The 288,358-nt window shown below is 44.1% G+C and overlaps 3 protein-coding genes and 2 pseudogenes across 11 annotated transcripts; all 5 read left to right on the top strand.

The window, feature by feature from the left end:
* The first annotated feature begins 18,591 nt into the window (after positions 1-18,591).
* NMNAT3 (nicotinamide nucleotide adenylyltransferase 3) lies at positions 18,592-134,588 on the top strand. 9 transcript variants are annotated; one of them, XM_047735714.1, is made up of 6 exons: positions 18,592-18,855; positions 67,508-67,657; positions 122,175-122,358; positions 127,145-127,227; positions 127,827-127,915; positions 133,430-133,596. In XM_047735714.1, exons 2-6 carry the CDS (start codon positions 67,549-67,551, stop codon positions 133,442-133,444), a joined length of 480 nt encoding a protein of 159 aa, XP_047591670.1. In that variant the 5' UTR covers positions 18,592-18,855; positions 67,508-67,548; the 3' UTR covers positions 133,445-133,596. The 9 variants fall into 9 exon arrangements, with proteins under 9 accessions (XP_047591670.1, XP_047591661.1, XP_047591677.1 ...); XM_047735721.1 differs by lacking the exon at positions 127,827-127,915 and adding an exon at positions 127,418-127,486 and having other exon boundaries at positions 18,595-18,855; positions 133,430-133,519; XM_047735676.1 differs by lacking the exons at positions 18,592-18,855; positions 127,827-127,915 and adding exons at positions 113,530-113,795; positions 114,078-114,149 and having other exon boundaries at positions 67,535-67,657; positions 133,430-134,588.
* LOC125103835 (isopentenyl-diphosphate Delta-isomerase 1-like) lies at positions 76,286-78,127 on the top strand (annotated as a pseudogene).
* Positions 134,589-150,879: 16,291 nt separating the features above from the next.
* On the top strand, positions 150,880-174,980 carry RBP1 (retinol binding protein 1). The gene is made up of 4 exons (XM_047735749.1): positions 150,880-151,333; positions 151,852-152,030; positions 172,773-172,874; positions 174,735-174,980. The coding sequence occupies exons 1-4, from the start codon at positions 151,261-151,263 to the stop codon at positions 174,786-174,788; spliced, it is 408 nt and encodes a 135-aa protein (XP_047591705.1). The 5' UTR covers positions 150,880-151,260; the 3' UTR covers positions 174,789-174,980.
* Positions 174,981-205,122: 30,142 nt separating this feature from the next.
* Positions 205,123-207,712, top strand: LOC125101966 (protein farnesyltransferase/geranylgeranyltransferase type-1 subunit alpha-like; annotated as a pseudogene).
* Positions 207,713-214,098: 6,386 nt separating this feature from the next.
* Positions 214,099-238,130, top strand: RBP2 (retinol binding protein 2). Its single transcript, XM_047735761.1, has 5 exons — positions 214,099-214,242; positions 227,576-227,754; positions 235,955-236,056; positions 237,629-237,794; positions 238,014-238,130. Exons 1-4 carry the CDS (start codon positions 214,170-214,172, stop codon positions 237,677-237,679), a joined length of 405 nt encoding a protein of 134 aa, XP_047591717.1. The 5' UTR covers positions 214,099-214,169; the 3' UTR covers positions 237,680-237,794; positions 238,014-238,130.
* Positions 238,131-288,358: the final 50,228 nt, after the last annotated feature.

Below are 288,358 nucleotides of genomic sequence, written 5' to 3' on the forward strand. Positions count from 1 at the left end.
CAATGTTTATTCTTCTGATCCAAGAGCATGGAATGGTCTTCCATCTTTTTATGTCTTCTTCAATTTCTTTCATGAGTGTTCTGTAGTTCCTCGAGTACAGTTCCTTTACCTCTTTGGTTAGGTTTATTCCCAGGTATCTTATGGTTCTTGGTGCTCTAGTAAATAGAATCAATTCTCTAATTTCCCTTTCTGTATTTTCATTGTTGGTATATAAGAAAGCTACTGATTTCTGTACATTGACTTTGTATCCTACCATGTTACTGAATTGCTGTATGAGTTCTAGTAGTTTGGGGGTGGAGTCTTTTGGGTTTTCCATATAAAGTATTGTGTCATCTGTGAAGAGAGAGAGTTTGACTTTTTCATTGCCAATTTGGATACCTTTTATTGAGATATAATACTTTTGAAAAAAAGCAGAATATACAATGTAGGGACAGTATTTCAATGATATTAGGTATGTATTTATTGATGTAAAGCCATCATTATATTTCACTAGATTTGGTATTTAATACATGCCAATTAAAAGATTTAAAAAAAAAGATTTTTTTTTTTTAATCTATGTATAGGTGCCTGGGTGGCTCAGTTGGTTAAGTGTCTGCCTTCGGTTCAGGTCATGATCCCAGGGTCATGGAATCGAGCCCTTCATTGGGATTCCTGCTTGCCGGTGAGCCTGCTTCTCCCTCTCCTCTGCTGCTCCCCCTGCTTGTGTGGGGAATGAATACTCTCTGACAAATGAATAAATAAAATCTTAATAAAATAAAAATATCTATGTATAACTCAAACCTCAAACTTACAGAAACACAGAAATCCAAATCCTCCTCCCTGAGATTTCAAGGACCCTCTGAGTAAAGGGGACTTCATTTTTCTAAGGGTTGCCACTGGCTTCTTCTTATGGGCTCCTCTTGGCCCAGGTGTCAATGCCCTTGAGAGATCTCAGCTCAGTCCCACCATACCCTGCTCCTCTCCCTAAGCCACTTTATCCCTCTCCAGACAAGGACCCCTCTCCTGCATTCCCCAAAGCACCAGCTACATCAGGCTGTTTCTGGAAACAGATTGTTGTCCTGAAGGTTTGAGGACAATAAGGGCAGGCTGCAACAGAGGGCAGATAAATGCTGAAAACTAAAAATTGGGCTTCAGTCTCTGAAGTTCAGTGGAACATGCTGGCCCCAACAAGCAAAATCAGCCTGGCTTCTTGTCACCGAAGGGGCAGGTGGACGCTGCTGTCGGTGTCACTGCTGTCACACGCCCTTCCTGTGTGTGTGCTTCAGTTGGTCTCCTGCTCCCATTTCTGTCCCCTTCCAGGTCCCTGGCTCTCCATTCCATCCCTCTTTGGCCTTATCTCCCTCTAGGGATCCCTCACTTTCTCCTTCTGCATATCTCTCTTTCAAATAACCTTAGGCTGCCCACGATGTTCACATCCTTCCTTTTCCAATTGCCAGAGCCTTAAAAATGGATCCTCCTTTCCTTTCTGCTTTCAACCCAGGACTAAAAAACTTCTGTTTGCTTAGTTTCCAGAGAATTCAGAAAACTCTTCTTTCAATGCTTCACTTCCAGGCTAGCTAGGGAAAGCAAGGGAGGGGAGCTCAATAAGCCCGTTAAGGTGTCTTCCCAAATAAATATCTTCCTTGTCCTTGTGCCCAAATGCAGAAACAGCTGCAGCTTTAAAAATAGCATGCTTTCATCTTTTGAAGGAAATATGCCAAAATTTTAACAGTGGCTTTTTGGGGAGGCAAGAAATACTTTCGTGTTCTTTGTTTCTTCCTATTTTTCTGAGTTTTCCAAATTGTCCAAGGCAAGTGTGAACTACTCTATCACAATAAAATCTCCGATGTATTATGCACCTGCCAAATACCTTATTCAATCTTCACAACAGCCTTAATAGGTAGATATTAATGGCCCATTTAGAGGTTCAGAAAAGTTAGGCAATTTGCTCAAGGTCATACAAGCTGAGGTAGAAATCAAACCAGACCTTAGGCCCTTGGTCACTAAATCATGCTGCTTGTAGAAGGATCACCCACTTTGCCTACAGGTGCAGAAGCTCTGGCACACCTGACAGCTCACTTGATCATCTGAGCTGCCTTGCCTGACGCCAGCTGTGACTGCTAGGAGTTCTATACATATGGTTCACAATATTAGCCTTCCTTGTGGGAGGAGTCTGTTTTCTTACATGGGATCTACAACCTGTGGGTGAACTACACATCCAGAGTCTGCTGAACTTGGAAATGGGACATGACTTGCTTGGGTTAATAAAAGATGGATGGAAAGGCCATGTCGCTTCTTCAGGATGAGTCTCCTGATGGTTCTCTACATCTCTCTCCCCTCTGCCATGAGGCAGTGCCCCCAAGAAGGTCCATGTATGAACATGGAGTGGAGCAGAGCAATAGTTGACCCATAATGGACACGTAGTTTGAGCAAGACAGAGGGCTTCGTTTTCATAAGTGGGGTTGTGTGTTACCACGTCATGATGTAGCCTAAGCTGACTGACTCGGTCAGGACAGAAGCACTGCAAATGCATGGGTGGTTACTAATTTGTTTCATGCTTCTTCCTCTTAGAAAATATAGGAGGAGTCTTGAGCAAAGCGTTAGTGTGAAGTTCCCCTTGCCCTTTCTGAAAATGATCTTGGGAAAATGATCTCCTCCTCTAGAGTGTATTCCCGCAGCACGCCCTCCTAATGGGGCAGACTGTTGGAATCAGTCCCAATTATAGTCTCTGGAACTGTCCAAGGAGAGACAGACCAATTAGTGCATGGCTCTAAGTCATTATAGGACCATGTGGAAGGGAGCCGCCAGCCTGCTCTCCTCCCCTTGAGGGACACTGAGCTCCGACCAGCTGGAGGCTCGAGACTCACGTGCCATCTGGGCAAAGTGGGAAGCAATAAAGACGGCTGGAAGGAAGGCTCAGGGGTGGTGCAGTCAATTACTACCTTTGGTCTGAGACCCAGGGAGCCACACGGCCTTCACAGACAATCTGTGCATTTAACAAAGCTGCCTTCAAGGGAAGAATGGTAACTTAGCCAAAAAGCCAAAGACTCAGAGTAAAAAAGAAGAGCTGTCATCACTGGGGAATAGTCAGGAGAGAGCAGAGATACTGCCCTTGCCACTGGATGAAATAGTGAAGAGATTCTTTTCAAAGAGTCCCTGGGGGCTGGATATGATCATCTCATCCCTAAGTGACTTAGTTGGTAGTTGCTGAAGTATCTTAGCTCAGTCTGTCTCATCATTCTTGCTTCCTTTTATCTGGGCCATCATTCTGTCCTTCAGTCATTCTGTATGTTGTTCATTCCTTCACTCCTGCAGCCAGCGAGCCTCTGAGCACAGCGCAGTCCAGACACTCCCAGGCTGCACAACATAAGAGGAGGGGTGGGCAAGGGGACAGGGCAGGGACAGACACAGAGCCAAGATTCCCAGCTGAGCTTTTGATACTCAGGGGAACAAGAACTCAATGGTGAGGTTTCAGTTCTACCTCTTATTGTGGGGTCTGGGAGATAGGCAAAACCTCTCCCTTGCTTCAGATAGAGCCCTAATCTCTGCCTCACTTGGCCAAAATCTTTGGCACGGAGCCCCAAGCTGCATGGGGATGTAGGCCAATCCCTGAGCTCCCACAGACAAATACTGGTTGGGTAGAAGGTGTGGCAGACACAAAGATGCTCAGGAAGACGCGTTTCTCTGGTGGGAGGGGCATGGCTTCCTGGCAGCCTTTGGCTATTAGCTTCCTCAGGGTCTGCTCCAGTTTCCAAGCCAAGGTGGATCTCCTCTCAGGGCAGCCCCACCCAATGCCTGGCCAGTGCTACCCAACAAAGAGTGCCTCGAGTGGGCAATCTGAGCTCCAGAATTGTTTGAGCTGATGAAGACTGTTGGGTCTGCATCATGTTCTCCTGGCTGCGTGGTCCAGTCCTGCTTCTGACCCTTGTCTTTCATGGGTGTCCCTCCCCTGTAAAGTTTTTGCACCTTGAACTCCATCTCAGTGTCTGCTTTGTGGAAAACCAAACAGGTGTGGAAGGGCAGGAGGAATGTGCAAGGGGGGAGACAATGAACAAGATCTTCTCATCTGTAGCCTGAGTGTTTCTTGCCAGCTCCTTCTCAGATGATAGACCCATGTTAAGAGCTGACTGTGTCATAAGGAGTCCTATCATCTGCAAAGCTCTCACCTGAGGGGGGTCAACACTGTTTGGGAGACACTAGGTTAGTGAGCAGGGCCAGGACATAGAACAGCTGGGCAGACTGGCCCTGGACAAGCTACCCTGACTGTGAGCATTGCAGTTGACTATGAAGGGGTCATTGGAGGTCAAGGCCTTGCCAGACAGCAACGTATGAAGAGCAACGTGGTTTGACTACAAAGACATGGATCAGGAAGATGCTGCATGGAGGAGGAGGGATATCTGATTTGAGCCTTGAAGAGTGAGCTTTCTGAGGACCAGGTACAAACCAGGTGATGGTCTGCTCTGCACACTGTGTTTAAAGATCTGAGCAGAGGCCGAGGTATCACTCAGGCCTCTTAGGACACCAGCAACCCAAATGAACTCTGGCTAACATAAAAGAAAAGATTTGTGGATGGGCCACAGAGGAGCCGAAGAACAAGGCAGTGGGTAGACAGGAACTTGGCAGCTCTGGGACCCAGGGTGGCAGGAGCTCTTCGAAAATTCCACAAGAGCACCTCCGTGAAAATGGAAGAAGGCCTCTACTTTTAGTACGAGTTTCTCTGCTCATGATTCAGTTTCTAGGGAAAGGGAGGTACAGTGTCCTCCCATTAGCTAGGGTGTGCTCTGATGCCTTGATTGGTAGGTCCTGCAAGACAGTATGCACACTCCCAAGAGGTAAGAAGAAAACCAGGAGAATGTGAGGTCACAGAGCCCAGGGAGGGGAAGTAGAGACAAAGGCAGTGTGGCCAGTGTTATCGAAGGCAGCACACGGGGCCAGTTAAACGAGGATGAAGATTTACCCACAAGAGTTAGCAATCAGCAGAGCAGTTTCAGTGTGGAGGCAGGGACAAGAACCAGATGCTCTGGACTGAGGATTTAATGGGGAGAGAGGAGGTGTGGACAGATCCCTCCTCTGAGAAGTTTGGATAAGAAGAGAAGGCAAGAGATTGGCTCTTAGAGAGGCCGTTGGTGATGGGAAAGACTTGAGTCTCCTTTTAAGCTAAGAGGAAGGAACAGAGGAGAGGCACAGGGAAAGATGCCGAAGAGAAAGGTAGTCCTGTCAGAGCCCAGGGAGGGAGGATGGAGTCAGGGCCTGGGCAGCAGGGCTGGCCTTAGACAACGTCTTTACCATTGTCTTCTGTTCCTTACTGCTCAGAATGTATTATACATCACACGTTCTTACTCTTCACTTGCTTAAGAATATTATTTAACCTCACTTCAGCCATAAGCTCCTTGAAGGCTGGAATCCTGTCCTTGAAGGCAGAAAAGGAAAGGCGCGGCACAGGGAACCGAGAGATGAGAGTTCTAAGACCAATTTGCGTTATCAGACTATGCAAGTGTGCAAGTTACTGATACCCAGGTATAGTGGCCTGGTTTTTAACTTTCTTTCTTTCCTTTTTTTTTTTCTTTTTGAGATTTTACTTATTCATTTGAGAGAGAGAATGTGTGTGTGTACTAGGGAGCACAAATGGGGAGAGGGGCAGAGGGAGAGGGAGAAGCAGACTCTCTGTAGAGCAGGGAGCCCCTCGTGACTGGGGTTCGATACCAGGACCCTGAGATCATGACCTGAGCCAAAGGCGGCCGCTTAACCGACTGAGCCACCCAGGCTCCCCAGTTTTTAATTTCTTACAACGTAAAAAGTCTGTAGGTAGGCCATTCAGAGCAGGTACAGCAACTCTGTGGCATATTTAATATATGAGACTCCTTCTATGTATCCACCCAGCCATCCTTAGCAAGTAACTTTGGAATTCATGCTTGTCACCTCATAGACTCAAGATGGATGCTTGGCCTCCAGGCACATATCCACATTCCAAGACTGAAGAAGGAAAAAAGAAAGGGAGGAGGAGCTCCTATGTTTGGAAAGCAAAATCTTCCTTCCTGTTAATCCCAAGCAGACTTCTGTTTACTTCTCGTGACCATCTCTAGCCACACAGGAGCTTACTGCTCTAAACTATATCCAGGGTTTCACTGTATCCTGGCTCCTGGCATCCCTGAATTCCTCCTAAAAGCAACTTCAGGGTTCTTTCTGGGGATTTGCCTTTCTCCACTATGAGAGTCTTAGTGAGAGAGTAAAGTCAGGCGCCTCCTCTCAATATCCAGAGTCCAAGGGGTTCACAGACACTTTCCCCAGGACAGCTAGAGGACCACATCCTCACCATGGCCCATCAGGTGTTCTCTCCCAGGACTTTGAGCCATAAATCAAGTGGCCAGAATTTAATCTCTTATCCCTGCAGTGGCATTCTGACTAGCCCAGTGGTTTCTGCTCAGAGATAATTCCTACAGTTTTCACTTTCAAGCTTCTCAGAACTGCTTTCTTCCTGTCCCTTTCTAAGCCTGGGTCCCCAACCCTCCCATATGTTCTGAAGGGCCAACCTTCCCAATAAGCTTAGAACAACAACAAAAAGTCCTAACTGACACTCCAGCCCCATCTCTGACCAGCTGTGTGGGATCGTGAGAAAATCCCCTCACCCCTTTGGGTACTCTTTCCTCATGGAGAAATGATGGGTTATTCCTAAAGTGCTTTCCATTGTGAAAAACCTACTATATGACTTTGACCTCCTTCAGAGGTCTTCTTTGTACCAAGTGGGCCCAGACAGACATCAAAGCCTGAATCAGAGCGTTAGCTACAGTGGCAGAATATAAAAGCTCCGTTAGGAAAGATAATTTACAGTGTTGGGGTGCTGGTGCTGGAACATTCTTTAGGTAATTAAGCCTAGGCAGACACTAACCAAAACCCACTCCACTGCCGGTGGCACCAGAGCACAATGTTTAATTGCCGAATTGGTACCATTTAGTGTTATCTCACCATAATTTCAAGGGATCACTTATTATTCTATGACTTCAACTTGATTCTAAGACTGCTTACCTGCACCACTTACAAAAATCTGTTTTTAGGGAGCTTTGTTTTCCACCTCAAAATCTCTTTGCAGCTGACAAGCATCTGCCTTAAGAAACTTTGGAATACAGGGGAGAGGCCTCTGGACATTCATAGTCTGTACCTTCCAGGAAAAATTAGTTTGTTAGAACCGCAAAGTGGCCCCAGTTTGGTCTTATGTTCTAGCAAAAGCTCATTGCTTAGCCGCATTTAATAATCCATGAAACATTTCTATTAGCTTTAGTGTGTGAGTTGTGCAGTTGCAGAATGGGTAAAAAGAAGTGGGACACAGGAATAAAAAAAATATGCAGAAAATGAAAATAAGTGAGATCTTAAATATTTGATCAAGGCCTCTATCTTCAGGTAAGCAGTTACCATCTTGGGCCCTCAAATGCCAACAGAAGCCACAGAACACCGTTCTGAATTATTAAAACTGGGGAACGTTTTTCCTTCTTTATCCTTCTTACTAATTTTAAATGAGTATGTAGCCTTTCAAGCTAGCCTTTTCTTAAATATTTAACACAGACATGGGGTCAAAGACAAAATAGCAAAGGTTCTCACTCCAATACTCACCTGTAATTATGACTCTCATTGTATAATGCATCTCAACCACTTTATTTTGTTTTATTTTTCTCACTCTGCTCCAGCACTTCTCTGAGAGGAATCCTATCTGGAATTGTGGAAAGTGCACATTCTAGAATATTTTTGAACTATATATTTACTGATTTTGTTTATATTTTTTGTTCACTCAACTCAATTGATTGATTCATTCAACAAATATTTATTAAGTACCTATTGGGCATCAGGCACTGTTTGTTCCAACTGTGGAAATATATCAGGGAACATAATATATGAAGAGTCAGCCCTTTTAGGACTTTATACTTATTTATTACACAAATAATATCTAAAAATCTATTCCAATGACAGACAATAAGCACTATGTATGGGACAGTATGAGAGTGTTTGTTTTTCAGTTAGTGGTCTATTAGAAAGTTGATGAGTTGGGCAAGTTCCCTAACCAGTCAGGGGAGTGTAGCATTTTAATCAGTGAGAACAGGAGTGCAGTAACTCTGCGATGCAAACAGACCCAGTGTGTCCAAGGGATAACAGCAAACCAAGGAGACCAGAGGCGAGGAATGCCCAGTGGTCATTGTCAGAAGACAATGTCAGGAAGAGTTTGTCAGGGCAGATCTCACGAGGCCCTTGGAGGCATTGAGAAGGACCTGGAATTTGACCCTGATTATGGTGGAAGTCTTGGAGGACTTTTGAGCCAGGAGCATATTGGGCACTGTTTCATGTTTTAAAAGGATTACTTTAGTTCAATAGCAAGTATGGCTGATGAAGCCAGGTTTGACAAAGTGACAGCTTTCTTGTGGAAGCCTGCTTGAGAGGCTGGATAAGAAAGACTTGGCTTTGGCAAATTATCTGCTCACTGCTTGTGAGAAAACACCCATCTTCTGAAGTACTTACAATGAAAAGTTTGCCCTCATTGGCCATTTTGAAAGTCCACCAGTGTCTCTTTTTTTATTTTACATGTTACTTTTATACAGCCAAAACGTTCCCTTTCTCGTGAGAGCTCAGAAGTCAAGATTATGGGCTCATCCAAATGCAGAGGCTGACCCAGCTGAAGTCCCATCACGATCTCTGTGAGAGCGGGTTTTCCAGAATGTCCTCAGAACACACTTTTGGGCCTGAGAAACTGACTCTCAGCCATCGGCACATTGATTACTGCCCCAAATGCTCCTACTAAAACTTTGTCATAACACTGTTGTTAGGTGATAGGAGGAAAATGAAGACAGTGTTACAACTTGATCACACTGTGGGCGACCACATTTTTTTTTTAAATTTTATCTTTTATAAACATATATTTTTATCCCCAGGGGTACAGGTCTGCGAATCGCCAGGTTTACACACTTCACAGCACTCACCATAGCACATACCCTCCCCAATATCCATACCCCACCCCCCCTCTCCCAACCCCCCTCCCCCCATCAACCCTCAGTTTGTTTTGTGAGATTAAGAGTCACTTATGGTTTGTCTCCCTCCCAATCCCATCTTGTTTCATTTATTCTTCTCCTACCCCCTCAACCCCCCATGTTGCATCTCCTCTCCCTCATATCAGGGAGATCATATGATAGTTGTCTTTCTCCGATTGACTTATTTCGCTAAGCATGATACCCTCTAGTTCCATCCACGTCGTCGCAAATGGCAAGATTTCATTTCTTTTGATGGCTGCATAGTATTCCATTGTGTATATATACCACTTCTTCTTTATCCATTCGTCTGTTGATGGACATCTAGGTTCTTTCCATAGTTTGGCTATTGTAGACATTGCTGCTATAAACATTCGGGTGCACGTGCCCCTTCGGATCACTACGTTTGTATCTTTAGGGTAAATACCCAGCAGTGCAATTGCTGGGTCATAGGGTAGTTCTATTTTCAACATTTTGAGGAACCTCCATGCTGTTTTCCAGAGTGGTTGCACCAGCTTGCATTCCCACCAACAGTGTAGGAGGGTTCCCCTTTCTCCGCATCCTCGCCAGCATCTGTCATTTCCTGACTTGTTAATTTTAGCCATTCTGACCGGTGTGAGGTGATATCTCATGGTGGTTTTGATTTGTATTTCCCTGATGCCGAGTGATGTGGAGCACTTTTTCATGTGTCTGTTGGCCATCTGGATGTCTTCTTTGCAGAAATGTCTGTTCATGTCCTCTGCCCATTTCTTGATTGGATTATTTGTTCTTTGGGTGTTGAGTTTGCTAAGTTCTTTATAGATTTTGGACACTAGCCCTTTATCTGATATGTCATTTGCAAATATCTTCTCCCATTCTGTCAGTTGTCTTTTGGTTTTGATCTTGATAAAATCCCAATAGTTCATTTTTGCCCTTGCTTCCCTTGCCTTTGGTGATGTTCCTAGGAAGATGTTGCTGCGGCTGAGGTCGAAGAGGTTGCTGCCTGTGTTCTCCTCGAGGATTTTGATGGATTCCTTTCTCACATTGAGATCCTTCATCCATTTTGAGTCTATTTTCGTGTGTGGTGTAAGGAAATGATCCAATTTCATTTTTCTGCATGTGGCTGTCCAATTTTCCCAACACCATTTATTGAAGAGGCTGTCTTTTTTCCATTGGACATTCTTTCCTGCTTTGTCGAAGATGAGTTGACCATAGAGTTGAGGGTCTATTTCTGGGCTCTCTATTCTGTTCCATTGATCTATGTGTCTGTTTTTGTGCCAGTACCATGCTGTCTTGATGATGACAGCTTTGTAATAGAGCTTGAAGTCCGGAATTGTGATGCCACCAACTTTGGCTTTCTTTCTCAATATTCCTTTGGCTATTCGAGGTCTTTTCTGGTTCCATATAAATTTTAGGATTATTTGTTCCATTTCTTTGAAAAAAATGGATGGTACTTTGATAGGAATTGCATTAAATGTGTAGATTGCTTTAGGTAGCATAGACATTTTCACAATATTTATTCTTCCAATCCAGGAGCATGGAACATTTTTCCATTTCTTTGTGTCTTCCTCAATTTCTTTCATGAGTACTTTATAGTTTTCTGAGTATAGATTCTTAGTCTCTTTGGTTAGGTTTATTCCTAGGTATCTTATAGTTTTGGGTGCAATTGTAAATGGGATGGACTCCTTAATTTCTCTTCTTTTTTTTTTTTAAGATTTTATTTATTTATTTGACAGAGATCACAAGCAGGCAGAGAGGCAGGCAGAGAGAGAGGAGGAAGCAGGCTCCCTGCTGAGCAGAGAGCCCGATGCGGGGCTTGATCCCAGGACTCCGAGATCATGACCTGAGCCGAAGGCAGCGGCTTAACCCACTGAGCCACCCAGGCACCCCTTAATTTCTCTTCTTCTGTCTTGTTGTTGGTGTAGAGAAATGCAACTGATTTCTGTGCATTGATTTTATATCCTGACACTTTACTGAATTCCTGTACAAGTTCTAGCAGTTTTGGAGTGGAGTCTTTTGGGTTTTCCACATATAGTATCGTATCATCTGCGAAGAGTGATAGTTTGACTTCTTCTTGGCCGATTTGGATACCTTTAATTTCCTTTTGTTGTCTGATTGCTGAGGCTAGGACTTCTAGTACTATGTTGAATAGCAGTGGTGATAACGGACATCCCTGCCGTGTTCCTGACCTTAGCGGAAAAGCTTTCAGTTTTTCTCCATTGAGAATGATATTTGCGGTGGGTTTTTCATAGATGGCTTTGATAATATTGAGGTATGTGCCCTCTATCCCTACACTTTGAAGAGTTTTGATCAGGAAGGGATGCGGTACTTTGTCAAATGCTTTTTCAGCATCTATGGAGAGTATCATATGGTTCTTGTTCTTTCTTTTATTAATGTGTTGTATCACATTGATTGATTTGCAGATGTTGAACCAACCTTGCAGCCCTGGAATAAATCCCACTTGGTCGTGGTGAATAATCCTTTTAATGTACTGCTGAATCCTATTGGCTAGTATTTTGGTGAGAATTTTTGCATCTGTGTTCCTCAAGGATATTGGTCTGTAGTTCTCTTTTTTGATGGGATCCTTGTCTGGTTTTGGGATTAAGGTGATGCTGGCCTCATAAAATGAGTTTGGAAGTTTTCCTTCTTTTTCTATTTTTTGGAACAGTTTCAGGAGAATAGGAATTAGTTCTTCTTTAAATGTTTGGTAGAATTCCCCCGGGAAGCCATCTGGCCCTGGGCTTTTGTTTGTTTGGAGATTTTTGATGACTGTTTCAATCTCCTTACTGGTTATGGGTCTGTTCAGGCTTTCTATTTCTTCCTGGTTCAGTTTTGGTAGATTATATGTCTCTAGGAATGCATCCATTTCTTCCAAATTGTCAAATTTGTTGGCGTAGATTTGCTCATAGTATGTTCTTATAATTGTCTGTATTTCTTTAGTGTTCGTTGTGATCTCTCCTCTTTCATTCATGATTTTATTTATTTGGGTCCTTTCTCTTTTCTTTTTGATAAGTCTGGCCAGAGGTGGTGTTAATAATCAATTATTATTGATTAATAATCAATCTTATTAATTCTTTCAAAGAACCAGCTCCTAGTTTCGTTGATTTGTTCTATTGTTTTTTTTTGGTTTCTATTTCATTGATTTCTGCTCTGATCTTTATGATTTCTCTTCTCCTGCTGGGTTTAGGGTTTCTTTCTTGTTCTTTCTCCAGCTCCTTTAGGTGTAGGGTTAGGTTGTGTACCTGAGACCTTTCTTGTTTCTTGAGAAAGGCTTGTACCGCTATATATTTTCCTCTCAGGACTGCCTTTGTTGTGTCCCACAGATTCTGAACCGTTGTATTTTCATTATCATTTGTTTCCATAAATTTTTTCAATTCTTCTTTAATTTCCTGGTTGACCCATTCATTCTTGAGAAGGATGCTGTTTAGTCTCCATGTATTTGGGTTCTTTCCAAATTTCCTCTTGTTATTGAGTTCTAGCTTTAGAGCATTGTGGTCTGAAAATATGCAGGGAATGATCCCAATCTTTTGATACCGGTTGAGACTTGATTTAGGACCAAGAATGTGATCTATTCTGGAGAATGTTCCATGTGCACTAGAGAAGAATGTGTATTCTGTTGCTTTGGGATGAAATGTTCTGAATATATCTGTGATGTCCATCTGGTCCAGTGTGTCATTTAAGGCCTTGATTTCCTTGTTGATCTTTTGCTTGGATGATCTGTCCATTTCAGTGAGGGGAGTGTTAAAATCCCCTACTATTATTGTATTCTTGTCGATGTGTTTCTTTGATTTTGTTATTAATTGGTTTATATAGTTGGCTGCTCCCACGTTAGGGGCATAGATATTTAAAATTGTTAGATCTTCTTGTTGGACAGTTCCTTTGAGTATGATATAGTGTCCTTCCTCATCTCTTATTATAGTCTTTGGCTTAAAATCTAATTGATCTGATATAAGGATTGCCACTCCTGCTTTCTTCTGATGTCCATTAGCATGGTAAATTCTTTTCCACCCCCTCACTTTAAACCTGGAGGTGTCTTCGGGTTTAAGATGAGTTTCTTGTAGGCAACATATAGATGGGTTTTGTTTTTTGATCCATTCTGATACCCTGTGTCTTTTGATTGGGGCATTTAGCCCATTAACATTCAGGGTAAGTATTGAGAGATATGAATTTAGTGCCATTGTATTGCCTGTAAGATGCTTGTTATTGTATATTGTCTCTGTTTCTTTCTGATCCACTACTTTTAGGGTCTCTCTTTGCTTAGAGGACCCCTTTCAATATTTCCTGTAGAGCTGGTTTGGTATTTGCAAATTCTTTCAGTTTTTGTTTGTCCTGGAAGCTTTTAATCTCTCCGTCTATTTTCAATGATAGCCTAGCTGGATATAGTATTCTTGGCTGCATGTTTTTCTCATTTAGTACTCTGAATATATCATGCCAGCTCTTTCTGGCCTGCCAGGTCTCTGTGGATAAGTCTGCTGCCAATCTAATATTTTTACCATTGTACATTACAGACTTCTTTTCCCGGGCTGCTTTCAGGATCTTTTCTTTGTCACTAAGACTTGTAAATTTTACTATTAGGTGACGGGGTGTGGACCTATTCTTATTGATTTTGAGGGGGGTTCTCTGAACCTCCTGGATTTTGATGCTTGTTCCCTTTGCCATATTGGGGAAATTCTCTCCAATAATTCTCTCCAACATACCTTCTGCTCCCCTCTCTGTTTCCTCTTCTTCTGGAATCCCAATTATTCTAATGTTGTTTCGTCTTATGGTGTCACTTATCTCTCGAATTCTCCCCTCGTGGTCCAGTAGCTGTTTGTCCCTCTTTTGCTCAGCTTCTTTATTCTCTGTCATTTGGTCTTCTATATCACTAATTCTTTCTTCAGCCTCATTTATCCTAGCAGTGAGAGCCTCCATTTTTGATTGCACCTCATTAATAGCTTTTTTGATTTCAACTTGGTTAGATTTTAGTTCTTTTATTTCTCCAGAAAGGGCTTTTATATCTCCCGAGAGGGTTGCTTTAATATCTTCCATGCCTTTTCAAGCCCGGCTAGAACCTTGAGAATCGTCATTCTGAACTCTATATCTGACATATTACCAATGTCTGTATTGATTAGGTCCCTAGCCTTTGGTACTGCTTCTTGTTCTTTTTTTTGTTGTGAATTTTTCCGCCTTGTCATTTTGTCCAGATAAAAGTAGATGAAGGAGGAAGTAAAATACTAAAAGTGTGGCAACAACCCCAGGAAAATATGCTTTAGCCAAATCAGAAGAGATCCCAAATCGAAAGGGGATAAAAAAGGGTTCAGAAAGAAAAAAAAAAAAAAAAGAAAAGAAAGAAACTATTAAAAAAAGAAAGCTGATAAAAAATATAAAAAGGAAAAAGAAATATATATATTAGATAAACTATTTATAAAACGTTAAAAAAGAAAACGGTAAAAGTTAAAAAAAATTTAGCAGAAGAAGAGAAAAAAAATTGAAAAAGAAAAAAAAAATTAAATTAGCCTTTAGCCTTTAGCAAGGCTAAAGAATCATGGCTAAAAAGCCATGAGTTCCGTGCTTTGCTTTCTTCTCCTCTGGAATTCCGCCGCTCTCCTTGGTATTGAAACTGCACTCCTTGGTAGGTGAACTTGGTCCTGGCTGGGTTTCTCGTTGATCTTCTGGGGGAGGGGCCTGTTGTAGTGATTCTCAAGGGTCTTTGCCCCAGGCGGAGGTGCACCGCCCTTATCCAGGCCGGCTGAGTAATCCGCTTGGGTTTGCTGGGTTCGCTTTCGGGAGCTTTTGTTCCCTGAGCGCTTTCCGTGGAGTTCCGGAGGGCGGGAATGAAGATGGCGTCCTCCCTGTGTCCGGCTTGGAGGAGCCGAGAGCCCGGCGCCCCACTCCTCAGTGCACCCTCAGAGAACAGCGCCCAATTACTCCCATCACCCTGGCCTCTGGCCGCGCTCCGAGCTGACCGAGCCTGCGACCGGTTCAAGGTAACCCCGAGCTGAGAGTCACTCCTCGGCTCTGTCTCTTTAGCCGGCTTCCCCGTTCTAATACCTGAAAGCTCTGGGACCCTCAGACACCCCCGATCCTTTTGTGAGCCTTCGGGACTGAGGCCACGCTGACCCTGCGTGGGCTTCACCCCGGTTAAGCCTCTGGAGTGATGTCCCTCAGTGGAATAGACTTTTAAAAGTCCTGATTTTGTGCTCCGTTGCTCCGCCGCTCGCCGGGAGCCGGCCCCTCCCCCCGCGGTCTATCTTCCAGTCGCTTTGGATTCACTTCTCCGCCAGTCCTACCTTTTAGATAGTGGTTGATTTTCTCTTTCTAGAATTGCTGTTCTTCTTCTCTTCAATCTCCCGTTGGATTTGTAGGTGTTTGCAATCTTTAGATAAGGTATTTAGCTGATCTGCCGCTACCTGAAGTAGTCTCAGCCTGCTACTTCTCTGCCATCTTGACTCCTCCCCACGACCACATTTTTTTAATGCCTAGAAATAATTTGAAAAATGTTAAAAAATGAGATAATCTGTCCATTCCAGTTTTTTTTTTTTCCCCTTTAGTGACCTCCCACCTACGGCCTTTACTTGGGTAGAATAATTCTGAGGCATGTTCTTACAACTTCTAGAGTTTTCTCACAGGATTAAGCTCCAATCTAGTAGCTGGATTAACAATGTATCCTTTACTGGACTGCCTTTTCTTCTCTCCACTCTTCATCCTTCATTTTTCCCCTGGTTCCTGTATCTCCCAAATAAACCGCTCATCCTTGAATCTTCGTCTCAGGATCTGCTTGCAAGGGATCCAAACTGAGACCCCCTTTGTGAAATCCTCCTCCTTCCTGAGCCATCATGATCATAGGATTCAGGAGAAATGAAACTCACCAAAAAGATGTATTCCCAGTAAACCAATAATTCAGTAGTCTTTCATGCCCTCAAGCAAAAGACTTGACTCTCATCTAGGTATGTATTCCCCTTCTGAAATATTAGGAGCTAATTGTCTCTCCAGCCCCTCTGAAGAGTTCAGCTCCTCCCCGACTTAGGTTAGAGTAAGCATGGCTATTGTGTGAGGTTCTTACCTCCTACCACTAGGGGACACCATTTTGTGCCCAGAAGACAGACTTAGTCTGGAGGAGACTTAGTCTTCTCTGCCCCAGGAAAAGAAGAGTCCCTTATATGGGGAAGTCACTGTCCAGTGTCCCTCTTGCTCTTTGTGTCCAGGGTCAAGACTGACTCAGCATGACTTAGCCCTAGAATTTTTTTTTTTTTTAATAATCTCTATACCCAACTAGAGCTCAAATTCAAGACCCCAAGATCAAGAGTCACATATTCCCCCAACTGAGCCAGCTAGGCACCTTGATTTAGTCTTTAATTATAATCCAATCTATGGTACCATCATGCTACACAGATTCTTAGAAGTCCCTAACCTTTCCCATGAGCCTCCCTCTACTCTGCTAGGAGACAAACTGAGTTACAAATAAGAGAACATCCAAAGGTAATTATACTTGAATTAAAAAAAAAAATCTTATATTGGGAATGAATGGCCTTTCTAAGTGTGACACAAAATCCAGAAGCAATAAAAAAGAGAAGAGCAACTAATTTTCATATTCAGTAAGTTTAATTTTAATATTTAAAATTTGTGATTTAGGGAAACAAAGTTTTTAAAAATGAAAAAATCCTGTATATGTGGCTATTGAGCCACTTAATCCTCCCCTAAAACTGAATATGGTAGAGATTGTTACCTCCAATTTCAGAGAAGGAAACAGGCTCAAATCGGTAAAGTGACTTTGCCCAAGGTCACCTTGTAGAGCCACATTTCACACCCTCAGTTGGAGTTACTCCCAAGTCCTCTACCCTCAGCAGCTGGGCAGGGGAAAGAGGAGAGTGAACAGAAGAGAAGGAAGACAGAGCAGAGGAAGGGGAACGGCTGAGCTCTGAAGAGAGAAGGGGTGTCAGGCAGGGCCGGGACACCGTTTCTTACATCTGAGTGAAGGGGGAGACTAAGCCTTTTCACCTGGGCACTTACTGGGGGCTAGTTGTGTGCACTGATACAAGAGGGATCATCAGTACTAGCCCTCCTAAAGTGGGGACAGTGAGCAGCTCCAGTCGACCTCATGGGAGCACTGTAAGGATCTGATGACAGGACAGAGGCCCAGAGCCAGCTTTATAAAACACTCTTCCTACTAAGGTTAAGAACTTGTCACTGAAGCTAGGAGAAGCTGTGCAGCAATCAGAAAACCTTGACATCATCCGTGATGCCTCTTTTTTTTCCCCCTCACACTCTAGTTCACTCCATTAAGAAATCCTATTGGCAGAAACAGATGAATCTTGACCTTTACCCCATGACCCCTGAGAGGGTTGGGAGTTATGGAGGATTCTGCATGGGCAGAGGAAGACCAGTCACACTGGAGAAGCAAATTCAAGAAGTAAATTATCTAAGAATGTCTCAGTGATGGGGGTTTTGGAGTATAGGTGAGGTTTGGAGGGCTGAGGTCTGGAACCAATGACCAAGAAAGAATTTTTGAAATATCTTTGGTGCAAAAAATGTGGTTTTATTAAAGCATGGGGACAGGAACTGTGGGCAGAAAGAGCTGCTGTATAGGGGTCTTGAAGCATGGAGTTAAGACTGGGGAGTTGGGGGAAGTAAGGAAAAGGGAGGCTTCAAAGGATTTTCATTTGTTAAAAAATACCTCAGGATACTGGAGGCCTGGCTATTATCAAGATAAGGTGTGTCCCCCCCCCCCCCCCCCCCCCCCCCCCCCCCCCCCGCCCCGTGGCAAGGCATTAACATTAAGATAGCTGGGAGCTTCCCAAAAGAATGTCACAGAGGTCCCACTTAGAAGCGGAGGGTGGGGGTGGTTGCAGGGTGTCCCCTTCTGGTTGCAGGGTGTCCCCTTCTGCTTTGTCCTCAGCTTGCTTTCTGTTCCCTCATCATCAAGGGATAGAGACCTGAATTCCCTAGGTCTCAGGATTTTGCTCATCCCAAATAAATGTTCATTTGGCAAGCTTTAATTCTGTAGGCCTAACATAGCCTTCCTTTCTCCCTGCCCCCACAATTGTATTAGATGCAGGTCCCAGAAAACCTTCCTCTACTGAAGCCTCGAGGTCTCAGAGCTCACCAGGGCAGGACTTAAGAATAGAGGTGTAAATTTGTCAAGAGAAGGGAAGCAGGGGCACAGAAAGAGAGTAAATCCTCATCTAACATGGCAGAAAGTCAATAGATAAATCAAGAAATCGCTATGTAAGCTTATTTTTTTAGCGACAAGGGGGTGACCACCAGAAGAACTAAACGGAGGAACGGATACAAATGGCTATGTGTGGGGAGCAAGGGAGAAGGGCTTGTTGCTCTCATTATAAGAACATTTAGATAACTTTATTTTGTAAACAGTGTTCATGCATTACTTTGATATATCTTTTAATTCTATCTTTTAAAGGTAGAGAAATAAAAATAAGAAATAAAACGGAATACAAAACAGGAAAATTACAAGCCAGGAGGCACACAACACAAAAAAACCAATGGGTGAGAGCAGGGGTGGGGTTGGGAAGGCGGGCGGGGCTTCGAAAAGGCGGGGCTCAGAGCGAGGTCGCCCTTAGGGACCGCCCCCACCGAGGGGGCGGGGCGCAGAGAGGAGTTTTCCTCTGGCTCCGCCCACAGCGGGGCTCCCCGGGAGCGCGGGGTCAAGTTCACCGTAGGGCCCGCCCTGTTCAGCGCGTGGGGGCGGGGCGGCCTTGCCCCAGGGCGGCCTTGTCCCGGGACCGCCCAGCCGCAGAGGGCCTTCCTCGGCTGGAGCAGGCGCCGTCCGGCGCGGTCCTCCGGAGCAGGGCTACGCGCGGGCCTGGAGCCCGGGTTCGGTGCGGCGGATTCCCCAGTCCCTGGCAGTCCCCCGAGGCTCACAAAAAGAGAGCGTCTGCGGAACCCAGACGCGCAGGTAAGCGCCTCCAGCCCGCGCTCGGCCTCGCGGGCGCCGGCCCAAACCTGGGGGCGACAGGTGGCGGCGGGGTGCGGAGCCCGGCAGCTGGCCTGGGTAGGATGGACGCCGGAACGCCTCCCCTGCAGGCTGTCGCGCCTCCTGCTCTCCCCGTAGCGGGGTCAGCCTAAGCCCCAGAACGCCTTCGGCTCCGACCTGAGGCCGGCAGACAGGAATTCGGATCCCACCTTCCCCCACTCTGGCAGTTTGTAGATACAAAGACGTGTCCCCAGATACGCATCGCGTGCCACCAAGTGCCTACCACTCGGCCAAGTGCTGGGTATACGGAGGTGGGCGAGCGCACGTGGTGCTCGCCACGCAGGACCTCACAGTCTAGGGGGAAAGACCCACAGCAGGGAGATCATCTACAGACATAGTGTAAACGGTGGAACTGCGGTAAGAGCGTGCAGGCGCCGGGCGAACGTTTAACCAGCGGCCCCCGTCTCTGAAGGATGCGGAAGCGCCAACTTCAGCCTGAGCCCCACCGTTCCAGAGTGGAGGACAACAGAGCAAACACATTTTGTTAGGAGAGAAGGTGGCTTGTTTGAGGAAAGGAAGGACTGTGGTGCCTGGCTGCAGAGAGCTGGGGGGAAGCCAGTTCCCGAACTTTCCGCTCCCTAAAATAGGAACGCGCCTTCCCATTGAAGATTGAGGTGTTGAATTTACATGACTTAGCGGTGTTCCAGGCAGGGTCAGTCAATGAAGTACAGGTGAAAACAGGTTTCTGGTTGGAGCAGGACATTGATCTGGGCTCTAAAGAGAGTGCCTGCCTCTGCGCAAACTCACTTCCCGCCTCCTGGAATCCTCTTACCTTGTCTGAGTAGGATGTCTCCAACCGCCCGTTCTCTAAAATGGGATACTGGAAACACTTAACTATAGCACTTCTGACTGACCCTGAGAGATCAGAGAGAAATCTGACTCAGGAGTTTCAGCCTGTGGGCTTCTGACTCTCTGGTGTTACTGGGAGTGCCCTCCTACTCCGCCTCACCCTCCTCAGGTGCTCATTTCCCACAAAGCCTCACCTGTTACAGCCAGTTTCCTAAGGCTCCGAAACTAAGGCTCCCTCATCAGTTACTTGCTCACTTTCATTGGTGACATCATCCCCAACAGCTGGGGAAAACGATCCCCAGAGGCAGTAACTTTCTGGTCCCTAGCTGAGGACCTCCAGATCTTGAAATCCCAGGGATTTAGGAGGGGGTCTGGCACTTCAGGGATCACCTGTCAGCCTCTTCGTGTATTTTATTGGCTTGAAATTTCCCAGTTCCTTCTTTGGCTTTGTTTACACGGTTGCTGTAAGCTTTAGGATTTGCTGCATGAAAACTGGCTGGGAGGCCCAGAGAGTGGGCGAACACAGTTGAGAGAGGAGGCTGGCACTGTTTGTGGGTAGTGGTAATAAAAACAGGACAGATGTTAACAGAAGGGTGTGGAGAAAGAGGGAGAGAGGGCTGTCTTTGTGCAGCCACTCTGTTCTCCCTTGCAGACCTTGGTGGTGCCTGCCACGGAGAAGGGATGGGGGTGGGCGGGGGAAACTATAGGCCAGGCTGTTGCAGACCTGGGTCCAGATTTTTATTCCTTACTTCCCAGCTCTGTGATGGACCCTGGGCAGGCCACTTATCCTCTGTGCACGCTTCCCAGTGCCTGGCATATAGTTAGTTGGCCCTGAAGAAGTACTCTCTCCCTCTTCTCCTAAAGAACTAAAATAGGAATAATAATAGTGCCTAGGTCAGAGGATTATTACAGGATTTAATGAGTTAGTGCACCTAAAATACATCAATGCCTAACATGTAGGAAGTTGCTACTGCTGATGCTGTTGTTCTTATTCCTTATTTTGGGTAAAAGTTGGTGAAACCAGGCAGGGGGAGGTGGATATGAAGGGGTGGCTTTGAGGGTCTGTGCTGGGTGATTAGCTGAGGAGCTGGGTTATCTGTGGCGCTGGTTTTACTGGAAAGCTTCAGCAGGCACCAGAGAGAAGAATGTTCTGCATGATAAAAGGCCTCCAGGAGCCACAGGAGTTGGAGGTCTTGAAGACTGGCCTGAGAAGCAAAAGCAAAGGGGTAAGGGAGGGGGTGAGGACCAGGGTGAAAAATATCGAAAGTTGTCTTGTTCACGTTCTGTCTAACCCACAGCTCCGTGTGGGTCTCCTGTGAGGGGCTGCCCCTGCCCCGTGCTGCCTCCAACCTTCAGAGGGGTGTGGTGATTTCCTGAGGCTGGCGTGGGAGCTGGGGAATGCAGTCTGGTTAATCCTGCATCCCGCAGAGTATGGGGCCCAGAATGAATGGTGAATGGATGAATGGATGCATACAAACCCACAAGCAGACTTCTCTGGGTTAAAGTGTGCTGATTAAAATAAAGGAGTATGAATATAGGCAGAAAAGCAAGTGTTTTCAAATACTTGCTCCTGGCCACGTAATTTCATGTATGTTGCAGCGCTGTGATGAACCCTGCAGGTTTGGAGTCTGACAAAATTACTTGTGTGACCTCACATGCATCATAGAAACTCTCAAAGGCCCAGTTTTTGCATTTGGAAACTGGAAATCATTGGTAGCTGGAGTGCAGGGATACAGGAGTACCTGGCTCTGGGGGGGATCCCAAACAGACCCTCACTGCTGGCAAAATCCAAAAGCAGAGGGACCAGTGGTAGTGAAGCAGGAAAGGAATTTATTTCAGTGAGGTTAGGACCAGGGAGCCAGCAGACTGACATCTTAAAGGTTGTGGACGAAGTGCCAAAACGACTTCCAGGTTTATGTAAGGAAAAGGTGGGACAAAGGTCAGTGAGTATAGGAAGGTGGGCTGTGAAGGTCAGGTCGATCGGTGCCTTAGGGTCAGCCCTGGGGGCCTTGCTGGCTCAGGGCAGCTGTTCTGGTTTGAGGGGGTAGTTTCCAGTTCCCACCGGGGATGCTTTCCTGCAGGGTCTCTTGCCTAGTTAAGATGTGCTGGGGAGAAGAACTTAATTAGGAAGCTTGAGGTGGAAAGGGAAGGGATGAAGCCCTCTCTCAGTAGTGTGAACTCCCAGGGCTGTGAGGAGTATTACGGTGGGAATGCTCCTGTAGGAGGTGCTGTTCTGGTGCTCAGATTCCCGGTGGAGTGAGTGCTCAGCAGTATAATAGTTGCTGTTATTATTCCCGTATTTATCAGCCCTCCAAATGATCTCCGCTGTGATGTGGAAACAGAAGGCCGAAGACACAGAGGGGTGGCGTTGCTTCTGAACTCAGCCCCTTCTGGAAGCAAAGACTCTCTGGAGACAGAAACCAGACAACTCTTGTGAAATTAAGTCAACTTTATGTGCATTTCATTCATTACTTAAAGCACTTGACTATGTGAAATCTTAAAAGGAAAAAAACCCTGCAAAATGATAATTTATGTGCCTTTCAAGTTCAGGTATTTTATCATCGAGATAAATCTTCCGTGCCTCTATGTAAAACCACTTTGGGCTGTCGAAGCTCTTAAATAAAGTGGCTGGTCCTGACCAGTGTCTGTCTTTGCTCATTTATCACGGTTCCCTGGTGAAGACAGACGGATCCCATCTTGCAGGGCAGGCCACGAGATGGCGGCTGCTACCCCACTGGTTCCGCCACGCACTTGGGCATAGTGGTGTTTAACCAGCCACGGGGGGCTGACGGCCCCCTCATCGTTGTCTCCCTCACCTACACACAGAACCACAGCCCCAATCTGGGAAGTAGGAATAGAAGGGCATTCGTTCTATTGCTAGTATGAGTCTGGGCAAATCTAAGGTTCTCCGTGATGGGTTTTTGGGTGAAAGTGGCATCTTCTGGAAGTGAGGGCTGTCTCTTCTGTCTCCCTGGGAGTGCCATCTCTGGGGCTGGCCTCCTTTCCCTCGTAGGTCTGATCTGCATCTCCATGCCTCTCTGCCATCCCTGCCCCTGACCAGAACTGCCCCTAAAGCCAGAGTTCCTGGAGCAGCTGCAGAGACACAGCCCTATTGCAGGGAAGCTTTTCTGAATTGGTTTTGCCTTCCCACAGTCACAGTGGGCAGTGCTGCCAGGCACGCCCTTCTCCAGCTGACCCCGACTTGCCCTTTACTGGGCTGTGAGCACTTCCACAGCTTTTGGACTGAGCGTTCCTGGTCCCCAGCACCGGGCCTGGCTCCTTGTCCTCCCTCCCTCCCTCCCTGCCTATCTCCCTTTTCTTTCTTTCTCTTATAAATTCTTCAGGCAGGGTCATGGGGATTAGAAGGCTGAGTCAAAGCGACACCGTCTCAGCCCTCAGGGGGCCCACAGGCATCATGAGACAGGTTGTTAAGAAAAGCGGAGTTAAGCACATCAGCACACACACTGTCATGGTATGAACTGGGTTAACTGTCAGGAAGGAGAGCCTGGCATGCCATGAGAATGTGAAAAGGTGGGATGGTTGCAGAAATCTAGTCAGTATCCGTGTAAAGTGTGTCCATAAATGTTGGTTGAGGCTTATACTCATTTATTTATATACCTTTGAAGACCGGTGGATGGCATTTTTCTATAAATTCTGGTAAACTGTGTTTTATGCTGCCAAGGTCATCTTGTAAGAATGCGTACTTTAAAACGTTGTTGTGCTTTAGCCTCGGAATGGGAGAGGAATGCTAATGTTCAGTTTACTTAACCCTTTGAAGTTTGCAGAGCCCCTCTTTGGAAGTTGTCTCATTGGATGCTCCATCCTCAGCCTCACACATGTGCTGGGTAGTGGCACTGCGGGTAAATCTAGGGGGTGGGCTCTGGTGCTTGCTTCCTTCTGAGTGACTGGCTCCGTCTGAAAGCCCATTTCCTCTTTCTCTGATAGCCCTGTGCACACGGGCTGAGTGAGGTTCCAGCATAGATTTTCTCACATTGGAGCTGGGGACCTGCCTTCTGGGAGGAAAGACGTGCAAGCCGACTGCTCTCGTCCAGGAGGGCGGGGCTACCTGGCTGCTGGCGCCTATGGCAGGGCGAGCCCACAGGGCCCGGACTCCTGCAGAGCCCACTGTCCCAGCACAGTCCTCCAGAGGGACCCCATGCCTGCCCTCAAGCGCATGCAGTTCCAATGAGAGCCAGAAGAAAATAACACAGAAAGATGGGTTTTAAATAAGACGTGATCCAAACAGCTCCAGGAACCATTCTGTCTTCAGGACTGAATATTGCCAGAGAGTTATTTTATTTGGCCAGAGCAGACAACAAAATATGTCTTCGTCGTCCCTCCCCGCCCCCCCAGTCTCAAATGTGGACCCTATTACAAGAGATGAGCTACCATCTTCCCCGAAGCAAAGGAAGGAGAGTAGCATTGCTGGGCAGAAAGTGAGAAGGCCAATTTCGGTGGGTTGGGTGTGACTGCTGGGTTCTCAGGGCACAGCTCTCATGTGATTGTCACCATGTGGCCCTGAGCCATGGAGGAAAGAAGGGGCTCTGGAAATCTCCCTCCCATAAGGCTGACGCACGATGATGGTACTCATTCCCCTTGGAAGTACACATTAAGTGGTAGGTACTTAGGAAAAAAGGTTCTGGGGAGTAAATGTGTCCATCAGTAAACCGACCTCCTAAGATGGTTTTTAAATTAGAACCAGTCTTCCTGCCCGCCGCCCCCATCTTTCCCTCCTCCCTGGCTTCCTCCTATGTGAGGGAACTGTCAAGGCAGTTCCAACTCCTCCCAGGGACTTGCAGCAGCAGAGTGAACATTGTTGAAGGCACGCACAAAGGGTTTAGTGCCTTGATTCTGGTCCTTCCCCCGGTCAGTGTTTGACAGAGGAGGGAATGTGGAGCAAGGCTGACCAGTGCAGTTCAACCTAATTCCATCCTTGCGGCAGCCATCAGCAACTGCTGTCAGCCAGTGTGCTCGCTGGAAAGCCTTTTGCAATTGAGGAGTGGAAAGAATGATGAAAACAAGTGAGGGGACTAATGCAGGTTTGGGCCCAGTAAGTGGCCTGTGGAAGAGCATGAAAGGCAGTGTCAGGAAGGGAGTCACAGCAGGGCGGGTAAGGAGCAGGCTTTCAAAAGCTAGAAGTCTCTCTCTGAGCAGGTGGTCATTAGGGCAGAATGCCTGTTACATGAATTAGTGTGGAGGAGTCTAACTTGAAATTATTAGCCACTTTCATTTTGAAAGATCAGAAATAGGTGTTTATTGCACAGACCCTGTGGTTAGTATCAAAGACTGCCTTGCTTTTTATTTCTCCCATCTGGTCCTCTTCTATGTAATTTTTATAATGCTGTTGATCAGTCTTGTCTTTGTGTGTGTGTGTGTGTGTGTGTGTGTGTGTGTGTGTGTGTATGAAGACGGAGGCCAGTGTTGTACCCACTTTATATTTTATGAGTCATCAGAGGACTGCGGACGATACAAGTGGTAAGGCTGCCGTTTTCGGGGGTCCCTGGAATGCTACCAGTCCTTTGGCTTCTGGGATTCTGTCTTAAAAAAAGAATTTGAAAAGTGAAAAAAGCCACTGTATAAAGATCCATCATTATTTATAATGGTGAAAACTTACAAGTGACCTGAATATGTAACATAGAGTATAGTCAAGCTCCAGAAAATTAGGTTGATGGAGTATTATGCAGTACTTAAAACTATGGAGGTTAGTAGCTTGGGAAGTCATTACATGCTCAGCAAACAGAATGCTATTCTATTAAGTACAGATTCAGGAAAATAGTCTGCAAGGGACGACTCAAAGGGAACAAGAATTTCTCTAGAACGGGGGAACTAGGGATAACTTTTTTTCACATTTCTAACTTTCTATATTGTATTTTGACTCTCCGTTAAAAAAAAAAAAATCCTAAAGCAAGCCAAGTTAAATAATGACCTTTACGTTGTTGGCAGGTTTAAGGGCACTACATTTATGGCCTTCTCCTGATTAAATTTGTCAATCAATAATTTCTAACACTGGGGTTGGCTTCCTGCCTCCGTGTCTCTGGGCAAAGGACATTCTCTGCGTCCACAAGCTGAGTGGCCAGCAGACGCGCTCACTCTGGCTCAGAGAATCAGACACCAGGGGGTGGCGTGGGTGGGTGGGGGGGTCATTCAGGTGGAAAAGTCTACAGCTCTTCCCTGCCTTGCAGCTTCTGTCCTTCTGCCCTTCCTCGAGCCTCCCTCATCCTTCTGCCTCAGTGGGAGGGTAGGGACAGGGGATTTGGGTTTACAGTCTTTGAGACCCTTGTTGGTAAAGCTTCAGCAACCTCTGCCTTCAACACACACATACACACACACACACACACACACACACACTTCCTAAGTCAGTAGTTGTCTGGGGCAGCCCTGCTATCCTGCTCAGGTCTCGGTCCTCCAGTACCTCTGGGACTGGGTTTTGTATTCTTAATACCAACTGTCCCTGGGTTGGCTCTAAACCCATGTGTCCTCTCTACCTGGCACTGGCAAGGGCCTAGTGCATGACCATTGGTGTGTCCTAAGGCAGCAGTTCTCATACACTGGGACATCATAACAGGGGTTTTTATTTGAGACAAGAGTTTGAGTCTGGTGATTTACCTGGGAGGAGATCCCATGAAGCACTAGCAGAAAATAGGGAAACAAGCCAGACAAGCACATCGTTTGAGCCGGGCAGCAGTGTGGACTGCTAGAGCTTAAACTCTGGCAGCCAGTGTAGAGCACCCATCCCAGAGTTAGCCTCTCCTGGGGAGTAGGGGCTGAATATACAGCCACCATTGCTGTCCATCACTGGTTGAGCATTGCTTTTTACATGGAGTTAATTCTCTGGGCTTTCTGGTAGCTTCCATTTCCCCGGTGAAACATCAGGGCTAAGGGAGGCCGACAAGCATGTGGAAGTCAAGCTGGCTTGCCTTGAAATTGTGAGGCCTGGGGGTGCTTGGGTGGCATCTGCCTTCAGCTCAGGTCATGACCCCAAGACCCTGTGCTCGAGCTCCACACTCAGCCAGGGAGTCTTCCTGTCCTTCTGTCCCTCCCTGCTGCTCATGGGCGCATGCTCTCTCTCTCAAATAAATGAGTAAAATCTTAAAAGAGCAAATTAACAACAACAACAAAAACAGTGAGGCCTGAATGCTCCGGGCACAGCACTGACAGCGTCCGCTGTGACATTCTTCCCCAAGCACCATGAACATTATCAATGTGCTAAACTGAAAATAACCAAATTCACAATTATGTGCTGAATCAGAGACCCTTTTATATTAAATTGAAGACTGCGCTAAATAGTAACCAACCCCAGAAGTTTCTGAAAAACTGACATCTTTAAGAAAAATACTGCCACATTTTCCCTGAACTGGGATAGAGTATTAATATGTGACCTAAGCAGCAGGACAGTGTTCACAGCTGTGTTCACAGCTGTGCAGTCTGAGACCCACCACTCTGGAAGAGGGCCTGAGTATGTAGTAAGATTGATCTTTATCGTGGCAGTGTTTCCACCTCTGATGTACCTTGACTTTTTTCTGTTATTTCTCAAGTACATTAAGATGATGTTAAAAGAAAAACTCATTGGGAGATAACATTTAAACTCATTTGTCAACCCACGATTATATCTTCCAGTGCCATGTTTTAATATTAATACTGCATTCACCGTACTGACACTAATACCAAAGGATGGGAGAGTATTTCTATAGTTATGGCTTTAGGCTCTCTGATAAATGTTTTCTAGTCATCGCCTTTATGTAGAAACACTCCATCTCCAATTAAAGATTTACTAAGCTCTTCATCAAAATACCTATTCACAGTTGAGGCACACCAAATGGCTGTGTTGACATTTCAACTTAATTCACTCTATAGTTCTGTGGGTCTCAGTCCATTTTTTAATGCTTGTTTTTTGTTTTCTATGCATGGAGGAGGAATAGGGGCAGAAATCTGGGGGGGGGGGTAATGCAGATTCTAGAAACATTTTCTGTGTGCTTATTATTACCAAGTCTATCGGCATGTTTGTCACCACAAATGAAGGCCTTACTCCAGGAGATGATGTAAAATTGCTCTTGTAATGAGCCCAGTAGAGTTGAGTGGCTAAACCCTTTGCATTGAGTTATGGGCTTTTTAGAATTTGTGTAGAAAAGATTCAAGATCCCAGTGTTTTAGAGAAATGTGGCCATTTTCCTTCCAGCCACGGTTCAGCATGCATTATTCTGCAAAGAATGAGATGGTGAGTAGCTGTGAATGCCCCATCCCCCCGTCCTGTGTGGCAGACATCTTCTCTTATTCTCTCCTTCCCTCCCCCTCCATCTCTCTCCCTCTACCTGCTTCCTCTCTCTCTTCCCCCCATTCCTGTCTCTCTCTCTCTCTCCCCCACTTTCCTCCTCCTCTCCCTTTACCCCCTCCTCTCCCTCTTTCCCCCTCTTCTCTCTCCCTCCACCCTCCCCCTCTGTCTCTCCCCCTCCTCCCCCCTTCGCTTCCTCTCTCTCCCCATCTCTCCCCCTCCTCTCTCTTTCTCCCCTCTCCCCCCTCCTCTCTCTCCCCTCTCTCTCTTTCCCCCTCTCTCTCTCTTCTCTCTCTCCTTCCTCTCTCTCACGCCCCCTCCCCTCTCCTCTCTCTCAGCCCCTTCTCTCTCTCTCCCTCCCCCCACCACACAGAGTATTCTGTTGTGTGCCTTTACCTTAGTTTACTTCATTAGTTCTCTATGGGTGGGCAGGAGGCTGTTGCCGACCCTACTGCAGAGAATATGTTTATATGCTGTCTTTTATGGGAGAGAAGACACTGGAAGCCCTCCTCAAGAGCTGTAGCCAAGTACAGGCCCCCTCTACCCATATACCTCACCTCTCATCCCATCATGGCATTCCCCTGCCTCCTCTCACTGGACCATGGTGACCCAGAGGTCATGCTCAGCAGGAAGTCTGCTTGAGATTCTCTCTTTCCCTCTGCCCCTTCCCCTGCTCTTGAATGTGCGCGTGTGTGCATACACACACACACACACACACACACACACACTCTCTCTCTCTCTCTCTCTCTCAAATAAATAAATAAATCTTTAAAACCAAACAAAAGAAAACAAAAAGAAAAAGGAGCTTTTTTTTCTGCCTTGGTTTGGGAAATTTTAACAAACAATCCTGTACATCCCTGTATGTTTGCTATTTGATTTCCTGTTTCTTTTCATTGTACAAAGAAACCTTAGTCTTTATTCCCCTCTAAGCTGGGAATTGGGAGGAAAACACAAGTTGACTGATGGTTTGCGTGGGGTGATAGTAGGGTGGGTTGGTGCTAGTCAGTAAGGTGCCCCTAAGTCCATGTCTCCATGGTTCCTAGACCAAAGCCTTGGAAGATTCCAGTCAGGGGAGAGAAGGATATCCCTGCCATGACTAAGTTGGCATCTCTTCCTCTCATGGTCAGTACTTGAGTTTTGGTCATTGTGGACAGACCATGTGAGGGTTTTAAGGGGTCCTTAACTTTATGATCCATGTACATTGTAAGGGGAAGATCCTCTGGTGGTCATGGATGGCTGCTAGAAGAAATCTTAGCATGTAGATAGACTTTTCAGTTTATAGCTAAGGAAACAGGCCAGAGGGGTTAAGTGACTTGCCCAAGGTCACACAGTGAAGTAGAAAGAGCAGAGCTAGATTGGAGTCCCCATAATCTCACTCCCTTACTATCTGTGTGACCTTGAGTAAGCCCTCTCTGAGCTTCAGTCTCTTCACCTGTGATGATGGACAGAATAATGGCCTTCCAGAAAACTCTGGAACCTGTGAATATGTTAGGTTATAAGGCATGGCAGAATTTGGGTTGCAGATGAAATTAAGGTTGCTAATCAACTGACCTTACAATTATTTTGGATTATCCACATAAGGTTGATGTAGTCGCAAACATTCTTATAAGTGAAAGCAGAAGGCAGGATCCCTGGGTAGCTCAGTCAGTTGATCATCTGCCTTCAGCTCAGGTTATGAACCCAGGGTCCTAGGACCTGCCCTGGGCTCCCTGCTTAGCGGGGAGTCTGCTTCTCCCTCTAACCTCCCCACCCTCTGCTCATGATCTCTCTCTCACTCACTCTTACATAAATAAAATCTTAAAAAAAAAAAAAAAAGAAGTGGAAGACAGGAGAGTGAGTTAGACTGATATGAGAAGGACTGGGCCAGCCATGCCTGGCTTGGAGGAGGGAAGGGGGAATGACATGAGGAACATGTGACAGCCTCTGACAGCTGGAAAAGGTAAGAAGTAAATTCTCCCCTGGAGCTCCAGAAAGTAGTGTGGCCCTGCTGACACCTTGATTTTAATTAACGAGACCCCTTTTGGACTTTTGACCTCTGGAACTGTAAAATAATACAGTGTGTGTTGTGTTAAGCCACTAAGTTTGGAGTAGTTTGTTATACCAGCGACAGAAAGGCAAATAGTCATGCCTGCCTCCAAAAATGGCAGCATGGGGTCAGGAAGATAATATTTGAAAATTTCCCAACAAAGCTCCAGGAACATAGCAGATGCTTGATAAACAGTCATATTGAGAGGCACTTGGGTGGCTCGGTCGTTAAGCGTCTGCCTTTGGCTCAGGTCATGATCCCAGGGTCCTGGGATCAAGTCCCGCATCGGGCTCCCTGTGGAGGGAACCTGCTTCTCCCTCTCCCCCTGCTTGCATTCCCTCTCTCGCTGTGTCTTTCTCTGTCAAATGAATATATAAAGTCTTAAAAAGAAAAACAAAAAAACTAGTCATGTTGATGGTGCTGGTGGGCTGGTGGGTCTGGGCAGTGGTGGTCATCAATACAGAGAGAAAAGGGGAGTAGCTGACGGCAGGTGTCTTTGAAGAACCAAGGTTGGTGCCTCTGAGGGAAAGTTCAGGGCCATTAGGAGGTCAGTATGAGACCCCAGATGGCCCAGGTAGGTGACCAGAGGCCCCCTGACAGAGACCCTTCAGCTCTGATAGTCCACAGGCTTCCACCCCCAGTTCATCTGCACGTCATCTGGCAGCACCGTCATCTAGCAGCACCGTCCTATGTTGAGGGAGCAGGAGCTGAGGAAAGAGAGCTCAGGAAAGGGCTGAGCCTACGACCTCTTCCGTTAGGTGGCGCCCTGCCTCAGAGAACTGGCAGGATGTGGGTCTCTCTTGGCCAGACCCTAATGCCTTTTTGGCTGCCCCATGGCCTTAAAGATAATTACTGCCACAACATCGGAGCTGACCTTGGGTGAGCTTGTTACAGCCCAGGCCGTGTGCTAGGAGCTCTCTGACAGACTGACAGCCGTCTCATTCCATCTTCATGGCAGCCCTCTGTGAGGCAGGTCTTATTTCCCATAGTATGCTTAGGCCACTTGCTCAAGGTCAAAGAGCTTGTCAGTGACAGATCTGGGACTACAGGCTAGGCTCTGTGGATTCCAGATTCAGCCTCCTGGGCAGAATTGGTCACTGAGTGGGAGAAGAGAGACGGCCCACCCGCAGGCTGACTGGACAGAGCATGGGAGTGCTGTGTTTGGATGAGGAGACCCAAGGGAACAAGGTCCCCAGGGTCTCTGGAAGGAGGCCCCACTCGAGGGAATGCCTTCCACGCCCTCCTGCAGCTCCTGGAGTGGTGGAGGCCCTGGGTGGAACAGGGGTGGTGTGCATTTGCTTCCTGGGCTCTGTGGGGGCTTCACCTCTGCTCTGTCCCTCAGGATCACCACGACCGCATCCATCTTTTCTTTTCCTCAGAAGGCATACGTTGACATTCAGACTGGTGTTAGATGATATTGACAATTTTTGTTAATTATTAATTTTGTCAGGAGTGATCATGGTATTATGGATAAATAAGAAACTCTCCTATTTTAAGAAAGTTTCTTTTAGTTTTGAAGTATTTAGAGGTGAAATGTCATGGTTTCTATAATGTACTTTAATATGCTTCCAGGGAAAAAAGACGAAGTAAACATGGAAATGTGTTAAGGACCATTTGGGGACCTCTGTGTGGCAGTTCATTATGCGGTTTCCTCCACTTCTCAGTATGTGGTAATTTTGTATAAAAAGTTGGGCTTTTTAATAAAAATCATTCACAGAGCCCTTAGGATGTACTCAGTCTTTAGCTAAATGAGACACAGCTCTACACTCTGGAGACTCACAGATGGATGACCACTGTGGTAGGGACAAGCTAGGGGGCAGAGGTGGAGGGGCGTGACGGGGCCTGCTGGGGACAGTCATCAGAGGACAGTCATCAGCCTGCTGGGGACGGCTTGGAGAGGAAGTCCTGTGTGGGACCTTGTTCTGGCCTCCCAGTTGTGCAGTTGCTTTTGTGGAGCTGTTTACAGTCAGTCCCCAGTCAAGGAACTAAGACAGCAGGCCGAGTCTTCTTTAATGCACCATCACTGAAGGACTCCCTGCGGTGTGCGACTGGCCTTCCACAGACAGGATGATTTTTCCTTCAAAGTGGCATTATTCCTTCACTGTGTTATCATACAGAAAGGGACTGTGGTGTTTCGTCAAACATCTCCTCCTGGTACATACTGCTTAATAGGAATTCCATTGTTGCTGCCGATTCCCTAACACATTTTCTTGGGCAAATTCTGTAATCTTTTGGGTTTTACACGAAAGTTCATTTTTCAGACTTAGCGTTAGAAGAGATAATCAGGCTCCCGGATCTCCTGTTAGCCTCCTCTTTCTTTTTATTTTTTCCTTATCGAAATAGCCAGCCGGTGAAGAGGAACAGCCCCTGGAGTGTCTGTTCTCACCTTATCTTCTCTGTATTTCCAAGGATTTTGCCAAATCTGTAGAACTGTGTCAGGCATCTTTTAATACAGACCTCACTGCTAACCCCTGGGCCAATCTTGGCCAAGTTCTGGTCTGGCTCTCTAACAACAATGTTACTCTTCAACAAAAACTCGATTTCTTTTCTGTAAGCCTTTGGACATACGAACACTTAACAGGTGACCTCTGAGTGGTAATTTCATAAATTCTTGGTGAAATGAATTGTATCAGATCAATACATCTGTGGACTTACTGCATTTTTTGAGCTTCGAGGGACTTTGAGATGAATCCAGTACAGCTCTGTTAGTGGAGGAAACATTCATTTTAACTGCATAGTCAGTTCTCAATTAACAAGGGTAATGGAGTGGAAGGAGGTCAGTGATAATCAAAAATCATGGTGAAAATAAAATTATAGTCAACACTGGATTTTCTGGGGGCTGATTAACTGGCTTGTGGATTAATTGAGGTTAAGATACACTGGACCCTAGGATGTCATCACCTTGGTAATTGGTGAACAGCTACTCACCACCTGGCCTCCCCTCCACTCCCACCGCATGCACTGAGTCTGTCCTGGGGAAGAGAAGGGCTTCCTGGCTACATCAGGCAGGGCTGGCAAACCTTGGCTGGATTTAGTACCATGATGGCACAGACGTTGCTCTTGGGACACAGGTGAGGGCTGCTTTTAGGGCTTGTCCCCCCTGCCCATTGAGATGTGGTTCAAAAACTTGAGCTGTATCATACCCACCAGAAGGGCTTGTGAGGCCCCAGACTGCTGGGCCCCAGTCCCAGTTTCTGACTCAGTAGGTCTGGGTGCCCCGGTGATGTTGCTGTTGCCAGCCCAGAGACCACACTTGGAGACCTACTGCTTTCCAAACCATTCTTTTCCATACCAGCTGCACATGCATGTTGTCTGTGGACCTTTTTAAACTTACCAATGCCTGGATACTGCTTGGCCAATTAGATGGGAGACGCTGGAAGTGGGACCCCGGTTTGAGTGTTTTTAAAACTCCCAGGAGATGTGCACCCAGGATTGACTACACTGTTCTTGGGACTGTTCCCCTACTTCAGGCATCTGCGTATGTGGGCCATGGTTTTTTCCATATTTTAACTCCCTGTATATGTAATATTGCTTTAAATGAAGCTTTGTCATGATAGTACATTCATTTAAAAAGCAAACTTTAGGGGTGCCTGGGTGTCAGTTGAGCCCCCAGCTCTTGGTTTCCACTCAGGTCATGATCTCAAGGTCCTGGGATCAGGCTCCACATGCTGCCAGGATTCTGCTTGAGGATTCTCTCTCTCCCTCTTCCACTCCCCCTGCTTGTGCACTCTCTCCCTCCCCCTCCCTCTCTCTCTCTCTAAAATAAATAAATCAATCCTTATTTTAAAAAAATAAATAAAAAGCAAACTCTATATCCCCTTCACATAGGAAAACTAGTTTCACAGGCCAGTTGAGGGACACACTGGTAAACATGTTATCAGGTTCTTGCCTGCACCCCTCTTATATCCCATCACACTCTGGGAGTCTCTGTTCTAGAACTGTACTTTTTACAGTTTTACGTTTTTCACAAAGGTGATGGAATATGTTATTTCTGTCCTTCATCCTCTCTCATGGGTCAGGCATGGGCTACCCCTGAGCACACCTTATCTTCTGGCCGTGGCAGAAAAAGGTCAGAATACAAGTGTGAGGGACTTCACGACACAGGAATCTCAAGGAGGTGATCACTTTACCTTTAAGAAAAGAATCAATCAGTAGGAAAACACATAAACCCTAGTATAGTCCAAGAATGGATTACTACTCAGCAAGAAGAAGGAACAAAACTGCCGTGGGACATGGCAACCGGGGTGAATCTCGAACATTAGGCTGAGCCAAAGCCCAGTGAGACTAGACACTGTATGATCCCATTTATATTTAGAGTCCGAAAACAAGCAGAACTAATCTGTGGTGGGAAAATTCAGAATTGGGTTTGTTTGGGGGAAGAGGGACGGGGAGATTGAGTGGGAAGGGACAGGCGAGGAGGGCTTTCTAGGGTGACAGGATGTTGTGTGTCTTCATAAGGCTTGAAGTTACATGGGTGCATGCATTTGTCAAAACTTGTTGAATGTTTACCCTCCAGATGTGTACATTGGATTATATGCTCAAAAAACAAAAAGAACACCAAGCAAATAATGAACTCCAGCTAACGATATGCATGCCAAAGTATTTAGGGAGAAGGGAGCTGCTGTCTGCTTCTTACTTTGAAAGGCATCAAAAAAAAAAAAAAAAATACGGTGGATTGATGAATGGGTAGAGGGGTAGATATGTGACCGAGCAGGTGTAATAAAACATTCATGGTGAAATCTAGGTGGGGGGTATCCAGGTGTTCATTTAAAATTCTCTCAACTTTGCAGTATGTTGGAAAATCTTTCATATTAAAGACTGGGGGGAACGGACATAGACCTTCAGAAGAACAAATAGGCATGCCACCCGCATGCCTGAGCCCTCCAGCCATTGCCACTCAGGTCTTGCCAAGGAGGCTCCTGTGGAAGACAGACAGGCTGCAGGATAAGAGGGGTGAGCCAAGAGGGAAGGACAGGGTCCTTAAGAGATGCCACTGAGCTGGGAAGGGAGTGTAGCTCCCTTGTGCCAGGCCAGCTGTAAGAGGAGAAGGAAGAGGGCACTTCCTTCACCTGTGCTGTGGCCTGGAGGGTCCCTAGGAGCATTGCCCTAGCATTGCCTAGCCCTGGGACGGGCCATGCAGCGGCTGTGCGCCATGTGATCTGCAAACACCGCCTGGCCCAATCCCTGCCACAGAAAGGTTGGTACTAGTGAGGGAGGAAGAGAGGGGACTTCCCTGGCTTCCCCAGTCACCAGCATTGATGAACTTCCTGCCCCAGGGTCTCGCTGGATATCCTGAGCTCAGATGTGACAGGGGGGAAAGTGGGGTGCTGGGGCATGAGCTTACCATCATGGGGATCAGGCGGGTGCAGTGGCAAGGGCAACCTTCTGGGGCCTGGGAGTGGGCTCTCAGGGATGCGCCACTGACCAGGGATCTGCGGGGTCCCCCCTACCCTCAGCACACCTGCACCATACACCACAGTGCACCCAGGACATGGCTCCACAACATTCTCCCCAGATTACACCCTCACGGTAGAGGCCCACAGCAGACTCTAGTGGCCCATCCCACCATATACCCCCACAGCATAACCCCCCGAAATATCCCCCCACAACATAATTTACCCACCATGCAGTACAGCCTCTCCCCCACATCCACAGCACCCCTCCCTAAGACTCACCAAAGACCCCTCATCCCCATGGCGGACCCCCACTACAGAAGCCCCCACAACACCCTCTATAGCACTTGCTCCTGTGTGGCACCCCTGCAACACCCCCTGCCCCCACAACCACCGCACACTCCCCACGGCGCATGTGCATGCCCTGTGATTGCCCCCCCCCCCCTCAGCTTGGAGGGGAAGCCCCTTGCCTTTGGCTTGGAGGGAAGAGCACCTGCACATTAATCTGTTCTTACTTCTCCTGGCTCAAGCAGGGATCTTGAGAGACAAGGAAAGAAGGAGAGCAATTTAATCTGGAGGGAAGAATTCATGATTGATGTCTAAAGGATGGTTAATATGCTGATTACATCTATTGTTTCCTGCAAAAGTGAACAAGCCCATCTTGAATACCAAAGAGCCTGGGGCTGGCCTGGAAGGGCCAGTCGGAGCCCCCCTAGGTTTCTGCTACTTCAGAGACAGTGGGGAGTAAATAACCTGGTCTTTGTGATCAGACAGGACCTGATCCTTGTTCTGTGGGTCCCAGTGCTGCATCTCAGGCCGAGCCCTGAGCTTCAGAGCCCCAAGCTTCAGTGTCCGGATCAGAAACAAAATGATAACACTTCTCCGCACAGTGTTTGCAAAGATTAAAGATAACTCGAAAGACCGTGTAGTAACAGGCACAGTAAATGTGCTGCCAAAATAGGACTTAGTAGATGCAAAGTGCCTAGTGCCTTAAAAAGGGCCTGCTGTGGTAACTTCTAGCTCTTTTCACTGTTACTGTTGTTATTGATTTGCTGTGATAGTGATTTATTATTTTCATTCATGAGGGTTTAAAATGTGAACAGAGAGCAATATTTAGAACTTCCACAGCTACAATGCTAAGAGTTTTTGCTTTGACCACAAATAGCGTTCTGAACATTATCTGCTTAGTCCCCCCCCCCCTCCCCAATGCCTGATGCCCCACTAGAGCGAGTGCCTTGAGAGCAGGCACTGTCCATACCCTCGTCCCCACGACTGAGCCCACAGTTGCTCATGGAAGATGTTAGGAATTTGGATGATGGGCACGGTTTCTTGATGAGCAAGTCATCCCAATATTAAAACTGTTTAGCTCGTCCAAGCTGTGCTTTTAAAACAAAGTCACCAGCAGCACATTCAAAGCTACAAAGCCACGGTCATGTTCTCATTTACATGCTACTCTGTCAATTAATGTTACATGCCAATTAAATGGGACATTAAGCTGCCAGTAGGCATGCAACTCCATGCTAGCATCCTCTTCACTTCAGCTAGTGACCTGAATTCATTGCCTCCCATCTATTGCCAAGGATCATCCTCACTTCCCCCACCCCAGCCCCAGCCAGGACAGAAAGACAGCCAGACATGGCTCTGTGCCATGTCTGGTTTAGGAGAAGGGCCAGGGATGCCAGTGAGGGTGGCTGCATCCTGGCGAATTCCAACCATAGTATGACCATAGTTACTGGAATGCATCTGACTAGGGACAACCCCATCTTTAAAAAATTCCACCTGGAAGCAGGAAGAGCAAGTGTTAGTACCTAAGAGTGCAGGGGACGTGTCTGTCACCTAAAGCATCCCGTCTTCATTAAGTCATTGCCCAGAGCCCTCGCAGCTGCGGTTCGGCCCTGGACGGCTTCTCCCCTGGTTTACCGCAGGCTGGGCCCTGTTTTAGGTAAACCGTTCATGGTGAGCAAATGTACTTCTCCAGAAGGCCTAGTCTGACACAGCTCACAAGCTTGCATTTCATTTATCAAACTCTTGCTATTACATTGCTGTTGGCAAAAGCTGCAGCGGTGCTTAATTCTTCCCTCCCTCTGTGGCTCAGGCGCTTCCGTCATTTCAAAGTGCTTCTTTTCCTTCTTCATCGAGAGAAGTAAAAATAATTATAATAGAAAATGGGTAATTTGCAGCTACAATGCCAGGCTGATAATCAAAAACTTGTAAATGGAAACACGAGCATATGTTTATCACTTCTTGAAATTAGAATGCAGTTGAAAGTAGCTGCGGCCTCAGAGAGGGCATTCTGGAAGGGAAAGAGGCTTAGTTGTTCGTGGGAGACCTGCCTGCTAATGAGGCTTTCAAGTTCTGTTGTCTCTAGAGCTGTGAATAAAGGAAGCCAACCCCGGGGCGCTGCTCAGCTGTTCGGGGACCCTCAGGGGATCGCTTGGGCATTGATCCCACCCCTGTGTAAAATCCTATAAGGGCTCCCCAGTCACCACCATCAGGATCAAGTTTGTTTGTTTGCTTCTTAAAAGATTTTATTTATTTATTTGACAGACAGAGATCCCAAGTAGGCAGAAAGGCAGGCAGAGAGAAAGAAGGAAGCAGGCTCCCTGCTGACCAGAGAGCCCAATGTGGGTCTCCATCCTAGGACCCTGAGTTCATGACCTGAGCTGAAGGCAGAGGCTTAGCCCACTGAGCCACCCAGGCACCCCAGGATCAAGTTTGATCTCGTCAGCAGAGAATACAAGGCCCTTAGTAACCTGGCAGTGGAGAACCTTGTCCTACCCACCTCCCCAACCCCGACCTTGGCTACTCTGTTGACCTTATAGCCCACACACTCCCCGTGGCCTCCCCCAGCCTCAGGCTTTGCAGATACTTGTACCTTTTCCCAACTCATTTACCTGCCTAACTCCTATTTATCCTTCAAAACCCAAAGCCCCTGTTGCTTCCTCCCCCCGACCCCCAGCACCCTTTCGGGCTCCTTTTGCATCCTTCCTGGCTGGGCTGGAGGTGCTCCTCTGTGCACACAGGCTCCCTCTGTGTTTATGCCAGTTCTTAACCACATGGGGTTGGGAACATTGGTCAGCCTATCTGCCCCCTTACCAAAGACAGGTGAACCCTCTAGGCAGAGGGTAGCTTCTCCGGCTTTCTTCCTGGTTCCTGGCATACTGTCTGACACATAGTAGGTATGGACTGTTGGAATGGTAGGTATGGACTTCACGGAATGAAGGGATTATTATTAATGGTAGTGGAGTTTGGATCATTTTTCAAGTTTGTCTTTAAAAAGCACAGTTATCACATAGTTATGAATAAAATAAATCCCATAATACATTCCACAGCCTGCTGGGATGTCTGGACCCTTTCTGCCCATGCTCTTTTGGGGATGAGCTAAGGGGCAGATCATGAGGTCGGCCTGCCCAGATTTCACGTCAAAAGCAAAACTAGCCTGCGAGAACACCATGGTTTCACTTCTGTCTTACATCCTGCGTGCCTCTGGACTACAGGACAGCTGTGTGTTCACTGCTTTGCATCTTATTTCTGTGATGAAATTGGAAGGATTGAAGGCCACACAAATGCTTTCAGCATGAAAACGAGGTCAGTCTCTAATGAAATGTCTGTGAGCCCAGGAAGCAAGTTTATGTCCATTTATCCCCTCGCTCTGTAAGCCAGAGTCCAGCTCTCGGCCCAGTGAGTGGGCACGTCCGCCAGCCACTGGGTTTCTCATCACCACGCTTATTCTGAGTCACTTCCAGACTCCTGGGTCAGTAGGAGTGCGAGTTTATGTTGAAATTAGCCCTGGTTTGAAGTTGACTTAATTTTTATCTGCAGGTTAACTTGCTGAAGGCTTGCTTTAAAGTGAATCAGCTACCTCTTGTGCCCCAAGCTCTGGGGAAGGATGGGGAGGTGTGGTTCTTGCCCTAAGGGTCTCACCTGTAAACCACTCAGGCACAGTGGGGATGTTCCAGAGCCATTGCTGGCTTTGGGCTGTGCCATCTTGGGTCTCTGTAGTGTGCTCTGCCAGCTCCTGGGAGCCAGGGACGAGAGAGGAGAGGAACCCAAGCTAGGAGGTGGGGGGAGAAGGGGGATAGGGAGAGAGATGACAGTCCCACCTGCCACTGACCAGATCTCTTGGCTTGTCTCCTCCCTGACCTGAGAACCGTGTGGCTGGGCTGAAAAGTACCCATGGTCCCCTGCGTCTGGGTCTGACTTAGGACCATTGCTTGACTATGTGATTGGTGCTGAGTGAGTCCAGGTAGGGAGGGGAGGTATCCGGCTGCCCGGATTTGCTAGAGGAGTCTCTGGAGCTGAGGAAGGGCTGCTCTGTGCGCAGGCTCCCTTTTCCATTTGGCCAGCGTTTCCCAAGGCCAGGTTATGCTCTGGTCCTGTGCCAGACAGGGGTTGTAAACGCAGTGAGCCGAGCTGGTCTCTCTGGGCCCGGAGTTGGTAATCCAGTGGGGGCGCCAGGCAGGTGAACAGGTGAGCACAGGGAAGCACAGTTGCCCCAGTGCTGCAAGCCCAGGCTGGGTGTGCTCCATGACCCAGTCAGTGGTGTTTCTTCCCAAATGTGTCCCTGCCCATTGTGCTTCATAAGTACACATGACTTTATTAAACATTAAGTACTACATAAACTGATGGATTGTGAGTGTACAAGGCAAGAGTAGGGTTTTTTGAGGAATGGATGTTTCGAAGAGACTTAGAAAGGTGAGAGTGGCTCCCTCCCATTTCCCCACTCCCCCAGCCCTGTTCCACGGGGCGTTGAGGAAAGAACTGGGCTGTCTGATTGGTGGAGGCAGAGGCAGGGCAGTCAGAATCAGAAACTCAAGACTGAGTCCATCCTTGAGTCCTTGTGCCTCTTCAGCTGCCCTTCCCCACCTGCCCAGTGGGGTTTGTGATAGTTCTAATCCCTGCTCCAAAAACAAGGCCTAGGCCCTGCATCAGATCACTTACTTGTATAGCTTTAATTTAAAATTAAAGCTCGCTTAGACATTTTTTGATTGACTCCCTGCTTTGAGCATCTGCTCTGCCATCCAGCCAGGGTTGGGGAAGAGGGCTTCTGTGACAGCTGGGTGCCAAGTGACTGCTGGGCTGGGGCTGGGGGCTGACTGCCAGGAGCTGAGGCTTATGGGGCCACCTCTCTGCCTTGTCGGCAGCTTGGGCTCCAGCCCGTTGACAGAGGGGAGCAGGGGAGGGACGAGCTCCGGAATGCATTCAGGATAGGCTGCACAAGGAATGAGGAGCAGGACCCCCTGTGAGGAGGTGGCCCCATGGATTGGGGGGAAGGCAGGGTCCTGGGTTATAGAGGGATGGAGAAGGGAGGTCAGAGAAAGAGTGAGGAAGTGGCATGTATAGGATTCAATGATGCATGAATTGAAGGGCTCTCTTTCCTTTTCCTTTTTTTTTTTTTTAAAGATTTTATTTATTAGAGAGCATGAGCAGTGGGGAGGGGGAGAGAGAGGGAGAAGCAGACTCCCCACTGAGCAGGGAGCCTACTTCTGGGACTCCATCCCAGGACCCTGAGATCATGACCTGAGCTGCAGACAGATACTTAACTGACTGAGCCACCCATGCGCCTGTCAGCTCCCTTTCTTTAAAGGAGGCCAGAATCACTACCACATGACTGACTGGATGGTGGTGCTGTTCATTTATGGAAAGTTGGAGAAGGTGATATGGATAAACTGAGGGGATAGGAATGTTCCAGGTGGAGAGAAGAGCAAGGAAGCGAGTGGCTCCTGGCCAGATGCCTGCATTATATATTCAGCAAACATTTATTAAGCACCTTCTGTGTGCTGGGTTGAAGGCCAGGAACGCTAAGAACAATTGTGCACGTGGGTCTCAGGCAGAGAGGAGAAAGAACTGATCCAGGAGGTGCTTCCACCTGATGCTGCCTTAGATGGGGTTGATAACAGGGGGTGAGGAGCCCCCGTTGTGGAGAGATGGGCCATCATGGCAGGCTGAGTTTCCGGAGGTGGTACATGGGGCCCCGAGGTGCCAGGCCCCACACACAGGCCAGAAACTCACCCTAGGAAGTAGAGGCAAGGAAGAAAATGGAGGGAGAGGTCAGAATGGAAAGAGGACTCTCTCAGGAGTGCAGACACAGAAGGAGAAAGGGTTTGGGGGTCTCGGATGCAGCTTTTCTTTATCACACACAGGATTCTGATTGAGGAAAATGGGAACCAGAGAACCCCTAATAAACGATCTGTTTGATTGCTCAGAAAATAACGGCTTCAACTCCAGTGAGCATTTTATAGTTTCTGAGCATTTTATGGTTTTCTATTATTTTTGAATTAAACAAGTTTTTTTTTTTATTATTATGAGATTTTTAACAATATCACTTACCTTTTGCATTATTCCACGACTCAGTGGAAGGTGTGAGGTTTTTCGCAATGACAATTTTTTAAAAAACCATCTCTAAGTCTCATTTACACGATCACATCTTAGGAACCTCTTAGTCCATGTGTAAGTATTTTTATAAAATGGAATAGACATAGAAAATTATAGAGAAACACTAATAAGGTGACATTTATGAAGCAGTGATTCCTTCCATTGGCATATGGGGCATTCTTCCCCCTGTAAACATGCATTCCTTTAACATCTCCATGGTTTCATTAAAATAGGGGAAATAGTTTATCACGAATCTCATTTTGTACTTGGAATTCTTTTTAACCCTCTCTCGAGTGACTGTGCGTCTCACTGGTTAAGCTCATCAAACTCAGGTTTCTCTTTCATTGCTTTGCCTGCAGACTTCTGTGTGCGCTTGGACAGGAAGGGCTGCGTTTGGTTCCACAGAGATTCCCAGCCTCCCTCGGGGGTGGGAGGGGCTGGCCATCCCTCTCCTAGGAAAAGAGGCAGCTAGGCATCTGTTCGCTTTTGCTTTCAAAATTCAAGTGAATTTCGTTCGGTTTTGAGAATTTTGCGGTTCCACTTAAACACTGTGCTCTTAGGGACCTGAGAATCCGAGCTGGCCGATCCCCTCAAGCATGTGCTCCCAGTCCCTTGCAGAAATGAGAAGCGCTGTTGTCACCTTACGCACACCCAAGAGAGACAGCTCGAGCGCCTATGGTGTGAGGGCAGATTCCAGCTGGCCCCTCCTTGCTCGGTAATCTTGAACGAATTAGTTCACTTTTCCAGCCCCAGTCTCACTGCTCATCTGTAGAGGGGAATAATGACAATGAATTGAAATATGTGTCAAGCAACTAGCCGCCGTGTCCCCATCAATGGTTAGTAATGATATTGTCCTGCTCACGTGCTTCCTAGGCTCCTGCATCTAGAGCCATTTAGCCTCCTATCTGGGCCCCCTCGCATTCTGTGGGTACCCATACCCCACTGGGTTATAACTGTTGGCTCATGTGGCTCTTGCAGCAGCCATGGGCTGCTTCTGGGCTGAGATGCTGCTGAATGTCCCGTGGCCCACATCTGGGCCAGGCCCTGGCCAGCTGGGTTAGAACCCATAGTGCACGGTTCCTCCCAGCATTGCCTCTAGCCTGGGGTTTTGGGGCCCTAGCTGAGGACCTCAGCCTTTCTCCCTCTGACCTGGAGCTGGGTGGAAAGCGAGGACTGGACACAGATCCAGGACTGGGCTCCAGATACACTACAATTCTGTGAGGAGTGGAGGATATGGGCCTCCAGACCGTCAGCTAGTGGATGGGGGATTCTCTGAATGTCAGGGGAGGGTCAGGGCTGGGGGCATGCAGAGAAACACTTGCTTTGGGACAGTAGAGGAGAAATGCCTGTGACAGGGGCTCTGAGGCATGGCTTGTGAGAAGCTTTAACAGACGTTAGTGGAATGGTGTGGCCGAACCAGGGGTAGGGTGAAATAAAGGAAGGCTGTTTTGTGCCCTGGCCCAGAGCCTGAGACTTAGAGGCCAGGACTCTGGTTTCACTGTCCTCAGATCTGCCAGCTCCCACACAGACAGCCTCCCCCAGGCCACGGACTTGGGCTACCTTATTTCCAGCAGCTGCCTGGGAGGCTCACCCCTTGATTGTCTGGTGCCCGGAATGCCGTCATCACTCATCCAAAAGTAGTCCCAAGCCATTGGCCGTAGGTCAGCAGGGTCACCTTCAGATGGATCACCTACTTTATTAGCTTTCCCTCTCTGAATATCATAGATGTTAGGCAGGCTTCCTCCTCTTAGAATAACTTCTGGCTTTTAGATCATTTGGCAGGAATATATGCAGAATCCTTGGTGGGGTTTACAATCTATTTTGTTTTTATTTTTTCCCCCTTCACCTTACTCAGAAGCGCACTTTCTTGATCTGAGGCTTGCTGTAAAAACTGCTTTGCAGAAAAAAAAGGGGGGGGGACTTTTAACAAAACTTTTAGAGGTGCCAGTGCTGCAGTGGGAGCTGTTACATGGTTTCTAACTCAGAGGCTTTCATGTCACAAATGTTCTGTGCTCTGCAGGCCTCTCTATATGTCGAAGTTAATCACACAACCAGACCCGAGAATTCTTACGAAGATCTTAGGGAGGGTTTCGTGACATCTCCAAGCTCTTCTTATTTTCCAAAATGTTTTCCTTTCATAGTAAAAATTTTCAAGTAGGACTAAATTGGAAGGTGATTTTATTTTTATTTTTAATTTTTTAAAAAAGATTTTATTTATTTTAGAAAGAGAGAGCAGGGAGGAGGAGCAGAGAGAGAGGGAGAGTCTTAAGCCCTGAGATCACGACCTGAGCCAAAACCAAGAGACACTTAACTGACTGAGCCACCCAGGTGCGCCTGGAAAGTGATTTTAAATAATCACTTTTGAGGTATTGGGGTGAGGAGTGGTCTATGTTTTTTTATGTAAAAAATTGTGTAGTGGTTTTCAATGGTTACTTTTTGAATCCTGGTGTTGAGAGGAAATCAGATGTTCCTTTTTGTAAGTTGAAGTTAAGAAATCTTCCCTAAAGGCTTTTAGAAATAAGATACTTCTCCCCTGGAATGATGTCTGTGACTTCTGCCTCAAGGAAAGGAAACGGGAGTAAGAGAATCGCTCCAGGTCCCTTCCAGCCTTATTTCTTGGAATTTATTATCTTCCGCATCCCCTGCATTTGTCCTACAGTGCTGGTCTCATTAGGCCTAATGATGCGGCTTATATGTCAAGAGGCATTTCTGGGATAAAACTTAAAAATCTCCATAACCGAAGAGCTTGGTTTATAAGGCGGTGTCACAGTGTGAAAGAAGTCTCAGCCCAAGCTCCAGTTTTAGCTCTGTTAGCTTCCTGTGTGACCTTGAATAAGCAGCTTCACCTCTCAGGTCTTCTGCGTCCTCAATTATAAAATGGGGGGTACGGGTTTGACCAGGTGTGAACATTCTGCAAATGGAGTCACAAAACCAGCAACATTCAATATTTTGATTAAGCCTCGGCCGTCTAGATAGAGCATTCCCTCTGCTTAAGGAAAAAAAATCCAGCTTCCAGTCGTTGCTTTTGAGACAATTTCTCTAAAATGCAGGAGATGAAAGTCTTTCTTGAAATTTGTAATACGGAGTCATAAAATGTCATGACTTTTAAAGATCTGCAGCAAATCTTGGAGAAACCTACCTTGAAAAATAAACACTTCATATTATGTGGGGGAGAAGGAGGACTGGTTCCTTTCATTCCACCAAAAGCAGTAATTTCACTAAGAACCCTCACTTAGCAAGTGTTTGTAGAGACTTGTCACTTTCAAGGCCCTGTGCTCCTGTGGCATGTGTTTGAGATAGAAGTCTCCCACAGCCCTGCTTTTATCCGAAAGAGAATAGTGCTTGTCATTTCTTGTCAGGGAACCTTCGTCTTTGCTTTGGGGTTCTGAGACACACTCCCATTCATTTCTTCAGTACCCCTGGTTTGAACAGCGTGAGCTCCGTGCACATTTCCCTTAGTTGTAGTAATGCCTTTTTGGTGCACAGTTGATCAGCTCAATTGTACATTAATCCAAAACAGCGTTTCCAAGAGACAGGTAACCGGGAGACTCTCTAGATCCAAGAGCTCAGCCTTCATGTATGATGGAACGTGGCCAGGGTGTACTTTGATGGGGGGAGGCTAAGAGAGCCCTGTTTTCAAGGCATAGGGCCTCCCGCCGTGCTGGGTGGCTCACCCATACAAAGAGACCTCTGCTCAGTAATAAGCAGAGGGACCAGCTGCTCATCTGGTGAGAAAACCACCCTTCTAGGAGGCAGGAAACCCTTTAGAAACATCTTCATGCAGAATTTCTCAGAGAAAGTGTTCAAAAGATAGACTTCCCTTGGCTTTGGTGTAAACCACTGAAGTGGTGAACAGTGGCTTGGCCCCGTTCCTGTGGAAGAGACAAAAGACACACTTTCCTGGGACTTTGGTCTACTTGCTGTGCCTTTCTTTCTTTCTTTAAAATTTTATTTATTTTTTTTTAAGATTTTTTATTTATTTATTTGACAGACAGCGATCACAAGTAGACAGAGAGGCAGGCAGAGAGAGAGGAGGAAGCAGGCTCCCTGCTGAGCAGAGAGCCTGATTCGAGGCTCCATCCCAGGACTCCGGGATCATGACCTGAGCCAAAGGCAGAGGCTTTAACCCACTGAGCCACCCAGGTGCCTTTTTCTTTCTTTTTTTCTTTCTTTCTTTTTTAAATATTTTATTTATTTGTTTGACACAGAGAGAGATCACAAGTAGGCAGAGAGGCAGGCAGAGAGAGAGGGGGAAGGAGGCTCCCCACCAAGCAGAGAGCTTGATGTGGGCCCAATGCAGGGCTCAATCCCAGGACCCTGAGACCACGACTCCAGCCGAAGGCAGAGGCTTTAACCCACTGAGCTACCCAGGTACCCCTCTTTCTTTCTTTCAATAAGAACATGGCAGCCCCAGTAGGGAGCCTGGTATAAAAGCCACAGTTTTTGCCTCCAGCCCTGCAGTACTCGCCAGCTTCCAGGCAGCCCCCAGAAGCCCCAGCCAATCTCTGGAGACCATGTGCAGCACAGTGCTCCTGGAGCACACAGTTCCTGAGGGCCTCCGCTGTTTACCTGACACCTGACTTGACAAGGCTCTCAGAGTGCATCTTTACTGCATGTCCAAATCTTCACTTTCTTAGAGCTACAAAGGGAGTGAGGGCACACCTAGGGAAAAAGCTTATTCATGTAAAGGAGTCCCAGTCTGGCCATTCCTCTTGTTGTCCCTGCAGCCAGCCTTCCCTTTCTCAGAGACGCTAATTTCCTGTTTGTAGGGCCCCCATCCAGTGGATAGACACACATATAGAGGCATTCTTATTCTATAGTATTTCTGTATATTATAGCCGCAGAGATAGCTTTGTGTAACCAAGATGAGAGCACTATCATCCCATCTGCAACGTGCCCTTTCTTCTCACGCAACATTTGCTCATTCATAACCTCTGATGTCAGTACGAGTGGAATTATGTGACTCTTTAATAGCTGTGTGGTATCATTGGAGACTTAACCATTCCCCTGTTGGTAGACATTCGGGTCTCTAATTTTTCACTGTTACAGACCAACCCTCAGAGGACAGTCTTGTAACATATGCTTGCAGGCATCTGGCCGTGTTTATTAATAATTACACTGCATTTGTTTAAAGATGTGCTCCCCTGACACGTACAGATAGCAACGCAGCCCTGTGTGAGCTGTAAGGTTAATTTATTGGAAGTCTCCTAAATCCTTGGTACCCCCTTCACACTCACCTAGTCATGTTTTTGCTTTAAGAACGAGACGTGTTTTCTTCCGGTACTTAGCACCCTGCTTCAGGAAGGGACGTTGCCCAGAGCTGTCCCCAGGGACCCAGGCGCATGGCCACCTGTGTTCTTCACCCATGATCTGTGGACCTGACTGCCCCACATGCTGGAGACAGGAAGTTAAGTTCTGCTAAATACCATTAAAAGAACCATAGACCACTTGGGACGGTTTTTAGCAAAATTGAAACTCTCCCCTGTGGCCCCTCTGGGGTGTGTTAATTTTCTAGGGCTACTGTCAGATCTCCCTTTCCCTCCCTCAGAAGGATCCAGGGTATTGCATTTGGGACCCTCTAGCAGATCCAGAATGATTTCCCCATTGCGAGATCCCTAACATGATCACATCTGCCAGGGGCCTTTGCCAAATAAGGTCACATCTGAAGGAACCAGGGATTAGGAGTTGGTATCTCTGGGGGACGTTATTCAGCCTGTCGCAGTGAGATTTCCAGTCTGTTTTCCAACATACTTTAACTGCTGGAGCACGCTTGATGTTTCCTCTGGACTCTTTAGGAGGGTATATTTTCATGCATAAGAAAAACGGAGGTAGATGTTCTTTTATTCTGTGCATTGAAAAATGGGCTAGAAGGTCAAGGTCAGACGAAACCTCTGACTGATGAGCTCCTTTAACTGGAGAATACATGACATGAACTGCATGTACAGCTGCTATGAATTAAATTACAAACGTGCCTGTCTTCCTGTTTTAACTTGGAAATATTTTGCTGCCTAATAGTTTGTATGCCCTAGCTAGAAGAAGTTGAGAAGCCGTCTGTTCTACCTTCCCCCTGACCCTGCAGATCAAACCATATCCAGACCATGAAATTCATCTTTTAAATCTGCCCAGAAGAGGTGCATATGTGAGTGTTCAACTGTTGTTAAAGGCAGTGGAGGGTGTTGGGCAATATGAAAGGCATAGGGCCTGGAGAAACAAATTCCTCTCAGGTGGTTGGTGGCATTAAAATACGAAGATTAGGTTCGTGAGCACACATTTAACTGACTGTGTGGCTGCTCTTTCAAACTCTCCAGTCTTCCCTGGGAAAGGCATATTACAGTTTTGGACTTGGCCCTGCCCTTGCATGTGAATGCTAATGTTTCATACTTCCATTTCCCAATTTCACAGCAGACCTGCATGCTCATAAATTAAACTGCATTGCTCAGCATTATCGTGTGCATTCTAGGATTTTGTCCAAAATGGCCCAAACTACTGCGTATTTCAGCAGAACTCCGTTTGGCCACCGCCTATTAATATATTACGGAGACACTGGGACAGAGATTTGAGAGTGCAGACCAGGCAGGTAGAGCATACACGTCCCTGCACACAGGTCTGCTTGCAAGCAGATGGGAGTGGCCCCGGGTTCAGACAAAGCGTGGGGCATCCATAGACCTTCCCCACCAGAAATGGTGATGTGTCTGCCAGTGCAGAACAGCTGCTCATAAAAAGTCTTGAGGGGCGCCTGGGTGGCTCAGTCGGTTGAGCGACTGCCTTCAGCTGTGGTCATGATCTCAGGTTCCTGGGATCAAGCCCCACATCAGGCTTCCTGCTCAGCAGCGAGTCTGCTTCTCCCTCTCCCTTCTGCCCTTCCCCACCCCTGCTCATTCTCTCTCCCGTTCTCAAATAAATAAAATCTTTAAAAAAAAAATCTTGGTTAGAATTTTTAAAATAACAAATCAATTGAAAGAAGTGAAATAAAGAGAGCCCTGCATATGACTAATTTTTGTTACAAAGTCAGTGAGGGGAGCTTAAAACATCAAGATGCCCACCACTGACCCAGGTTGCCAAAGGTAAAGGAAAGATAGTGATGCTCTGTTTCCCAAAAGAACAGACTAAACCCTTTGTAATCAAAATAACAAGTGCACATGGCTTTTTAAAAATTCAACTAATTCAGAAGGGCTTTTAATAAAAAGTTACAGCTCTACCCCTGCCTCCTTGCATACCTCCCAAAGGTAGCCCCCCCCCTTTTAAAAAATTATTTTGGGGGTTAAATGCACAACTCTAAACTGTATCCAGGAAAGATAGCCATTGAGTCCCATTATGAAAGATTGACTTAACTCATTTATACTCTGCACCCTTCCTCTCATTTTTGATGGTTCTGTTACTTTTTTATTCTTTTGTTGGTTACCTTTTTACTTTTACTCTAAAAAATATTCTTTCAGGGTACCTGGGTGGCTCAGTCAGTTAAGCATCCCACTCTTGGTTTTGGCTCAGGTCATGACCTTAGGGTCCTGAGATTCAGCCCAAGTGGTCTCTGCACTCAGCAGGGATTCTCCTTGGTCTCTCTCCCTCCCCCACTCTGCCCATCCCCCTTTTTGGGTGTGCATGCTCTCAAGTAAATAAAATCTTTGGAAAAAAAAAAATGTGAGTGTGTGTGTGTGTGTGTACTTTCTATCTCTTGAGTCACACAGAAGCTAAATTGCTTATCCAATATCCATTCCTTCTTTCTTTACAAACAAATCCAGCTTTGTTGAGAACATCAGTGCACCATCTAAAAAACTATACTTTTCAGTTTAGGATTTCATCAGTTTTATCCTTTGGATAGGGATGGTTATGTCACTGGGTTCTGGCCAGTAAGATATAAGCAGAAGTTGCTGGGTCATGCCTTAGGAGAGTTTTTTATGAAGGGGCTGACTTAGCAGATAGGCATCTTTTGCTCTTCTCTCTTCTTTCTTGGACACAGATATGATGGCTGGAGCTGCAGCAGCCATCAGGTGATCTTGAGACAATCTTGAGGATAGATCTCTATCAAAAAATGATAGAGAAATCTAAAAGGATTCTGGGATGTTGATGACATCAGAGCTGCTACACTATCCCTGACCTGCCTACCTTCCCAGCTTTTCAAGGAGAGAAGTTTATGCCCTGGCTTGATTAAAATGCTATTTCCCCCTTATCTGATGCTCGGAACCAATTCTCTGTTTCTTCTTGGTAAAGTAATCAGTGCCTAGGGGCACCTGGGTGGCTCAGTGGTTAGAGCCTCTGCCTTCAGCTCAGGTCATGATCTCAGGGTCCTGGGATCGAGTCCCGCATTGGGCTCTCTACTCGGCAGGGAGCCTGCCTCCTCCTCCTCTCTCTCTCTGCCTACTTGTGATCTGTCAAAAAAAAAAAAAAATCTTAAAAAAAAAACAAAGTAATCAGTGCCTAGACTCCCCATGTGGCAAGAGGAAAAATTGGTGCCTCTTCCTCTTCGTCCCCTCTTTCGTTCCCCACCACTTCCCATTGGTAGCTAGCTATATTCTTACATTGCCAGGGGTTTAACATTATCTTTCTATTCTGTAGTCACAGTTAAGCCTTCTGTGCCTTTTTACTGATTTGACTTTAAAAGTTGAACATCATTAAGTAGGATTTAAATCATCATGACCACAGGGATGCCTGGGTGGCTCAGTTGGTTGGACGACTGCCTTCGGCTCAGGTCATGATCCCCCGGAGTCCCGGGACCAAGTCCCGCATCGGGCTCCCAGCTCCATGGGGAGTCTGCTTCTCCCTCTGACCTTCTCCTTGCTCATGCTCTCTCTCACGGTCTCTCTCTCAAATAAATAAATAAAATCTTTAAAAAAAAATCATTATGACCACATAAATGATCACTCCAGGGTCAAGTAGCCCTGGACCAATCACAGGGCTCCTAATATGAGGGTCAAATGTATTTTCTCATATTCCATAAAGAGCTTAAAATTATGTCACATTTTAATTTACATTATTTTTGGACCGTGTTATGTCACTTTTTGTTTTACTTCGATTTCTTTTCTTTTTCTTTTTTTTTTTTTACTATAGTTTAGAGAAATGCTTTCACCATAACCCCATTTGACCCAGCCTCTCCAGCCTCTTCTCTCTTTCTTTTTTCTTAGAACCCCACATTTTGCTATCCTGCTCAGTCCTCTCCAGCCTGTACAGCTCATCCTGGCTTCACCATCCTCCTAGGTTGGATCCCTATCTTTGTACTTTGTTGGGTTTCCTTTCTTGTTTTGCTGGAACACACCCTCAAAGAACTACTTGAAAGAGTACCTAGGAGGTAAACTTTGAGTCTATTCATATATAAAAATGTATTTTTCTATTTCCATACTTAATTATATAGCCAAATAGAGAATTCCAGATTGAAAGTCCTCTTTTCGTAGAAGGATGCAGGCATTGCTAATTGTCTCTTGCATCTAATGTTGCAAAGGAGGAGTTAAATGCCAGTCATACTCTCAGCTTTTTGTCTATGCACTTTCTTTTATTTATTCCCTAGAAATCTTCAGTGTCTTTTTTTTTTTTTTAATTCTTAGAGTTCTGATATTTCAAATCAAGTGTAGTCTCAGTTCAGTTGATTTTGGTTACAAGTCACAGGATACAAGCTCAAACTAGCTTAATGTCAAAAAGGGAATTTATTGGTTCATATAATTGAAATGCCCTAGGAACTATAGACTTTAGGAGCAGTTCAGTCAGGGCTCTGGCTCTTTACTCTGTGATTCTTCTGGTTTAGGCAAGTAGGTAGGTCTCAAAACAATCCTGAAAGAACAGAAAACAAGAAATCAAGGCAGATTGATGAACAATGAAATGCAATCAGAGCCTGGACGAGGCTTATCAAAGGCGACCTTTTATTTTAAACTTGTAGCTGTGGTAAAGTACATACAACAAAGAATTTACCCTCTTAACAACTTTTAAGTATATAGTTCAGTAATGTTAAGTATATTCAGACTGTTGTGCAACCATCTCCAAAACTCTTTCATGGCTGCAGAACTGAAACTCTACCCACTACACAACACTCTATTCCCTCTTCCCTCCAGCCCCTGGCAACCACCATTTTACTCTCTCTATGAATTTGTCTGCTCTAGATGGTAGTTATCTTTTTGTGGCTGACTTATTTCATGGAACATAATGTCCTTATGTTGTAACATGTGTCAGAAATTTTTTCTTTTGAAGACTGAATTATATTCCATTGTATGTGTAATTATATATGTATATACACATAATATAAAATGTTATATAATATATATAGACATTATGTTTATCCATTCATCTGTCTGTGGACACATGGTTTGCTTACACCTTTTGGCTTCTGTGAATAATGCTGCTATGAACATGGATGTACAAGCATCTGTTCATGTGGCTGCTTTCAGTTTTCTTGGGTGTATACCCAGAAGTGGAATTGCTGGATCATAGGGTAGTTCTATTTTTAATCTTTAGAGGAAACTCCATACTATTTTCCACAGTGGCTGTACCAGTTTCCATTCCCACCAGCAGTGCACAAAAGTTCCAGTTTCTCCACATCCTTGCCAACACTTCTTTTTTTTTTTCCCCCTTTCTTTTTTGGATAATATTCATCATAATTTATCTGAGGTGGTGTCCCATGGTAGTTTTGATTTGCATATCCCTAGTGATTAGTGATGTTGAGCATCTTTTCATGTGTTGATTGGTTGTTTGTGTATCTTCTTTGGAGAAATGTCTATCCAAGTCCTTTGCGTGTTTTTAATTGGGTTGTTTTTTATCATTATCATGAGAAGGAGACCTTCTATGGTTGGCCTAAATGTATGCTGAGGGCTGAGGGACCAATGTTTAATAGGTAGAAATGGGTAGAGAGAGCATTCTAGGCAGAGAGACCAGCAGGAACAAAACGAGATGGCATTGTGGGTGTGTTCAGGTTTCTTCAGGTCACCGGGCTGTGTTGGACAACAGGCACCTTAAGCAAGCAGCCAGCACTGAAGCTGGAAGAGCACAGGTGTCCTTACCTGTGGAGAGAAGGGTGGGAGCTCCACCAAAGGCAGTACCCCCCAAGGAGCCATTGACAGTATAAAAGTCCCACGGGATACAGAGCTGCCCTCAGAAAGGTCCCTGTAGTTGGTCCCTGTGAGGATAATGAGTGCAGTTGAGAAGGGTCTGCGAAGAGGCCCAGGAGGCAGCTTCCTTGAGGTTCTGAGGTTCTGAGATCACAGTGTCTACCAAAAATCACATTTGTTCATGTCCTGGAAGATTCCCAGTACAGCTCTACGTTGGTGTTCAGCATACCGTCCCTCCGGAGGCCTCAGAGAGCAGGATGTCTTCTGACCCAGATGCAGTCTCGGGTCAGCTGCTGCCCGGGGAGGGAGCTGTCTTGACTGCAGGGCCATGTGATAAAGAAGTAGCCGTCTTTATGCACTGGGCTCTCACGATGTGCACACACTGTGAGGTGGAGACAAGAACCGAAGTTGCCTGAGAGGTCTCCGTTGGACGTGGGAGGACACAGGCAGTTGAAAAAATGGCCTGCAGGAGCAGTGGCAATAAAGGTATCTTAGCAGTTCACGTAATAAAGTCTAGGGAGAAGCTGTACTAGGTTACTGCAGTGGCTTAATGAGACCAAGTCTCTGGGTTGCCCGTCACTGCTGCAGTTCCCTAGGCCTTCCCTTTGCAGTCACAGGAGGGCGGTGGCAGCCGGGAGCGTGACCAGCCTGCACCGCAGCGTCCAGGGTGGGAAGGCTCGGATGAGAGACCAGGCTGTCCTTGCATTTTCAGAATCTTTCCCGTGGGCCTTTGGGCGCTTCCTCCTGCATCTCATTGGTCAGGACTGCATCACGTGCTCCTGCCTGTCCAATCACGGGTGAAGGACGTGGCCCGCCATGGTGGCTGTGGTGCTGTGGTTTCTGTCTGGATTTGTGCCCCTTGACCCTGAAGCTGAACAAAATCAGGTTTTGTTGTGGTGTTTAAGATTTATTTATTTTGGAGAGAGTGCACGTGAGTGGGAATGGCAGAAGGAAAGGGAAGGAGAGAACCAGACTCCCCGCTGAGTGTGGAGCCCCGCAATTGAGAGTCCAAGGCTTGGGGTTACTGAACCACCCAGGTTTGCCCCCCAAATCAGGTTTCTTATCAAGGAGAAAAGGGGGTTGCGGTGCTGCAGAAAGGACCAGCAGATTCTCTCCCACATCACACTCCCCCTGGAACATCTGCTCATGGAATACAGTGACCTTAAATCATTTCATTTTGGCTATATTTTGTTTTTCACTTAAATTATTATTTTATTGATTTAGTGAGGCCCACACATGCAAGAGAATTCACATGAGCTAGAGGCCTGGGGGATGAAGCCTCACTGTCTTAATTTTAGAGTTGATACCTACAAACGTCTGCATCTGGCTTCACCTCCACCTCTGGGCACGTAGTGCTCTTTAGTTCTTCTGACCTCCTTGGATTCTAGCTCTGCCCATTGACCTTGAGGCCCAGGGACCTGCCTGTTCCCCAGGCCAGGACCCTCCTTGCTTGTACTTTTGGGCAGCCTCTGCTCCAGCCCCATGTTGTGGTATGCACACTCATGGATCACTGTGGATCACAGGAGTCTAGAAAAGAAACATCAGCCAAAATGTGTACCAGATAAATACGTTCGTTACTTTTTCAGAAATCATAGAAGCAGATCAACCTCGTTGCTGGTTTTTAAATTCATACATAGTAAAGTAAATCAACAAGTCCTTTTTGGGAGGGAGCCTGCTGCAGGTCTACTAGAGTGTTGCATGTGACCTGGTGGGCTGCTTCAACTGCTTCAGCCCAGACCTGAGTTGGCCTGAAATCCCTGGTTCTGTACAGTGCAGGGGTGGATGTGCTCAGACAAATAGTGGCTTCATTTGACCTATTCTTGCAGGAACAGGTAGAGTCTATCATGGATATTGATGTCTTTACATAATGAATCCCATTCCCTAACTATGTGATGGAAGTTTCCCCCTCCTCTGAATGCAGTGTAGGAGGTGAAGTCCTAATGTGTCTCTTCAGGTCATCTTCACGGCCTCCATGGATGAGCTTGGGTTATCCTCATTTTCTAGGAGATTGAAGGGCTTGTGAAGGTTGCAGAGCTTATAAATGCCAAGCCTTTTCCGTTCCAGAGGTCCCTCAGTTGCAAACACAGGCAGCCTCAGTTCAAGGCCAGAAAAAGTACCCCATGCCCTTCACGGTCTGAGCACACATACTCTTGTGTGCAGGAGAAATGCTTGGGCTTCAGTGGGGGGACGTGGGCAGAGAATGATCTGCCAGTCCTGCTAGTGGATTCTGAAGCAGCAGCCAAGAGAAGAAACAAAAGAAGGTTTGTCTGTTTTGGAATCACAGGGACTGCAGGTGTTTCTATGAACTGCCCACTCTTTGGTACTGATTTCCAGCCAGCCCCAAAGCACTTATGCATAACATTAAATATATGTGGGATGAAGTTGGTTAAAAATTTTAATTAATCACATCCCCAAACCCAGGTCTGTTCTGATTTCATAGATCACTGCCCAAATTTGCAGTTATCCGCTCATGACTATAGCAGTCTGCTTATAGCCCAATAAAGAAGGGAAGATGAGCTGCTTGGCTTATAATTTCTGGAGGAAGTTCTGTTATGTGAAATGGAAAAGGATTGCTCTGGACTTTGTTGTGTTGTGCCCAGTGAAATTCCCATGTGAACACCTATCTTTGAGCAGCAAGACTCCTGCCTTTGTCCTCTGCTGTGGCTCACTGGGCCTCCACTGGTCTCTTCTGCCTTCCTGGAGATCTTGGCCAGCTTCCTACCTTTCTAGGCATTTTGGGATCTTCCTGTCAGCTCCTACTGCCCTGATGAACTTGATGGTGGTAGCAGCTTATTTTCTTTTTTAGTGAATGAACAAGCAAGCTAAACAAAATCGTCTTGTTAGAATTTTGTATTTGATTTCAGGGCTGGTCTTAAAATTGCACCAAAGGGGACTTAGGACAGGTTGAAAAGTGGTTAGATGGAGCAGCCCTGGGGAGGGGCTTGGAAGGAAGGGAGGAGGCTGACGAAACAGGCATGGCCAGACCATAAGGCGCAGAGATGCCACACTGAGGAGTGTCATTACCCACAACGTGATTGGGTGATGGGGGAAGCAGGAAACCATATGTGCATGCCAAAAGATCCCTTGGGAGCTAGCAGAGATGGGCCTAGTGGGTGACACTGGGGACAGGTAAGGGCTCACTTAGGTCCAACTGAGAAAAAATGAGCCCCAATCCAAGGCAGGGACTGTGGAGTTTGAGAGACGGATAACAAAGATACTGCAGAGGTGGAACTGACAGGCGCTGAGGCAAGGGAGAGAGAAGAGCCCAGATGGCTCTCAGTTTTGTTCTCTGAGCACTAGAAGGGCTACGCTGTGATCCCCTGCCACCATTGTGGACAACTCTGTGTTTTTCTGCCATACAGGGAATCTCCCTGGTCTGTAGAGGGTGTGGGACTGCTTTTCCCAACACTCACTGTGGTTCATTGCCTGCTGCTGGACTGGAGCAGGGCCCTGGACATGTTCCCTGTATTGGGCAGGAGCAGAGGCAGGGAATGGAGAGAGGAATCAGGTGATGGCTCTAAGGTGCAAGCGAGGATCCTGGGTGCAGCCCAGCCAAGGCGGCAGACACAATATGGGGTGAGAGCAAAATTCAAGTCCAGAAGGGAGCTGATGCCCCAGATAGGGAGACAGAAATTTGCATCAGGTAAAACGAACAGGAAAAGCCAGCAAGTGTTGGATATTGGAGGCAAGAATGGAGGTGCTTCGGCCTAGACCATGCCAGGGAGTGACCAGTGCTCTCTGGCTCTCATTTGGATCTACTTTTCACTTTTATCTTGTCCCCAGGGAATAAAGTGAATATTCCTTATTTGCATTCCACTCTGCATTAGACCCCATGGGATCCCTGCCCTCAGGGATTTATAATCCGTTAGGCAAGAAAAGAGCAGAGACTCAATAATACAGACAGAGTATCACCTTTAAGAGGTCAGAGGATGGAACAGTGACTTCTAGGGGCTGCTGGGGGAAGCTGTGTGGGAGAGCTGGCATGAAAGAGACCACCTAGCTCTAGGAAGTGGCATAAACAGAAGCCCAAGGAGTGGGAACACTCGTAAGACCCAGCAGAGAACAGCAGGTGGTCTGAGCTTGGGAAGGACAGGGAGCACATGTAGGGAATAGGTCGGAAAACAATTAGAGGTGGAGTGGTACTAAAATCTCCAAAGGTCTCATGCCACATGAAGGACATGGCTGAGCAGCCAAATGCCAATGGAGAACAAATTGCTGAAGATTCATCACTGGCTTGGCATGAAGTCCCGGGTTTTAAACAGTGCCTGGTGCATGGCAGACCCTCAGTAGTTTGTCAAAGTAGTTTCAGTGACTTAACCCAAACTTACGGACTATTAATCCGTTTAGCATAATTGAGAAAAGATTGGATTGGGGAGGAAGTGAAGGGGGGGGGAAGGATTCCAGAGTTTCTCTCACCACATGTGGAAGCTATCAGTGGGGGTGGCTAAGGGTCTGTCCAGCCCACATCAACAGCTCCTCTCTAGGAACAACACTGTACATTGGTGTGAGTCCCACTGACCATGTCTGTATCATGGGACTCCGTCCAGGCTGAGACTCTGGCCCTGCCCTGTCCCTTGTCCACCCTGAGACCTCATGTTCAGCTCATCCTTTACTCTGTGTGGTGGCCTGGTGGCCTTCCCATGATTCCATGCTCCTTTACTGCTTTGCCTTCGGTGGCCATGGAGGGGAACTAGGACGACCAGAGCTTGTTTATCTCATCTGCGATTTTTAAAAATCCTAACTTACACAAGAAGATAATGAAATCCAGTAGTAGGTTGGGTCTCAGTAGTGATGGGAAGTGAAGACCTCATGGTATATTGGCCGTGCTTGGAGGTTCATTGTATTGGAGGACATGATGAAGGATGAAGAGATGTCCTAGCTAACTGGCATGTTTTGATTGAAAGTGACTAGGAAAAGGGTGGAACTTTTTGCAGACAAGGGGTTTGGGCAGCCTGAAGAAGGAGTGGGAAATGATTTCTGTTTTGAAGGCAAGGAAAGGAGGTGGTGTTTCTGGAGAACCTCCGGTGGGCCAGGCACTGTTTTGAGTACTCTGCATGGGTCAACTCTGATGAACCTTTAGAACAATCTGAGGAGGTGTCATTATCTCCATTTTCCAGATAGGTCACTGAGGCGCGAGTGGTTGGTTGACGGTAGTAGGCACAAGGCTCTTCACCAAATATTTCTGTGTCCTGAAGGTGGAGAGCTAGAGTCAATTATATTTTCTAACTTGGTGAAGTTGGGCAGGGTTGTTGGAAGTGACACGTGCCAATGTGAGGCAACCATATGGTACAGTTGCTGGCAGCAGTCCTTCTGGAGCCCATTTTGTTTCCCTCTGCTACAGACACTATATTCCAGGTAGTGACTGCTCATTGGCTGGAGTCCTGGATTGAGGGGAAAAGATGGTACAGAACAGAGCCTCAACCAGCGTGGAATGCGCGTGTAATAGGAACATAAAACAGACCTTTATTGTTTAAAGCTCCTGAGATTTGGGGATTGTTAGTGTATCTCATATGGATTCTCCTGACTGATAAACTCAAGGTCACTCAGTTTCGAAGTCTTGCTACTCGGCTTTGAATCCGTGTTTATGTGGCTGGTGATCAAGCCAGTGCCAGGTGGGGTCATCCCTGGACCTGTAGGGGCCCATAAGCAAGGTCAGGGCTCGAGCTGTAGATTTGCTATCATCCGTACAGCATGGTAGGGAGTAGAGAGAAAGGCAGAGGGATTTGGTCTGCGGGCTTTAGTGTGAAGCTTCCTACCCTTGTGTTCTTTCACTCCTGAGGGTTTGTGGCCGGCGGCACGTGTCCTGCTGCTAAGTAGGCCATCTCTACTGCCTGCCGGGGCTGGTGGTTTGGAGACTTTGGCTTGAGTTTGTTGACAGCTGCACACTCATAACACTGCTAAAAACTTCATAAACTCCGAAGCCTGGAAATAGCCCAAGTGATTTGAGGTTTTGCTCACTTGTAAATGTTTGAGCATTGTGTCCACAAATTGCAATTTGAGTAACTCAATTTTGAGGCACAGCTGTTATTTGGAAAAGACCCATCTAGGAACGCAGACTCCTTGCAAAATGATTGTGCTTCATTTTTGTCAAGTATCAGAAAACCATTAAACTGCCAAGCCATATGGCAAATGCCCACTCAAAGCAGAGTGCAACAGCACACCATAATGAATCTGTTTTGGGGGGAAGGAGATAGGACAGAGTCTGGCTTTTGTGATCTACAGAAGAGCAGATTCACTGCTATACATTTCAGCCTTCTAGAGTCCTGAGTAAGGATTTTTCCCTCCCATGAAAAATTCATATAAAAAATTAAGTTATGATAGATTTTTTTCCTTAGGTATATTTTCCCTTTCAAACAATATCCATCTGAGTTTCTGCATATAAAACAGGTTTAACTGGGGCAGTAGAGGCTTCTCAAAGTTTACACACTTTTTCATTCCTTTATACACTAGTTCAGTAAACATTCATTAAGTATCAGTATATCAGTTAGAACTGGGTTTCATCATATATAATGGAAAAATAGAAAATAATGGTGACTTACAAGATTATTTCTCCCCCAGGAAAAAGAAGCCTGAAGGTAGGCAGTCTGGGGCTGGTATGGCCACTCCAGGGTCATTAAGGTCCTGGCTTTCTCTTGGCTTATTCTCTGTCAGACTGGGAGTTGGTCCAGTATTGCTGCCATATTCCAGCCATCACATTGTAGTCAGCAGGAGTGCAGAGGAGAAGGGCAGGCCTTTCCCATTTCAAGAAGGTTCTGGAAGTATCACGCAGCACTTCTGTTCATAGATCTTTGGCCAGACCTTCGGCACTTGGACAGCCTTCCCCTGCCACCGAGACTGGGGAATATAGTAACCTGCCAGCAAAAGACAGAGACTCTGTTACTAAAGAGAAAGGCAGAAGTGGGTAGTGGGAGGTTCCCAGCAGACTCTGTCCCACCTGGGGGCCTAGTGGTTTGTTCTTCCTGCCGGACTATAATCTTCTGGAGCACAGGGGCCAGGTTTCATTTAGCCCTGTACCTCTGAGGCACTAGCACAGTTGCTGGTAGGTTGTGATTTTAATTATCTGCTACTTGGCACTGCTCACAGGAGACGCCAGACACTTCTCATAGTCTCCCCTGTCTCTTCTACCTTCTTTGCTCCAAGGTGGCAAGTCAGCTGTGATCTGGAGCGTATTCAGCATCAGATGATATTTCTACCAGCATGACATTACACTACCTGTTTCTCACAATCAAGTCTTAGCTTCAGGGACAAGTGACGCTCAGTGCTGAGTTGTTAGGGTTGAATCAGGGTGGAAGATTAGAGCAGTGGTGTGTGGGACGGCCTTCCTCAGGAGCTTCCTTCTGTGGGCACATCCCCTGGGCCAGGCCGGTCAGGAAGAGATGCCTAACAGGCAGGTGGATGCTGAGGCAGCCCTAAGGCTGTCAGGTTTTGATCGTGGGTGACTGCAAAAACAGTGAAAAAGCAGGTGGAGGTGGGGATGGTGAGCTCTGCTTTAAACATAATTGAAAGGAGGGGCGCCTGGGTGGCTCAGTGGGTTAAGCCGCTGCCTTCGGCTCAGGTCATGATCTCAAGGCCCCGGGATCGAGTCCCGCATCGGGCTCTCTGCTCAGCAGGGAGTCTGCTTCCTCCTCTCTCTCTACCTGCCTCTCTGTCTACTGGTGCTCTCTCTCTGTCAAAGAAATAAATTCTTAAAAAATAAATAAAAACATAATGAAAGGAAAGCGGACCTAATATTTCTGGAGAACCCCCTATGGGTCAAGCATTGTGGTAGGTGGGTCAGCTCTGGTAAGCCCCATGACAGCCCTACGCAGTATGTGATTTATCTCCATCTTCCCTGGGGCTCACTGAGGCTCAGACAAGTTGATGAGGTTCCTGACCAGAATGCAGGCACAGACCCTTTCCTTCTAGGCAGGCTTCAAGAATCAGCCTGATATGTGTAAAGTTGGAACACAACGCATCTCCTTTCACTTGGCAAGCCCGTAGCTGTGACTCCCTTCCACTTTCCTGCACCAGTCAAAATGCGTCCCAGCTCCTGAGCGTGGGCCTGCAAGAGACCTCATTCCATTCCTTGTGCCTCCTTTACATCTTTTGAAAGTTTTCTCAACCGAAGAGCCAGGCTGCCTGCTTTCCTGGGAGGCTTGTAATTAGGATGAGTGCTTAATTGGCATGTTTGTTTCCACGGAGAGGTGGCTGACGGAGGAGCCTCACACTGACAATGAAGGCTCGCTCAGCTTCTGTTCCTAGCAGCACTGTGTGCCCATAGCAACAGCAGGTGAATCCGGCAAAGTTGAAAAGAAAAAGTGCCCAGAGTTCGCGTGAAGGTTGATTGCCCTGGAGAAGTTGACATACTCTTGCAGATGGAAATGATTTCCCCGGGTCCTGAAAAATGTGCTCGTCAACCCCAGAAATACAAACCGCATCTCTTGTTTTCTTTAAGATGAGGAGTCCGGTCAAGAGGTCTGTGTAATGAAAGATGTTTGTAGAATCCATTTCCATTCTGCCTGAAGCCATCCGCTTTATGTCTATAATAAACAGGGATGTTTTCAGCCCCTTTCTGAAGAGCCAGGTCCTGTTAGAGGCGCTCACCGCAGGGAAAGGTAAATTGACTGCCTCCCAAGCGATGAGCATTAGCACATTACATCTGCGGTGACGGCACTTAACCTTCCTGGCTCGTCTTTCCTTCCTGTGTCTCTGCGACGGCCTGTGACAAATGGGCCAAAGGGTGCACACTTAGTTAGAATTTGGTGCATGTGGGCCATTGGCTGGCATCACATTACCTGGTGATTGAAGTGAAATGTAGGCAGCAGGAAAGGTTATCCTCCCGTGAGCTGGGAAAGCGCCTGCCCTTCCCCAGGCAGCGGGATCTGGGCAGGAGCTGCCTTGGGCCTTCCCGATGCACTCTCCTGGGAGCACTTGAGAGCTGTTCCTGAAACAGAAATGGAAGTAAGTCCCACCCCCATTCAAAATCCTTCTGAGGTTCCTCATTCCCTGTGGAATGAAATCAAGTCTCTGGAGACCCCCTAGGGGCTGTGGGATCTTTATACCCTCTGCAGCCTGGATCCTGAGTCACCCACACACAGCCACATCAGTGTGCTTTTAGTCCGTCACTCACCCTGGGTGATTTCTGGGCCTCTGCCACTCTGGTCCAACATACCCGTCAGGACGCTCGTCACTGGTTCAGTTCCTTCACCTTCCTTGCCCCTGCGTGAGGTCACTGTAGAGAGCCTGCACCCACATCGGGGAGTGTATTTATTTCCTATGGCTACTGTAACAGATTGCCCTGAATGACTAGTTGAAAACAACAGTTTTATTTTCTTACCATTCTAGAAGTCAGAAGTCTGAAACCAAGGTGTCCACAGGGTTGCATTCCTTCTGAAGGTTCTAGGGGAGGATCTGTTTCCTTTTGCCAGTTCCAGCTCCTGGAGGCCACTTGCACCGCGTGGTTCCTCACCCCATCATCTGTCAAAGTTGGCAGCATAGCCTCTTACCTCCTGATGGTCACTTGGACCCTTGCATCTTTCGGTGTCTGACCCCCCTTCCTCCTCCTCTCTAGGACCCTCATGATAAAACTGGGCCCATCTGCATAATCCAGGCTAACCTCCCCATATGTGGTCCTGAATTTAACCACATCTGCAGAGCCTGTGCCTGTCAGGGCAGCAGCTGCTAGCCTCCAGCTCTCCAGAGCAGAGGAATGCCCTTGGTGTCAGTGGGCGGGAAGTCGGCATATCCAGGCCGATGGGATCCTGCCATGGACCATGGTGCACCAGGGCAGGAATGTCTTATTGGATTTCAGTCTGAAGTGGAGTGGGGTCTTGGGGTCTGAAGTGCCTCTTCGAAGCCAGAAAGGTCAGTTTATATCTGCGGCAGGCCCAGTTCAGGACTGTTTGGGACAGAACCGAAGAAGTAGCCGCTTGCAAAGGACGATGCTCAGTTGGAGACCATCCCTCATTCTCTCATTCGTTCTCCACATTTCCTGAGCACCTGTGTGCTAGGCACAGTGCAGGAGGCGAGGGGACCCACGTGAATGAGAAGCCGCCCCGTAGGAGTTCACCTTCTGTTTGGGGGAGAGCATGATGGGGACGAAGCAATGGCAGCTCTGTGGCAGCTGGAAGTAGAAAGTGATAAAGCGGGTCCTAGGGATGTATAGCCTGGTGAGGGGCCGGGGGTTGGGTAAACACTCCAAGGAGAACAGCTTGAAGGCAGGGATGAGGAGGAGGGTGTTTGAGGTAGCCAGAACAGCATCTGCAGAAGTGGGGGGAAGGGAAGCAGTGTGCTGCCTTCGAAGAGTGGGGTGACATGCTGTTGGGGTGGCTGTGAAGCCAGAGGTGGTCTATATCTGGAGAGGAGTCTGTGGCCCCAGGTGGAAGCTGTTCACCTGTCTCTCCTTTTCAATGAGAAATTCCAAGAAGGTCACGCATGCCTCCTTCTCAGCTTAAGTTCATCAGCAGCAATTACTGCTCACTCTGCTTATTGATGAGGGCGCCTGAGTGGCTCAGTTGGTTAGGCGTCTGCCTTCAGCTCAGGCCTGTGATCTCAGGGTCCTGGGATGGAGCCCCACATCGGGCTCCCTGCTCAGCGGGGGAGCCTCCATCTCCTTCTGCCCCTCCCCCCACTTGTGTTTGCTCTCTCTCAAAAATAATTTTTAAAAAAATGCTTCTTGATGAGAAACATCGATTGCCCACGTCGTCCCGCCCTTGCTTCGTCTCACTAGATACTACTCGATGGCAGGGCAGGTGACTCACTTTATGGCCTACATCTGCCCTCGTGTCTGAGGAGACCTGCATGCAAATCGGAACCTGGTTTATTCTCCTGGTGGCCCCTGGAGTGAGTCTGTTCTAAGGCTGTCATTGTGTTTCATTGGGTTTGGGCGTGGGAGCAGGTTTACTTGACGCAGGTTAGAGTACACAAGTGAGGCAGGAGCACCAACCTTGTTCCTGAGCCTGGGAACCCACACTCAGTGCCTCTTCCCGCCCCAGCCGTGGCCCCAACAGGCTCAGTCATTCTGGAGCATTGTGGCTCGGTGCACTGCTGGCAAGGAAAGAAAAGACAAGACAGACACATTAAATGTCATTTATACTTCTCCCCAACATCACACTCCATTGCTGTTGATGCCACCATTCAAACAAATGATCTAATTTATAGTTTCTGGGAACTTTTGAAAAAAAAAAAAAAAAAAACAATCAAAACCCCAGGTTACCTGAGATGCTGCCGTTACGTGTTTTAGCAGCTCTAAAAAATTATATTTTGTCAAAACGAAATAGAATTTTGAAAGGCTTCATCATAGTTTGTACATCAGCCAGCCTCTCCAGATAGAGTCATCACAAGGCTGCTTTTGTGAATAGCTAAGCACACTCTGCAAATAATATCTCATTAAACCACCCACCTTCCCCAGGAAAAAGCTAGCAGCAGTAGCTTGCAGACTGCTTTCTTCTGCCGCAGTTGGGGGTGTTACTGCTGCCTTCAAGGAAGATTGAAGAAACTGTAGCCCACGTAGGTTGGAAGTTCTTTTTACCTGCATACTGTACCTCAGAATACATCCAGAACAACATCTCTACATTAGGAAGTGCATTAGGCCTTCCCCCTGCCAGGACCCAGTTTCCCTCTACAGCTAGCCACCACCCTTTGCAATCTTCACTGAGCCCTCCTCGGGGCCAGGTGCTGTGCTTGAAGGTGGAAGCCAGAGATGAAGGAAACACCACTCCTGTTCTTAGTGGGCTTATTGTCTGGTGGGTGGGAAAGGCACAAGAGCAGGTTTTTCCAAAAGAATGTGGTCTGTGGTTTATGGAAGGTAGGTCATAAATCCCCCGACCCCAGCTAGCTGTCAGAAAAGCCAGCTCGGCAGCCAGCTCCATGGCCCTTGTATCCCCAAGTCTATGGCAGATGCCGTGCATTAGCTAATCCTATTTCCAATTCCCTTTTCTTTGCTGCTTCCTACTGGAAAGGCTGTATTTTTTTTTTAAGATTTTATTTATTTATTTGACAGACAGAGATCACAAGTAGGCAGAGGCAGACAGAGAGAGAGAGGGGGAAGCAGGCTCTCCGCGGAACAGAGAGCCCGATGTGGGGCTCGATCCCAGGACTCTGGGATCATGACCTGAGCCGAAGGCAGAGGATTTAACCCACTGAGCCACCCAGGTGCCCGAGAAGCTGTATTTTTGATTAAGAGCTACAACCAGAGTAGCTCTTTGCTCTTTCTTGCCTTGATCACATTCAAGATGGCTGTAGCCACAGCAGCGATCTTGTGACCATGAGGGAAAAACTGAGAGAACTGCAGGTCCTTGTTGAGCCAGTGACCTAATGGCGGCTGCCTACTTAGACTTCTTGTCATGCAAGAAACAAATAACCTCTGTGTGTATAAGCCATTAAAGTTTTAGGCTTCTGGGACTTGTAGCCAAATGCATCCCTAACTGATACAGGCACCTAGTAGGCAGTCAAGAAATAGTGATTGAAGTCATAGATGATCACCTAAGTTGAATCTTAACAGATGGGGGTATGCTGGGGGGTATTCCAGTTAGAGGAAACTGAAATAACATGTACAAAAGCTTGAAGCAGGAAGCCATGAGGAGCTCACAAAGAAACCACTGACAAGTATTCCCCTGTTGCTGAAGTTTGAGGCAGGCAGTGGTTGAACATAAGTCCCTGCCTTTGCAGCATTTGACTAGAAGTCCCAGCCTCCTAACTTCAGTGACTTCAACAGATAGAGGGTGTCTTTTCTTGCATGACAAAAAGTCTGAAAGTAGGCAGCTGCATTGGATCTGGAGAAGCATACAACGAAGGCCAGATTACAATAGTTTCCTTAGGTACAAAGAGAGTTCCAGGTTCCAGTGACTGAGAACTCTCCATGTTACCCCTGCCACTGCAGAATTATAGTCAGAACCACCATGCATTTTTCCTGTAGGTCACTGTATTAGTTACCCGTGCTGCTTTACAAATTAACCCAAAATTTAGCAGGTTAAAATAATACATTTATTATCTCATAGTTTCTATGAGTTGGGAATATTTCTATAATTTACTTAAGTGGGTCTTCTGGTTTAGAGTCTCTCAGAAGCCTGCAGTCAAGATGTTCACAGGCCTTCGGTCTCATCTAAAGACTTGATTGGGGAATGGCCCACTTCCACGTTCACTAATGTGCTATGGCAGAATTTCATTCCTCACAGGCTGTTGGCACTAGAGGTCCCCTTTCAGTTCTTTGTCCCACGGGTCTCCCCATGAGGCATCTCACAACAGGACTGCCGGCTTCATCAGAATGAGCAAACAAGAAAGCAAAAGGGAAGCCAGAGACTTTTTGTAACCTCTGTGGAGCGAAATCCCACTCTTTTGCTGTATTCTATTTAGTAGAAGCAAGTTATTAGGCCCAGCCCACACTCAAGGGGAGGGACTGCAGGTGAGTACTAGGGGGTGAGGCTCACTGGGAGCCACCTCCTCTCTCCTCTTTGTCATGGGCAGCAGCTGCAGCACCCATTTCATTATTGGCATGATCATCGCCACAGCCATGGTAATTTATTAAATGCTTACTTTTAATAAAAAGTAAGACTTCTCATACATAGCTCATTTATCCTCACAACAACCCTGTAAGAGGATATCATATTATCCCCATTTTGCATATGAGGAAACTGCAGCTCAGAGAGGGACTGTGATTTGTCCCCCATAAAATAGCCTAACTCCAGTAGAGCTCACCGCTCCAGGAGGGAGCATCTCAGAGACAGGAGAGCCATGTCTGCCAGCATGTCCTAGAGCCCAGCCTGTTTATTCCTTTCCTTTAACCTAACCCTGGCCCTGAAATCCCCAGGTGGTGGAGACTGGAAGGTGGATGGTACCCTCAAAATGCTTCTTCCCTAGATAAAGGACAATAGGTAAAATCAGAAAAGATCTGTAGGTTAGATACTCATTCTGTAACAATCTTAATTTCCTGATTTTAATCATTGCTCTGTAGTTATATAAGAAAATGCCTTTGTTCTTAGAAAACACATACTGAAGTACTTAAGGATAAAGAATTATTATGTCTACAACTTACCCTTAAACACCTGAAAAAAAAATTACAGGTAAAAATGTGTGTGTGTGTGTGTGTGTGTGTGTGTGTATTGTGTAGAGAGAGAGAATGAGTGATAAACCAAATGTGGTAAGATGTTAGCATTTGGGGAATCTGGGTAAAGGATATATAGGAATTCTTGGCTCAAATTTTGCAACTCTACTTGCAAATCTGAAAGTATTTTTAAATAAGTTGGGTTTTTTTTTTCTTTTTTTTTTTTTTTTTTTTAAGTACCAGTCTACTCTGGGACATAGTGAGTTTCACTTGGACTATCAGAGATGACATATGGGGGTCTTACATACCTCCTTTTGATTTTAAGGTAACCTATCAGAGCCCAGGGAGGTTATAGAGCTTATAAGAAGAACATGGTCTCTGCATCAGGCTGTCTGCATTCCAGTTGTGTAGCTTCTAAGGTCCCTGAGCTGGATAGGTGACCGCTCAGGATTCTGGAAAGGATTTGCGGAGGTAAGGGGGTGACAACACTAAGTGACATAGTGTTGAGCACAGGTCCTGGCCCACGGTAAAGCCTCCATAAATGTTGTTACTGTTATTACTGCCCCCTCAGTCACCTTATAAATGAGAAGTAATAGCCTCTGTATGCTTTAGGGATGCTGATCTGGACAGTTGTCTGGTGCCAGCTCTCTAACATCAGTTTTTGTCCCCATGAAGGCAGGGTGGCCACTGCCGCGGGTGCGGATGTGCCTGAGAAGATGAAGAGCCGAATCCCAGTGGTGCTCCTGGCCTGTGGCTCCTTCAATCCCATCACCAACATGCACCTGCGCTTGTTTGAAGTGGCCAGAGACCACCTACATCAGACAGGTCAGTCAGAGGGGCCAGGCCCAATGGACAAACTGATGGCTTGGGCCTCGTAGGGTTCTGCTATCTGTTGTCATCACCACCATTATTAAAACTGCTCAGTATAGGAATTCACAGCATAACTGGTGGCATACATTCCCCCATCATATTCGGAGAGCTAACCTCTTAGCCCTGTGATATGTGGACAAGTCCTATCCCTGGCCATAAAGTGGACAACTTGTCAGGCTCCAGTATCCCCTGCCACTTGTTGCCCACAAAGGCTAAAAAGACAATGGGCACTTTCTAGAAACTGTGTCTCTGGGCATTCTTCCTGATACTCCCAGGAAGCATTTACCTGCTTCCTGTGCAGCCGGATAAGGAGGTAGTGTGTGCCTCGCTACTCTTGTGTGTGTGCATGAGAACTCTTGCTGCTGTTCAGTGGGTAAGCAAACATGCTATAATGGGAATTTTGACATTTTCTTTGAATAGATCTTAGACAATTACAAATTAACAATCTTGCATATAGGGCATTTCCAATACAGATGGCATGGCTTTGCCAGAAATATTTCATCAGCTGGGAATATTTAATCTAGAAACGTTCCATCTCTGACTTTCCATTTCATTATTAAGAGAGTAAAATGGCATTTGGAATCTGCATAATTATTTCTAAAAAGAATGTAAATCATTTATATGTTGATGTCAGATACATATGGAAGTATTTATATATTTATGTATACCTTAAGTATTCGTATATGTATTTTGTATTTTTGTATTCAAAAATATTTGCCTTTAAGGGCATTTTTTTTTTTGTTTTTGTTTTTTAAAGATTTTATTTATTTTTCAGAGTGAGCACAGGCAGACAGAGTGGCAGGCAGAGGCAGATGGAGAAGCAGGCTCCCACTGAGCAAGGAGAAGGGCATTGTTTTTAAATCAGAATCAATTCCTATTTATTTTTAATGTAGAAAAAAAGTATTCCAGTAACATGCAAATAATTTCTTCAAAGAAATTATGTACAACTATTAGTTTATTTTAAAGGGAATGTCTTTGTATCAAAAGATGAAAGTGGGGGTGCCTGGGTGGCTCAGTCAGTTAAGCATCTGACTCTTGATTTAAGCTGAGGTCATGTTTTCATGGGTTGTGGGATCAAGCCCCACCTAGGGCTCTACACCTAGTGGGGAGTCTCCTTGAGGAGACTCTCTTTCCCTCTGTTTCTCCCTTCACTTGTGCACACACTTTCTCAAATAAATCTTTAGAAAGGTGAAAGCGGGTATCTATCCTTAGTAAATACATAACTCTTACAAAGGAATAAAAAATCCAAACAATCCAGTGAACATTAGTAGCAGTATACCAAAGGAGAAATATAAGTGACCAATAAACTTGGGAGAAGATGCTCAGTGTCACTGATAATCAGTGAAAATACAAATAAAAACATGGTCAACACCACAAAGTTATAAGTACCATGATGGCAGCTACTGTGGCTGCTTGAACATCACAGAAATTCCACCGGCCATCACCAGGTTGTAGTCAGTGCTCAGTAAAAATCTGTTATAGCAGCAAATAGCTTTAGCCTCTGCTATTGGCAAAATTAAAGGACTGACAAAATCTAGTGGTGGCAGGATAGAGAGGGAAATAGACATTGTCATCTATTGGTAGTGATAGGATAAATGAAACATTTTTGGAGGGCAAGTTGGTGTTCTGTGGCAAAAAATTTAAAGTCTGTACACATACCCATAATGAGGAGAAAAATCAATCGAAACTGAAACAGAATTCACACAGATGTTAGAATTAGCAAACGGCATTAAAACAGTTACTATAATTATGTGCCATATGCTCAGAAGTAGAGACCTGGAAAATATAAAAAGAGCTCAAATACTAAGAGATGAAAACTACAAGACGTGGGATGAAAAATACACCGGAAAGGATTAACAGATTAGATATTGCTGAAGAAAAGGTTAGTGAACTTAAAGATAGAACAGTAGAATTGATCTAAAATGAAACACAGCGGGAAAAATGGAATTCTGAAAAGAAAGAATATAAATGAGATGTTGGGTAACTTAAAAGAATCTTGATATACTTGTAATCCTAGAAGGAAAAAACAGAGGAAGAACAGGAAAAAATATTTGAAGAAATAATAACTGAAAAATTTCCAAATTTGATGAAAACAGATTCTATCAAGTAGCTCAAATTCCAGAGGCAAGAAATGTGAAGAAAACAACACCAAGGTATATGATACTAAAATTTGTCACAAACCAACAATAAATCTTAGAAGCAACCACAGAACAAAAATAAATAGGACAGCAGATTTCCCATTACTGAATTCAGCAAAAGGGAATTTAGTGGAACAACATCTTTATTTTTTTTTAAAGATATTATTTATTTATTTGAGAGAGAGACAGTGAGAGAGAACATGAGCGAGGAGAAGGTCAGAGAGAGAAGCAGACTCTCCGTGGAGCTGGGAGCCAGATGCGGGACTCGATCCCGGGACTCCAGAATCATGACCTGAGCCGAAGGCAGTCGTCCAACCAACTGAGCCACCCAGGCGTCCCGGAACAACATCTTTAAAGTACTGAAAGAAAAAAATTATCAACCTAGGATTCTATATCCAACAAAAAATATATCTTTTAGAAACAAAGGCAAAAAAAATTTTTTTTCAACTATACAAAAGTTGAAAGATTTCACCATCAGACTTTCACTACTGAAATGCTAAAATCCTTCAGACAGAGAGAAATGATACCAAATGGAAATATGGATCTACACAATAGGAATACAAGGCACTGGTAACCACATGGGCAATTATGTAAGTTTTTCTCTTATTACTTAAACTTCTTTGAAAGATAACTGTTCAAACAAAAATAATAGGAATATATTGTGGGGTCTATAACATATGTAGAAGTAAAATATATGACAAGTATATAAGACATAAAACACATGACAATGTCATAAACATGGGGAGGGGAAAAATGGAAGACTCTTGTAAGATTCCTATACGTGAAGTAGTATAGTATCATCTTAAGGTAGACTGTGCCATAGATAGACAGGTAGATAGATATAAAATAAACCCTAATACAACCACTTAAAAAAAAGGTATAGCTAATAAGCCTACAAAGGAGATAAAATAGAATCAGAATATACTAAATTTAGAAGAAGAAAGGAAAGAAGGAAAGAGGACTGAAGAATAGATGGGGCAAATAGAAAGCAAATAACAAAATGACAGACTTAAATCTAACCATATCAGTAATCACAAAATAAAAGTGCAGTTGACCTTTGAACAGCACAGATTTGAACTGTGCAGGTCCACTTATACACAGATTTTTTTTTTTTTTTTGATGACTACAGTACAATTCTGTAAATGTATTTTCTCTTCCTTACAATTTTCTTCATAACATCTTCTTTTCTCTAGCTTGCTTTATTGTAAGAACATGGTATATGATACATACAACATATGTGTTATAATACATACAATACATATGTGTTAATAAACTTTTTGTTATCAGTAAGGTTTCTGGTCAGCAGTAGGCTATTAGTTAAGTTGGGGAGAAGTCAAACATTACATGTGGATTTTCAATTGCTTGGGGGGTTGGTGCCCAGAAGTGTCAGTTGTAGTCTAATAACTCCTACTAAAGGGCAGACACCATCAGATTGGATAAAATATGCAACACCCAACTACAACTATATGATGCTTACAAGAATCACATTAAAATATAAAGACACAAATAGGTTCAAAGTAAAAGAATGGAAAACTACTCCATGCTGACACTAGTTAAAAGAAAGCTGAAATGGCTATAGTAATATCAGAGAAAATAGATTTCAGATGAAAAAGGGATAAAGAGGCCAATTCTTTAAGAAATAATAATCCTGAACCTTTTTTTTACTTAATAACATGGAACTGCAAGAAAAATAGATAAACCTACAATTATAGTCAGATATTTCAATTCTCACTGATAGAATAAGTACACAGAAAATAATTAAGAATGTAGAAGTCTTGAATGACACTATCAACCAATTTGACCTAGTTGACATTTAAAGAACACTCAACCAAACATCAGCAGAACACATGTTCCTTTCAAGGACACAGAATATTTATTGAGATAGACCGTATTCTGGACCATAAAAGAAATCTCAATAAAGGTAAAAGGATTGAAATCCTACAAAGTGCATCCTACAACCACAGTAGAATTAAATGACAAATCACTAACAAAAAGACCTCTAGAAGATCCCCAAATATGAAAATTAAGTAACACATGTCTAAAAACCCGTGGGTCATAAAAGAAAGCCAAATGGAAACGAAAGAATATTTTGAGCTAAATGGAGATGAAAATAATATATCAAAAATTTTGGGATGTCACTAAAGCAGTACTTAGGGGAATTTTATAGCACTAAATACCATGTTAGGGGAAGGAGGGAAAGAAGGGAAGAGAAAGCAAAAGGGAAGGAAAAAGAAAGGGAAAAGATGGATGGATAAATAGCTCTCACATCAGTGACTTCAGCTCCTGTCTTAAGAAATTAGGGATGGGGGCAAACACAAAACAAGCATGAAAAAAGGAAACAAGATCAGAGCAGACATCAGTCTGCTGAAACTTAACATATTAGAAAACAAACATATTAGGGAAATTTAATAAACCAATACCTGTTTCTTTAAGAATATTAATAAAATTGAAATAATAATAAAATTGAACCTCTAGACAGATTATCAAGGGAAGGAGAAAAGAGGAAAGACACAAACTACCATCATCAGGAATAAGAGAGGTGATATAACTATAGATTCTACTGAGAGGAAAAAGATAAAGGAATATTATAAGTAACTTTATGCCTATAAATTTGACAACCTAATTAGAATAGACAAATCCCTTGAAAGACACACTATCAAAGCTCATTCAAAATTAGATTTTTTTTTAAAGAAGAAGAAGGATAATCAGCCACCTTTCACAACCCCAGTGCAGCAGCTCTTTCTGCCCACAAGTCCTGTCCCCATGCTTTAATAAACCACCACCATTTTGCACCAAAGACATCTCAAGAATTCCTTCTTGGTTGTTGGCTCCAGACCCCACCCCCACTGAACCTCACTTATATTCTAAAACTTCATTATTTGGTACCCAAACATGGGGCTTTGAGTCTTTACATCTGGACTCTGAGCTTTGGTGCAAAATTGGAGCAAGAAGAGCACCCCCTGGACCTAACACCTTCCACTCTAGATTTCCCCACCAGTGTCTCAGGTTGGATCCACTGTTTGCTTATTACTTCTTGGTTTACCTTATGAATTTGCCAGAGCACAACTTGAAGCAACCTCCCTAAGAAAAGAGCATAAAAGAGGGTGCACCTTGCTTAGATCGTGGTTGATATTTTCAGCTATACATCCCCTCAACCTCCTCTCACCAATATGACTAGGAGGAGGAACATCCAACAGAGGAAAAATCAAGAGACTGTGCCATCTGCCAGAGAACTATTGGATATGGACATAAACAGTATGCTGTAAAGGGAATTTAGGGTAACAATTATCCACGCAATGTCTAGGTTGGAGAAGACCATTAGTGGCAACAAAGAAACTCTAAGGGCAGAAGTGAGGGCTGATCTGGCAGTACTAAGAAGAAGAAAAAGTAACCTGAATAGCTCAATTAAAGAAATTTCATTTGTAGTTTAAAAACCATCCCATAGAGGATTCTAGGAGGATGGCAGACTAGGAAACACCAACAGTTTGTCTCCCCACTTAAATAGCAATTGCACGAGCAGAATGTATCTGATGTAACTATTTTGGAACTCTGGAGTCTGTTGAAGGCTTGAACTTTTAGGGGAGGACTTGGACAGGTAAATTGTAGGTAACTTCAATCCATTTCAGCGCTCAGCACAGTTACAGTTACCCATCCTCCAGCCTCCACATAGCAGGCAGCTGTTTGCATATACTCCTGAAGCAGCCTGCACACAGCCTGTGGGAGCCAAGGTTGGCAAAAAGGATCCTGTCCCCCAAATATCAGGAATCTGCTCTGATCTCTTGTTGCACTTCTCCCAGCCCCCAGTAGTTGTTGCAAACCTCTCCCCCTCTGGTTGAAGAGATTTCCAGGGGACTTAAGGGGCCAGTGCCTTCTTCCTTTCCCCTCATTTTCCCCTCTTTGGAAACCAGACATTGACAACTGCATGTTCAGCAAAAAAAAAAAAAAAAAAAAAAAAAAGAAAGAAAAAAGAAAAGAAAAAGAAAAAAAGAAATTGACCATACATATCCGGGGAAAGACTGAGAGATGACACTCAGACTAAGTTTACACCTCAGGCTGATCCTCATCTCAGAGACAGCTTAAAACAATTAAAAAACAACACAATAAGCAATAACAACAACAACAAAAGAAAACCCTGGAGAAGGAGGAGAATCTGATTTCCAGAGTTGCCACGATTAGATTCAAATTTCCAGTTTTCTACAAAACAGTCACAAGACATACAAAGAAACAAGAAAGTATGGCCTCCTCAAAGGAAAAAGATAAATCAACAGAAATTGTCCGTCAGAGATCTGAGGGTGGATACACTAGACAAAGACTTTAAAGCAGCGGCATTAAAGATGCTCAGAGAACTGAAAGAAGATGTAGAGAAAGTCAAGAAACCATGTGTGAACAAAATGGAAATACTGACAAAGAGATAGAAAACCTAAAAGGGACCAAAAAGATTAACTGGAACTAAATATGACAGTAATTGAAATTTAAAAATTCACTAGAAAGATTCAAAGGCAGATTTGAGCAGTCAGAACAAAGAATTAGCAAACTTAAAGATAGGATAAGGGAAATTGTCAAGTCTGAGGAAAGGATAGAAACAAGATTGAAGAAAATTGAACAGAGCATAAGAAACCCATGGGACACCATCCAGTACATCAACATAGGCATTGTGGGAATCAAGAAGGAGAAGAGTGGAAAAAAGACAGCCTCTTCAATAAATGGTGTTGGGAAAATTGGACAGCCACATGCAGAAAAATGAAATTGGATCATTTCCTTACACCACACACAAAAATAGACTCAAAATGGATGAAGGATCTCAATGTGAGAAAGGAACCCATCAAAATCCTTGAGGAGAACACAGGCAGCAACCTCTTCGACGTCAGCCGCAGCAACATCTTCCTAGGAACATCACCAAAGGCAAGGGAAGCAAGGGCAAAAATGAACTATTGGGATTTTATCAAGATCAAAAGCTTTTGCACAGCAAAGGAAACAGTGAACAAAACCAAAAGACAACTGACAGAATGGGAGAAGATATTTGCAAATGACATATCAGATAAAGGGCTAGTGTCCAAAATCTATAAAGAACTTAGCAAACTCAACACCCAAAGAACAAATAATCCAATCAAGAAATGGGCAGAGGACATGAACAGACATTTCTGCAAAGAAGACATTCAGATGGCCAACAGACACATGAAAAAGTGCTCCATATCACTCGGCATCAGGGAAATACAAATCAAAACCACCATGAGATATCACCTCACACCGGTTAGAATGGCTAAAATTAACAAGTCAGGAAATGACAGATGCTGGCGAGGATGCGGAGAAAGGGGAACCCTCCTACACTGTTGGTGGGAATGCAAGCTGGTGCAACAACTCTGGAAAACAGCATGGAGGTTCCTCAAAATGTTGAAAATAGAACTACCCTATGACCCAGCAATTGCACTGCTGGGTATTTACCCTAAAGATACAAACGTAAAGGGGGCACCAGGTGGTGGGTATTGTAGAGGGCACGGATTGCATGGAGCACTGGGTGTGGTGCAAAAATAATGAATATTGTTATGCTGAAAAATAAAAAATTAATTAAAAAAAAAAAAAAGATACAAACGTAGGGATCCAAAGGGGCACATGCACCCGAATGTTTATAGCAGCAATGTCTACAATAGCCAAACTATGGAAAGAACCTAGATGTCCATCAACAGACGAATGGATAAAGAAGATGTGGTATATATACACAATGGAATACTATGCAGCCATCAAAAGAAATGAAATCTTGCCATTTGCGACGACGTGGATGGAACTAGAGGGTATCATGCTTAGCGAAATAAGTCAATCGGAGAAAGACAACTATCATATGATCTCCCTGATATGAGGGAGAGGAGATGCAACATGGGGGTTAAGGGGGTAGGAGAAGAGTAAATGAAACAAGATGGGATTGGGAGGGAGACAAACCATAAGTGACTCTTAATCTCACAAAACAAACTGAGGGTTGATGGGAAGGGGTTGGGAGAGGGGGTGGGTTTATGGATATTGGGGAGGGTATGTGCTATGGTGAGTGTTGTGAAGTGTGTAAACCTGGCGATTCGCAGACCTGTACCCCTTGGAATAAAAATATATGTTTATAAAGCTGTAAAAAAAAAAAAAAAAAAGAAAAGAAAAAGAAAAAAGAAAGGATGAATACCCAAGTTTTGTAGCAACATGGACGGGACTGGAAGAGATTATGCTGAGTGAAATAAGTCAAGCAGAGAGAGGCAATTATCATATGGTTTCACTTATTTGTGTTGCATAACAAATAGCATGGAGGACAAGGGGAGATGGAGAGGAGAAGGGAGTTGAGGGAAATTGGAAGGGGAGGTGAACCATGAGAGACTATGGACTCTGAAAAACGATCTGAGAATTTTGAAGGGGTGGGGGGTGGGAGGTTGGGGGCACCAGGTGGTGGGTATTGTAGAGGGCACGGATTGCATGGAGCACTGGGTGTGGTGCAAAAATAATGAATATTGTTATGCTGAAAAAAATAAAAAAATTTAAAAAAAAAGAAAGAAGAAATCAAAGAGATGCATACTGAGAGACAATATTGAGAGCAATGAATGAATCATCACGTGCAAGGGATCCTCAATAAGGTTTTCAGGAGATTTCTCATCAGAAACTGTGGAGGCTAGAAGGCAATGGACTGATACATTCAGAGTACTAAAAGAAAAAAATCCGTCAACCAAGAATTCTGTATCTGGCAAAACTGCCTGTCAAAAATCAGGGGGGAGGGCTAGGTATTGTGGGACAGATCAGATGGGTCATAATGATAACTGAGATAGACACTGACAACCTCTATAAGGAACAGGTTCAGCTCCTGGCAGAGATGTGTATCCTTGCTGATGAATATTACAATACAGTTGGGGCCGAAACCAAAAAGAATTGTCACCTGAATGAAAGGATATTGCACTGAGCTTTTAGGATTTTCTTATACAACACTGAAAATGAGTTCATGCTACAACAGAGATCAGATGCTCAGATGCTAAAATTACCTTTCCACGTTGTTTTACCAACACTTGTTGTAGTCCTCCATTAAGTAATATAGGAAAGCTAGAAGAAAATGATGCCGACTAGAGTAAGAAGAGCAACACAGAGATATTTAAAGGCTGAATTAGGAATTCCCATGAAAGAGGTTCCTCCAGAAGAATTAATTATCTAACACAAATTCACAGCAAGGCTCAATCAGGTTGTATCTGGGGGGAACATGAAATTGATTCATTTTGTTTGTGAGGAGGAATGTATTTTTTATTCCAGAGCCCAGTGAGATTAAGAGCTATTAGTTATGTGTCAAAGGAAGAGATAAAAGAACTTCTGGTAAAGGCAGCCAGTGGTGAAATTAGGATAACTCCATGGTTTCAAATTATTGTGGAGCTTTTCCACTTTAAATGGTGAGAGATCTTAAGTCATTTAAATCAGTTTTGTTGACTGTGAGAAATTACATAGAATGTGAATGTGGAGATGAGTGATTAATAAAATACTGAAAAATTTCTCTGCTTAGTAAACTTAACATGATTTTTAAAAATTTGGTTCCCTAGGAACTCTCACTTGAAACATTGATACTTTACAACTAGTATTTGTGTGGAAAACACAACCAACTTATTAATTTTATATCACACACCCCATATGTGTGCATTACTATTTGTAAAAGACATTTATGAGAGGTTATTGTAAAAAAAAAAGAGAGAGAGAGAGAGATATTAACTTAGTTTAATCTAGGCACATGGTCCTAACAAACTCGAACAAATAAGTGAAGCTCTTCATTTTTGATACATTGTGATAAACATTGTCAGCACACTGTAGAGCAGTTTGCTCTTTCCCAAATGATTTATAAATCATTAAATTTTTATTATAGTCCAAAAAAAATGTGAGGGAGAAATTAAGACATACCCAGATAAACAAAAGCTGGTGAGGGAGTTTGTTACCACTAGACCTACCTTGCAAGAAATGGTCAGAGAGTTTTGTAAGGTAAAATGAAAGGAAACTAGACAGTAATTTGAATCTGTATGGAGAAAGGAAGATCTCAGTAGAGCTAAATACATGGGAAATTATAAAATCTAGTATTATTGTAACAGTGGTTTGTAGTTGTACTTTTTGGTTCCTACACATTTTAAGAGATTGTAAGTTTGAAGAAAAAAAATTGTCTAATATAAGCTAGTATTATTGTAACTGGTTTGTAATTCCAAGTTTCATTTTCTACATAATTTAAGAGACTAATGGATTTAAAAGAATTATAAGAAGGAGTGCTTGGGTGGCTCAGTCACTTAAGCATCTGCCTTTGGCTCATGTCATGATCCAGGGGTCCTGGGATTGGGCCTTCAGTTGGGTTCCCTGCTGAGCAGGGAGTCTCCTTCTCCCTCTGCCCCTCCCCTTGCTCATAAAATCTTAAAAAAAAAAAAAAGAATTATAAGTTTATGTTTTTGACCACACAGTTTATGAAGATGTTATTTTATGGCATCAACAAATGGATGGGGACAGAGGTTTAAAGGAGCAGAGATTTTGTATGCCATTGAAGATACACTGGTGTAAATTCAAATTAAAATGTCTTAACTTTGGGTGTTAAATGTAATCCCCATGGTAACCCCAAAGAAAATAGCTATAGAATATACACAAAAGGAAATGAGAAGGAATTTCAACATTCCACTACAGAAAGAGCAACTAAACACAAAAGAAGATAGTAATGAAAGAAATAAGGGAAGGGGGAGCTATAAGGTATATAGAAAACAAGTAACACTACCATAGAAATTCCTCCTTTTCAGGAATTACCTTAACTGTAAATGGGTTAAACACTCCAGTCAAACAGGGATTGGCAGTTGGAAAAAAAACACACGATCCAACTATATGTTATGTACAAGAGACACTTTAGATCCATAGGGAGAAAACAGATTGAAAATGAAAGATTGGGAAAAAATACTCCATGCAAATAATAACCAAAAGATAGCAGGGGTGATATACCAATATCAGACAAAACAGACTTTAAAACAAAAAGAGTTACAAGAGAAAAAGAAGGACTCTATATAATAATAAAGACAACAGTCCAATAGCAAAATATAACAATTGAAAATATTTATGTACCCAAATATATAAAGCAGCTATTAACAAACTTGAAGGAAGAAACAGATAGTAACACAATAATAGTAGGGGACTTTAACACTCCACTTACATCAATGGATAGATCATTCAAACAGAAAATCAACAATGAGACAGCGTCTGTGAATGACACATTGGACTAGATGGATCTAACAGTTCTATTTAGAAAATGCCGTCCTAAAACAGTGGACTGAATACACATTGTTTTCAAGTGCACATGGAACGTTCTCTAGAGCAGATCACATACTAGGCCACAAAACAAGTCTCAACAAATTCAAAAAGATTGAAAGCATATCATGCATCTTTTCTGAATAGAACTCTGTGAAACCAGAAATCAACCATAAGGAAGAATCTGGAAAGAACATAAATACCTAAGGGTTGAATAACCTGCTACTAAACAATCAGTGGGTCAACCAAGAAATCAAAGAGGAAATCAATAAATACATGAAGACAAATGAAAATGAAAACACAGGGGCACGTGGATGGCTCAGTCAGTTAAGTGTGTGCCTTTGGCTTGGGTCATGATCCCAGGGTCCTGGGATTGATCCCCACATCAGTTCCCCTACTCAGCAGAGAGCCTGCTTCTCCCTCTGCCTGCCGCTCTCCCTGCTCGTGCACACACGCACTGTCTCTCTGTCTCTCTCAAACAAATAAATAAAATCTTAAAAAAAGAAAAGAAAAGAAAAAATGAAAACACAGTGGTCCAAAATCTTGGAATGCAGCAAAAGCTGTATGAAAGAGAAGATTACAGCAATACAGGCCTACCTCAAGAAGTAAGAAATATATCAAACAAGAAGCAAGAAAAATATCAAACAACCCAACCTTATACCTACAGCATCTAGAAAAAGAACAATAAAAGCACCCAAAATCAGTAGAAGAAAGGAAATAATATAGATTAGAATAAAGTAAAACAGAAACTTAGATCGAGGAAACCAAGATAAACCTCTAGCCAGACTCAAAAAAAAGGGGGACTCAAACAAAATTAGAAATGAAAGAGGAGAAATAACAATACCACAGAAATAACAAAGGTGCTTGTCTCTTGTAAGAGAATATTATGAAAAATTACATGCCAACAAATTGGACAACCTAGAAGAAATGGATAAATTTCTAGATACATAACCTCCCAAAACTGAATCAGGAAGAAATAGAAAATTTGCACAGACAATTATTAGCAAAGTAATTGAATCAATAATCAAAAAACTCCAACAAAGTCCAGGACCAGATGGCTTCACAGGTGAATTCCACCAAACATTTAAGAAGAGTTAATAGCTATTCTTCTCAAACTGTTCCTGAAAATGGAAGAGGAAGGAAAGCTTCCAGATTCATTCTATGAGGCTGGCATTACCCTTATCCCAAAACCAGATAAAGATACTACCAGAAAAGGAAATTACATGTCAATATTTCTGATAAGCATAAATGGAAAAATCCTCCACAGGATATTGGCAAGCCAAATTCAATAATGCATTAAAAATCATTCACTGTGCTTAAGTGTGATTTATTCCTGGGATGCAAAACTAGTTCAGCATTCACAAATTAACCAGTGTGATACATCACGTCAACAAGAGAAAGGATAAAAACCATATTTCATTGGATATAGAAAAAATATCATAATATCTATTCATGGTAAAAGACCTCAACAATGGAGATTTAGAGGGACCATACCTCAGCATAATAAAGGCCATATGTGAAAAACCCACAGTTAACATCATACTCAGTGGTGAAAAACTGAGAGCTTTTCCCCTAGGATCAAGAATAAGTGTACACTGTCACCACTTTTATTCAGCATAGTACTGTAAGTCTTAGCCACAGCAATAAGGCAACAAAAAGAAATAAAAGGCATCCAAATTGGTAAGGAAGAAGTAGAACTTTCACTACTGACAGATGAGATGATACTATATATACAAAACCTTAAAGACTCCTCCAAAAAACTACTAGAACTGATCAATGAATTCAGTAAGTTTGAAGGATACAAGATCAATATATAGAAATCTGTTGCATTTCTATGTGCCAATAATGAAGCAGTAGAAAGAGATATTAAGAAAACAATCCTATTTACAGTTGCACCAAAAATAATAAAATATCTAGGAATAAACTTAACCAAGGAGGTGAAAGATCTGTACTCTGAAAACTATAAAACATTGATAAAAGAAATTGAAGATGACACAAAAGATACTCCATGCTCAGGGTTGGGAAAACAAATATTGTTAAAATGTCCATATTACTCAAAGCAATCTACACATTTAATGCAATCCCTATCAAAATACCAACAGCAGGGACGCCTGGGTGGCTCAGTGGGTTAAGCCTCTGCCTTTGGCCCAGGTCATGATCTCAGGGTCCTGGGATCAAGTCCCATAGTGGGCTCTCTGCTTGGCAGGAAGCCTGCTTCCTCCTCTCTCTCTCTGCCTGCCTCTCTGCCTACTTGTGATCTTGCTCTGTCAAATAAATAAATAAGATCTTTTAAAAAAAAAAATACCAACAGCATTTTTCACAGAACTAGAACAAACAATCCTAAAATTTGTATGAAACTACAAAAGATCCTGAACAGCCAAGGCAATTTTGAAAAAGAGCAACACTGGAGGTATTCAAATCCCAGATTTCAAGACATACTACAAACTTGTAGTGATCCAAATAGTATGGTACTGGCACAAAAATAGACACAAAGGGGGTGCCTGGGTGGCTCAGTGGTTTAAGCCTCTGCCTTCAGCTCAGGTCATGATCTCAGGGTCCTGGGATCGAGCCCCACATCTGGCTCTCTGCTCAGCAGGGAGCCTGCTTCCCCCTCTGTCTGCCTGCTTCCTCCTCTCTCTGCCTGCTTCTCTGCCTACTTGTGATCTCTCTCTCTGTGAAATAAATAAATAAAATCTTTAAAAAAAAAAATAGACACAAAGGTCAATGGAACAGTATAGATATGTGCCAAGAAATAGACTCACAATTATATGGTCAGTTAATCTTCGATGGAGGAGGCAAAAATATGCAATGGGAAAAAGTCTTTCCAACAAATGTTGGGAAAACTAGACAGCTACATGCAAAAGAATGAAACGAGACCACTTTCTTACACCATACACAAAAATAAATTCAAATGGGATTAAAGACCTAAATGTGAGACCTGAAACCATAAAAATCCTAGACAAGAGCACAGGCAGTAATTTCTCTGACATTAGCCATAGCAACATTTTTCTACATATATCTCTTATAGCAAGGTACTAGAAGTTATAGCCAGCCCAATTAGGCAAGAAAAAGAAACAAAACACATCCAAATTGAAAAGAGAAAGTAAAATTATCTGTTTGCAAATGATATGATCTCCTATGTAGAAAACCCTAAAAATTACACACAGACATGCACAAAACTATTAATGAATTCAGCAACATAGCAGGATGCAAACTCAACACACAAAATTTAGTCCCATCTCTACGGTAACAATGAACAATCTGAAAAGTAAATTAGAAAAGCAGTTCCATTTATAATAGCATCAAAAAGATTAAGATATTTTGGAATTACCTTAACTAAGGAGGTGAAAGACTTGTACAAAACAAATGAAAACTACAAAACAATTGCTGAAAGAAATTTGAATAAATGGAAACACATCCCATGCTCGTGGATTGAGATAAAGTTATTGTTAAAAATAACTTGGGTTAGGGGTACCTGGGTGGCTCAGTGGGATAAAGCCTCTGCCTTCGGCTCGGGTCATGATCTCAGGGTCCTGGGATCGAGCCCTGAATAGGGCTCTCTGCTCAGTGGGGAGCCTGCTTCCCTTCCTCTTTCTCTGCCTGCCTCTCTGCCTACTTGCGATCTCTGTCTGTCCAATAAATAAAATCTTTAAAAAAAAAAAAAAAAACTTGGGTTAAAGTTTTTAACTTACTGTTAAAAAGTCAATACTACACAAAGAAATCTATAAATTTAGTGCAATTCCTACCACAATCCTACTGGCATGTTTTGAAGAAATAGAAAAACCCATCTTAAAAGTCTTATGAAATCTCAAGAGACCCCAAATAACCAAAATAGCCTTTAAGAACAAAACTGGAGGGGTGCCTGGGTGGCTCAGTGGGTTAAGCCGCTGCCTTCGGCTCAGGTCATGATCTCAGGGTCCTGGGATCGAGTCCCACATCGGGCTCTCTGCTCAGCAGGAAGCCTGCTTCCCTCTCTCTCTCTCTCTGCCTGCCTCTCCGTCTACTTGTGATCTCTCTCTGTCAAAGAAATAAATAAAATCTTTAAAAAAAAAAAAAACCTGGAAGGCTGATTTCAGACTTAACTACAATGCTACAATAATCAGAACAGTGTGGTCCCAGTATAAAGACAGACATGTTTAAAATAAGGAGTCCAGAAACAAACCCTCGCAAATAGGATCAGATGATTTTTGACAACAGTGCCAAGATCATGCAATGGTGAAAGGCCAGTCATTTCAACAAATGGTACTGGGAGAACTAGACATCCACATGCAAAAGAATGAAGTTGGACCCTTGCCTAACAGCGGATACAAAAATAACTCAAAATGGATCAAAGACCTAAATACAAGAGAAAGAATAAAACTCTTAGAAGAAAACATAAGATAAAAGCTTCACAGCAAGGATTTGGTATTGATTTCTTGGATATGACAACAAAGGCACAGATAATCAAAGAAAAAATAGACCAGTTGGACTTTGTGAAAATTTTAAAATTATGTGCATCAAAAGACACTATTGACAGAGTAAAAAGGCAACCCATCAAATGGGAGAAAATATTTGCAAATTATGTACCTAATAAGAAGCCAAACCAAGAAAACAAACAAACCAAAAAAAAATAACAAAAAAAACAACAACAACAAATGTGAAGAGATTGGAACCCTTTTGCACTGTTGATGGCAATGCAAAGTGGTACATCCATTGTGGAAAACAGTATGGCACTTCCTCACAGAGTTAAACTAGAATTTCCATATGATCCAACAATTCCATTTTGGGCTATTTGCCCAAAATAATTGAAAGTAGGGTCTCAAAGAGACGTTTGTACAACCGTTGTTCATAACAGGATTATTCACAATAGTTGAACTGTGGAAGCAACCCAAGTGTCCCTTGATGGATGACTAGATAAGCAAAATGTGGTATAGACATACAGTGGACTATTATCTGGCCCTCAAAAGAAAGGGGTTTCTGTAATTTGCTATAACGTGGATGAATCCTGAGGACATTACATGCTAAGTGAAATAAGCCAGTCAGAAAAAAACAAATACTGTGTCATTACATTTATATGAGATAATTAAGAGTAGTCAGATTCATAGAGATAGAAAGTAGAAGGTGGTTGCCAGGGGCTGGAGAACAGGACAATGAGGAAGTACTATTTAATGGATATAGAGTTTCAGTTTTACAAGACGAAAAGAGCTACAGAGTTGGATGGTGCTGATGGCTGCACAACATAATGAATGTATTTAATACCACTGAACTGTTAAAAATAGTTGAGATGACAAATTTTGTTACGTATATTTTACCACAATTTTTTAAAAAACTGCCCACCACCGTACCTACATAAATTAATAAATTAATAAATTCATTGGTGAATTGTACCAAACATTTATAATAAATAATAACATTTGTATACAGTGTCTTACAGAAAATCAGAGGAGAGACTGTTTCACAACTCCCATCTGTGAGGCTAGCACTACCCCAATATCAAAACCAAGCAAAGACATTATATGAAAAGGAAACTATGTGCTAGTATCCCTCATGAACATAGATCAAAACCCTAAACAAAATATTTCCAAAAAATCTAACAATGCATAAACAGGATAATATATCAGTACCAACCCAATCTCTGGGTTGTCCCAGAGATGTGCACTTAGTTTAACACCCAAAAATCAGTTAATATAATTCATCACATTAACTAAAAAGGAAAAAAAATCTATTGTTATCTCAGTAAAGAGAATTGTCAAAAGCCAACATCCATCCCTGATATTAAAGGAAAAAAAGAAAATACAAAGCAGCATATTAGGAATGGATATTCTATTCAACATTGTGCTGGAGGTTGTAGCCAAAGCAGTAAGGCACAAAAAAGAAAAAGGAGAAATTAAAAGCAATGCAGAAGAGAAAGGATAGCCTTTTCAAAAAATGGTGCTGAAATAATTGGTTATCCATAATAAGCAAAAAAAGGAGGGGGGCACTTCAATCCATAGCTCACACCTCAAAAACTAACTTCAAATGTATCAAATTTTAATATAAGGCCTAAAATTATAAAATTTCTAGAAGAAAACATAGGAGAAAGTCTTGTGATCTTAGGTTAAGAATTCTCAGATAAAACACCACAAAAAGCATAATCCAAAATAGAAAAGAAAATGGACAAATTAGACTTCATTAAAACTAAAAGCTTCTGTTCTTAAAAAACACTACAGGAATGAAAAGATAAGCCATGGACTGGGAGAAAAGATTTGCAAAGCCTGTACCTGATAAAAGGATTGTGCCCACAATATATAAAGACCTCTTAATTCAGTAATTTAAAAAACACAATTTTAAGAAAGGGGGCAAAATATTCAAACAGACTCTTCACCAAAGAAGATATAGGGATGGCAAATAAGCACATGGAGAGATGCTCAGTTAAATAAAAGAAGTGTAGATTAAGACCACAGTGAGCTAACCATGGCACCCATATTAGAATGGCTGAACTTGAAAAGACCAACCTAGAACTATGGTCAAATACATGGAGCAATTGGAAGTCTCAGAACTACTGGTAGGAACATGACTATACAACAGCTTGTGAAAAACAGCTTGACAATTTCTTACAAGTTAAATGTTTACCTACCATATGATTCAGTTATTCCTTTCCTAGATATTTACCCAAAAGAAATTAAAGCATACACTCATGCACAAATGTTCAGAGCAGCTTTAATTATGATAGCCCCAAACTACAGACAATCCAGGCTTCCGTCAATGTGTGAATAAACAGATGGTGGTTTATCCACACAGTGGAATAGTACTCAGCAACAAAAAAGAATGAACCTAAACCACAGATGAATCTCACAATAATTATGCTGAGTGAAAGAAGCCAGACCTGAAAAGAGTACATACATTATGTATTCTGTTTATAAAATTCTAGAAATTACAAGCTAATCTATGGTAACAGCAAACAGATTAGTACTTGGGGTTAGGGGACTGCCATGGGGTGGGAAGGAAGGATTATAAAATGACACAAGGAAACATTGGGTGACTGATGCTATGTTCGTTATCTTGATTGTGGTGTTGGTTTCATGGGTGTATACATGTCAAACCTTACTAAATTATACCATTGAAATATGTTTGGTTTATTGTATGTTAATTATACCTCAGTTACCAAACAAAGAAAAAATTCCACAAGGTTGCTTCAGTTATATATAAAATGTGATAAATTCTGTAGGACATAACCAATTTCTTTAACAAATAAACAGTGAGAAAGAAAGAAGAGTTGAAAACTATAATTCAAGAGATTTAAGACACACATAAAACAATAGCATGGATGGACCCTATTTGAATCCTGATTCAAATCAACTATAAAATGATATTCATGAGAGAGTTGGGAAAATCTGAAGACCAACTGACTGAATAGTACATGTATTAAAGAAATTACTAATTCAACAGTAATGCTGTTGTGTTAAAATAAAAAGCGTCCTTATCTCTTAGAAAGAAAGTATATACTCTTGGTCTAGCAATTCCACTTCACAAAATTTATCCTAAAGCAAGTATGTGGGGGGAACAAAGAACATTTCTATTTGGGAGAAAGAAGAAATTTACTTCCCTATAAATCTTAATACAGTGTGTGGAATAATGTTCTTTTCAGGATAGATACCCTGGACTTGATATAAACATCTGCTTGACTCTTAGCCACTAAGTGCTTTGTCCTGCCAACCCTGACTCATCAGAAATGCCCAGGCCTCATGACATTGTCTTTGCTGTGAGCTTTGTCAGGATAGAGTATATGGTCTGCATTGTAGAGTGTGCACCTCACAGACGGCTATCCACACCTGAACTGTTTGGGGGACATATGCATCCCATAATGTAGTTGCAGACTCTCTTTTTGCTGCATGGGAAGTCTCTGGGATGGCCCTGCAAGGTGTCAGATTGTTCCTGATCTCCAAAGATCATGGTAACCACAGAATGCATGGATAATCAATCATGATACATCATATATTTATAGTACGTATGATTCCCATCGTTTGGGGTATTAGTAGTTGGAAGGCCCTTGGTCATGAATGACCTCATGCACTTTCTTGCCTTTATTCTCAATCATTCTTCTATGCAAAGTACTTGGTCATTTTTGGAAGTCCAGAACGGATTCCCCTGCTTGTGTCTTTGAATGTTAGATATTGGGTTGACACCTTTCAACATCCCACAGGTATTTACTGCATCTTCCCCCGCCCAGGCACTGTTGCTGGGAATACAGTTGATTAAATTGTATCCCCTGCCCAACAGAAAGGCATGAGTACCATAGGTCACCTGAGGAATTCTACCTCTGTGGGATTTGACTATCTCCCTCCCTTGGACAGTGAGAGATGCATGGTTGCAGGCGACTGTAGTACTGGGTACAAAGGACGGACATTTCCCACCTGACAGGTGAGGGAAGCTTCTTGGGGAGGTGACACCCAAGGCTTGAGGAGTGTGAGAGGCTTAGCCAGGCACGGTTTAGGGGGCACGATGGATAGGGAATGCAGCATGGATAAACAGAGGTGGAAGAGATGACGTTCCAGCATATGGGAGAGAGATGAGGCTGAAAGAGTTGGGAGGACCAAGTCGTGGAGAAGGGAACTTTACTGCCACCATGAGAGCTATGTGGTGTGAATTTCCTTTCTCCATTTGGTCAGGCATCATCTCCTCCTCCCCATAGCCCCAGTCACCGGCAGCAGCCCCCAAAGGCCCACAGATCTGTGCACCAAGTCATAACCCAACCCCCCTTCATCTCTCCAGGAACAAATATTTAAGCAGTACCTTTTCTGCCAACCAGGATCAGCTCACAATTAAAGCTGGATGAAAATCTGGCCCCACTACTGATTTTGTTTTTTCAGGAAGAAAACTGAATCTTCCTTCTGTTAGTGTATTTTTCCTAAGACATCTCACAATTGTCATTTGATCCTGCGTGCATATAAATTGAATTAAACCAGCTAAAGCATTTGTTGAGTACCTTTACAGAGAAATGAACAGTGTCTCCCTAATTTGCCGCAGGAGGTCTTTCCCCTTTCACAAGTATCCCTTCTCTAGGCTGCAACTGTCCTTCCTTTTGTTCCTTCTTCCCGTTTCTCCCAAAACAACAAGACCCTACAAGCTGACAGAGGCCAGTATATCAAAATTTTAATGATCTCTGGTTCTGTGATAACACCCCCACACACAGTGAAAAAATTATACATGAGCTCATAGGAGCTCAGAGGAGAAAATGTTGAAGCAGCTATTTTTTTTTTTTCAACACTCCTTCACTTGAAAGAATGGGAATAAGATAAGGGCTGCTGTGAATGCGTGAGGCCGTTGGTGGATGTCCGTATTTTATAGTGTGGTCCTCCGATGATAGGCCTTTCTTACTTTGCACTGAATGCTGTCTGGGGCTCTCACAGAGAAAGTTCTCAAAGCCTTGATGGATGAGTTTGTGTAGTGGACGTGGGTGGTTTTTAAAAGTTAATTTGGGATTTTTATTCTTAGTGTGCTGATTTTTAACAAATGATTCAGCCCAACATATGACTAGTGAACAACATCAGACATACCTACAGCATTCATTGAATATATTAAGAATTCGAGCCTGCATTTCTTTTGAGTTGTTGAATATATTCCCAGTTGTACATTGTTGTTTTCCCAACACATAGTTACAAACTTACTAATGGAGGTTGAATTTAATTTAAATCCTGTTTTCTGTTACTTAGAGTGTTTATTTCTAGGCAGTCTGATTTGGCCATTGGCCTATATTTCAACAACAGTCACTTATATATCTTTTTTTTTCAGATCAAGGTTTCTTCCAGTTTAATTAATACTTACTCATTTAGCAACTGTTCACCTGTTTTACTTATGTAACAAACGTGTGTCTTCCTTACTACTTGCCAGGTGGTAAGTGCATTACATGAACTCTTTTAACCTTCATTACAGCCTTACCGGGCAGGTACTGTTACTCTCCCTGTTTTACAGATGAGGCAGCTGAGGCTGAGGGAGATTGAGTCACTTGCCCAAGGTCACACAGCCAGTAAGGGATAGAGCCAGTCTGCCCTCCAGTCTGGGCCTGTAACCACCACACCATCCCTGCCTCATTCATTCCACACGTTTCTTCTCGAGCCCCTCCCTGTGCTGGGAACTGTGCTGGATGCAGGGACCACATGGGAGCAGACCGGTTCCTATGCTCCTGGGGGGGGCGGGGTGCCCTGGTCATCAGACAGCTGTGAGCAAAAGCACTGTAGATGTTGGCTGGGGTGGTTTGGAAGCAAAGCAGATACATTAATTTCTATTATTCTAAAAGTTGGAAGTGTGAGATCAGGGTGCCAGCAGGGTTAGGTTCTGGTAAGAACCTCTTCCAGGTTGCAAACTGCTGACCTCTCATCATATGGGTACAGGGTAGACAGCAGAGAGAGGAAGCAGGCTCTCCTGTGACTGTTAGAAGAAGACTCTTCTCATTCATGAGAGCTTCCCCCCCCACCCCCCCCACCCCCCCCGTGACCTTATCTAACCCCAGTCACCACCCAAAGGCTCTGCCTCCTAATACCATTGGGGCAGGATTTCTGGTCTCAACACAGGAATTGGAGAGAGGGAGGAGTTACAATCATTCAGTCCCTAACAGGGAGGCAGACATTAATCAAATCCCACAGACATGAAATCACTCAGAGGAGTGAGGAGAAGCTCTGATGCTCTCAGTGTGAACAGTGAGGCAATTCAACATAGAATCCAGGGAAAGTGTTTCTGGGAATGGAAGAGCTGAGCTAGAGAAGAATAATGAGGCATTTTTTAAAGTCAAGAGTGAGGCTGGCCAGGGATCAGAGGATGTGGGGCATTCTCGGCATGGGAAAGTTGGACATGCAAAGGCCCTGAGGCAGAAGAGAACACGGTTACCAAGGACTGAAAAGGTTGTGATGACTGCGAAGCAGGAAGCAAAGGGGAATGTTGTGGGAGGCGAGACAAGGGAGAGAAAGAGAAGGGGCAAACCATGAGGGCCTTGCTGGTCATTGTTAAGGAATGTGTTTTTCATCCTAAGGGCTGTGAGACGATCTGCATTTCCCTTCCCTCCCTTACCTTCCCCCAATACACGCACCAAGGAGGGGATGGAGGGAAGACAGTTAAGTGGCACCTGAAACAATACTTTTGATAAGAGGGTGACATGGAAGGCCATGAAGAGCAGGTGACAGATGTGGAAGGTAGCTAGAAGGTAAAGCTGACCTGATAATGGGTTGGATCTGATGGGGAAAGTGCACCACTCCCTGAGGAGGAGAGAGTCCTGGATGTGGGCCAGACGTGGGCAAGGGACAAGTTCAGCTTCAGACGTGCTGGGAGGAAAGACAGCTAAACATCTGTGGGAAGGAGGTGATTAGAGAAGACTGGCCTGGAGATGGACACTGGCCATTCCCTTGTACATAAAACAGGCAGATGTCCGTAGGGGTAACTGTGTTCCAGGAACGGGGGAGAGTTACAAAGGGAGAGAAGCCCTGTGGGGCTGCCGCATTTTACAACCCCACCAAGGAGGGCGATGGCTTGCAAGGGAGTCTGAGGAGGCTGAGAAGTGGGAGGGAACCAGAGCAGTCTCTGTCCCAGAAGACAGGAATGAAGAAGGGTCACCACACTTCATGCTACTAAGAGGTCTTATTGGTTGGAAAGTGCAAAATCCCATCTGTGGGGTTTAGAGTGACTTTTCTGTGAGAATGCTTTTACTGCAATAGTAGCGTTGATTGACAGCTGGATTGGAGAGGATGAGAGAAGAGAACTGGAGATGTTAGTGGACACGGTCTTAGGAATGGCCTGCTCCAGGTGAGGTGGGGTTTAAATGTGCAAGAGTAAGGAGGAAAAGCAAGCAGACTAGCAGCCCTGGGGGAGCACATGTGCCCTGTGCGAAGAGGGGAATAGCCGTACCTTCTGAACTCATAGGGGAAGCTGCAAATAGGAATGTTCATATGTAAAAGATTATTGATTGCTGCATTGTTTGTGATTACAAAATAGGGGAAACTAAGGATTCAAGTGTAAGTGAATATTCAACTCTAATAAATAGGGTTCTTTTTCCAGATTCTTGGGCTGTCAATTCTGAAACCACTTTCTTTGTATACTAGGACTAAGTGATAAATAAAATCCAGTGGATAATCAACGTCAGGCTTCTCACTGTTGCAAGACTAAGGAGTTACAAATATAGACAGAGGGAACGTAGAAGTATCTAGGGATGGGACATGGGAATTGAAGGTATCAGTGTGAGAAGTTCATGGAGAGAAAAGATAGTTGAACAGACAGACATTTCTGTCAGTGTGTATGCAGACACACATACGTTTTATTTTATCCCTGTCTGCTGAGAAGGTCTAGAAATAATAATATCCCAAGAGCAATAGTACAACCTACCATTCTAATCTTGGTTTCTAAATACGATCCTATCCACCAAAGGGCTCTTTGGAAAAAATGGTTGATTCTGGGGAGGGGGTAGGGAAAGTATAAGCTGAACTTGAGTAACTTAAGGAGCCAAAAAAAAAAATTGCTCACATAATGGGAACATAGCAGAAGCGTATAGGAACCAGCTTGACTGGGTTACCACTGATAAAATCTTGGACAATTTGAGCATAAAAATAAATAAGTAAAGGATTATCACTCATTGAGTAAAGTACCAATCCATTAATCTAAACTGATCAACTAAGTTAGTTAAACGAACAGACAGATAAAGGAAGAGACAAGATAGCTCTTTCTTACAGTGGAATGCTGACTAATAAATGTAGAAGGAATGATAGAGCTAGAAAATCACCATTTGGCAACCACACGATAATGGATTGAAGCAAGAATCATTCACGGGTTCTAAAACTAGTGGGTTCACAAGATATTTACATACTCACAAAGTAACTCCTGACATAGACTTACTAATCAGAAAAGAGGAAATCCTAACTTTATCGCAGAGGAATGCAGCAGACACTGCCTTAACCAACAGATCCACGCTGACCTCGATGGGAGGGAACATAAAGACACAGGTGTTTCCTGACCTGATGTACTGGGAAGGGCGCCCCATCGCCACTGCATTGTGCCCACCAGGAGTGCATGCCCGGCATGCACGTCACACACACAAAGCCAGGGCGAGAGATAGGCTGCCAAATAATTAGCCTGTATAAAATGTCAGTGTCGTGAAAAGCAGACCGAAGGGCTATTCTAGATGCAGGAAGAGCCAAAGAGATGACAACTGAACGCAGTCTACTGATCTTGGGTTGATTATTACTATAAAAGACATCAGTGGAAGTTTGGTGAAATAGGAATTGGGTCTGTAAGTTAGAGAACAGTACTGCATCAATGTTAACTTCATGATTCATATTATTGTAGCATTTAAATGTATAAATGTAAAAGAATATATATTTTTAATATATATGTATAAATATATGTGTATATATTTACATATAAATGTAAAAGAATGTTTTGTTAAAAGAAAACATACTAAAATATTTAGGAACACAGGGACATCACATCTACAGTTCACTCATCTGGTTCAGAAAAAAAAATGTGTGTGTGTATATGGCGAGAGAGAGAGAAGGATAAAGCACGTGTGGTAAATATTACCATTGGGCAATCTGGGTGAAGTGTATATGAAAATTCTTTGTAATATTCTTGCTATTTCTCCTTAAGCCTGAAATTATATCAAAATTAAAATTTTTTTTTTAAAGATTTTATTTATTTATTTGACAGAGAACACAAGTAGGTAGAGAGGCAGGCAGAGAGAGAGAGAGGGAGAAGCAGGCTTCCCGCAGAGCAGAGAGCCCGATGCGGGGCTCAATCCCAGGACCCTGGGATCATGACCTGAGCCGAAGGCAGAGGCTTTAACCCACTGAGCCACCCAGGCGCCCAAAAATTAAAAGTTTTTTTAAACAAACCTCTAAAATATTAAATACTGGCTCATCGAATATAAAAATAATTACCCTCTGTGGACCAAGCAAGATATGCCTGCCATGGGCAGATTCAGGCTGCAGTTGACTGATTTTCGGCCCCTCTGGTGGTGGTCCTGTGGGATAAGGAGGGACTAGAAACCCAAGCCCAAGTAGTTGGACTGGCCCTAGGCTGTGGCTGTTGTTAACTGGGGGTCAAACAGGCAGGACAAAGGTAGAGATGGGGACACTCCCCTGTGTGGCTTCTCTTACCTTCCAAGATAGGTGGTATGGCCCCCAGCTGAAAGTGACAGCTGCTGGGAGTTCAGAGGCTTGAGGAGGAAAGATGGCGGCTGTGCAATAGGAGACCACCTGGGCGAGAACCTCACCTTCATGCAGGGCATGTGGCTAGTCCATTGGACTCAGCACTGCGAGAGGCCTCAGGGATGGCTTCTCCCAGCGGTTTTGGTCACTCTCAGACAACCACAGAAAAAGAGGGTAGCTGGGTTCAACCAGGGAAGGAATTTGTTAGCTGGGTGTAGTGGAGGTATGCAGGGGCATGGGGCTCTGGGTATTGCCATGAGCATCCTTGAAAGGGCTGACCTGAGATCCCAGGTGATCGAAAGTGAGGTGCAAAGAAGAGGGGAGGTGGGCAGGGCAGGGTCAAGAGTGACTGGAGAGCCTAGCAAGGGGGGTGCACAGTTTTATCAGAGAGGGTGGAACATGTGGCTGCGGAGAGCTGAAGGGATGGATTGGTGACTAGCAGTCTTGGGGATAACAGGGTCCAGTGCACAAAGGAACCCACACGTGGCTTCAGGGCATGGAGAACAGTTTGCTAATGAGGGACAGAGAGCCAGTATGTTAGAACTTGGAAACGGCATCCCAGTTACGGCCAGACTGTAGATGGAGAGGATCTCAATGTGCTGATAGGATCATGGTTTTACACACTGGTAGACAGACCACTGGTCGAGGTACGGGGGAGGAGAGGCTGGGGAATGTGCCGTTATGGAGCGCAGAGTAGAGTGGGCAGCTGAGTCAGGGCAGCAAAGTAAAGAAGCTTGGGAAAATGACCACTAGGTAGAGGAGCCTTATAACTTGCAAACCTCCAAGTACAGAAGGATTTTCCAAAGATGGAGGTACTTCAAGTCCTACTCCTGAGAACATGTGAATCTGATTGGACAAGCCAGGGAAGCTGGGATGAGAAGAGGTGCTTTAAGCACCAGAGTAACAGGAAGTTTTGGGTGTCATGATGAAAGGAGGCTGTGGGAATACAAGGACTGGAATGCAGGGTGTCGTGTTATCCCTCCCTAGCAAGACAGGGAAACTGAGGCTTGGAAAGGTTGTCAGTGCCACAGCTCTTACATAGGGAGCTGGAGCCTGAATCCAGGCCTCAGCCCCCAAGGCTAGTGTTCTCTCCTCCCCGTGCTGCAGAGATGCAGCGGCAGGCTTGTGCAAGGCCTCAGGAATGACAGGTCTCAAACCCAGATTCTGTGAGAGCAGAAAGTCTGGGTGTTCCGGCTAGAAGTGGGGAAGCAGTCGGGGCTTGACCTTGGAGTCTGAAATTCCAGGTAGGGAAAGTGGACTTTAAGATGAAGGGACTCATTCAGAGTCTCTACCAGGTGGTCAGCGGATGTCTAATAGCTGAAGTCTCCGCCACGGAGGGAAACTTGGCACAGGGATTCCCCCAGAGAGCCTCTGGTACAGCGACTGCTAGAATGCCCCGAGCTCCCTGCACTTGGGTAGCTTAGACCGCCGTCTAGTGCCGGGACTGCTGACAGAGCGTTCAGGCCACCATCTGCAGGACCAGCAGGACTCAGACCGGGGGCAGGTGCGCAGCCCCGTACAACAGCTCCTGGCAGCAAGCTGGCCCCAGGTGTATTTCCCACCTCACCGTGAGACCCTGTCAGATGCCCGGATAAGGTTTTCCTTCATTGGCTGTTACCTGCCTGCTTGTCTGGAAACTACCGAATAGGGAAATGACTTCTCAGTGAACTCTTGCTGGCTCTGAGCACTCATCTCTTTTTCTGAGTGCTCAGAAACTAAATTGTAGGCTCTGTTCCCAGAGTTCCCCTGAATTCAGGGTCCCAAACTATAGTCCAGAGTTTATCCTTTGTGCTTCTATAATTGACCAAATGGATGCCTCCAGAAGGAAGAACACTAGTTTTCTAAACACGTGGAGCAGAAATGAGTGCATGTCTGCTCTCAGCCAAATCTCTGCCCCAGCCTAGGCAGGATCCAGGAGGCCGTACCTGTGCCTGGCAGCCTGTCCAGCACGCACACTCCTCCCAGCCATGCTTGCCACCCAGCCACACTCGGCCCTGACTTGGTTCTGGGTCCTCGGATTCTCATCTCTATTTCTGCTTTCCCTCGGATGCCACAACGCACAAGAGAAAGCATCGCAGAGTAGTGAGCCATAGAGGGGACACTGCTCCCTTCCCTGGGACCACAGGGTCACAGAAAGAGCACTGGGTTTGAAGTCAGCCTTGGTAGCAATCCCACTCGCTCAGGCATGACCTTGGCAGCTTAGTCCACCCCTCCAACCTGTGTGTCCTCAACGGCAGCAGGGGAATAACATCTCCTAACTTTTGCAAGGTTATTTATTACAAGGCTTCAACGAGATAATGTATGTGGCGTGTCTAGCCCACATGACACACCCAGTGCACCTTTCAGTCTCCCCACTTGCATCCTGAGCAGCCCTCGACCCAGGACTGGCTGAAAGCAGTTCACGTTCCTGTGGCCATGACCGGACAGGTTAGCGTCACGTTCTCATATCTATGCATAGGGGTGAGAAAACCACAAAAACGGTTTCTCCTGTTTTCTTTAGTCCTTTCTTGATACTTTATGATGTTCTTTCCTAACGATCGTGCCCTACATGTTTGTGGTATCCCAGATTAAATTGCATCGTAAAGATAACAACCCAGTTGAAAGCCTTGTCCTTTTTTTCCCTTTGGACAACCTTGAGGAGGGGAAGAGTACTTTATGGCTCCCAGGTTTCCCTCTCAGCAACTTGCATTTTAAATTGAGGCATATTCATTGCAATATCATTTACACCAGCAGTTTTCTGGGTAAAATACAAATATCTGATCAGTGTCCAGTGTGACGCACATCACTTGTGCTTACCCCTGTGACTTTAATTTTGATTCTCCGTTACACAGTGAATAGAGGATTCAGTGCATCATGATCAGGAGGTACAAGACAATCTGACATAAGGGGGGAAATTAAACTCTAATAATTCTGTTTAAGGCAGTGACAGCCTGGGTTTCGGGTCTTCAGGGCTTCAGGAAACACCATGAGAGCAGGAGTAAGTATTATATAAGCTCAGCGTGTTGCTTTAATCTTGGGCTCACACAGACGTTTATTAATCAAATAGAGTGATTTTAATATATATTCATGGGCAGTTCTCCAGCCTGGCCTGAAAAACTGTTTATTTTCACATTTCTAATTTAAGAGATTTTTCTGGAGGAGATAGACTTAAGAATGTTGAATTACTCTGGCAATTGTTTTGAGCCAAGATAATTTTCTCTTTCTCATGTGAGGCTTCAAGGGCTTGAGGCCACACAAGTGTTAAATTCCGAAGTCTTTCAGAAAGAGGTACTTTTCTGATTTACTAACAGATCAGCGTTTTCTTCATCTGTCTGCCTGGAGATGTGGCTTCAGTGAAACAGATCCCGGAAGGGTCTCCAAGAGGGAGGGCTCCGTGGCTGGTACTCTCCTGCTGGACTCGGCTGCACCAGGGTAGGGGTGAACAGCCCTTCCCCAGTGAATGTGCTTTGTATTGAGGCCCTCAGACATTTTTCTGGTTTCCTTTCTGCCTCATTAGTGTGCATATAAAGGACTCTAAGAAAAATGGGAACCATTATTTGTGTCTTCATTAACTACAAGACGCCTCTTCCCGGCTTTCCAACCCTTCCCCCAATCAGATACAAAAGGAAAACAAATCAATCGTTTTTGTTTATTTTTTTTTTGCTTATTTAATGTAACTGTCTTATTCCTCAAAGAGCTGAAGTTGCAAATCACATATCCAAGAAAGGACTGCTATTTATATAAAGAATTCTCAATGCTTAACCATAAAAACAGCAACAGTCCAGTTAGGAAATAGGCAAAAGACACCAAAGAAGCATTTCACCAAAGAAGATGTTCACGTGGCAGATAGCACATGAAAAGATATTTAAAATGTTAGCCATTAGAAAAAGCAACTTTAAAACCACAGTAAGGTACTATGACACACCCATGACAATGGCCTAAAAGAAAAAATAATGACAACAAGTGCTAGCAAGGTTGCAGAGAAACTGGACCTCTCATACTTGCTGGGGGGAATGTAAAAATGGCCCAACCACCCTAGAAAACAGTGTAGCAATTTTTTACAACTGAACTTACAACTACTGTATACCCAGCAAACGTGCTTATGGGCATTTATCCCAGAAAAAGGAAAACTTACTTTCACACAAAAACCTGTACACCAAACCAATGTTCATTACAGCTTCCTTGACAATAGCTAAATGCTGGGAAAAACCCAGATGTCCTTCAAGGGGTGAACAGTTAAACCTTGATACATCCATACTAGAGAATATTATCCAGTAATAAAAAGAAACTATACATACAGCAACTTTGATGAATCTCCAGGGAGTAATGCGGAGGGAAAAATGCCAGTCCTAAAAGGTTACATAGCATAGGACTCCATTTATATAACATTCTTGAAATGACTAAATTATATGAATGAGACTATATTAGAGGTTGCCAGGGGTTGGGGACAGGGCTTGAGAGGAGGGAAGTGGGTGTGGTTATAAAGGGCAACCAAGGGCTCGCTGTGGTGAGCGAGTGGTTACATAGTTACATGTGGTGGTTAAATGCAGCCTACAGGCGGGATGAAATTTCAGGGAGCTAAAAACACATGCTCAAATGAATGCATGTAGAATGAATGAAATGTGAATAAGACAGATGCGTTCTCCCAATCCCAATGTCCTGGTTGTACTGTACTGGAACAGGGCAAGATGTTACGCTGGGGGGATCTGGATGAAGGGCAGATGGGATCGCTCTGTATTATTTCTTAAACCGCATATAAATATCTACAGTTATCTCAGGGCACCTGCGTGGCACAGTCAGTTAAGTATCCAACTCTTGCTTTTGGCTCAGATCATGATCTGCAGGTTGTGAGATCAAGCCCCACGTCAGGCTCCAAGCTCAGTGCAGAGTCGGCTTGAAGTTCTCTCTCTCTCTCTCCCTACACTCCCACTTGCTTGTGCATGCTGTCTCTCTCAAATAAATAAATAAATCTTTAAAAAAATAAATCTACAATGATCTCAAAATAAAAAGTTTAACTTAAGTTCAATTTAAGTTTAATTAAAATGATGGGCGCCTGGGTGGCTCAGTGGGTTAAAGCCTCTGCCTTCGGCTCAGGTCATGATCCCAGGGTCCTGGGATCGAGCCCCACATCAGGCTCTCTGCCTAGCAGGGAGTCTGCTTCCCCCCCCCCCCCGCCTCCCTCTGCCTGCCTCTCTGTCTACTTGTAATCTATGTCAAATAAATAAAATCTTTTTTAAAAATATGAAAAAAATGGAAACCACAATGTATTAATGTAAGAATGGGTGGGAGTTAAGTGAGGAAGGAACACTGTCCTTCAGTGGGCCTGTTCCAAGTGCAGGACTGGGGGATTCAAATAGAGTCACATTGTCCTCAAAATGTTCCTGTGACTAAATATTAATATTCCCATTCACAGGATAAGGAATATTGAGGCTTGGAGAGGTAAAACATTTTGCACGAGACCTCCCCAGCAAGTAAAGGACAAAGCCCCAGTCTCTTAGATCTCAGTGCTCTTACCATCTTGCCATGGGGGACCCCATCTCTGTAGCAGACCTTTATTGTCTCTCCCTGCTGCTGCTGCTGCTATGCCAACCAGTCGGGCCTAACCCTCAACTCCCACAGCTCCAGGGTTAATATGCCGGGACCTGCAACCATCTTTGTCCACCAGTGGGAAGCAAAGATTATTCAGTCAGACACGAGCCTTTGCCTTCTTTGCTAAGCAGATCATAAAGAGAACTCATGCAAAGAGCATTCAGAAAACCCAGGCCAACATCAGACAGTTTGTAACACTCCCAACAGTACAAAGGTCATTAATTAAAACAAATTGGAAAGATGTGTCTGTATAAATATTTTTGAAGACAACCTTGTCGAGAAAGAATTAGACCTTGGGGAGATTTATGAATTACTGATAATGATAGGGAAAATAAATCTTAGGAAGACAAAATCATTTAAGAATAGATTTTGTAAACTAATGAGATTGGTCCCTTCCAGCAGGTGGATAGGAAAAGAGTGGAAAGAATGGGGGCATAGGAGCAGGATGGAAGCTAGAGTGAGGGAGGAGAGACCCTTCTCTGACTCAAAATCACATACCAAAGTAATGGAATATATCATTAAAATCAGCCTGGATGAAAGGGGAACCGAAGATGAAGTATAAATGGTAACAAACAGCCTTACTTTACTACAAAGGAGTAGACAGCCCCACTGGAGGCACTGGGAAAGCAAAAACTTGGAAAGGAACTTGGAAAGCAGCAGTCTAACTGGATACTGGGAGGCTGAAGCCAAAAAAAAAAAAAAAAAAAAATGATACCTAAGTACTGTTCTCTAGTTAGAGCATCTCTTTTCCACGGGGATGGAGGTGAGCAATTTTGAAGCTACTTTATGTAAATAACAGGAGCAAGCAAATGCGTTGTGGATGGTAGAGCCTGGTTTCTCACTGTTGAAGAGAGAAGTTACAATAAGGGAAAGAAGGGAGCTGGAATGAACCCTGTGGTGTTGGATTGGAACTGGAGGGTTCAGTATGAACTCAGGGTTTTTAATGTCTACACAGGAGGGATTGTTATAGAACGACATACAGAGGGGGGTGTGGATGTGTTTGTGTTACATAATTATATGGTATGTAATTATAATGTCTAACATATAATTTCCTAGTTTTCTGTCTTCTGAGAGATGCCTAGAAACCACAAAACCCCAGTAGCATTGAGCACAACTCGCCTTCTTGGTTTCTAAATGCTGTTCAATTTAAAAAAAAAAAGCCTGGTCTTTTGGGCGAAACGTGGGATTCCTGAGCTGGGACAGAGAACAAACAATATGAGCCTGAATATCTTATGGTCCCAGAAAGCAAGAACATGGTTAATAAATGATGGGATCATGTCAGAAAGACACCAGAGCCAATTTAAAGGATGTTCCATTGGGCGAATCTGGGATAATTTGAGGAATAATATAAATAATGATAATGGATTACACCCTGCAGAATAAAATAAATATCCATGAGTCCATAGGGATATAAATAAATGATTGAATGAATAAATGAATAAACACAGCTGAAAGGACAGTTCCTCCTTATGGTAGAATTCTAATGAAAGCTGGGGAAGGAATGCTGGAAATAAAAAATGGCTGTTTGGCGAACATAATGGTAATGGTTGTTGCAGACCAGTGTCATCGATGTTTGCTAAAATTAGTGGACAAAAGTATGATGGAAACGGGATATTTGCGTAGTCTCAAAGTATTTTCCCATAACATGCTTATTATTTACAGATACAGGGGAAGATAGTAACATAACAGTAGAGAACTCTGACAGACATCACCTCAATCAAGTATCAATGTTAGCACAACCAGAACCAAGACAAAGCAATGGCTGGCACCCTGGACAGGATGCACTGAGAAGGGGTGCAACATCGTCTCTGAGGTATTCTTGCTGAGGGGCATAAATTCCATCCAATGGAGAGAAAACCTCAGACGAACCAAACTGATGGATGTTCCATCCCAAAACACTGGCCAGTACTTTTCTCCAGGATCCAGGTCATGAGATACTGAAGAGTTGTCCCCAATTAGAGGAGAATAGGATACAGGACAGTTACATGCAATGTGGGATCCTGGATTGGACTCTAGACCAGAGCAATACAATCCAGGGGAATTAGGAATATAGTCTCCAGATTTGTGCATCATGGGGCACCTGGGTGGCTCAGTGGGTTAAAGCCTCTGCCTTCGGCTCCGGTCGTGATCCCGGGGTCCTGGGATCAAGCCCCACATCGGGCTCTCTGCTCCGCGGGGAGCCTGCTTTCTCCTCTCTCTCTGCTTGCGTCTCTGCCTACTTGTGATCTCTGTCAAATAAATAAATATTTTTAAAAAAAAGATTCATGCATCATGTGAATGGTAATTTCCTGGTCTAGATGGTTGTGCCACCGTTCTTGGAGATGTTAACATGAGCAGAAGCTGAGTGAAGGATGTGGGAAGTCCTTGCACTGTCCTTGCTAAGTACTTTGCAACTTCGTTGAGTCAAAAATTATTTCAAAATAAAAAGTTAAAATACATCAAACTACAAAGGTTATATTGAAATTGTTACCGAGGGGCGCCTGGGTGGCTCAGTGGATTAAATCCTCTGCCTTCAGCTCAGGTCATGATCCCAGGGTCCTGGGATCGAGCCCCACATCCGGCTCTCCGCTTGGTGGGGAATCTGCTTCCCCCTCTCTCTCTCTGCCTACTTGTGATCTCTCTCTCTCTGTCAAATAAATAATAAAATCTTTGAAATTGTTACCGAACCAATGAAACAAATTTATGTTTAATTGTATCCCATGAAACCAAAATAATAGTACTACTAGTACCTTTGAATGGCTCCTTACACTTTACAGTGTTCTTACTTGCATTCTGTTACTGAGGCCTCAAACAAGCATTATTTCCGCCCAACCCCATTTTAGAGACGAAGAATCTTGATCTAAGAGGGCCTGGGTATAATTAAAACAAGGACCGATCACAGAGACAAGCAGAACTTCAAAACCAAATACACCTGCATCTACGTCCCAGCACTGCCATTTCCAGCCTGGTACAACCTTGGCCAAGCCAGCAGAGCAACCTCCAGGGCATGATAGCAGCTGCCTTTTGGGACTGTTGTGAGGAGCTAAACCCTATAAATACTCCGCACAGAGGCGGGCACACCCTTGGCGCTTACTAAGCAGCAGGGGATGAGCATGGGATTTTGGAGCTGGGGGCACCTCCGCACACAGCCCAGCAGCCTTGCCCACCCAATACCAGAGTCAGAGCAGCCCCAACTGTGGTTCTGGCCCCTCTGCAGACACTGCAGGGGCGCGGGAGGTACGGCTTAATACTGAAGGGATCCATCTCTTTGCAAAACAGACGAAGGTGAATGTCTGTATTGTGTAGACTATCTATATAAATGTGCACATATTAATATATTTTTAAGAGTTAACAATAGATACATTCGCAAAGTGATCATTTCTAATATGGGTATGTCTAAGGAATGAGCTAGGGTGAGGAGGAAGGAGGGCCGGTCCCTTGGCAGGCACCCTCTGCACCACCCTCAGAATCGTCCCCAGTCTCTGCCCAGTTCTTTCGCTGTCTGTGAAGTGCTTGGAAACTTAAGCTCTTTGCACTATCTCTTCTGGTGGTCCGTTGGGGACTTCACGCAAGTTAAGCTGTGGACTAAGGGGCAGGAGGAATGGCATGGCCTTGCCCAGTGCCCTGCACACCGCAGCTGCTCATTGCATACATATGCTGCGAACTTGGCCTAGAGGGTAGTCATCATCTCTATCATGTTTTGCACCAAATGGCTTCGCACTTGGTGGTCTTTCACTGTGTGGAATTCAGTTGACTTAAATCTCGTCTCAGAAATTAGCCCATGAGACAGATCATGCATAATCAACAATATCCTTGAACGTTCCCGTAAATCACTCCATGCAGGCTGACGTGTGCACAGCTGATATTATTATACTGCATATCTGTGTAGACAGCATGCAGACAGTGTGTTACCAGTGCCCAATTTTGGTTAAGATCATGGACCCTGGAACCAGAATGCCTCGGTTCCTACCACAGTGCTACAATTAATTCGCTCAAGAACCCCTACTTCACAGTTTGTACATCAGAAAAATGGGACTGACAATCACACTTCTTTCATAGGGGAGTCATAAGCATTAAAGGGGTAATATGTGTGAAGCCTTTAGCTCAGCTCCCCACACTCTGTTTGTTAGTCCTCAGTACATGCCATCCACCATCATCGTTATTATACATGTATATATGTATGATATATATACAACAGTGCATACATAAAATACCATTTTAAATTAATTATGTAAACTGTAATATACCCTTAAGTTTTTTTCTGCTGTGACCCCTCTCCCCTTCCCCCACCCCCAGACTAGGTCCTCGAGCCGTAACAAGTCTCATTTTGTGCTGGTTTTATTTTTTTAAGATTTTATTTATTTAAGAGAGAGATAGCAAGAGAGAACACAAATGGGGAGGAGAGGGAGAAGCAGATTCCCGATGAGCAGGGAGTCCAACATGAGGCTCGATCCCAGGACTCTGGGATTGTGACTGAGCCGAAGGCAGATGCTTAACCGACTGAGCCACCCAGATGCCCTTTGTGCTGGTTTTAAAGTCCCTCTGTGGTCTCCACGGGGCTAGCACTGCTCCTGAATGAGCTCAAGTCCAGCTTCCACGTTTCTGAAATCAGATGGCGGCTGAATCTTCCCATCACATAGGTGGATGTGGCAGATCTATGTGACATGTTTTACTCTAGTCACAAAGGTAATTGAGGTATGCCTGCCTTGGACTCAAGATCCTGTTTAGACTCTAGACAGTGGGCCCCAAGATTCCACTGTGATGCCGTGTCTGGTTCCACTTGATGCTTATTGGGATGTCCCAGTAACCCAGGATAAGTATGTGCAATTATATCCAGCCTTCCGACCTTTGACTACAACCTGAAGTAAGGACACTGTTGTTTGTCCACTCTTCAGTCTGAACACTAGAAGGATGGTGGCCACAGCGGGTGCAGTGGTGATGATGGCTGCCCCAGTGGCGGCGGTGGTAATAGCATAGATCATGGAGCCATAATGACCGTGGTGTTAATTGCTCATGGTGTGGGGTGGTGGTGATGGGACCAAGCATGGTGTTGGTGAGGGCGTGGATCTTGTCGGTCCTGGTATGATGGTGGTGGCACTGCCAATGTGGTGGTAGTGGTAGGGATTGTGGTGTTCATCAGAAATGCTGATCATGATTTGATGACGGTAGCAGTGGCAGTGACCAAGTAGACTGTGATTCCATAATTTTCATTGGTACTTAAACCCTGATGTCAAGGTGGGGAAGTCTGTATTTGAGGAAGCTCTCCCCAAGTGATCTAATATATATCTCCACTAGTAAAACACTTCCTAGGCCTGGGTCTTAGGAGCAGTTCTCCTAAATCAGTGCAGCCTGATCCCTCTGCCATAACTTGCCAATGGAGTTAACTGTGTATCTCATGAGCTGTGGTCCTCTGAATGCTCACCCAGCAGAAGGTTCCATGCCATGTAAATGCGCTTGGTACATCCTGAGCTTTCTGTGCCCTTCTTGGACAGTGACTGTGCACATCCACAAGTTAGGGGCTCCTAAAGGATCTGCAGTCTCCAATAAGACCTTCACTTTGTCTACCCTGGTATTTCCAAAGCTTCCTTGACCACTGAACCCTTTGCGGGGTGGGGTGGGGGTGCTTGCTGGTAGGTGCCTATAAATCATTACACAGAACAGCTAGAGAAACACTAATCTAAACAACGCTTGGAATGAAAAGAAAAAGAAAACTTTTAGGAAATATGTCCCCCCAGAGGGACTAATTTCTTAGTGCTTGGTGAGAATGGATAGCTTTCGGTTAGTTTTGCAACTCTAAATTCTGTCCTAGATGGCAAATGGAAGAAGGACATCTCCAACTTACATAATCAGAATTGACCAATGAATACATCAAACAAGTAAATGAAGGGTATTATTAGAAACAAACCTCAAAAGTGAAATTGCATTAAACCCCATCAAACATTGACAACCTAGGAAACCCAGTCCTTCTTCTTGTCACTAAATATTTTTTTACTGAAATACAGCTGACTTTATCCTTTTATTCCATACTCATAGGTCATTTGGTTGTTACAGCAAAGTGGTCCTTCTTTACTTCCGAGCCCAGTGCTGGGTTAATAAAAGATCCTGCATAACTGAAGTCACGCTCAGTGCCACCCTGTAGCTCTCCACGTGTGTCTCATAGTCACCCGGGGTTGCTTGGGAAGAATCAAAGTTCCTAAGCTTCCCTGCCAGAGAGCAGGTCCAGCCACAGCCCAGAATATGCATTTTTAACAAAGACATCAATCAGGGCAGACTCGCTTTGAGAAATATCAGGAAAAGTGCTGGTGTTAACATGCTTTCTTCCTCCTCTTCCCCCTCATGTCAATCTTAGGAAGAATTCTCCTTGTTCCTATCACAGCTGGAAGAGCAGCCCTGCCGGTGGAGGTGGGCTGACAGGCTGCTCAGGTCTCTTCCCTAATGTTGCGCCTGTTAACCTCAAGGGCAAAGCCTGCAACCCCACCAGGTATGCTTATCGAATGAGGAAAACCGCTTCCTCGCTCTTCTAGTGAGTCCTTCCTACTCACTGAGTGATCGTTAGTCTTAACACGAATAATGCAAAAAGGCAGCCAAGCAATTTATATTTTATCCATAAAATTAAGCCCTGTGTTTCACCACAGCATTTAACTCCATGACCTATTTTACTGAATCCCTTAGCAGATCTTGGACAGTTCCCTTGAGTGTAAATTACCATGAAGGTAAATTGAAAATGTATCAAGAAATGGGCAAGGATATTAGTGCAGAATCAAGGAGTCATCAAGCTTCAGTTGTTCTGAAGACTTTTTTAAAAAGTCTCTTTTTAGTATCGTTAGAGTAGAAAGAATTAATGTGATTAATAAGGCTTTACCTTTCTTAGTCACCATGTGCCTTCTGCGCCATCCATAACTCAGTTCAGAGGTCCCGTCCTCCAGACACGGCTCCACCTACTCAGAGCCTCTTCTGGGCTCCTCGTGTACCTTTGCCCTCCACGGACCACCTCATGGGGGCTGTCTCTCCCAGGAGTGAACCTTGGGGCTCCCACAGTATTCATCTCAGGATTTGCAGTGCTGGTACACCCCCGGCTTCAAGTCCATGCCAGGCTGCCACCTACATGAATGCACGTGGCTCCCTCTTGCCTTTGGAAGAAGGGAAATGGTGTTTGTAGTGGAAACGAGGGCCAGGTCGGGGAAATTCAGATTCCGCAGATATTTCTAGTGTCCCCTCCCACCCTACTGGACTTTGTCTTCTGCATTAGCTCAGTTGATTTGCGTAAAGAGACTGAAAACAGAGAGGTGAAGTCATTTTCCCCAAGTCACACAGCTCATAAGCAGCTGAGCAGAGTTCATCACTCAGGTTGGCCTCAGCCTACTCCCCCTCAAGTTCCTGCCACTACAAAACCTGTCTTAAGACCACAGTTGTGAGGGGCACCTGGGTGGCTCAGTCAGTTAAGCATCTGCCTTCAGCTCAGGTCATGATCCCAAGGTCTGGGATGGAGCCCTGCATCAGGCTCCCTGCTCAGCAAGGAGCCTGCCTCTCTCTCTCTCTCTATCTGCCTCTCCCCCAGTTCATTATCTTTCTCACACTTCTCTCTCTCTCTTGTAAAAATAAATAAGATCTTTTTTAAAAAGAGCACAGTGGTGGCATATGGCCCAGGACTAGTAATTCATCAGCGGGAAATGAGGCTGCCTCTCACACACCGAGATTCCACATACGGAGGCTGCCCACAGCAATGTTTCGTGCGGCATTCCCATGACGCCTTCAGCAGACTGCATACCAAGCCAGGAGTGCCTGATTACAATCAGCCCCCACTGCCTCTTCTCCCATGTATAGTTCCTGTTGGATCTCAGGCCCCCAAAGAGACAGCAGTGAGTTTCTGAGGAGCCTTGAGACTCCAGCATCTGGGAGTTCTGCTGAGTTCTTTTTTAAAACCTACCTAGTCTGAAAGGAGACGCATTCTGTTCACCAGGCAGAGAGACACAGCCAGGAGTTAAATGTTGGAAAACAGAGGCACACGTAAGAAAGAGGTTCTAATACCCTGAAAGCACGTAGGACCCCAGGAGCCGGCCACCCCATCAGAGGCTTTGTCAGTGCTTCGATAGAAAAGGAAGGCATGCCACCAGCTGACCAGCACTGAGCACCTGGGACTCAGGAAAGGGGTTGTAGAGAATGAATGGAGCAGGAGAGAAGAAACAGAAAAGGCCCCGCTCTCCAGGACCAGAAAGGAAGTTTAAACCCTGTGAAATATTGCTGCTTTGTTGTTTACTTTGCCCGTTTTTTAAGAAGTTGCACACAAAAAACGCAGGACATTTGGAAACGAAAGACAGAGAAAGCTCATGCTGACAAGCTCAGGCATTGAAGGATTCTGGAGACCAGAGGGGGCTTTGTAGTGTGCAGGAAGAGCGTGTAGGTTGAAAGAAAGACTCCGTGTGGAAAGCAGTGAGGGAAATGGAGGGCAGACAAAAGAGCCACATACACCACAGGCACTGAAGGGGGAGGGAGGATGGTCACACTGCCCGTAGCCACCATGGTCCAGCCCACCCACGGCACTGCCAGAGGACCACAGCTCTATGTGGGGTAATCAGAATTCCTGGGTCTGTTCTCCCTGCCCCAGGCTTCCTCCATCCAGGCATTTAGTGGCTTTTTGAGGTGGGGGTACTTCTGGCCAGCAGCGCAGAGTCAAGCAATAAAGAGGCAGTCTCAAGTTCATCTGGACCAGGAGCACTAAGAGCAATTTGGCTGAAGAAACAAACAAACCAAAAAAGCAGGACTTAATGAAGAAAATAAAGAAGAGCATGCCAAAATGGCCTCAAAGCCTCAACAGCCTCATGTTTTTCAGATGTCGCTGGGAGGCCAATTTTAATCACAATAAGCTCTTTGTAAAAGTGTGCAGATCCATTTAGTTGAGATCCTGGTCTTTTTTTTTCCCCTAACCTGCTTAACATCACTCTGGCTTTCTTTCCTTGTTTACCTTGTAACACTTGCTCCTGGTATTTCTTAAAAGACTTTGCCTTTCAAGGCCCTATTTCCTGAGGTGCTTTTCAGCCACCACAACCAAAGAAAGAAGGAAAGGGACAGAAGGGTCCGTGAAATGGGTAAGGGTTGGACTGTGCCTGTGCACACAGGGACACTGAGCTGCTTGCTCTGAGCAGAGGTGGAGTGTGCCGGGGGAAGGGGGGCAGTAGGAGCCGGCCAGACTCTGAGCATGACCTCACGCTTCACTCAATTGTTTGGACAAGTGTAGTTTTGTTTTAGATACATATGGTAATTCTTAATAAAATGCTGATAAATGGGCCAGAGCGTTCCCTGTGATAATAATGAAGTCTTTACACTTTGGAATGCTATCAAGTCTTGGTTCACGGTTTGTGAGGCTGCTAGCATTTTAAGGAGCAGTAACGTGGAAGCCCAGTGTTGCTGGGGGACATGGTCTGCTCTAGATGGGTGGGATCCCTGTCATACCCCCAGAGTGGTCTGGTCTGGGACCGCACACACACACACACACACACACACACACACACAGGTGGAGCTGCCGAGTGGTACCCTCGTGAGTTCTGGCTGGCGTAGGGCTCTTTGAACCTCACTGCCAGTCACCAGTATAAGACAACAGGAAAAGTACAGGCACACCTGCTTTGGATCCCAACCCTGCCATTGCCTGGTAGTGTAACCATAGGAAAATGATGTGATCTTCCTGAATCTCCAGTCCTACGCCAGTTATTATTACTACACAGCAAACCACCCCAAACTCAGTGATGTAAACTGACCATTTTGTCACACTCACAGATTCACTGGGTTAGGAATCTGGACACAGCCCAGTGAGAACGATTTGTCTCCTCCCCACAATATATGGAGACTCAGCTGGGAGGACCTCCACGACCAGGAGTGACTAGACAGATAGCTGGGATCAGGAGTCACCTGGAGACTTCTGCACGCACACATCTGGCAGTGGATGCTGGGTGTTGGCAGGGCTGTTGACCAGAGCGTGGGTAGGTGGCTTCACTCTGTCACCATGGCGTCTCTCTGCATGGGCTAGCTTGGGCTTTCACAGCCTGGCAGCGGGGTTCCCAAACCAAGTGTCCCCAGATCTTAAGGTGGTCCTGCAGGAAATTTATATGACCTCACCCCAGCTGTGACGTAGTGTCACTTCTACCTCTGGGTTAAACATTCATCAGTGCTCACCCAGGTCCAAGGGGAAGGGGCACAGACTTTTGATGGAGGAGTGGTTGGGTTCTAGGAGAGCACACATGCCAGAAGACAATGTCGCGGCCATCTTGGGAAAACACGACCTTGCCACAGTTCCCTGCTCTACCGATATAATGACAAGAGGGTGGTGGGAGTGACAGTTGCTGAGCACCAGCTAACTGTGGCATACTGTTTTTGTGTTATCAAATCCTCACTCGTTGATTTAAAATAACTCTGGGTCCAGGAAAATAAAAGGGGTAATGGCTACCTCACATATCCTTCTCCTGGAGATGGCACAGGCACGGGATTGCAATTCTCACCAAGCAAGCAAGTTTTGAGTTTTTGTCCATCTCACATCTACGAATATGCCGTTGGCCAAAGGGAGTCTCATGGCCAAGTCCAAAGTCAAGGGGTGGGGAAGTACATCCTGCTTTTGTGAGGCTTTGGCAGGGGAGTGTGTAGTGGTATAATGACAGAGTGAGGAATTAGGACCAATAATTCAATCTACCAGAGCCATTTTCTAGAACAAAGAAAATTGGATAAGGATATTGTGGCATTACAGCTGGTGTTTAACAGTATAATCGGGGATGCAAAATACCCATATAAAGTAGTAGGTTATCAAATTGCTAATAAAAGAATAATTCAACATGACCAGGTAGCATTTATCCCAGGTATTCAAGGACAATATACCATAAAGATATCCATTAATATATTGCATTACTAAGACAATATATTTTTATGGAACCTAAATCATCATCTCAGTACACACTTAAAAGTCATTCAGTAAAATCCAACACCTACTTAGGGATTTTTTTTTTTTAATTTTTTTATTTTTTTCAGCATAACAGTATTCATTATTTTTGCACCACACCGAGTGCTCCATGCAATTACTTAGGGATTTTTTTAAGCTCTTAGTAAATTAGAACTATAAGGATACTTATCTAGCATGACATATAATGACATAACACTTCAGAGGCATTCCCACGGAAGCAAGGAAATAGAAAAGAATGCCTACTTACCACCGTTATTTCTAACAGCATCAGTCAAAAATAAGAAATAGACTTACAGATAGGAGACCTAGTTTTCATTATTTGCAGGTGGTATCATGGTATCCCTAGAAAATCCAAGGGAAGCATCTGAAAACCCACAGAACGAATACATTCAGTAAGGTAGTCCAGATTAAAAATAAGCCAAAATACAGAGTTTTCGACATAACAGTTGTGATACAATGCCATGAGCTGTTTATGGTCTATAAAACATATGTAATATGTAACATATAAAAATACATATAACCTGTACCTTAAAATAAAATTTGAGGAAAAAAAAATCATGCACCAGAGAAACTGCCAAGGACACCTGTCCCCAGGACGAACCTGAACTAGAAACGTGAAGGACGCTGGGGCGGGGCCCTGCCCCTCTGCTGGGAGGCCTCACTAAATGCAGATACGAGCAGCTCCTCAAGGGAATGGCCAGTTATTGATGGGCTTTCCAGTGAACATACCCATGGCTATTTGTCTTTATTTAACTTGAAAAATGTATCCCAAGGTTCACCTGGAAGACTAACCAAGTGCTCAGAAAGCTCTGTGAGACATTAAGATATAATTTTTTTTGAAAAGTGGTTACATGAGTGTGATGCTGACTCTAGACAGCACAACGGAACACGAAGTCTACGTAAAAAGATAAGACACGGTAAGAGTAAAACAGAGAGTCAGTGGTGTGGAAGACACAGTTTTTATAAAAGGAAGTGGGTGGTCTCTTTAAGTACTTTTTTCCCCTTAAGTGTTTAAGGAAAAAAGTCAATTTGATTGCCTACCTTATATATTAAGTATTCTTATAATACTAAATATAGGGCCGCCTGGGTGGTTCAGTCAGTTAAGCATCTGCCTCTGGCTCAGGTCATGATAATGGATCAGGTCCTGGGATCGAGTCCTGCATTGGGCTCCCTGCTCGGCAGCCTGCTTCTCCCTTCCCCTGCTTTTGCACTATTGCTTGCTCTTTCTCTCTCCCTCTCAAATAAATAAATAAAATCTTTTTTAAAAATTACTAAAGATAAACCTTAGAAGGGGAGGAATTCCCCATCAATGGTTGTTTCCTTTGACCTCTAGCTCCCTCCTTGCACTACACAAGTGCATTTCTGAGATGCAAAGAAAAATCAAAAGGACAAATGCCTTTGTCCTTTTTCTGTGAATAAAATAATTAAGCAGGAACCTACCCAGACTCTGACAGGGCTGCCCAGCAGCCCATATGGGACAGACAGAGGCAAGAAACCACTCAGTGAAGAGTAACATATCTGAAAAGGAACTGCCTTTCCAAAGATGGTCCCAGCCTACAGATTCTGGCCAAGAGGATGCCCTCTACTTAGGAAGATAAATTACTGAATTTCTGGTTCTCCATGAGATTCAGGAGAAAAATGTGAGCATAGCAGAAGACCAACCTGTCAGGAGAAGCAGCAGTCTAAGGACAGTGAAGGGCATTTGGGATGAAAAACATTTTTGCCAAATTAGCGCTCAGTGGAGCCAAGGCAGCAGGGAGGCGATTTCAGGCAACCAAATAGAAAGGGAGAATGAGTTCCAGAACTAAAGAAAAAGATAAGGATATGAAAATCCTAAGAGGAGATAAGGAACTGAGACAAACAAGTAGAGCAGAGGCACAGTACTCAGAGAAATGATAGAAGGATCCCTGAGAGTACCAGTTGAGGCTTTGCTTCACAAGCATGTGGGGAGTTTTAGTTGATTGAAGACCTAGACCAAGTTCCCAGCAGCCAGACTGGAGTTGGGGGAGAGGTCCAGGATGTGGAGAAGAACCCTCTCTATGTGGTGCCAGCAGACTCAACAGGGCAACGTTTCATATACTTGTTAAAAAAGGTTCATAGGGACACCTGGGTGGCTAAGTCGGTTAAGCATCTGCCTTCTTCTCTGGTTGTGATCCCAGGATCCTGGGATCAACCCCTGCATCGGGCTCTCTGCTCCATAGGGAATCTGCTTCTCCCTCTGCCTGCCACTCTCCCTACTGGTGTTCTCTCTCTCTTTGTCGAATAAATAAAAAAAATCTTTTTAAAAAAGTTTATACGCATAAAAAGACAAGGGAACAATTACTGTGAACAAGTGGTTCACAGCCAGAGAAGCTCAAATGTCTAATAAGTCATAAAAATCACACAAATAATCTTAAATGCAAATTTTAAACCACAAAAGATTCCTGCAGATCAGCAGAGATGTTTTTAGATGAATAATCCCAGCACTAGCCAGGATGGCAAGAGATGGGTTCTCCCATACCATGCTGGTGATGCTCTCCCCTTGTTCAGAATTTCTGAAAAGCAGTTTAGCAAGATGTAGCAAAAGCCCCCAAAATGTTCAAGCTGGTGATTTTCCTTTCTAATAATTTATCTTAAAAATGTATCTAAAAATTGCAACTAAAAAGATCTACAAAGATGGCTGCAATATGTTAAGTCAAGCATACCATATGTATACACACACACACACACACACATATGTGTGTGTGTATATATATATCTATGTAGATATATATATATATCTTCATTATTATGCAGCCATTAAAAATGGTGTTTTCAAAAGAGTGCTCATGGCCAAGAAGAATGCTAATGATAGAATCTAAGAAGATACAAAAATTGAATTTACATTATATGAAGAAAAACAGAGAAGAAAAAGGCAATTAACCAAAATATAAACAATATTAACTTCTTAGATATGTTTTGTTGATTTTTGATTCTTTATACTTTTAAGTATACTGAAATGTTTGTACCAAGTGCATTCATTTTAAACTAATTTTCTGGGGCGCCTGGGTGGCTCGGTGGGTTAAAGCCTCTGCCTTCGGCTCAGGTCATGATCTCAGGGTCCTGGGATCGAGCCCCACATCAGGCTCTCTGCTCTGCGAGGAGTCTGCTTCCCTCTCTCTCTGCCTGCCTCTCTGCCTACTTGTGATCTCTGTCAGATAAATAAATAAAATCTTTAAAAAAATAATAAACTAATTTTCTATATTTATAAGTATATGTACACTACAAGTTACCTTGCTATAAAGCTTATGGTAACTTTGTTCCATCCATCCCTACCCTGATTCCTGGTTCCCAGAGCAGTTGTGTTTGACTTTTTCAGCCATCTTCTCTAGTATTTGTCTCCCTATTTTTGTATAATAAGCTTATACTGTGTTTCTTGATTTTTCAGATTTAGATAGTATCTGTTGGCTTCCAGTTATGAAAAGGGAAGATTTATCTCTCTCACACCCCTGCCCTCACACTTCACCTCCACCACACACTCTCAGATTGGCTCACAACTCTGGGCTGAAGGAATATTGTTTCCATTTATATCTACGTAAATGTCATTAATTAAGTCACATAGCACACTAGATTTACATGGCATCCCATGTGAACTTCGGTTCTTCCTGGAGATAATAATTGCTTTCTGTATTATTTCCTTATGTTCCTTAGGCCTGTCACTAATTCAGTCCCAAAATTTCCAGATCTTCAAAACTCATCTCTGTATACATAGACTTATCATGTCATCTGTCCCATTTTGATTCTGCTCATACCCTCCCTGGTGTCTTCCAGCTCCTGTCTGGACGGTGAGCTCTCCGTGCTGCAACAGTGCTGTCATCTGAGATGTCCCCTCGCTGTTTCCCTGGGGTTCTCTGTCCTGGTGTGGAAGGACCTTGGATTTATTGGGTCCTGTGCCTTCTGCTTTTTTTGGCCTGCTTCTGTTTTGGAGAAATGCATCCTCCTGTGTCTTTCTATCCCTAGAAAGGATCTATGGGAGCTAAATTTTTGAGACCCCTTGTGTATATGAACACAACTTTATTCCACACTCCAATTCAGAGGTCAGTCAACTATAGCCTGTGGGCCATCTCTGGTCTATAGTCTGTTTTCCTCCTTTCTGTAAGCTAACAGTAAGACTTTTTTTTTTTTAACATTTTAAAAGGATTATTAAAAGGAAAAAAAAGGAATATGTAACAAAGATTGTATGTGGCTTCCAAAGCCTAAACTATTTGCTATCTGTCCCTTGATAAAAGAAAGCTTGCTGACCCCTGTTCTGATTGTTTGGTTGTTTGGCTGAATAGAGAATTCAAGGTTGGCAATAATTTTCCTTTCACAATTTGAAGGCTTTGCTCCACTGCCTCCTGGATCCTGGAATTGCTGTTGAGAAATCCAGTTTTGTCCTGTGTCCTGCTCTGGTATGTTTGACCTCTGGTTTTCTCTCTGGAAAATTTTGGCATCTTCTCCATGAACCCGATGGTCTGAAGTTTTCTAATGGTTTGTCGTGTGTACACTTTCTGTCCTTCAAAGTGCTAAGCACGCAGAGGGTATTTAGTTCTGAAAACGCCCTTCTAGTCTGGGAAAATGTACTATTTCTATGATGTTTTCCTCCCTCTGTTCTCTTCCGGAAATCTCTGTTACCAAGATATTGGGCCTCCCAGGTCAATCCTCTAATTGTATCTTATTGGCATATGATTTCCTCAGGTTATCTTTACTGGCTTTATTCACCAGAATGCACATTCCATGAGGACAGGAATTGGTCTGCTTCGTCACCCTGTGTGTCCCAGCACCTAGCACAGTCCCTGGCGTGGAGTGGGCAGTGGGTGAATATTGTTGAATGAGTGGATATTTTTCGATTTCTAAAAGTTTCCTCCTGGTTTTTTGTTTTTTTTTTTTAGATTTTATTCTATTTTTTTTTTATTTTTATTCATTTTATTTATTTTTTAATTTTTTTTTAAATTTTTTTATTTTTTCAGCATAACAGTATTCATTATTTTTGCACCACACCCAGTGCTCCATGCAATCCGTGCCCTCTACAATACCCACCACCTGGTGCCCCCAACCTCCCACCCCTTCAAAATTCTCAGAGCGTTTTTCAGAGTCCATAGTCTCTCATGGTTCACCTCCCCTTCCAATTTCCCTCAACTCCCTTCTCCTCTCCATCTCCCCTTGTCCTCCATGCTATTTGTTATGCTCCACAAATAAGTGAAACCATATGATAATTGACTCTTTCTGCTTGACTTATTTCACTCAGCATATAGATTTTATTCTATTATTTGACAGAGATCACAAGTAGGCAGAGAGGCAGGCAGAAAGAGAGAGAGAGGAAGAGAAGCAGGCTCCCTGCTGAGCAGAGAGCCCGATGCGGGGCTCGATCCCAGGACCCTGGGATCATAACCTGAGCCAAAGGCAGAGGCTTTAACCCACTGAGCCACCCAGGCACCCCTTCCTCCTGTTTTCTGACTGGCCCTTTGAGAGCATCCCACTCATGGATGGGCTGTCATCTCTTACCCTCCTGATAATATTATTCGGAGATTCTTGAAATTTCCTTTTGCTCTGTGCATTGACTGCCTTTGTATCCTCTAAGTCCCTAACCTGGCGATGGTTTTGGTCTCTTTTTCCCAGTCAGCAATTTTCTAAAATTTGTCTCTTAGACTATTCGCTTATATTTGCAGATCAGGCCCTACATGCTGGCTGGAAGCTCTGAGTATATGAGTGAAGCCAGTGGGCCTCACGGTCATATGATCAGACCCCAGATCCAAGACCCCTGAATGTACAGATCTGTGGGTGTCTTCTCCTGGGTGGGACTGTTATTCTGGAAACCAAACATTAGCCTCCTGTCTGAAGGATGGTATTTCTCCCTCCTCTACCTATGCCTGTATATGAGAGGCAAGGGTCTCTCTGGTCCAATGTTGGCAGAAAGCAGACATCCAGCCTTCTGCCATGATGGGAGAATAGGTAGGTAATTGCTCCTTAGGCAAACTTTGAACTGGTCCTCCTGTGTTTGGGCCCTCAGTCACCCCCTTCTCCCATTCCTGAGCCACTCTGCACTGCTGCTGCCACACAAGGCACCTCGCCTCTTCCCACCTTTGTTGCCTGCAGACTCTGCTTGTGAACCAACATTGTGCATCAGCTCTCCAGCTTCCAAAACTGTGTTGACCTTTCCCATCCGTGGTTGCCTCTTTTCCCACTCTTTTTGCCCTGGTGATTTCATATGTATTTTATTCCTTCATTGCCATTTTGTTAGAACAGGGGTGGAGATAAAGAAGGAATTCTGTCCACCATGTTAAACTCACAGCCATCTATCACTATGGTAACCCAAAAGCAAGGCCAGTAGAGCTTCGTGCTAAGAGATGTGCGGGTCATGTTACCCAGAGTTAAAAGTCAGGTTCACATCCTTAGAGAGCTGTCCAGTCTCGTGGGAAAGACAAACAGATCTTTACGGTACAGATGCTGTAATGGAGCTGTATCGGAGCAGCAGCGAGCTGCCGGAGAAGTACCTGCATCTACCTAGGGGGAGAATGGGTCATGTGAGAGGCAATACAGGGATTGTGGGAAAGGGAAAAGGCTTGAGCTCACGACCATTTGGAGAGCAAGAAAGAGTTTTAGCCCAAATTGTTATTTTTATTGGTTCTCTTCTCCTGGGTGCTGTAACAAAGCATTGATTTTCTCCTTGTACCACCTGCCCTGTCAAAATGAGTCAAACCATCAAAAGTGACACCTGAGACTCCAGGGTGCCTGCACAGCTGCCTGGAGCCCCACTCCTTTCCTCCAAACAGAGGTTAATGTGCACGTTAAATGTACGTAAATTGCCCAAGAAATTGGGCACTCTTCAGAAGCTGGCCTCCCCCCACTTTTTTTTTAAGTGGAAAAGAAAAAGATCATATTCCATGCATAACATGGGACTCAGATATGCAGACCTAGAACTTGCTTTGCTTTCTGTAACACTCGCCTTGCTCTGAAGCCAGCATTTCCATGAATGGTGAAAAAATTTACCACTTCAGGGTAACCATGTTCTGATTTTAAAGTCATTGTGTTACAGGTCAGTTTTTAATCAAGTCAGTCTTTTGCTGCCTGCTTTCCCCAAAAGTGAATGAAGCATCACAGGTGGTAGTCTGTCATCCTAGCATCTGAAACAGGGTATCTGGGTCTTGGGCACTGGCCTCTATCCTCTCTGCCTCCACTACTGATGTGCCCCCAGCCTCAACTGGCTAAGGCCCCATGCCCAGGCTCTCCCTGGTTCTAACACCACCACGGTCCTTGGCTTTGCGCTGCACACCCTGTGTCCCCTACTGGCCACTCCCCCTTCCCCCAAAGTAGCCCAGCTGACTGTTTATCCTCAGCCTCTTTCACTCCTCCTCTCAAAGAGCCTTGGGGATTTCTGTGGATATCTGCCATGCCCCCACTGAAGGCAGGGGAGGGGATGTTTCCTGAAGGCCTCTCTGCCTGTCATGGAGCGCTGTCACTTCTACTCTACTGGTGCTCTGCTGGCACAGAGCAAGATGGTTTCCTCCTGGAATTCTAAGTGGGAACCAAAATACCAGCCCACCTGCTCTGTGGTTCCCAAAACTAAGCCTATTAATTATAACCTCCCCCACTCAACACACAGGAGGCTTTGTCTCCAAAGGGTAAGAGGATGTAGGGAGCAGGTCTCCACTTGGCTCTAAACTCTTGGTCACCACAAATCTTTCCTACCAGGTCCTTCCCTCTGCCTGCTGCTCATTTCTCCATTCACCCCACCCCGGCTCCCAAAAGGGGCTTTTCCTTTCCATTTTCGTGTTCTCTCCTTACTCCTCCGTGGATTTTAGTAAAACTGTGTGCTCTTACTCCCTAGACTCTGGCTCTTGATATTTTTTAGGGAGACTTTCAAAATTTGATCAGTCTTCTCAACAAACCCTGATTCTAACCTTCACCAGTATTTCTCTGAGATGAGTTTTTGAAACCAGTTTCTGGAGGTGAAAAGATGAACATCTTTGCCTTATTCTCCACTAGTTCTGTCATTCCCCCTGATAGAGTGGGTGCCTCCGCCTCCAGGAAGGATAAATGCATCAGGGAACTCTCAGCTTCCGGGAAGGTGTGTGCGTTGGGGGAGTGGGGGGTTGGTCAGGCTGCTTCTTTGGATCAGCTCTCCCACTAAAAACAAAAACAAATGGTGAGCAGAACATTTTTTAAACCTCTCTGTTAAAGCCAAAAAGTGGGGATGTCTCAGACCAGCTGGGAGAAAAACCCCTAAAACCAGGGAGGTTAGTAAGCAGGCTATTAGAACATCAGAGCCACTGATGCCCTGTGGGCACTTGCCAGTACTGCTCACTTAAGCTTTGAATCAGCAGCCATACAAGCCAACAAAGAATTCAAAGGCTAGAGCCCTCACAAGCTGGGGAACCTGATGGGTATCTTCCCCCACATGAAGTGGGACCCCAAAGAGCTGTACCCTCAGGGTCTAGATCTTAACCTCCTTCTCCCCCCAGTCCTAGAGGCCTTCAGAGAAGCCCTAGCACTAAGGCAAGCCAAAGAAGAAAAAGGCAAGGATAAAATACTGATAGGAAGAAACGGCTGCACATCAGTCTTCGCTCAGATTTGCAGCCCCTTGCTGGAATTATTCAAAGAACCCTAAGTCGACACCTTCATTTAAGGTCATCCATGACTTTCAGTAATTCCAGGGACCTGGGAGACAGATACATGAAGCTTCTCTGGAGGAGGGCATATCTATATGACACCTGGGGGAGAGTCCCCCAACAAATGATTAGTCAGAGGCATTGACTGGCCAGTAGTCAAAAATCCTACAAAAATCACACCATCATTTCAAGAGTTGCAGAGAAAATGTTTGACAAAACTTAGTTATGACAAAAGCTCTTAAACAGAGAATAGCTGGGAATGTTTCTTAAAGCAGCCTATTTATCAGGGTAGACCAGGTCAGTCTACCATAATAAATCCCCCAATTTTAAGAGCTTAGCATATTAAAGAACGTTTCTCCCTCATCAGATAAATCCCATGTAGTTCCTGAAGGGCTACAGGGCAATTCACTGCCCAGCCCTGTCTCAGGAATCCTAGTAGGCCCCACCCATGACTTTGCATCCTTAACTTCAGCTTTCAGATTCACTATAAAAGAGTTGTAGGGTCAGCAAGAATCTTTATGGCCAAGTCTAGATGGGCCAGACATCACTTCTACCCACATCCCGTTGACTACAATTCAGTGAGATCACAGAAACCCAACCTAATTTCAAGAAGAATGGATGTATTAGCTTCCAGTGTGCCCAGAAAGGGGAAAACAGAGTTTTAATGAACACATGGCATTGTCTTTGCCACAACTGAAAAAGGATAGCTACAGAAAACTTGCAGCAGACATCATATGTAATACTAAAATTCAAAAGCTTTTCCTCTGATAGTGGCAATAAGGCCCCCTAACACCACCTCTATTTGGTATCATGCTAGAGGTCTTCGGTGGTGCAGTGAGAAAAACAAAAGGCAGAGGGATTGGAAATGCAGCAAATTTGTCAGTATTTTCAGATGGCATATTTTGGACACAGAAGATTCAAAAGACTGTACAGATAAACAATTAGAATAAGAGAGTTTAGCAAGGTTACTACATACGCATTCAGGATGCCTAAATCATATGTCTATATATTAACAAGAAACAGAATAAAAAGTATATTTTAAATGCCATTTATTGGGACGCCTGGGTGGCTCAGTGGCTTAAGCCTCTGCCTTCAGCTCAGGTCATGATCTCGGGGTCCTGGGATCGAGCCCCACATCAGGCTTCCTGCTCAGCAGGGAGCCTGCTTCCCCCCACCTCCGCCTGCCTCTCTGCCTACTTGTGATCTCTGTCTGTCAAATAAGTAAATAAAATCTTTTAAAAAATGAATAAATAAATAAATTCCATTTATAGTGGCATCCAAAAAATCAAGTGTGCTTAGGCTCTCTATAAGAAAAACTGTAAAACTTTATTTAGGGATATTTAAGAAGATCTAAACAAATGGAAAGATATACCATGCTTGTGGATTGGACAGCTAAAAACTGTAAAGGCTTGAGTTCTCCCTAAATTAAATTATAAATTCAGTTCAGTACCTATCAGAATTTCAGTAGGTTTTGCGGGGAGGGGCAAGGAGAGGTGCTTCATTTGTGGAATCTGACAAGCTCATTCTGAAATGTATATGGGAAGTACAAAAAGTCAAGAATTGCCAAGCCACTCCTCAAGCAGAAGCTGGTGGGAGGATTTGCTTAACCAGATACCAAGATGTGTAATAAAGCTATATTAAGCCAAGCAGTGTGCTGTTGCACAGTGCCGGGCAAATAGAGCAAAGAACAGAACAGCAGAGAAGCAGGCCCTTGTAAAGGTGAACACTGATGTTCAATACATGGTTGGCAGAGCACAGCAGCAGGGTGGATGGGAGCTTTTCGGTAACCACTGCTGGAATAATGGACTATCCAAATGAAAAATAACTTAATAGGATTCACATCGTGCACAAAGACCCAAATGTGAAAAAAAACAGTAAACTTTTTATGAGATAATACAGGAGAATGTCTTCATAACACAAAAAGCACTGGCCATAAAGGAAAAAACTAATAACCCAACCCAACTACATTAAAATTAAGAACTTTTTTTTTCATTTTCAAAGGATTCCATTAAAAAACAACAATAAGGCAAGCCATAAAACAAGAGGGTATTTATGACTCCTATAACCAACTAACAAAAGGCTTGTATGTAGACTATGTAAGGAACTCTATGAATCAATGTTAAAAAAGCAGACAATCCAAAATATGGGCAAAAGATTTGAACAGGCACTTTCACAAAAAATTTAAGCCTGAATGTTAAATAATATATACAAATAAATGCTCAGCCTCACTAGTGAGCAGGAAAATGAACTTTAAAACAACAGTGAGATTTAATTGCACGTCTCTCAGATTGGGAAGATCCTGACCATAACCTTGTGTGGCAGCGCCCAGAGCAAATGAAACTCTCCTGCATGGCTGGTTGGAGGACAAATAGCTATAACCACTTTGGAAAATGGTCCAGCATTATCTAGAAAAGCTGCAGAGACATCTGCCCTATGACTCAGCAGGTCTACTCTTAGATGTGTGTCCTAAGACAGGCATGGCTCTGTGCACAGGGAGACTTGGGGAAGGATGTCCATAGCAGCGCAGTTTGTAATTGTCCAAAGCCGGACTCAGACCAAGTCCATCAACAGTAAAAGAGATCAATTATTTAGTATATTATCTTGCAATGGAAGGTTATGCAGCAATAAGACTGGTTGGATTACATGAATTTTATTTACATAAAGTGAAAAAGGCTGAACAAAAGAATATATTCAGTCTGATTCCATTTGTAAAAGTTTCAGAAGGCAAATGAATTTATGTTTTTTAAGGCTGCATAAATACATGGTAAAGCTATACAGGACAGAGAATTAATATTTAAAAAGTAAGAGTAGTGATTAACTGCTGTCCAAGTGGGGCTTGTGGTGGGAACATCTGGTGTGCCCGAAGTGTTTGTGTCTTAATCTAGGTGATGATGAAAGCAGGATATAGTTTATAACTTTCTGTCAACCCACATGTGTTTCGTGTTTTTGTGTGCATGTTATATTTTATAACACGATTTTTAAAAATATGTCACATCCTAAAACAAAATATCATCCCACTACATAAGGATTCGCTAATATCTCTCCTTAGCACAAGGTCCTGCCAAGCAGGTATGATCCCTTTTCACATACAGAAAAACTGAAGTTCAGATGACTACGTATTTTATTTTTCCACATAGGTTGGTAATTGCCAAGGGTGCACTAGGGAGTGATGGAGCTGAAGCCCCCTCCCAAGGCTCTCGGGGTCCTGCTCAGACTCTTTCCATGCTGGTTCTCTGTAGCTTCTGCCATGTCACTCTGGCTCTGAACTTGAAGTGTTCCATTCTCCAGTCCCTGAGCCATACTGCATCACTCATCAGCACAACCCACATCTTTCCCAAAGTAGGCCTTCCCGTTCCTCCTAGACCCAACCCTTCACATCTCCTTCCCACCTCCCACCTACCTGGTCCATGCTCCAGCCCCTCCCTTCATCTTTGATTCACAAGATCCCCTGTTTGGGCATAAGAAACTGCATGTCACTGTTGTCCCATCCATGATTAGAGGATGATAGTGCCTCTGCTAAGTCCTGTGCAGGAGGAGGCCATCATGTACCTTCCTGTGTTCTGACCCTAACTGTCCACACTGCCTTCTGGGCGCCTTGTCTGGCCACCCCCTCACAGCCCAGGTCTCAGGAGAAGTATGACTTGGGGCTATTGCCAACTGGAGAAGCACATGGTGCCTGGAGCAGCCTTTACCCATGCCTGAGGGGGCTGGCCCAGCAGGAGAGAATGCCCGAGTCTGCCCCCACTCAGGATGAGGCTCAGAGAGTTTCCAGGTGGCTGGGTGGTCACTGTTGGCACATACCACACACTCCTGCTCTCCCTTGCCTAGGAATGTACCAGGTGATCGGGGGTATCATCTCTCCTGTCAACGACCACTACAGGAAGCAAGACCTTGTGGCTGCCCACCACCGGGTGGCCATGGCCCGGCTGGCCCTGCAGACGTCTGACTGGGTCCGGGTGGACCCCTGGGAGAGCGAGCAGCTGCAGTGGACGGAGACAGTGAAGGTGCTGAGGTAACAGCAGAGCATGCTTTTGTGTGATGACCAGAGGTCATGGGACACATCTGTAGAGCCCTGCGGTTGAAAGTAGGGACCAAGTATGAAGTAGGGCTTCAGCCAGGCTTGCTCAGCCAAAATCCCAGAAGTGCTTCCTCTCAGAGGCAGAGAGACCCACAGACCCACTCTCAAGCAGGGCCAGAGTGAAAACAGTCAGAACCCACTGCCTTTCGGGATGCACTTTCTGGAAATGTTCAATCTCGATTCAGAGGGTTGTCTCCTTGGGGTCCAGTGCAGCCACCTAGTAGCTGTGAGACTGGGCATTTAACGTTCTGAGACACATTTCTCACTTGCAAAATGGGGACAATAAAACCTAATGAGGACTTTTTAAATGTAAAGAACTTTTCTGTCCCAGAACCCCGTTAGAGGATTCACTAAGTGGGACCTTCTATCATTGTCATCACTGACTAGGGTGAAAACTATATCTACCTCATAAGCCATCTTTTCTAATTGTACAAATTCTGGGCTCTATAAATCTCGACTTTTATGTAAAATTTTAAAAAGCCTATAAATCTAGAAAGTTGCTTGGGACCTTTTCCTTTTGGAACTGCTATAGGCACCCAGCAGAAGTAATTGGCTGTTTGAAAGCCTTGAGAGCCCTGGGAGCTGGGGCAGTGGGTCACTGACTTGGGTCTGGGAAAGGGTCCTGAGAGCTTACCAGAGAAGCAGGAAGCCCTGTCCAGCCTGGGGGTCAGAGGGGCCCGGGAGGTGGGCCTGTCTCTCACAGGCAGCCGGCTCTGCTGAAGGGACTGCAAACTGGGCGTTGTGTCTTCTCTCTGTTTGGAAGCACTAGGACTGGACAGTGTCCAGTAATTGGCAGGCCTGTTCCCTCATAAATCGATTTAGGTTTTCATTTTTTACTCATCTTCACAGTCACTTGGTTGAAAACTGTTTACCTTTTTCTTAGATTAAAGGTAAACATTTAGTTACAGATCTTGGCTCTGATTATTTGCCTTTTTCTTGGGAAAGAACAGCGAAAAGCATTCAGTAGCAATTCAGTGCTACTTCAGAACCTCTTGCCAAATTAAAAGAAGAGCAAATATGAAATGACGGTTAGAATACATGCTCTTTTTTTTTACATAAAGAATAAATTTACACCTAGATCATCCCTTCAGAATAAGAAATAACAGCCAGTTCTCATCTCTGGAGGATAGCAGAGGGGAAGACACACAAAAGAGTAGAAAATCCAACAAATCGTTTAGCTTTAACACGTAGTCACAAAGACGCTTTCCTCCTTCACCCTGTGAGAGGCAGTGTGGCCTAGGGCCCAGATTTGGAAGTCCAGTTTACTAGATCAGGGACTTGATGTGAGTTAGCATCTCTGAGCCTCAGTTTCTCGCCTAATAAAATGAGTGTGACACCACCTACTTCTCTGGGGCACTGCGTGAATTAAATGGGATGATGTGGGCAAAATACCTGGTTTATGGCAGGTGCTTAATAATGTTAGTTACCTTCCCTGCCTCCCCAACACTGGCCCAGAGTTTATCCTCAAGACAGATAAGCCATTCCTGGATAAACCGGCCACAGAACTATATAATATTGTTGCCGCTTCTGTTACAAAATGCAGGTGTGAGCTGAGATTTTACGATTTTACATGTGCTTTTTCTTTTTCTTACTCTATTCTTTAGTCCAGTGCTTCTCAGCCCTGGCTGCACCCTGAATCACCTAGGGAGCTTTCAAAAGTATCAACTTCTCCCAGAGACTGGGATGTCACTGGTCTGGGATGGGGCATCAGAATTTTTAAGGGCTCCCTAGTGATTCTAATGCTTGGCTAGGATTGAGGCCACCGTCTCAGTCACAAACTATGTGAACCAGGCTTATGATTAGTACCAAGATCCATCCAAACCAGTGGGCCCTGGCTATAGGAATCACCTGGGAAACTTTTTTAAAAATGCTCATCTTCCCCACCCCCAGGAATTATGATTTGTGGGTGGGGTTTAGGCATGGGTATTTTTTTAAAGGTCCCCAAATGATAGATTTTGTGCAGCCAGGGTTGAAAATCCACTGATACAGACAACACAGTGTTGCTAATAACTGATCCCATTCTTTTTTTCCAACATTTAGAGTGAGCTTCTCAGAAAATTTGATTATTAATGTTTTCCTAAAATTCCCCAAGCATTTTTCTTTTTAAGATTGAAAATCTGGTAGTTGTAAGGTTAGGTGATTCTAGAAGCAAGGTAATAAACCACCCACCCTTTGCTCCATTTAGTATCTTCCTGACAGAGTCAACAGGGGATTTGCATCATAGGGACAAATAGTGTGACTATGACAAATGTCACTATGAAGTAAATTCACAGTAGAGTTCATTGAGGATTCTTTTTCTACTTATCAGATTGCTTATTTTTACTTTTTTTTTTTTTTTTTTTAATCTAGGCCAGCTTTCATGCTTTTAGGACATTTGATAACTTACTTTGCTCACCTTCTGGAGCTGTGAGGGGAGGTCCTTAGTCACAATGCCATTTGATGTGGCCCATCATCATGGTCACCGTCACTACTGTCATCTCACCAACCCCTCTGCAAGCATGATCTTACGCTATCTTCCTTTTACAGATGAAGAACCAGGTTCAGAGAGGCTAAGTTAATCAAAGTCACAAATGAGTGGCAGAGCCCCCATCTGAGTCTGAAGCCACACTTACGGTCCTCCTCCAACCAGAGATCTACTGGTGGGCGCACAGAGGGGCTGACTCTGTTCCTGCCACAGGGACCCTCTGACCAGGCATGCCTGGACTGCGAAGGACATGGAAAACTTATTCCCAGTGTCAGCCCTCATGCCCGGGGCTGGGCACACTGGGACACCACTCAGGCAGACAGGAAGAAGCCACGGGCACTGCCCCACAGAGGCCCAGTGGAGGTCTGTGAGAATAATTATTCACACATCAGAGTTCAGAGAGCCAGCTAATATTCAAGTAGGGTCAACTTGAACCAGGATCTTCAAGGTAAATACAATAAAATGACAGTCACCACTTGTACTGATCACCTGTTTGTGCCAGGCTTTTCTAGGTAGGTTAATATCTAGTCACCTCAGCAACTCTGAGAAGTAGGTGGTTTTAGTCCCATTTTACAGATGGGAAAATGGAGGTTCTGAAAGGGTCAGTAACATCCACAGACTCCTACAGTTAGAAAGTAGAGGTGAGACTCACACCTATTTCAGTATGGTGTAAGATTCCAATCTAATTAGGAGTGAATCCTCAGACTTGAAGCTTACCAAAACCAAAGCAGACAATAATGGAAACACAGAGTCCAACTAGACCCTGAGAAGACTTAGCTGAGTCTCTGAGATCATCAGAAAAGACTAGGGGCCAGAATTAAATGTATTTATTGGTCCACTCCTTCCATCATTCCTGAATTCAGCAGATTTTAGGTAAGCAGTTCCTGAGAACTAAAACTATAAGGATGAATTAAATGAGCTCACCATTCACAGAAAAACTGCTAAAGTTGACTGGGTTCTTTCTGTGGACTGGCCGGTACTAAGCTGCTCCATGAATCCTCAGTGCAGCTCACAGGGGTGGGTGCGGTCATCGTCCCCCATTCTACAGATGAGGAAACTGGAGGCAGATTGCTTAAGCAGCCCACCAGAATTCCACAGCTGCTGGTTGGAAGCAGAATTCCAACCAAGCAGTCTAACTGTAAAGCTTAACCTTTACACCATGCCTTCCCCCCAGTGATGATCAGCCCTGGGCCACTCGCCCAGCACTGGGTAGGGTAGGAAGCGCTTTTTCTCTCACGGTCTGGTGATGCTCAGCAGGGAGGTCAACATCAGCTTCATGATGACCAATAAACAGTTGAGGTCAGTGAGGCTCTGAGTGGCAGTGACTCATCCAAGGTCATACAAACAAGAAAAGTTAAACTCGAACCCACCCAGTCTAGCTGCAGAGCCCCTGCATTCCCCCAAACACAGCTCATAAATGTATAATTCAGTAGGTGGAAGAGTGCATTGATACAAGATGTGGTGACTACCTGTGTTTGATCAGATATGTCTTGATTTGCACACTGATTGCTAAAAGAGCCAGGCATGCCAAGCCGGCATGAGTCTAATCAGATCTGAAATGCTAACACCAAATGAGACTTGCTCCGTCCTGCCCGCTGTTCCGTGCACGTTGCGTGCACAACTCCTTCAATCATCGTGACCACTAGTGAGAGGCACACACGGTCACTCTTCCTTGTCACACAAGTGCTGAACTGTCTGCACAGAAAGCAGTTGATGGCCTCCCAGGGTCACCCAGCTGACCAGCGGGGGAGCTGAGATTCAGCCTAGGCAGCCTACCCCAAGAAGTCCTGAAATACTAGTTGAGAACAAGAGTGAGCTGTGGGCCACGTACCGTGTAGTAGCTGACTCACTCTCAGAAAAGTCTAAAAGGTTGGCGTTGTCCTCACTTTACAAATGAAAGGTTTTATTTTGAACCCACATGTGTCTGATTCTCAGAGCACTCATCCTTAATCCCTACTCAACGTTTTTTAAGTGAGGTATTTAAAGACAGTGTTAAAAAAAAAAAAGTAGAACCACGCTCATCCCCCCACCCCCCACCTTCCACCAGGGCTCACAGAAGGCAGTGGAGGGTTAAGAGGACCCGATCACATCCGGTTTCCATCCCAGCCCCTGGCACATAGCAGTAGGCCCTCCACAAACATTTATGGAACGAGCTACCTACCTAAAATGGACAAAAGCAGGTGGAGACTTAAAAACAGACCACTGGGTGGCTTTGTGGGGATGGGCACACCCTGAGCCCATGTGTTTGCAATGCAGGCATCATCACAGTGAACTGCTCAGATCTCTGCCCCGGAAGGAAGGCCCAGACCACGGCAGGGCTCGCTGCACAGCCCCCACAGGTAGGTACGGACCCTCTTGTCCCTGGGAGGGGGAGAGGTCAGGGATGCGCAGGACCCACTCCCAAGCAGGATAAGGATTCTGAGGCTTGCCGGGCTGTGGTGACACTTCCCAGGCTGAAAGGTCATTGTCAACAATCTGCCACCATCTCTTATAAATCGGTTTGCTAATTTAGGATTTTCTTCTCCAAAGGAGTTTACCTACCCTTGTGACTTGTGCTTGTGACCTGGATTACAGTCAGGGCTACACAGGGATAAACTGGTGAGTGATGCTGGGCTCCTTTAAAAGCCTGAGCCTTTCTGAGTACAAATGTGCCATTCTGATCCTCAAACAGAAACCTGTTTTTAGGGGAATTTCAGTCCATGTGGAATGTCCTTTTAATTTGTAACCCTAGGTTTCTACCCTGTTGTCAGCTCCTGGTGTTTGATGGAATCTTACTAGTTGTGACTTTGAAGTATTTTCCCTCTCTGATGGCAGCCCTGGTACTAGGGGTCAAGTGTGTAGGCCCCTCGTGAAAATAAACAGGAGTCCCTGGTGATGGAAGGGCAGGATGTGACATGGTCCGGGACTTACTGGTCCCGCCCCGCTGAAACCCCAGCAGGTGCATCTATGGGGTTTTCCTACTGCATGTCTCTCAACTGTGGATGGTGTGTACCAGTTCCAGATCAAAAGGGCTCAGGAATGTCACAGGTAAACCAACCTAAAATTTCCTGCAGGACTTTTCAGAGCCTTTACTATGATCATGTGCATTGTGACTCTACAAGAAAGGGAACTAGCTTGTGGCCATTATCACTTTTTAGTCATGGGACCCTTTTCGACACATATTGGTGCCCCAGAACACAGTGCCCTTCCCCACCCCAAACAGACTGGAAGGCGCTCTTCTAAAAGAACTCGAAGATGCTACCAGGCCCTAAAGGTTTCATGCAGCAGTCCTCAAATGCTGGTTAAAGGATCACTCACCGGCAGAATCACCTATGAGGTGTATAAAAATTTAGGCCACAGCCCAGGCCCCCTGAGTTCTGGGAATCTGGATATTTAGCAGGCATGCTGGGATTTGCTTTATGGCCAATTCAGGGGACTGCACTAGAGTAGGAATCTAAGAAAGCAGGAGGTCCAGCATCTCCTGTGTAATCCTCTGGTGTTTCTGCCTCTCTTCCCCCATCTTCCAGTCTTGGAGCATAGGCAGCATTCCTTCTCTCTGAAGCATCTCTGGCTCAGCAACTACTTCTACCAGAGTTAGGAGACACCCACTGAGCACCTCCCCAGGCCTGGCTTTGGACTCAGGAAAACAAAGGTAGCCTCCCCCAGCCTCTGACCTAAGGCTACAGACAGGCTGTGAACGGTGTGGAGTCCAGGCATGGATTAGGAAGGCTGCCTGGAAGAGGAGACACTAGTACCAGGACTCAGGATAAGTATCTTCTCTGGGATTAGGGACATTCTGGGCAGAGGGGCAGCTAGGCAAGTCACAAAGGCAGGAAATGGCATAGGTGCTGTGCATTCCTTGCTGCTAGGGAATGCTGGAGCTTCCAGTGACAGGCAGGGACCTCCAATGATGTGGGAGGGATGCCACACACAGGCTCCCAGCCTCTCACACTTGCCCTCTCTGCACCTGCTTCCAGAATCCCTGTCTTAGGTCTTTGCTGGGTGCCTCTCCTCCCCCCTTCCCTCTGACTCCACTTTTGAAAACTTACCTGTCCTCTTTGGCCCACGTGGACCCATCTTCCTGTGAAACCAGTCCCAGCTCGTTTTCACGGAGACAGGCTCTCCCCCTCCCTCAGCCAAAGCTCACCCGCATTCTTTACAAATTTATTTTTCTAGGGGCTACTCTGTTTGGCCCTGTAATGTTGGGAGTTTTTTCTTTATCCCTTTTCTTGCTATTCAGGCCCTGGGTCCTGCTCATCTTCGTTCTCTCCTAAAGTAACTGTTAAAAAAAGAAAGTTCATGTTGAATGAAAAGTGGGCTTTTCAATTTACCAAAATATATCAGGGGCTTTAAAAATGTTCATGTCCTTTGCTTGATATATTCCCCTTCTAGGAACCAGACAGTGGAAATAATTAGAAATTGGGACAAAGATTTATGTAGAAAGATGTTTAGCACAGCAGTTTTTATAATGGCAGAAAATAAAAGCAACCTCCATGTTTAAGTATGAGGGAACGTTTAAATTATTCTGTGTACACAGGACAAATAATTGAGACAAAAGGTTTTTGGAGGAAGGCTTATGAGGTAAGTGGGAAAAATCAGGATATGATTCTGTATATATAATCGCAAGTATATAAAAATGTAAATATACTTGTACATCTATTTGCATGTCTAAATCAATAGAAAAAAAACAAAAAATACAGGAAAATATTAAGTTTTTGTAGAAAGCAGAATTGTTGGGGTGCCTGGATGGCTCAGTCATTAAGCGTCTGCCTCCAGCTCAGGTCATGATCCCAGAGTCCTCGGATGGAGCCCTGCACTGGGCTCCCTGCTCATGCCCTCTGTCAAATAAATAAATAAATCTTAAAAAAAAAAAAAAAAAACGAAAGCAGAATTATTGTTTTCTACATTAAATACATATTTTCCATACATTTTATAATGGATATAGATTTCATGTTTGTAATCAGAGGGAAAAACAGTCCACAACACTAGAACAATGAACAAGAGGAAGGTGGAGTTCTTCCTCAGCTGAAATCTCGCATCTGACCAGGTGGCCTGTATGTTACTAGTAACATATTTGTAAAGGACCACTTTGTGTGCTGTGTATTTCGTTGGACGCTCATCTCCTCTGGGACTGAAGATTACAGGCTGAACTCAGCATGTTATGGCAGCCAGAGCCCAGCTTCGCCCATCACTCCCATGATCTGCGGTCCTCCTTGGACTGACCCAGTCATGCGGGCCGCCCGGTTCTGGGCTGCTTGGATATGACACATGGGACGGAGGATGCCTCGGTTGGTCCTCTAGCAGCCTGATGGTATGTGTTTCTTTTGTGCAGGTGGTCCCTGCCCTTAGCTGTTGAGGCTGAGCACAGCTCAGCAGCCTTCAAAGGATTCCCTGTCCGCACAACCAGAGCAGCCACTCCCTCTGATTCCATCTTGCACCAATTTGATCCACAGTGGCCTTGTCTAGTTACTTTGGGCACCACCCTTTATCCCTGGCTTGAGCTCTGGTATCCCGTCCACTCAGAGTCTCACACTCCTCACACATGGCTATGTGCCCATACCCTGCACTAGGCCAGAAATTCACATCACTCAATTTCCAGAACTTCCGCAGGAGGTCATCCCCATTTTACAGCAGAGGGAACCGGCCTGGCTGCTAGAACTCTCCCAAGCTTCCTGCAGCTCTGAAATGGAACCCAGGGCTGACTGACCTCAGGCCTGGGTGTTCTTAATATAAACTGGACTTCCAAAGAAAAAGGTCCCAGTGGCACTTCCCTCACTTTCCATGTAAATCTCTGCTTTTTAAAGCCTGTGGCTAGGGGTGCCTGGATGGCTCAGTGTGTTAAAGCCTCTGCCTTCGGCTCAGGTCATGATCCCGGGGTCCTGGGATCGAGCCCCGCATCGGGCTCTCTGCTCAGCAGGGAGACTGCTTCCCTTCCTCTCTCTCTCTGCCTGCCTCTCTGCCTACTTGTGATCTCTGTCTGTCAAATAAATAAATAAAATCTTTTTTAAAATAAATAAATAAATAAATAAATAAATAAATAAATAAATAAAGCCTGTGGCTATTCCAAGAAAGCACACTGCCCCCAAAATACCCATGGACATCCGATGTAGGTCAATACATCATGGTTAAGACAAATCAGATCACCAGCCTTTATTCAGCACCTCTGACTTAGGCACCCAGTGTGAAGAGTTTGTAGCAGTGATGTGAATGGATTTGAAAGAGATAGACAGTGGTTTCTGAGGGCTGCCCAGAGTGGGAGTCCAAGGCACATGTTGCCAGAAGAAGTGATTACCCCGCAGACATGCCTTTGATTTGGGGGATGGGAAGGTGTGGTCACTTGTCCCCTGTAGGCAAGAGCTCACGGTGAATTGTATTCCTGTCACTGTTAATAAATCAAATAGTGTCTAATATTGAAGCCATTGTGTGGAAACTGTTCCCACAAAAATCCACCAAAAGAGGAAAGGGGGTATCTTCTGTTCTTTGACCTGTGGGAAAGGGAGGGGAGGACAGTATGCTCCAGGCCTCAGGAGACCCTACAATTAAATGCCCATCATTTAACCTCTCCCATAGGAAGAGCACGTAAAAATCACGCATTTGTTTAAAAGGTCAAAAGCTGGTCTCTTGTTATATTACAGTGGTTGAATAAATAAGAAATTGGAGTAGAACCTTAGGGATGGAAAATAGTTCAAATCCACATATGTTGTGAGCAATGGGTCCAGCCCAAAGTAGTGGAAAGTGTGAGTTATTGAATAATTCTTAAACGCAGTTTTACTGATGTTAAAAATACTCCCTATGGAAAAAAACCATCCATAAATGTTGAATGGACATGTGGATGAATGTGTTAGTGGATAAGAAGGTGGATGGATGATGGATGGTACTTAATACCTATCACACTCTGTTGATAGGTGTTACTCTGTTCTAAGCACTGTTCTAAGTACTTCATACTTATAGTCTCATTCAGTTATAAAATAGTCCTATGGGGTAAGTACTATTAATATCCTCATTTTAAAGTTGAGGTCACACAGCTGTTGAATGGCAGAGCCAGGTCTAAGGTGTCTGGCTTTAAAGTCCTAGTTCTTAACCATGGACAGACAATTTATGAATACATGTATCAGTGTTTGAATATCCTTTCATTATAGCAATATTATGCTGCTAAGAGTGTTTGAAAAGTCTGTTTCTATAATTATATCTGCTTCTTCAAAATCAGTAAATAAGTCCAGTCCTCAGTGGGGAGACTGAGGCCCAGAGAAGGCTGGATCAGCCCCATAGCAGCCAGGGCCTGACTGAGGCTGAATTCAGACCTCCCCATGACCCCTCCAGTTTCTCACTTTCCGTCCCACAGCTGATCTAGTGCTCCTTTGTAAACTCATCTCTCTGATCCATGCCCAGATCCTTCCAGGTTTCCACAGAAGAGGAGCCTCAAGCCACCATTTACATCAGCTCTTTCCCCAGCTGGTGGTATCCCTGAAGTCATTCCTCCCACTCCACCCCATCCCCCACCCCAGCTTAGGTTTCCCAGTGACTGAGAGCTGCCAGCTCTAGGAACACAGCCTTTGCCATTTACTGAAGCTAGAATCGGCTTCGAGGAGGACCAGAGATCCTAGTGGCTGCTTCTAGCATAGACTTGATTTTCTCCTTTCCACATCAACCCCTTCAAAAGGGACATGACCTTGAACAGTGCCAGGAAAATCCAGGAAGGGCGTCGGGGTTCTGATGCATATACAATTCCGCCAGCAGGAGGCGGCAGAGCCCATCATTTACAAATGCCCCACCCGGAGGCCGGAGGTCTGGTTTGAGTCCTGCCTCCTCCTCTGCCTGGAGTGACCTCAGGCAGGCAGGTTTCCCTCTCCGCAGACCGGGCACAACAATAACGCCTACCACGTGAGATTGTTCTGAGGATCAGAGGAGATTAAACCCATAAAGCGCTTAGCAGTGATGCTCCCGGTGAGCACCCAGTAAACATTAGGCGTCCTTTCATCATCACAACCATCTTTCTGTTAGAACAAATGCCAAAGGATTATCCACATTGATCAGTTGTTCTAGCTTTGTTATATTGAAAACAGATGAAAAGGTCACTAGCTGTTGATTATCCCAAGAACCTTTATGCTGAGATTTACTTCCAGAAGTTCCAGGTGTTAGGGCTGAAATAAGATTGTGAGAAGGGCGGTGACTTGGCTGAGACCCACAGCTAGCACTAGGATTTTACAGCCTTATAGGTCCACAGCCGCCTTCAGACCACCCTGCCGTGGGGTCCAGCCACTGCACGCAGACTTGTGGTAGAATACTGGAGGAAAACAAACAAACAGGCCATTGTGTATTTCTTGGCGCCTTACCAATAGTAAACAAAAGACTTATTGATTATTACTTAACAACTGTATGTCCCTGAAGTCGCTCCAGATTCACTTACATGCTTTTTCTTTTGCAGTCATGAACACACAGACACCGAGTTCCCAATACATTCCCAGAAAAGCATCCTGTGCAGTTTTCAGACGGAATATGATGTTATCTTTACTGGCCGTGACCCTTCTGTAACCTTGTTGGCCTCCGCCCTTGTTTTTCCAGCTGTGCCAGAGCTGAAGCTGCTCTGCGGGGCAGACGTCCTGAAGACCTTCCAGACCCCCAACCTCTGGAAAGACGCACACATCCAGGAGATCGTGGAGAAGTTCGGTGTGGTGTGCGTGAGCCGCACAGGTCACAACCCAAAGGAATACATCTCGGGCTCGCCCATCCTGCACCAGTACCGGCACAACATTCACCTGGCCAGGGAGCCCGTGCAGAACGAGCTCAGCTCCACGTATGTCCGGCAGGCCCTGAGCCAGGGGCACAGTGTGAAGTACCTGCTCCCAGATGCCGTCATCACCTACATCAGGGACCACAATCTCTACACCAGGGACAGTTCCTGGAAAGGCAGCAGCACCCAGAGGAGTGAAGGAAAGACAGGCTGGGAAGAGTCCACCACTCCACAGAGCTCCTCCTGACCAAAGGGCAGTCAAGGTCTTGGGCTTTTTTTTTTTTTCTTCTCATGTTTCCTTTATTTTACTTAAGCAAAGAGTTGACTTCAGAGGCATCTTCTGTCCGAGGAAGATACACGTTTCTTTTGGGAGGAGGAGCAGGTGCCGACATCTCAAGAATGGACTTTCTCCAAAGAGGTTAAAATGGCGAGACAGGTCACTAGAACTAGACCACAGCTCTCAGAACCTGTCACTGCAGAGGCCTTCTTGTTCTGTAAGGGGTGACTCAGGCATGCGCATCAAAGGCAGTTCTGCGCCAGGCAGAGCCCCTGAGGGTCAGCTCAGAACTGCCCACACACATTTTTTAACTAGAACCAGGTGCGGATGCCTGTGTTGATGGGAGAGACTTGACAGGATGCTAATTACCAAAGAGTGGGCTTTGTCAACGCCTTGTTCCAACAAAATAATACTAAGTGAGGAGTCAAAAATTTGGAAACAGCTCTTAACTACCGTCTGCCTGCATAAGCTGTAGATACAATTTTAAATCTTTCTAAGAAGTGACCTTCAAACAGTATTTTTGATACGGCAGATATTTTTAACACGACTTTTTTTTAATAAATGCCAGGACTCCTGATTTCCAGGTTTCTAAAAAGGAACTGAGGTAAAACAGATGCCTTGACTGTTTGAGAGGATCTTTTTGAATGTTTTATGACCGCCTGCCTGTTTGAATATTGGCAAAGAGATAAATAATAAATTGACATCGAAAGATATTAATGAAAAGTTTCTCTTTTTTCTTCCTTTGTTATATTATTAATGCCTGATGTACCAGCTGTTGCTCTTCTTTTTAGCTACCCCATGAAATTTGCCACTGTTCCAGTTGAACTGACATGAATTTAAAAGTTTCTGTTTCCAGAGACAAGCAGTGGGGAAAGCAGTTGCTTTCCAACACATTGTAACGACTGGGTAGTCTGAAGCTCTGGGCCGAGGGCTCCTTTCTGGGGGGCCCTAAAGGATAAGAAGAGGAACTTCACCCGTGTGCAAGATTGTCATTCCACTCCACCTTAAGAGGTTTTAATTGGACTAATTCGGTTTGAGTTTACCCTTTACATCTGCTCACCAAATGACTGAATGCATTCAGAATGGACCACTCCATACTTTCACATGGGTTCATCCTTGCTGCAGGTGTCGTCATGCAGAAAAACAAAGGGCCAGCCAGGAAGAATTCCTGTCTCCCCAGACATATCCCAGCTTTCGTGTGTGTGTCACGATAGCAAGGAGTAAAGTAGGCAATCAGGATTTCCTGGATCTAGTGTAGTGGGGCCCTCCTGTGGGGTGGGGAGGGTCCCTAGACCCCCACCCCTGCCACCTCTAAAGCTGCTAGCCCTTCCCCACCCTGACTGTGCTCTGCACTCCAAGGGATCTCTGAGAATCTTGGTGATGTAGGTGAATAGGAATCAAACAGCCTTGTCCACAGCAAGCTGTGTGACTTGGACCAGCTCCCTTCCTTCCTATCAACCTCGGTTTCCCAAACTCTAAAATGTGGCGGTTCAACTAGATCATCTCTAAATTCTCTTCTAGCTCTGATTTCCTGAGGCACTGAGTGCCGTCCTCCAGCCTGGCCACCCTGCTTGGGGTCCAGTTCACTTCTGGCCACATTGGAAGTTCTCCAAGGGCAGATGGTCTTTGTTTTGTTGGCTGAAGTATCCTAAGTGCCAAGAAATTTGCTGTCCCAAACGCAGTGGCAGGATTTGCATCCCCTAGGAACTGGACAGAAATTCAGACTCTCGGGCTCCACCCAAGACCTGTTGACTCAGAATCTGCATTTTAATAAGATTCCCAAGCCATTCAATGTTCGGGCCTAGAACAGTGCCTGTTAAAATAAATATTAGCATTATTTTTAGTAGACTGCATATATGGTTGAAATATATGATTGCATCACGTTTACTCTGGTGACTATCTTCCTCCTCACCCTCTGAGCAACAACTTCCCACTGTTCTATGTGGATTATAGAAAGAACACAGCTGGAGTGTCCAGAGAAAGTGGTGGTGAGCGATCCTGGGGGTTTGATGCAGGGTTTCTCAACTTGAGCAATATTGACATTCTGGGCCAGATCACCCTTTCCTGTGAGAGGCTTCCCTGGCCACTCTCCATTAGATGCTAGGAATACCCACCGCCACGTGTAAATATAACAACAAAATGCCCCCAAGGCCTTCCCAAATGTCCTCTGGGGCACAAAACAATCTCCCTGGTTGAGACCCGCTGGTTTAAGGATACAACTGGTTTAAGGATACGACTGCTGCCTTTCTCATCAGGGCAGATGAGCTGACAGCAGCTTTAGAATACCATCCTCTTATAAAGGGTAGTTTGACAGGTGTCCCCACCACTCACAAAGTCGTGTTTATCCTGGGGGACACAGTGCTACTGACAGTGGAAATTAGAAGCCATGCCCTTGATGCAGAAGCACCCCCAACTTCAGTCTCCCTTACTTCCACATGCCCTGAGTGACTCTCTCCCGTGTTTGTCCAGGCTGAGGCTTCCTAGCACGTCCTGAGCTCTCAATATGGACAGCCACAGCCTGGCAAGCAGAGACTCAAGGAGCAGAAACTAGAAGTCTTGTGATTATAACTTTTGTGATTTGGAATTCAGGGTTCATTCATTTAAATCATTTTTGGTGCACCTCTCATGTACCAGGCACTAGACAACACTAGGAGTATAATGATGAATAAAACAGACCTTCTCTCCACTCGTGAATCTTACAGTCTGGTGGGAAGGTGGAGAGGAATCAAATACTCCCAGGACCAAACATCTTATTACAGACAGGGATGAGGGTTCTGAAGGCCAACACACAGCATTCCTTGCAGCCAGAGACCCAGGTTCACCATGAGGTTAAGCTGAAGCCATAGTCCCTCACTTGCCCTGTCCTTTTCCAACACCCTGTCAGGGGAGGGGGGAGGGTGCTAATTGTGTGGATATCTAATTTCACATTCATCATTTTTATTTTTCTGAAAAGTGACCTTCAAAATTATACAAAGTATAGACTCCATAAAACACTGGGGATTCATCCTGATGACAGAATCTAGAAAGTAGGGAAGAGAAGATGGACCTGAAAGATGGATTCACAAAACTTGGGGATAGATGGAGGCAGTTGGGCTTTCAGACAGAATGAACAACATATGCAAAGGCCCTGAGGCAGAAAAGGGCAAAATGAGCAGCATCATGAGCTGGGTTCATCATCAACTCCTTAAGGAAGGGGTTCACTATTGCAGCGTGCACCTCACAGCAGGCATCCTGGCATGCCAGCGCCCCCCCTTCCCATAGGTTCAGGACACCAGGCCCAATTAGGCTTGATGAGGAGATGCCCTCATCTCTCTGATTCATGGCTGTACCATGTGGCTCCCACCAGTGCTGAGCCTTTACATTGTCTCCTAAAATAAAACAACACAACAAAACCTACTTAATAATAAAGTAAGGGCATACACACATACACATACGCACACACGCACATATATATCTCTCAATTTCTAGACTCTTTGTCTCATTGATTCATGTAGCCTTCTTTTTTTAGTATCAGAAGGGAAAACAGGTATCAGCGCTGTGCTCCTGATTTATTGCATTGACACTGCCCTGCACACCTGATCTCACATTCCTTTCCATTCCCTCAGGCCTTCTTTGCATCTAGTGTGCCAAGGTGTTTTGTTTATTTTGCAAGAACAGAAAAACAGTGTTTTGGCCTCCTGGGTAAATAGAATTTCCAGCCTTAAATAAAGGTTCTCCCGTGGTAGCAGATGCTGGCCAAATGAGAGGAGCTGTGCATCCCAGCCTGAGGAAAGGATTTTTCATTTAGGATACTGTCTGTCGCTTGGGAGAGAATGATGCAAAATCCCATTTTAAACCAACAGTGCAACAGACTTGCAAGGCACGTCTGGTAATTGGGTCAATACAGGAACATGAATTTCCTCATCCCTGTCCTGCCCTCCCTTTGCCAACAGTGTTTCTGCCTTCACTTTTAGCCAGGATCTCCATGCACGGACTTGCTCAGTTTCAGTCGTGAAGTTATTTTCTTGGACCAGAGCTCAGCATTGCAGACACACATGTATGACTAACAAACAATCTATAATAATGCATGTAGGCACACACCTCAGAAGATTTTAGACTTGTTAAAATAGCCCCAGAAAGTCTTGTTCATGGCGCCAAACCCTGAAAACCGGGAGGAACCCTAACATTCATTGGATCCTGCCTTTCTCAGTTTTTTAGAACACTGAAATCCCACAAATTAATGGGAGTTCCACTGTTAGAAACAAAGAATATGGTATTCTGCAGACCAGTTTGGAGAGCCCGGCTTTCCTTCTGGTGGAATCCATAATGAGTGTCTCCATGTCCCACTGTCTTCTTTCCATGCATTCCTTACATGCAGCCTCTTCTCTCCATCCCTCCTGACCCCTCCAGCCCAGACTATCATCGTCTCTTAGCCAGACTCCTGTGATGGGTCTCCCCAGCCCACCCTTGGCCCCTGTGACCCACTCTCAGCATACGAATCTGAGCGGTTTTGTGATTGCACACAAATCTGATCACAATACCTCCCTACCCAAACTCCTTCCACAGACACCATAAAGAAAATGGAAGACAAGACGTGGAGAACACATTTACAAAATGTGTATTTAATATTTAAAGGTTTGATGTAACATTTTTTTTTTTATTATTTATTTGACAGATAGAAATCACAAGTAGGCAGAGAGGCAGGCAGAGAGAGGAGGAAGCAGACTCCCCACGGAGCAGAGAGCCCGATGCGGGACTCGATCCCAGGACCCTGAGATCATGACCTGAGCTGAAGGCAGAGGTTTTAACCCGCTGAGCCACCCAGGCGCCCCTGTATTTAATATTTAATAAATGACTTATGTCCAGACTATGAAAAGATCTCCAACTGTTCAAAAATAAAAAGACTAAAAATCTGATTAAAAGATGATCCAAAGATCGAACTAGACCCGTGTAGGAAAAGGTTAACACTGCAGGCCAGATGCGGCTGTTGAGAAAGTCCTGCTCCTAGGCAGGCCTTTGGCTGGTATCTGGGAAATTGGCTTTTGGAAGGCTGACCATGATTCTGACTGATAAGGCTGTTCTGTCTACCTGGGGTGCGGAGTCCTGCCGCCGCAGCCTGCCTAGGCTGGTACACACGATACGACTTATAGTGAACACCTGCTCTCCTAAGAGCCTGGAAGTTCAGAAATCATAGCTGGTCTTGCAGGCACAGTGCCTACATCACTAGCCCACAATAAAACCCTGGGGATTCAGAGTCTCAGACAGACTTCCCTTTGCAGAAACCCTGCATGCTGTTGTCGCATTTCACTGGTGGAAGAATTGTGTTCTGTGCGGCCCCCACTGCAGGAGGAGAATATTGGAAGCCTTCACCCAGTCTCCCCGACTCTCCTGGATGTGTCCCCCCTCCCGATAGTCCTGCCATGCATCCTTTCACTGGAATGACCCGCTGCTGTGAGCATAGCTAACCCTGAGCCTTGTGAGTTCTTCAAGAGAGTCACCAAACATGGGATCCTGGAAACAAGACACTTTACCAAAGATCCATGAATGACAAATGAGCAACAAAAAGATGCTTGGCACCAATGGTCTTGAGAGACCCAAAATGAGATACCACTTTGCACCTCCATGAATGCTTAAAATCGGTCCGCAAAATCCCATTCTTAAGAATCTGTCCAAAAAGAGATGCGAACATGTACATATCTGTCCCCTCACTTGTGTGTGAATATCTATAGCAGCAGTATTCATTATAGCCAAAAACTGGGAGAATCCAGATGTTCTTCAGCTGGCAAATCGAGAAACAAATGTATCCATGCAATGGGAAATTACTCAGCAGCTCAAAGAAGGAACCTGCAACAAAAGAGATGACTTTTGGAAAGTGCTCAGCGGAAGAGCCAGACAATAAGATGACACGTTGTATGGGTCTGTTTATGTGAAATTTCTAGAAAAGGCAAAACTATAGATAGAGGCACAGAGCAGAGCAGCAGTTGCCTGCAGGTAGGGGTGAAGACTGACTGCAGTGCGCACAAGGAACTCTGTGGGGCGAGGAGGTGGGGCTAGGAATGCACTAAAACCAGACTGCAAGGATGATTGCACAACTCTGTAAATTTACTGAAGTTCATCAAACCCTGCACCTTACATGGGCAAATTCTGAGGTATTTAAGTTATACCTCAATAAAGGAGTTTTTCAAACATCTGAGCTTCCTTTGCTTGCCCTTGGAGTGAAAACCTGATTCCCCCAGGGTGGCCACCCCGCCCCCCATGCTCCCAGTGCCCCACAGCACACTCCTGCAGTTTGTGCCCTGCTCTAGCCTGGCTTTGATCAGTGTCCCCCCCACACCCACACCTCTCCTTCTGTCAGCATGTCGCCTGTGCGCCCTGCCCTATGTGTGCCATCTCTCTGCGTCCCTTCTCTGGGCTGATTCCCATTTCTTCTTCTGTTCTCCACCTCTCCTTGCCCTTTCTGGGAAATGAGACTTGTCCACTGCACCCATACTCTCAACTCCCTGCCCTCCTCTTATAAGAGAATTTCATCACTCTGGAAATGACGGATTCAGTGGTGACTCCCAGCTCCCCAAAAGCAAGAATTCATCTTGATCATTGCTCTTCATCCCTAGACAACTCCTGGATCAGTAAATATTTCAGAAAATAATACCTAATAAGCATCTTATTAGCTCTGAGAAGCCCCTGATAAACACATCTGCCTAACTTTGTATCAGTGTTTTTGAAGCATGTTTCCACACACAATCTTCTTATACATATACACTTAATACTGTGTGGACCATGGTACTCAGAGGTGCAGTTTAGGAAGTTCTTATCTAAAGTTTTTCCCCAGTTTTTTTGTATCACAGACAACACTGCAATAAATACCCTTCTCCATAAGCCCTTACAAACCAGTGCTTTTGTTGGACAGATTCCCAGGAGTGGTATTGCTGGGTCAAATGCTATGTGTACTTTTTATTCTAATCGATGTTACCAGATTGTAGATCTTTTTTTTTAAGTAAATTGATTTTTTTCTTCTTAAGGAGACTCATAGAGCTGCTGAAATTCTCATTTCCCTATTCCTTTGCAGGGAGTCACCTTCATTACCTTTTATACAAACCAAAACAATATCCATCTCTTTATTTCTATAGATAATGTGTGATAATGAATTTCAGGGACTCACCACAGAGAGACAGCCATTTCAGGCACACATTGTTCCTGGTATGTTCTATGGGTGGATAAAAGCAGATCGTCTGGATGGGTGGTGGATTTATGGGGGGGTGGGCAGATGGCTTTCACGTCCTACGCTCATACCAGGACAACCGTGCTAGCCGCCAAGCAGCTCTTGCAATGTCCTGTCAGGCAGAATGGGTCACTCTCCTGCCCGTCTACATCCACCCCACACACTCTGTTCCTCAGGGATGGCTGGGGGCTGGCTCCCTAGCAGGCTTGCCCAAAGACTCCTTCCTGGGCCTATTACCATGACAGCTCCTTTTTCCTTTGTGGTGGCATTCCTGCACTGACACTTGTCCATGGTTCCCCATTTCCTACAGAATACAAATGGCTTGTTAGAGCAGCAGGTGTTCTCCGTGGCCTGGCCCTTCTTGTTTCTCCACATTTTCTTGCACTGTGTCAGACCAGGCTGTCCCTTCTGCCCCCATGGCTCCCCCTCAGCCATGCTGTTGCCACACCGGATTACCCCACTTTCCTTGAAGACACCAGGCTTTCCTCCAGCTCTCTGGTTTTGCATGTGTCACTCCCTCTTGGGAGTGTCCTCTATACCCACGATCAGGCAAATCCCTACTCATCCTTCTAAACTTTGGCCTTATGCTCAACTGCCAGCATGCCCCAGAAGCACTCAGTACAAGCCTCTAATCGCTATACTCCTGTCTCCCCTTGATCGTATTTTTATCAGAGCGGAGTCCTCAGCATCTAGCCCAGTTCTAGGCACCTGCCAGGTTCTCAGGAAGTGTTTGCTGAAAGGACCCATCAACGCGCAGCTTTGACACTTGCCCCAGTTCTTCTGGTGAGGATCCACTGGGCTCATGTTCTGAGGTATGCAGCCCATGACCAGGGGCTGTGAGGAACATGGAAGGAATTTAAGACCCAGTCTCTGGCTCCAGATCATCGACAGGCTCACTGGGGGAGCCCAAACAGGCATAGGAAGTGTGTGCACATGAGAAAGAGCTCTGTCCACCTGAGCAGTGTGGACAAAACAACATGACTAGGAGAGCCCAGAATTTCTCAGAATCCAGGAGAAGGGAAGAAGGAGACTATTTGTGCCAGGAAACCTAGGGGAATAAGGCTGGGCTGGGAGAGTTTAGGAGACAAAGCCACCAGTGCCACAGAAAGAAGATGACATGGGTCAACTGGACTGCAGGGGGAAAGGGTACAGATGGGGCTGGGAAAAGACATTAAGACATTGAGGTCAGATGGTCAAGGGCCTCAGATGACAAAGAAGAGAAGGAAACTAGAATTTATTGAAGAGGTATGTTCCCGAATCCTCAAAATTACACTACAAGGTGATGGCTCAGAGACATCAAGTGACTTGCCAAAGATCACACAGCTAGGAAATGGTGAGCCTGGGATTCAAGAGCAGTCTGACTCTAAAATCCAGGTGTGTTATTGCACTGGATTCTGTCAGTCCAGGGTCAGTGGGCACGGCAGACCGTGAAAGAAGCTCACAGATGAGAAGGGTCTTCACAAAGATTATTATAATACAATTTGGAATGGGTTTTTTGTCCCTAAATCAATGAGCTCCCGGCCTATTTCTTCTCCTTTTGGAAGCACAAATCTTCCACTAGTTGCCTAAAAAGCCTATTTACCCTCCAGTGCTTCTAAGGGGACAGGCGCTAGATGGAAGCCTTGAAGCCAGCACTGAGGTGATTGGGGATCTTGGCCTGCCCGCCCCACCCCTGTCATCCTTCCCTGGGAGGCCACCTCTCCCTTGCCCTGCTCTATATTCGCTCTCTGGGTGGTCCTCAGAGGGCCGGTCACGTGCTTCCTGGAAATCGATGTGTGTTTGACTAGCTGCCTCCCTTCCATCCCTCATTATATAATTCTGCCCCAAGAACACAAAAACTTTGGTCTGGCAAGATTTGTTCTTTTTAAATCTGGCCAGAGCCTCACTAAGGTACATTAATCTTTAACTGTTTATAGATTTTTTTTTCTGCTTAGAATATATGCCCTGTGCTTTCATTTCACATGGGAATTCAAGTTCTGCTTCCATATTGATGATGACTTAAGGAGACGTATTTTCTCTCTGGGGTTTTCCTCTGAGGGTTTATCTAGCAGATCCAGCAGGCCAAAGCCCTCATAGATCTTTGCCTCATTCGGGAAACAGTAGCTGGTTAAGACTTTGGGCTTTGGGTCAAACAGAGCCAGACATGCATTCAGTCGCCAGCCCTGACATCCAACCACGTGACTTCAAGCAAATCACAAAACCTCTCTAAAGCTCATTTTCTTCTGAAAACCAAGACCCAGTGGAGTTATATTCTGCCCAGGGTGCTATAATCAGCACAAAGTGCATAACAGTCCTAACAATTACTTCTGAAAGCCCTCAGCTCTTCGAGGACTCATCTCCTAACCCACCCCTCCTACCCATTGCCCTTTTCTGTCTCCCTTCTTCTTCCAAGGGCATCTGCCTGCTCCTTCTCTGTCCACTAAGTCAACCTGTCAGGGCCGCCTCCAAGCCTCCCCTTCACCTAGCACCTCTGATCAGCTTGTGAGAAGACCCAGGGTAAAGTCCACAAAACCACCATCTTCCTTAAAAAGGCAGGGAAGGGGAAAAGGTCGTAAATGTATAGAGTTCGCTTTTTTTTTTTTTTTTTCAAATTCATTAGGGCCAAAAATATTTTAAGCCTTATCATCCAAAGTGAAAATACAAAATAAATCTCCTGTTTAAGTTTCAACCTCCCAAGTACCTCAAGACTGTGCAGGAAAAGTGATAAACAAACAAGAAACCCGGGCTTCCTGGAAACAAAGCAAATGCACATAGGTTAAGAATCAGCCAATGTGGGGAACCAAGGTGGCTCAGTCGGTTAAGCATCTGTCTTCGGCTCAGGTCATGATCCCAGAGTCCTGGGATGGAGTCCCATGTCAGGCTCCCTGCTCAGTGGGGAGCCTGCTTCTCCTTCTCCCTCTGCCTGTTCCTCTGCCTACTTCTCTGTCAAAAAAATAAATAAAATCTTTAAAAAAGAAAAAAAAAAAGAATCAGCCAACACTTTGTCTTCTATCTGAAATGGCAGTGGCTGCTCCTAGTTGCCCACCTTCTTGAATAACCTGCCCCCACCTCCCACTTCAGTCCTTTTATAGGCCTGTCCCAAGGGAGGTATGCTGGCTGGCTAGCAGTAGGCAGATAAATTATACTGACCCCTTTCTCACCTTTTAATGACTCTGGTATAACCTAATTGCTAATACCATCTCACTTAAAATTCCTTTAGTATAACTTCTGACCAAAAAACCCCACATCACCATCATGACTCAGCAAGGCATGGAATCATGACATCTCCAGTCTTTATGTGTACCATATTGCTCCTCAGATGAAATGGCCATTTAAAGACTGAAATCAGACTAAAGATCAGAGAGGACCTCTTCAAATTTCCTACCAGCTATGCCACTGTACAAGATGCTATCTTCCAGCTGAACCAATGTCCTGGGAGTTGTCCTGTCAGGTGGCTGTAACTTCACCACAATACTCCCGATCCTGCCATCTGGGTTGGGCCTCTACTCTAGAAGGTCTCCACCCCTGGAGAGGGCCATCAGGTCCAGGGACCTCCAGCACAATCACCACCCCGGCACAGCCTTGGAACTTCCACCAGTTACAGGTCATCGTCCCGCTCCCACATCACAACATTCACACAACAATCACAACATTCCACAGGACCCAGGCTTCACATCCCAAAAGGCATTCTCCTTGCAAATAGATGTCTAAGGGGCCAGAGCATGGAAAAGTTGGGACCTAGATATCTTTGTAGAAAGGAAGGAAGACTGCAGAGCTGATCTGGGGTGATAAAGTAGAAGGTGCTCTGTTCATGAAACCACCACAACTCACAAGATCTCCCCATTGCGCATCCTGGCTCTGCCTGCTGGACCACCTCCTTACTGTAGGCCAAACCCTTGCCAGTCTTCCTCTTCTCTACCGCCCTTTCCAAGGTGTTCTCGCCATCTGGCAGCAAGCCAGGGGAGCTGTCCCACCACCCTGCAGCTAGAATAGCAGGAAGGTACAGGATAGTGACCCCCCTTGCCTTACCATCACTCCATGGGAAGCCTCCCAAGATGGCGGATGTCTCTGACTGCCCATAGGGCCCCTGCCATCTTTCCAGACCCTGGGAGGCCCTGCTCTCCTTGGGGCCCTGAGCTTCATACACTGTTTCTGGTAGCATGTTACATGGAGCCATCACTCCCATGAGGTAACATGCAGGAGGAGTAAGGACTACAGATGGGCTTTACAAACACAATTTAATAAAACAAACCCAGAAGTCCCATCTGTGCTCAGCAGTTCACCCCAATCTGATGGTCACTCACAGGGACACAGGGGATCGCCTGGGGCTTTTACAGTCCTGGCCCAAATAAGGAAAGGACTGCTCAGTCTGTGGCATCAAAACCCTCCCCAAAAGCAAAGGCAAACTGCTCTGAGATACACTTTTTCAACCAGCAAAAAGCCAAGCTTTTGACCACACAATCCATTAGTGAGGAAACAGACACTTCCACATGTCGATGCTGGAGAAATGTTTCGAGCCCAGCAACATCTAGCAAGAGCACTTCAAGAATTTGTCCTTTGCCACAGCAATCCCACCTCTCAGAATCTATCCCAAAGACACACTCACAAAAATAGAAAAAGACTTAACCTGTTCATAGCAGCACTCTTTGTTGCAGCAAAAGACTGGGAACAACCATGAGCAGGGGATGGATTCCAGACGCTGTGGCTCGACCATACGATGGAGCACTGTGCCGTCAGAGAAGGGAAGGAGGAAGCTCTCCCTGTAATACAGGGAGTGATTTTAAGTTAAAAAAAAAAAAATGGTTAGAGGCATCTTGGTGACTCAGTCAGCTAAGTGTCCATTTCTTGTTTCTGCTCAGGTCATGATCTCAGGGTCCTGAGATAGATCCCTACGTCAGGCTCTGTGCTTAGGGTGGAGTCTGCTTGTCCTTCTCCCTCTGCTCCTCCCCAGCTCTCTTTCTGTCTCTCAAATAAATAAATAAATACAATCTTTAAAAAAAAAGGGATATAATAAGCCACTGTTTATCTAAGAAAGGGAAAGCATGACTACATAATATATTTATGTTTATATTTTTTTAAAAAAAATTTAAAGCAGGCTCCATACCCAGCACAGAGCCCAGTGTGAAGCTTGAACTCACCACCCTGAAATCAAGACCTGAGCCGAGATCAAGAGTCAGATGCTCAACTGACTGAGCCACCCAGATACCCTGATATTTAATATTTTTAAATGAGAAGATCAGCCATGAAAAAAAGATATATACTGACCAATGGCAATGTATGAAACTTGCTTGGATCCTTATTCAAACAGACTTAAAAAATATATGAAATAAGTGAACACTTTCTGGATATTTGATGATATTAAGGAATTGTATTATTGGTTTTTAGCTGTGATAATGGTGTTGTGTGATTGTTTTTGGTGAGAATATCTTTTAGAGATACTTCTTGAAATGCTTTCAAATGAAATGAAATGGACATATGTGGTCTTTGCTTCAAAATAATTTTGAAAATGGGAGGGGGGCGGGTGGGAATATAGAAGAAACAGGATTAGCCATGGGCTAATAATTGTTGAAGCTGGTGGTGAATCCATAGGAGTTCCATATACAATTCTCTCTATGTTTATGTACATTTAAAATTGTCCACAACAAAACAGCTAGGAAAGCAAAAAAGAGTGAGAGAGAAGGAAGGGAAGGGAAGGGGAGGGAACAGGAAAGGAGGGATGGGAAGGGAAGGGTAATAAGAGAAGGAAAGGGTTAGGAAGGGAAGGGAAGGATAGAAAAGGCTTCCCATGTAGTGTGTGTCACAATCTGTAGAAACAATTATCATGTGTCCATGAAAGGTGACTGACCAACTCTGCAGAGGCATTTCCTGGACAGAACTAAATCCCCAGACTAACCCCACAAAGTGGGTGGAAGAGTTTGCAGCTTGTAGACACAGTGTGTCATTTGCATATTCATGAATGCATCAAAGAAGAGCATCCTCAGTGGGCCCTGGTGCCCCTCAGCCCCCGCAGCCTCTTGACAACGCCTCTCACTCCTCAACACAGCCGACACAGGAAGGCAGCTTAGCTGGGCCCCTTTCATCCCTTCAGACATTAACCTCACAGATGGCACCGCGACAGCTCAGGGATAGGAGTGGGGTCGTTCTCCATAAAATAACTTCAGAAACATATTTGAACACAGGAAAGGGAAGATTTTTTTTACAAGTCACCAAAATAAAATGGGCCCTTTAGAAGAGAAGCAGGGGTGTGATGTCAGATGAGGAAGGTTTTCTTAATAAGCATGAGGAAGGAGTATGTGGCTGTCTGGCCCCTGCTGGGACACTCAAGTCTCTGGGTGCGGGAGCCCTACAAAGAAGGTGGGGATGAGGCTGGAAGGCACATTCTGCCCCAGCTTCTTGCAAGGAGCATCTTTTGGGGGAGGCTCGGAGCCTTAGAGTCTGTTCCTGGGCTCTCTGCTCCAACCCCTTCTCCCCGAGGAAACTCTGCTGCCCCGACAACTAGGGACATCCGGCAAGTGGCTTGACCTCTCTGTGATGAGGGGACAGGACTGCCCACCATGCAGGGCAATTATAAGGATCGTGGGCAATCAATGAATCATTTCATGGAGATGGCTCCCTGAGCTCTAATTTATCCCCATGGAGCAGACTGATCCACTGAAGAATGAAAGGCACATTTGCTCCCTAGCTCCTCCAAGCTCTCCTCTCCCCCAGCTCACCCTGGGGACCCTTGGCTCGCTCCTGTCCTCCCTCCTTCCACCCCAGGATTGCTCACTTTGCCTACCAGCACCACTGTATACACATACAGCTCCTAGGTAGTTCCCCACTGCCTGCTTCTTCTCTGTGCTTTCGGTGGCTCTTTGGGATGGCTCCTGGATCTCCACTGCTATTCTTTAAAGCTAGGGAATGAAGCAAGCCCAATCAGAATGTTGTAGAGTGCTTACATCTCTCTCCCTTTCAGTCATTAAGAAGCCTGCTCCTTCCTCAGCACTCTTTTGTTCCCCTCTTCCTTCCCCTCACCTCCTCCTCACCAGTCAGATCCTGGCTGTTGTTAAGATCCAGCTGGAGCCTCACCTTCTCCAGGAAGCCCTCACCGATTGCCAGCCACACAGATCCTCCACTTTTCTTCATACACCCTTCTCTGTTACTCTCTTTGCTTTATACATCCCAAGTGATAGCACCCCAGACAAAAACAAACTCTGAAACATACTGAATAATGGATTAAGTCAAGCAGGACAGAGAGGGCTAAGGAAGGATAACCATGATGATACCTAATGATATCGTGACACTCACAGGGCACTTCTCCCCTCAACTCATTGGATTGACCTTAAGGCCCCAGAAGGGGGCACAGGCCAGCACTCTCTCTCCCTTGCCTTTCCTTCACTCATAAGTCTCCACTGGCTCAAACAGCAGTGTGTCTGGAGTATACTCTGTGTCAGGCCCCTCTTCATCCATTGTCTCCTTTGCTTCTCACTTCCTTAAAAGGTAGGTAGTCAGAGTGTCCCCATTTTACAGATGTCAGAACTGAGGCACAGCAAGGATAAGTCCCTTCCCCCAAGATCACTCAGCTAGACAGTAAAACATTCAACTTCAAACCAAGCATTATATCTCTAAACCCTGCCCTCACCACTGGCCCCCAGCTGCAAGGGACAGCACAGCCAGCAGGAGTCACACTTGGGAGATCCCTCTGGCAAGGAGACCCAGAAGGGCAAGAGTCTACCAACCCACTGAGGGGACAAATGCAGCACAAGCTGAACTAACAGCCAGACAGCTAACTCCAAAGAGTGAGGTCAGATGAGTGGGAAATGTATAAAGTGGCCAGATGCTAGTCTTTGGGATGCACAGGGGAGGACCAGACAGGTGAGGAGGACATGCCTCTCTGCCTAGAGCATGGAGGGATCTAAGTGGGCATGGCAGAGAGCCAGAACGTACTGGGACCCTGCTGTGGGCCAGGTGCTCTGCTGGGCATTTGGCATAAGCCATCTCAGGAGACTCAGCACAAAGAGAGAAAGTTGGGGAGCATGAGAAATCCAGCTGTCTGAGCTGGATGACTCAGGGGAGCAGGAAGAAGAGTTTAGACTAGCTTGGGGTGACCAAGAAATGGCCAGTTGACTATTTAAGACTTTGGCTGATTCTCTGTTCTGGTGAGTTCGGCAGACAAGGAAACCCAGGGCCATGGCTAGCCCTGAGTGATGCCACAGAGAACACAGTCCATGCTGGGACCCACCCATCCACCGGACTGAGCCACAGGGACTCCTTCCTGCACCTTCAGGTGGGGCAGGGCTGGGATAAGTTGCCCTACCTGTCTCCCTGAGACAGACCCTGAGCTAGTAGGGAGGAACACAGAACCAGGGTCTGTGCAAACAACTGATGGCCTGAGCATCCCAGAGCTAGGTGAGAAAGAGAAGGGGAACCGGCCAGATAGGGGTTCAGCTGTCTAGAGCAGTGGTTCTCAGCCAGGGCTGATTTCGCACCCCTCTCTCAGGCATTCGACAATATCGGGAGACATCCTCATGGGAGGTGCCGAGAGGGATCTAGTGGGAAGAAGCCAAGAATGCTGCTAGATGTCCTTCAGTCCATAGGACAGCCCACCACCACCACCCCCAACAGAGAATTCTGTGGCCCCCAAATGGGCAATAGTAACATGGTTGAGAAACCCTGGTGGAGAGCAAGCTGGGTGAGAGGGACTTAAATCCAAGCTCTCCCCAGGACAGAGCTGCCCCTACCCTAAAGAAGAGGCATCCTCTGACTCAGCCATCCGCAATGTAAGGACTAACATGAGCCCCAGGCTGGAGGTGGAGGAGGGGGCCAAGCGGGAAGCTATGGCAGTGCCAGGGGAAGAAGAGAAAGTACCTGCTGTCACCTAGGCTTTGATTTGTGCAAAAAGCAATTTATAAGAGATAGTTCATCTTTAATAAAGGGTCAAAGAGTCAACCCACCTGATTATGTCATCTCCTTACTGACAAAGGCAGAGGTTTGAAAGTACTGTGACATACCCACCAGTGGGAAAGGAAATGTGATCAAAGATCTTCATTGTGGAACTGTTTCTAACAGCAGATGATTGGAAACAACACAAATGTCCATCAGTGCTGGACAAGCTAGAGAAATAGTGGAATGCCCTGCCAAAGAACGACATTTTCTATGTACAGAAATAGAAAGGTCTCCAGAATGTATTTAGTGAAAAAAGGAACGTGCAGAATACTGGAGTACTGCACAGCCATTGGATGAAAGGGAAGGAGAAAAAAATCTGCGGTGTATTGATCATTGCTTACATTTGTATAAAGCAGGGGATCTCAAACTTAACCGTGCCTCAGAACCACCACCCAGAGGGCCTTTTATTTTTATTTTTATTTTTTCTAAAAGATTTTATTCATTCATTTGACAGAGAGAGATCTCAGGTAGGCAGAGAGGCAGGCAGAGACAGAGGGAGAAGCAGGCTTCCCACTGAGCAGAGAGCCCAATGCGGGCCTCGATCCCAGGACCCTGGGATCATGGCTCAGGGATCATGACCTGAGCCGAAGGCAGAGGCTTAACCCACTGAGCCACCCAGGTGCCCACTAGAAGGCCTTTTAAACCATACTTACTTCATCAACATCATCATCAACTTTGCTTTTATTTGGGGGAGGGATGTGAAAAGTACCCACTTTCTTGTCCAGAGCGCAACCGCCCTGCTTTCCTGACCCTGGCCGCCCACCAGCCCGATTGGGCCAGGCGGAACAGGCGAGGGACTTCAGACAAAGTCCAGTTAAGTGGCCTCTTTCCTAATCACTCCAGCAAACGTCAGGAGACTCTTTCTTAACCCTCAAGCGGCTGTTGAATGTGAGAAGTTCAAGGCATTGGAAGGAATCCCGCAGGAACCGAGGAGTTGGGCCAGTAAAGCCCCTCCTTCATCCCCATCTCCTCTTTCTTTGGGAGGCGACCTGAAGTTCTGAATGAAGGTGGCCTCGGGCCAGGGACAAACCTGGCCCTCCAACAACCCCCATCCCCGCCCCGCCCCCACGAAGGGGGAGGAGCGAAGGCTGCTAGGAAGCCTTCCCCGGGCTTTGTGAGCGCCTGGAATCCAGCTGTCGCCGCCCCTCAGAGCCCCCTGCACCCCAAGGGCTCACATTTCCGGGCCGCCCACGACCCGGATCGCGTCCGTAGCCGCTGCGCCCGCAGAGCCCAGAGCTGTTCCTGTCCGCTCCGTGGCCGACCCGCCCCAGTAGCCCCCCGAAATGCCGGTCGACTTCACCGGGTACTGGAAGATGCTGGCCAACGATAATTTCGAAGAGTACTTGCGCGCGCTCGGTAAGCAGCTGCCCGGGGCACTCGGCCCGTGGCGCCCCGACCAGACCCTCGGGGACCAGCGGTGGGCTCTCTAGAGCCCTCCAGGGCCCGCGGCCCGCCTGCTTCCGCAGGGACCGGCCTCTGCTTCGTGCGCGGGGCAGCGAAAGGACCTGGGCCGCCAGGGTTCCGGCTGGGAGGGTGGGTGTTGTTAGAGCTAATTAGTGGTAAACATCTGATAGCTGGCTCTAGACGTGGATAACTTCATTAGGAAAGCTGGGTTAGTTTGCTAGTTTTTGTTTTCAAAGGGTCAGCATAAGGGCAGAAAAGTTTGTTGCAAAAAAAAAAAAAAAAGAATAAGAAAGAAAGAAAGAAAAAAAGACGCAGAACTGGCTGCTCGCTAAGACGGCGCTAAGTGTGCAGGGAACCCCAAAGGTCCTTCTCCTGGGAAGGAGCTGGCTCTTGGGGCCCCCGCTACCCTGGGACAGTTCTCAGAATTTTCCTGCCAACTCTGCTTCTCTCTTCCCCGGCAACCCCTGCAGATGTCAATGTGGCCTTGCGCAAAATTGCCAGCTTGCTGAAGCCAGACAAAGAGATCGTGCAGGATGGCGACCACATGATCATTCGAACGCTGAGCACTTTCAGGAACTATATCATGGACTTCCAGGTTGGGAAGGAGTTTGAGGAGGATCTGACGGGCATAGATGACCGCAAGTGCATGGTGAGGATTTGCATATGCCTGGGCATCTCCCGCCCAGGGAGCTTGCCCAAAGGCTGGGCTCCTTCATCTGGGAGGGGAGCCAGGGCCCTTATGTTTTAGGGACTAGGGATCTTCACACTGCCAGCCCACAAAAGTTGACAGCGCGGACTCATCAAGCATAGGACTCTGTCCAAACAGGAGAGTAATGGTTATGAAAGCCGCAGTTTGTTGAGTCTCTCTTGTGTCCAGGCACTGAGCCAGGTGCTTTCTTTATATATTTGACTTCACCTAATCTTCACAACAATCTGTGAGGAGGGTTGAGTATGCCCATTTTACAGATGAGGAAACAGTCTCAAAGAGATGAGGAGATGAGTAACATGCCCAGAATAGCAAAGCCAGGGAGGAGCTGGGCTGGAATTCCCCACAAGTCTGTGCCTCTGTTGGCCTCTGGCTGTACTGTGGCCTGAGGGAGGAAGGAAAGAAGAAACACAGGGAATTCTTTTCAAGTGTAAAACGTTCCCTATGATCTAGCATGAAGCCACCCTAGGAAGCAAGGGACATCATGATCCCCTGGAAGCTTCCGATCTGCCCCACCTCGTCCCCAAACCGAGATCTGGCTCCTAGCTGTCCCCTTCCCTGCCCTGTCCTCCACTGCTGGCTGAGCTTCCTTTGAACTTTGCAGCCAGCCCCTACTAGTGGGTCAGTGCCACTGCAGCCCAGACTAGAGGAAGCCTTGGTACAGGAGGGGGAGGGAAGGGAGCAGCACATCCCCCAGGGTGGGAAGCTGATGACCTGGAGACCCCAATTAGCATTTCTACAGCAAACTCTGGAAGGCCAGCCTCAAGTCTCCATCAACATTCTTGGGTCACTGAGAGGTCAGGGTGCTCCCGGAATCCCTTTCCCAGTCTTGGGTCCCAAGCTAGCGTATGCTCATCCCCAGGCAGCTGCCTTGCTTATTGAGGAGATACTCCCCCTCCTCCTCCCCTCCCCCTCTGGCCATTTACTGAAGGTCTGTTATGTGTCCTACAATGTGCCTGTTATTTTACACACCACCCAGTGAGGGAGAGATTCGTGACCCCATAATATGCAATGGCCAAGGCTCTGGGAGGGGAAGAGATTTGTAAGAGATGGGATTTGAACCTTTGGATGGGAAGCCCACCCTCCTGTCTTCTGCCAGGTACCTCTCTGCTGGTCGCCTCTGCAGAAACCAGGTGGTAGAGGTTCACTGGGACTGTGGCTAAAGAGGTGCCAGTGTGTGAGGATAAGGAGCCCCAGGCCTGGACTCCTCATCCTCTCTTGTTAATTCATCTGACAGTAGTCAGGTGTCAGTGTCTGAGTCTGCTGTTTGGAATGATGGCAGAAGAGGGGGTAGCCATCAGGGAGCATCTTTGGAGAGGCCAATATTATTGTACGAACATGTCAGCTTGTGCCTTTAAAGGACCTAAGGCCCCTGAATCCCCAGAGGGGCTCCCAGAGGGAAAGGAGACCAGCAGACAGCATCCGCCCTGGCGAGGTGGGGCTCTGCCTTTCAGATCACTGCCCAACATCTTCTTCCTGGCTGGCTGCATGAAACTGTACTGTAAGAAAACTCCTTGTCCACAGCTTACTCTTAGGGGACTCACAGAGCACATCAGACATCTCGATCCATTCTGGGTCGCTGCAGTCTCTGGAATGTGCTGGCTTGTACTTACTTGGCTAATCATCTTCCGTCTTGCACTCCCTGCATCATCCAATAATGTGTGAAACATTCATTGATCACCTAGTGATACTAGCTGGGGCTCATCAAGGGTTGACTATGCACCATGTCCTGCTACCGTTTTATTTCACCTCACTATCCACAGAACTGTTTTCAACCCCATTTTACAGATAAGAAAACCGGGGCAGGATTTCTCGCTGTGAAACGTTGGGGAGGTTAAGTGAGTGGCAGAGGGAGGATTTGCATTTTGTCTGTCAGCTCCAGAGTCCCTGCCATTAACCTCCGCCCAGTACCTGGTAGGTACTACCAGGCTAATCGCTGCACTGGGCACAGGGAGACCCAGGGAGATGTTGCAATCCCAGGTGTCCAGGAACTCACAGTTTTGGTGGTGGAGACAGACACACAAACTGTCAGAACACAGTGCAATCAGGGGTGACAAAGGGAAGTACCCAGATGAGGAGATCCCAGAAGGACTTTTGGAGGAGGTGACTTTGACACAAGACAAAAGGGATGGAAGGGGGGGTTTCAGACACAAAGGAAGGAGCACATGGCTACCTTCTTTCCTCAGCCCAGCAGAAGGACATTAGGACAATCCAGGTGACCAGATCGGAGAGCCCAGCTCCAGGCCAAACCAGATGGGATTGTAGGATTCGTGTCACCTTTGTGGTCGCAGGACTGAGGACAGCCCTCTCTCAATTATACAGGCACTCACTTACCTCGCTGTTGCTTTTGGGGGATTGGACAGCTCCTCTGCTCCAGCCTGCCCATGGCCCTTCGCATCGCAGAGAAGCCCTTCTTCTCTGGGCTGCCAACTGGATGGAGGCCTACAGGGAAGAGCATGGCCAGCAGTGGGTGTAGGATAATAGAATTACAGCTACTGTCTGCTCGAGGCTTGCAAAGTCTGAGGAGCTGCCTGCCAAGGGGCCACATTGGCTGAGGTCTCTAAGGCCCGTGTGTGTCTGGGGCAAGGCACCAGTTCGCCAAAGCGAACTTTCACCACGGCCCCTTCTGCTCCACATGCTCTGCACCCACCAGCCAGGAGCAGTGGCCAGGAGGAGGCCAATCTGTTCTCAGCACCAAGTTGGCTTCATTCTAAGCTTCCTTCCCAGAACATGACAGGGGTCTCATTTCTCACCTAAGGTCATGCGTTCATCTGTTTTCAGCCCTTTCTTGGTCCCACAAACATGTCATGGTGCTTATACTGTCTTTGCAGCCTCTGTGTTACTGAGATGAATTGCACAGGATTCCTGACCTGGAGCTCAGTGCAGGGGGGAGGCCAGTCACAGGGTGACTGCTGTGTGGATCGGGGCAGGACAGCCAGAGGAGGACCCCCTACTGGATCTGGGAGGTCAGGGAACTTTCCCACAGGAAGTAGTCTGAACTGTGGCTTAAAGGATAGGCAGGAAACAGCCAGGCAAACAGAAAGGGACAAGAGAAAGGTCAAGGCCAAGAGAACAGCAGTAGGTAAATGCAATTTCAGACCTGTCCCACCCCAGGCTTTGGGTTCAGCCCTGCAGACCCAGGGGCACCTGCCCGGGGAGGAGACAGGGGCATCCTCAGGCCATTTTCTTCAGTGGGCTGAGGAGCACAGTGTAAAGGGGTGAGGAAGCAGCAGTCATCGAAGTTGTCCAACTGAGGGGGGCCTTGAAAGCCCACCAAGAATTAGGGCAGATGTGGAGAAGGGAAAAGAGTATTCCAGGCCAAGGGAACCATAGGCGCAAAGGCCCAGCAGTCAGAAAAGGCCTGGTTGGGAGAGGATTTCGGAGGTGAGGGAGGGGCAGTCCACAAAGACTGGAGTGCAGGGTGTGGCTGGGGAAGATAGGAATGATGAGGACCCGTTTGGGAGCCTAGATGCAGCTCCACTGGCTGCAGGGACCTCTTGCTGGGAGCCTTGCAGTCACACTGACATCCTTCCCCGAAGGGCCCAGGGGCTTGCTGGCTCAGTGACCTCTGATTCTGCCTCCTTATGTGGGAACATTATCTGTGCTCTAGGACTGCAGCCAAGGGGTGAAATCTGGCCTGCAGATGTGTTTTATTTGGCCTGCACAATGTTTGAAAAATTTCAGAGCCAGTTGCCAATCATTGCCAAAGATTGTGAGCTTTCATATTTCTGGCCATTCTTACCAACAAAATCAAGATTGCTGAAAACACCGGGTGCCCATTTCTTCCACCCTGGTTGCTGTGTGAAGCCCCGGGACACTGTCACATTGCTCCCTTTAGATGGGATGTTCTCCCGCTTACCCAACCCCATTACCTGAAGTCAGGGATCAAGCAGCCAGATGTCTTTGTTTGCCTTGTGGGTTCCTTAGAGCTGCGGTTCCCTAAGCGGAAACCAGCAGCAGCAGCAGCACAAGAACTAGGTAGAGACACAGATTCTCCTGCCACAGCCCTGGCCTCCTGAATCAGTCCTGCAGGGAGTGGGGCCAGTGGTCTGGGGTTCAGTAAGTGTGTCCCACGGCTCTGATGCTACTAAAGCTTGAGAACCATGGCTCTGAAGGAGGGAAGCATCTCTGTGTGCCTGCATCTCCATAGACAGTGGGACAACTAGAATGACAGCTGCAGAGGGCCATGTGCCACTGGCTGGTTGGGTCCAGCCATCTGAGCCCCGTGCACATTGCCATCTGTGCCCAGAGCCACTGGGAATGGCTCTCCGGTCTCTTCCCAGGTGGAGGGCTGGAGGACGTGGGTCTGTGTGGCCAGGGATCACTCAGCTCACATTTCCCGGTCTGTTCTAGTAAGGTTTGACCTGCAAGCCGCAGGGGCTGTCATTGTGGTGGGGATGTGTAAAGATCCGGGTGTGGCTTTGCTCCCCGCTGCCTCCTGCATGCCTTTATCCACGAAGAGGAAACCTCAGGCCAATATCATGTATGAAATCTAGCCCATGGAGCTTTGGTAGGGTGGGGGAGCTTGAATGAGGAAGGTGCTCCTCTACTTCAGATATCGTCCTGCTCCTGGGCCAGGGAATCCCTTGGAATGAGGAATGATGGAGTTCTTTGTTTTCAGCGCCTCCAGCAGGAGCCGCATTTGTGGTGGAAGGTAGCCTCAGTCAGGAATCCCAGCAGTGAGCCCCACTCCACGCAGTGGTGGCAGAAGGGCCATTTGTCATCCCACCATGGACACTGGGTCAGCTTGTCCCTGGAGGGGGCACCATTGTTCACGTGGGAGCCTGGTCCCTCCTCCCTAGGCTGCAGCTTCTCCTTCATATCCAGCTATGAACTCAGAATGACCCCTTCCGCAGAGCCTCCCTTCCGCTTTCCCAGCCCTCCGCCCCTCTGTTGCTTTCTTTGTTTTTATTATAAAAGGAGAGAAAGAATTCAAATAGCCCAGGAGACAGTGGACTGCAAAGGAAAGGGCCCCTTCCCCCCTTGGCCTCATTCCCACTCCCCAGAGGTTATCACTGCTACTGTTTCTATGGATCTGCTGGAAATCTTCCTCGAATATAGAAGCTGTCTATCTATTGAACAATTAAAAAAAAAAAGGAGAGAAAGAAATCCACTCCTTGACGCATTGTTTTCTCACTCATGCTACTTCTTGTGAACCTTTCCATATCAGTGTTTGTAGGTCTCCTGAATTCTCTCTTCTAACTGTATGTTTCCTTCCCTTCCCACCCTGACTTCCTTCCTTCCATCCACCCATCCGTGCCCCATCCCCCCATGCATCCATCTAATTATAGATGGTAATGCATGAAATCCACCAAATTGCTGTTAACCCTTTGGTTTTAACTCTTGCCAGCTTTCTGATCCTGTTCTTGACTCATTAATGAATTTTTTTCTGGTTCGTATTTAAAAAAACAAAAACAAAAACATGATGCAGGTGCCAGAATTGACTCCCTGGGCCACCGAGCTGTGAGTGCCCTCAGATTTGGAGGGCCGCAGGTCAGGCCCCCAGCTCTCAGCTGGGTCTTTTCCAGAATGGAAACATGGAGTCTCTTTCAAGTCTTAGCTAAAGTTCCCCGACCTTTGAAATTGGTGTCAGCAGCATGCTTTTGAGGATTACAAAAAGAAGAATTAAAGCAACCCATATAAAATGCACAAAGTAGCTTTCAAGAATCACATCGTTGTGTTAGGTTTTGTTTTTTGTTAGGCAGGAACAAAGGAAAATAACATGCTCTAAATCCTTACCAAGCACCAGGCCTGCACCAAGTGATTTTAACAATTTGCCTCTTTTGACCTCCACAACAAATGCTGTTTTGTAAGTGTCCTTGTGCCCATTTTGCAGATGAAACTCTAAGGCTCAGAGAGGTCAGGCCACCCAGCCAGCTGGTGGCAGAGGAAGGACTCTAACTGGTCTATTTCTGAAGTTTTCTATTACAAGGCCTCCCCCGGAGCTCTCCAGAGGGCCAGCACCTCAGTTCCCTGTTGTGAGCCCAGCGCCGCCCGGAGGCGAGCACAGAGTACTGACAAGGCCTGCTGTGTGGAGAGGAGTACTGTGATGAGAGTCTGGGTTTGAATCCTCCCCCGTGACCTAACTGACAGTGACCTTAAATGATTGGATACACTGCTTCTGTCCTCCCACCTGTGAAACGGGCATAGTGATTGTTGCTCTGTCTGTCTCTCAAGGCAAGTTCTGAGAACTATAGAGATAGTCCGGGGGACAGTGTCTTGTGAAGCCACAACACTGTGTGCAAAAAGGGGCCAAAACCCTTCTGATGCCCTAGACTGGGGTCAAAGTAATCACTCACAATGACCAGGTGGCAGTTGGGGCAGCTACTGCTGTTGTTTTTCTGACCAACATAGCTCCCCACCCACCCACTGAAGCACCTCCTATTTTGTTGGGAGTTACACCCTCACTCACCTTGTGGGGTCAGGAGGAGCTGCCAGTCACGTACACTCTCTCTCGTAGGATGAGACCCCACACCAGGATGATGACAGTGTCCCATGACTTGTCACATTACTGTACATGTGACCTAATCTCACCCTTTCCTGGGATTTAATTTAGGGACCCTGGCAGAGAGCTGTGTTCTAGTCCCCTGAAGTTCATCAGCTGGCGGGATGTTAAGTGCCGTGCCATCGCCCATAGCTGCCTGGAGAAATCCAGCAGAAGGGAAAGAGAAGGAGACCAGCAGAGAAGCAGAAATGAGCGAGAGAGAAACTGCGATGCTGGGGGTATGCTGGAGCCCCTGCCACTAGCTCATCTCCAAGACTTCCCATGTGCTTGAGCCAGCCATTCCTTTTCCTTCGCCTTCAGCTATTTGAACTGCTTTCACTTGCATCTAAAAACATTTTCAGATCTTCGGAGTCCACGGATCATGGTTAAGAACCACATCAATAGCCAGAGCCATAGTTCCTAAACTTGAGCTGCCCACCCCCCTAGGTTTCCAATTCCGAAGGTCTGGAGTGGACCCAAGAACGGGTTTTTCTATTGAGTTTCCAGATGATGCTGATGCTGCTGGTTCAAAGACCATGCTTTTGATAACTACTAGGAAAGAAAAATGAGGAAGTGGGATGGCCTGTGCCCAGGATCCTGTGATGTGCTGGTCATGACTCAGAGTAGTAAGCCCATGCCGGGGCTCTGGGTGCCTGGTTCTGGGGGGCCGAATGAGAGCAGAGAGATGCGGTCGAGTCCCTGTGGATGGAGTCTTCCTGGGGATGCCAAACTCGCAGCAGCCCACAGTGTTCTGCAACGGAGCTTTAAGTAGATGACACCAGCGGTGTGTGCAGTGTGCCCAGCAGGCGCCAATAGTGTGTGGGCAAGTATGGGGTTACGACGAAGCACTGAGGAGCTCTGGCTTTGAGATGAACCTGGATTTGAGTCTTGGGTCCAGCTTCCAGCTGTGTTTCCTCATCTGTAAAAATGAGCCGGGGTAGCAGCACGGATGGGATTGGTGTGAAAATTCAGTGTGGTGGTGAATTATATCCTTTTTCTATTGCTGTGTAACAAACCACTCCAAAACTTAGTGCTCCCACACTCCAAGCAATAGCAGTGGTTTATTTTGTTCATGAATCTGAAATCTGGACAGAGCGCAAAGAGGGTGGCTGGTCCTCCTAGCTGGAGGATCCCCGTTCCCTATGGCCCTTCATACTCACTGTCTCCTGGCTGCCTGCGCTTCCTCAGGTCTTGGCTGCTGGGTCCCAGGAATGACAGGATCAAGAGAACAAGGTGTAAGTAAGGGTGGGACACTGTTGGGATCTCCCTAGCTTCTGAAATCATATAGCCATATTTTTCTGTATTCTGTTGGTTGAAGCAGTCACAGGGCCTAGAACCAGAAGTGAGTGGGTGGGAAACCCCCTCTGCCCTCCTCTCCAGCCCTCTGGAGGCTGTGAGCTGAGGGCTCTCTTCCGGACCCCTTTGCCCCATGGAAGGCTTCTCTGGTAACCGGCCCCTGCAACTCAGGTCCAGCTGCTGACCTTCCACATGGGCTTGGGGATTTATTCATATTTGACTTGGAGTTGATCAAAAACTCTGACAACAAGCTCTGTGCCCGGTTCACAAAAGCTTCCTCCCTGGGAAGCATTTTTGTAGCTATCTCTGTTTTACAGATTGAGTTATGCTGGAACACGCATGTGTGTGTGTGCGCGCGCATGCACAAACACGCACACACACGCACACACACACTCCACCCCTCATCCTCCAAACAGGAACCCCAGGGCTTTGTCACGCTGCCTGAAATTCCAACATTAAAGCACATTTATTTTGGTTAAATATCCCAAGACTTTTCTAGGTATTTCCTTTTTTTTTTTTTTAAGATCTTATTTATTTGTCAGAGAGAAAGAGAGCAGAAGCAGAGGAAGAAGCGGGCTCCCAGCTGAGCAAGGGGCCTGATGCAGGACTCAATCCCAGGATTGAGTGGGACCATGACCTGATCTGAAGGCAGACGCTTAACCGATTGAGCCATCCAGGCATCCCTAGGTGTTTCCTTTAATAAGCAAATACCTTAGAATGCTAGTTGTCTTTGATATAGTGGTATTAATGAGTCTGTCCTTCCTTGCCCCTGCCCCCCTTCTTTCCTGGCCTGAGGGTCCAAGAACAGCAGAGGAGATTCTGGGGAAGAGCTATATAAACCAGGTGGACACGGAAGGTGTGAGGGCAGGGGTAAAGGAGAAGCCAGGCCGCAAAACCCACCTTGACCAGCCTTAACAACACAAGTGGCTCTGCCTTTAGAAAATGAGGGGGAAGAAATCCCGTATGGCAGTGCACACTGAGTCAGAAAAGTCTTCTTGCTCTTTGGCTCAGATATCCCACTTCTGTGATTATATTCCAGGAAAATCATTCAAAAGAGGGGAAAAAAAGCTGCATCTGTTTGTACGAAGGTATTTGTTTGTAGCTGTCTGATAATTATCCTCACCAGTCCACACAGAAACATAAGCCACCCTCCAGGGGCTTCCAAGTGGGAGGCTCTGCCCTAGCACTTTACATGTATGATATAACTCCCCAATAATCCTGGAGAAGAGGTGCTACTCTCATTTTACAGAGGGGACCCTCAGGTCCCACCCAGGGTCACACTGCTGGTTAACCATAGCCCTGGGATTCAACTTCACATCTCTCTGACCCCTGACCCTGTGTGGTTGACAGAGCTGGCTGCCTCCTGCCCATGTGGCTAAGTGCCACATAACTACAGGTGGCCAGAGTGACTGTGGCTTTTTAATTCCGTAGACCACTGCGTAGCCCCATAAATGACCACTGTGAAGATAAATGAAAAGTGTTTATGGGCAACCTATCAACAAGTTCCGTGGATTCTGCTTCTTAGCCTCTCCTTCCCTTCCCCCATCCCCACAGCTCTGAATGTCTCATGCTGGTAACAATAATAATAAACCCCCTTTACGCTTACTCCTATGCACCAGGCTCAGCACTTTCTATGAATTATTTCTCCCATCCACCATATTCAGTACTTCCGCCCACCCTTCACATTCTAAAAAGGGAATCTGATGAGCTCATTCCCTAGCCAAACCCCCAGGGGCTCCCCACCGATGACATGCCAAGTCCTGAGGGGGCTTGGGCTTTCCAGGACATGCCCGTGGTTGTCTCTGCACCTCCATTCCCTGGCTCACTCCTTATCCTCGCCCCTCCCCACCACCACCACGTGCAGGTGCCTTCGCTTGCCATCCTTCTTTCATCTCTCCACTCACTTGAGATAAGTCCCCTGCTGAATAAATACCATTGGTCAAGACCAGCTCAACTGTTCCCCCATCCCAGCTCATCCTTTCCTTTTGCTTCACTGTCCCGCTCTGCAGCTATTGTCCCCAGGGCACCTGGGACACTTGTTCATGCATTTGAGATGCTAGACAGGGGGGCCCATACTTTGCATGTCCAGTGCCTAGAGGCTTCAGTGTGTTTGTCAAATGGGTGTTAAGTAAAAATAGCAGGACCTCAAACAATGTAAATGGTAGATCTTAACCACTACAGAATCCATTTGCCATTTAACAATAACGCTTATTGGGTGTTTCCCATGTGCGAGGAATTCTTGGCCCTTTCCATGCACAAATCCTTTCAATCCTCACAATTCCTTAAGGAAGATGCCCGAATCCTTCCTATATTGTACGTGAAATGAATGAAAGGCGGAACAGGTGTCACCTCTGGTGATACCTGATGAGGTAACTGGTGGAGCCCGCTTTGGGATCCTGGTAGTCTGACTCCAGATTGTTACCAGAGAGGGTTGGGGTCCTTGTTATGTTCACAGTCCCAGCTCTGGAAGAATTTCTCTGGGAGGCTTTTGAAATTTCCAATGCAGTGACCCCCGTGAAGTAGTGCTGTCATGGGACAGAAATGTCAGGGGCAGAGGAGCGGGGTCTGCTTTGGCTCTCGTTCTTCCCCATGGTGGAGGCTGGCCATGGCTGGACGCCCTCTGAGGCAGGCCTGAGAGGTGGGGCTGAGTCATAACTGGTTTAGCTCTAGAGCCAGACTGTTGTCTTTGGAGACATCTATGCCATCTATGCCAGCTACAAACTGGGTGGCCTTAAACGAGTTATTTCACCTCTCCTTGCCTTGACTTGTCTGTGAAATTGGGGATAATTATAAAATCAGGAGTACCTACTACTTCATAGTGAGGGTTAGAGGCAGGAAAGCCTGCGATCGTCTAGTCCAAGAGTAGGAGCCAAGGGCAGGGCCCTCTCCACAGCCAGAGAGAACATGCCACAGTTCCACAGTCCCACAGTCCCACATGAGCCCTGAGACCTTCTCCGGCCCCATTTCTCTCCTCGCCATCTAGAATGCTGGCCTCACAGGGCCTTGACACTTGTTTGATGAACACATTGGAGCCCTCTGTGGTAGGCACTGGACATGCAAATTGTGGGCTCCCCTGTCTAGCATATCAAATGCAAGGCCAGCCACAGAGGGAACTATGGCTCACTGAAGTATTTTCTGTTTCTAGCACTGAAATAGGTCCTTGCAGCCCCTTGTGTCATTTTGTCCCCATGGTTCTTGCTCTGGGGCAGGGCTCACTGGCCCCGCTGTGCAGGTGAGAACATGATGGTTCAGAAGGTAGAGTACAGTGCTCAGGGTCTCCCTGCTGGACAGAAGCAGGGGTGGATTGGGACTCAGGCCTGGATCTCTCCAAGGCTGTCACACAGTCCTGTGGTGGGGCCAGCTCCAGCCCCATAGCCTCCCAGTCACTGATTGGCAGCAAAAGCATCCATGGCTGCAAGCTCATGTGGGAACAGTGGGCAGGGGGTAGATCTGGAGTTGGGCCGAAGTGGGTTGAAACCATGATTCATACTCTTCCTGGCTTGTGTGACCCTGGGCGTGATGACTAAGTTCTCCAGGACTCAGAAGCACACAATGGCTAACACGTTTCTCTAAGGCTAATCTACAAAAGAATAAACAGCTACATTGCCTGGGATATTTTGTCTACAAAAAAAAAAAAAAATCTGATCATTGCCCGAAAAATTGTAAGACTGCCCTAGAATGTTTTCTGCTGTTGGTTCATTCATTCATTGGTAATATGCTTTTTCTCCGCATAGATCCCCAGGTGGGGTTGGTATCCTGCAGTGAATAAAAAGATCCCAGACCCCAAAGAGCTCTCGGTTTAGAGACGCTGACCTGCTGGCGACTCCTCCTCGGTTACTGAGCTAGCATCTCTTATCTTGTGGGAGCGGCTTGTTTCTGTTTGCCTTGAAAGATAAAAAGTAGAAGAAGAAAAAAAGGAAAAGAAAGATAAAAAGAAGGAACCGGAGGCTCTTGTGAAAAGGATGAGGCTGTGGTGGACTCTGCCCTGCAAAGCCCCTCCGAGCTGTCTGGGGCAGGATGGCTCCTCCCTATCCCCACCCCCTCTACCCCCACCCCCCACTGCCAGGGTGGACTTGATAATAAGCTGACTCCTCACCCCCAGCTCAAGTAGCAGGCCAGCTCTGCCTGCAAACATCCGGATTGCCCATTGCTCCAGGCCTGGCTGGTTGGAGCCACAAAGACGGAAAGTGCAGGAAAAGAGAGGCTGAGTCATCTCTTCCCAGGAAATTCTGGAGTTAGAGGTAAAGGGTGAGACTCCAGGGGGAGGGTCATGCCGAGAGAGTCCCGCTGGGCAGAGCTCATTGAGAAGCCTCCCACATGCAGCCCTTGCCTCCCTGCATCTGTCCAGGCTGCTAACTGGGATACCCTCATTCCTCTTTTCCAATTTCTCCTTCTTAACCTAACTCTCATGGTGTTTTCTGGTGTCAGTTCTAGCTTTACTTCCAGCATTAATTACCTCCTCCAGGAAGCCTCCCCTGATGGACCTCTGTCCCTATATCAGAGACTGATGAGATGCCTTCCCCCTTCCACAACTACCATCACCTACTTCTACCCAGCGCTTGCCATTCTACTGGAATTCTACTTGTCTTCTTTCATAGTCTGTGTGTTCTTGAGAGTAGGGTCCTCGCCTCACTGCCTCTGTTTCTAGCACCCGAGACTAGTGTGCAGGTGTCAAACCTACAACTGTCGACTGTTTCCTTGCACAGAACCATGCCAGAGAATCCTGCTCATTCAAGAATCGGCTGAGATCAGGTAGCTGCAGAGCACAATAGCCAAGAACATGGACTCTGGAGTCAAGTCTCATCTGCCTACTATATGGCTGGGTGATCTGAAAGCCTCAGTCTCCACATCTGTAAAACGGGGCAAGTGTAAGTGCTCCAGCAAGATATGACCCATGTTGCGCTTAATACCCTGCCTAGCACGTAGTGAGTATTCAGCCCATGTTGTTAGGGTAATGTTGATGATGGTGACAATGACAGTGGTGCTCTTCCTTCCACCAGGAATCCCTCCCTGACCCTCCAGGCTGGGTTGGGTACCCACCACCTAGCCCAACATGGAACACCAGTGCAATCAATGCCAGTTTCCATGTCTGCCTTCCCTCCAGGCTGAGCTGCTCCATGGCGTGGCTGGGGTCCAGCCCAGCCTTCGGGTCCCTAGATTGGGACACTTGGTACTGGGTCCCTGGATTGACTGAGCACAGTTCCACATGAGCCCTGTGACCTTCCCCAGTCCCATTTCCCTCCTCCCTATCCAGAATATTGGCCTCATAGGGCCTTGAGCTCTCTGAGGGCTTCTTGTTTTAAAATTGATCCTGGGAAATTCCTGGAATGTTTAAGGAATTTTAAAAATGACATGTCAAGGTTAGTCTTAACATTTTAGCATTTCGTTTGTCCTAAGAATTGTTACCATTTGCTGTTAGCTCCTTTGTGGCATTAGTGTCTCATTCTCTCATGCCCACAAAGGCCTTGTTGTGGCTTTACTGGTTTGAAGTAGTTGCTTTTAACAGCTTTTTGGTCTCTAATTACTCGTTCACATTTTAAGGCCTTATTAATTTCATTTTAATTTGCTTTTAGAGAGAATTGGCTTCTCCCCCAGCCCCCAAATGTGCTGATTTTAGATAATGGCCAGCCTCCTAGAGGTGGATCAGGAGAAGAGTGGGCCCTTCGCTCACCTGGCCTTGCCTTGTGGGCAGCAAGTAGACTTCTCCACCAGAAAGAACTGGATCCAAGTGAAGGCTCAGCCCATAACCCCTAGGAGACTTAGGCTGGTTGCCTAACGAAGTCTAATACTAAGTCTAGTTTTTATCAGAGATAAAGCTTGAAAGTCAAGTGAAACAGAAGTACCTGGCACTCAGCAGGCTCTCCATTACCTTCCCTGACCTTCTCATCTGCTCAGTTATTTAACACAGGCACCAGAGGCTGAGAACCTTCTTTTTGTCCCAGGAATGCTCAATGGGTGATGCACACTTTAAAGTCAACGGATGATGCACACTTTAAAATCAACCAGGAGGAGTGGCCAATTTGCATCTTTTAACGATTCACATCATGTAGAGGAAGTGTCTACTCACTATCTGGTTTTTCAGTCCCCCACCCCTTCCAGAATTTCAAGAGCACAGGCTTTGGGGTCAGACCTGGTTCAGTCCTGGCTCTGGCTTTTGCAACATGGCAGCCTCCCTTCTGATGTGGCTCTGGAGCCTCAGAGACAGTAAGATTCAGTCCCAGCCATATCCGGGAGGTGGGTGCATGAACACAGGGCTTGCTGGAGCTGTGTGGGCAAGTGTGGAGGGGTCCATAATCCATCCTCCCCCGGCTCATCGGAACGGGTATTTGGGGCATGTAGGACCCTTAACAACTGTCACAGATCCCTGGGAGGCAGGTTGAATCCCACTATTTGTAGACCATGCTGGGTCACTGCCAAGAGATGAATCCATTTAGTGGGAATGGTCTGTCACTCCCAGTACAGGTCATCTGCGCAGGACAAGGGGGCCTCGGAACCCCTGGGACGTGCTTCCGAAGGCTGCCTGGTTTTCTGTGTCACTGGTCCCCATGCAGCAGTGCCAGCTGGGTCTTCTAAGTGGTCAGGGGAGCTGGATAATGGCTTTTGAAGTGACAGTTCCTTGTCAAATGGTGATGCAGCTCTGTCTTCATTCATCTGTAGGTACATGTCTTTCTGGGAAAGCTGCTGACAAGGCCAAAGTGTTAGAGGTTATTTGTTTTTAATAGAAAAGTTAGACCGACTTCACTTTACAACCACCACCCTGGACTCCAGCCTTTTTGCAGACCTGCTGGTCTCTGCAGTGAGGATTACTTAGGAAAGGAACTAAAGGGACGCCTGGGTGGCTCAGTCAGTTCAGCGCCTGCCTCTGGATCAGGTCATGATCCCAGGATCCTGGGATCGAGTCCCGCATCGGGCTCATTGCTCACTGGGGAGCCTGCTCCTCCTTCTGTCTGCAGCTCCCCCTGCTTGTGTACTCTCTCTCTCTCTGAGACAAATAAATAAAATCTTAAAAAAAAAAAAAAAAAAAAAAAAAGGAAAGGAACTGAAGGTGGCCAGACTCCCCCCTTGTCCTTGAAATTATCTGGGCTTCATTTCCAAGGTGGAGTCCGAGAGCCCGTGGTGGGAGTGAAGGCAGCACTGCCTATCCTTATCATTGGTACCTTGTCCACCTCAATCCCCACAAGCATCTGCCTTCCCATGCTACTTGGAAAACATCAGGAACATTCTCTTGCCTCAAATTCCCCTGCTAGGCTCTGGTTAAATGGATTAAGCAGTAGCGAGTGGCTGAGCTGGGAAACTGGGTTGAATAACCTCTTAAAGACACTTTCAGACATGGCAATCACAGGGCAAGCAAATCCTCGTCTCAGATGTCCCTGCTCCTGGTCCAGTGAAGGTGGCTGGCTCTTACTGCAGAAGGAAGTCACAGGATGAGTTCTCAGGTGCTGGGGAAGGTTGTCATCAGGGGTTATCCCAAGAAAACAAGGGACCCTTGTTTCTTACCCAGTCTCCTTCCAACATTACTTCTTTCCTTATTTCCCTCATCTCTTCTTAGGTCATCCTCCTCCCCCCCAATTCCCCACCCCTCTTTTCTTAGGACAAATCTGATCCTCTGGGAGAGTGCCTGGTTTATTCCCACAAGACACAAAGCTTAAAGAGAAAAATCTGTGCCCACCAAAAGTGAACATAGGATAGCCAAGTGGGAGAACTAAATCACCATTTTTGGAGCCAGTGGGAAGTTTCCAAATGGATCTTCTCCTGAAACAAAAACTAATTAGGTCTTAGGAACATGGACATCACAGTGCTCTGGGGCGCCCAGCTCAGCAGGCAGCCCCTGCAAGGTCTCCTCTTGGGTCTGGGTCCTAAGGCTTCTGGAAGGGAAGGAGCTTCTGAAACATTTAGCCATGATGAATAGCCAATCAATCACTTCCTCACAAACCTCCAACTTCCAATAAAAGCCTTTTAGTTATGGTTCAACTTGGACCAGCAAATCCCCTCCCTATCTAAACTCTGGATGTCTTGATTACTATGACTTAGTCTGCTTATGCCAGCCCTATGCACTTTATGTACTTTTTCTCTCTTGGTTGGTCTCTTGGTTGCCTAATGCTGCATAGCAAAGTACCTCAAACCTAGTAACAGCAAAGGGCAACCATGCATTCCCATGGTTCTCTGTGTTGACTGGCAGTTCTGCATGTAGATAAGGCTCAGCTGGGTGTCTTGGTTCTTGTGCGGTAATCAGGCTTCTCCCATTGGCCTTTTACCCAGTAGAATGGGCTGGCCTTCCACAAAGCCCAGCAACTTGGTTCCCAAAGGGGAGGGTTCTAAGAGACCAAGCCCCCAGCATCCACGTGCTTATAAAGGTGCTGCTTGCATCATGTCCCATTGGCCAAAACAAGCCACGTGGCCAAGGCCAGGGTCAGTGTGGGAGGGGACTTAACCAGGGTGTGAATATGTGATCCACTGGGGCCACCCACGGAACAGTTGGCCATGATACATAACATAAATCCCTCTCTCGTAGATGAGGGCACTGAAGCTCAGAAGCAACTCCCGTTGCCCAGAGTCATTCTTCATAGCTAGGTCCCAGGTCTGCTGACTCCAAGCAACGTGCTCGTTGCTGAGAGTACTGGGTCAACCTGATGCAGCTGGAGAGTATACAGTAAGGGGACAGGTACCAGGAACCCAGCGTAAATGATGGCTGAGCTTCCGGCCCTCTTTAACTTGGAGGACAGCCTGGCAGTTTTCCTGGTCCGCAGGATGAGTGTCCTCCCTGATGGTTCCACCCAGCAGGTCAGAGCCACGGGGCTGTGTGGGGGCAAGCAGCACTGGCGGGCATTGGAAACACGCTGCAGGCCACAGTCCCAGTTTGTAGCCTCGCAGCGTGGCCCCATATCCCCCCCAGCCTTGTTCCTCCCTCTCCTTAAGCCCAAGGCAGCTTTTACAGCACTGGCTTGCTTGTCCTTAGTCACTGTTTGGAATGCCTTCCCACTTAAATAAAAAGAAAAATAGTAGTTTATGTTTCCTGTTAGAACGAGGAGCTCTCCCAAGCACTGCAGCCTCTGGGCTTCCCCTAATCCCAGTGCCAACCATGTTGAGCTGTAAGCACCTCGTACTTCTCTGTCAGCCCTTTCGGACCCATCTCTGGCTCCCAGCACCCACAGCCAACAGTAGCTAGACTGAACCGAAAGGTGTTCTCCTGGGGGCCGCTCAGAGTCTCAGCATAATCCCTGCATGTATCTATAGGCCCCAGAGTCTTCTGCAGACATCTCCGGGTGCCCTGCCCTAGGCTGGGAATCATGGGGCATGGAGTCATGCAAGGCTCATGTTCCCACCCAGATTCTTTCCTTGTTAGCTGGGCAACCCTGAGAAAGTTACTGAACATCTCTGAGCTCGGCCTCAGAGACTATTCTCATCTCTGTTCTGTCTAACTTATCCAACCAAGGTTAGAGTCAATAGGAACTTGGGGTTGAGAAAGTGCGTCCTTTGGAAACTGCCATAGCATTTGTGTGTTAGGGACCCTTCTCATAAAGGGGCCTAATTGTAGGGCTCTAAGAAAGGGTTCTCTACACCCAAAGATCCTTCCACCCACTCCCTATAATCCCTCCATCTCTCAGGATGCCTGAAATTCTGCTATCCATCACTCTCTTGGTAAGGTATTTTATTTTTTATATCCAAATGGTCCCCATTAAAAGATGCAAAATGATCTGGAAAGGGTAACATGTTAGTTCAGGAGCAAAGCCTGCTTTACTATTAATGAACATCACTTTCAAGCTTCATGCCCTGACATTGGTGTTGGAAGGTAAACAGGATGAGCTTTCTGTGGATCAAGCTGGCAATACTTACCAAAAGCCTTAAAAATATGCATATTCTTTAATGCAACAATTCTTCCTCTGTAAATTTATTCTAAGAACATGATGTGTTCAGGGGTGCCTGATGGCTCAGTCAGTTAAACATCCAACTCGATCTCGGCTCAGATCATGATCTCAGGGTTGTGGGATTGAGTACACATGGGGCTCTGTGCTGGGTGTGGATCCTGCTTGGGATTCTTTCTCTCTCTCCTTCACCCTCTGCCCCTCTGGCCTAAAATAAAAAAGAACATGATATATTCAAAACTGTGTATATATAATGGCACAGAATAATAAATAACCTAAATGTCCAAGAATACAGAATGAGCTAAATAATAGTGTGCCCATACAATGAAATACCAGTGGGCTTATGAGCCTCCTGGTCCTGTGACCAGTGCAATCACACAGGCCACAATACACAGAAGGGCCCCTCCCTTGGTTTAATGCTCTGCTGTCACCATCTTAAAATTCTGAATCATTTTTTTAAAAAGGAGCCCCTTGTTTTCATTTTGTGCTGGGCCCCGCAAATTATGTAGCCATTTCCTGAATATTATGTAACAATTAAAATACTGCTTATGCAGAATATTTATTGAAGTGGAAAATTGCTTCTATTAAATGAAGAAACTAGGGTACAAAACCATAAATGATGTAATCCTAACTTTTAAAAAACAGAAATATATATGGATTAATAGAACAAAAGACTGGACCTAAATACATCACAATGTTAGGGTAATTATCTCTGAGGAAGCAAGATTACAGGTATTCTTTTTACTGCTGTGCTCTTCTCTGAGCGCTTCCCGCACTTTCCAGCACAGAAGGCATGACTATCCTTATAGACTCTAATATATTTGGCAGAGGCAGAAGCATGTTTATTCTAACTGGGAACCAGCAACCCTGTCCCGGCCTCTGATGAAGCCTGGAGCCCTTAGTATGCAGAATAGACTTCTGGATAAACACAAAAAGAAGTTCAGTAGATGGGGAAGCCAAGTATTCCACGAGCTCCTTGAAATTGAGGAATGTCAGAGAGCTCCGCCCCCATGTCCCTCCTCACAGGCCTCCACAGGTCTGATTGATCTGCTCTCAGGGGCTCCACCTGGTGCCCTTGTGCCTGTGTTCCATGGCTGGCCTCATCCCAACAACAGAGAGAGCCGTCATCAGCAGGCCCTGGAGGGAGAGAGGGCTTGGGAGAAGGAGGCTGAGGTCCTCCTACTGGGAGTGCCCCCACTGACTCCATACTCGTTTCCCAGACTTCTTCTCTGAACATGTCCAGGAACACAAGGGCCCTAGAACCTTACCTCTGTAAAGCCAAGACCTCTGAGTTAATGGCCCTTCTCTGGGGCCCCGTGTTCCCACCTGTCATAGGAGGAGGGGGCCCGAGGGCATTAACTTCCTTGAGCACTTTGTGCCCTGCCCAGGTGCTGGGCATGCCAAAGGAAGACAGACAGCAGGAGGAGGGAAGCCACAGGCTCAGCCTGTGCCCACGGGAGACTTCAGCGTCTTACTGGAGTGGCAAGGGCTCACTCAGACATACAGGGCTTAAGAGGTCCCTGAGAACTCATGGTCTGGACTGCGACTTTTGTGCAGGTGCCAATGGCATGTCCCATCTTTGCAGCTACCCACCTCCCCTTAAACAGCCTTCCCCTACATGGCGGTTCCACCTTATGAGCCCTGCCTCCCCGCTGTGGCAGTTAGGACTCCGTTTGGATTGTTCACTGTGTGGCTCAGGCACCTGCACAGGGCACAAAGTGCTCAGAGAAGATGAGAGGGCTCCAGGGTGGGGAGTGGGGTGGCAGTGAGCACCGGGCAGTAGGAGCTTCCTCCTCGCCGCCCCCCGCCCCTGCCGAGGTTCCCTGGAACCCACCTGAGGAGCATTCCCGAGCATGCCTGATGCTGTCCCATCTCTTCATCTTACAGTGATCCACTGAAAACCCCTCTCTCCCCATGCCTCCTTTCCTCAGCTTCAGTTCCATTCTCCTGTCCTTCAAGGCAATGCCCTCTTGCCTCCTCCTTCCAGATCTTCCCCTTCTCGACTCTCATCTGGGATCCCACAGCATCTGGTCTGTAACTCTGGTGACAATGGACACCTCAGAAAGAAGTGTAGTCAAAGTGGGCAGGAGGGTTTTGGAGCCCCACAGATCTGTGTTCTGACCTGACTCTGTCACTGGCCACCTGGGTGAACTTGGCCAGTCCCTTAACCCACTCTGTAAAATAGAGAAGCTAATCCATGCTCCAAACGGAGTCATGAGGATTGAGAGACAGCACAGAGAGCTGGAAGGGCTGCCATTTGTATCTACAGGTGGTTATTTATATCTAAGGTCATTCTTCATGAGATGGAAACATCTTTGAGGGCAGGGCTCAAATCTTATGTGTCCTAAGAACTTGCAAAGGTTGAAACAATAGAAGGAAGGAAGGAAAGAAAGAAGGAAGGAAGCGGGGGGAGGGGAAGGTCTAGGAAGAGGCAGAGCACTCTGAGAAGTTAACCTCACCTGCAAGATAGGACGCAGCCCTCTCCCTGCCCACCTGGTGTGAGCTCAACTCTCCGAAGCCCCTCCTCCCTTCCAAGCCCCAGTCCCAGCTCTGAGATCCCCATCCTAATGTCCTTTTCTCTTCTAATAAACCCTTTAAGTGAAATTTAGGATGGTTTTTGTAAATTTTAAAACTGATTTGCATACTGTAATAAGAGCACATGGTGGTGGGGTGCCTGGGTGGCTCAGTCATTGGGCAAAGTCATTGGGCATCTATCTGCCTTTGACTCGGGTCATGATATTCAGGTCCTGGAATCGAGCCCTGTGTCCTGGGATTGAGCCCAGCATCAGGCTCCCTGCTTGGTGGGAAGCCTGCTTTTCCCTCTCCCACTCCCCCTGCTTGCGTTCCCTCTCTCACTATGTCTCTCTGTGTCAAATAAATAAAATCTTAAAAAAAAAAAAAAAAGAGCACATGATGGACAGAATTCGGCTGCAAATTTTCTGTAATGAAATTGACTTGAGCGCACCCTGGGTTTTCAAGGTTGGGGCTGCCCCCCAGGGGCTGCTTGCTCAAAACTGACCACCATATTCTTTTGCTTGGCAGACAACGGTAAGCTGGGATGGGGACAAGCTCGAGTGTGTGCAGAAGGGTGAAAAGGAGGGACGTGGCTGGACCCAGTGGATTGAAGGTGATGAGCTGCACCTGGTAGGTTGCTGGTGTGTGGGGTGGTGTGGGGCAGAGCTGGGCCTGGAAGCTGTCACTGTTGAGGTCCTGTGGACCTTGGAAGAAGGCCTTATAGCTGGGCCTTGGTTCTGCTCTGAAGCTTCTCTTCCAAGGACCAGGAGAAGACACTTGAATGACTTTAAAAACCAAGGGATGTGTTTTCAAGGTCTAGGCTGACTCAGTTTTCCAGTCAGAGGCAGGAGGGGAAGGGATGTCTCTGCCAAGCAGCAGATGTGGAGCTAAGCTCTTCTGCATTCCATATCTCTTTCTGTTCTCTCAGCAGCCCCATGGGCCAGGTACTATTAGGGTTCCTATTCTGGAGATGGGGACACGGAGACTTACATCCAAGTTACACAGCTAGAAACTGGAAGAACTGAAATTTGCTCCCAAACTCTGTGTTCACCATGCCAAGTTGTGGCAGGCTAGAACCAAGGAAAATTCTTTAAGCTTCTCTAAGACCTGATCTCAACACTCTAGGTCAGGGGAGGAGAAGCCTTTCTCCAGTTCAGGTGTGGGCTTCTAGTCTGGGAACTCTAGTCAAAGCCACTTCTCCATCCGCTGTCTGGGAGAAGCATGCACAACTCTAGAGTAAGGGTCTTAGCCCCTGGAGGGCTAAAATAACACATATCCTCTGAAAGGAGACCTCCCATCACTCCTGCACCTTTGGAACTCTTCAATTACCTTCCTTCTGAGTTTAAAAAAAAAAAAAAAAAAACAAAACCTGGTCCGGGTGACTTGGGTTCAACCTCTGACTCACTGGGTACCTTTGAATAAGTGCCTTCCTTCCCTGAGCCTCATCTTCAAAATGCCATCCTGCCACATGGGGGTTCTGCAAAGGCCAGAGTCCCTAAGAGCCCTGGGATGCGTGAGTGCTGGGAGGAGGCATGAGGGCATGGCTTTCAGAGGCAGTTTAGGCTAATGCGGAGAGCCTGGGCTGCAGTGCCTGACCTTGAGCCCGTCTTCTCCCGGGGCCTCTGTTTCCTCAACTGCAGAGCCATGAGGGAAGCCGATGTGATCTCTACTGGCTCTTCCGGCTCAGTAGTTCTGTGGCTTAATGCCCAAAGTTGCAAACTGAGGGCCTCAGGCCTCTTTTATTTGACCATCAGTGAGCTTCAAACTTCTTCAGGCAACAGTTTAAAAATTACAAGATGCCACATAAATATTCAGATTCCCAGCCTCCTTCAAACAAAACAAAACACTTGCAAGGTGTGGTGACACCATGCTGTCATTCCTCCTGGCATCTCCACGGGGGCTGCCCTGTAGGCAGAGCATGGGTTTTCTGGGCTGCATGTAGTACCACCTGGGAGCTTTTAATAATAGCAGTTGCAGTGCTCCACCCACTGAGACACTGATACAACTGGTCTAGCCTGGGACCCAGGCATTGTTCAGGCTCCCCGGGTACTCCAACATGTGCCAGAAGCTGGAGTCTCCGTGCTAATTTCCAGTCTTGGCCTGTGACAACCTACTGAGTCCTCTCAGGGACAAGCCATGTATCTGGGCTTGATTTCTCCCAGGCCTGGGCACAGACTCTGTCCTGCTCAGGACTGAGGTTCTTAAAGCCTTTCAACCCCTTGAGCAGAGTAAGAGGAAGGGAGTCATCAGAGGATCCTGTTGGCCATTTTCAGCTACCTTTTTTCCCAGCCAGCTCTGCCTACGGGGCATAACAGAGCCCCATCTCCACAGATCCGGTTCACTTGACTTTCCAAGGAATTGGTTAGTTCACACCAACTCTTGAGGAAAAATAATAGACACTGAGTGTTTTCCAAGTTCCTGCCCCTGCACACACTGAGCCCCAAAGGTGACCTTGCTCCAGCCAGTGGCAAATGTCTGCTTTTGTTTCAGGAGATGAGAGTGCAGGGAGTGGTCTGCAAGCAAGTATTCAAGAAGGTGCACTGAAGCCTGCGGAGACCTGGATCTGGAGGAGTGAGCGGCGTGGACCCTGGGGCCAGGATCCCCTTCTTTGCTCAGCATAGGGCTGAAATGTCCAGCCACCCGTAGGCACCTGTTAGCAGAGGCACTCTCTCGGCTTTGTCTCTTTTCTTTTCCTTAAAACAAAGCCATCCTAATAAAAGTGATTTCTCCTCCAGACATCTGTTTTGAAGAATCTTCCAAACCCCCCGGTGCTCACTTTTTTCCTGGGGCTTCTGAAGCCCGCTTCTCCTGAAGCCCGCTTCTCCTGAAGCCACCCCTGGGCAGAGGGAGAAATTCATCCACACACCTGCAGATTTAGTCCTGACAGTGCACCTGTAAGCTCTTTCCCCAAGGGCATGGGCTCAGGGTCATGATGTGTGACTTCACATTCAGCTCTTCACATATTAAGCACCTACCATGTTACACGTCCATTCAGGGCCAAAATATGGTGAGTGCCACAGAAGCAAGAGAAGATGCTCTCCCCGCCCCCCAACTCCCCGCCCGGGCACTTAAAGCCTGCTTAAGGAGATCTGACCAACAGAGATCTCCAGCTCCAGATTGTACACATAGGAGATGGTCTAAAAATTTTTTGTGAATGAGATGGAGCTGGATAGAATTGCAAGCCAAAGCTAGAATGAGGTGAACTTCAATCAAAGGCAATTACCAGTTGGATTTGATTTCAGAGGCATCATGAGCCTATACTTTACCGCCCCCAAAATATTCCCAAATCATCTATGGGCTGCTGTAAAGCCCTCCTTTAACTCTTTTTTTTTTTTTTTTAAGATTTTTTATTTATTTATTTGACAGAGAGAGAGAGATCACAAGCAGGCAGAGAGAGAGGAGGAAGCAGACTTCCCGAGAGCAGAGAGCCTGACGCAGGGCTCGATCCCAGGACCCTGAGATCACGACCCGAGCCGAAGGCAGCGGCTTAACCCACTGAGCCACCCAGGCACCCCAGCCTTCCTTTAACTTTTACAGATGAGGCATAACTTGCAGATCCCTCTAGAGGGAAAGCCACCTCGTGTTCACACTAAAGTGTAAATGACAGCTAGTGTGCTTTTGCATAAAGGAACTTAGGGAAACTAAAAGGGTGAGTGAGGAGATGAGAGACCAGGATAGGGAAAAGCACTGGGAAACGGAAGACTTACATCCAGGACCCTTTCAACATCAGTTCTGCTTAGGGTGTGCCCTGCCCCTTGGAAAGCGTATTGGGGTTAGAGTCAGAGGAGTGGAGTTCGAACTCCAGCCCCACCACTCACAGGGCAACACCACAGGTCTCTGAATCTCACTGCTCACATCAGAAAACCACACTAACGATCTAGCTCACCTCCCACCGAGGTGGGCTGTGAAGCTTGGTAACTCCTATACAACTTGGAGACTGCCAGGCACTAGACCAGCAGCTCTCAGACCTGGCTGAAGGTTACAGATCTGCAGAGCTTACAGAACTTCCTATACCCAGGCTGCTCCTCACAACCAGTTACAGCAGAGCGTCTCCAGGTAGGACCCAGGCTCCCCATGTGATTTTTTTTTTTAAGATTTATTTATTTGTCAGAGAGAGAGAGAGAGAGCACACAAGCAGGGGGAGCAGCAGGCAGAACAGGCAGAGGGAGAAGCAGGCTCCCCGCTGAGCAAGGAGCCCAATGTGGGACTTGATCCCAGGACTCCGGGATCATGACTTGAGCCAAAGGCAGTGGCCCAACCAACTGAGCCACCCAGGCGCCCCTCCCCATGTGATTCTAATATGCCACTTGAGTTGAGAATCACTGCCTGAGACCACTGTTTCTAACCTGGAGGCATCTGGCAATGTCTGGAGGTATTTGACTTAATAGCTTGGGTGGGGGTTGCTATTTGCATCTACACGCCGCAGGAGCTAGGCAAAACATCCAATGCACAGGATGGCCCCCACACCAAAGAATTATCTAGCACAATATGTCAACGGAGTTGAGAAACCCTGCCTTAGGCACATGTAAGAAATGTTTAATTTTTTTGTTGTTATCCAGGTCCTGTCCCTGGCCTAGACCAAAGAAATGAAAACCCAGAATTGCCTAAGATTTTAGAGACCTTTTCACCTTTGCCCCGGTTCTGGCCCTGAAAATAGAGCAAAGGTAAAGAGCCTTATAAAGGCTGTTCACTCATTCATCACACAGATGTCTAATGAAGTCCTATTCTGTGCCAACCACTGAGCTGGAGTCATACCTGGTAGGCATCCAGGAATTCCCATCATGGCCCATCCCAGAGATTAAGACCCCCATCAGATCACCCCCAATACGTGAATACCTGGCCCAACAGTTAGGGTCTGGTGGGCACTCCAAGTGTGGCCCCATTAGTGTGAGTGCACCTGTAAGGTAGGAATCATGGCCCCACCCCCACCTTGGGAATCTCTGGTCCCAGGGGGAGACTCAGCCACACTCTGATTGAAGAGCTTGACCACAGGATCTATTTTAACAGGTAGCAGGAGCCAGAGGAGTTGTTGTTGTTGTTGTTTTTAAATTAACATATAATGTATTATTTGCCCCAGGGGTACAGGTCAGTGAATCATCAGTCCTACACAATTCACAACACTCACCATAGTACAGAAGGTAAATCTATACAATAGAATACTATGCAGCCGTCAAAAATGGTGAAATCTTGCATTTGCAACCACGTGGATGGAACTAGAGAGTATTATGCTGAGTGAAATAAGTCAATCAGAGAAGGACAATTATCGTACGATTTCTCTGATATGAGGAATTTGAGAGGCAGGGCAGGTGGTTGTGGGGGGAGGGTCCTGGGGGGAAGGGAGGGAAAAATGAAACAAGATGGGACCCGGGAGGGAGACAAACCACAGGAGGTTTTCAGGCAGGGACATGGCAGGATCAGCCTTCCAACAGAGCCATTCTCTCAGCAGCAAGAAGAGAAAAGGGAAAATACCCTTAGGAGCTGAGCCCGGGGCAGTCACTTCATCTCAAAATTCACTTCATAGGGGACTCATCCTCCCAAAGAAGAATATGGAAGTTGGGAAAGTTGTCCCTTGTGATGCGTGTCTGTAGCATCGGAAGCCGGAAGCAGGAAGTGGGGGGTTGTGGGCTGTGAAAGCCTGTCTGTGTCCTCAGCACCTTCTCCAGTTCGTGGTGGAGGACACGCGGGCGCTCCTCAGCCCCAGGCGGTGCGAGTACTGGTGCTTCCTCTGCCTGCCTTGTGGGATTTTAGCATCCTCATTCCCCAGCTCCGTGAGGTTAAGGCAAGTCCTACAACTTCTCTGTGCCTCAGTTTACTCATCTGCAAGTCAAGGCTAACAGTTTGTCACAGACATTTTGTGAGGATTAAATGAATCTAATCCATGCCAGCAACTTAGAATGAATACAGTAGCCCCCTTTATCCGCAGTTTTACTTTCTGAGGTTTCGGTTACCAGCATTCTTCTGGAATCTTCTGGACGTGGAAGATTCTTCCTCCTGACGAATCTGCAGAAGGTCAATAGTAGCCTAATGCTATGTCCAGGTGCCTGCGCCACTAGCCTCAGGTCATCTCCTCACATAGGCTTTTTATCATCCCACATCCTCATGAAGGGTGAGTGTGTGTAATATGATATTTTGAGAGACCACATTGACGTTACTGTTATTACAGTATTGTCATAATTGTTCTATTTTATGATAGTTGTTGTTAATGTCTTCCCATGCCCAGTTCCTAAATTAAACTTTATCCTAGGTCTGTATGTATAGGAAAATACACAGTTTATATAGGATTTGGTACTCTCCGTGGTTTCAGACATCCACTGGCAGTCTTGGAATGTATCCCCCACTGTATATATTTTATTTACAAAGGGATTTGAACAGTGCCTGACATATAACAAGCCAATTTATATGTGGGTTAAAACAAAAAAGAAACAAAAAATTCAGAGACCCGAGAGGCCCCTTAGGGGTAAAATCAACAAGACTTGGTGGCTGACAGTGTGGGTGACAGAGGAACAGAAGGAGTGGAAGTTCAGAGGATGCAGGAAGCATTTCATAGAAATCCGGAAGGCTGGCTCAGCTAGGGCACATGGAAGAGCTAGAGCAAGGCCTCTCTCCTTTTCTGAGGGTGCAAGCCCAAGTGCAGTTTTTCTCTCTCTCTCTCTTTCACACACACACACACACACACACACACACACACACACACACACACACACCACAGTTACTGATTGGGATCCCCGAGTCTGCGATGTACAGACAAGTCACCTGTCATCCCAGGACTGGCAGGAGGATGAACTTCAGACCCTAAACCCCACAAGGCCCCTGAAATTTCACTCTCTGGACAGCCTCCAAAACCCTCTCACAAGAAAATCCTGACAAGGTGAACCCCGAGGACCTCTCTGGAAGCCCTAATTTATAACCTCTGTCTCCATTAATTAGGACAGCACTATTGTTCTTTTCAGGTGCAAATTAAACAGCTCAACAGTGCCCTACAATTAAACTCCACTTAATTCCCCTAAATGTCCCTTATCCAGGCCAACACTGACAGGAGCCATCCCCCACCTCACCCCCCACCTGCAAATCTGAGTCTTTCCTAATCTCAGTTTCCAGGGGCTTCACCAGTGCAGTCCCAGCCCGGTATCCTACCCTGAGCTGGAGGCCTGCAGGACTGAGTCAGTGTAGGTAGTAGGAGACCTGCTAATCACCCATGTCACAGGAAGAGCTTTCTTCTCAAGGGGAGTGGGGACAAGGAAAGGGGTGAATATGCCTTTGGGAAAAGGAGTTAATTCACTCTGAGAGGGACACTTACCCATGATGACATCCACCATTCTCGCTCCAATAATCAAACCCTACCAATCCTTCAGAGACAAAGTTTGGGGCCCTCCTCTCCTTCCAAAGTCCACAAAATCCCCCTCCTTGGAGTGCTGAGCCTCTTTTTAAAAAAAATTAATTTACTTATTTATCTGACAGAGATCACACGCAGGCAGAGGCAGGCAGAGAGAGAGGGGGAAGCAAGCTCCCTGCTGAGGAGAGAGCCCAATGTGGGGCTCGATCCCAGGACCCTAAGATCATGACCTGAGCCAAAGGCAGAGGCTTAACCCACTGAGCCACCCAGGCACCCCTGAGTGCTGAGCCTCTTAAAGGTAATCCTGGCCATTTCTTCTTAAGAAGCCTCCCAAAAAAAAGAAGACCAGTTCTCAATGAACAAAACTTGTGGTTTATTTTAAATGGCTGGAGGTAACAAATAGGCTAGTACATAAAAATACAGTATAATTTTGCAGTGATAGTTCCAGGATAAATTTAGCATTTATGAAATTCCTGAATTCATAGTGTAGCTGAGATAGGCTCATCCAATCATGGTGCATAGTCTTAAAGGTAAAAAATAAATTCCATTCTGTCCCATTACTGTCTCTCTGTGACCTTCATATATAACTTCATTTGATAATAGCATCAAAAGTTGAAAATCCTTTCATGAATGTGATGTCTAGGCCCAATGGGTCCCTTCCCCCAATACCACATATCCCAGTGGAGGTCCTATTTGAGCTCCTTACACTTAGCTCTCTCTCTTACCATTGTCTTAGACATCCCAGTGCACATTTGTCACACTTGTGGCTGTCTGCCATCTTGTGAACAAGTCTCCCCTATTTAATTAAGGAATTAAGGAATTTCTTCATTGGGAATTCCATCTCTCCAAGGTATTCACAGAAGGAAGAAATAGCTTTCCCAGCCTGCCTGGAGCATGCAGGCTCCAGGTGTGAGACCAAGATTCCCAAGTAAAGAGATCTGGAAAGAGAACTAGGTGAGGAAGTTGGATAATGTGAATTCAGTTTTTTGAAACAGTGGCAGTGGAGGAATTGGCTTGGGTGACATCAGTGACAGACTTCTGGTTCCCAGTGTCCAGTGTTATAGGCACTATGTATACTGGCAGTGGACACGAAATAGAGAAGCAATGAGATCTCTGTGCTTCTTACACAAACCACCTGTCAAGTGGACTCACCAAAAAAATCAACACAGAATCTGGTCAAGTCTCTGGTTCTAACCACATATTTACAGGAAATGCAGGGACAGAGAGATATATTAAAGGATTTTTGAAGGATGCAATCAGCAAAACCTAGACTGTAAGAAACAACAGGACAAATAACCTTGTGTTCTTCCACAAAAATCGCAAGGAACAAAGAAGATACAGAGAGGGAACCTATAACCTATATTAGAACCTATAATCTATGTTAGATTTTAAAAGACTCAGAGGGACACCTGGGTGGCTCAGTCAGTTACATGTCAACTCTTGATTTCAGCTCAGGTCACAATCTCAGGGTCATGAGAGAGAACCCTGAGTTGGTCTCCGTGATCAGCAGGAAGTCTGCTTGCGATTCTCTCTCTCCCTCTCCTTCTGCCCCTCCCTCAACTCATGCACGTGCTCTCTCTCTCTCGCTCTCTCTCAAATAAATAAATAAATATTTAAAAATATATATATATATTTTTAAAAAATATTTAAAAAAAATTTTTTTTTTAAAAAGAGACTCCGGAGACATTTCAACTAATTATATTCTATGGCCTTCATTTGAATCCTAATTCAGATAAACCGTAAAAACAAAATAAACAAAAAAGTATATGAGATAATTAGGGAAATTTGTATACTAACAATATTTGATTATACTGCCAGAAATACTATTAAACTTTCAGGTGTGAGGGTGTCTGAGTGGCTCCATTGGTTAAGCGTCTGCCTTTGGCACAAGTCATGATCCCAGGGTCCTGGGATCAAGTCCCGCCTGGGCTCCCTGCTCAGCAGGAACTCTGCTTCTCCCTCTTCCTTGCCTCTGTCCCCTGCTTGTGCTCACTCTCTCTCTCTCTCAAATAAAATCTTTTAAAAAAATAAACTTTCAGGTGTGATAATGACATTATGGTCACATATCTTAAGAGTACTTATCTTTTAAAGATACACAGTGAAATATTTATGGATAAAAGGGCATGATATCTGGGTTTCATTTTAAGATAATTGGAGAGGGGAGAAGTAGTAGGAAAGGAGACGAAATAAGACTAGCCATGACCTGATAAATGTTGAAACTAGGTGATGGTCATTCAACTATCCTATCTGCTTTGTAGATGTTTGGAATATTCCATGATTTAAAAGTTGGATTTTTTTAAAGACTTTACTTATTTGAAAGAGAGAAACACAGCGAGAGGTAACACAAGCAAGGCAAGTGGGAGAGGGAGAAGCAGGCTTCCCGCTGAGCAGGAAGCCCAATTCAGGGCTTGATCCCAGAACCCAAAGATCGTGACCTGAGCTGAAGACAGATGCTTAACAACTGAGCCACCTGGGTGCACCTTAAAAGTTTTCTTTAAAAAACTAGTTTAAAAATATAAAAATTTAAACAAATAAATGACCTTGCACGAAATCAGCCTCCATATGGCTTAACTATGAATACCCTTGCAAAGCTGATAACTTGCAGAGCCCTGTGGCAAGGTTAACCAGGCACTTTCCATTTCAGATCAAAGAATGGAAAGCCAGCATTTCTCCTCTGGGGGAGGTGGAGGATGGACCTGCTTGAATGTGGAGACTGAGAAGCTGCAGTGCACTCTGGCCATCTGGCCTCCTTCAGCTTCATATATGCTCTGGTTTCCGCAGATGCATTGGGAAAAATGGTGCCCAGTGTCATGACTACCATGCGTCTCCACTCCATCCCAGCTAGTTAGCTCTACTGCCCACCTGCGGCCAGCTTTCTCTGCCACAAACTGTCCACATGCTCTTTTGTAGCCAAGGGGACATTGGAAGGTGTGTGGAGATGATGGATCTTCCAGAGCCAGATTCTGGTTCTGGTGCTCTGAGATAGTTGGAAGGGGGTCAGTGGGATGGTGCTCCAGCCTAACCTAGGAGAGTGGCAGTGAGAGGCCATAACAAGGCAGTGGTTTGGAGGGGAGAGGCAGTTGCCACCAGCAATGTTAAAGGAGAATCTATGGGACTTATCATATGATTAAATACAGAGAGAGGGAAAAATAGAAGAATCCAGAAAAAAAATTCCCATCAAGTTCCAGGCAGTTAATATATTTTATCTCTTTCTGTCTTCACCATCAATATTGCAGACCACTGCCAGGTTGCTTGATCCAACTCTGGTCCCTTTCTAATAATAACAACACTCAGTCCATGTGCTTCACACAGTTCATACCTCCATGTTCCCCAGCCAGTTCCAGGATTGGCATACAACACAGGCCTGGCCCATCAAACCCGAGGTCACTAGACCTGGCACAATTACATAATCTTGGGTTTTTCGTTAAAGCTATTGAAAAAGAGATGTTCTTTAGCCTTTGGGGAACTAAAGTGGTAGAATATCAGCCTGGAGCTGCTGAGAGCCATCACATGGAGGAAGTCTTACTGCAATGAAGCCTACATGGAGGAAAGCAGAGGCAAGAGAAGTAGAGATGCTCCATCGCTTGAATGTTAGGATCAAGCCCTGTTTGACATCAGTCCTAACCATGGGCTTTTTGCTTATTAGCCAATGAAATCCTTTGTTTTCCCTAACTAGTATCTCTCTCTCTCACACACACACACACACACACACACGCATGCGCGCACACACACACACGCACATACGTACACACACACACACACCACTCTGGCAGAGATCCTGGACTCCAAGCATAAGGGTGAGAAGGTGGGGGAACAGAGTAGTAGTGAGACGAAGTAGATAAAGACAGAGGAGAAGAAGGATGGAGACCTAGTAAAAAAGAGAGTTGTGGTTTTCAAATACTTTGGCAAATTCTTTGACATGCCTCCCTTCCAAGGCCCAATTTCCCACCTCCTGAATGTGGACTGGTGGCATAAGTGATGGTGTGTGACTTCTGAGGCTAGGTCATACAATTGTATATACAACTACCTCCTTGGTCTCTCTCTTGGATCATGCGATCTGAGGGAAGCCAGCCACCATGTCACAAGGACACTTGAGTAACCCCATGGAAAGGCCCACATGGACAACAACTGAGGCCTCTCACCAGCAGCCAGTGAGCCACCTTTAAAAGCAGGTCCTTCAGTCCAGCCAAGCCACTCTTACACTCCTGACCAATAGAAACTGTGACATAATAAATGTTTATGTTGTTTAAAGCCACTAAATTATGGAGTAATTTGTTACACAGCAATAAATAACCAATACAGGAACTCTCAGACGCATAAGCAGGGTGGCCTCTGTGTGGACTGATGATATCTCAGTGGGAACCATGAAAGACTGCTGTGCCCCCATGAGTATGACGAATCAGCCCATGGCAGGACTTCCTTTCTTCTCTGTAGGGCTTTAAAGGCAGAACCAGAAGAAGCACCTGTGTCTTTGAGATGCCCAAGACTGTGTCCCTTCCATAAGGTAACATTCCTAAGTCTGGTTGCCGAGGAGCTAGAAGATGGGGAGGGAATAGCTAATGAACCTCAGATTGTTTTTTTGAATCCTAGAGAGGTCAAGAACTAGAAGACATAAGAAAATGGTGGTTCTGTTATTAATTTAATTACTTAAGTCCCATGGAGATGTGATTAAGACAGAATCAAGATAAGATTGTGGTAAATCCAAAAAGACTGTCCTTATAGGAGACAGAAAAAGGCACACACGAAAGAAGGTGGTTTGAATATGGAGGAAAAATATTGAATTGATGTGTCTACAAGCCATAGAATACCAAGGATAGCCAATAGAAGTTAAGAGGGGGTGCGCCTGGGTGGCTCAGTGGGTTAAGCCTCTGCTTTCGGCTCAGGTCATGATATCAGGTCCTGGGATCAAGCCCCTCGTCAGGCTCTCTGCTTGGCAGGGAGCCTGCTTCTCTCTCTCTCTCTCTGCCTGCCTCTCTGCCTACTTATGATCTATCTCTGTCAAATAAATAAAATCTTTAAAAAAAAAAAAAAGTTAAGAGAGGGGCAATGAACATATTCCTGCTCAAACCTCCAGAAGGAACGAACTCTGAAATGGGAGAATAACTTTCTGTTGTTTTAAGCAAAAGAATAAAGAAAGATAACTTACAAATGATATTAAACATTAATAGGTGAAATGATATCAGTTAACAAATTTAAAATGGCCTTACTTAATTAAGATGTTCCTCTATTGTCCTTCATTGCTCCATAAATGTGTACTGATCACATAAGCAGGGCCAGAGCTGTGTCTGGGCCATTCACCCAGGAAATGTGACACCTCGGCCAGGGGCCACATGAGTGCCTCAGATGCCCAGTGGTACAGGAGTTCGCTGGCAGATTGAGAACAGAGTGCAGTGCAGGACTCTAGAAAGAGCCCCTGTCTGTCCACAACTGAGCAAGCTGGCTGGATATTTGGAGAGGTAAGAGGGGGAAATTTTCTAGTACATAGAGATGCAGTACTAGTTGAAGTACTTTAGGCTTGTCCATTGTGTGGGAGAAATACCAGAGGGAAGAAGTATCTTCAGACTGCTTGCTTCTCAAAGAAGAATCTGGAGGGAGTAATGCCTTCATCTGAAGAAGTGACCCTGGACCCTCCTGGACATCTCAGACACCATGACAAGTGGGGCGGGGAGAGTGTGGGGAACTGCCTGAATCCACAAGGGCCCCTTAATTCCTCTCCTATAGCATCTGCCCTTCTCATTCTGGTGTCCAAGTCCTCCTTTAGAAGTCTGTCCCTTGGGGCGCCTGGGTGGCTCAGTGCGTTAAAGCCTCTGCCTTTGGCTCAGGTCATGATCCCAGGGTCCTGAGATCAAGCCCTGCGTCGGGCTCTCTGCTCAGCGGGGAGCCTGCTTCCCCCACCCGCTGCCTGCCTCTCTGCCTACTTGTGATCTCTGTCAAATAAATAAATAAAATCTTAAAAAAAAAAGAAGAAGTCTGTCCCTTGAGTTCTGGACACATCCTTTCTGTTTGAGCCAGGTCTGTCTCCTGAAGTGAACAGTGACAGTTCCTGCACTACACTATTGTTCTTCCCATTTTCACTGAAGAAATGCCTAGTTCTTCCCTTTCCAGCAAATTCTTATGAAATTCTCCAAGTCCTTCCTCCAAAAAGTCCTCTTTGACTGACTTTCCTAATTAATTCTCAATTTTGATTGGTTTGGTGCTGCGGTGATATTGGAAGAAAGGGGTCAAACCAGGTTGCACATTTCAAGATCTCATTCTTGTTGATGACAACATGGATTCCGTCAGACTTTCTCCAGCCAGGTAGGACCTGGTCACATGCCATTCTCCTTTTCCTCTTCACTTTGCCCTGTGTTCTCTGAGTTACTGGGCTGTGTGAGTGAGTTAATTACTCCTCCGACCTTCATACTGCGGTTATCAGCCCAACTTTGACCATGTTTTCATTTATGGCCCTTCTAAGGAGACCTCCAGGTTAAGAAATCTTCCTGCCACGCAGCAATAGGTAGTGACCTTTGGCCCACCAAACAGGCCACCTCTGAGAGGGTGCTGCTCCTCAGATGAGGTGGGCATTGCAACACCTAACATAGGATGTCAGGATAATGCCTGGGTATATCTTCAGAAAATTTCTGCTATTTTGCACTTTGGGACTCTCACCATTTTATAGCTCTTAATTGATAATCCTCAAGGTTGTTGTAATCACTACAGATTATTTTTCTCCAAGCCCAACCTATTCTAGAAGACTCAGCTAAAGGCCTTACCAAAGCAAGACACATTCCTTATCAGCCCTGGATGGTCTTTTTCATGATGAACATTGTGTCATTATTAAATTCCATTCTTTTTGTGGTATCCACTCTCTTAAAAATATTTTTGCATTAAACAGTAAATCAAAACTCAAGTAGAAAAATGGTTAGACATTGATGACAATAAGAAGACTACCTGGGAGAAAACATTTGAAAATCATATATCTGGCAAAGGGCTCATATAAAAATATGTTAAGAACTCTCCACACTCAACAGTAAGAAAACAGTCCAGTTAGAAAATGAAGGAAAGACTTGAATAGGCACTTCACCAGTGAAGACATAAGGGTGGCAAATAAATACATTAAAAGGTGTTCAGGATTGTTAACCACTGGAAAATGCAAATTAAATCATAATGACTTAGCTGCTCAAAAAGCATGCTAATATATTTGTTAGAAGGGCTAAAATTAAAAATCTGATAATACCAAGTATTGGCAACCATCCAGAGATACTAGATCACTCACACATTTTTGGTGGAAATATAAAATGGTAGAGCCCCTCTTGAAAAAGAGTCTGGTAGTTTCTTAAAACATTGAACACACACTTATGATACAACCCAGTAATCACACTCCTGGTTATTTTTCCCAAAGAAATGGAACCTTATATTCACACAAAAACCTGTACATGAATGTTCATAGCCGCTTCATTTCTAATTACCAAAGACTAAAAACAAAAACCCAATGACCTTCAACAGATGAAGGGTTAAACGAACTGTGCTACATTCATACAGTGGAATGCTAGTCAGCAACAAAAGGAACAACTATTGATACTTAAAATAATTGGATAGCTCCTAGGGCATTGAGTAAAGTGAAAAATCCAATCTCAAAAGTTTCATAGTATATGGTTCCATTTATATGGCATTATCTAAATGACAATATTAAAGAGATGGAGGACACATCAGTGGTTATCAGGAGTTAGGAAGGGCCAGGAGAATGTGATTACAAAGGAGCAGCAGCATAAGAATGTTTTTGTGGAGACAGAACAGTTTTATATCTTGATTGTGATGATGGTTATATGAATCTACACATGTGATTAAATATCATAGAACTATACACAGAGATATATAAAAAGAGCATGCAAAAAATGGTGAAATCCAAGTAAGATTTGTGGTCAGTTATATGTATTGTGACAACCAATTTCCTAGGTTTTGATAATGTTCTATAGTTATAGGAGAGGTCACCAGGAGAGGAAGCTGAGTGATGGATACTCAGGACCTGTCTGTACTATTTTTCCAACTTCTTTTGAGTCTGTAATTATCTGGGTGATGGACATTGGAGAGGAAACATGTTGTAATGAGCACTGGGTGTTATACACAACTAATGAAACATTGAACACTACATCAAAAACCAATGATGTACTATATGCTGGTTAATTGAACATAATTAAAAAATTAGAAACATTTTTTAAAATAACACTATGTATAAAATCCTAAGGGTTATGATTAAAACAAGGCTCAGGGAAAACTCATATCCTTAAATAATTAATAAATTAATATGTAAAATATAATTAATTATTATATAAATTGATAATATTCAACAAAGTAAAAAATTAAATTAATAATTTAAATATTAGGAAAAGAGTAACAAAGTAAAAATAGAGATAATAGAAAAAGGATCTGATAAAGCAAAACTGGAAATTAGTGCCTTTGAAAATGGACAAATAGTGGCTCCTGGGTGTCTCAGTTGGTTAAGTGTCCAACCAGTATTGGCTCAGGTCATGATCTCAGATTGTGAGATCGAGTTCCAAGTCGGGTTCTGTGCTAAGAATGGAGCCTATTTAAGATTCTCCTTCTGTCCCTCCTCCCGACCCCCCAACTTGTGCACATGCACATGCTCGCTCTCTCTCTCTCAAAAAGAAAAAAGAAGAAGAAAAATAGACAAATAGAACAAATCTTTAAAAATAAAGTGTTGATCTTTAAAAATAAAACACAGAAACCACCAGCTAACCAAATCAAGAAAAAGTAAGAATTCATAAGTATACAAAATTAAAATTACAATAAGGAAATGGCTACTGACATAGAGGAAATAAAAGTATGAAAATTTCTCCAATAAAATGGAAGATTTTCAAGTAAAATATAAAGATTTTCAAGTAAAAAACTGATCACAGAACAGAGATTTAGAGAGACCAATGACCTTGGTTGAAATTAAAGACGTTGTCAAAGAATCATCCTTCCTCATAAAAGCACCAGGCCCAGATGATTTCATAGACATTTTTTATTAAATACTAAATACAAATACTAGTACAAATAATGCCCTTGTACCTTTTTCTTTCAAGGTTTCAAGTTGTTAGTTTTTTGCTATGAATATGTTTTTCTTTCTATTTTTGTATTCTCATTCCCATTCCTCCATGAACCACCATTTAAAAAAAAATTTTTTTTTAAAGATTTTATTTATTTATTTGACAGAGAGAGATCACAAGTAGACGGAGAGGCAGGCAGAGAGAGAGAGAGAGGGAAGCAGGCTTCCTGCTGAGCAGAGAGCCCGATGTGGGACTCGATCCCAGGACCCTGAGATCATGACCTGAGCCGAAGGCAGCGGCTTAATCCACTGAGCCACCCAGGCGCCCCTAAAAAAAATATTTTATTTTTAAGTAATCTCTTTACCAAATATGGGGCTTGAACTCAAAACCCCAAGATTAAGAGTTGCATATTTCACTGATAAACCAGGAATGCACATCCGTAAGCAACCATTTTAATAAGTTTAGTGTGAACATATTTTTGCAAGGTATGCATTCTTTTGTGGCACTATATTCTTAATTTTCGCAAATGATATTATGTTATATATCTCATTGTTTCCTATGATTTCGGATACTAACTTAAAAATAAAAACATAGCAAAATAGATTTGGGAGGCTGAATTCTTAACCAGGTATGACTAAATACCAGTCATTTCAATTGATGAAACATTAAAAACATTTCTACTAGGGGTGCCTGAGTGGCTCAGTTCAGTTCAGTTAAGCAACAGACTCTTAGTTTGGCTCAGATCATGATCTCAGTGTCACAGGATTGGCCCCATATGGGGCTCCGAGCTCAGCATAGAGTCTGTATGAGATTCTTTCTCCTTCTCTCTCCCTCTCCCTCTGCTCCTGCCCTTGCTTGCACATTCTCTCTTTCTCTCAAATAAAATAAATAACTAAATAACTAAATAAAATCTTTTAAAAAAAGTATTGTAGTGTCTAGGTAGCTCAGTCAGTTAAACGTCTGATTCCAGTTTTAGCTCAGGTCATGATCTCATGGGTTGTGGGATAGAGCCCAGCATAGGGCTCCATGCTCACCAGGGAGTCTGCTTGAAAATTCTCTCCCTCTGCACCTCCTCCACTCACTCAAGCTCAATCTCCCCCCACCTTAAATAAATAAATAAATAGATCTTGTTTGTTTGTTTGTTTGTTTGTTTGTTTAAAGGCATTTCTACTGAAGTCAAGAATAAGACATGGATACCCACTAATACTCTTCCGTAAGGATTAGCCATTGCCAACAATCAAAAAGGAATAAAAGTGTAAAAATCAGAAACAAGGAAGAAAAACTATCATTATTTGTAGATGATATGATTGCATACATGAAAATATAAGAATACAAGCAAATCAAGTAAAAAACTATTACAGATAATAAGAGAATTCAGAAGAGTAATTGGACACAAAATTAATGCCCAATTCAGTAGCTTTCCCATATACAAACAAAAAGCAACTAGAAAATATAATGGGAGAAAACATTCCATTTATAATAATAATGACAGACAAAATATTTAGAAATAACTAACAAAAATATGAAAGATATATAGACAAAAACTTTAAACTCAGACTTAATATAAAATAAGATTTGGATTAATGGAAACCCATACTCTGTTTTTGTATAGAACTCAACATTATAAAAATGTCCATTCTTCCTAAGTTAATATGTAAATTGAATGTGAACATTTTTTCCATTTTCATAACAAAATGGAATTTTAAATTAGTGGGGAATTGATTTGAAATGGTACTGGAATAATCAATGACACATTTGGGAAACTAATTAAGCTAAATCAAAAAGTTTTTAGGCTTCAAAGTGAAAGTATAAAACTTCTAAAAGTAAATACATGAGATTTTCTTTTTATTTTTTAAATTAATCTTAGGGTAGGGAAGACCTTTCTATGACGTAAACCTTAGAACCAATGAAAAGAAAAGTTTGATAACTTAAAGTACCTATTAATTAGAATTCCAGTACAGAACTTTCAGTTTAAAAGTGTGGATTAAATACATGAATTTATCACTGCTCTTTACCAAAATTTCACTACCATGACAATAAAAATGTTACAGGACAATTTTTTTAAAGACAGTAAAATCATGACCTTCATACAAACATAAAATAAATGCTTGGCAAAGATTTTATTTAATTTATTAATTAATGAAAGAACTACTGAGATGTTATAGCTCTTACAAAGCAGGATTTGACTTAGATATTTATATCATCATCTAAAAAAATCTACTTGCCTTGCCATGATAAGGTGTCATTTGCATAGCTATAGACAGGAAAAGTTTGCAATATTATCAGTTCTACAAGTTAACTTCTATCTCCCAGAATTGGAAAATAGCCTAGTCAGAAAAAATCAACAAAACTGAAAGGCAACCTATGGAATAGGAGAGATATTTGCAAATGACCTATCCCATAAAAGATTAGTATCCAAAATGTATAAAGAACTTAGGCAACTCAACACCAAAACAAAACAAAAAACAAAAAACAACCAATTTAAAAAATGGGCAGAAGATATGAACTGACATTTCTCCAAAGAAGACATCCAGATGGTCAATAGTCACGTGAAAAGATGTTCATCTTTTCGTACCATCAGGGAAATGCAAATCAAAATTACAATGAGATATCACCTCACACCTGTCAGAATGGCTAAAATCAACAACACAGGCATTGGTGAGGATGTGAAGAAAGGGGAACCCTCTTGCACTATTGGTGGGAATACAAACTGGTGCAGCCACTGTGGAAAATAGTATGGAAGTACCTCAAAAAGTTAAAAATAGAACTACCCTATGACCCAGTAGTTGTACTACTGGGTATTTACCCCCAAATACAAAAACATTAATTCAGAGGGATGCATGCCCCCCTATGTTTATAGTAGCATTATCTACAATAGCCAAACCATGGAAGCAATCCAGTGTCCACTGATAGATGAATGGATAAAGAAGATGTGAAGAAGATAGATAGATAGATATGTAGATATCTATCTATCTATATATGCACATATATATGTATGTGTATGTATGTATTCATATTCCAGATATACATATGTGTGTGTGTGTATATATATATATATATATATATATATATATATATAATATACATATATAATGGAATATTACTCAGCCCCTTTCCCCAGAATGAAATCTTGCCACTTGCAACAACATGGAGAGAGCTAGGGAATATAAATCTTATTGAAATCCATCAGTCAGAAAGACAAATAACATATAATCTCACTCATATGTGGGATTTAGGAAACAAAACAAATGAGCAAAGGGAAAGAGAGAGAGAGAAATCAAGAAACAGAATCTTAACTGGAGAATAATCTGGTGGTTATCAGAGAAGCTGAATGGTGGGTGGAGGAAATAGGGGTGATAGGGATTAAAGAGTGCCATTTGTTCTGATGAATAAATGAAATGAAAAACAACAACAAATAAGAACAAAAAATAGTTTTTGTTTTACTCTAATGCTTGCTGAAGTCTCTCCTATAGGCCACAGACTAGAATCTGTGTTTCTTTTTTTATTTTTAAAATATTTTATTTATTTATTTATTTGAAAGGCAGAGATCACAAGGAGGCAGAGAGGCAGGCAGAGAGAGAGAGGGAAGCAGGCTCCCTGCTGAGCAGAGAACCCGATGCAGGACTCGATTCCAGGACCCTGAGATCATGACCTGAGCCGAAGGCAGCGGCTTAACCCACTGAGCCACCCAGGTGCCCAAGAATCTGTATTTTTCACAAAGAAAGTCTCAGAGCCCTATAGAAACATGTACTTCCAAATATCGACATTTCAAGGAATTAACTCTTGGGTAGAGGCATCTAAGCTGGAACCACTTGGGCATCTTTCAGACCATATCAGTAGACTAAGTCTGGATTTCCAGAACCCTTTCAGTTGAGAAACAGATGGCTTCATAAGACTATGAATTTAAGATATGGAATGGAACAAGAATTAATTATACAGAAACGAATGAACTGATGAGAAAGATTTTATCGTGGTTGTTTGGAATATCGCTAATGTTGTTTTAATGCACTATTTTCCAGATATTTAAGGAAGCCCTTGTCATTTTTTCTTATGCTCTAAGTGACCCATGGCAATTTGGTAGGCTCTGCTTTTATAAACTAAAATGAAGCAGTTAAAAGTGATATCTAATTCTATGAATTCCTAGAATTCAGAAATTATGAGTCTCTTTCTTATGGCAGTAGAGTTATTTGCATGGGTTTGGTAATAATCTGTCTTCCTTTCTACCAGACCTTAATTAAACAAATTGACCAAACGACCAAGGCCTTTGGATATGTCATTTACAATACCTTCTCCCATTCCATAGGTTGCCTTTCAGTTTTGTTTCCTTTGCTGTGCAGAAGATTTTTATTTTGATGAAGTCCCAATAGTTTATTTTTGCTTTTGTTCCCTTACCTCAGGAGAAATATCTAAAAGAATGCTGCTGCGGCCAGTGTCAGAGAAACGACTACCCATGTTCTTTTCTAGGATTTTTATGGTTTCCTGTCACACTTTTAGGTCTTTCATCAATTTTGAGTTTATTTTTGTGTATGGTGTAAGAAAGTGGTCCAATGTCAGTTCTTCCAATGTTGCTGTCCAGTTTTCCCAACACCATTTGTTGAAGATCTTTTTCCCATGGGATATTCTTTCTTGCTTAGTTGAAGATTAATAGACCATGCAACTGTGGTTTTATTTCTGGGTTTTCTGTTCTATTCTATTAATCTATGTGTCTATTGTTATTGCGGTACCATACAGTTTTATTTGCTACTGTTTTGTAATATAACTTGAAGTCTGGAATTGTGATATGTCCAGCATTGCTTTTCATTTTCAAGATTGCTTTGGCTCTTCAGGGTCTTTTGTGGTTCCATACAAATTTTAGGATTGTTTGTTCTAGCTCTGTGAAAAACGGTTGTTGTTATTTTGATAGGAATTGAATTAGATCTGTAGATTATTTTGGTAGCATAGCCTTTTTAACAATACTTGTTCTTCTAACCCACAAGCAAGGAATGTCTCTCCATTTCTTTGTGTCATCTTGAATTTCTTTTATCAGCGTTTTATAGTTTCCAGAGTATAGGTCTTTCACTTCTTTTGTTAATAAGATATTTTACTCTTCTCGGTGCATTTGTAAACGGGATTGTTTTCCTCATTTTTCTTTCTGCTGCTTCATTAGTGCATAGAAATGCAACAGATCTCTGTACATTGATTTTGTATCATGCAACTTTACTAAATTCATTTATCAGTTCCAGTAGTTTTTTGTTAGAATCTTTAGGATTTTCTATAGATAGTATCATGTCATCTGCATTTAGTGAGAATTTTGCTTCTTTGTGAATTTTGATGCCTTTTATTTCTTTATGTTTGATTGCTGTGGCTCAGACTTCCACTATTATGTTGAATAAAAGTAGTGAGAGTGGACATCCTTGTCTTGTTCCTGACCTTAGGAGAAAAGCTCTTGTTTTTTTTTTTTTTACCACTGAGTATGATGTTGTCTGTGAGTTGTTTTTTTTTATATATATATATGGCCTTTATTAAATTGAGATATGTTCCCTCTAGACTTACTTTGCAGAGGATTTTTGGTTTTTTATCATGAATGGATGTTGTACTTTGTCAAATGCTTTTTCTGCATCTATGGAGATGATCCTACAGTTATCTTTTCTCTTATTAATGTGAAACATCATGTTGATTATTTTTTAGATATATCGTTTGATTCAGTTTGCTCATATTTTGTTGAGAATTTTGCATCCAAATTCATGAGAGATATGTGGCTGATATTTGTCTTTTTTTGTGGTGGTTTTATGGTTTTGGTGTCAGGGTGATGCTAGACTCATAGAATAAATTTGTAAGTTTTCCTTCCTCTTGCATTTTTTGGAATAATCTGAGAAGAATGAATATTAACTCTTCTTTAAATGTTCGGTAAAATTCACCTGTGACACCATCTGGTACTGGACTTTCGTTTTTCGGGAGTTTTTTTTAAATATTACTGATTCAGTTTTGTTGATGGTAATTGATCTGTTCAAATTTTCCATTTCTTTCTGCTTCAGTTTTGGTAGGTTATATGCTTCTAGGAATTTATCCATTTCTTCTAAGTTGTCCAATTTGTAGGCATATAGTTTTTCCAAATATTCTGATATAATTATTTGTATTTCTGCAGTGGTTATTTCTGCTCTTTCGTTAGTAATTTTGCTTATTTGGGTCCTCTCACTCTCTCTTTTTTAATGAGTCTTGCTAGAGGTTTATCAGTTTTGTTGATCTTTTAAAGAAACAGCTCCTGGTTTCATGGAACTATTCTTTTTTTTTTCTTTTAGTTTCTACATCATTTATTTCTGTTCTAATATTTATTATTTCATTCCTTTTGCTGGGTTGGGTTTTGCTTGACCTTCTTTTTCTAACTCCTTTAGATGTAAGGTTAGGTTGTTTATTTGAGATTTTTTTTGCTTCTTTAGGTAGGCCTGTATTGCTATAAACTTCCCTCTTAGAACCATTTTGCTGCACACAAAAACTATTTTTAAATGACAGAACTATTGTTATTTTATTACTGAAATTTTTCAAATGGACTGATGAGAGTTCATAATAATAATAATGCAGGAATGATACAACTTGGAAGGATATTTGGTCATTTGGTTAGCGGCATACAAAACAAAAATAATAAACCTGTTCTCCCAAAAGAAACTTTAAACAAATGTCTCTTATATTTTTTTTTTAAGATTTTATCCATTTATTAGAGAGAGAGAGAAAGAGCAAGACAGGCAGTCAGAGAGGCAGGCAGAGAGGCAGGCAGAGGCCAGAGGGCGAAGCAGGCTCCCCACCGAGCAAGGAGCCCGATGTGGGACTCGATCCCAGGTTGCTGGGATCATGACCTGAGCCAAAAGCAGCCGCTCAACCAACTGAGCCACCCAGGCGTCCCAACAAATGTCTCTTATATTAATCATTAAGTCTACTTGCTAAGAAGCCAGTGGATGCTACATCTGATTTATAAAATTGGATGATATACTTTTATAGAGGGAAAATTCTTAGGATAGAACATATCATAATCCTTAGATATAACAGATATGTGATATATGAAGAATATCAAGTAAAAAGTTGAAGTAGGGCCTAGACATCTATATTTCTATGCAACTTTATAATTAGGTCTAATATGTATTGAGGTCCACTGACCTAAAAATTACTTGATTCATATTTTTAAAAAGAAAAAAGTCCTGTGGCAGTCAACATTTTAAACAATAATTGAAATGTATTGTTGCTCAGTATCATCAGACAAAACACTGCCAAGACTCAAATAAATAAGGGAAAGTTCAACAGAACTATTTTTATAAGACTTTCAGTCAGTGTTTTCCCCAAACTTAAACATATACAGAAAGCAAAGCATTGAAAAATCTCCAGAGACTTCCCATAAAGCATAAAATTTCTGAAATATTTATATTAATAACATCTTACCTTTACAAATTTAACCTAGGGAAGGCTGAGCATTTCTTCTGATGTTATTAACAACTCTTCCCATGCAGCTCACCAAACCTGATTATTTCTAGCATCCCTTTTTTTAAGGTAAAAGAACAAAGCTTTGTGATTTTCCAGGAACCCTCTGGGAAATCTCAAAGACTACTTTAGGTGTAAAAGATTTCCTGCAAGTCTTATTTATTTTCTTCTATATTTCAGACCTGATTTTTGGAAGGCAAAAATCAAGAGTTGTCAGAGGAGATTTAGACACTTGATTAAGACAGGATCATTGGTACCTGAGAAACAATGCTTGGTTGCTTATTGAGTCAAGGTGACAATAAAACATTTAAAAATAAATACGGGGAGGAAACAAGATTGTAAAGAACCTTAGCACTTTCATAAGCAAGGAAACTTTTTTTCCTTCTCTTTTTTCCTGCTTTCCTTCCTTTTCATGGTTAAGAGCATAAAGTCAAAATGGACCCGCTTGTATTCTTACCAACAGTGCGAGAGGGTTCCCCTTTCTCCACATCCTCATTAACATTTGTTGTTTCCTGCCTTGTTAATTTTGGCCATTCTAACTGGTGTAAGGTGGTATCTCATTGTGGTTTTGATTTGTGTTTGTCTGATGGCGAGTGATGTTGAGCATCTTTTCATGTGTCTGTTAGCCATTTGTATGTCTTTTTTTAGAGAAGCGTCTGTTCATGTCTTCTGCCCATTTTTTGACTTCATTATTTGTTTTGGAGTGTTGAAGCACTCTGGGAAACAGTATGGAGTTTTCTCAAGATGTAAAGAATAGAGCTACCCTGGGGCGCCTGGGTGGCTCAGTGGTTAAAGCCTCTGCCTTCGGCTCAGGTCATGATCTCAGGGTCCTGGGATCGAGCCCCGCATCAGGCTCTCTGCTCAGCCTCCTCCTCCTGTCTCTCTCTGCCTGCCTCTCTGCCTACCTGTGATCTGTCTGTCAAATAAATTAAAAAAAAAAAAAAGAATAGAGCTACCCTAAACCCAGCAACTGTACTAAGTATTTACCCCAAAGATATAGGTGTAGTGAAAAGAAGGGGCACGTGCACTGCAATGTTCATAGCAGCAATGTCCACAATAGCCAAAGTGTGAAAGGAGCCGAGATGCCCTTCAACAGACAAATGAATAAAGAAGATGTGGTCCACATATACAATAGAATATTACTCAACTATCAGAAAGGATGAATATCCACCATTTGCATTGACATGGTCGGAACTGGAGGGGATTATGTTAAGTGAAATAAGTTCAAGCAGAGAAAGACAATTATGGTTTCACTTGTATGGTTTCACTTGTATGTGAAACATACGGAATAGCATGGAGGACATTAGGAGAAGGAAGGGAAAAATGAAAGGTGGGAAATCAGAGGGGGAGATGAACCCATGAGAGACTATGAACAACAGGAAACAAACTGAAGGTTTCAGAGGGGAGAGGGGTGGGAGGATGGGTTAGGCCAGTGAGGAGTATTAAGGAGGGCACATACTGCATGGAGCACAATGTGTTATATGCAAACAATGAATCATGAAACACTACACCAAAACTAATGATGTACTGTATGGTGACTAACATAATTAAATTTTTAAAAATTAGAAAAAATAATTTTAAAAAATTTAAATTTTTAAAAATTTTAAAAATTCAATATAGAGAATGTAAGATTATTCAGGCAAGTTACAGAATCTTTGCTTTCTAGGCAGATTACGCAGAAAGTAAATAAGGTAACCAACCCTGCTAGCTTCCCCAGGACTGTTCTGATTGTAATACTGAAAGTCCCACATCCCAGGAAGCCCTCAGTTCTGGGTCACTCAAGAATGTGGGTCACTTTAAAAAGAATAGACATTTGTATTTTAGGTCAAGACATTAATCAGAAAATCAAAGATGCAAGCCCAACTTTGCAAAAATTCTAACACATTTCATAGCTTATAAGACTAAGGATTATAAACCAGGATAAGAAAAATATACTTTCCAAATTTTTTCCTTTCCCATACTTTTTCATATTCTGGTTATACTTTTATTCTAATACAAATGTCAAGGGGTCCATAAGTTCAAAACTAATTCCGTAATAATATTAAGATGCTATTTTTGATAACATGCTATGATTCATACTATCTTCAAATTAATGCATAAATGAGTATTTTAAATATTTCTGGTTTTCTTTTTAATGGAGTAAATACAAATAATTGTAACCACATAAATCCCAAGAACTACTGCTTATGGAAAAGCAAAAGCATATTCTTGGTTGTATTTCTCTGTCTTTGCTCCTAGTGCAATTGCAACCAGTCATATTAATTATAACTTTTCACTGAAGTAATTAACTTCTATTTCACAGGGAAAACTAGAGAGCAGATAATTGAGAACTTTCTGTCATATGAAGCATTTTAGCAGATTAGCAGAGTTCATAATACAATTTTTTACAGTCACATGCATTCCTGTGTGGCAAAAATGAGCACATTCATTAACATGACTCATTGCTATAGCTTCTCTTTTAGCATATTAGAAAAGCAAAATTATGCTTAGTAATCAATGTGTCAGTGCTCTATACTACTTAGAAAGTACCTAGATATCCACTGGCCACATAATAACTAATTTAATTTAATATCAGCTCACAGTTTTTAAAAATGCTGTTGAAATTAAAAATTTGTCAGAATAATGATTCAATTTAGTCAAACATAAATTTTTATTTTTCATAATCTTAAGCATTATGTAGGAGTAATGTTAGCTTATTTGATCAGCAAACCTGTAAATGTCTAAGAAAAACACACCAACATAGAAAAAAACTGCTTAAATTACACTTAATAGTGATAAATCAGAAAAAACAAAGCTGTTTTTATTAAACTCACATTAGTAAACTGGTCTTGTTTACCAAACATTTACTTTAATTATGTGAATTTGGGTTTTTAAAAGGTTTCTGACTTAGCATCAGGAAAAATAATTTTAACATATTTTTATAGCACATTTAAAGTATTCAAAGTTTAATTATCTTATTTGGGGGGATTTTATATAGCTACTTATTCTACAAACCAACCAGAATAAAATTCCTTTAATTTAAAAGACTTTGTACTCTAATTTATTTATACCCTCCAGAAATAGGAAAACACACACACACACACACACTGAGAGGTAAAGACCTTTCCAAATTACAGAGAGTTTATAGTTTCAATTCTATAATTTTAGTCACAGGTCACATGACACAGACAGAATTTAAAAAAAAAAAATTCACCATTCTGTCTATCAAAGAGAGCTGTTCTTCTTCCTAGTGTGTATGAATTTTTTAATTAATCTGTGTTCCGGGGGGCGCCTGGGTGGCTCAGTGGGTTAAAGCCTCTGGTTTCAGCTCAGGTCATGATCTCAGGGTCCTGGATTGAGCCCCGCATCAGGTTCTCTGCTTGGCGGGGAGCCTGCTTCCCCCTCTCTCTCTCTGCCTGCCTTTCTGCCTACTTGTGATCTTTGTCTGTCAAATAAATAAATAAAATCTTAAAAAAAAAATCTGTGTTCCAAATAGACAAACACATAAGCAAATAACAAGAAAAACAAATAAAAAGGACTAATAAACCAGATTCCCTGTCATCTCTCACCCAGCAAAGAATAGATATCTATCACTTACCTACAAAAACCATCAAATGGCTGGGCAATTAAAACAAATGCCCAGTTATTGCTCTCACCAATGTAGTATAACTGATGGACTGTAAGTGAACAAAACCAAAATGCAAAATTAATGGAGGAAAAAAACCCAGAGAATGTACAGTTGGCAAAGTTAAAGTTCTATTGACACTTGGGATTCACTTAGGAGACCAAAAAAAAAAAAAAAAAAAAAGTGTCTTGCTTAAGCTGCTAATGAAGCATACTTGTCTGAGCACACAGTCTACCTGCCTCTGTCAGATGAATCTATTGTGCATCTCAGCAGAAACTTCAAAATTGTTAAAAGATATTTTTTAAAAGATGAAACCATAACTCATACAAATATAAAATGAACACTGAGCAAAGATTTTAAATTAACTCATCAACTGATGAGGGAACCAGTAAGATATCACAATTGGTTCAAATGATAATTTGACTTAAAGAGATTTATATTCTCTACTGGACAAACCTATTTGCATTGCTATGATCAAGAATCAATTGCACAGCTATACACTGGAAACAACTTCATCACAATCAGCTCTACATGTTAACCTCTATCTCTACAAAATTGAAACATAGCCAAATGCAACTTGAATGGGTGAGCTAGACAGAACAGACACTGATTCTTTTCTTTTTTTTTTTTTTTTGCCCATTTAAAAACTTTTCAAAACTTTTCTTTTTTTTCTGTGTCTTTTTTTAATTTAATTTCTTTTCAGTGTAACATAATTCATTGTTTATGCACCACACCCAGTGCTCCATACAATACATGCCCTCCATAAAACCCACCACCAGGCTCCCCCAACCTCCCACCCCCCACCCCTTCAAAACCCTCGGATTGTTTTCCAGAGTCCATAGTCTCTCATGGTTCATCTCCCCTCCCAATTTCCCTCAACTCCCTTCTCCTCTCCATCTCCCCATGTCCTCCGTGTTATTCCTTATGCTCCACAAATAAGTGAAACCATATGATAATTGACTCTCTCTGCTTGACTTATTTCACTCAGCATAATCTATTCCAGTCCCGTCCATGTTGCTACAAAAGTTGGGTATTCATCCTTTCTGATGGAGGCATAATACTCCATAGTGTATATGGACCACATCTTCCTTATCCATTCGTCCATTGAAGGGCATCTTGGTTCTTTCCACAGTTTGGCAACCGTGGCCATTGCTGCTATGAACATTGGGGTACAGATGGCCCTTCTTTTCACTACATCTCTATCTTTGGGGTAAATACTCAGTAGTGCAATTGCAGGGTCATAGGGTAACTCTATTTTTCATTTCTTAAGTAATCTCCACACTGTTCTCCAAAGTGGCTGCACCAACTTGCATTCCCACCAACAGTGTAAGAGGGTTCCCCTTTCTCCACATCCTCTCCAACACACGTTGTTTCCTGTCTTGCTAATTTTGTCCATTTTAACTGGTGTAAGGTGGTATCTCAATGTGGTTTTAATTTGAATCTCCCTGATGGCTAATGATGATGAATATTTTTTCATGTGTCTGATAGCCATTTGTATGTCTTCGTTGGAGAAGTGTCTATTCATGCCTTCTGCCCATTTTTAACATGATTATCTGTTTTGTGTGTGTTGAGTTTGAGAAGTTCTTTATGGATCCTGGATATCAGCCTTTTGTCTGTACTGTCATTTGCAAATATCTTCTCCCATTCCGTGGCTTGCCTCTTTGTTTTGTTGGCTGTTTCCTTTGCTGTGCAGAAGCTTTGATCTTGATGAAGTCCCAAAAGTTCATTTTTGCTTTGGAGACATATCTTGAAAGAAGTTGCTATGGCTGATATCGAAGAGGTTACTACCCAGGTTCTCTATGATTCTGATGGATTCCTGTCTCACGTTGAGGTCTTTTATCCATTTCAAGTTTATCTTTGTGTACAGTGTAAGAGAATGGTCTAGTTTCATTCTTCTACACATAGTTGTCCAATTTTCCCAGCACCATTTCTTGAAGAGAATGTCTTTTTTCCACTGTATATTTTTTCCTGCTTTGTGGAAGATTATTTGACCACAGAGTTGAGGGTCCATTTCTGGGCTCTCTACTCTGTTCCACTGGTCTATGTGTCTGTTTTTATGCCAGTACTATGCTGTCTTGGTGATCATAGCTTTGTAGTAAAGCCTGTGTCTCTTTTTATTAACATTCTAATTTTTTTTTGTTGCAGATTTAATATAAGCAATCTGTTGTTTTCTCACATTTGGAATCACCCATGTATTGTTAACCATTTTGTCCCACCCTCATTTTTTAAAATTATTTAATTATTTAATTATTTATTTTCAGCATAACAGAATTCATTGTTTATGCACCACACCCTGTGCTGCATGCAATACGTGCCTCCATAATACCCACCACCTGGCTTTCCCAACCTCTCACCCCCAACCCCTTCAAAACCCTCAGATTGTTTTTCAGAGCCCATAGTCCCTCATGGTTCATCCCCCCTTCCAATTTCCCTCAACTCCCTTCTCCTCTCCATCTCCCCATGTCCTCCATGTTATTTGTTATGCTCCACAAATAAGTGAAACCATATGATAATTGACTCTCTCTGCTCTTTTCAAAACTTTTCAAAAAAGAATAAAGATGGTATAAAATCACAAAAGTGAAAAAGCAGTTGAATGATGGGAAAAATGGAAAAGTGTTTGGATGAGTAGTAATTGACTTAGCAGACTAGGAAAAAAAAAAACCTAAGTGTCACAAAGGAGTATGCCAATGAGAAGCCATCTAATTTACCTATAGAACTTTCCATGGGACACAGAAGTCAGAAGTACCAAATGCCCCAGAAGGTAGGCATTATCTATTTTATAACTGGAAGTTTGTACCTCCTAGTTAGTACCCTTTATCTGTTTCCCCCATTCCCCCCCCACCACAACCATCTCCTCTCTGGCAAACATCAGTTTGTTCTCTGTATTTAAGAATCTGATTTTTTGTTTGTTCATTTGTTTTGTTTGGTTCTGTGTTTTGTTTTTAGATTCCACATATGAGTGAAATAATATGATATCTGTCTTTCTCTTATTTCACTTAGCATATTACCCTCTAGGTCTATCCATGTTGCCAAGAATGGCAAGAGCTCATTCTTTTTTATGGCTGAGTAATATTTCATTGTATATACTCACTATATATATATATAATATACATATGTGTGTATATATATATATATATATATATATATATATACACATATTCCATATCTTGGCTATTGTAAATAATACTGCAATAAACTCAGGAGTGCATATATCTTTTCAAATTAGGGTTTTGGTTTTGTGGGGGGAGGTAAATACCTAGACGTGGAATTACTGATTCATGTGGTGTTTCTATTTTTAATTTTTTTTTTTTAAAGATTTTATTTATTTATTTGTCAGAGCGAGGGAGAGAGAGCGAGCACAGGCAGACAGGATGGCAGGCAGAGGCAGAGGGAGAAGCAGGCTCCCCGACGAGCAAGGAGCCCGATGCGGGACTCGATCCCAGGACGCTGGGATCATGACCTGAGCCGAAGGCAGCTGCTCAACCAACTGAGCCACCCAGGCGTCCCTCTATTTTTAATTTTTTGAGGAACCTCCATACTGTTTTCTCTGGTGGTGTGTGTGAGAGAGAGAGAGAGTGTGTGTGCACAAGCAGGGGAAGCATCAGGCAAAGGGAGAAGCAGGCTCCCTGATGTGCAGGGATCCCAATGAGGAACTCAGTCCTAGGACCCTGGATCATGACCTGAGCCAAAGGCAGATGCTTAATCAACTGAGCCACCCAGGCATCCCCCAAACCATAGTGTTTTGATTACTGCAACTTTGTAGAATATCTTGAAGTCTGTGAGTATGATGCCTCCAGCTTCATTCTTCTTTCTCAAGATTGCTTTCGTTATTTGGGGTTGGGGTCATTTGTGGTTCCATACAAACTTTTATAAAAAGCCTTTTAAATCAGTAAAAAAAAAAAAAAAAAAAAAAAAAATCTAACAACCCAATTTAAAATGCAAAAAGGACATGAAAAGGCAGCTCACAGGAAAAATGTTCACAAATATTTGGGAAAATATGCTCAATTGGGGGAGCCTGGGTGGCTCAGTTGGTTAAGCAGCCGCCTTCGGCTCAGGTCATGATTCCAGGGTCCTGGGATCGAGCCCTGCGTCAGGCTCCCTGCTTAGCGGAGAGCCTGCTTCTCTCTCTCCCTCTGCCTGCCGCTCTGCTTACTTGTGCTCTCTACCTCTCTGTCAAGTAAATAAATAAAATCTTTAAAAAAAAAAAAGAAAAAGAAAATATGCTCAATTGAACTTAGAAGAAATCCATTTTAAAAAAACAAAATACATTTTTACAAACCTATTTGATTGACAAAGATTTTTTTAAATTATTTGTTAATACACAGGGTTGCCAAGAATGTGATGAAACAGGAACTCTCACATACTGGCACAACCTACTAAAAACCACTTTGACATTTTCTGTAATGTGTACAAAAACATATGCACAAAATACATCAGAATTGCACTGTTTATAATTACAAATAACAGTAAACAACCCAAATGACCATCCACTCAGGACTGGCTAAATTAATTTTGGTACTTGGAAGGAGCTGGGTACTATACAGAAGTCAAAAAGAATTAGAAAGCTCTCTGTGTATAAATATGAAAATTTGCTAAGAGAAGCAAAAAAGAAAAATGTGGATCCGGTTTGTTGTAGTCTATATTTTGGATAAAAAGTTAAAGAAAGGGAAAATATCCTCATATTTGATTTTATGTGCATAAAGAAACTCTGGAAAGATACACAAGAAATTAACACAAAAGGTTTCTTGTTTAGCAGGAGCAGGAGCTGAACCAAACTTCCACTGTGTATTTTTTCATGCTACTTCAATTTCAAGCCGTGTGAATAGGTTACCTATCCAGAATGCAAGAAAATAAGAATAGATAAATAAGAAGGAAGTAGATCATATGTGCTGATTTGAAAAGATTTGCAAGATCTATCAAATGGAAATGTTAGCTATTGCCTAGATTTCATGGAAGGAAAGGTCACTGGGAGAGGCAGGGACAGGTCCCCTTGGGAAGACGTGGTCTGGAGTGACTGCTGCCAAGTTCCTATCTCCTCCTATTAATAAGAGGGTAGGGTAGGGTGGGGAGGACACAAGGACTACAAATGGGCCGCTTCCTGGGCCTGAGCCATTTGATCCCTTTGGTCCCGGGAGGGATGAGTATTTATGACCCCCTGCTCTCCTAGCCTGACTTCTTGGCACAAAACTGGAGAGGGGGCACAATTTACACAAAAACCAAAGCAAGGCCTTGTGATGCCTGCTAGCTGAGGGGACTCCCAAGTCTCCTTCTTCCTGGAGACTCGGGTGAAGACAAATCCAATGGCTCCTACCCCAGCCTGACGAGCACCAATCATTTTCTCAGCAGGGCCCCGTGGGCTCTCTGAATCTGGGACCCCACCTCCAACAGTATGGGGGCCAGACTTGCCTGGCCCCAGTGGCCTCAAGGGGGTGTCCAGTTGGGAAACATTCAATCTGACTCAAATACATGGCTGAGGTTGGCAACCTACCTGGCTGTCAAGGGCAGTACTACCAGGTACTCTTCACCTGCTTTGGCCCCAAAAGAGTGACATGCCCTCAGTGGCTGCCTTGAGGTCACTGTGGGCTTGCAGGCCAGCATGCCATGGCCATTACTAATACCTGTTCCTGAGGCCTGCCTTTCCCAAATCCAGAGGGCAGCACTCACAGAACACAGGGCACTGATAAACCATAAAAGGCTGATGCTTTCTGTGTCCAACATCTTTGGCTACCCTCTGCTCTCTTTTTATACCTGGACTTCATGGGCATTTTGTCTCTGCTTGTTTGTTTTGTAGCTCCCACATGTTTAGTGTATATCATGTATGGCATCAATGCTTCTTGTACTTTCACAGGTATTAGAATCACCTGGGGAGCTAATAAGGCACACAGAGGCCCAGGATCCTTAAAGCAGCATAGGGTCTAGCCTCGATGTTTTCATCAACTTCATGGAGGTAATTCTGATAGGACCGAAATTGGAGAACCACAGCATTAAACTCTTCAAACATTACACCATTTAATTTTCAACACTGCCTTACAAAGTAAATATTATTTTCCTTGGCTAGAAAACAGAGCCCTATAGGTCAGATAAAAGAGTGTCTGGGTTTAAATCCACAATCTTCTTAACAGCTTTGTGACCCTTGGAAGATATCTAACCTCTCTCAACCTCATATTCATCATCCTCATAGTGGAACTTTGGTGACACTCCCTCTCTTAAAGAGTTGCTGAGAGAGTTAAGTGAGACAAGCCAGGAAAAGTGCTTGGCAAGCTCAACAAAACATGATTGCTATTCTAATCAAGGGTTAAGTCACTTATTGGAAACAAAACATTGTGTAATAAGAGGTTTTGAATGGACACATCTTCATTGACTTTAACACATCAAATGACATTTGATAAATGATAGGAGAGAATATGGAGGAATATCTTATTGATTAAATCACCAATGTTTTCATTTAATTTGAGGTCTTAAAAACAAAGATTGCTGGTAGCTTACTGCATCAGTAGTAGTCAAAATGCTTCTGCCTTCTTTCACAGAGTATACAGAAAATTGGGGCTTCTGCTGCAGAAATACCCTCCCCATTTACATTCAATACCAGCAGTTCTCACTGCACAAATATTTGTTTATTCCTCATCTGCAATGTGCTAGGTACGGGGGATATGGCAGTAAACAAAACAAGGAGAAAGATAGTAAATAATCCCCTAATCTCAGGAAGAAGGACAATAAATAAACAGATTTTCCCTAATCTGAGAAATGTCAGAAATTCGTTAGGTCTGGTGGAAGAAAAGTTCAGTGGGGAGCAGTTTCCATCTGGCAGGATTGCCAAGGGCATCCCAAGAATCCTTGGAAGGGAGGCAGGGACAGCTCCTTTGGGAAGAGGTGGTCTAGAGTGACCCACTCTTGCCAGCTCCCTACATCCTTCCAACTGCAGTTAAAGTGTAGGGGAGTGTGGGAAGGACAAGGAGATTGAAAATGGACCCCTACCTGAACCAAAGAAATTTGATCCCTGTGGCCTTGGGAAGAATCAGGGTTTGTGACCTCCTGCTCTTCTGGAATGCCTTCTGGGCACAAAAGTGGGAAAATGGAACAATTTACAAAAAATCTAAAACAAGACCCAGCTCTGTGTGATGGTTGAAGGAACTCCAGGTCTCCTTCCACTTGAGGACTCTGGCAAGGACAAATCTGATGGTATCTAGTTCCCACAACAAACACAGGCCAAACATGCAAGTTTCAGGGCCCACTTCCCTCAAAAGGAGGAGTGGGCCTGGAGAGAACCTACGTGTGCATGCAGCTAATGCCATGTGCATCAGCTGCCTGTGGCTGAACCTAGAGAAGCAGAGACATAACCTACAGACAACAGGTTCCAGACTCACAGGTGAGCCCAGACTCACCCACCTATGTCCTGTACAGGGACAGAGCAGAATGCGCTGATATAGATCCAGTACCATAGAATGATGGCTCCAGTTCAGTGGTCTAGATCATTTGTTGTGAAGAATTTAGAGATGCTTATGATTACTTGAGGCGTGATAAAAGAAGTGAATGGGCTTTTAAACTAACCAGAGATGCTATTGCATTATATGCAGCCAACTATACGCTGGCATTTTTGGAGAGTTCTCTTAAAGTCACTTCAAAAGGATCTACATGAGGAAATGAACTACATCACTGCAATAATTGAGGAAGAGCCCCAAAATTATCAAGTTTAGTATCACAGGCAAGTATTAGTGGAATGCCTAAAAGATCCATCTCAGGAGCTTGAGTTTACTGCTGATATTCTTAATCAGGATGCAGAGGATTATCGTAACTGGCAACATCAACAATGGGTTATTCAGGAATTTAAACTTTGAGATATGAGCTGCAGTATGTAGACCAATTTCTTAAAGAGTTTGTGAGAAAGAACTCTGTCTGGAACCAAAGCTACTTCATAATTTCTAACACCACTGGCTACAGTGATCATGTTATATTGGAGAGAGAAGTCCAATTAGTAATCTCCTTCGCTTGTTCACTTATTAAAAGAGCATTTGTGTGCCTATCATGTCTCAGGCATCGAGTATACAGCAAAGATTAAGACTGCCCTCAATCCTGCCCTCATGGAACGAATAGGACAGAATACTTAGATGAACTCTATAATGACAAATTTACAGACACTATAGTATACCTCTACTCTGTAGTGTGTTAAGTTTCTTAAAATACTGTTGCTATTACAGATTGAGAAGAAATCAGATTTCATAGTGTCTAGGAAGCTTTATTTTATTTTATTTTATTTTATTTCATTTTTTAAAGATTTTATTTATTTGAGAGCGAGAAAGAGCCGAAGCAGGGGGAGCTGCAGAAGGAGAGGGAGAAGCAGTCTCCACGCAAAGCAGGGAGCCCAGTGCAGGGCTCAATCCCAGGACCCTGGGATCATGACCTGAGCTGAAGAGCAGGCACTTCACCCACTGAGCCACCCAGGCATCCTTGTTGCCCTTTAGATAATAATCCCCAGAGGCCAGGTTATCATCACAGGGTTTGGAGCAGAATAAGGCTTTGTTGTAGGGGGCTGTCCTGTATATCATAGAATGTTTAGCAACATTCCTAGCCTTTATCCCCCATATCAGTAGTAACTCCCTCCCTGCCAAGTTATAACAAACAAGAATGTCCCTATTGCCAAATGTCCCCTGTGGGGCAAAATCATCTCCAGTTGAAAACTACTGTTTTAGGATACAAAAAGCTGTTGTAAGAGCTAGAATTTTCTGAAATAGCATGAATTTCTATATTAATGTCCATAAACATTAATAGTCACCTCTTTTCTGGAAAAATAAAGAAGTCTACTTGGTCTGATATAAGTATTACTACCCTAGCTTTTTTTTTTCCTCCACTTCCATGTTCATGGTGTAAGTTTCTTCATCCCTTCACTTTGAATCTGTATGTGACTTTAGGTCTGAAGTAAGTCTCTTGTAGACAGCCTATAGATGGGTTTTGCCTTTTTATCCATTCAGTCACCCTATACTTTTTAACTGAAGCGTTTGGTTCATTTTAATGTGAGGTAATTATTGATAGGTATATACTTGCCGTTTTGTAATTGTTTTCTGGTTGTTTTTGTAGTTCTTTGGTTTCTTTGTTCTTCTCTTGCTCTCTTTCCTTTGGTGTTTGATGGCTTTCTTTAGTGTTATGCTTGGATTCCTTTCTTTTTAATTTTTGTATCTATTATAGGTTTCTGATTTGATTACAGTGGAGCATATACATAACATCTTATGTGTATGGAAGTCTATATTAAGTTGGTCGCTTAAGTTTGAACACATTTAAAAGCACTAAATTCTTTCTCCTCCCTCCAAGTTTCATGTATATGTGTCATATTTTACATCTTTTAATTTCTTGTATCTCTTGACAAATTTTTGTAGGTATAATTGATTTTTTATTATTTTCATGTTTTAACCTTCATATGGCTTTATAAGTGATTAATCTACTACCTTTACTATGTATTTGCTTTTACCAGTGAAATTTTTTCCTTTCATAATTTTCTTCCAGTTATGGCCTGCTTTTTCCACTTAAAGAATTCCCTTAAACATTCTTTTGTAAGGATGGTTTAGTGGTGATGAACTCATGTAACTTTTGTTTGTCTGGGAAACCCTATCTCTTCTCTTCTGAATGATAACCTTACTGGGTAGAGTATTATTGGTTGTAGGTTTTTCCTTGTCAGCACTTTTAATATATTATGCCACTCACTTCTGGACTGCAAAGTTTCTGCTGAAAAATTAGCTGATAGCCTCAGGGTTTTCTTTGTATATAACTGTTATTTTTTCTCCTGTGGCTTTTAAAATTCTGTTTATCATTACTTTTTGCCATTTTAATTATTATGTGTCGGTGTGGACCTCCTCGGGTTCATCTTGTTAGGGACTCTCTGTGCTTGCTGGACCGGGATACCTGTTTCCTTTCCCAGATTATGGAAGGTTTCAGTGATTATTTCTTCAAATAAGTTTTCTGCCCCTTTCTCTTTCCTCCTTCTGGGATTTCTATAAGGTGAATCTTATTACACTTGATGTTGCTGAGTTCCCTTATTCTCATTTTTTATTATTATTTTTTCCTATTCACCTTGGCTGCTTTTTATTACCCTGTCTTAGAGATTACTGACTCATTCTTCTGTGTCCTCTAATCTGCCGTTGATTCTTTCCATATTTTTTATTTCAATTTTGAATTCTTCAGCTTTGATTTGTTATTTTTATATTTTCTATTTGTTTAAGTTCTCACTGAACTCATCTACTTTTCACGTTCGGTATCTTTATGGCTATCAGTTTGAATTCTTTATCAGGCATGTTGCTTATGTTTTTTCATTTAGTTCTTTTACTGTGATTTTGCCTTGTTCTTTCATTGGGGACATATTCCTCTGTCAATTCATTTTGTCTCTCTGTTTGTTAGGTAGGTTAGCAACATCACCTGGTCTTGAAAGTAGTGGCCTTGTGAAGAAGAGGTCTTGTGATGCCCTATAATGCAGTCCCTTCTGGTCACCAGAACCAGGCACTCCAGAGGTGTGAGCACTCTATGTGGGCTGCATGCACCCTACTGTCGTGACTGAGCTGCAGTTGCCTTCAGCCCAACTGGCTGCAATCACCTGCTTTGCCCACTGTGGGCACACTTGGTAGGATTTGATATCTATGCTGTTGAGAAGTCTGTCTGCGGTCACTGAGGACTTCTTGGTGGGTGGGGCTGGCAGTCAGATTAACTGTTTGTACTTAGCCTCTCTGCCACATCCGCAGGCAAACCAAAGGGCAGGGCTTGCTCACTGGGCAGTGAGATAATAGGCCCATCTGCTACAATAGCAATGCTGGTGTGTAGGGTTATCTTCCTCCCTCCCCAGGGCAGGAGTCGGTTTGGGGTGGCACCATTCAGAGCCAGGGCTGCCAATAGAGTATCACAGGGCAGGAGCTGCTTTGGAGGATGCCTGCTGAAGCTGGCAGTTTGACTAGGGTAGGTTCTTTAGGGGAGCACAGGGTCAGGGCTCATGGTGTTAGTAAGGTAGATAGAGAGTGTTAGTGCTAGCTTCCACAAATATCAGGCTAATTAGGCTTGAAGAAGGGAGGAGAAATTCTTTTCTTCTTGGAGATATCTCCTGAAGGTCCCTGCCTCTCCAGCACACATTCTAAAAATAGTCAATAAATATGCATGTCTACCCCAGGCAATTTTCAAACTGCCTTTTTGTGCTGTGTCTTGGGCTGAGTTATTTATTATGCTGGCTTTTTAATGGAAGGAACTCAGTTTCCTATCACCCTCTAATTCTCCCAGAGTTAAGCCCACTGATTTTTAAAGTTCCTGAAATTAAGCCCTGCAGGTTTCCAAGCCAGATGTTATGGGGACCTTTTTTTCCCAGTGCAGGTCCTTAGTGCCAGGGGTGCCTGGTACTGGGTCTTACCCTCTCATTTCTCTGTGTTTGTGATGTCCTTCCCACTTGTGGTTAGTCTCACTGGAAGATTTTGGTTCCCAACTGCTTCTCTACCTTTCCTACACTTTTCAACATGGCCTTCTCTCTAAGATTAACTGTGTAAGTCTGTTCTGCCAGAGTTCAAGTCATTTTCAGAGTTATTTGTATAGACGTAGCTGTTATTTCTGTGTGCCCGCGGGATGAGCTGAGCTCAGTATTCTCTGCTCCCATCTCCCTGACTCCCCTCAACAATCTGTGCTTTAGTTAGCCCTACAGATAAATCTCACACTTGCTAGGATTTGAGAACCACTGCTCTAGAAGTTCCTCTTGTTTTTCAAGTAATATGTAAACTTATATTTCTTAGAAACATCTAGTCAATCAATACTTACAGTCTTCTTACACATATTTACTTCATTTCAATCAGCTAATTTCCCATACGGTTATAATATGGGATTTTATTTTGGGTTGCTACTAATTTTTTTTCCAAAACCATCATGAATGAATGCATGAATAAAAATGATTTCATTAATTTTTATTAAAATTTAATTTACCTACAATAAAAGGAACAGCTCTCAATTGTAGAGTTTTAGTTTTAACAATTGTCATACAGCCACTGCCTGAACTATAGAACATTTCCATCCTTCTTCCCCAAGAAATTTCCCTTGTTTCTTCTCCTATCCCACCTTTTCTTCCCATACTTATCAAATCATTGATCTATTTTATATGACTGTAGGTTAGTTTGTTTTTTTTCTGGAGTTTCTCAAGAATGGAACCATGCAGTATACAATCTTATGTGTCAAGTTTCTTTCCCTCAGCATAAAGCTATGAGATTTATTCATGCCATTATGTTCCTTTTTACTGTTGAGTAGTTTTCTATTTTGTGAATATATTACAATTTGTTGATCTATTAATTTGTCAATAAATGTTTGGGTTGTTTCCAATTTGGGGCTATTATATCTGAAAGTATTTTAGTTTTTAAAACCCTTTAATGAAGTTCATTTACATTTAGAATTCTTAGTCAAAAGCCTTTCCCCTCATCATTGCAAGATATTGTTCATTGTTGCCTTCCATCAGAATTGTTGAAAAGTCTGATATCAATCCAATTATTGTATTGTTTATTTATAGGTAATCTATGGTTGTTTTTTGTTTTCTCTGGAATATTTTAGAGTTTTATTTTTATTTTTATGTTCTAAATTTCCACCCATGTGTTCTGTGTTATATACATTCAGGATAATTTCAGTTATGAAGTCTCTCTTCAGCTGTGTTTAATCAGCTTTTTAATCCACCTATTACCTTTTAAATTTTACTGACTATATCTTTAAAATTTCTATGACTAATCTCTGGTTATTTTTTTTAATCTATTTCTTAAATGTCATTTTATCCTTTTTCATGTTTTTAAATTTTTTTGCTCATTTAAACATACTTATTTTATAGTTTGTTACTGACCATTTTTACCATCTGAGGCTCTTGAAAGTCTAGTTTTGACTCTATGTTTCTGCTGCTGTTTGCTTTTTGGTGGATTTTCATGTGTGTTTTAAAAATTTTAATGACCTCACATTTGGCTGACTTCATCACAGGAAATTCTGGTTGGCCTAGTTTGAAGACGTGTCCCTCCAGACAGTTTTCACATTTATTTCTTTCTGGAAGCCTATATGTTTTGCAAGTTCAGGACTCCATACGTTTAATACATTGGCTAGCAGGAAGCATAAGCTCAAACCCCAAACCAGAGGCAGAGCAGGGCAGAACTTCTTTTTAACTCACATAGATCCCAGGTCAAATAGACAAACTTTCTCTTTGTCTCTGGGCAGGTTCGGGTATTTCACATTCTCACTGGCAGAGTAGTCTGTCCAGTGTTTTAGTTTTTTGCAAGCATCTTATTTTCAACTTCCCATCTGACACAGAGTGAATGCCTCCACCCACCCATTAAAATTCAAATCTCTTTTCTTATTGCAATTAGCAATCCCACTTTTGCCTCCGACCATCTCCCCCACCAGGTCAGCTTTTTAATATTTTCTTGCAAGGGAGGCCAATAGGAGATTAAGTTGGGAATAAAAGGGGGCTGTGTGGAAGTCCTTGAATCTGAACCCAAAAAGGAATACCTACCTTTCCAAACCAGGAGGCTAAGTGCTCAGCTTATAGCAGCTTCTGGCTGGACATCAAATAATGAAGACTAATGCTTATCATCTGTCTGTTTCTTCTGCCTTCACTCATTTTCTCTTTTTAGGAAGTTGTCCTTTACTCTTCCCTTTATCCTACATTGGTTTTTTGATAGCAGCTGGGCTGTTTTTTACCCTGTGTCTTCCTGATCCTGGTGTATTTACTTAAAAATAGATGTGCTGCTTTACATCCCACAAACCACACAGAGACAGAACCATTGCTTAGATTTCACAGCATACGATTACATATTTTAGAACTCCAAAGTGCCATAATCAAAATTGACCTACTTTTGGGGACTCATGGTTTATCCATCTTACCTCACACTTCTGTGCTTCAGAGTATAGTGGCCCCTGCTTGGGCCTTATCTCTCAGAATTATGCATCAGAGCAAGAAACCAACTCATTTTCTAATTCACTGGGACAGCTAATTTGGGGAACAGCCTGAACCAAGAGTCTTTGTCCAAATGCCAGCTATGTCCCCCACTTTGGTCAAGGCAATCCTCAGCTTGTTCCTGGGGTCTTGAAGTAGAGTCCCACTTCCTTTATGCCTCCCATTTGGCCTCCTTCAGATCTGGCTTGCTTTTAGTAGATTGGGCTCTTCCCAATGTTGGGTGGTCACAGGGTATTTGTTTTCCTCAAGGACAAGAGAGAGTGTTCACTGTGGGGCCAGGGGTTCTGTGGGAACCCAGCCAGCCAAAAAGATGCTGCTCTGGAGTCCTGCATGTGGAAGAGGTCACTGGGACACCCATGCTGGCCACGTTGGACTTTCTGAGTGTGGGTTGCTCATAGTCCTGTTGAACTTTACCAAGGAAAGGAAAGCTTTTTTGGGTTGTGCTTATAACCTTTGATCCTGTTATCTCAAAGCCATAAACCTGGTCTACTACACTATAAAAGTAGCTCATATCAACAGGTTCTCCCTGCAGTCTGCTCCTTGACATTCAGCACTCATTCACACTGAACCAGAGGCTATCACCATGACAAGGGACCAGAATGGAACCTGGGAGATGGAGAGTAATGACAATTTTGAAGGATACATGAAGGCCCTAGGTAAGGGAGAGACCAGTGGTGGGGGAGGAGGGGAACTTTGGGAGAACTATGGTCCAGCCATCTGGACAGTGCCACCATGAAGATCAACAGATCTGTGTGCAAACCTCGCTCCTTATTTGCTAACTATGCAGTAATAGGTAAGTCATACAAATTCTCTGAATTTACGTCTGTAAGTGGGGAATAATAGAAGTGAGATGATGTCTGAAATGTCCTTAGCATAATACCTGGCACAGAGAAAAGACATGTGAATAGAGGGTGTACACACACACACACACACACACATGCATGCACACATGGAGTAAAACCAAACTTGACAGGATAATGCAGTAGCTCTTTTGCTTTTGACCACCGTCTCTTAGATCACCAGTTGGACCAGATATTATTCATGAATGGCCCCTGCATTGCTCTTGCATCAGGCTTGTGGTGGGGAAGCAGACAAGGAGTGTCTAAAAAAATTTCTTAGTCAGAGAATATCAGACCCATGGAAGGTTAGGAGTGGCTTTTGTCAACAGATCAAACAACTCACTGCTTTACCTGACTTTTGAACTGGACTCCAGGCCAAGGGCTTGATCAGTTTGTGTCCTGAGTTGACTCTCTTGCGGGATCTAGCATGGGGCTAACAGAAATCACATAAACCTGTGGGAGGAGCTGATGTGTGGAGCAGCTGCCATGGGCCAGGCACTGGGCAGGGAGCTTTGGCTTCCTGTGCTTATTTCGTCTTGCAACAACCTCCTCATCATTTTTCCACCTTTAGAGCTCTCCACATAAGGAGCTCCTGGTTGGAACCTCCCCACTGCTGGGGCTGCCTGTGGGGTGAGAGGCTTAATAATTTGGATAAGATGATGGGAAGTCTCATCAAGAATAGGAACTGTGGGGGGCGCTTGGGTGGCTCAGTGGGTTAAGCCTCTGCCTTTGCTCAGGTCATGATCTCAGGGTCCTGGGATGGAGCCCCACATCAGGCTCTCTGCCTGGGATCAAGCCATGCATCAGGCTCTCTGTTGGGCAGGGAACCTGCTTCCCCTTCTCTCTCTCTGCTTGCCTCTCTCTCTCTCTCTGTCAAATAAATAAATAAAAATCTTAAAAAAAAAAAGAATAGGAATTGTGGAATTTCCTGTGCAATTAACTTCTAGCTTGACGAACATTTCTACCGTGTTCAGTGAATGAGGAGAGCTAGGATGTATTACACAACTTATAGAGATTGGAACTTTCTTCATGTACTCCAGGCATGTTTCCAACACAGAATTGCTTTCTTTCTTTTTCCTGCTGGCTATCTGAATTTTACCACAAATCCTTGGGGGATGAGAGGGAAGGCACAAATCCTCTTACCAGAGCCCCAGTCCTGCTGTGCTGAGTTTAGTACCCTGAGTGGACAATAGAATGGAAAACTGATTCTATAAATGGGCAGATGGTCTGGATCTTAGCTCAGAAGTATAATTCTGAGCAAGATCATGCAGGTAAGGAAACCAAATCAGAGGGGCCAGCCCAGTTAAGGCTTGCTCTCTAACCTTGATCAACTTTTTTTAACCTTCCAGAACCAGTTTCTTTATCTGCCAGATAGTAATTTTCTGGCCTGGTTTTCCTCACAGCATGCTTGCTGTGTCCAAAGAGAGAGGAGGCAGAAGCTGAATGGCCTTTTATGACCCAGCCTCAGAAATCATACAGCATTCTGTATTCTATTGGGTTGAAGGAGTCATGAGCCCACTTACATTCGAGGGAATGATACAGAGACCCCCATCTTTGTAGGAAGAATGTCAAAGTCACATGTCATGAAGAGCAGGTAGGATGAGAACTATTGCTGCAGCCATTTAAGTTAATGCAATCTGTCACTCATGGGACAGTGGGTGATTCCATCCCTTGGGTCCATAACAGTAGAGCAAAAGGAACCAGATGTATGCGTGATGTGGTGGAGGGAGCTACTGTACGCAGGTCATTGAAGGCTTCCTAAGTGCTGGGTGGGGTTTTGAAGTGGAGTCAGGTATGACTGTGCAGGCATGTGTGAAGGCCAGGCCAGTAAGAACATGGTGTTGGGCAGAGAGAATAGAACAAGTTGTATTTCCAGAGGTGAAGTGCAAGGATGAGATGAAAGAGCATCAGAAATGTGACAGATCAGATCTTGAAGGTGGCATGCCACCACGTATGGACTTCATCCTACAAGGAGAGGAAGTGTCTGCAGAGAAGAGAGAAGTCACCAGTGCTCACTCTGACAGCGAGGGGTGAATAGAATTGCAGGGACTCTCAGAGTAGTAAAGAGGTTGTTGTGATGGCCCTGGGAAGATAGTGAGAACAGTGCCAAGAAGGTGGGCAAGGTAAAATCTGGAGTGGGAAATAGACTAGATTTGGTGACTGGGCAGGGACCAGGCAGGGAAGGAGCCTAGAAAATGAAACACCATCATGTAATTTTAATCAGTGAAGATGTGGACATATAATGGAATGTGTGTGTCCTAAAAATACTCAATTAATGTTCAGTTTAGACATCTAGGAATTCTTTGGTTCACAAATTGTAACTATTAGGAAAAATCCAATTCTTCTCTTGGAAAAGAAGGTGAGGGGAGCCATCTTCTATGAAGAACATCTTTTCATTTAAATTAACATACACAGATCTAAAAGAGCAGAAGCCACTGCAAAAAGTCCTAGTGGGTCTCTGGAAAATTCTACCAGAAAGGATGCAGGCTTAGAGGCTGAAGTCAGGCAGCTCCCCCTCTGAATGGTTTCTGCCAGGAAAGGTTTCCTGAATACCCACAATGTTCCAATTCCTGTCCTGACCAGCTTCTGAGAGGAGCACACGCCATGATAGGCATTATCAAGCCATGATAAACATCTTTCAGAAATTTATATACATTATTTCATTTAATTTATTCAGATTCAACAAATGCATTGAGCACCTGTGACATGCCAAGAACTGTTCTAGGCACTGGCAACATGGTGGTCAATACGTGACAAGTTTCTTGTCTCCTAAAGTGTATATGCTAACAGCAGTGAAAGTGAATAGTTTAAGGTAGTGGTAAGAGCTTTAAAGAAAGTAAAAAGGACTTCTTGAGTGGAGAGCTTTGGGTGGTCAGGGTAGGCTGTCTGAGGAGGTGACAAGTGAGCCAAGGCTTGAATGTTGAGAAGTCGTGTCACAGGTACAGGAGTCAGCAAATGCAAACGTTCTGGGTGTGTTCAAGAAACACAAAGGCTGGTGTGTTGGGAAGTGGTAAACAAGGGGAAGGTGAGCCCTTGTGATGGAAGACAATCTGTCTTATTTATATTCTTTAAGGATCACTGTGGCTATAATGTAGAGAATGAATCATTGGAAGGCAAGACTAGAAGCAGGGAGGTCCATCCTAGGAGGCAGCTGTGTTGTTCAGGCAAGAAATGATGGTGGCTTGGGCTACTAGTGCCCAGGGGCCTGGAGAAGAGAGGACAGGTTCAACATATATTTTGGAGATAAAGCCAACAGGGTTTGCGGAAGAATATGAAACCAGAGGGTATGGAAGAAATGAAGATGGCCCAGGCTTAGGGCTAAACAACTGGGAAGATGGTGATTCCATAGGCCGAAATAGAGAAGACATGGGGAGGAATGAGTTTGGAGAGGGGTGCTGAGTGGGGCAAAATGCACTAAGACTTCTGTTTTGCATATTTAGATTTCAGATGCCTGTTACACATCCAGGTAAAGTATTAAAATTGGCATGTTGATACAAATCTACAGCTCAGATGATAGGGATTAAGATGGAAGAAATGTTTTCCATTTCACAGGATGAGGAATCTGAGCCCAGAGAAGTGAAAGGACCTCCCCAGGGTCACCTGTGGCTGGACAATGATGTTACTCAGCCAGGAAACCAGTCTGCCTACTTCTACCACCCCAGTTTTTTCCACAGCACTGTTCTAGGTGCAGGTACTAAGCATGGGGTAGGGGAGAAGGAATTTCATTCTGAGCAAGGTTTGTTGGGATGGTAGATAGTCAGCACCCTTAGAAACATTGCAAGGGTCATTCAGAGTCCCTGGATGGAAATTAATTACCAAATGAGGGAGAGGGAGAGAGAGAGAAAGAAAAAATGTACGATGACCCAAGGAATTCGTTTCACAAAATTTGGATTTCTGCTAGTGCTTAGAGGTCAAAGAAGTTATATACATTTCCATAGTCTTTACTTGAACCACATGGTATCTGGTTGGACTTTTATTAATTTTTTAAAAAAGATTTTATTTATTTATTTGTCAGAGACAGAGAAAGAGAGCACAAGCAAAGGGAGTGGCAGGCAGAGGGAGAAGCAGGATCCCTGCTGAGCAGGGAGCCTGATGCGGGGCTTAATGCTAGGATCCTAGGATCATGAGCTGAGCCAAAGGCAGACACTTAATGGACTGAGCCACCCAGGATTCCCTGATTGGACTTTTAAACTTTTTAAAGTGCTGGGAATGCTGCAGTAGAAAAGCCCCCAGTGAAGATCAGTTCAGCCCTTTCCTAGGCTCTTCTGAAAGAGAGAGAGAGCCCCTTCTCTCCTCCCTTATATTGGCCGCACCTCCCCCTGCCTCCATCCCAGTAGTGAGTACTAGAGTATGAGTGGGGTGGGGGGTGGAATCATGCAGAGGGAGCAGGGAGGCACCCCAGGGTCTCCAGCCTGCCTCCATTGTCTAGGAAAGGTTTTAAACATATTTGGAGATGCCCATGAGAGACTGGAGGAGGCAGGCAGGGGCCAGTCCAATTTCTCTCTAAATGTGTTATCCAGAGGAAAAGACATGGAAAAAATTGCTCTTGCGCTCTGCTTCTCACAGTTGCCTAAGAGTGCTGATGATCTGAGAATTAAGGAGTCCAGGTTTGAAGCCCATCAAAGCTATGCTTGAAATGGGTCTCAGATTTCACATGATGAATATGTGTGCGTCTCTCTCTTTAATTTACAAAGAGTGCCTGCCCTTTTAGCCCGCCACTTTAGCTTTTTTCACAAGCATATTACAAAGCATTGTAATGGTAAGTAGTATACTCATATTTCAACTTTATGACTTACATTGTTCAAAATGCAGTTATGGAAAGTATGCTTTAATAAAGTCACTTCGGTGTTGTTGTTTTCTTCTGCAGTAGCTACACACCACATATATTATTCAGAAATAGCTTGCCTTTGGACCTTTTCCTCTGAGATAGAAATTCATTTCACCTGGCCATAAATCAGACTCGAAGATACCTTTAATCCAGAAAAGCAGATAAAACATACTCCATAACCCTGGTGTTAAAATACCATATCAGAAAAATAATTTTCTCTGCAAAGTACAAAGAGGAAGTGTTTTTGTAATCTGTGTGTGTGTGTGTATTCTATTGCTGCAGTTAAACCTTTCCTTTTGATTAGAAATATCACAAATCCACCAACAGAACACTTGGCTCCCTTCCCTGGGGTGGAGCAGGGGTGACATGATTAACTAGCCTGTGCAAATGCTAAAGGGTGGCCAAGACGCTGAGCCATTTTTCAATCCAGAGAAGCAGCAATACTTGACTTCATTTGCATAGAGCCTCTAATAAGATTCCCCCGGCACTGGTCAGAAAGATTGACAGGGGCTGGTGTGACCAGGATAAACCAGTACTCTCAGCAATAGGTATTTTTAGCTGTGATCTACCTTTCTAGGCAACCAGGGACAAGCAATAATTTTTGTTAGGGGAGCCTTAGTTGTGAGTGATAACAGAATTTATTTGTGGGCAATCTTTCAGGAACTGTCCCAGCTGGGTAACTCTGAACCCACCACTTAAATTCTCTGAGCCTTGACTTCCACATCCTCTTTGAGGAACGCTGCCATCCTAAATTTTTCTGTAATCCCCAGTTCTCCCTTAGTTGTTTTGCTTGGAGCACTCCCCTTCGTTTCACCTGGTTAATACTGGCCTGTGGTTTTCTTTCTCATCTCCTAACTACAGTTCTGGCACCATGGTTTAAAACAGCATGGACCTCATGAGTGGGAGATAAAGTTGTTTCTACCCACTAGCCAAATTTGCAGCGAGGAAGCTGATCCATGCAGAGAAATGTTTGGCCAGGCAGGATAAAGAGCCAGGGCTCCGCTAGTGAGGGAGTAGATCAGCCACCATCCTGACTGTTCCTTCAGAGTCCAGAGCCTTTACAGATGCATAAATATGAACCAAATATTTTACTCTGGACTGAAAGCCAACCTGGCCACTGTTTCACTTAAACAGAAAAGGCCAAGGGGTGGTGGCCAATGTGCTCAGGATACCCACAAGCTCATTGGTACTTTGTAAAGCATTATACCATCATTTTAACTGAATCCTTCAATAAATAACATTGTGAAATGAGCATTCTTTCCCCATTTTTAAAAAAAGATTTTATTTATTTATTTGAGACAGAGAGACACAGCAAGAGAGGGAATACAAGCAGGGGGAGTGAGAGAGGGAGAAGCAGGCTTCCCCCAAGCAGGGAGCCTGGTACAGGGTTCGATCCCAGGACTCTGGGATCATGACCTGTGTCGAAGGTAGATGCTTAACAACTGAGCCACCCAGGTGCCCCATTCTTTCCTCATTTTACTCTGAGAAAGCTTAGAAGGCTCAGAAAGGGAAAGTGACTTCCCTGAGGTCACATAGCTGGGAAATCTGGGGTAGAATTTATACCTGGACCTAACCCTCCCTCTTCTATACCAGTGGTTCTAAACTTTAGCATGTACAGAATCACTTGCAAGTCTTGTTAAAACAAGCAGGGCCCAACTCCCAGATCTAGGGTAAACCCCAGAATTTACACTTTTTTTGTTTTGTTTTCATTGTTTTATTTTACTTGCCCTCCTAATGCCCATCACCCAGTTACACCAGCCCTCCACCCAATTCCCTTCCAGCAACCCTCAGTTTGTTTCCTATGACTAAAAGTCTCTTATGGTTTGTCCCCCTCTCTGATTTCATCTTATTTTATCTTTCCCATATTTAGTTTTTAGGGTAGCTCTATTTTTAACTTTCTTTTATGTTCAATTAGCCAACATATAGTACATCATTAGTTTTTGATGTAGTGTTCAACAATTCGTTAGTTATGTATAACACTCAGTGCTCATCACCACACATGTCCTCCTTATACCCATCACCCAGTTACTCCAACTCCCCAACTCCCTCCCTTCCGTAACCCTCAGTTTGTTTCCCAGAGTCCAGAGACTTTCCTGGTTTGTCTCCCTCTCTCATTTCTTCTCGTTCAGTTTTCCCTCCCTTCCCCTGTGGTCCTCTGCATTATTCCTTATATTACACATGTGAGTGAAAGCATATGATAATTGTCTTTCTCTGCTTGACTTATTTCAGTCAGCATAATCCTCTCCAGTTCCATCCATGTCAATGCAAATGGCAGGTATTCATCCTTCCTGATGGCTGAGTAATATTCCTACAGTATAAAATATTGTATGTATGAACCACATCTTTATTCATTTCCCAACCTATGTTTTTAAGTCACTTCTTAACTTTTATTTTCTTTTTCACATATATGTTTTATAGATTTATTCCCCATACTAGCCCATTTTCACTCTATTTATTTTTATCGTGATATATATAAGTTCTGATTTCTTTGCAATTTTGAGATATAGTGTCTTCTAACACACAGACCAAAAATCAAGCAGGAACAGGCAGATCACCTAGCTTTGTCCACTCTGATAGATTATAATCTGTCCCCACCCCCCCTCTTTTTTTTCTCTTTTATTTTTTCTTTCTTTTTTATTACTTTGGATCATCTTGGCTTTGATGGCATATCTGTGGTAGCTTTTGACCACTTTGGATTTTTTTGTAGGTACATTTTGCTTGGGCCGTGATTGATATTTTGGACTCTGTACATTCCCTCAACCACCCCTCAACATAATGACTAGAAGGAACTCCCAACAAAGGAAAGAACCAGAGACAATGTCCTCTGCCACAGAACTAATGGACATGGATATAAGCAAGATGTGAGAGAGAGACTTCAGGGTAGTAATTATGAAGTCAATAGGTAGGCCTGAAAAAAGCATTAGCAACAATATAGAATATCTAAGGGCAGAAACGAGATCTAATCAAGCTGAACTTAAAAATGCTATGGATGAGATGCAGTCTAAACTAGATGCTCTAACAGCCAGAGTAAATGGGGCAGAAGAACAAATTAGTGATCTAGAAGATAAACTGATGGAAAGAAAGGAAGCTGAGGAGGATAGGGATAGGCAGCTAGAAGCCCATGAGAACAGACTTAGAGAGATCAATGACACCATGAAATGTTCCAATGTTAGAATTGTTGGAATTCCTGAGAGGGTGGAGAGAGAGAGAAAGAGAGAGAGAGGACTAGAAGGTATATTTGAGCAAATCATAGCTAAGAACTTCCCTAATCTGGGAAAGGAAATAGCATTTGTGTCCAAGAGGCAGGGAGGACCCCTCCTAAAATTAATAAAAACAGACCAATACCCCAACATATACTAGTGAAACTTGCAAATCTTAGAGCCAAGGAAGCTACCTGAGAGCAGCTAGGATAAGAGATTTCTTACTTATGGAGGAAGGAACATCAGAATAACATCACACCTATCTACAGAGACCTGGCAAGCCAAAAAGGGCTGGGGAGACATTCAGGGTACTAAATGAGAAGAACAGGCAGCCAAGAATACAGAATTTACATTTCTGAGAGGTTCCCAGGTGCTGTGATGCTGCTGGCCCAGAGACCTCACTGTGAGAACCACTGTCCTAAACTATGGTGATTATTAAACAATCTGGAAGTGTTTCTTGAGCACCTACTCTGTGCCCAACCTTGGGGACAAAGAGCAAGAAGACAACATTGTTCTATCCTCATAGAGGTAAGATTTTTGAGGGAAGAAAAATCACCCCCATGAAAAAAAATCAGAGGAGACTATCAGGATGTTTCCCCTTGGGGAGTAAAGCTGTGTGGTCTGAAGAGCAGGTGAGGAAGGAGGCAGGGAAAGAGTAGAACCGGCCAAGGGCAGGACTGGGACTGGGTCTTGTGAGATTTGCAGAGCTGGGAGGAGAGCTAGGTACTTAGGGGGCAAACACACAGGGCATATCTGGGAAAATGCAAAGGATGTGGAGCACAGCACCCTTTGAGATCAAGGAGCTTCATAATGATGATTACAATGATGGCAGCAGCTACCATTTATGGGGCCATTACCACAAGCCACCAGACACTGGGCAGAAATCTTCACAAACACCATCAAATTTAATCCTCAAAGCAACCTGATGTAGTTCATAATAGCTCCACTTATGACCACTGCTTTCTCCTGTTTGTAGATCTGGACTCAAGGGTCCAGCCATGGACTGAAGCTGGACACACAGGTGTCACCTGACTCACTAGACTGTGTTTCTGGGGCAGAAGGAGAGAAACAGGAGTTGGAGTGTGACATGTTAGCCCTCTGCCTGCCACAAGCATGTGTTTACAATGACTAAATATGGAAGACTCTGCAGTGACTTTTAGCAATCTTAAGGAAAGATTAATTTCTAAGACAGAAATACTTGACCACTTAGTCCTGTTTAGTCTTTTCCCTTCCAAACAGGCCAGAAGTTGCGTTGAATGGAGAAAATCAAACAGGATATAGTTCCATAATTGCAGGGCCCAGGTGACTGAGAGAAAGCCAGAGGGTTTTGTCAGCCCTTTCTGTATCATGTTCTATGGAACACCAGACCAGCTGGGTGGGATGTTCCACCACAGGGTGGGCCTACAGCCACATAAGACTGGGAAAGTCCATATCCCCACTTTAGGGGTTGCAAAACATCTTTCCTAGATTGAAGTTCCTCAGTGTAGAAACCAGCTTCTCTTGGTTTTACCTCCTCATTTTCCAAACAGTTGATCATGAGCCACATTTTTTGGACCACCTGATGACCTATGAAGCTGAGCACCATGGCAAATGCTGTGGGGTACCTATGAATGCTAGCCTAGAATGTTCAAATCACAAAGGGTAGCAGAGAGAGCTTTTATCTAATTCCATGTCCTGTGGCCTCATTGCAGGCTCTGTGTCTTGCATGTCCCCAGGTACAATTCCCTAAGTCACAGAGCAGAAGCTAAATGAGTTATCATAAAAAGGCCGGGAGTTGGAGTGTGACTGATCCAGCTCAGACTTCACAGGGAACCCTGAGCCCAGAAAACAACATTTGGTGAAGATGGTACATTAGAGCATAGGGAAATATATACTGCCCCAAATAAGGAGGTGTCCTCCAGCTGGATCTAGAAGTCCCTGCAGCTCCAGGGGAATTGTAAAGAAGTGACACTCAGAAGTTACTGGTATTTGAGCAGCCACCGAAAGTGCACAGACTCAGGTGGTCTGACCTTCTGACAAGATGGGCCAGCCCAGAGCTTGTGGAGCACTATGCTGGCCCTGGAGATAAACCATTCTGAGTTCAAATTCCACCTTTATCGCTTCCTTGCTATACAACCCAGGAATAGTGCCACAGCTTCTCTGAGCCAGTTTCCTCATTGGTAAAATGGAGATAATCTAATGCTTACCTCATGGGTTTGTTGGGTGAACTTTCTCAAGGGTGGTTCCACCCTGGGGGCATCATTGCTCTTTGGTTCCAAGGTGTGTCTTAATTACCACTCCAAATATTACTGAGGCTCCAAACAGAGTAACCTCCAGGTCATCTGACCTAAACTTCAGTTCCGATGTTACCCATAAGATTAATTCTCTCTCTGACTTTCCTGGATCGCACCTTGACTCCCAAACTCAAGACTCATGTTTTCTCCTCCCAACCTGATCTCTCCACACATATCCACCCAATTATCAAATCTTGTGATTGCTTTTTCAGCTATGTATGCCTAGACAAGTCACTTAACCTCTCTGGGCCTCCATGTCATCACCTATGGCTTGAGGAGTAGGTGCTTAAGTCATGGCTTTCAAATTTCTTAAACCATAGAAATCTCTCCAAACAGCCCCTTATGAAGAAATCCAAGATCTAAAACCACGCAGAGATTCTAGGTCTGGGGTAAGACCCAGAAATCTGTAGTTTTTATATCTTCCCACAGGATCCTGATGGGCAGCCAGCTTTGGGACCCATTGGTGAGTTCTTAGACATGACAGGTTCTCAATCAATAGTCATGAATGATATTTCAGCAAGACACTAGCATTTATGCACTAGCTCATGACAACTTGAACTTGTTTTTCTTCTCAACTTAGGAAATGGATATGTAATTCTTTTACCTTCTGGGCTGCCTGATGTTGAAATTATTGAAATTATTCCCTTTATGATAAAGGCTGACTATACAATTTCAGGTCCAAACGCCCATCCAGAGCACTTCCCTATGCAGATATGATACTATTGTGGGTTCCCAGCTGTGGCCAAACTGCTGGTCCACACTGACATCCAAAGAGCCAGCTTCAGTCTCTTCTTGGTCCTTTAGGAGTAGAAGAGTGATAGTAACTAAAGAGATCCAGAAGATGAGTCAGAAAGTAATGGGAAGAGAAGATGAGGGAAGTGATGCTTGGCTACAATGGAAGGGCAGCAGAAAGGGTGGGGGTAGGCCAGTAGAGGTGTTAATTCTCCATATTGCCAGGAGATTCCTAAACTGTTGGTGGTAACCACTGGTCTTCCTCATGGGCACAATAGTATCTATCCCCCAACAGAAAGCACACAGTGTGAAGTTTAATTACCCCTACCACAGAGATGGGGCTGAGATTCTCAGAGAAAGAACACTCAATTAATCTGAATTTTTCTTACCCTTGAGGTCATTATTATCTTTGGGTTATGATAGAACCAATGTCAGTATTTTTTAAAACTTCCAGGTGGAATTTCTGAAAAAAAAAAAAAAAGATTTAGATTGGCATCCAAAAATATCTGGAGAATTCACAGACATAAAGGGGATCCAATATGATTTTAGCTAGATACTAAGAGCTTAATGATGTTTATGGCAAGTTCCAGAATTATCCTCTGTTTTAAAAACCTATTCCACAGGACAGTGACTTTTTGGCTTGGGTGACATTTTATACACAACCAGAAGTTAGCGAGAAGTTTGGCTCCGTACCTAGCTTCATACCATAAAATTCAAAGCCTAGTAAATGAAGCACCCACTGAAGGGCACACTCCCTTTTGCTTACTAATAGTCTCTGAGAAATGAGCACATTTTCCTTTAAAATACTTCCTAATACTAAATACTAAATACTAAAATACTTCCTAATACTTCTTCCCTATTTTAAAATGAAGATACAGTTAAAGATAAAAAACAGTTAAAGTCTCTCTAGTGAGCTTAATCTTCAAACATCCATTGCCATTAGTCTCAATCAAAACTATATGTGAAAAAAATACTACTGATGTATCAATTGTCAATCTGTCATAGCAATACTGCTCAAAGTGTGATCAATGACCAATAATATGAACATCACCTTGGAGTTTATTAGAAATGCAAACTCATGTCTTGCCCCAAGACCTACAGAGTCAGAATCTATGGACCAAGGCCCAGTGATCTCTTTGCCTGAATTCTCTTGGAAATTCTGATGCATGCTAAACTTTAAAAAAGAACTGCCTTATTGTTGGTCAACATTTTGCAACATATAGGTGTATCAAATCATTACATCATACCACTTAAAGTGATGCAATGTTATTTGTTAATTGTATCTTAGTTAAGCTGTGGATCAAAAAAATCTTCTATAGAATTTGGTGGGAAAAAATCAAGACAAAGAAAAGATCTAAATGGAGTAAATGTGGCAAAATCTGATAATGGTTGAACTGGGTAATGGTTATGTGGAGTTCCTTGTACTCTCCTTTCTGCTTTGGTTTGTTTTAAACTTTTCCCAATAATATAAATATGAACAATCATTCATATTTTCCTTAAAAGCAACAAAGAAATCTCTCCACAAGTATTTATTAAGTGTGTGGAATATGCTTAAAGTCGTCCTGGGGGCCCATGACTGAGGCAGAACAACCCAGCTAAGTATACCCCAATCTGCTTTAAAAATTGAGGTGCATACGTGTCCTTAGAGGTCAACAAAAGGCCCATTTTACCCGTGATCTAGACGGTTATTTTAAAGTGATCTTTTTTCTTTTAAACCATGAAATCTTTTATTCAGCATACTCTTAGGAGGAAATCCAATATGTCAAATAGAATGGAACTTCTCTGGGGGAGGGGTTTGTGTGTGTGAGTGTGTGCGTGTGTGTATGTGTGTTTGAATGCATGCACCTACTGAGAGTTGCAGCTCAGGGCGAGCCCTGCCTGCTACCTTCCCCTCCTGTCAGGATTCCTGAGGAGGCACTGAGAGACTGGATATTTCCAGACAATTGACTGAGTTGTGCAAACTGGCTGTGTGTAAGACAACTCTTGTTTCCCATTTGAGTAAAGATACGTGGGCTGCTCATGGTCTGTGTCTCTGGTCCTGAATGTTTGGCCTTGTTAAAGAAATGAATGAGTCTGTCTGAGCACATCATAACCTCCACGACTCCCTTTGCCAACAGATATTGATTTTGCAACCCGCAAGATCGCAGTACGTCTGACTCAGACAAAGATCATTGAACAAGACGGCGATAACTTCAAGACAAAAACCAACAGCACATTCCGCAACTATGAGCTGGATTTCACTGTTGGAGTGGAGTTTGAGGAGTGCACGAAGGGCCTGGACAACCGGACTGTTAAGGTGAGGACCTAGCCTGGCCATTTCAACTCATATACTCTGTGTCCAGAAGCCGGCCATCTGGCTTCACAATGAAAATATGACAGAAACAACCAGAGAGGGATCGGGAGAGGGGACCAGAGTGACTTGATGCTGGCAATAAACAAGCATTGGAAGCTCAGCAGGAAGAAACAAGCCGGTTTCTACACTAAGCTTATACGTGAAGGAGAGACAGAAGACTGCCGACCTCTCCAGGACCTGGGGTAGGAGGCCAGCTCCTATGCCGATGTGGGCTTGCTTGGTGGGCAAGGCCAATACATAGGGAGTGACAGTGATTTCGAGAGCTGGGTAGCACAGCTCTTCATCCCAGGGGCAGCCCCACTCAGCACCAGCCAGGCCTTGCCTTGGAGCACGGGACCCTCATGTTAATAGGTTGCTTTTTTCTTTTCTAGAGATGTTGAGAACTCACACTTTTTATACAAAATACCTCAATTTTGTTTGGTCCCAACTAATTTAACTTGTTTGTTTGTTTGTTCTTAAAGAAAACTGCAATGCTAATCAGAAAAAGTCAGTAGAGTAAAGAGGTCAAGGATTTCCCAGTGCTAGTCACTTAGCGAAATCTCTAGCACATTGATGGCTTCTGTCCCAGCACCACCTTAACTCACATCATAATTGAGGAAATCCTCCATTCATTGAAATCCCATATTTCCAGCCACTTGAACTGCTCGGATATTACAGGGAGGACCCTGAAAGTAAGCAGACAACTCTGAGTACACATGTTGGGAGTTATCTCAAGGCCTAGGAACTGGACTCTACAGGAGAAGCAGACCCTCGCCCAGAGGAGCTGTTTGTAAATAAGGCAGAATGACAGCAGGGAGAAGTGGGGTTGGGGTCAGGGGGCGAGGGGAGGCAGGGTAACAGCAGGTCCCCCTCTCCTTTTGTGTCACCACGTAGTATCATAACGCAGTGTCCAATCACTGCAGTGCCCACACTCACACTCAGTGTACCTATCTTTGGTTATCTAAATCCAATTATCCCTTGGTCAGTCCCCACAAACAGGAATGTGGAGAAAAGCAATCTCAGTCATGTTTAAGGATTCCCCCATCCCAATCTTTTTTTTTTTAAGACTTTATTCATTTATTTGAGAGTGCGTGTGAAAGAAAGAGAGAGAGAGAACACCAGCATGAATGGGGGAGGGGCAGAGGGGGAGGGAGAAGCAGATTCTCTGCTGAGCAGGAGCCCAACCCGGGGCTGAATCCCAGAACCCCCAGACCACGACCCGAGCCAAAGGCAGATGCTTAAGTGACTGAGCCACCCAGGCGCCGCCCACCCCAATTTCATTCTTAGCATCATGTAAGAATCTGGTGGATTACACAGTCCAGGAAACTTGGAAGGATTTCTGGTTTGTCATTTAACATGGTTGCCACTGACTGCTCACTGTCCAGGCCCATGCAGTTTATACAACTGTGTATAAACATATACAAAGTCCATGGGTAGCTTGCATACTTACTGTACCCGCTCTCTCCATGCCAGTGCAACCACCAGGATCTCTGTCCTGGCTCCCAAAATGAGGGAGGACTGTGCTGCATATCCTATCTGCAGGTATGTGTGCACTCAGCCCAGCAGTGCGCCAGCCCCTCAGAGTGCCATAAGGAAACGGAATCCTCCACCCTTCCCATTCCCTTTCACCATGAGCCTCACTCACTCCAGACTCCCACTCTTCTCTGGTGCTTTCAGGAGCTAATCCAAAGTCAGAGGTCTCAACTCTTCTCCAAAGCAAGGGAGCTCTGGCTGCTCTCCTGGGTTGGGGAGAAAAACTGTCATCATTCTTTGGTGATGACTGTAAAGCCAAGAGAGCAGGACACATTTTATTTCTCCATCAAGTTGTCCTGCAGCACTGATAACCCCAGCCATCACGTCAAGGTTGAATTATATTTAGTGCTCTTTGCTAAAGAAAAGTGGGAAATGAAAAGCACTTTGGAAATGCTTCCATCAGAGCAATCTTGGCAGAAGAGCTGAAGCTTCCAGGCTCTGGAACAGCCCCTTGTAGAATCCCCTCCCTGAAGGGTTGATGGATCGACAAGGCTTCTCTGAACTGTGTGGCTGGAAGGCCAATCCCTCAGACACCAGAATGAATGGGAAATCTGTCTCTGGATTTTTGTATCACTCTGCTGTTCTAACCTCATGTGTTCACAATGATTCATTTTCCTTCGCCTTTCCATTCTGGATGTGGGCTGTGGAAAAGCAGGCCTGTTCTCTCTGACTTCTTCTTTCATCACCTTTGATAGTAGAGAACTCTCTCTTCCTAAAATAAGTTACATCCTTTCAGTCCTGACCGTTAGAGGATTCTACCTCTCAACACCTACTCTTATGTCTCTTTGCCTTCTGTTCCATACCCCCACCCCCACCGGAGCCCTGTCCTCTCCCCAGAGTCAGTTCGGAGTCCTGCAGAGAGAAAGAGAATCTCACTTCCCACTTCTTATCTCTGTCTGATCCACAACAAAAAGTTGGGGCTTATACACACACACACACACACACACACACACACACACACACACACAGGAGACTGGTGGGGCTTGAGAAGCTCCCCAGGACAGAATTTGCCCGTCTCCAGCAAAAGGGTGTTCCCATGAGAATCACGACCCAGAGCAGATGTCCTCGGGACTCCCTACTTGTTGTAATCTGACTGGAACCCCTCAGCTGGAAAAGGATGATAGGGAGCAGGTGAGTCTCTCTCTCTCTGATTAATGACTGTGGCCACATGTGGTGGCACAGCTGAGGGCACATAAGCTGTGTGTCCATGTGCATGTGCACACACGAGCACGTGTGAGTCTGCATGTGTGCGCATGCGTGTGTGTGTGTGTGTGTGTGTGTGTGTGCATGTGCTGCTGTAGTGCTCATGCTCTTACTCTCCAGGCTGCTACTTCTCAACATCTCTGTCACCCTCACGATCCCCTCTGAGAACCTCTCCATTTGGCCATTTGGAGGAGACATGTGTGTGGGTGTGGGGTTGGGTTGTAGCAGAGGCACAGTAGGGCCCTAAAGTGCCCAGATCTATGCCATCCCACAGCAGGGGTGGTGACACCATGTTAACCATGGGGTCAACCCTTTGAAGGACCGGGGGATCCCCCCTTCCTCCTTCTTGCGGGTATTATATATTCTTCACTTACCCTGGTTTGTTTCTAAGAGGATTTAAAGCCCTTTTCAAAAAGTACACAAGCTACCCAGAATAAAATTAAAAAGAAGTAACAGATCTTCATGTGCTAGAATAGCATGCAGGCATAGAAAGGAATGGAACACTGATACACACCTGCATGACCTTGGGAAATGGACCAGTCAGACACAAAGGCCACATATTGTAGGACTTATATCACACACCCAGAATAGGCAAATCCTTAGGGGCCCCTGGGTGGCTCAGTCAGTTAAGTGTCTGCCTTCGTCTCAGGTCATGATCCCAGGGTGCTGGGATCGAGACCCAAGTTTTCCCTCTCCTCCCAGCTCCTGCTCCCCCAGTTTGTGCTCTTTCTCGCTATCTCTGTTGCTATCTCTCTCTCTCTCAAATAAATAAATAAAATCTTAAAAAAAAATACTAGGCAAATCCCTAGAGACAGAAAGTGGTTCCCAGGGGCAGAGAGAATGGGGAGTAGACTGCTGACTGGTGCAGGGTTTCTTTGGAGGGCAATGAAAATGTTCTGGATTCAGACAGGGGTGAATTTTACAACTTGGTGAATATACTAAAAATCACTGAATTGTACTTTAAGAAGGTAAATTTTATCGTATGTGAATTATATCTCAATTAAAAACAAAAAGTAATTGGGGCGGACAATCAGGGCAGGGGAAAGCAGGCACAACGATGGCAGTTAAAACAAATAATGCCACTGTGGTGTCCATGAGAGCCCAGGGGCTGCAACCTTCTCCCGGAGACCCCCACCTGGAATTGCTGGAGGGGATGGGTACTGCCAAAAATCAGTCTTGCTCAAGGAAAAGTGTGCTGGGAAGGTATAAACATGTTCATGGTACCCTTCAATGTGCTTAATTTAAAGAACTATTATTTTCCTTAAAAAAAAGAAAAAACTCTCAGAGGACGGATTCAAATTTACAGAAAAGTTGCATGAAAATAGCAAAGAACATCTGTATACTCTTTGCCGAGAGCTACCTACTGTCAGCATTTTGCCCCATTTGCTCTATCTTTTGTACATGCTCTCTTGCTATTATATATTTTTTTTTCCTGAACGATCTGATGTGTTATCTCTAAGTAATTCAGTGTTTCCTATGAATTAGGATATTCTGTCATGTAATCACAGTGTAGTGATCCACTTCTGTAAATTTAACATTGAGACAGTACCTTATCTAATTTCCCATACAATGCTATTTTTAACTGTTAATTTTGGACACTGAGAGAGGGAAATGGCAGTGTGGGCCCAGATTCCTTCTTTAATTCTGTTCAGTGTGTCTTCTTTATCCTCTGACTCAGAAGCAATGGTTTTCCTCACTTATCTCCATCCCCTCAATCTCAAAATCTTTCTTTTTTTTTTTTTAAAGATTTTATTTATTTATTTGACAGACGGAGATCACAAGTAGGCAGAGAGGCAGGCAGAGAGAGAGGAGGAAGCAGGCTCCCCGCTGAGCAGAGAGCCCGATGCGGGGCTCGATCCCAGGACCCTGAGATCATGACCTGAGCTGAAGGCAGAGGCTTTAACCCACTGAGCCACCCAGGCGCCCCTCAAAATCTTTCAAGTCAATTGAGCCTTTTTCAAAACCTCCTCTGACACAAGAATGAAGGACACCAACTGAAACTGAATTGTGGAATTTTAGTTCATTTAACCATTCTCTCTTCTTACTGTCTGTTTTATGTAGGAGTAAAGCTGTAGTATTGTATGTATTACCATCATTCACTGGTAACCAATTTACTCAGGGTCAGAATAACTTTTAATCTTGCTGCGTAGTAAGATTTATTAAAAGAAAATATTAGGACAGGTCCTTGTGCACCAACATTTTTCTTTTTTGTTCCTTCTATAAATTTGCCAACCCCCTACTACATGAGAGACCTGGGTCAGGAACTATGGGTAAAGTAATGAATGAGAGCCCTTTCTGCCATGAAAGATCTTGCAGTCTTATGAGGAAGCAGACAAGTAGATGGACAGTTACCATCCAGTGTCCATATTGATGGTCATGTGTGCATTCCAGGGGGACCATAGAAATCAAGGCAAGGAGGCAGGCTGGCTGAGTCATTGTCAAGAATCATCATCAATGAAGAATACATAGGCTCATTTATTCTCCCATGTGGATTTACTTCAAGATTCCATTTCAACAAAATAACTCAGTCACAGAGTCATACAACATTGCTCACCAAGCACCTTCTCTGCTGAGTCTGGGGTTGCAGAAATAAACAGCCAACATGGCCCCTTCTTTCATGGAGTTTATTGTCTATTGGGAGAGATAGACACTAGTTCAGTCAATATGTATTAGGATGTGTAAGGTAATGTGGGCTGGGGGAGGGAAGGTTAGAAGACACAGTCTTTGCCCAAATAAGATGTCATCCTTTCTCATACTTTTGGGAGGGAACTGAGTCCCAAGAACAATGATGGGCAATGGCAAATAATATTCCTTTCTCATCTATTTGGGAGGGAATTCTGGAATATTCCAAACAACATCTCCCTCCCAGAGGAGCAAGGAAAGCAACCTGTGAATTAAGCTTCCTCAAGACATTCAAAGATGTGAGGCTTCAGATGGCTCCAAAGAAGGAGGAGACCTATTTTCTTTAGAAAAGATGTAGAATTTTATTGTTAAGTTAATTTAGGAAATATTAATACATGCAGATGGTTTAAGAAAATTTAAACAGTAAAAACTGAAATTTCCTTCCCAAACTGGCTCTCCACCTCTCAGTTCTTTATGCAAGGAAGATCACCATTAAGGGCTCTTTTAGTTCCTTGCAAGAGAACATATGCAAACATAGGCATGCATACATATTTCCCCCACCTTGTCTTATGCACATGGCCATGCTCCTAGCTTTTATTTTTTTTTTAAAGATTTTATTTATTTATTTGACAGAGAGAGATCACAAGTAGATGGAGAGGCAGGCAGAGAGAGAGAGAGAGAGGGAAGCAGGCTCCCCGCTGAGCAGAGAGCCCGATGCGGGACTCGATCCCAGGACCCCGAGATCATGACCCGAGCCGAAGGCAGCAGTTTAACCCACTGAGCCACCCAGGTGCCTCTGCTCCTAGCTTTTTAAACTTCATTATACACTATGGAGACTGGTCTCCTCCATAGGTATAAAACCGCCTTCTTCTTTCAAGGGCTGCATGGCATGGTTGAACCACACAGACTTAAACCAGCCACCCACTGATGGAATTTATGAGGCTTCTAGTCCTTTGTCGTAACAAACAACACTGCAATGTGTTGAGGAGTAAAATGAGGAGGGATAAAATTGTACATAAAATATATCATATGGTCAAGGTCAAATATTATTTTAGAAGGAGGTAGATTTAACAATCCGTAGAAAACAAATTTGTCCCAAAATATAGATCTGAATGTGCAAGGACAGTGTATAAAGAAGCACTGGTCAGTTCGTCACCAGCTAGGTTTACAAGATAGAGAGGAAAGCAAACATTTGATCCTTAGCATAATATTGTTCACAAAGGCGTAACACAGTTTGCACATACTTGGAAGAAAACCAGCTGGCATCAGGGTCATCCCTGAGAAAGGACAGGACTGACAAAAAAAAACCACTGTCTGGATAGGAGTGACATCATCCTTCAGGAGGCACATGTGCAGTCCTCATCTGGGCTCAGAGGTGGTGGCCCTGTAGAACCACCTAGGGGTAGTACAAATGGTCCAGAGGGCGGTGCTAGGAGGAATAAAAGGAGAAAGAGAAGCCAGAGGAGTTTGGGGTATAATCTGTAAGTATGATCTGTGCACAGGAGTTTGAGCCTCTTGGGGTTCTTTAACTTGCTGGTCAGCTCAGTCTGGCCATCCAGCATGAACTCTGCCTCTCTGCTGTCCCTCCACCCGCCTGTGCTACTAGCCAGTCTGCATTCTGCCCGCAGGAAGTCCAGGATTGGGAGAAGGGCCACCCTTCTGCTTCTGGATAATGAGGATGGCCCTGGAACCATCTGTTGTGGTCCCCTGCTAGTCAGGTAGCTTCTCTGCCTATATGATTGTCCCACAATAGTCAGTCCTCACCATGTGTTTTCTGTAGGGAAAATTCCCAGACACAGAATTTCTAGGTCAAAGAGATATAACAGTGTTAAATTTCAAGAGGTAATATAAAATTGCCCCACAAAAGGATTCATACCAATTTATATACCCACCAGCCATTAATGGAGGTGCCTGCTTCTCCACACTTTCTCTAGCTCAGTGTGTTATCAGACTCTTTGATCTCTGACCCTATGATGAATTGTATCTCAAAAACAGCCTTAATTTGCATTCCTCCTATTATGAGTAAGGTTGAATATCTTTTCTTAGGTTTAAAAGCCATCTGCTGGGTTTTAGGTTGTTTTTTTTTTTTTTCTTCTCTCTCTTTTGTAAGCTGTTGGCTGTGTCCTTTTTTAAATTTCCTATTAGGTTAATGATCTTTCTCTTATTAATTTACAGGAGCCCTTTACATATAAGAAAATCAGGTCTTTGATATGCGTTACAATTATTTTTTCCCAGTTTGTTCTTCGTCTGTTGACTTTATGCTATTTTGCCCTTCGAGAAATTTTACATCATTTATAGTCAAATGCGTCGTCTTTTCCCCCATTGATTTGGAATGTTATCTTCACCATATGGTAAAATGGGAGAGTAGAATTCTTTTTTTTAAAGATTTATTTACTTATTTGAGAGAAAGAGGGCATGAGCGAGCGCAGGGGCAGAGGGAGAGGAAGAGAGAGGATCTCAAGCAGATTCCCTGCTCAGCAAGAAGCTAGAAGCAGGGTTTGAGCCCATGACCCCCTGAGATCATGATCTGAGCCGAAATCGAGAGCAGATGCCTAACTGACTGAGCCACCCAGGCACCCCTAGAATTCTTTAAAAGAGAACAGGAGCCCACAATGAGCCGGTTTGGTGGGAATGGAGGGTATGTGTGGAGAGTCTGGCAGATCTCCGCTTGGCAGAGGCTGAAGGCTCTGCCCTGTGGAGAAGCAGGAGCCCAGTAATGGCCATAGGAACCGCAGCTGCGGGCTTAGGTTTGCTCCATCCCCATCAGGACCATCCATCTGATTTGCCTGGGAAACTGTCATTGCAGACGCTGGTCACCTGGGAAGGTGATGTCCTTGTGTGCGTGCAGAAGGGAGAGAAGGAGAACCGCGGCTGGAGGCAGTGGGTTGAGGGGGATAAGCTGCACCTGGTAAGTCCCAGGGTCTGCCCGGGTCCCTTCCCTGGTGCTTCCACAAACTTCAGGTTCACCTCCCCAGGTGCTCTGACAAGAAAAATGGCCCTGCACTCCTCCCCTGAGCTCCAGCCAAACATGTGTGGTCATATTGTCAGAAAGCCATTCCCATCTGGCTCAGGGGACTCCAGGAAGAAATCTATATGGCTGTTTCTGTGAACGGCTGCAATTAAAATGAGGGTTCAAACTGCTGAGTTAGGAAGCCGAGGTCCAAGGAGAAATGCACACAACCTATGAAAGACCAGCTAAAGAGAAATGTGAGGCCCAGAATGAAGATGGCTCAAAGGAGAATAGCTCCAGGCCTCCTCACCATTATGAGAGCTGGGAAGAAGAGGGGTGGGAGCAGAATGGATAGGGGCAGGTGGGCTTGGGAACCATCTCACAGACCACAGGCATTGGCCTCTCATCAGCAGGTGTGTCCACCTAATCCTGAAATATTTTAAGTTAACTTGGTATTAGAACAGAGCAGTGGGAACAATGGCTGATCTTCTGAAATAAATTATATGTGTCTAGATAGCTACATTTTTCAGTCTTCAATCTTCAAGGCCATTTATGTGTCCAGCATTCAAACAGTGAGGAATCTTTCACTCCTTCATGCATTAAGTCACTCATTTGTTAAATGGCTCTTTATTCAGTCAGTCATGACTTCACCTCTGGAGTCAGGCAAGCACTTGGCCCCAGTGTCAGTATTCAGGTCATCATTGTGCCCTTCAGAGCCAGGCTGGCCTCACCTGAGATCTTTATTTCGGAGGCATTGTCAACTGGTGATAAATGGAAGGCATTCACCATGTTTTCCATTGACGGTTTTCCCTACCTGCTCTGGTTTGGATGATGGATTTTTTTAATTGTAGTACAATCCCCAGTGGTCCCTGTGGCTAAGACAATGGATTCATTGTCAGCTGCAATGATTTTGTGGCCATCCCTACACTCATATTTTTCTTTCCTCCCTCAAGGAGTCATGAGATGCAGGTAAGGCCTGGGGGCTCCCTCCATCTGGATCAAAAGCTGCATCTTGTCTGCAGAGGCAGGCCCGGGGGGAGCCCTTTTGCAGCCCACACCCTGTCGTCCTGTCCTTACCTGGGATGCCACCAACCAACATTCTAGTGACCAGAGGCCAGAATGCCCAGAAAGCACAGACAGCCCACCAGCCTATATATTCCTGGACTCTTGCCTTCCAAACACTTCTCCCCACTAGATCCTTTCCTTTTTCACAGCTTCACTGCCTTTTATAAATTAGGAGATGTTGCTTTAATCACGGGAGTAGGAAAAATCCCGCCCAAGAGGGTAATTTCTTTGCATTTTTCATTTTTATAGTTGTTCAAGCACAATTCAAGTGTCAAAATCAAATTACTGCTACCTGCAGGGCATGCCAGCTGATGGGGTCTATGAGATGCACTTTGCCCAGAACAACTAAGTGTCCTCTGTACTCCAGCTTCCCCACCCCCACCCCAACTCACAGACACCAAGAGTTGTGGGGGGGCACAGGGAGGCCTGGCCTGTGAGTCACTCACCCACTTTCTGACTTTGCAGGAGCTGACCTGCGGTGACCAGGTATGCCATCAAGTGTTCAAGAAGAAGTAATGGCCATAGTGGGGCTGCTGAGTCTGGGCTCCACACTCCCCACCAAGCATTCTCTACAGGCTTTGGGAAGCAGCCTTGGGGACCTTCCCACTCTTGACAGAGCCCATTAAGAAATCTGGAGGGGGGAGCACCTGGGTGGCTCAGTGGGTTAAGCCTCTGCTTTCAGCTCAGGTCAAGATCCCAGGGTCCTGGGATCAAGTTCCGCATCTGACTCTCTGCTCAGCAGGGAGCCTGCTTCCCCCTCTCTCTCTGCCTGCCTCTCTGCCTACTTGTGATCTCTCTCTCTCTCTGTGTCAAATAAATAAATAAAATCTTTAAAAAAAAAAAAAGAAATCTGGAGGGGATTTAAATAGACTGAATGTGTAATCTTTGACAGACATATTCTTCCTTCTTTGAAACCTAGCATTAAATGAAAAAAACAAAAATCACTCCCATACTTTGAAGCCCTTTATACCTATCTTCTTTTATTTCTAGAACTGTCAGTTTTATCTACACGCAAAGTGGTGATGGCTTGGATGGTGGTTCTCTGGGAAGATTTGTTGCTGCAGTTGTTTATTTTTTTGTTTATTTTTCTTTGTTTTTTGTTAATTTGTTTGTTTGGGGGATTACTTTACCTGGAAACATTGTTTGGCAACGTTAGCATCCCCTTCTCATTCTTAAAGATTGCCCTTTGAAATTCATTCCTTTGGATAACACAGACATTTCTCCAAGAGTCTATTTTAAGACACATAGGGCTTCTAGTTTGTTCTTTGCCTTCAGCAGCATGGCAAGAGTCACTTGTAAAGGTCTCTACACGTCTGCAGGACAAGCTGCACTCGGTCCAGGACAGCCCTCTCCCCTTCAGCACTGGGCAGAGTGACACCCCTGCAGAGGACTCTCAAGCTCTGACAGAAAGCCTGAGTTCCAGTCTCGCTGCTCCACTTAGCTGGGTAGCCATGCGTGCATCACTTGGCCCCTCTATCCTTGTTTTTCTCTTCTATAACATGGAAAAGACAAAAATAGCCTCTCCTCCACTGGGTCGCTGTGAGGGTAAGCCAGTCAGTGTATACGGAATGCTTGGAGCTTGGCCTGACCCATGGCAAGAGCAAGGTCCCTGCCAGCTCTGGTCATTATGTAAAGGTACTCCCTCTACAGCCCAGGGGTCCAGATGGGAGGATGCTGACTAGTGATGGGTCAGTAACTCTGAGGCCTCCTGGTGCTTCCAGAACATTAGGTTTGTTACTCTGAGAAGAATTGTGTTTTCCTGCTGGATACACAAATGGAATAGTGCACCTAGGAGAGCAGAGTGGTCATCAGGGACATATTTATGGTGGATCATTCATGGGATTCTGGGAAGGCCCTAGAGGTCAAAGCCCTTTCCTCCCCCGCCCTCTATAGCAGGCCCTAGAATCCCACCATTAGGCGAGCAGTACCTTTGAAAAGCAGGTTTAGTCCCAGAAAGGTAGCATGTGATTTTGGCCCACTCCAGTGTGACTTGAGTGAACAGATCATTCATTGATCCTGAGTATCTTAAATGAAATTGAGGACAGAGAGTAAAGTTGTAATCTGGCCATGTGGACCAAGGCCAACCTTGGCCTAAGCCCTGGTGACTAGGCAGCCATGCCCTGGGCCTCTTGGCAAGCTGTTCTCCCCAACAGCCATGCTGTGTTCTGGCAGCAAGAAAGCCAGGGAAGTGCTTGGATGGAGTCTCATGCTGACTGGGGAGGTATGGGGAGGGGGAGGGAGGAGGTACCCCCATATGGATGCTGGGGAGGAGGGGAACCTTCCTAGGAGCTGCAGGCCCATCTCCTGGGGCAGACAGGGACCAGGTGCAGAGACTGGTAAAGTGAGCTCTTTGTCCCCAGCTCCTCCGGAGTTTTTCCAGGAGCCTCGGGTTCCCCTTTGGTTGCCCTCTCTTTGTCTTGCCCTAGCCCAGCACTGCCTCAAATCACCCTCTCCTTCGCCCCTGAAGAACAAAATCCATCTGAAAGCCCACTGGGGACTCGCTGTAGATTGTTCTGTCCATGACAGGGTTCTAATATTAGTAACTTTTGATCCTAAGTTTTGTAAAGTGTATTCTAGGGGATGTTAGCCACCCCTCCCCCTACGTCCCCTGTGAAAAGGTTCATGGTCAAATGAACTTTGGAAATTCTGAGCACTATATTTCCTTCTTAGAAATTCACAGCAAGGGGGCGCCTGGGTGGCTCAGTGGGTTAAGCTGCTGCCTTCGGCTCAGGTCATGATCCCAGGTCCTGGGTTCGAGCCCCACGTCGGGCTTTCTGCTCAGCGGGGAGCCTGCTTCCTCCTCTCTCTCTGCCTGCCTCTCTGCCTACTTGTGATTTCTCTCTGTCAAATAAATAAATAAAATCTTTAAAAAAAAAAAAAAAGAAATTCACAGCAAGAATTCCTGTTTTTAAAGCTCTGAAAATTCCTGCAGCATAGAAGACGGACCTTAAACCCTGGGGCCCCCTTACGCACCGCATTGCACCCCTGCACAGTGTTTTGGAAACACTGACTGTTTCTTACATGGCAGAGCACTTTTTCAATTATAGGTAACAAACAATATAACTTGAATCTTCCATTTCCAAGTGCAATTTTCTCAGTATATGTTTACTACAAATGACGAGTAAGTGAATGAATTGGTTGACATATGGTGCAAAAGACCCATAGTGGCTGTATTCATTCTACTGATCCTTCTTTTTCAACAAAGATGCGCCTACACTCAGAAGCAGTCGAGTTTGAGGTCCTCATTTCAAAGGTGGGCGGATGTTCAGGGCCCAGGGTTGTCTTCCCGCCCTGCGTGCACTGTGGAGGAGACGGGGCAAGTTGCCTGCTTCCTATTTCTTTTCCCTCGGCCTATTTCAAGACTAAACCATGACAGGAACGCGTCCCTCAGCATGCACAAGGCTGTTTGGGAACAGAGTGGAAGGGGTCACCTTTGAAAACCCATTTTACACTGAGGCGGGGTGGGGCTGCTGGGAAAGACTCTCAGAACCTCAGAAAGCCAGCTTCCAGGGGTGTCCTGAAAGACAGAGGGCTGAGCTGTGAACCAGGGGAGCTGATCTTGCAGGTTAAAGAAAGCCTGCCCTGTGAAAAATTCCAGTTCACAAATGGGAAGCACCATGGAGTCGCTCAAGCGAAGGCTTCAGCCTCAGCCCTTAGTTCAAATCCTGTTCTGTTCCACCCCAGTTGTGCAACTGTGCACCCCCATTTCCTCTTCTGTAGGTTCAGGAATGAGGACTAGGGACCTGTGCCACAGGAAGTAGTGAGATGGAGCCAGATGTTAGCATGGCTAACAGCAGCCAGTACTCACTCTTCTCCCTAATTCCACTTATTTATACATGTGTGCATGACGAGATAATAATCTCTTCATTAAAACTCTTGCTTTCCGAAGCTTGAACACCGACCGACATCCCTTCCACAGTCCTCAGATTTGAAGATCACAGGAGGATGGATTAAAAACACAGACTCCCGCCCCCTCCCGCTTCAAGATTCTGTCTCTGAGGTCATGGGCAGGACCTTGGAAACCGTATTGCGACAAGGTCCCCACGTGAGTCTCCTGCAGGTGCTTGGCGGGCACAATGACAAACTCTGCTTCTTTCAGCTAAAGCACGACCCATTTTAAATGTTTGTTCATCCACATACCCACACCTGCACGCTGTCTCTGCAGGTGGGCAAAGTGCAGGCGAGCCACCTGCACATCCCTCTGCGTGGGCCTGCTCATGCTGAGCCCTGTAAGAGAAGGGTTCTGCTCTCATGGCAGGGGGCACGTTTGGGCTGGAAGATGGTGGTGGGCAAAGGGGGAGGCAGGGCATAGCAGAGAAGTGACTGCCATGTGCAAAGGTACTAGACAGAAAATGACACAGAGGGTCGGGGAAAGGTGAGGGGGCAGTGCCTGCTCGTAATGGGAGGAAGGAGGCCAGGGCCGGGAAGGTTGCTAGCTCAGACTAGAGTCGGAGGTAAGGGTCTTGCCGGGCTTCATCCAGAGGATCATGGGAGCTGATGCAGTCTTCTGAGCATAGAGTGATGTGGCCTGGGACATGGGCCCGAAGAAATTCTCCAGCCCTTGTTGGCAGGACAGATGGAGCTGGTGAGAAGGACTCAGGTTCACCTGCTCTGAAGTTCTGGTCATAAGGAGCACAGGGGAGAAGCAGTGAGGGCCAGGGGTCAGGGCCAGACCAGGGAGTGGCGGGGGCGGGGGCAGGGAAGAAGGTGAGAGGCACTTCAATTTAGGAGCCCCTGCACTAGGCTGTGGTTGCAGGAAGCTCACAGAGGAGGGGAGGCAACAAAGGTGGAATTTTGGGGAAGTGAGGGAAGGATGATCTTCGAGACAGCTGGTGGGAAGATGGTGCATTTGGCTTAGGTCTGTGGCATGTGAAGGGGCAGAGCAATGATTGCCAAGGCCAGCAGGCCCTCTCTCCAGTTGCCCATTGCAACCCTCCAATGGCTCCATGTTAGGCCCGGAACCAAACAGCCTCCAGTTACTGGGGAGGGAGGAAGGCCTGGGCCAATGCTGGAGGAGCAGCCAGGGACACTTCTGAGGTGAGGAAGGCTGATGCCCCCAGGGGAGAGGAGAGGGGAGGGGTGAGGAGGGGAAAGGGAGAAAGAGAAAAGAGGAGGATGAAGGATGAGAGAGGAGGGAAGCAGGGAAAAGGAGGGAGGGGAGGGAGTGGAGGAGAAAGCATAGAGAGGAGGATTTGGGAAAGAAGGGAGCAGGAGAAAGAAGGGAGGGGAGGGAGGGATCTCGGCTTGGAATTAGAAGTCCCACCTGCTGTGAGCAAATACAGAAGACAGGGGCAGAGTAAACTATGAGGCAAGAGGCCAGCTACACCAGCCACAGTCAGTTCCACAGGAAGTGACACAGACCTCAGGGGTTCTCTCTAGTTTTGTCCGGACACACTCCCCAAAGCCCAGGAAGGTCTATTCAGTACACCTAGGCAAGTCAGCATAGAGCAAGTGTACTTACAGGCACGGGAGAGTCCTGGGTCTTAAATCAAAGAGAGGATAACAGACCTTTTGTTAAGTAATTCCTCTTACTGTCCTGGAGCTCTTTCCAGGACTAGGATAGAGGGACCCATTTTACACATGAGGAAACTGAGGCTTGGACTGGTCGAATATTCACTGAAGACCCTACAGCTAGTCAGTAGCCCAGGCAGAATTTAAACCCAGGTAGGTCTGTCTCCAGAGGCTTAGACCTTGCAGTCAGGAGACAGTTCCTGGTAGGGACGGGGTGGGGGGGGCCTCTTGTTCCTGGAAATCCAAACCTACCCAACAGCATCCAGACAACCGGCATATTCAGGAAACCTTTAATGCCATTTCTTCCCAGTCGTAGCTTCATTCTTCTTAATTCAGCATTCATCCTCAGTTTCCTCCAAGACTAATTCCACTGCAGACCAGATGTTGCCAGAAGTGAGTTGTTCACACCCTCCCTGGTTGGGAGGTTTAGTCCCACTTCTGCTCAGAGCGGGACAGAATGGATGGACAGAGCAGGCCTCCCGGAATCAATTCTTCCACTTGAACCAGCTCTTTTCACTCATGATTTGTGACTGATTAGAAGAGTAGAAGTTGGGGATAGATATTTAATTTTGGCTCCCTGATTACACTCGTTATATAAATGGACCCAAGTAGAAGCTGGGGCATGAGAAAATGAACTAGAAATGAACAAGACCAAATTTTCAAGAACTTTGAAGATTTGGTCTTAGATTTTTCTGAGGTTGGCCCTCACATTAGTTGCTCATGATTTGGGATCACTACGGTTTTGGAGGGTGAGAGGGAACCAAAAGCAAGGCCTGGAAAGATGAACAAAACCCCCACCTTCTTTGGAAATTGACAACCGGAAAATGCATTTAGCCAATCAGAGCTTCCATCGAGGCGGCGGGGACACAGAATGCATCAGTCTGCTCGCGTCAGGAAAAAATCATGCTGGGCATTTCACCTGCAGGGAATTCAATACAGGAAACTGCTTATGCAGAAGCTGGGAAAGCCAGGAAGGTTGACAGAAGATGGGGGAGCGACTCGAGGCTTAGCCACAGCAGGAAGCTGCCTATACCACCAGGAACTCTGGGAGGACAGTGGTGTTATCAGAACCCAGCAGCCAGGACTTCCAGGTGACACAGACCATGTCAGGAGATGATATCAGAGGAGAGGCAGCCCCTAAACACCCCCAAATCGAGGACAGAGGAAGAGACAGAGAAGAACCCTGGCTCCTCTTTCCTTCCCACTTTCTACCCTCCATCGGTGCTGCCACTAGTAGAAACTGCCCAGAGCCTGCTCCCAGGGAGGCTGGGAAATATTCCCCATAGTGCAGGGTAGAACAGGGAAGGGAGGGGAAAGTGACTGTTGGCAATCAGGCACTGAGGGGCCCTCAGCCCTGGTCCCCCATGAGCTCCAGGTCAGACTCAGACCATTGCAAGGATGCATGAGACTGAGCGCGTAGAGGGCTGAAGGAGCCCAGAGGAGGGCCCACCTGCACTGTCGCCTGACCTGAGATTTAAAGGCTGAACATAATTTAGAGAGGCCATCTCTGTAGTGAAGGAGAGAGGGGAGGGGGTTACCATCAAACAAGCCCTCTTTGTAGCACACAATGAACTAGGTATATCTTTCCGCACATACCTTAGTTTCCTTAATCTTCAACATGCCCTCACACAGTGGTAACACCTGATCTTCACACACGAGGAAATGGAGTCTTGGCAGAATAGGGAGGGGAACATGTCTGCGGGGATAGCCAGGCCATGGCAGGGCTGGCGTGTGGGGCAGCCTCACAGAGTTCCATCTCTTATTGGCGTCCTCAGTGGGAGCGGCTGCCTCCCTCCATTTCTCCATCAGTCCTTGGGCAAATGTGACCTTTTCTGGATGCAGACAAACCTGAATCCCAATCTTAATGGACGATGAAGTTGATAAAAGAACGTGTGTATTGAATCGGAACAAAAGAGACTATTTGATTAGCTTTAATGATTTCTAACTCCTATTTAGTATTTACAAGTTCAATGGAAATGTTTTCTTTTATCAAAGTTTATGGTTTTAAGCTTCAAAAGCAATGAAAACTTCTCGAAAACTTCTCCAGAGCCTCGATCCCTGGCTAACCACAATCCCACAGGCTGGACCACTGGGCACTTGCTCTCACCTGCACTTAGCTGGGTGTGCTTGTGTGTGAGTGTGTGTGTGTGCATGACTGTGAGCATGCGGGTGACTCTAAACCTTCCCTTTGCAATACTGGTGCACTTGCAATTGTGCAATGATTTGTAATTCTTATCAGCATTGTTCCCATCCTCCTGGGTCTCAGACTCCGCTGGGCAGAGGCAACTGTCCTGCTCACAGCATCTGATACCTGCTGGTGTCTCTGACATGCACAGGTGTTTGTGGGGCCCATATGAGTACCAGTGCCTGGGATAGGTGCCAGGCATTTTTCTTCATTGACCTAGTCATTCAAGGAGCAATCATTGATCACATACTGTCTATGTGCCAGGTCTGGGGGCGGGGGCTGGCATTGAGGAGAGAGTGGGAAGCAAAGTGGGCACGTTCCCTCTCCTCACAAAGTTGTTCCTGAGGCTCACAGCCTTGTAAAGCCAGTATTATTATAGAGGGAACATTCCTCAACTTCATAAAATCTATCTATGAAAAACCCACAGCGAATATCATTCTCAATGAGGAAAAGCTGACAGCCTTCCCTTTGAGATCGGGAACACAACAAGGATGTCCACTCTCACCACTGTTGTTCAACATAGTACTAGAAGTCCTAGCAACAGCAATCAGACAACAAAAAGAAATAAAAGGTATTCAAATTGGCAAAGAAGGAGTCAAACTCTCTTTTCACAGATGACATGACACTTTATATGGAAAACCCAAAAGACTCCACCTCCAAACTGCTAGAACTCATACAACAATTCAGTAATGTCACAGCATACAAAATCAATGCACAGAAATCAGTTGCTTTCTTATACACTAGCAATGAAAATATAGATGGAGAAATTAGAGAATTGATTCCATTTACTATAGTACCAAGAACCATAAGATACCTGGGAATAAACCTAACCAAAGAGGTAAAGAAAGGATCTGTACTCGAGGAATGACAGAACACTCACGAAAGAAATTGAAGAGGACACAAAAAGATGGAAAAGCATTCCATGCTCATGGATTGGAAGAATAAACATTGTTAAAATGTCTATACTGCCTAGAGCAATCTATACTTTCAATGTCAAATACCAATGAAATACCAATGGCATTTTTCAAAGTGCTGAAACAAACAATCCTAAAATTTGTATGGAACCAGAAGAGCCCCCGAGTTGCTAAGGAAATGTTGAAAAAGAAAAAGAAAATTGGGGGCATCACATTGCCTGATTTCAAGCTTTATTACAAAGCTGTGATCACCAAGACAGCATGGTACTGGCACAAAAACAGACACATAGACCAGTGGAACAGAGTAGAGAGCCCAGATACGGACCCTCAACTCTATGGTCAACTAATCTTCGACAAAGCAGGAAAAAATATCCAGTGGAACAAAGACAGTCTATTATCCTCATTTTATAAATGAGGTTCCAAAAGTGTGATAAGGATACCCAAAAGCACACCCTAAGAAGGGACACGGCCAGGACTCCAATCTTGTGCCCCAGCCTGACACTGCCACTTCTCTCTGGGTGGGGCTGGAAGCAGAAGGAGAACCCACAAATTAACTAGAGAAATCAGAACCCTGTTGCTTGATGTGTTTCTCATAATAAGAGAAGAAAATAAAAGGCCATTGTAATCCAGTAGCCACAGATGAACAAGATCCTGTCTGTAAGACCCTTAACACAGCACCTGGCATGTGACAGTCACACAATAAATAGTGGCCAACACTTTAGTCTATTATTACTTTTTTTTTTTTTTTTTCAAACCAAAATGGGATCATTTTTGCCCCAGGAGACATTTGGGAATGTCTAGAGACATTTTTGGTTTGGTAACTAGGGGTGGGGTGCTTGTGATGGCTGAAAATGAGGCTGCTGGTAAATGACCTACAGCACAAGGGACAGCCCCACAGCACAAGGTTACCCAGCCCCAAATATCAGTGGTGCAGAAGGTGGGCAGCTCATCTAGTGGGAACTTTTCTTGCATCATTAACTATTCTTATATAACAATTTCAGTGGATACAGAGCAATCAACGACATGGTTGATGATCTGGAATAAATTGGAAGAGTCTTCTTTTCTTGTGGCCTAAGCATAGGATTGATCTGCTTTACCCTGCCTTCCGAGACTTGAGAAGAGATTCATTTACCTGTGAGGTTTCCTTCATAGACCAGCTTTGGTGTCTTGCCCCTGTTTGACTCATTCTATCCCCTACCCTGTCATACTGGTTCTCTCAGGGAACATGGGAGAGTTAAACAAAGCCTACTTCTTTACAGAAAGAGTCAAGATTCCAAAGATTTGGTTAATGTTTTTAAATGGCCATCCTCTCAAAGTTCATTCTATCACAAACAGAGGCCCGGAGTCCCCTTCTTATGACCTTTGGGGAATGTTAATGCACTTTCAGTAATAGGAACCCTGAAAGCCAGTGCCATGTGACATGAGCCCAGCCAGATTAAAACTACTTGAAGTCCCTTTAGACTTAAGGAACAATAGCCTTGTCAGAAATGTCAGGATAATTAGAAAAAATAGTGTTGCTTTCTCTACTCAGGTTGAGGGTCAGGGGAAGCAGAGGCATCAGCTGGGAAGCAGCTACATTTTCTCTAAAATGTGAGGCTAGGGACACCTGGGTAGCTCAGTCGGGTAAGCATCTGCCTTTAGTTCAGGTCATGATCCCAGGGTCCGGGGACTGAGTCCCGCATCAGGTCCTTGCTCAGCAGGGAGCCTGCTTCTCCCTCTGCCTGTGCTCCCCCTGCTTATTCTCACTCTCTCTCTCTCTAACAAACAAATAAATAAATTCTTTAAAAAGTAAAAAATAATAAAAAAATAAAACATGAGGCTATAGAGGACCCACAAGAATCAAGACTCCAGTCCCTATCACTCCATCTTGGCCAGAAGTGGATGTCCCAAGTTTACTGTTTGTACCAGTTATGCCTCCACAAGGCTTTTTTTCTTTTCTTTTCTTTTCTTTTTTTTTTAAGTCAAGACTCTGCAGTGGGAACCTGATTATAACTCAATAAAATTCACAGAACTGGAGACAGGAAGGAACTTAGTAGTTATCTGAGCTGTCACTAGGCCACTATACTCCTACTTATGTTCCAGAGATTTCCCCTCTCCTCTGGTACACACATTTATTGCAGACACAGAAATTCCAAAAGGCAGGAAAAGTCTCAGGATCCCCAGATATCCCTGATGGGACTCCTTCAAATTTGGGAGACTCTCTTTGAGAAAGGTTAGAGGCAGCCCTGGCAAAGAGAGAGACACTCAGGTAGACCCTAAGGCCACCTGCGACATGCTGGCCTAGATGGTGGGCATTTCAATTACTAAAAGAACCTGTGACCTCTTGATGGTACCTAGGAAGGGAAGCCTCCTTGTCAAAGGCAGGAGGGCAGGATGGATATATCTTGGCTCTAGTTCTCCCATTAAAATAGAATAATAACAAGAAAAGTCCACTGTTTTCTACAACCCTTCAGGAGAAAAAGTTAAGCCCCACCTGCCAACAAATGGACTCAGCCCCCATTGGCTCCTCTGAAAGCCAGATTGTCTGAAGTCCTGTTTCCAATCTCTTACTTTGTACCAAACATCAACAGGGAAACTTAGAAGGAACCCCATCTTCCAATGGACAAATCAATGCATTTGCCTTAGGAGTCAACATTTTGGCAAGCAACAGCTGGGCCCACCTGCCCAGATCTTCTCTGATGGGCTTCACTGCCATTTTGCCAAGGAGGGGAGTTGCCCCAGCCTCTGTGTAGAATGTTCTTTCTCTATCCTTTGTCCCTGTCCCCTGCCTGTCACACCCACACTGGGAGGATTTTGTCATTAACTCCTAGTAAGTAGTCTTGGGACAAAGGGCACTAGGAGTGGGAAGGCAAAATGTGGAAAAGCAGGGCCTGTGGGTAGGAAGCAGGGATGGTGGCAGGGAAGAGCTGGGAGACAGAGAGCAGTTGGTTGGCTGCTAAGGGCTGGGGGTAGGGAGGAGTCAAACACCAAAGTTCTACGATATACATGTTGTGGAATTATCTCTGAAAGAGTTGTTACATACCAACTGTACACAGAACAAACAACTCAGCCACCCACTGGACTCCCTCTTGCTCTTGGTGTCGAAGGATTCTAGACCATAAACAAGTTTTGAGTAAGCAGGGAAGGTAAAGAAAGTGCTGCTGCTGCTCCACTATTTGTGTGACCTTGAGTCAGTTTCTTAATCTCCCTGAGCCCTTTTCTGGCAAGTAGATAGACTAACCCTTGCTCACTTCTCAAGTTTGCCATAGGTGTTTATGAAGCTAGAGGACATCACAGTCCTGAAAACCTGGGAATGCTTCCCATATGCCAGTGTGAGGTACATCTTTGCTAGAACATGTTGAGAAGTTGCTTGCCTACCCAACCCATAGCTCTCCCCTGCCTCCTTTCTTTTTTTTTTTTTTTTAAGATTTTATTTATTTATTTGACAGAGAGATCACAAGTAGGCAGAGAGGCAGGCAGAGAGAGAGGGGGAAGCAGGCTCCCTGCTGAGCAGAAAGCCCGATGTGGGGCTCAATCCCAGGACCCTGAGGTCATGATCTGAGCCGAAGGCAGAGGCCTTAACCCACTGAGCCACCCAGGTGCCTCCTTTCTAAATGAATCTCAAATTTGTTCTGGATCCACCCAGCTCCAGAGGGAAACTATTATTGGTTTGGAGTATCCTACATTGCTCAGTCAGCCACTAAAGGCCTTCAGGTAGTACAAGAGATATGCATTAGAGTTCTGTTTTTGGAAAGACTCTACTAGAGACCATATGAAGAGTAGGCCCAGTCCCTGTGCCTTGGTCTCCAAGTCCCAGAGTCTGCGCCAGGCTGGGGAGTTGATGCATCCTCTCTGACATCCCAGCTTTGACACTGAACCATCATTTTGAAAGAAATAATAAATACATAGCAACAAAGTCTACCATTTTGGAGTATTTAGCAGTGCTAGGCCCCTTCCATGCATTGGCCTATTTAGTCTTCATAGTGATTCAATGGGATAGGTACCTTTTTTCTCCCCATTTTATAGACCAGACTCCCTGATGCTAAGTAACATTTAAGTGACCTATTTAAGTTCCCCCAGCTGAGAAACGACAGAGCCTTCAGTAAACCCAGATTCAAAAGCCCCCTTCTTTCTGAAGCAAGTGCTGGTCCATGTCCTACAATATGACCATTACGAACACCACACTTCACTGTGCAGGAGAGCAGAAGTGCTGGCCGATGGGGCTCTCTCAGGAACTCTATACAGACAAGCTTGCATTTGTTAAATGTTCACTGAGTGCAAAGTTGTCCCGAGGCTCTGGGATCTGAGCTGCCACATAAGGCAGAAGAGGCCTATCAAGGAGGAGGTCTCAGTGCCCTTCAAATCCTGGTTTCCCTAGGGCCCTTCTTTCTGAGCTCAGGGCAATGAAAATGATACATGTGGGAACTCTGGACCCCATTGTATTCAGGTCTGTGCTCTCTTTATGGATGGGCAGAATATATGTGCACAGTAGGGGTCATGATGCCAGGAGGGAATAATGGGGAAAAAAGAAAAGAAAAGAAAGAAAAGAAACAAGTTCCTTGTGTCCCTAGGGATGGTCCCTAGGTGGGCACACAAGTCAGTCCATGAGACCAAATATTATGAAAACAAGGGGAAGAAAGAAGAACATTCTGATTCTCTGTCCCCTTCCCTACTGGAAGCCAGTAGGAAATGTTGGAAAGAATCCAACCAGACCTCCATTAGTTGTGTTGTTGAGTCTTTGGAACCTGAGAATTTTGTTCATATTCACTTGTCTTTCATTTTTGCCCACACACCACTTTGCTTTGGAAAGAGACCTTCAGCTGTTTGTACAACGTCCCTAATCAGCCAGTCTTCCCAGCCCTGCCCTGCATTACTGCCCCCCACACAACAATATTTCCTCAGATGTAAAGTTCAGGCAGGCCACCCTCAAGCCTGAGAAATCATGGGAAAGGGAGTCTCACTAAGCTGCCTGTTCCCAACCACAACCTTTCCCCTCCCTAGTTTCAATGTTGTTAATTAGGAAAGCAGACTGGACTTGGTGTGAGGGAGACTATTGTGCCTGGCTCTCCAAAGCAATGGCACCACTGTAAGAACCAGTTGGCATGTCGACTGAGCCAGGAGGACACTATCAAAGTGGGCAATTTAGTTTAAAATGATCATTGTGTTTTTCACTAAATGTCACATTCCCATAATTGTGAAGACAGCTAATTGGGCAGTTAATTGTTTAGAATCTTTTATTTCTGTTCTCTTATTCCACTTAACGTGTTAGCATGCCTGCATGCACAAGCACACACACTCTCTCTCTTCTCTTTCTCTCTCACTCACAATATAGGACAAATTACTAATCCCATGGCTACCAATGACCAAAATTATGAAGAGCTTGGTCTCAATGTTTGAATGTTTACTGGTTGTTGATTCATTAGCATCATCACTTCCTAACTATATTCAACCCAAGACACAGCCCCTGGAAGCTCCCTCAGTTCCCTTCCCCCACATAGACGGTGTTTGTGAGGGTCAAGATTTTGTCAAGTCCCGTGCAAATGAATGTCCACCCAACAGGTGAGATTTACTTGGTGGGGGGACTCTGACTTGGGAAAGTTATGATGTGGATCCTCCTGCATTTTTAAATTCTGAAGCCCCTGGCCTAAGCACATAACTAGGTTCACTTGTATATCCATCGTTCCTAAACTTTAACCTCAGTGAAAAATACCGATGTTGTCATCTGAGGGAGAAATTGCCTGGAAGACATGCAGATGTGTCATATACTCTGATTAATCCTGAAGTCCATGGCCACGTGGTTGGTGTCTGAACTGGAACTCAGCTCTTTGATATCACTGCTTTGATATGCTACTTGCCATAAAATATTTTCTGTTTTAAGCATTCTTTCCAAAACCCCGATCCAGGGAGCAATCCCATTTTGCTGGCTTTCTGTGCGAAGCAGACTTCAGAAAGAAAGTTTTCACCATACCCTAGGACAGACTGTGCCTCTGAAGACAACCTATAAGGCTGGTTAACTCATCTTAATTATTTTTAAAATCTAAATTGCTGTTCTGAATAAAGTAGAAGTAACCAAATGCACTCAACTTGTGTGTCAGCCCAGGGCAGCAGGTTGACTCTGCTGTTTAATTGAGCCCAAAGCCAGAGATGAAAAGCTGGGGACCAAGGGTCTTTCACCCTGCAGGAGGCAATGGAAACCCTATGTCCATCTCAGAAGCCATTCTGACCTTTCGTTACTGATTGCAAGTCTTTTGAGTGCAAAGCATTCCCTTTTGTTCTGATTTCCTGACAACTGTTTAATCATGTTCTATTCATAGAAATTACAGTAGAATTCTCTTGTTCCCCACATATCAAATAAGAGAATGCACAGGGCAGTCAAGTTCTGGAAACAAATAATCGAGTTGTAAGACTCCCACCAGTAGTGAAATCCTAAAGTGTGTTAAAGGCTAGATTGTGGGTGTAGACTAGAGGGCAGGGAGGGCATTTATCCTTACATAAACATTTCCAAATAAATTTGCCCTCAACCCAAGTTCCAATCATCAATAAAATGGAACATCTAATTTTAACAGCATAGTGGAAAGTCTTTGAAAATGGAGACGAGGTGCCTGGTTGGCTCAGTTGGTTAAGCGACTGCCTTCAGCTCGGGTCATAGTCTTGGAGTTCCATGATCAAGTCCCGCATCAGGCTCCCTGGTTAAACAACAACAAAAAAAATCTTTAAAAAAAAAAACAAAAAGAAAAAGAAAGAAAGAAAAGGGAGACTGGAGTTCAGTAAGTATCTTTCACATACATTATTTTATCTGATGCCCATGATGATCCTGTAAAGTAGGTTTCATTAACCCCATTTTATACAGGGAAACTGAGGCTAGAGGGGAGAAATCATTGCCCAAGATTGCCTAGTCAATAAGTTGCCGGGTTCCCACTCTTCCATGGCCCCATTCTGCTTTCCAAAACAATTCATCTGCCACAAGTCCCATGCTCCAACAGATGCCTAACCTAGCTGGTCATTGGGAACTTCAGGTTAAGCAGCTGTTGCTAAGACTCCCCAAGGGTATGGGGCTGCAGAACCGTCTTGAGGCCAGGCAAGGTGTTGGCCACTTGTTACAAAGCAAATGTGACCTAGTCACATTCTACCTGGTCTACTTCATCCCAAGAGTACATCAGGTAACTTGAAAGTCCTCTGAGCTCAAGAAAAGCAAAAGAAAAGGGTGTACAAAGTTTTTTAAAAAATAAATAAAATGAGTACATGTATTATGTGAAAGAAAAAAGAACTCAATAAGGCAAAGTGCAGAGAAGGGGGAAAAATTAGAAATCCCATCCTAAGACATGAAAGCCATTGATAACATCTTGGGAAAACACCCTTGTGGGCACTTTTACGAACATAAGCACATGATCATAGGTTTGTTGATTGTCAAAGAGGTTTTCCTTTACATGTTGCTCCATAACCTAATTATTTTTACTCAGAGATAGAAAACAAAGATCTTATTTTCAATTCTCAACACTCCATGCAAATTCCACAGTATGAATTTCTACCACTTACTTAACCAATTTCTGACTATATAAATCATTTTTGTTTTATAAACAGCAGTAGAACAAATATCTCTATTATATATGTTGCTTTGTTTGTTTGGGGCAGTTCTTTGATTTTTGCCTTAAATATCAATTCCCCAAAGCAGAGAGTTAATCAAAGATCTAAGCCTTTTCTTTCTTTTCTTTTTATTCTTATAAAATATAAAATATTTATTGCTATAAAAACCTGGTGAACAGCCAGCTGGACAGAAACAGCTGCCTCCAAATGGCCAGAGGGAATTTTCTTTCATTTCTTGGGTTTTCTTCTAGGTAGGATTCTTCATCTCTTGGTCTTCTTTATATTGCTTGCTTTCATACTTGTGATACATTCTTTTTTGTTTTGTTTTGTTTTTGTTTTTGTTTTTTTTGCTCATTATAATGGAGATAACTCTGAAAAGGCTTTCTCTTTTTTTATTTTTTTATTAGCATATAATGTATTATTAGCCCCAGGGGTACAGGTCTGTGAATCACCAGGTTTACACACTTCACAGAATTCACCATAGGACATACCTTCCCCAGTGTCCATAACCCAACCACCCTCTCCATACCCCCCTCCCTCCCAGCAACCCTCAGTTTGTTTTGTGAGATTAAGAGTCTCTTATGCTTTGTCTTCCTCTGGATCCCATCTTGTTTTCATTTATTCCTTTCCTATCCCCCAAACCCCCCACGTTGCCTCTCAACTTCCTCATATAAGGGAAATCATATGATGATTGCCTTTCTATGATTGACTTATTTCGCTCAGCATAATACCCTCTAGTTCCAACCACATCATAGCAAATGGCAAGATGAAAAGGCTTTCTTTATGAACTCTATCTTGCCATACCCGAAGCCTGTATGTCTTCTCCAAGTTCCAGTGGCTAGGGTGATGCAGATCTCTCCACATTTTATACCTAAGGGTGCAATAGGAAGGAGAATTCACATAGGAATCATGTGGAACCCCGGGGGATTTCGGCTTTCTTTCTCCGCTGGGATTTTATTAAAGCCACAGGCAGCTACCTGAGATGTGATAGTGGTATCTCCACTCAGAGAGGAGCCCATGAAATGGTGAGTCCAATTGCCAATGAGACCTTTCTAGAATCGTTAGAGACTTCTGTTTGAGGGGTTTTGTTGTTCTTGTTCTTATTGATTTAGGTTTTTTGTTTGTTTGTTTGTTTTCTATAGAATATCTGCTCATTACCTCAGTCTAGTGTTGCCGGATTTTATCAAAATAATAATAGTAACGATACCAGGACTCCTAGTTAAATTTGAATTTCAGATAAACAACAAATCATTTTTAATATGGGTATGTCCTCCATATTGCATGGAATGTACACTGAAGAACTACTCATCGTTTATCTGAAATTCAGATTTAACTAAGTATCCCTGTATTTAAGCTGGCAGCCCTGCCTTAGTCCTTCTGGCTCTAGTTTGGGGCATAGTTGTGTGATTTCTCAGAATTTTTTTCACTCACTTCTGAGTAGCTTATGGGAAAAGTTTACAAGTCATGTCAAATCAAGCGAGACTTCTCTTTCTCTTTCCCTGACCACCACATTTTGGACAGCAGAAGTTGTACCCTTTTCTTTGATTGGCTGTGGCTAGGGGTGTTCGTTTGCTTGCTCGCTTTTGTTTTTGTTTTGACAGGGGAAAGCTCATTTTAATTTTGGACTTTGTCGTTAAGTATTCCAGGAGGGTGAGTTTGTGATCCAACTTTATTCTCTCTCTAGAGCTCAGGAATTACATTCTTTACTAGAAGCTTTTAAAAAACACACAAAGGTGGATCTAATCTATACCACTAGCAAATCTCCTTGGAAATCTCTTTCCTTTTTTTCCTAATTCTCTTACTCTCTACTTGTTCTGAAGCCCCTCACTAGTCAAAAGGCCCTCAAAACTATGTCTCTCTACCTTCAACCTTCTCAACTTTTCTTTTTCTCACCTCTCTTCTTTCTCTCAATGTTTTGTTCTGCAGACTGACCTTCTCCCCTAGGGGCCAAGTTCTCCATCTCTTCCTTCTCTCCCCTCTACTGTCTTCTTTTGTCCTTCTCTACCCAATTAGTTCTATAGAAACAATCTCAAAGTCTCCTGGAGAGGAGGTAAGGTGGAAGAGGATAGAGGTAGGGACAAAATGGAACCAGGTAGAAAAGCGGGGAGGTAATTCTCTTTGGTGGGCTGGGAAAGGGGAATGTCTGAATATTTCCATGCTAACAATTGAACCCCATCTTATAGCTCAGTGGTGGACTTTAAATTTTAGTGGTTCAGAGAGCCCAAGTGGTTTGCCCAAAGTCACATAGCTAGCTGAGGATACAGTTTAAACCCAGATCTTTGGATCCCACAGCTGGGCACTTTCTCATGATACTGCTTGTCTCACATTTTAGGTGTATTTGAGGTAAAGATATTAGCATAACACTGATTACCTGAGAGCAGGTGTAGTGATTGTGGCAATTGACTCCCCAACATCTGTTCTACCACTCTGTTGCTTTGCTAGGGCTGCCATGACAAAGCACCACAAAGCAGGAGGCTTAGATGAAAGAAACTTATTGTTTCACAGTCCTGGAGGGTAGGAGTCCCACATCAACATGTCTGCAGGGTTAGTCCTTCCAACCACTGTGGAGAAGAATCTGTTCCCTGCCTGTCTCCTAGATTCTGGTGGTTTGCTGGTGATTTTTTGGCTCTCTTGGCTTCTGCAGCATCACCCCAAACTCTGCCTTCAGCTTCACATGACATTTGCCCCGTGTGTAGGTCTGTGTCCCTTTTTATAAGGACAGCAGTCATACTGGACAAGTGGCCTTCCCCATTCCAGTATGACCTCATCTTAACCAATTATATGGGTGGTAACCCTATTTCCAAATAAAGTCACATTCTGAAGTTGGAAATTAGGACTTCGACAGGTAAATTTGTTGGGGGGGGGGACACAATTAAACCCATAACAACACCCAAAGATTGGTATAAACCAATTGTGTTCTTCCCATCTTGTGGGCATGGGTTTAGAAGTGGGCATATAGTTTAGGAACAGCCAATGAGATGAGGGGAAGATTTCCAGGATCTTGTAAGAAAGGTTTCCTTGTTCCTAAGGAAAGATCACAAAAATAAGCTTCATTTTTGCAATGTTGACAGGTCTGAGTGTGACATCTAGGACTGCTGCATTCACAATACCCCCATTCTGAAAGTAAACCAACACATACAAGCATGCAGAACAGAATCGCAGAGCAGCCAAGTGCCCCGATGAACTGTTTCCAGATGCATCCATCTGTGGAATTCTTTCATGTGAACTAATACATGTTCTTATTTCTTAAATCCATTTTAGTTAGGATTTTCTGTTATCTGCTGCTGAGAGCATCCCAACTGATACCAACCAAGATGGCGCTACCAAGTGTATACAGTGTAAATGCTGTTCAAAATTCACTTACTTGCCAGCTTTGAAATGATGCAAATTGTGATGGTATATTTATTTTCGGGGATTTGTATTATTTCAAATTTGGGGCATAAAGTGAAACCAATTGATATATTGTATGACACCATTTTAGATTCTTTATGCTCAAATTTGAAAAAAAAAAAACTGCAATGGTTTTCAAACTTGAGTAGGCATCAGAATCACTTAGAGGGCTCATTAAAACAGCTCACTGGGCCTTACTCTGGAGTTCCTGATTCAGAAAATCTGAGGTGAAGTCTGGGAATTTGTATTTCTAACCTGTTCTCATATACTGCTGATCAGGGTGCCACACTCTGAGAGCTACTGGTCTAGTAAAATAAACCTTGTTGCATCCAAAAGAGTCTGGGGTATGCCATCCTTTCCTGTGCACAAGGTCCTAAAACAACTGTACGAATAATTCCCATTTATGGAACGTCTACCATGTACAACACACTGCACTGCGTGTTTTGCATTCATTTTTATCCCTTCTCCCTAGAACTCCTCCAGGTAGATTTGTTAATCTCATTATTCAGATGAGAAAGTAATACACCCAGAAGCTAAGTCATTTGTCGGAAGGAGAAGAACTGGGGTTTGAACCCAGGCTGTGTGACTACATGTTTTTAACAAAGTACATGTCCATTGGAGACAAAATACTGGCTTACCTTACAAACAGCTCAGAGCTGACACTGCAGGCCAATCTGTGCCTGGGTGGCTCAGAGGGTTGAGCCTCTGCCTTTGGCTTGGGTCATGATCTCAGGGTCCTGGGATTGAGCACCGCATCGGGCTCTCTGCTCCGCAGGGAGCCTGCTTCCCGCCCCCCTCTCTGCCTGCCTCTCTGCCTACTTGTGATCTCTGTCTGTCAAATAAATAAATAAAATCTTAAAAAAAAAAAAAGGAATGGCTTGAAGAAAAGGGGTTTGTCTGGGTGGGATCAATCACCCCTCAGACCAGGGAAGTTAATGGCTCTTGTTTGGCTCTTTTCTCCAAGACTGCTCGGCACCCTACTTGGAGGATCCTCTCGGAGGCCAAGATCACAAGCCCGATGGCTGCAATCTGCCACTTCCTCTCCATGCAGTGGGGGCTGCCGAGCAGTGGGGGGCTTGTGCTGAGCCTGCACAACCAGTGACACGCCCAAGTACTCCGACCTTGCCTCACCCCTCATTGCCACAGGAGCAAGGGCTGGCACCTCATTTTTCATTGCAGGGACCAGTTTCTGGAAGGTACTGATGAGTCTGCTGTGTCGGGGAAAAGAGCCAGGCAGTACCTCTGATTCAGAACACTCAGGACCCCTATCCGGAGAAATGATTCCTTCAACAAAGGACAGTGCCTCCACCCACCTCGCAACAGTTTCATGGGTAGGGAGCTGAGCAGGAAAGAAAATAGGAACCAGTCTGAATTTACCATCCTTCTCCTCTAGACTCTAGACTTACTCTTCCTAAAGCCCCCCTCTCCACTCTCACCTGGACCTTAGGCCCAGGCCCAGCACCCAGAGGATCCAGCTGTTTCCTTAGACTTTCATAAGCAAATGCTTCTTGAGTTCTGCCATTTCTTCAGTCCTGGACTAGACTCCTACAGTGAAGGAGTTAAAATTGGAGCCCAGAGCAATAGTCTGGGCCAAGCCCTTCATTTTGAAGAAGATGCCCAGAGAATGAAGGTGACTTGCCCAGGTCACATAGGATGTCAGTGGACAAGGTGGCTGGAGAAAGACCCAACTGAGGGCTGGCACTGGGGCAAAGCTCACCAGAATATACATTTTGACCCAGTTTAGACACATTTTGTGCTTACATTTCTTACAGAAAAGAAGCAGAGAGAAGGGGCAAGACACAAATCAATGAGGGGCAAAGGGAAAGAAACCAACAGGGGAGGAAATTAATCTTCAAAGAGCCATACTTCTATTCTGGGTGTAAGACATCTTACCTATAACTAATTAACCTCTACCTTTCCTTGGGTGCAGAACTTTAATCCCTGTTTTATGGGTGAGAAAACTGAGGCCCAGAGAGGTTAAATGACTTGCTCCGTGGCACACAGTTCATCCTTAGCAGAGCCTAGATGAGAAACCATGTCTCTGTATAATGCCCTTGATGTTCATGCTTTCTCTCTAATCCCCCAGCCCATGGTCCCCCAAAGTCAGCTCAAGGTTGCAGCACCCACCTCCTAGCAATTCCACCACCCTGGGGGATCTCTGCAAGTCAAGTCACCTCTATATCCCCACTAGATTATTTTTCCCAGAACACCTCTGTTTAAAAGTGCCAGAAGGCCACATAAGTGAAATTACATAATTATGTGTCTGCCTTCTTTCTCTCAACATGTTTTTGGGATTCATCCATGTTCTGCATGTTCATTCCTTTTTTTTATTGTGGCATAGCATTGCATTATGTGGACGTACCATATTTCTTCCACTCACCAGCTGATAGACATTTGAATTGCTGCTAGTTTGAGGCTATTATGAATAAAGCTCAATGAGCATTCACATACAAGTCTCTGTGGGAACATATGCTTTCATTTCTCTTGGGTAATACTTAGAGGTAAAATTTCCAGGAATTCTATTAAATGTATATTTAATTTTATAAGAAATTGCCAAACAGTTTTTTGAAGTAACCTTCCCATTTCGCATTTACACCAGCAGTGTATGAAAGTTTTAGTTGCTCCATAACCTCACCAACCAACTCTAGGTACTGTCTCTTTAATTTGAGTTACCTAGTGAGTGTGTGATGGCATCTCTCTGTGTTTTTGACTGATGATGTTGAGCATATTTTCATGTGCTTATTTGCCATCTGCACATGTTCCTTACTGAAGTGTCCATTCGAGTCATTTTTTTAAAGATTCATTTATTTATTTCAGAGAGAGAGAGAGCAGGGGGAGGGGCAGAGGGAGAGAATCTCAAGCAGACTCCCTGCTGAGCCTGACATGAGGCTCCATCCCATGATCCTGAGATCATGACTAGAGATTATGATCCTGAGATCATGACCTGAGCGGAAACCAACAACTGAAAAGCCACCAAGGTACCCCTCTTTTGCCCATTTGTTAATTGGGTTGTTTATCTTCTTATTATTGAGTTATAAGAAATCTGCCGTGTATTCTAGAGACAGACCTTTGTTAGGTACATGTTTTACGAACATTTTCTAACAGTCAGGGGCATGCTGTTTCACTTTCTTAATGGTAGCTTTTGAAGACACTGTCTTTTGATGCAGTCCAATTTAATACTTTTTCTTTTATGACTCATGCTTTTTTGTGTCCTATATAAGAAATTTTTGCCTAACCCAAGATAACTAAGGTTTTATTCTATATTTTCTTCTTGAAGTTTTTTAGTTGTCTCTTAAATTTAACTCTATGATCTATTCCATGTTAATCTTTTTCATGTAGTGTCACAGACAAGGATCGTGTTTTTGCATAAAGATATTCAATTGTCAACTCTCCTATTATTGAGGTTTCTGTATTTAAGAAAAGAAACAGCAGCAGCTATGTAGAACCAGAATTTTAAAATATTGTCAGCTATTTTTAAATGTTCACATTTAATAAGCTAATGCTCCTAGCCCAAAAGTTTTGAAGGTATGGTGATTGTGGATATAATCTCATTTACTAAAAGGATCTTGAGATCCCTAAAGACAGATCCCATTCCCAACTGTCCCCCCAGTCTTGCTTCCATCAGCCAACTTCTAGCTCCCAGGGCCTGAGCTATCATCTCTATAATCCCTGCACACTCCAGGAGGACTGGATGGCCACCAGTCCATCACAAGATGGCCCTTAGTACCTAACACATCAACAACTGTTTGTGGTGGGTCTATACTCTCCATCATTGGTGGTGACACCCATATCCATATTATATGGCATGTACAAATGGAACCCTTGGTTCTCAAAACGAATAACATATTACTCTTCTCATTTTACAGTTGTGGAAACTGAGGCCTAGAAATGTTATGTTCCTTAGCCATGGTCAGTGATCAAACAACAGAGTGGCTGGGATTTAAGATGGGATATGCAGAGACCAGAGCTCTACTCCCCATCCCAACCATCTCTCCACAGATCCAGGCTGGATACTTGATTGTGTTAATGGGAGTTTCTGAACACCTGGTCATGTGATCATTTCAGCAGGATGGAACTGACTTTTGTCATTTTAATGGGAATAAAAAGGGAAGGGTTATTTCCTTAATAAATAGAGGATGTAAAACAAGATTATAGATAGTTTTTTTTTATATAAATAGTTTTTATTCAGACTTTATTTTGAAAAATTTCAAGCATACAGAACACTGAAAGAGAAACACTGTTCTATTATACACCTGCATTTGACAACTGTTAACGTTTTGCCACATTTGCTTTACTCTACGAACTTATTTTCAGAATTATTTGAAAGTTACAGATATCAAGACACTTCGCCCAGAATACTTCAGCATGTATATCCTAAAAGCAAGAACATTCTCCTACAGAATGATAATACCATTATTACACCTAAGAAAATTAATAATTTCCTGGAGTCTAATACCCAGTCCAAATTCAAATTTCAAGTGTCTTCAAATGACTTTCACGAAAATTAGGACCCCATCAGAGATCGATGCATTGTATTTGGTTGTTATGTCTCTTTATCTTCTTTCAATCTATAAAACCTCCACCACTTTAGTGCTATGACACTGATTTTGTAGAGTCCAGGCCAATTTTCTGGTAGAACATCCACATTCTGGATATGTCTCGATGTTTCCTAATGATATCCTTTCATTTATTCCTCTCTCTGTAGAGGAAACTGTTTCCTACTTAAGTGTCCCAGCACCTTTTAACAAGCCTCATTTACATTCATTACTGCAGAAAGGAGAAATAAGTTGTCTACACCTTTTTAAAAAGCTCTGGGTGACCACGCAAGCTGAAAAGTGAGATGTTTTACTTCTTACAGGTATAAAACTACAGCAATAATAATAACCTAAAGATCTGCTTTCCCAAACTAATCCTGACTGCCTGCCTGGGTGTTAGTGGCAAAGAGATGACAGAGAAGGACACCCCTCTATGACACCTGGCAGAGTGTGGAGACAGCCTGGCCTCCTGATCCTCCCCCAGACTCCCAGTGACTGGCTGACCCCCAGGAATCAGAGGGGGAAGGGAATGTGCGGTTATGGGAAGTTCATGGTAAACAAAGACTGAGAAGTGTGGACAGACAGCCTGGTACCTTGGCAGAGAGCAGGACAGGCATCTACCCCTGACAACGCTTTGCTCCTTGAACCTTATCCCCCAGAGTACAATGGCGGATGCCCAGGTGGTCTCTACAGTTACCAGATATGACCTCACTGAAAGGTTCAGAAAAGGATGTGGACATGACAAGACACACGGGCAAACTGAAGGCAATCCTCATTGGCCAAAACTGGGACAAACTGATAAAGAAATATTGGATTATTATCCATAAAATAAAATAAATCTCCATGATTCCAACTGATATACATTTTAATTGCATAAATAAATAAATGGGGAAGAAGGGACAGTTCTTCCTTACAGAAGTATTCCAATATGTAAATGCAAAAGAAATGAGAAATATTAAAAAAAAAAATCACCACGAGGCAAACACTGCAGTGATAATTATTATGGGCAAATCTACCAACGGATGCTCAAATTAGTGTGGGAAAGTTTGAGGAGAAAGAGAGTATTTGCATAGTTTCAAAGTATCTTCCTCAAGACATTTTTTAAAGAGAGAAATGGCAATTTTATGGTGGAAAAATTCAGCAGACACCACCTTAACAAAGTGATCAAGGTTAATTATCACCAGTAATAAGACATATTGACATAATGTATCCCCTAATATACATGCTGAGAAGGCCACATCCCTCTTTGGTATTCCTGCCAAAAATCCATAACCTCAATCTAGTAGTGAAAAACATCCAACAAACCCCCAGCTGACATATTCTACAATATAACTGACCAGTATTTTTGCAAAGTCGCAAGTCACCAAAGACAGGGAAAGACTGAGGAACCGTCACAGCTTGGAGGAGACCACAGAGAGTAGCAAGTAAGTGCAATGTGAGAGCCACGTCAGTGGAAGGACCAGTAAAACTCAGGTTAGGCCTGGGGTTTAGTTAATACTAATTCATAGCACAGAGAGTAACATGAAGAGTACCGATGCCAACTTCATGGTTTCTGTCACTGCGCTGTGGAATAGGTTAACATTAACATTCAGAATAAGCTGAGAGGGGTGCTTTTTTTTTTTGCAATTTTTTGTAAGTCAAAATTAATTTCAAAATAAAAATTAAAAGAAAAAAATCAGCTGTATATGTAAATGAAGTAGAAGGTCCTCTAGTCACTGCTGTCTCAAGGACACATGTGGGAGTCCCTGCCTTCAACATTTTCCTCTTCAGCTGTCAAGATGTCTCAAGTCCTACCATTCAAGATGCATTACTTTCAACAAAGGTTTTATGTTCCCACAGTTCCAAAGAGTAACGCAACAGATATTTATAGAGCATTTCCTATGTTCAGGAACCTACTAGCTATTAGGGATAAGTAGTGAATAAAACAGACAAGACTTCTGTCCCCTTGGAACTTGTATTCAGTCATTAGGATCTTACTATGAATTAGTTGGGTTGCTCCATTTCCTATAGCAGCCACACATCAGGGACTAAGGAGGGGTAGATTTGAATGAGTAACAGAGGGGAGGCTAGGTTTAGAGCATGGAGCACGTAACACTTGGTGAAGGTCAGGTCCACATAGGGGCTTCTAGAAGGTCCAAGGTCTCAGCATGGTACCAAGCCAAGCAGGATAGGGCACTAGGAGGAAGCTGAGTCCCTACACTGGGTGTGAAGCCTGGCTCAGAATTAAACTCAGGCAGGGTCTGAATTGAGCCTGAAACGATCATAATAAACAACACCTGCAGAGTACAGACTGTACTGTTGTACTGCTCTCATCGCTCCCTAGGTGGTGACTCATTTGCCCCTTACAGCAACCCTATCAGGTAAGGTACTTTTATTATCCCCTTTTACAGATAAAGAAACTGAGGCACTGAAAGGGTTTTTTTTAAGGATTTATTTATTTACAGAAAGAAAGAGAGCGCAAGCGGGAGGGCAGAGGGAAAGGGAGAGAGAATTTCAAACAGGCTCCAGGCACTCAGCATGGAGCCAGACCCAGAGCTTGAACTCACAACCCTGATATCATGACCTGAGTCAGATGCTCAATGGACCGTGCCACCCAGACACCCCAAGGAGGCAAGAGTGTGTAAGAGACTTGCCTAAGTTTGCACAGCTGGTATGCACTAGAGCTGGGCCATGGACCAGGGCAGCCAGATCCTGAGTCTGAGCACCCAATAGCCCCACTCTTGAGCTTCTCCCAGAGCTAAGTGAGAGCACCTTGGCATGGGGAAAGAAGGAGAGGGCCAGGATCAAGAAACAAAAACAACACTGAATCTTGTTTTCTATGAGTGCCTACTATGAGTTAGACAGGATACCCACTTCTTTACATGTCTTAGCCCATAAAATTTCTACTATTGAGGTACTATCATTCCCTTTTAAAGATGAGGAAGCTGAGACTTGGGGAGGCTTAGAATTTTGCCCAAGGTCACATCATTCTAGTAATAGCGAAACCTGTATTGAGCTGATTTGTGGAAAGCTTTAGACTTAGCTACTGTTAGTCTCACCCCCGGCTTAGCACAAAACAAGGTCTCCCCCATCCTCCCACTCTTTCTTCCCCCTCTCTCTACCTCTCTCCCTGTCTCCCTTTCTCTCACACACTCAAGTTAATTATTTAATGCCCATAATATACATCCTGAGTATGGCATTTTGCAGCACTGAGCTTTAAACAGTGCATGTTTAAATACATTTAATCCAATGAATATTTCAAGGTAATTAATCTCCACAGGGTGAGAGAATGCTCAGGTTTCCCAGCACATCATAATACATGTGAATCAGCTGAGGAAATGATTTGCGCACTCTGCAGTAGGCGGAGAAAGAAAGATTCGCTTAGACTTTTAGAGCGGACTCCCCAGTGGGAACGAGCAAAAATGCCGCCCTGAGAAGAATTGAGGCACCGCCTAGTGGCTGAAAACATTTAGGCAAGGAGAGACTCTGGCTACCAGCTGAAGGGTGTTTTGAAAGGGGTGCCCTGCATATGTATGCTGTGTGTGCACAATATATATACATACATATGTATATGTATGTCTAAAATACACACCACTCTTTTTATGGGGATCAGAGTAGGGTAAGGATGAGAATGGGTGACAGTTATGGGGACATGCCCCTGCCTGGATGTTGTAACCCTTCTATGAGATGTTGAAATGACTGTGGAAGGATTACTTTAAGGCATAGAGCTCCATGAAGTTAATAGCCCTTCAGTGATTTCCAACCCATGACATGACGTTGGTGGTAGTAACAGCTGCCAACAACCGAAGGTTTATGGCTGTGACCACGGGTATATATAAGTATGTTACATGCCAGAGAGAGATTGATTGATTTAATCCTCTTGGTCCCAGGAGAATTATCATCATTCCATATTACAGAAAAGAAAACCGAGGCTCAAAACAGAAGCAACTTAGAGAACAAAACAGAGGGGACAGGGGTGGGGATGATGAGGATTAAGGAGGGCACATGTGATGAGCACTGGGTGTGGTATGGAAGTGTTGAATCACTGTATTGTACACCTGACACTGATATGACACTGTATGTTAACTAAGTGAAATTTAAATGAAAACTTAAAAAGCACCCCCTCAAAAAAAAAACCCCGGAAGCAATTTGCCCAAGTTCAAGTAGCCCACAAAGCTGGGCTACTGACCCTTGAACCCATATTATTAGCCCTCATATTACACTCCTCTGTGTCACATAGTACACAACAGTAAGCTTGTGCCAGCAGCATCAAATCAACCAATGCTTATTACATATCCGCCTGACGCGCAGTACGGTGTTGGTACTGTTTGTTACTGGAACACACACAGGCACACACACAAGCCTCTGCTCAAGAATGAAACAGTTTCGTTGGATAAGGTAATGCATAAAGGCTTAAAAGTTAAGTAACAGCAAAAAAAAAAATCAAAGCTGACAGAACAACCTTAGAAGATAACATTAAGATAATACTTGTTTAATTGCCAGCTAATAGTATTGACAAGAATTACCACGAGTAGAGGTCAGTTTATGAGATATATGAGGTGGGTTTTGGAAGCTAGATAGGATTTAGGTGGGCTGGAGGGGCAGGTAGTGCTTTTCTGGGAGGAGTCCAGGGGTATGAAACATGGTAAAGTAGCCGCAAACCCTGGGCTGGGAACCTGGAGCCCAAAGACTCAGTCACTGGCCGGCTGGGCACACTTCCCTTTCTGCACTCAGTATCTTCATTGGTAAATTCAGGGTGCTGGGCCCTCTAAGAACCTCATTGGTCTAAAATCCTATCATTCCTTAAGTCTGGAAATGTTAACAGATTCAGTTCCGAAAGGACAGCCAAGTTTTGGGGAGTTTTATTGGTGGCAGAATGGCTGAGCTCTCACTTCATCTGCTTATCACCTAGAAGAAGAGGCAAGTCTTCCCATCTACACTTGTAAACATGGCAAGGGCTCCCCTTCATGGTCAAAGACAGCACACCCTCTAGGGTGGTCTGGAGAACCAAAGGCACACAGCACCATTACTCAGAGGGTGGCTATGGCATTTCATATATTCCACAAAAAGATGTTTTTATGGCATCATAACTTGGCGCATCACACACATCACTGTGTACTAGAAGGAATAAAACACAATATGGATAGGAGACCTCCCCCCACCGACAAGTAGAGCCAATTGGTTACTTTGCCATGAATGGTCTGTGTCCCCAAAACACACATGCCAACTTCCATTTCCATGCCTTTGAACATGCTGCTCTTTCTGCTCAGAAAAAACACACTCATACTCATCCACACACTTCTGTGCGTTTATACCGTTATTCACAATATTCACTGTCATTTTTTCAGTTCTTACCAATGGGTATAAATCCCAAGCCACATCTCAGGGGCTTAAGAAATGTAACCTTCAGGGGCACCTGGGTGGCTCAGTGAGTTAAAGCCTCTGCCTTCAGCTCGGGTCATGATTCCGGGCTCCTGGGATCGAGCCCCACATCGGGATCTCTGCTCTGTGGGGAGCCTGCTTCCCCCTCTCTCTGTCTCAGCTACCTGCTTGTGATCTCTGTCTCTCTCTGTCAAATAAATAAATAAAATATTTTAAAAAAAGAAATGTAACCTTCATTTTTCTATACTTTAAAATAAATTCTAGTCTGAACCCCTATTCTGCTAAGTGAATAGCCAATTTGGAGGGTCTGTCCAGCCTCTTGATTGCATCCAGATGCTGTGACAGCATGAAGGGGATGTATGTGATACCTTTGATATTGCCTGTCCATGTTGACTGAGAGGCCCCCCAACCTGTCTGTCCAGGAAAGGGACATGGGTTCTTTTCACTCTTGAGTTGTACAAGTCTATTTAAGACTTCTGTGGCCTTTCTCCCAGTGACACATCTAAAAGTTCAGAAGAGGAAGGATCTTTTTCTATAGGACTCAGAAGTAGCTGTGAATTTCCTCCCAAACCCTCCCTTTCCCTAGGAATCCTTCCTAATTTTAGAAGCTAGAAGCTTTCAGATGGCTTCATAGCACAAGAACTCAGTCCAGTTACAAGAAGACACCAGACAGGTTGGTAATGAGAAACATTCAGCAAAACAACTGATCTCTGGTAATGTCAAGGTTGTGAAAGACAAGGAAAGACTGAGTAACAATTGGGACTAGTCACAGAACATGGAGAAATGATAACTAAATGCAATGTAGGATCCTGAATGGGATACTGGAACAACAAAAAAAGGAACATTAATGGAAAAACTAGTGAAGTTTGGAGTCTTGAATTTGGCTAATGATATTGTATCAGCATAAATTTCCTAGTGCTGATATTATGTTTATGTATGATGTTAACAATTGAGAGCATATATGTGAAGGATACATGGAAAATCTGCGATTTTGCAATTTTTCTGTAAGTCTAAAAGTAGTTCAAAATTTAAAGTTCTATAAAAAATATTTATTTAAACTTCTAGGGCAGTAATTCACAATCTAAGTTGTCTTATAAATAATAAAATACATTATTTGAGCAAAACATTGATATTTTTAATTAAAATTTTAATTATGAGATCATTATAAATTCACATGCAGTTGTAAGAAAGAATACAGAGATGTCATGTACACTTCAACCGTTTTCTTAATGGTAACATCTTGTAAAACTGTAGTATAATATCACAACTAGGATATTAGCATTGATACTGTCAATATACAGGACTTCACCATACACAGCATTCCTAATGCTACCCTTTTAGCCACACCTATTTCCCTCTCATCCTTGGCATTCTTAACCCCTGGCAACTACTAGTCTGTTCTCCATTTTTATAATCTTGTCATTTCATCCATGAAGTCATACACTATGTAATCTTTTGGAATTGGCATTTTTCACTCAGCCTCATTCCCAGGACATTCATCCAGGTTGTCACGTTTCAATTGTTCATCCTTTCTCACTGTTGACTGGTAAGCCATGGTGTGTATGTGCCACAGATTGTTTAGTCATTCACCTGTTGGAGGACAGCTGCATTGTTTCCAGTTTAGGCTATTACAAATACAGCTGCTATAAATGTTTGTGTACAGGTTTTTGTGTGAATGTAAGTTTCATTCTCTAGGATAGAAACCTAGTACAATGACTAAATTGTATAGTAAATGCATGTCTCGTTTTTTTTTTTTAAGAAACTGACAAATCATTTTCCTGAGTGGTCTTTCTACTTTACATTCCCACCAGCAATGCATGAATGGTCTATTTGCTCTGCATTCTCATTAGCATTTTGGCCATTCTGATTAGGGCATAGTGAACTCAAGGGTTTTTTTTTGTTTGTTTGTTTTTTTTCTGGCAGTTAAAATAGAATTTATTTTTATTTTTTTTTATTTTTTCAGCATAACAGTATTCATTATTTTTGCACCACACCCAGTGCTCCATGCAATCCGTGCCCTCTACAATACCCACCACCTGGTGCCCCCAACCTCCCACCCCCCACCCCTTCAAAATTCTCAGATCGTTTTTCAGAGTCCACAGTCTCTCATGGTTCACCTCCCCTTCTAATTTCCCTCAACTCCCCTCTCCTCTCCATCTCCCCTGATCAAAAGCTTTTGCACAGCAAAGGAAACAGTTAACAAAACCAAAAGACAACTGACAGAATGGGAGAAGATATTTGCAAATGACATTCAGATAAAGGGCTAGTGTCCAAAATCTATAAAGAACTTAGCAAACTCAACACCCAAAGAACAAAGAATCCAATCAAGAAATGGGCAGAGGACATGAACAGACATTTCTGCAAAGAAGACATCCAGATGGCCAACAGACACATGAAAAAGTGCTCCATATCACTCGGCATCAGGGAAATACAAATCAAAACCACCATGAGATATCACCTCACACCAGTCAGAATGGCTAAAATTAACAAGTCAGGAAATGACAGATGCTGGCGAGGATGCGGAGAAAGGGGAACCCTCCTACACTGTTGGTGGGAATGCAAGCTGGTGCAACCACTCTGGAAAACAGCATGGAGGTTCCTCAAAATGTTGAAAATAGAACTACCCTATGACCCTGCAATTGCACTGCTGGGTATTTACCCTAAAGATACAAACGTAGTGATCCGAAGGAGCACGTGCACCCGAATGTTTATAGCAGCAATGTCTACAATAGCCAAACTATGGAAAGAACCTAGATGTCCATCTACAGACGAATGGATAAAGAAGATGTGGTATATATACACAATGGAATACTATGCAGCCATCAAAAGAAATGAAATCTTGCCATTTGCGACGACGTGGATGGAACTAGAGGGTATCATGCTTAGCGAAATAAGTCAATCGGAGAAAGTCAAGGGGTTTTAAGTTACATTTCCCTAATGGTTAATGATGAACATCTTCTTACATGTTTATTTGCCTTCTCTATATTCTCTTTGGTGAAATCTTCATGTTGTTTCCCGTTTAATAATTGAGTTATTTGCTTGTTTCACTGTTGAGTTTTGAGCATTTTTTGTGTATCCTAGATACTAGTCCTTTGTCAGGTATGTGATATATCAATATTTCTCCCAGTTTGTAGTTTGTCTTTTTTATCCTCTTCACGGGGCCTTTCACAGAGCAAAAGTTTTCAGTTTTGTTTTTTTTAAAGATTTTATTTATTTATTTATTTATTTGAGAGAGAGAGAGAGAACATGAGAGGAGGGAGGGTCAGAGGGAGAAGCAGACTCCCTGCAGAGCAGGGAGCCCCATGTGGGACTTGATCCCGTGACTCTAGGATCATGACCTGGGCCAAAGGCAGTCGCTTAACCAACTGAGCCACATGGGCACCTAAGTTTTCAGTTTTGAAATCCAATTTGTCAATTTTTTTAAATGGAATTTGCTGTTGGTTCAAGTCTAAGAACTCTTTGCCTACCTCTAGATATGAAGGTTTTCTCCAATTTTTTTCTGTGAAAGCTCTACAACTTTATGTTTTACCTTTAACTCCATGATACATTTTGACTTTATTTTTATAGAAAGAATGAGACTTAGAGTGAGGTTTCCTTCTTTTCTCCCATAAATACCCAACTGCTCCAGTATCATTTGTTGAAAGTGCTGCATTTCTTCCACTGAATTATTTTTGCACTCTTGTTAAAATCAGACATATTTATGTGCATCTGTTTCTGGGTTCTCTATTCTGTCCCACTGATCTATGTGGATATCCCTCTTCCAATACCACATAGTCTTTTTTTTTTAAGATTTTATTTATTTATTTGACAGAGCAAGACCCAGTGAGAGAGGGAACACAAGCTGAGGGAGTGGGAGAGGGAGAAGCAGGCCTCCTTCTGAGCAGAGAGCCCAATGGGGGGCTCAATCCCAGGACCCTGGGATCATGACCTGAGCCGAAGGGAGATGCTTAATGATTGAGCCACCCAGGTGTCCCCCAATTCCACATAGTCTTTAGTACTATAGCTATACAGTAAATACACCATGTAATTATCTTAGGTATGGCTGAATTATATGTGCCATAATATATAATTATAATGAGGATTTTTGAGTCTCTAAATTCATGAAGGACATTAGTCTGTAGGGTGGAGTCTTTTGGTATTGTTTTTGTCTAGTTTTGTATTAGAGTAATACTAGCTTCATAAAGTGAAGTATAAAGTGAAGTAGTTTTCTCTTCTTTATTCTAGAAGAGATTATGTAGAATTAATATTAATTCCTCTTTAAACATTCAGTAAAATTTTCCAGTGAAACCATTTGGGCCTGGAAATTTCCTTTCTGGGAGTTTCAAAATTATGAGCTCAATTTCCTTTATAGTCATAAAGCTTTCCAAATTATCTATTTCATATTAGTTGTGAGTTGTGATAATTTGTACTTCTTTTAGAAATTGATCCATTTCAGCTATATGGTCATATTTATGCAGAGTTGTTTGTAGTATTCGTTTATTATCCTTCCGATTTCTGAAAAGTCTATAATAATAGCCCCCGCTCATTTCCAATATTGGTAATTTGTGTCCCCTCTCTTTTCTGTCGGGTTACTAGAGATTTGTCTATCTTATTGATCTTTTCTAAGAATTAGCTCTTTATTTTGTTAATTTTTCTCTATTATTTTTCTGTTTCAAATTCACTGATTTCTGTTCTTACAGAACAGGTTTGCTTTGTTTTGTTTTGTTTTTCCCCTTCTGCTTGTTTTGGATTTATTTCACTTTCATTTTCTAGGTTCTTGAGATGAAAGCTTATATTATTGATTTGAGACCTTTCCCCTTTGCTAATGTAGACATTTGGTGCTGTAAATTTCCCTGTCAGCAATCCTTCCAAATTTTTGATACATTTTATTTTTATTTTTATTTTCATTCCATTCAGTGCATTTCTTTTCCCTTGAAACTTCTTCTACAACTCATTGATTATTTAGATGTGTATTATTCAATTTTCAAGTGTTTGGCGATTTCCCTGTTCTCTTTCAGTTACTGATATCTAGTTCAATTCAGTTGTCAGAGAACAGAATGTATTATTTCAAATTCTTTTAATTTTTTTTTTATTCTATGGCCCAAGATATGGTCTATCTTGGTACATATTCTGTGGTTGTTTGGAAAGAATGTATATTCTGGAATTGTTTCATGGCATGGTCTGTATATGTTAATTGAATCCTGTTTGTTGATGGTGGTGTTGAGTCCAGAGCTCTTCTATGTCCTTGATGACATTCTGTTTAGTTGCTTCATCAATTGTTGAGAAAGGGGTGTTGAAGTCTCCAACTATAATTGTGGATTTGTCTTATTCTCCTTTCAGTTGTATCCCTTTTCTTTTTTATATTTTGTGGCTCTATTGTTTGTTGCAATTAATTTAGGACTTCTCTGTCCTTTTGGTGGATTGATCTTGTTATCATTATATAATGTCCCTCTGCCTCTGGAAATTTTCTTTGTTCTGAAGTCTATTTTATTTGAAATAATTCAACTACCTCTTTCTTTTGATTAATGTGTGTATCATATATCTTATTCCATCCTTTTACTTTCAATCTGCCTATATCATATTTGAAATGAATTTCTTGTAGATAACATATAGTTGGGTCAGTTTTTAATCCACTCTGCCAATCCTTGTCTTTTAATTAGTGTACTTAGATCATTTATATTTGATGTGATTATTGCTCTGTCAAAATTTAAGTTTGCATTTTTATTTTTTGTTTTCTGTTTGCTCTGCTTTTCTCTTTACTATTTCTTTTTTCCTGCCTTCATGTGGGTTACTTGAACTTTTTAAAGAATTCCATTTTGGGGGTGCCTGGCTGGCTCAGTCAGTAGAGCCTGCAACTCTTGATCCCAGGGTTGTGAGTTCAAGACCCACACTGGACATAGAACTTACTTTAAAAAAAAAAAAAAAAAAGGAATTCCATCTTGATTTAGCCATAATGGTTTTTGTTTTTTTCATTTCCAAACTGTACAATTTTATTTCTTTTCTTGAGAATTTCACTGGCTAATACTCCCTGTATAATGTTGAATGGAGTCCAAATTAAATATGCTTATCTTGTTCCTAAACGTCCAGTCTTCACCATTAAGTGTGAAGTTAGTTATGGGTTTTTCATAGGTGCACTTTTGTAGGTCTCAGAAATTTTTGTTTACTAAAAACTTGTTTAGGTTTTTATCACAAATGTGTTTTGGGTTTGACAAATGCTTGTCTGGGTCTATAGAAATGACATTTTTTGTTCTTTATTCTATTGTGTATTGCACTGATTGATTTTAGATGTTAAGCAAACATTGTCTTTATGAAATAATCCCAATTGGTCATAGTCTAATCATTTTTATATGTTGTTCACTTCAGTTTGCTAGTATATTTTGAGGGGTTTTGTATCTATATTCATTAGTTATTTTGATTCATAATCTTCTTCTTTTTTTTCCCAAATATACAAAATTTATTAAAATGTCTCTTTGCAACTAACAAGGTCATCTTACCCTATTTGTTGGCCACAACATCAGCATTTTGCTAACTGGATTTTAATGAGCTACCTACAGAAAATCCCAGCCTTAGATTTCTTTTTTTTAATCTTTTTTTTAAAATAATTTTTTTAAATTTATTTTCAGCATAACAGTATTCATTGTTTTTGTACCACACCCAGTGCTCCATGCAATCTGCCCTCTCTAATACCCACCACCTGGTTCCCCCAACCTCCCACCCCCCCACCTCTTCAAACCCTTCAGATTGTTTTTCAGAGTCCATAGTCTCTCATTGTTCACCTCCCCTTCCAATTTCCCCCAACTCCCTTCTCCTAACTCCCCATGTCCTCCATGCTATTTGTTATGCTCCACAAATAAGTGAAACCATACGATAATTGACTCTCTCTGCTTGACTTATTTCACTCAGCATAATCTGAAGATGTGGTCCATATACACTATGGAGTATTATGCCTCCATCAGAAAGGATGAATACCCAATTTTTGTAGCAACATGGACGGGACTGGAAGAGATTATGCTGAGTGAAATAAGTCAAGCAGAGAGATTCATAATCTTCTTTAATTGTGATAGTTTTCTCTGGTTTTGATATTAAGGTAATAGCTGGCCAAATTGAATGAATTGGCAAATGTCTCCTTTTCTATTTTTTTTCAAAGCATCAGTGAAATTTTGATATTATTTTCTCACTAGATATTTGGTAAAATTTACAGTTAAAGTGCTTGGCTCAGGACTTATCTTTGTGGAAAGATTTTTTTTTTATTATTGAAGTATAGCAGACACATGATGTTATATTAGTTTTAGGTGTACAAAACAGTGATTCCACAACTCCGTACATTAAGATATGTTCACCACAAGTGTGGCTACCATCTGTCACCATACAACACTATTACAGTACCATTGACTGTATTCCCTATACTGTACCTTTCATTCTAATGACTTGAACATTTCGTGCTGGAAGCTTGTACCTCCCACTACCCTTCACCCATTTTGCCAGTGCCTCACTTCCCTTCCCTCTGAAAACTACCAGTTTATTCTCTGTATTTAAGAATCTGTTTGGTTTTTGTTTGTTCGTTTGTCTTGTTTTTTAGGTTCTGCATATAAGTGAAATGATATGGTGTTTGTCTTTCTCTGTCTGACTTATTTCACTTAGCACGACCCCCTTTTAGATCCATCCATGTCATCACAAATGGCAAGGTTACATTCTTTTTATGGCTGAGTAATATTTTATTGCATATACGTCACATCTTCTTTATTCAGTCATCCGTTAGTGGACACTTGGGTTACTTCCATATATTGGCTATTATAAATAATACTGCAATAAACATAAGGGTGAATATATCTTTTCATTTTGTTTGGGTAAATATCTACTAGTGGATTACTGGATTATATGGTATTTCTATTTTTAATTTTTGAGGAAACTTCATACTGGTTTCCATAGTGGTTGCATCAATCTACATTTCTACCAACAGTACACAAGTGTTCCTTTTCCTCCAGATCCTCACCAACATTTGTTATTTCTTGTCTTTATGATAATAGATATTCTGACAGGTGTGAGGTGATATCTCATGGTGGTTTTGATTTGTATTTTCCTGATGATTTGTGATGTTGAGCATCTTTTCATGTGTCTGTTGACCATCTGTATGTCTTTGAAAAAATGTCTATTCAGGTCCTCTACCAATTTTTAATTAGATTGTTTCTTTAGTGTTGAATTATGTAAGTTCTTTATGCATTTTGGATATTAGCCTTTTATCAGATATATCATTTGCAAATATCTTCTCCCACTGAGTAGTTTGCTTTTTCATCTTATTGATGGTTTCCTTTGATGTGCAAAAGTTTGTTGTTGTTGTTGTTGTTTTTTTAATTTTGGTGTAATCCCAATAGTTTATTTTTACTTTTCTTTTCCTTGTGTAAGGAGACATATCTAGAAAAATGTTGGTATGGTTGATTTCAAAGAGATTACTGCCTGTGCTTTCTTCTAGGACTTTTATGTTTTCACATCTAGGTCTCTAATTCATTTTGAGCTTATTTTTGTGTATGATATAAGAAAATGGTCCACTTTCATTCTTCTGCATGTAGCTGTCCAGTTTTCCCAGCACCATATATCGAAGAGACATTTTCTCCATTGTATATTCCGACCTTCTTATCATAGATTAATTGACCAAATAAGCATGACTCTCCATTCTGTTCCAACGATCAGTGTGTCTCTTTTTTTCTTTTCCTGATGTTTAACCTTTCCTACTTTTATCATTTACTTTCTGTTGCGAGAAATTCCTTTAGCCATTCTTTTAGAGTAGGTCTGCTGATGACAAATTTTCTTAATTTTCCTTCACTGGAGAATGTCTTGATTCTTCTCTCAATCCTGAAGGTTATTTTTGCTGACATAGGATTCTGGGTTGATAGTTTTTTCTTTCAGCATATGAAAAATGTCCTGTTTTCATTGCCTCCATGGTATCTGATAAGAAATCTGTCATTCAAATTGTCTTTCCCCAAAAATGTCATTTCTCTCTTACTGCACTCAAGATTTTTTTCTTTGTCTTTAATTTTCCAAATTTTGACTATGATGTACTCTTGGTATGGATTTCTTTGGGTCTATCATGTTGGGAGTTCTCTTAGTCTCAAATTTGTTCATGGTTTATGTCTTTTGGTAAATTTGGGATGTTTCCAGCCATCATTTCTTTAAATACCTTATCAGCCTCATTCTGTTTTCCCTCTCCTTCCAGAACTATAATGATATAAATGTTCTTCTTTTGTCTCTTTTCTGAGACTTTCTTTTTATTTTTCATTTGTTTCAAGCATATTCATAATTGTTCACGAAAAATTTCTATCATGGCTGCTTTAAATGCTTTGTCACATAATTCTAACATTTCAAGCATCTTGATGTTGACATCTATTGTATTTTTCCATTCACTCTGAAATGTTCCTGGTTCATTCCACCCACCCAGACAGAAAATTGATGAGCAATTTTCATTTAAAATCTGGGCATTTGGGTATTACATTTGACTCCTGATCTTATTTGAACCTTCTGTTTTAGCTGACTTCCTCTGATAGTACTTGTGGTTGAGGGTCAGAAAGGAGAAGGGAATCATTATTGCCAGATATAGGTGGAAGCCCAGACTCCCCACTTAGCTTCCACTGATATCTGAGAGCAGGGTGGGAGAAAATCCTTGTTACTGTTAGGTGGAGATAGGAGTTCTAGTTTGCCACTAGGCCTCTACTGATACCTCTCTAGCTGGGGAGGTATGGTGTACCCCACATGGCCTCCAATAATATGACGGTGGAGGAGAGGGTGGCTTTCTTTACGGCTGCCTTTCTACTAGGCCTCCTCTGCTACCACCCCAGTGGGAAGGAGGGGTACCTCATTACTGACAGATCAAAGTGGAAGACTAGGCTTCCATATGGTCTTTGCTGACACTGTGGAGGGGTGGGCCTCTTTATCATCCAGTGAGGATAAATATTCCAGCTCTCTACTGACCTCTGACACCACTGTAGCAAGAGGGTTGGGACATCCCATTGCAGCTTGATGAAGGTGGATGTCTAGGCTCACTACTTAGTGTTTATTATCATGAGTTGGGGTGGAGGAGTAGTTTTTTTCTGTGGTGTTTGGCTGGACTGAAGAGGTTATCATCTAAAAGTTTTCTACCTTTCTATGCTGCCTCTTCCTGGTGTATTGATTGATTGTTTGTGGCCATTAGTGTTTCCCGGTTGCTGTCTCTTCAGCTCCAAATCTGGGATATATAGTATAAAAAGACAATTCAAGGAACTCGCCATTGTGTCATTATTTGGGTCCTGAGGTCCCTAGCTGGTCTGTTATACTTAGGGAGAGGAATAAAGAAAAGTACATTTACTTCCATTTTCTGGAAGTATTAGTCAAGTACTAATGTTTACACATTTTAAAACATCTGAAATTGTTGAATTCTCTAGTCTATGTCCTGAGTCCTTCCTTTTCTCACCCCTACCAACTCAGTGTCTAGAAGGGACTCCTTGTATATCTGTTTTCACCAATACATCTCATCCCTAGGGTAGTAACTATAAAAGAGTTGACCATGAATAAAGGTATTAGGGGATGGGGAAATTGTAGCATGAGTGTTAAAGGAAATATGAAGTACAAAAATTGGTTAATATTTTTTAAAAGTTATCTTCACTTATGATATGTTTATAGCAATCCCTGAACTAGATGCTATTGTAATTTTACATTAAAAAGACTGAGGTTGCTATGTCTGTCCCTTTATTGGGAAAGCAAAGCAGCAGACATCTACTTACATATCGCTGCTGTGATAGCATGTCACAGGGCCATTCTTCACTGCAGGAAAAGCTGGAAAAGTTTCTTGGTGTTCAAAGTGGAGGGTGTTAAGAAGGTTGAGATGGTTGTTGGGCCCACCCATTATGTTTGTCATAATCTGTGACTGTTAACCAGGTACTTTCTCCCCATAGAGGCTGACACAAAGCCCCAAGGAATCTACTTCATTTTTAAACGTCATGTTCAATATGTTTCCATATTTGGAAACTTTAAAAATAAGTAAGTTTAAAGAAAATTAAACTTAACATCTACTTCTGAAAGATGGAATGTTCAATATAGGGGGTGAAAGAATGTTTCATATTTAAACAAAGGGGGTATACTTGAATTTAAACAGCTTGAAAAGTATGGCATCAGGAAGTAAGCACCATGGCTACTATTAGGAGATACTATCTGTATCCACTGAGGTTCTTTCGAGAGAGAGAACCAACAGGAGAGATGTGTATATATATATATATATATATATATATATATATATATATATATATATTGTGGAGAATTGGCTTATTTGATTATGGAGGCTGAAAAGTCCCATGATCTGCCATCTGCAAGCCAGAGACCCAAGAAAGCCAGTGGTGTAATTTAATCTGTGTCCAAAGGCCTAAGACCATGGTGTAAGTCTCAGCCTGAGGGAGGAGAAGATAAATGTCTCTGCTCAAGCAGTCAGGCAGAGAGCAAATTTTCTTTTACTCAACGTTTTTGTTCTATTCAGACCCTCAACAGACTGGATGATGCCCACCCATATTAGGAAGGGAAATCTATTTTACTCAGTGCGATTCAAATGCTAATCTTATACGGAAACACCCTTGTCGGGAGACACCCCAGATATAATGTTTAGCCAAATAGCTGGGCATCTGTGATCTCATCAAATTGACAAATAAAATTAATCATCACACTACTCAATATCATGAAACTTATCAGAATGTTAATGACCACATACAGAGATGAGCTGACCATCCTCTCCATCAGCTTCAACTCATCTAGGGAAGAAGTCCAGTTTGTTCTCTGGATCTGCCAAGAGTCAAGTTGCAAGGTGTCAATAATTTGGTGACAGTGTTATCTTTTCCTAAAGTACAAGGGAGATCCATAAGGGTAGGGAAAAGGGAAATAAATGCTGCCAACCACAGCCAGAGCTGGCTGACTTGTTCGGGCATGTTTTCCTTCAGGGTCACTTGGCATACAGAGTAGTCAAGCTCAGGTAATTTGAGGAAAAGATCTTCCACTCCACATGATTGCTAATTGCCCAAGGAGCAAAGCACAGTAGAAATAACAGGGAGATATGAAACTCCAAATGTTGGTGATAACTGTTTTTAACCTTTCCTAAAGGAACATAAAGGAGGCTTTAATACTCTGGTAGGGGGAACACAAATGTGTGAAAAACGAAACAGCAGTTGCTGACAGAGTCACTTTCCACCTGAAGGAGCTGTGCCAGAATCAATTTCTAATAGGAGGGAAGGGTAATGAGAGTGCATTGTGGATTACAGTCACATTCCACATCACATTCTACATCTCTAAAAGCTTCTCTGGACAGATTGTAAATTACACTGACCTTAAAGAAAATGTTCACACTAAGGTTTTGGTTTTTATGAACATTCCACCCGGACAGTCTGACCTGGCTTTGGATAAAATAAGAAATGAAACAAGAAACCAACTGAACCACACAGAGCCAAGGGTCAGGCTGGTTTTATGATTGACTCTGGTTGTTTTCTTGCCGCCCATACATCTAGAGAGAAAGAAGTGTTATTTCCATAAATGGTGACTAACCCAAGGCCAATTTGGAGTGGTTACTTGCTTCCCAAACTTGCTTTAGCTATTGTCAAAATCAGTGTGATATTTGGGTCTTTCCTTCAGGTTTCAAAATTACTGTTGAGCCCATCATACCATCTTTTCCTTCATGTTTTTGTTCTATTCATATTTATTCATGTTTATTGTTCTATTCATAATTATTATTATGTTTGTGGGTGGCTATTGGACACCACACTAAGCAGGGTTCTTGGTTCAAAATAACAGACATCAATTCTAGCACTGATGAAGCCCAGGGGCTGGGGAAGAAGGCCTAACCTACCACAGAATCTGTTTGTTCAACACAGTACTATGACCTCTGCAGGCGCCATGAGTATCAGGCTTCTGCATCTTGTTGGTAGACTCTGCTGCACAGGTGCATGCCCTCTATCTTATTGGACTTAACCATGAATTATCACCAGCTGACCAGCCTCTCAAGATTCAGCATAGACAGGAGCACATCGTGAGTTGTACTGAGGTCACATGGCCATGCTTAAACTCAAGCTGCCAGAGGATGGGGAATTCCCTCAAATAGGAAGGGTATACAGACAGCCAAAACAACAATACCCACTGTACATGAGTTAGAAAAAAAAATTAAAGTAACTCCTCCCATGTGTTAGCCAAATTAAAAAATAAATATTTATATATACACATATGTTAATATATACTATATAATATAATACCACATGCATGTATAAGTATTTTTTGGAAATCAATCAACAAACATTTATATATAGGAGGTTTGGATGTCCCAGTGAAGATCTTATATTCAACACTTCAGTAATAGAAGACCAGCCGGAAATCTTTTTTTTCAAGTTTTTGCTCCTTTTTATTGAGGTATAATCATCACACATTATATTAGTTCAGGTGTACCACATAATGATTTGATATTTGTATATACTGTGAAATGATCACCACAGTAAGTCTAGTTAACATCCATTTCTATACATAGTTACAGAGTTCTTTTTCTTATGATAAGAACTTTTAAGATCTACTTTCTTAGCAACTTTCAAATATATAAGACAGTATTATTAACTATAGCCATGATGATGCACATTACATTCCCAGGACTTACTTATTTTATAGTTGTAAGTTTGTACCTTTTGATCCCCTTCATTAATTCTACCCTCTACCCCATTCCCTGCCTCTGGCAACCACCAATCTCTTTTCTGTATCTGTGAGGTTGAACTTGTTTGTTTGTTTGTTTGTTTGTTTTAAAGATTCAACCTGTAAGTGAGATCACATGGTATTTGTCTTTCTCCTTAGACTAATTTCACTTAGCATAATGCTCTCAAGGTGCATCCATGCATCCATATTATTGTAAATGGCAAGATTTTCTTTTTTATGGCTGAATAATATTCCATTACACACACACACACACACCACCACCACCACCACCACCACCACCACCACCACCACAGTCTCTTTATCCATTCATTTACTATTGGACACTTGGGTTGTTTCCATATCTTGGCTGTTGTAAATAATGCTGCCATGAACATGGGGATGCATCATCTTTTTGAGTTAGTGTTTCCATTTTCTTTGGTAAATACTCACCAGTGGAATTGCTGGATCATATGGTAGATATATTTTTAATTTTTTGAGGAACCTTCATACTGTTTTCTATAATGGCTGCACTGAACTACATTCCCATCAATAGTGCACAAGGGTTTCTTTTTCTCCACCTCCTTGCCAACACTTGATGATAGTTTAATTATAGCCGTTCTAATAGGTGTGAGGTGGCATCTCACGACAGTTTTGTGATAATTAGTGATGCTGAGCCTCTTTTCATGTACCTGTGGTCATCTGCATGTCATCTTTGGAAAAATGGTTATTCAGATCCTCTGCCCATTTTTAATTGGATTGCTTTTTTGTTTGCTTTTTGTTTTTATTTTGCTATTAAGTTTCATGGCTTGTTTCTATATTTTGGATATTAACCTCTTCTCAGATATATGATTTGCAAATATTTTCTCCCATTTGGTAGGTTAACTCTTCAGTTTTTTGATGGTTTCCTTTGTTGTGCAGAAGCTTTTTAGTATGATATAGTCCCACTTGTTTTTTTTTTTGTTTTGGTTTGGTTTGGTTTGGTTTGGTTTGGTTTGGTTTTTTGTTTTTGTTACCTTTGCTTTGGGGATCAAATCCAAAAAATTATCACCAAGACCAATCTAAAAAATGTTACAGCCTATGTTTTCTTCCAGAAGTTTCATGGTTTCAGGTCTTACATTCAAGTCTTAAATTCATTTTGAGTTACATTTTGTGTGTGGTGCAAGACAGTAGTAGTCCGGTTTCATTCTTTTGCACGTGGCTGTCAAGTTTGTTCAACAGCATTTATTAAGGAGATTGTCTTTTCTCCATTGTATGTTTCTGGCTCCCTTTTCATAAATTAATGTGTGGGTTTATTTCTCGGCTTTCTATTTTGTTCCATTGATGTTTGGGTCTGTTTTTATGCCAATACCATACTATTTTGATTACTATAGCTTTGTAATATAGCTTGAAATTAAGAAATGTGATGCCTCAGCTTTGTTCTTCTTTCTTAATATGGGTCTTTTGTAGTTCCATGAAAATTTTAGCATTATTTTTTCTATTTCTGTGAAAAATGCCACTGGAATTTTGCTAGGGATTGCCTTGAACCTGTAGTTTGTTTCAGGTAGCATGGACATTTTATCAATATCAATTATTCCAAACCATGAACACAGAATACCTTTCTGTTTGTGTTTCTTCAATTTCTTTCACCAATGTCTTATAGTTTTCAGTGTGCAGGTCTTCCACTTTCTTGATTAAATTTATCCCTAGGAACTTTATTCTTGTTGATGCAATTGCAAATGAGATTATTTTCTTAATTTCTCTTTTGATAATTTGTTATAAGTGTATAGAAATGCAACAGATTTGTGTATATTGATTTTATTATATCCTCAGAAATCTTTACATGGGATTTGCTTTGAGTCCACTGACAAGTCCCAGTGCTAGTACCATTTTTGCTTCCCTACACAGCTCAACCCATCCTCTACCACACTTTTTCGTGGCCCTTTTATTAAACATTTGCTTCCAAGCTAGGAGCTATAGAGGGATACAATATAAGCAGAAGGGAAGATAATTAATATTTACTGAGTGCTCATTTATTATTAAGTTCTAATAACCTAGTTAAGTTAGCATTATCCTTATAATAGGTAGGAATATTACCTTACAGTACCCACCTGGTTTGAGGCCCAGCTCTACCACATATTGGGTGACCTTAAGCAAGTTATTTAACCTTTGTGTCCAACAGATTTTTCATCTATAAAATGGAGATGCTCTCAGAGTTATTGGATGAAAAGCACCAAACTCTGTGACAGATGGTCAACTGTGAGATAATCTGGCACATTCTTAAGTGTCTCCTCCTTCAAGAAAGTCTTTTAATCTCCCAAGGCTAATGGTATGCCACCCTCCTTCTTTTGTCTTGGGTATTCCTTTTGTCTTTGGTTTTCACCTTTTTCATGGAGCTCAATATAGGTAGTGAAGTTTATTGGACAGCAGGGATCTTCACTGTATCCATAGCAGCACCTAAAAACACAACACTTTTTCCCCCTTGATCACTGCTTCCTGGGTTAGTTCTAGGTAACAGATGGATCGCATTTATTGAGGTAGGATAGGAAAATAACCTAGACGCTCATTCACTGAGGGAACAGTTGTCATTGTGGGAAATACAGAGGAACTGAGGTGTTTTGAAGGACTAGCAGATTCACTTCTAGTTTGTGTTCATTCCAAGAGAAAGAGAGAGGTGCTGCTAATATTATTTAAGCTATCTTTATTTCTGAGCTCAAATAGCTGAATTTGCATAAATTAAAGTGCATGATGCAATTCCACTATGTAGTCACAGGCTAAGGAACTTACCCCAACTTAGCTCACTGGTGAATCTCATTCAGGGTGGTACTGTACACCCTAGCTTTTCAGTGAATTGCAAATGAGATCATTAGGGGATGAGAGAAGGGGAACATATCCAATCTGTGGAAAATGTTCTAGTGCTGCAATAAGACATTAAGAGCCCTATTCACAATAATCTTGACTGTTGGAAGATGTGGCTACACTTGTAATGCCTACTTTCCTAATGCCAAAAGCAAAATTTACATTCCGTCTTAGGCAGACAGGAAGCAAAGGGAAAGAGAGAGAGAGAGAAATCAAGAAACAGAATCTTAACTGGAGAATAATCTGGTGGTTATCAGAGAAGCTGAATGGTGGGTGGAGGAAATAGGGGTGATAGGGATTAAAGAGTGCCATTTGTTCTGATGAATAAATGAAATGAAAAACAACAACAAATAAGAACAAAAAATAGTTTTTGTTTTACTCTAATGCTTGCTGAAGTCTCTCCTATAGGCCACAGACTAGAATCTGTGTTTCTTTTTTTATTTTTAAAATATTTTATTTATTTATTTATTTGAAAGGCAGAGATCACAAGGAGGCAGAGAGGCAGGCAGAGAGAGAGAGAGAGGGAAGCAGGCTCCCTGCTGAGCAGAGAGCCCGATGTGGGACTCGATCCCAGGACCCTGAGATCATGACCTGAGCCAAAGGCAGAGGCTTTAACCCACTGAGCCACCCAGGCGCCCTGATCCCAACTTCTTATGGCAACATGGCCTTCCATGTCCAGGGTACCGGGGCTCTGTGTAAGTACTGCTGACACTTGCAGAGTGATCATTATATTGTGTCATTCATTCTTCACTTGTTTGACCATGTGGCTACAGGCCACTAAACCTGTAGCTAGGCTTCCACCCCTTTTGCTGCAAATGGAATTTAGAGTGCATACAATCTTCCTGCTCTTTTTAAGCAGGCAAAATAATTTTATAAAATCCCTTTGAAGAGTAATCACCCTGGATATGTTTGTGAGGACAATGTTTTTAGTTTATTATCATAAGAAGCTCAAGCACCTCTAGGATAAGAATGGTGTCTTTTTTATCTAGCCCTAAAACTCTTCATGATTTCTGGCATGTAAGAGGTCTTCAGGAATGTTTCTTGAATTTAATTGTGATGTCTACATCATAGATGTTGAGCTTGGGTTTTTAACATGGATTCCATAAAGTGTTGAAATTATATGAAAAAGTGTATCTGTATGTACATTTTTTGTCCTTGGGGGAAGATCCTGCTCTAATCTGGGAATTCTGGTAACTGCTGTTAACCTTTCCCTCGTATTTTGATCCAGGTGAGGGAGGCGGCAGTGGCAGAGGAAATGGAGGGAGAATTTGAAACAGTTGATTCAGCAGAGGCTGTGGGAGAGTCAAAGATGAGATATGCTGAAAGAAAATAGCATATGAAGAAATATGGGGAAAAGTCTTGCCAGATGTGTCAAAATGTTACCCTGCCACATCACCCATAGATGAGGTCAATTTTCAGGGACACTGGGAAGGGCTCTGTCTCACCTTCTTTAAAAACATAGCTTTGGGGGGCACTTAGGTGACTCAGTTTGTTGAGCATCTGACTCTTGATTTCCACTCAGGTCATGATCTCAGGGTCGTGGAGATCCTAACACATTGGGTTCCACACTGACCAGGGAGACTGCTTAGGATTCTCTCTCTCTCTCCTCTCCCTCTGCCTCCCACCCCCACTCACACACATGTTCTCTCTCTTAAAAAAATATAAAAATAAAATGTAGCTTTGATGTTACTGCTATACAAGTTTCAGGTAACAGTGAGCTAAGTTACTCAGATCAACACTCTTGCTAAAAACACAAACAAAAAATGCTGTTCAAATGGATTTAAATAAACACTACTACTTTATAATAACCAAAGACCTGAAAACACAATAAAGAATTTTCAGGTCAGGGACGCCTGGGTGGCTCAGTTGGTTAAGAATTTTCAGGTCAATATGTGGATGCTACCAAATGGTAAGAAGACTCCTGGATGATCCAAACCCATGGTGTCTGTCAACACTGCTATGGCCCTAGGGGCTGGGTGGATACCAAGTAAGACCTGGGACCCACAGAAACTGATGAGTATTACAGAACAACTTCTCCACATTAATACGCATGCAGATTAAGGATAAACCAGACCTCAGTCTGCCTCCCCTACCCCTCAACCTCAGGGGGCTGCCAGAAAGCTTGCCTTGGCAATTAGTAAGGCAAGTGAATTAAAAAGAAAGGGAAAAAGTCTCTGAGAAGTTGTGGCCACAGACCACCCTCTTGTGGGCTTGTACTGTGTGTACACTTAACCTGGGTGAGTCAGAAACTTGTAAGCCATAAATTTGGTGTGAAGAGATCTCAATTGTTATTGCTCACAGTTGCCTGGCAAAACCAAAATAAAGGATCTGGGGGTAGAGGAGGGCACACCCAAACTAGGCTTTGGAGTACCCCCATAAATAGTTTAAGGAAAGTGGCCAGTTAATTCTTCAATGAAAGATAAGCAAGCATCAAGGGAATAAGAATCAGCAAAACAAGAGAGAAGTAGTAAACCCATACCGACTTCAGCTATTAGACTCAGGTTTAAAACACAACTATGCCTATGTGTTTGTGGAAATAAATGACAATGTTAGAAACAACTAAAAGGAGGCTATAAAAAGTTATACCCCATATCTGAAAAATAACCAAACTTAAAAAAAAAAAGACAGTAGTTGAAATAAAAACGCAGTGATCGTATTTGCGACACATTGACAATATAAGGGAGAAAAAATGAACTGAAAGGTGGGGCAGAAGACCTTATACAGAATGCAGTACAGAGAGAATGAAAAAAAGATACACAAAATTGAGTAGGAGATGTGGAGGCTACGGTACAAAGTTCTACCGTTGCCGTGCTGGGAAAGAGAAACTAGCAGAGAGACTGAGAATTTCTCAGCACTGATGAGACACATCTATTCACAGATTTAAGAAACTTGCTGGATTCTAAGCAGAATAGAGTGAAACCCATGCCTAGACAGCTCATAATGAAACTGCAGAAAACTAAGACATAAAGAAAATCTAGGAAAGCAACCAGAGAAAAAAGTTATCTTCAAAGGAGCAACTCATAACGGACCTTTAACAGCACATGGGAAAAGGGTAGACTGATACAGCTTTGACATGTTCAGAGAAAATTAGTGCTAACCTGGAATTCTACACACAACCGCCATTCAAAAATGAATTTGATCCCTTTTCTTAGTCTATGGCTCCCTCGAAAATTCTGGACACTGAGAGAGGCATGAAAAACCAGTGTTGATTGATCACACTTTAAAATGATGGACTAGGGGGCACCTGGGTGGCTCAGTGGGTTAAATCCTCTGCCTTTGGTTCAGGTCATGATCCCAGAGTCCTAGGATCCAGCCCCGAGTCAGACGCTCTGCTCAATGGGGAGCCTGCTTCCCTTCCTCTCTCTATGCCTGCCTCTCTGCCTACTTGTGATCTCTGTCAAATAAATAAAATCTTTAAAATGATGGACTAGGAGAGACGTTCATCAGAAGAGTATTTGAGAAAGTTACAGAACAAGATCTGTAGTGGCACACAGAGTTGGTGGGAAAGAGTGATAAGGATACCTGAGAAGTTGAAAGTGGCTGTCAAAGATGAACCAAGTCTGCCTTATAATCTGCCCAACCATGAATATGATACTTGTTGGTGGAAAACACCTGCTTTCTCCTTTCAGTGATTCCTCATTTATTGATGCATCGAGGACCAGTTCCTTATCCTTACCTTATACGCAGGACTGATGCTTAAAATATTTGACAGTACTCAAAAGCACCGCACTCATCAAACAGAAAAGATTCCCGGTATCAGACCAGATGCCGGCTGTTGCACAAGACCAGGGTCCTGGGACCCCTTGTGTAACTTGTTACCCCTTTAGATTTTTTTTTTTATTTATTTCTTTTGACAGAGACAGATCAGAAGTAGGCAGAGAGGAAGGCAGAGAGAGGAGGAAGCAGGCTCCCTGCTGAGCAGAGAGCCCGATGTGGGACTCGATCCCAGGACCCTGAGATCATGACCTGAGCTGAAGGCAGAGGCTTTAACCCACTGAGCCACCCAGGCGCCCCCTTGTTACCCCTTTAGTGGCTAGAATCTGGAGAAGCCCAGGGGAGGGACCTGATCAGTTAGGGTGGTGGAGACATTCAAAGTAGCTGCCATCTAGTGCTGGTATTTCAACACAGGTGTTGGCAGTACTAATACGTGGCAGCTGAATAAAAACTCTGGGCTACCTTAAGCATCTCTCATCCTTCCTCCTTCTTGATCCCTGTCTCAACCTTTCCCTCTTGCATGTTTATTTGTTTTTAAAGATTTTATTTGAAAAAAAAGTTTTATTTGAGAGAGAGCACAAGCAGGGGGAAGAATGGAGGGACAAGCAGACTCCCCTCTGAGTGGGGAGCCCGACGTAGGGTTCAATCACAGAACCCCGAGATTATGACCCAAACTGAAGTCAAATGCTTGACTGAGCCACCCAGCACCGATTCCACCTCTTCACGTTTAAATCTTCCAGCACAGCTGCTTCCTTGTCTAGTTTTATCAGGAATACACCTTAAAAAAATCCATAGGAGAACTTTTTTTTAAAAGATTTTATTTATTTATGACAGAGAGAAATAGAGAGAGAGGAAACACAAGCAAGGGGGAAGCAGGAGAGGGAGAAGCAGGCTCCCTGCTGAGCAGGGAGCATGACCTGAGCCAAAGGCAGACGGTTAACCAACTGAGCCACCCAGGTGCCCCATGGAGAACTTCTTTTTGCAAAACCTGTTTCATACATCCCCTGGAACGCTCAGGGATTGCATATTCTCTTTTGGCAAACTGTTCATTCCTGATATGATTATATCATTTTGTTGCACCTTAAATAGGCTTTATAAAATGAAAATCCAGGTTTATGCAGAAAATAAGAGGTATTTATTTGTTTATAGTCAGATTCAGAATAGGCTTCCCTCTACTGACAAGCTCCTTTGCTATATATTTGCATAAAAAATTTTACACAGTAAGTTTATGAGAAAAGTTAGAAAATACAAATAAAAGCACCTGTAATATATGTGTGTGTGAATAAAATGTATATATGATCCAGTTAGCTAACATCTGCTTTATATATAAAGTTTCTAAAGATAAAGTTATATCTGCATTCTTTGTCAATGTACAATATGCCAAAGTATAGCCATATTTAGCAAAAGAAACAATTTCTTTTTCCTAGCACTAGTACCTTTATTTGGATTTTAGTGATGGATCAAGCGCTATCAATGCGAAGTTGTTTTGACATCAGATGAAAAGTCCTGTAGTAGTGCCCCTCAATATGATTTG

This window comes from Lutra lutra, chromosome 1, assembly GCF_902655055.1.
Source record: "Lutra lutra chromosome 1, mLutLut1.2, whole genome shotgun sequence".
NCBI classification, from domain to species: domain Eukaryota; kingdom Metazoa; phylum Chordata; class Mammalia; order Carnivora; family Mustelidae; genus Lutra; species Lutra lutra.

Bases quoted from the DNA above. Each gene is read 5' to 3' on its own strand.
- NMNAT3 (XM_047735653.1), top strand. From the start codon at position 67,549: ATGAAGAGCCGAATCCCAGTGGTGCTCCTGGCCTGTGGCTCCTTCAAT. The intron at 122,359-127,144 runs GTAACAGCAGAG...TTTGCAATGCAG, and splicing joins GAGACAGTGAAGGTGCTGAG to GCATCATCACAGTGAACTGC. The intron at 127,228-133,429 runs GTAGGTACGGAC...TTGTTTTTCCAG, and splicing joins TCGCTGCACAGCCCCCACAG to CTGTGCCAGAGCTGAAGCTG.
- RBP1 (XM_047735749.1), top strand. From the start codon at position 151,261: ATGCCGGTCGACTTCACCGGGTACTGGAAGATGCTGGCCAACGATAAT. The intron at 151,334-151,851 runs GTAAGCAGCTGC...CAACCCCTGCAG, and splicing joins AGAGTACTTGCGCGCGCTCG to ATGTCAATGTGGCCTTGCGC. The intron at 172,875-174,734 runs GTAGGTTGCTGG...CTTTTGTTTCAG, and splicing joins AAGGTGATGAGCTGCACCTG to GAGATGAGAGTGCAGGGAGT.
- RBP2 (XM_047735761.1), top strand. From the start codon at position 214,170: ATGACAAGGGACCAGAATGGAACCTGGGAGATGGAGAGTAATGACAAT. The intron at 214,243-227,575 runs GTAAGGGAGAGA...CTTTGCCAACAG, and splicing joins AGGATACATGAAGGCCCTAG to ATATTGATTTTGCAACCCGC. The intron at 227,755-235,954 runs GTGAGGACCTAG...CTGTCATTGCAG, and splicing joins TGGACAACCGGACTGTTAAG to ACGCTGGTCACCTGGGAAGG.